The following is a 281,145-nucleotide window of genomic DNA, read 5'->3' on the forward strand; positions in this document are numbered from 1 at the left end:
ATATTATATAATTATTTTGCATTTTTTTTCCCAAGATGGCTGGCATGCTAATTATAGCCTGCCAAGCCTATTCATTCACAGATACTGTGGCATGTGAGTATACTGATGTGATGTATGCCAAATGATTTGTTTCATTTTAGAATCTATTTAAACAAAACTGAATCACAGGCTTTTGGGGGGGGGGGGGGCTTTTATGTGCCTTTTTCCGAATATAGTAAATATTAAAAATATATATATATTTTTTTTTAAAGGAGGTGGCGGCGGCGGCCAAAAAGTAGGCGGGCGGGGACGAGAACTTACAATTCATTTTTGTTATTTGACCTAATTGATCTTTGTCCACAAACGGTGAAAATATGCTTTGCACCAGCAATATTCAGGCACTATATAGAGCATACAACACGGAACTAAAGGGGGCGTAACTCTGCTCGTATATTTGTTATCCTCGCAAACTTCTTTCCTCAATAATGATATTATTTCCCTACTAATGTGTCCTTTCTTCCTCCATTTTCTTGTTCTTTTACTTATTATTATCTTTTAGTGTAGTCTCAACTGGCAGAGCTAGCATTGGCCTACATCATGTGGGTATCCCAGAAAGAAATTTTTGGTCTAATTAGGATACTAAATTTAATTTAAAACGACTTGGAGTAGACTAGTTAAGTGGATCTCTGTGGTCTCTTTCTCTCTCTCTCTCCCTCTCTCTCTCTCTCGGATCCGGTACGGTGAATTCACAACAAAGATTGACCAAGTAAGCCGATAAGTATTAGAAAGTTTTCAAGAATGTCTTTCATCTATGTATAATGTAGTCCTAGTTCGTAGAATTGGGCTCACGTTTGTGATGTGTGTGACGATCCATTTTGTGTGTTCCCATGCGTCACGTAAAATGGCGCAAATACTGTGGAAATAGTCTACCCAAACGTAACCGGTCGTGGTGCCGCGACTCGGGGCACCCTGTCCTGGTGGCAGGCGTCAGTGGTGTAGGCCGATAGCTAGCTTCGCTTCGAACAGTCTCTGATATCGACGGTTGTTCCGCTGAGCTGAGATTACGTTTGGCTCCACTGACCTCAGAGATAGAAAGCGATATGTTGATCCCCCCATAATTAATCTCGGTCGGCGGTGAGCTCAGTTGAGCTAGAACTTCAGAAGTAGTCTCACCGTGCACCAGGACAACATCTACACTCTACAGTAGGTCTAGAATCTACTTATCTAGATTCTTTTCTATCAACTGAAGCTTTCGGTCTAGCCCTAGGCCTAGGGTGCTGCAACTTCATCTTCTGAATTCTGAATTATGTTGAAGTACAGCCTACAGGGGCCCATTCCTAGAAACCGTCATAAGTCTAACTTCTTGACTAAATCAGCGTTAGTGAGCTAGTCCACTACATGTTTCACGAAGCCCTCTTTGCCAAGATCAACGACAACATCCTGACTAAGTAGTTATGACGCCTCTGACACTGTCGTATCTCTGTCATAACTATTTAGTCGATGGGCAGCGCCATCACATGTCATTTATTGGGTAGACTAAGACCCCAGTTACACATGCGTCGGCTTTTAAAGCGGGCCCCGGAGGCGGCCTCACACCTGCAATTTGAAGCCGCCTCGAGATCATCAAACCCCTGTTACACGTGATCTCGGGCTCGCAATTTTGCGTCTACACATAGGCCGGCCTCACGTCGCCTTTTCACGAGCTGATGTTGGGGCGGACTCCAGAAAGGTAGAAAGAGAAATTGATAGAATGATAAAAACTAAGAATAACATAAGAGAAGGTAATAGAAGGAAGAAACAAAGAATAACATAAGGTAAGACAGAAAGAGAAAGTGATAGAATGATAAAAACAAAGAATAACATAAGGAAAGACAGAAAGAGAAAGTTTGATAAAAACAAAGAATAACATAAAAGAAGACAGAAAAAGAGAGTGATAGAATGATAAAAACAAAGAATAACATAAGAGAAGATGAAAGAAGAAAGAAACAAAGAATAACATAAGGAAAGACAGAAAGAGAAGGTTATAGAAGGAAGAAACAAAGAATAACATAAGGAAAGACAGAAAGAGAAGGTTATAGAAGGAAGAAACAAAGAATAAAGAAAGACAGAAAGAGAAAGCTATAGAATGATAAAAACAAAGAATTACATAAGGAAAGACAGAAAGAGGGAGTGATAGAATGACAAAAACAAAGAATAACATAAGGAAAGACATAAAGAGAGAGTGATAGAATGATAAAAACAAAGAATAACATAAGAGAAGGTGGCAAGCGCGCCCGATGTATTATGTTGATAATGATGACAGGTTACGTCACTTCCGCTTATAAGCCGGCCCCGAGTCCACTTTGGTGTTACACCTACCGATTGCGGGACTGAGGCCGGCCTCAAACCACATCCAGAGGTGGACTGAGTCCTCCTGGCTTCAGTCCGGCTTTTCGAAAAAAGTTGGTGTTACACATACGTCGAGCCGACTACGGGGCCGGCCTCAGTCCACTGTCAGACGTATGTGTAACAGGGGTCTAAGGCTGGCAAAAAAGGACAATAAATCCTCCAACTATGATTTTTCTACACATTTACTTAAACAGTGAGTTATCGTTTTTTGTATTTGATAATCTTATGACAATATTCCATGTTTGTATTTAAGGATTTTCCCACTTAAATAAACTGATTATACGCCTTTATTTCCACATTGTAAAATCGTCAAAGGGATATGTATTTTGCCACGACAGGCAAGCCATAGTTTGAAGTGTATTCTTTACTTTTCAGACCCATATTGCTTTTGAGATAAATTCTATCTTCAAATGTGTAAAATGAATAGTTTAAAAAAAATTTTTTTTTTAACGTTTGGAATGTTGAAGTTTTGTCATTTGATTATTCAACTGACACCTAAAACATTGGACACAAACTTCATTACATCGTATTTTCCAAGAATAATATATTGGTGTATTTTTATAAACTATCAAACGAAAATATCTGGGGGATACCCATCTCAAGAACAAAAGTGATTTAACAGTCATGTAATGAATACTCACAATTATATTTTTCAACTACTTCTATTGTATAATATACACAAATTTGGAAGTACATGTATATTGCATCTCTTATTTCTTGGTATCATTTTCAATCTTTTTTATTACTAATTCATTTAAATAATTGCATTTTCCTAATATTAATTCAATTCTATTTCATTTCTTGAATTATGAACCGTATTCTATTTTGGAATTATGTACAAGATTAAAGTAAAGAACATTCATAAATTTGTTCAACAAGATGTAGTAATTGGTAACCATCAAATAAACCATGGAGTATGGTGCCATGGTATATTGGTACATTCATCATGGCAAGACATTAATCTGCATTTGCCACTCTCCACCCAGGTCAGGTGTTAACCATTTATCTTTGGTGTTTTGTGTATTCCATCCAGCTCAAATGTTTCATAGGTATGGTGGCTACATACATTGAGGGTTTCCACGACCCGGAGGAGGTCGCCAGGATGTGCTACACGCCTCTCGGTAACACCGGCATGGAGCTGTCCTCCGTCGGCTTCGGTAAGGTTCTGTGTGTGTGCAGGAATAGACTATGAGTATGACCCTCTTAACATTAAAATGGACTTTGAATTGATCAATTCTACAACATATTTTTTTATTGAAGTGAACAATATACGTGTCTACTATTAAAGACAGATGGTTTGCACTAACTCCAGGAAGCTACAACACCGGCGCCGCAGGCGTCGGAGCTTCAGGTTGGTTGGCGTGGGGCTAGTAAAACAGCCGATTGGGTGATATTATCGTTAAATCTGCAAAGGGAGTACTGACAATTTTTACATCATAGGGTGCACGACTCCTCAGGGCTCAACTCCAATCACTTGAATTCATAATTTGAAGGTGTCTTGGATGGGAAAAAAGGGTTATTCTGTGTATTCTGTATTCTGTGTGTATTTCCTGTGTACAGTGCTTGTAACTATCCCAAGACTAGGCCAAATTCCTTATCAGTTTGATGATTCCAGAACCTTGCAGTACACACCAATGCTTACTTGCTAGGTGATCATTCTTTTCTGATCGATTCCACACCATTTCTTTCACAATGCAATTGCATGACCAGAACTCAAATTTATGTTTAACTTGACTTGCCATTGCAGGTGCTTCGCCTCTAGGTAACCCTTACACTGCCGAGGCACCTAGTGACGCGGAAGGTCAGGCTTGCGTCTTGAAGGCACTAAAGAGTGGTATCAACTACATTGACACAGCGCCTTGGTACGGCCAGGGCAAGTCAGAAGAAAAACTTGGAAAGGTATGTTGATAGTGGTGTAGTAAGCAAATAATGCACATCAGTGAGGGCATTAGTAAGAATTACCCACACGAGGTACCTTTGGAACAGTCTAACACCCTAGAGGCGATAGCCAAGGGTGTTTGGAATGTTTTGAAGGTACCAAGTGTTGGTAATTTTACTAATGCCAGAACAAAGTTATGTGTATTATTTGTTTTATAAGATGATGTTTTATTTGTTTTACAAAGTGATGTTTTATAACATGATTTTACTAATGACCGGTCATTATCCAAATTACGCGTTAGGCCAAATAAATGCCTGGTCACGTGTACGGATCCACGTCATCATTTTATGATAAGCAATAAAATGGGTCTTGTGTTTTGAAGGAGTTAAAAAGCAATGTCAGTTACATGAGCACAGCTTGGAGAGGTATGTTAGAATACTTATAGATGATGTGACTTTGATCATGGGGTAGTAATATTGACTAGTGTCTTGAAGGAATTAAAGAACAGTATCAACAATTGATAAAGCTCCCTTGTATAACCAAGATAAGTCAGAAGAAAAATGTGTAAAGATATGTCATCCTTTTGTTACAGGGAGGGGAGAGGGGATCTTTGTCCCTCCCTTAAACATAAGGATGACACAAAAATCGCAGCCACTGCCAGAGGATACATACGCATTGCATGGCTATACATATTGCGATATTTCTAGTTTTAATTATTATAATTATTTTAATTATTATTATTATTATTATTATTATTATTATTATTATAATTATCATTATTATCATCATTATTATCATCATCAATCATTATTATAATTGTTATTATTACACAGGATTCATTTCTTGATTTCTCACCAGATTCTGGAGGACATTCCTCGAAGCAGCTACTACATCGGTACCAAGGTGGGACGGTATGAGAAGGATGTGGAAGGCATGTTTGATTTCTCTGCTGAGAGAGTTACGCGTAGCGTGGATGAGAGCTTATCAAGACTAGGGCTCAGATGTGTGGATATCATCCAGGTAATATGGCGTGTGCTGAGGACATTATTTACATGTACAGTGTACATTATACATAACGACCTGCACGGGCAATAACACATGCCCTTTATTTTGTCCGGGTCCCTGTTGGGTAAAAATTGGCCAAAAAATAAATAAATAAAAGTGTTTCATCACACAAAGCAAAAGACAGCATAATTTCACAGAACAAGTTCATATTTGCTGCAATTGAACAAATAAAAAGATGTACCTTTTGTGGCTATTTTTGGAATAGAAGGTAACATGTACAAGAGAAGTTTCAGATCACGTTATTGCTGATGCAAAGACTTACACATCAGTTACGGATTATAACTGTTTATATCTGCCACCTATCCACAATAAAATCAAATGAAACATACATGTGGAACTCATAACAAAAAATACATGGCTATTTCATTTCGTTTCATTTCATTTATTGATTTCCACATTCAAAGATAAACAAGAAAATGCAATATAATATATAAAAAATAATTGATACACAAATAACAGTGAAACAAACAAAAAAATTCAACATTTAAACATTTAAAGTACATATGAAAAGGAGATGGTAAGAGCTACCTGTACACTGGGATATGTCAATGTGGGGGATCACCAAAAGCCAAATAAAGGCCTGGGTCTTTAAATGCTATTTCACAGCAGATAAGATTTATATTTCTTTTTGAAATTTAACAATATTGGACACAACTTCAAATCATTTGGACAGTATTCCAGCATTTCGTTCCAATAAATGTTATAGTGCTTCTTAAAAGGTTATATTTAAACAGTGACACGCGTGTATTCTCCTGTGTCCTTGTATTATACAGTTGAAATGTACAATTCAGATTGAATATATGATTGAATATGGACAGAAGTGTGCCTTTAAAATATGAATGCATAAATATAGCAATTTGCAATTGATTCAGTTGATAAATAGTTGAAATTTTCATTAGACTAAAAAAACATATTTTGTTTGTCTTTCTCTAGGTGCATGATGTGGAGTTTGCTGAGAATATTGAGATCATTTTGAATGAGACACTGCCAGCTCTTCAGAAGATAAAAGAGGCTGGGAAAGCTAGATTTATTGGTATCACTGGGTATCCAATAGGCACACTAAGGTAAGTATGCATGGTGCTCCCTCTCTCTGTCTCACTCTCTCTCTTTGCCTCTCTCTTTCTCTCTCTCTCTCTCTCTATCTCCCCCTCTCCCCCTCTCCCCCTCTCTCTCTCTCTCTCTCTTTCTCTCTCTTCCTCTTTCAATCTGTTTCCCTCTCTTTCTCTCTCTCTTCTTCCTTTGTCTTTAAGTCTGTATGAGCTTCTTCTAAAAGATTTGCTTTCTACCAGAGCTCTGTTACCAAATTGACAAGATTCATGTTTTAATCTGGGTTATCTGGATGAAGTATGTATGAACAGGAAGAAATGAACTGATTAGAGTTTGGTTGTGAAAGGTAAAAGCTCACAGGTCATTTAAGATACCAGAAAATAACATATTACTGTAATGATTTTAAATACCCAAAAATAACTTATTACAGTAATGATTTCAAATACCAGAAAATAACTTATTACTGTGATGATTTAAAATACCAGAAAATAACTTATTACTGTAATGATTAATACCCCTAAAGAAATTAAAATGATAAGCATTTTGGTCCTTGAGGTCAGATATTAAAGGTCACCATATGTGTGTGTAATTAGGTTTTTACAGACGTGTATCAATCAGATATGATTATTTACGTCTGGGGACCGACCTTTAACGTCACCATCTGAAAGAATCGAATCGGTGTCGCCTGAGGCAGGTTGTAGGCGCAGACAAAGAGCTGACCAAGTGAACGTGCCGCTAGACCAACTCACATCTCATTGATAACTGAATTTATATGTAGGCAGAGCATATTATAGTCGCAGTCATATTCATCTTGTTCATTAATCTCCTGCTTTAGATAACAGTCTGCTTCTTGTGTTTCATTATCCAGGGAGATTGTCGAACGGAGTACAGTGAAGATAGACTCAGTATTATCATATTGTCATCTGGACCTCAACGATTCTTCATTACTTGATCATATTGCATTCTTTGAGGTAGGTCAATAAGAATGGGTTTCCTTTAAGGCCCCACTACACTACTTATAGCTACTTGCGCCCTCTATATAGCAAACAATGCCTAAATGGTGACCATTGGTCCCCCGTGGTCCTCTTTTAATTGAGAGTTGATTTGATGAGATAATCACTTGTCAGTGACCATACAGGGAAGTCTAATCTTCCCTGGCCAAACTAGTGCAGACGGGATTTAAAGGAAACTCCAACCTTAATAGCAAATAGGTGAAAGTTTGAATGAAGTCGGACAAATAATAATAAAATTATGACTTATATTATCACTATATGTATGGGAATTTCAAATTGGCCAAATTGATAATGTCACTATGATGTAGTGGCAGACAACTCTCCCATTTGTTTCAACACCAACAATTCCTAAAATATTGATTTTTCGAAATGCATGACACAAGATGATCTTTACTTTTTAGAGGACCTGTAGTAGTATATGCTATCCATAATATATTTTGAGTAATACCCCAAGGAGTAGGTACTCAACAGAAAAACAGAAAGTTAGAATATTTTTGTACATGATAAACTGGAACGTTGTCCATGACTATGTCACAATCCACTGAACAAAATGCCAATTTGAGGTTTGCAGACATGTAGTGATTACATATTTCAAACGCCCATTACTTTCTTATCTTTTGGTCCGATTTATCTCAAACTTTTGCCATTCTGTTTCTCTTATTTCCTGCTTTCATACTAATAACTCATTTCGAAGGTTGGATTGCCCTCAAAACAAGGGTTTAACCAGGCATCGGGTTGGCTTTCAAATTAAAGGAGGAAATCAAAAGAGAGAGAGAGAGAGGGGGAGGGAGGGGAAGGGAGGGAGGAATGAGCAAAGAGAGAAATGAACATACATTGTAGAGGAGAGATTTGTATAAGTTTTTTAGAAAAAGTGATGATTGATATGAAAATTAGGGAATTTCTACTCAACTACGACACCTTTGTTTCTGGTTTAATAGTACAATTCTGTTTTGTTGTTTTAACAAACTTGTGTGTTTTAGCCTTTCATTCATTCATTTTCCTTCCTTTTGGATGGAACACCCTAATAGCAAAGGCTGATTTCCAAAGCGCTTAGAGACTACGATGGAAAGCGCTTTATTAGCAAAGTTTGTTTCTTTGTTTCGATTCATAGCAAAAAGGAATTGGTGTGATCTCGGCCTCGCCCCTCTCCATGGCTCTGTTGACCTCCTTCGGTCCCCCAGACTGGCACCCAGCCTCTGATGAGGTCAAAGCATCCTGCCGGAATGCTGCTCAGTACTGCCAGGATCATGGTGTGGACATTGCCAAACTAGCCATACACTTTTCCTTCTCACAGGCAAAAGTAGCAACAGTTTTAGTCGGCATGGACAGGTGAGCGCTCAGTAAACTTTGAAGGCCTACTTAAAGCCTGTCTGCACTAGTTTGGCCAGGGGAGATTCGACCTCCCTGCATGGTCACTGATGGGTGGTTAGCTCATCAAATCAGCTCTCAATTAACATAACAAAAAGGGGATCATGGGGGACCAACAGGCACCAATTAGGTATTGTTTGCTATATAGAGGGCGCGTCATTCATCATTGTCCTTATTATACCATGTCTTGGAGCAAATTGGAGCAAAAGTGAATTCTTAACATTAACCCTTGACCTAATACTGTAATCATCCTGAACCCTGGAGCTAACAAATTCCAGAGCGATTATCTCCGGAACAAATAACAGTCACTGAGTGATAAATAAGAATAAATTTGAAGCTAATTATAATACTCATAACGAATTTGCTTTTGAAAGAAGCTATTATTAAATACTTTAGATTGATAATTTTACAGATTTATTCCTGTTGAGTACTAAATTGTGCAATTTTTCTTTTAAAAATAGACCATCATTTCTGGAGCGCAATTTGGATGTGGTACACAACAAGCTCAGTGAAACAGAGGAGAAAGTCTTGCAGGAAATTCAAAAGGAGTAAGTGTAATGGTTGATTTGTTTTTACCTGACTGCTGAGAAAGCATGCATATGCTTGTAGGTATTAGCGGCCAGGGTACCGATGGCTTTAACCAAGCAGGGGACAGACAATGTTTGGAGCCAGAAAAGGGCCTCATCTCTGTATTGTTGGCATCGGTTATCCAGGATGCTATTCACACTTGGTGACAGAGCCTTCACTTCTGCTGTTCTCCAATCTGTGGGATAACCTTATCATATTTCTACGCAACCAGCGATCTCTCAATACCTTTAAAAAATCTCAAAACTCACCTCTTCTGTTAACGACATAATTGTAAAACGTATTTGAACATATAGTCAAACCTTCTTTAGTGACCACCTGTCTACAAAGACAACATTTCTTGTTTCTCATTGAAACATACACTTAAACTATGGTCACAAATCAGAGCGGCAACCGACCGATTAGTAGCCTGCTCAGTGGAATTAAGGCATCGCCCAGCGATTATTTGGAGAAGTCGAGCAGGCTGTAGAGCCCCAGCGATGCCTGGGCGGTGCCCTGTCGATTTCCCGTCAGTCGCCGGCTGATTTTAAAAATATTGCCAGTGATCAGCGAGGCTTCAAAATACGCTCGATGCCTGGCCGTTCGCCGCCCGGGCACCAAACTAATCCAGCGTTCGCGGCCAAGCGATTTAGATCAAAAATTGAAGCCACTAGGTAAAAGGCTGCCGATCGATTTTGGACTCGCCGCCCAGTGACCGAATGATCTCCCAGCCTCGACCGGGCAGCGACCGGGTGGCAACTGCTCTACAGCATTTGACCTAGCGGCTTCGATTTTTTACCTAAATCGCTCGACGGTGAACGCTCGATAAGGTCGCGAGAACGAGACGAGAGAAAGTGAGCAGGCGTCGCCCAAATTTTAACTCCGCGCCTATACTTTAGCAGCGACCGAGCGATGCCTTAAAAACAAGCGGTGCCTGGGCGGCCGCCGCTCGGTGGCCGGGCAGAATTGGCTTAAAACTCGCCGCTCGGCCGCCGAGCAGGCTACTTTTGGGTGATGTGACCATAGCATAAAGGAAGCTGGCTTGTGTTTCCCTTGGGAGGTTGCTACAGACAGGTTTGACTGTCTATGGAAAATGCACTATATAAATACATTATTGTTATTATTACTATCCGTCTGTCACAAGAGACCGTATGGATTTTGGGCATATAAAGTCGTCTGTTTTGTGGTTTACTTGCATCTCCTGCTATGGCTGTACACTCCTATTCTGAAAAGACAAATCATAAACTGTAATTTTGTGTTAAAGTTTATGTATTAATGCTCTTCTACCTCCAAAGACAATATGCTGCCAAAAAAGTGACATTAGTAGTAAAGATGTGGAAGTGTCGTAGTTGAGTGGTTTAAGCACTTAACTTGAAATTCAAAGGTCATGGTTCGATCCCCGATACGGCACTAATGTCCTTTGGCAAGGCTTTAATCTTCATTTGCCACACCCGACCCTGGTGAGGTAAATGGGTACCTGGCAGGAATTAATTCCTTGAAATGCCGGAGCGCTGTAATGGCAGCTAGGCTAAAGCCGAGGTAATAATAAATGTGCCTCGGAATAGAATTTCTAGATTGACGGCACTACAGAAATGCCTATTATTTTTTTTTTTTTCTTTTGGTGCTGTTTTGTTTCCAGATTCTTCCCGCCAGGAGTGAGTCGAACCTGGGAAGGTGTGGAGGTGGCCAAGTACAGGAAGAAACTAAAGGCAAGACAGGCAGAGCTGCTGCAAGGTTGAAGGAAGCAGAGAAGAACTTGAGGATATCATCAAAGGACAGTACTGGGACCCATTTCACAAAGCCTTTTTTCATTGACAAATGACTAAAATCAGTGACAAATCTGCTGATAACCAATCAGAAGGAAGGATTTCACTAGCTTATAACAAAAACTGTCATTTGTCACTGATGACAAGTTTTGTGAAATGCCCCCCTGATCAGTTCAAAGAGGGTCTTTTAGATGCCCATTCTGTAATTTTAAATTCTGGTAATGAAATCGAAACTTCTGGTAAAACTGGGGGTTGTTTCACAAAGATTCTAAGTTGAACTTATCTCTAAGTTGGACTTAACCATTATGGAAAGCTGTTAGCATCTTTGAAAATATTTTGTAAAATTTATTTTAAAAGGTACAAAGTGTTGATTCAAATATTTTGTTGAGTTTTGGTCATGCAATTGCATTGTGAAAGAAACGCTGTGGAATCGATCAGAAAAGGTTGATCATCTAGCTAGCATATAAGTATTGGTGTGTACTTCAAGGTTCAGGAGTCATCAAAATGATCAGAAATTTGGCCAAGTTTTTTGGTAAAGTTACAAGCACTGTACATAGAAAGATGTATATGGGACTACACGAACATCTGGCATTAAAATCCATCCTGATTTTTATGATGTTACATGCCATATTTAGAATATTAAGGCATTTAAAGAGCCATGCCATTCAGGGAACATTGTTTATCTGATGTTCTTCCACACTTGCATAATAACAACGATAATGCTCACAAATTAATTTTTACCTCTCCCGCTAGAACTCAACCTTCTCTTTAACCCCTATAATAATAATAATGAAACGGTGCTTATAAAGCGCTTTCCACCAACGTCTTTAAGCGCTTTGAAAATCAGCCTTTGCTATTAGGGTGTTCCATCTAACAGACGGGGAAATGAATGAATGATAATCTCTAGGCTAAAACACACAAGTTTATTCAAACAACAAAACAGAAACGTTTATGGAACAGCCAAAGGAGAAAATCAGAGTACATGTATATACAGTCAAACCTGTCTATAGCGGCCGCCTAAGGGAAACACAAAAGGTGATCTTTGAAGACAGGTGGTCTTTGTAGATAGGTTCCTTTAGTACATGTTTCAACGAGAAACCATTTTCAAGGGAAAGAAAAAATGTGATCTTTGTAGACAGGTGGTCACTAAAGCAGGTTTGACTGTACTAGGCAGGTGCATACAAATGAGTATCTTTACAAAGAGGGTCAGTGACCAGCTTTTCATGCAATTGAAACATTGTCAACTATTGGGAATCCTGAGTGCTTATGAATTAAGATTGATATTATCTAAAGGTATATACTCTCAGCTGCATTTACCCCAACAAAAATCTATATTCAAGGAGATTTGTGCTATTTTTGTACTTGACTTTTATTGTCATTTGATGTTGTTTAATTTTTGCAATAGAATTACAATTTTGAAGATACATGTATAGTGTTACGACAATCAAGTCATATTCAGTTCATTTTATAGTCTTTTTTTCCAATACTTTTTTTATAATAGAAGAATTTGAAATGTTAAGAATATAAATATATATCTTTGAATCTTTGATTAAATTGAATAATATGCTGCAAATTATATCTACATTTTTACCAACACAAAATTTGAAATACATTCTGTAATAATGTAATATTGCTCTGTTTTGTTCACTTTGTTTCATTTTTGTGAAAAACTATATGGCTGTGGCAAAAATTTGTTTGATTTTTAAGGAAGGGGAAATTGAAAGGTGGCACGTGGCTAAAGGGAGAGTGTAAGGTTAGAGAGAGGGGCGAGGGATAGAGGGAGGGGTTGGAGAGAAAGAGAAAGAGGAGGGAGAGAGGGAGAAAAAAAGAGGGATAGAAAAAGAATGCAAGAGATATATAGAGAGGGAGATAGAAATTAAAGAGGGAAGAAGGAGTACCGGGAGGGAGTACAAGAGATAGAGAGAGGGGAGAGACAGAAGAGGTCTTTATTTGACTAGATTATAAAAGGTGGAAGAGAAGAGAGAAAGGGGAGGGAGAGAAGGAAAAAGAAAAGGGGGAGAAAGAGATCAGATATATAGAGAGGGAGATAGAAAAGAGGGGAGAAGGAATACTGGGGGAGAGTGCAAGAGTGAGGGGGCAGACAGGCGAGGTATTTATTTAAATAAATACTGGGGGAGAGTGCAAGAGTGAGGGGGACAGGCATACAAGGCCTTTATTTGAATGAATTATAAAAGGTGAAAAAGAGAGAGAGAGAGAGAGGGATATAAACTTGGGTTTTTCTGAAGAAGAGAAGAACGGTTAGATGAATATAAACGTAGAGGGATAATGATACTAAATAAACGTTTTTGTATAGCGCTAAACACACGAGGCAGAATTGCATGTCTCTATGCGCTTTACAGAACAGAATACAGAAGTAGTGAAAATAGTTCATGATTTTGAGATTTTACAAAGTGCTAAATAAGTATGTTTTCAAATTACTTCTGAACTTTTTATATGTTTCTATATTTCTAAGGTATTCCGGTAACTTATTCCATAAAACAGTGGCTGCTTGTGAAAATAACATTTCCCCCGTAAGATTTTGTCATAGATTGTGGGACATAAAGTTTACATTTTTTATTGGAACGTGGCGGTTTTTTTCTGGTTTATACGATGAAGCAAACTGATGGAAACATTGATGAGTTATTAAAAGTACTTTAAACTGATAAAAGGGATGGAGGATAATTTCAATTGAGAAAGTGAGTGGAGGTAATATGATGACGTATAAGATATAGATCATTTTGTATGATATTGAAAATGTTTCAGTTTTAAATGTCTCTGGATTTCAAGGCAACAACTGTCTATCAAAAGGTGACCATGGCGGGTCACACCTATTTTTTCTTCTCAATATTTGACCAAAATAGTTGACTTGTTTCGGTTCACCGCAATGTACAAACAATAGTGGTTGCCCTAATTACCAGTGAATATTATGACGTCAATATGTTGATACTCAATGAAATTGTCATGGACATTGGCATCAATACCACATCCAATTCGATGAAAAGCCATTTTACATATAAGGCTGGGTAAAAATCATTTCTTAATTACTTGTCCGGATTTTATTTTGTGTGTGTTTTAATTTATTTATTTTTTTCCGTTTTTTTTTTCTTCTTCAAAACGAGGAAGATGCCCTGTGTCCATGAATGGTTCAAATCGATTAATGCTTTTTTTTTGGGGGGGGGGGGTAAAAATACAGGCTCAGTGACCTGTGTGTATAATGGAGGGGGAGGGGCTATTTCGCCTATTTGAACCTTGCATACCACCCGTAGAATTCGTTATACACACTTGTTACCTATTCAATCGTCCTCTATTCACTTCACGGTATTACATATGTTAAGTACATACCTCCCCCCTCGTGTGTCGAGAGAACCATTTTAAATTGCTAAATCCTTTGTGTTTCTGCATTCTTTCGGTTCTGCCATCAACACAAACTAGGAATTCAGATTAATGGGCATACTATTCAAATACACCTATTTCGCACTCAATTACAGTTGATTTTTGCCGAGACAATCTCTCTCTCTCTCTCTCTCTCTCTCTCTCTCTCTCTCTCTGTCTATCTACCTCCACACACCACTCCTCCTCAAAATTTCCCATTTTCTCGTACGTGACCCACTTAATTTATGAAATTTAAAAGGTCGAATTTGTCAGATCATGAATCATATTCCAGATCTGCTCTATTTCCCTGAAAACGCGTACCGTTCTCTCTGAACAAAAGTTCTGCATGTATGCCACCTATTGTGAGGGAGATTTAACAAAAATCAATTTACCAGCACCCGGATGTTGGGGGAAAAGAAACTCATTCAGGAAATCAACTGTTATTTTGAAGATTTATTTTCTCTCTTCCCCCTATACTTCTGCCACCACGCCAAAAAGGAAGGTCTAAAAGTCTATGAGAATGCAAAACAGCTTTTTAGTTGGCGGAAAGGTTTGATCGAACCTTCGGAGTAAGTTAGTAACAACGTCTTGGATCGATGGTCCATTGATGAACAAGGAAAGAATATATACATGAGTAAAACATGATCTGAATATGTCCGAATAATGCAAAGACTCATTGAGGTTATTAACTGATGCATAGCAAGACTTCCCTGGTAAGACATCCTTATTGTCCAGTGGAAGAAAGGCAACATTCTTACAAGGTGGATGAAATGCGAAGAAGCGCGGGGAGATGTGAGGGAGTACCCCCCCCCCCCACTTCTTTATAGAAGGGAGCTATCTTTTTTAACATCCCCCCCCCCCTCGATGGGTCCCTCTATGACTCTGATGCTACGTCACTCATGAAGTTCCATTTCATGTTTGTCATTCGAGGCCTATTACTCTATTTAAACATTTGTTTTATTAATACCCCCATTCACACCGCCGCATCGACTCCACGCAGACATCTCACCAAACAACATTTGCACCCAATCGGGGTAATGTCAATTTCCCTTCAGTCAATTGCCGGTCTCATGTCAATCTTGTCTGGTTTGCAACTTGTATAATATAACAAAGACCAGGTGAACAAATGATTTGTGAAGTATCGTGCACTTTACAGAAGTGAGGTGTGTACTGAGCGGATCGAGGGATTAACACATTCAAAAGAGGAAAGGCTAATTATTATCCGACCACAATGTGAGTTTAGAACGGACGGGCCAGATTGGTAGCGGGCGAATTAGAGCGCGAAGCGATGATACCGTGTCAGAGCTTCTGCTTCCTCGTTCATTGTCGTTAGCTGTCATATTGCGGGACGGTTGAACTCCTACTGCCGGTTGATCACTAATTATTCTTCGTAATAACACAACCGTATCAACTTGTTCAACTGCCTTCATAAATTCCTCGATTTACTGGATTTCCCCTTTCGTTTCGTCTTTCGTCACATTTTATTGAGCTATCACATCCTGACTCCATCGCCTGACTTGAAAGATCTGGATTGGAATAAGTTATTACCTCTCAGAAATCAAACAAGACAGTCGTGATTTCTCAAGTATTAATCTAAGGTAAGAATCACCGATCGGCACTTCGTTTATTTTATTGTCCTAGTTTGTCGTTGTTGTTGTTCATATTTAGTTAATTCTGCTTTGTTTCTTTAAATGAGGCAACCTCGCCAGATTATACACAAAATTAATAAGATCATGCAACTTTTACATCCCCACTTAGTAATGACATATATGACAATGTGATAGGAGGTGAAATCAATGAATCCGGGCTAACTCGGCCCACGGGACTACTCGGCCCAGCTGGAAAAACTGGGCCGAGATGTCCCGACCTGATTAATCGATCGAGAGATACCAATGTGTATATGTTTGTGCTCTTTGTGACTTAATAATGCCCTTTCCAACCAAAATCTTTAATGGAATTGTGTTAAATGATACCAATGAAGACAATTTATAATTTATCTTTAGGTAAAATGACAAAAAAAATGACATTTCGGACAATTTACTCACAGCTCGCAATCCGCATTGCCGCACGTACATTAAATGTGCGTTGTATCGCCGTTGTATCTACTCGGACCACTGAAATTCGAGCAGTGTTTTTGTCGGTAAATCACTGCAAAAATATCATTTTTATCTCGTATGAAGGTCTATTTTTTATTCCTGACACAGATTTCATTATTGAGAAGTCGAATATAGTACATTTTAGACGAGATGGTTGATGTTTGTTCACATTCTTTCGTCCTGGCCGTAAATTAGCAGACTACTGCCTAGTGCTACCGCAGCAGCTCAGCTCAGTGTGCAGCTAGCCGTACAGCGCCGCCGGCCGGGTCGGCGGGGGAATTCACTGACTCGGCGCCCGTACCGGGCCGCTGCACTGCATTGCATGATTGTACTGCCCAATTTGATCGAGTGATGCGAGTATAACTAATCAAACTAGATCTATATTTACTGTATTATCATTATTCATTCCGAGTAGAATATCCAATTTGATTTAGTGAGTAAACTAGACCTAGATCTATATCTACTGTACATAGCTACATCATTATCATATACTCATTCAGAAAAGAATATCCAATTAATGAAGGAATGGAATTTTTCTTTTTTCATAATCAGATAATCATATTTTACTCCTAAAAGTTAAAGACTTGATAAAATAGCTAGATCTAACGTAAGGGCCTAGCCTAGTACTCTAAGCAGAGAAGTGAGCTGAAGAATCGCCTTCTTATTTTTTTGGAGGGGGCTGCTTCAAAAAAATTCTACGAAAAGAATTAAGGTATTGGCTTCAAGTTTTTTTGTATAAATAATGCAGCCCCCACCACCCCCCCCCCCAAACAAACAAAAAAATCTCCTTTTTGTTCCCTTTTTCTGGGAATCAATTTAAGAGATATATAAAAAGCAAAGCAATTAAGACATGATATTGCAATGCATGCCGGTGCATGGAGGGGCAGGGGCAGAGGCGGACCTCCCGGGGGGGGGGGGGGGCACAGTGCCCCCCACTTTTTCAGATACCCCAAAAGTGCCCCTTTTTACATAGGAAAAGTGCCCCTTTTATTTTGTAAGAAGTGCCCCTTTTACATAGGAAAGGTGCCCCTTTTCATTTGACAAGTGCCCCTATTACTTAGTAAAAGTGCCCCTTCCCCCTTTTCACCTCTGACGAGTGCCCTTTTTTATTTTTGACACGTGCCCCTTTTCCTTCGACATGTTCCCATTTTCCTTTGCAATAAGTGTCCATTTTCCATTCTCATAAATCTTGAAATAATCTTGAATAAGTGCCCTTTTTAATCTCTAGTAAGTGCCTCTTTTCAAGTACGAGAAGTGCCCCTTTTCACTTTTAATAAGTGCCCCCTTTACCTCTGATAATTGCCCTATTCAAAACTGAGAGGTGCTCCTTTTACTTTGACAACTTCCCCTTTTTTCCTTTGTAAGAAGTGCCCCTTCTCCTTTTAATAACTATCCCCTTTTTTAAACTCGGATGAGCACACCTTTCATTTTAACATGTGCCCCTCTTATTTTCTAATAAGTGCCCCTTTTCCTTATGATAAGTGCCCCCATTAAAAAGAAAGAGTTCCTTCCCCTTCTCATAACTGCCCCTTTTAAAAATCTGTACGGTGCCCCCTTTTCATTCAACAAATGCACATTTTCCTTTATTATAAGTGCCCCTTTTCATATCTGGTCAATGCCCCTTTTCAACTCTGATAATTCCCCTTTTAATAATGATACGTGCCCCTTTTCCTTTCTAATAAGGGAACTATCCCCTTTTCACCTCTTATAAATGCCCCTATCAAAATCTGATGGGTGCCCCTTTTCCGTCAACAAATGCCTATTTCCCATTTTCGTAAACGCCTCTTTGTCATCACTGGCATTTTTACATGGCATTTTCTCCCACAGTAAGCAACCGTACGCAACCGTAAGCAACCCTACACCAGGACTACGCAACCGTAAGCAACCCTACGCCAGGCCTACGCAACCGTACGTAACCCTACGCCAATTGCCTGCGCCGAAGGTACGCGGTGCCTACGCACAGGGTACGTAACTATACGCCGATCGTACGCAAGCCTACGCATAACCTACGCAGGGACTACGCCGAAGCATCAATTTATTCATGAGTACTGTCTTTCACCTCTCATAATAATCCTTTGTACTTTGACACGTGCTCCTTTTCTTTTCTTATAAGTGTCTTATCCCTTTCGATAATTGTCCCCTTTTCATGTAATCATTAAACGTGCCCCTTATTTAAGGCGACTAAGAGCAATTTACCCCAAAGTTCGCTCGCTGCACTCGCTCGCATTTAAAGATGATATAATTATGTTACTAATCTAAGGTCTTTTCAGTCTTCCGTTATGAGAATGTGCTTATAACCCCATCACGATTGGCTTTTTACCTCTTTATAAGATGTAATTTTTTGCACTGCGACCTCACAAATCTTTAAAAATTTCCTCGCTCGCAAATAAAATTTTCAGACCATCGCACCAAACTGCAAAGTATGATGCTTAAGCAATATCTTATATGATGTATAAGGAGAATCAAATATTCAGGGGCGGCCGAGCAACTTCCAAAGTTTTTATATATTTTTTTTGGGGGGGGGGGCTGGGGGTTAACAGATTTATATCTGATATATTGTGTACCTGTATAAATATGTATACTATAAATAAATAATAAATAAAAAAAACAAATTTGCATTACCACAACGTGGCATAAAATTAATACACGATTACACCTGCTTATCATTTGTATATTATGAGTCTGCTTGACGTCATATTGTTGGAATTTGTACCTTGGAATCGTAAACAAATAATGTTTATTGTTATTATGTGTGTTTTTCAAACATATCCTCAATTTTATTTAATTGTTTTAACTTTGTTTATTTATTTAGGCTTTTTTTGCCTTGTAACTTGCATATATGAAATAATACGTACCAATACCACAACACAAGGAATGGTGTGGCGTGTCATCTGTACTGGTCTCTGCATGTTACAATTTTTTTTTTTTTTGGGGGGGGGGGGCTTGGGGTTAACAGATTTATATCTGATCTTGTGTACCTGTAAGGATCAAGATATAAGAAGCCAAATTTAGTTTTTGTTTTGAGGATACCGTAGATTGACTGGAATTGTACAAACGTAGCTAGGCTTGTCACATGGAAACTCCATGCAGATATGATATGATGTGGGCACGGATTCAAGGAAGGAAAACTTTGTTTTACCTACTAAACTACTACTACTATTGCTACTTTGTACATTCCGGTGTATGGAAATGATTGCACTTCAGTTGAGTGTTAATAAACAAAGAACCATGAAATTACCACATTGTCTCAAAAATCATATGTAGATATCTCTACAGTACCTGTATAAATATGTATACTATAAATAAATAATAAATAAAAAAATTAAATTGCATTTCCACAACGTGGCATAATACATAATGGAGACAATGTTGATGATGTAAGGGATGGAGATGATGAGAGGAATGGAGACGATATTGATAATGAAAGGGATGGAGACAATGTGAGGGATGGAGATGATGAGAGGGATGGAGACAATGTGAGGGATGGAGAATTGGAGATGATGAGATGGATGGAGACAATTTTGATGATGTAAGGGATGAAGAAGATATTGATGATTAAAGGGATGGAGACGTCTCCATCCCTCCCGTCTCCATCCCTCTCACCATCTTGTCACCATCTCCATCCCTCCCATCGTACCGTTCTCGACTCTTAATCCTTTTTCTTCCTACGTCCTCTTCCTGTTTCTTTTTTTCTTTCTTTTTTTTTTGGGGGGGGGGACCGCCCCCACTGCCCCCCCCCCCCCCGGCTACGCGCCTGCCCCTCCAAAATAAAAGAAGAAGGCGATTCTTCAGCTCACTTCACTTACAGTACTACGCTAGGCCCTTACGTTAGATCTAGCTATTTATCAAGTCTTTAACTTTTAGGAGTAAAATATGATTATCTGATTATGAAAAAGAAAAATTCCATATTCCTTCATTAATCGAATATTCTACTCTGAATGACTAATCTAGTATATGATAATGATGTAGCTACAGTAGATATAGATCTAGGTCTAGTTTACTCACTAAATCAAATTGGATATTCTACTCGGAATGAATAATGATAATACAGTAGATATAGATCTAGTTTGATCAGTTATACTCACATCACTCGATCAAATTGGGCAGTACAATCATGCAATGCAGTGCAGCGGCCCGGTACGGGCGCCGAGTCAGTGAATTCCCCCGCCGACCCGGCCGGCGGCGCTGTACGGCTAGCTGCACACTGAGCTGAGCTGCTGCGGTAGCACTAGGCAGTAGTCTGCTAATTTACGGCCAGGACGAAAGAATGTGAACAAACATCAACCATCTCGTCTAAAATGTACTATATTCGACTTCTCAATAATGAAATCTGTGTCAGGAATAAAAAAAATAGACCTTCATACGAGATAAAAAATGATATTTTTGCAGTGATTTACCGACAAAAACACTGCTCGAATTTCAGTGGTCCGAGTTGATACAACGCACATTTAATGTACGTGCGGCAATGCGGATTGCGAGCTGTGAGTAAATTGTCCGAAATGTCATTTTTTTTGTCATTTTACCTAAAGATAAGTTATAAATTGTCTTCATTGGTATCATTTAACACAATTCCATTAAAGATTTTGGTTGGAAAGGGCATTATTAAGTCACAAAGAGCACAAACATATACACATTGGTATCTCTCGATCGATTAATCAGGTCGGGACATCTCGGCCCAGTTTTTCCAGCTGGGCCGAGTAGTCCCGTGGGCCGAGTTAGCCCGACTCCAAATCAATAGCATAACAAAAGTTTGAAGTAAGCGTCGCGTCGCTAGCTATTGTGATAACAATTCATAGGAAGTACGTAATTTATTCGTCATTTTATTTCTCTTTGTAATTATGATTGGTGGCAGACTCTTCATTTTGTCTATTATTTATTACAAAAATAATGGTGATATAAGATCCCAATTGCGATAAAACATTGTCATGGACACTGCATGCGACGCCAAAAAGACAACCATTTATTGAAACAATCAATAATGCTTCATTCTGCGGTACAATTGGAGTTTGGTGTTGTCTTTTGTCTCCAAATAAATCAATTATTGACAATACTCTCATGTCTGCACATGAAAATAAACAAACGCATGACGTTCGGGTTCAAGGCCTGTCAGATCGAGAGACTCCTTGCCAAGGGGGACTCATTTTGGGATATTTTTTTTTAAACAAAAAGTTCTTTTGACAAAATGAAGCTTGTCAGAGGCTTTCCCGACTTAGCAACAATGTATGTATCAAAAGTGGAATCCATCCATATAGAGATGCCAGGATGGGTTAAATGGGGGGGGGGGGTGTTCTGGAAAGGAACAGACATAGATTGTTTCAATTGATTGTTTCAATAAGCAAGTGGTTGTCTCAGGCTCTCAGCAGTTCACGTCCTTTGTGACATACACACCCCTTTCATCTGCATGAATCTTCATGAGTGAATGAGGCAGATTAAGACGAAGAAGAAGAAGAAGAAGACGGAGATTGAAATACATTAGATAGCTACAAAGTTCTTTACCCAATTCCGAATCAGGGGACCGCCGAGTGTAAGTGCACTAGTTATCTATACTCGATTGAAAGCTCCGACTTATAGGTAATGGGGATTATGGAGATATAGGATTTACTTAATTGTGTGGTTTACAATAGATAGTAAAGTTATACATGATGAAGAGTTGAAGACCGGTCATGCTCTGTCCTAAACTACATCGACAAAGAATTCAACCTCAATAATATTGCTTGAATTCGTATCTTGCCAGGGTCAACGCCCTGGTGAAAATGTTTCAGAGATTGCTCTTGAATTCTTTGCTAGGCCAGGCATGCAGTTTCATTCTCACTAGATCTCATTCCATTGTGAGAGCCACAACTCGTATACATGTACTTTACATAAGGTCAACACCCTTCTCGCTCCCAACCAATGATGGAGAATATCGGAACTGGGGGGTGTTTCACAAAGACTAAGATCAACTTTAATTTGGACTTAACTATGACAGACTGTTCATGCCACTGTTTGCTTTTACCATTAACTGGCATTGGTCTCTCAAAGGACGTACAAATCATGTTTACAAATATACAGAATTTACATTTTTTATAAATTATTCATTATAGAAGTAAAATATAATATCTAAAGATCATAATGGTGAGAGCAAACCCCGGGAGCAAACAGTGGCATGAATGGCTAGCTGCCATAGTTAAGTCCAACTTAAAGTCAATCTTAGTCTTTGTGAAACACCCTCAGGTCGACCTTCTTGTTTTAGTTTACTGTGCATGTTTACTATTCATAGTTTTATCTAATTTGATAATCATTGATTGATTGGAGATTCTATACCGAACGTGTAGCCCTATGCTCAGTTATATTCAGTTTACAATAAATATATTTTTGAGGCTCACGCTAATGTTAAAAAAAATTATTATATAATTATATTATATATATCAAAAGTACTGATATTCAAAGGTATAAATAGCAGTTTTTTCCGCGAACTTGATCGATGTTTTTCAAACTTTCGCCATTCTGTTGCTCTGATATGTTCTGCTTTCATTCAAATGAACTTATTAGAGGGGTTGGATTGCCCTTTAACATGGCAGGCCTGCTATACATGATGAGCTGATGGAGCCTACCGCAAATGATGAGATGGCCTACATAATTTTTTAAAAAACTTATCCTATTCATGTTTATATCATTACTCATTACTCCAGGACTAAACAGGCACAAAACAAGTAGAGAACATATGCCCTTTTCCCCTCATGACAATGGTAAATTATCTTCCAATACCGAATGTATAATCGTTAGCCTTCAGACACGATTACAATCATGGCAATGTTGATAATAAGCTGCTTACATAATGGCAGTTTAGAACTCAGCTATACACACGTAAGGACAAAGGAAACAAAAGATTTGATAGTTATTTAAAGCTTCGAGCAAGGAAGCTGTAACGATAAGTTTGATTAGAAATAGTAAAGTCTAAAGACCTTTCGTTTGAGGAAGAGATACGTCTTATATTATAATCTGTCCTCGCGTTTTCGTGTTAACTTAAATGGTAGAAGCGGTTCTAGGGGGCGGCTTGGCGGGGCAATTGAGCGCCCCTGTCCCCCGAAAGCCCCGAAAACCCCTCGCCCCACACATAATTTCTTCTCGAACCGCGTCTGTTCTATGGCAGAGAGAAGGTGAATAAATAAAATATGCGCTTTTGTGGGAATATGATTATGTATTATTCTGTATGAGTTCAGCCTTATATTGCCCAACATGCCACTTTCAATACAATGTTAAGATAGTGGTTCACGTTTTAAGGCACATTCATTGTATGAAAATAATCGCAGATAACCTGCAATAATCAAGATGATAGATATGTTGTCCGATTTCCAACCAAGCGATACAAAAACTTTAACTCTATACGTGTTTTCACGTGTATACACTTTCAGTCTTGGAAGCCCTCATGAGAGCCTTACAGAAGCTAACTTAAATTGTTCCTTCCTAGCTTCATCAGTAGTGACAGTTATTATCCGGCCAGAAATTTAAGTCCGTAAAAATATAATAATGACACCTTGGAACTCAGGAGTCATGATATTGTTTGCACTTTGAAGTACGTATTTCATGGCATTGTACGTTTGGTGGTTTACAACTATAATTGTTAACGATCGTCAGGGTTTGTTGAGTACGCGTGTGTAATGGTCTGTGGTTAGCAAAAGTTTATAAATAGCGTGAATTAAACGTATCAATATGACATGGATGATTCGGTAGTACTTATTTGAGATCAAATATTTTGTTTTTGAAAATGCGTCCCCATGGGTATACCATATGGCCCCAGGCAACATTGACGTGATTTTAATCGAGCGAAATGCTTACAAGGTATTTCAACTGGAATGATATTTTAATATTCCACCCTGACTTTTGGATCAGGATTGATTCCCACTTACTTTCGATTTTGATAAAAGTCGAATTAATGCCTAGTAATAGGAATGATTGAAATTTGTATCCGTTTAAAAACTTGTAAAATAATTGTGACCGTAAAAATATTTGGCATTGTTTATTTGATCATGCTTGGCTTTGAAATATTTTCGTTTCTAAAAAGGCGTTTTTATGGCGGTTACCGCGTTACAATCGATTTGATCATAAATAAGGCATATTGATTTGGATGGATTTAATTAAGTTTACTTAATAATGAATTATTATTGATTGTACTTGGAGGTAGAAGTAGCCTTATTATACATGTTATATACCTTATACGTTGTATACCTAATGCTTTGTTATTGTGCCGTGATTATCTTCTACATTCTATATATTAGCTTTCGATTTTGATCTATATTCTAATAATTGCCAAGCTCCTTTTTTTTGCATAAACATTCAAGCTTGGTGTCACTTCTCCCCCGGGCTTCTCCCCTTCTCTCTCCCCCTCTCTCTCTCTCTCTCTCTCTCTCTCTCTCTCCCTCTCCCTCTCTCTCTCTCTCATTATCAGGTAATAATATCAGCATAGCTGTGATTTAAAAAAAAATACACTAGTAGTATATATAATACAAAGAAATTTTCGTGGTAGAATAGTCAAAGCCATTATGCTTGAAGAAAAAAAAATAGAATGGATTGTTCTTCTCTTTCACTTTGCAGTGTGAATGCTGTCACTGAGTTCTGAGCCGGGATTCTGAGTCCATTGTGATTTAAAGGGGGTTTACCCTACTAGTTCACCATTGTTCAAATAACAGAAAATGGCTACTATTTCTACTAACTCAGTAAAACCCCGTCCCGGGCGAGCGGTATAAGATCGCGTGTTAACAAAGGAAAACCCAGACATCAGACGAAAACCTTGTGTCGGGTTTAAATTTGAGTTGAATATGGGCATATGGGGTTTTCTCTGCGATCCAAATTGTGGTGACCTTGTTTCGTAAGCCTATATACGTAGATAACTATATACTTACGGACATGGGCCGATTATATATTACTTCTGAAGTGATATATTTGTCATTTATTAATATTTAAGTTTCGAGACGATGTATATAGTAGTTTTCTGGAGCAATTTGTAACTGCAAGGAAAATGCGCTATATGAAGTACCTTTTGGATCGGTTAGGAAAGATGGAAATACCTTCATAAGTATTATAAACCATAATACACGGCACGCTATAGCAGGATGAGAGATTGGTCATTTTTTCCATTACCCACCATCCCCCTTCTGGTCCTTTTCTTCTCAAAATCACGAATACGAATCTGCTACTTGACTAAGTATCATGATAGGTATATTAATTTCGAAGGCAACCTACCGGAAAAGGTGACAATACACTTCCTACAACGATTAAACTCGCTGATTATCTAGTTCCTGTCACGCTAGTCCATTGCCGCCAAGTATTTTGCAAGCATATTTGGGTTGTTTGATTGGTAAATGAGTACAGAGATAATTAAGTGTTCCGTTAGTAATACACCATCCCTATCGATATGAAGCACATTATAACGGGCCTCTCAGACTGTTACCCGGAAAGCAACATCATGACACACTGATGGGAGGGTGCCTCACATCAGTGGGGTGAACTTATTTACGTAATAAGGGTGTGCTCTAACCACTAGAGGTGCTTATGGTGATTATTCCCCCTTTTTTGAATGGTAAAAGGGGTGATAATGAACTTGTTGATCATTTGTAATAAGAAATGAATGCAAATAGGGAAAAAAGGAAGTGGATTGATTTTGAATTTTTAAAATGAGCCTCAGGTATAGAACTTCATAAATTATACTGTTAACATTTTCCCTTTAACAAAATTAGAAATTCTTTTTTGACCGATTCATATCAAATTAAATAATTTATTTTGATTCAATCTAGTATTTACTGTTTGAAACGTGCTGGTAGGATAACAATCTTATCCTCACGTATTAGTTACTATGTATGTTATGTATTCAAATTAAATTCCAATACGTTACAATTATATTATATCAAACAATCCCCGTAATACACAGGTGTGTAACGCGTCGCCTCTCTCAATCGCCTCTGATGATATTCGTGAGAAAATCCTCTTCGTTATCTTTTGAGACGATTATAAAACCTTATCAGATTAAATAAATGCCGTATAAAAAGATATGTGCCAAATTCGTCGGGATTACACAAAGAGGTCGTATAATTAGACTAATTGAGGTCATAAAGTACCACAAAACGTCATCACCATTATCGAGAATGGTGGTGTTGAGGAATTGATGGAACAGAATGATTACCCCCAAACCCCATCTTCAAATAGAACTTATCATCAAATGAATGTGCCATCGTTCGGTTGTCTGGCTGTCCGTTAAAGAAACAAACAGGAGGACCTTCTTGGGCTTGTGCATTTAAAGGTGTTTCACTTGTGTTGTTCAGGTTCTGTAAAACGGACGGGTGTTACCCCCCCCCCCTCCCCACCTCCCCCCAATGCCAGTGTCTACCCTAAGGCTCCCGAAACACAATAGGCGTGTCTGCACTATCTCGAGATTGCCAAATATCCAGCTATTTTGAACTATCCCGATCGAAACTATCCAGCTATTTGCGTCTTCATTAGACCGAAGTGGCAAATTAGCTGGATAGTTGGTCGGGATAATATCCCAAGATATCTCGGTCTGGTTTGCAAAATATCCTTCTATTTCCGAACTAGCGGGATAGTTTGCGACCGTCTTCATTAGACCGAAGTACGGAGTCAATTATCCCGATCCCATCATGCACAACGATTTCCGGTTCGCACATGCGATCCATACCGCTCAGCGCTGACCTCGCAACCACTGACCTCGAGTAAACACGGAAAACCGCAAACTAGACCGAGATATCTTGGGATATTATCCCGACCAACTATCCAGCTAATTTGCTACTTCGGTCTAATGAAGACGCAAATAAGCTGGATAGTTTGCGATCGGGATAATTCAAATAGCTGGATATTTGGCAATCTCGAGATAGTGCAGACACGCCTGATGAACGAGTAGGCCTACATGTTAACAAAATAAAACAAAACAGTCATCTTATATTATGTTGAAAAATTCCTTCCGAGATAAGGTCAATATTCTTTTGGAAGTAGAAAAGAAAATTCCTTGTTTTACATAATATGCTTGAGGATATCAGATCTCTAATGTGTACTACCATCATAATGACGACTGGATTATTATGCACGCGAGTCTCTATTATTTTATTAAAGGCATTGTTTAACAATGCCAAATCTGAGATGCACGGCCCTACGTTTTATCAACGTCTGTGATATGGTGAAATATTGAAGCCCTAAAAGAAATGCGCTTGAAAATGATCATGAAGTGCCTCAATAAAGTAAAAATCTTTGAGTGGCCGGTTTTATCATACTCATTTTCCCCAGCAGACTGTTATAAAAACTGTTGCAGAAAACGGTTTAAAAAGAAAGAAGAAAAATTATTTAAAAAAAAAAAAAAAAAAAAAAAAAAAAAAAAATCAAATTCCGATCATAAATATCTTGATAATGAAGATAATGACCTAAAGGTTTATAATCATGATAGCAGCATGAGCTAAATCCAGGATTTCGTTTAGAATCTGAGACAAAGATACTCAATCACTTTAACGCCCCTGCACTCGCCCTCCCCAATGCATATCACGTATAATACAATTGATGCACGGGATTGTTTAATTAAACATGTGTATTAAATGGGTATCGAAATATTGCAGTAAATATTAAAGAGAAGGGGGGGGGGGAATTACCTCGCTTAGGCGCCTACTCGACCAGAGTTATGTCAAAATGACCACCACATTTTCGAAATTGCTGTTACGTAACTTACCATCAAAAATGAAAGAAGATTTGGATGATTTTGCCATCTCCCGACACAAATATACCAGTATAACTTAGATATAGACATAATATAAACTTTACTACCCATATCGCGTTTGATAATCAATATAATATAAAGAACAATTTACTTTTAAGTTGTAAATGTGAGTATAATCTGATATTTCAAAGGTCAAACAGGTGCCAATTAGATTTGGAAGATGGACGTGCAGACCTACTTGTTTCATGACAGAACCACAAGCTTTAAAAGAAAATACTAATGGATATTTATAAAATAATAAGTTCCTTTTTGTAAAACCGCTATGAAACCTACATGTCACATTTTTTCATTAATTGTCAAGTTGTAAAGCTTATTTCAAAAGAGACCATAAAGGTAATTAATCAGAAGAACAATAGAGTCGAGATTTGAAAAAATGTGTTTGGATATAAACACTGGTGACTTTCAATTATGAATGTTGCTAACGTAACATAAAACTTGAACGTTATCAGGTTAACGAGGCTTACTTATGCCAATTTTGTTTTTAATCTGTTGTTCATACTATAAATGCACGAACATTACTATCCTTTAATTCTAATGTGTATTATGTCAAAGACACTCACCTTGTCATTTTATAGCCCATCAAATATTCGTTCATTATTTTAACACCTTGATAATAAAGTTTGTCGACAGACAGCTGAATAGCAGTATATTTCCTGATTCATGTCAAACGTTATCTTGTGTCCTACTTTGGCATGAAATGGATGGATCAGTTGATAGTGAAAGTACTTCCTTAACACCATCCATCCTAAAAAATTGAGCAAAATATTTTGAATATTTTGTTTTTTAAGTGACAAGTGCTCACTGATTCATTATCAAATTCGGACCAGCAACCTATTAAATATGATGATAGTAGGAATCTATTATACCTAAATAAGGCATATCACAATGTCCCTATGCGCTTTAATGGAGAGAAGGAACATAAAGGGTAGTACGCTCAGCATACCTTAATTAAGTCATCAGTTTGATAACATCGGAAATTGTTTCTAAAAAGAAACATTGTAAGACGTTTTGTTCAACAGTAAAAGGCATTCTGAGATATCATGACATTACATTATATTAACAAAATATTACTTGGGTTTTAGGATATTGGGGCTTGAATGCAAGATTGTTTTCCTTTTTCCTTCTTTTTTTACTCACACTCTCCACTCTGGTGATGAGAGCATGATTCTTCTTTGTTTTTCATGTGGTCGATTACCGCTAAAGGTTACAAACGGGATATTCTCACGCGTTACATATTCCAACAGATCACAAGGATAATTGTTTCTTTAACAAACAACTGAGGAAAACACCAAACTTCCTGCCAAACACCGGCTTCAATTTGAGTAAAATCTGCCACATAGCTGAGTATACAAAGAACAGAAGTTCATTCAAGATTTCGTGTTCAAATAGTTTTTGAAAGTTCATTCCGAAAAACAAACGTGTCCTACATTGCATGCTCTTATGAGTACCTCATTTAGCGAAGTGACTGCATGATACAGCACGAATACGACAGGACGAGAAGTATAATAAATCAGCATACAAAAGATATAGGCTAGAGATAGGCTAGAGAGGACGGAAGGGCTAAATAGTAAGTAACATTATTTTAAGAATGTATGTCATGTGCTCCGGTGCTAATTTCAGAGGTCAATTCCAACAATTATTCAGACTAGTTCAGACCTTTCACTATTTCTGCTTCCATGTCCAATATTATTTACTATTTAAAAAAATGATAATGTAAACAAATATTAAAAACTTGAATGATTTAGAATTAACAATCAATCTTTGAAGTGGATCATCGTGGAATTTAAAGTTAAACGTTTACCAAATCTCGAGAAAATTATAAGCGAACTGCCCAAGATAACATCCAAGATAGTTTAAAGTCAAATGTACTTGTATGAGTATCTCTGTACTGGTAATTCAATGAATCCCCATTTGATCACGTCATTCTAATAACATTGTCAATTTCTCTGTAGAAGAGACACAAAGATCAAGATATATTTAAGTATTTAAACTACATTCGGGATTTCTTAAGAATTTGTTTAGTCCTGTTCTTCTTTCCTTTTCTTTGGTACCTATTTCAGTAATATTCACTTATAATTCTTCCCATGAAATAATAATATTCGGTTCTTGTATAGCGCATAATAACGTCTCTATGCGCTTTCAAAGAGCTTTGTAAATTATTTTCCCGGCTTTAGCGTGGCTGCCATTACGGCGCTCTAGCATTTCAAGGAATTGATTCTTGCCAGGTACCCATTTACCCATTCACCTGGGTTGAGTGTGGCAAATGTAGATTAATGTCTTTCCAAAGGACATTAGTGCCGCGGCAGCTAGACTCGAACCGGTGACATATCCACTCGACCTACACCTCTAACTGTATAGGTAAAATAAGGTCAAACTCTAATGAGTTGTTATCAAAACATTCGACATGTATGGACAAATAATACAGTTGGTAAACAACCGAAATGACAATTATTTAACAACCAAAAGCCGAAGACGACTGAAAGGCAATCGGACACTTTTCTGTTGAAAAGTCATAAGGATTTTAAACTATCAGTGACTTCAATATTTCAAGATATCATCAGGATTTTAAAAAAAAATTGTAATGAGAAAACAATTTGTAGACATTCGTGCTCCTGTTTCATTCTATGACTTACTTTTAGCAATTCACATTCAACTAATAACGAAACGACTTTGTTATCTGAAATGTCAAGATTGCTTGTGTATAGGAAGTGATAACTCTCAAATGAGTTCCTGCCATTGCAGCCTAAACAATGATGACATTATACTAAAAAGAAAGTGATACGATAGATAAGCGAATGAAACGAAAACAGATTAACAAATTATTGCTTCATCGGTATTGGCAATGATTCCTCGTTTACCTTTGTATTCTGATGCTTTCAACGCGAATAAGACATAATTATTTATGACAGCTATATTACGCCCACGATAATCCATATTTATAACGCCCCTCATAAAACAATGGGGCTAGGTCGAGTTGAAGTTTATAAAGGATTAAAGGGAGAGGGCTGACATATTTTGATCATGTCACAATGCACCGCGTGTTCTTCTCATGAAGATATAAACTAATTCACCATGGATAGAATCGCCCCGCTTGGGTGGGGATTATTTGAAAGAATATAATCATTTAAAACCAAAAATCCAGGATCGTCTGAACGGCATGGGGTGCAAAAATGTTTGAAAACCGCAAAACTCCACGATGTCTGGCCTGAGTATAGCATACAACGCCTTATTGTACTTTGTTTGTTTGTTTCTTTATTTATTTACTTCATTAAGCGTTGCGGATGCCTTCAAAGTTTAAAGAGTAGAGAAATGATGTTCACGCACTCATGTTATACAAAAGTATTATTCTATTTGTAAAAATAGGATCCTATGATGTTAACATTTTCTTTCTTTCTATTTTAGTACAATGCTATGGATCTAACCGAATGGTTAACTTTCAACTTCAAAAGGAAACAGAAAGTAAAGCTTTACCAAATGACTGAGTGCTTATACGATACCCTTTACAGGTAACCCGACACATGCTCCGCCGACGATTGCTCCGCCGACATTTACTCCGCAAAACGCGACAATTGCTCCGCGACATTTGCTCCGCGACATTTGCTCCGACGTCAAATGCTCCACCGACAGTTGCTCCGCCGACAGTTGCTCCGCCGACAGTTGCTCCGCCGACAATTGCTCCGCCGACAGATGCTCCGCCGACAATTGCTCCGCCGACAATTGCTCCGCCGACAATTGCTCCGCCGTCAATTGCTCCGCAAAACGCGACAATTGCTCCGCCGACATTTGCTCCGCCGACATTTGCTCCGCCTGAAGCGACACTTGCTCCGCCGACATTTGCTCCGCCGACAATTGCTCCGCCGACAATTGCTCCGCCTGAAGCGACAATTGCTCCGCCGACATTTGCTCCGCCTGAAGCGACAATTGCTCCGCCGACATTTGCTCCGCCGACAATTGCTCCGCCTGAAGCGACAATTGCTCCGCCGACATTTGCTCCGCCGACATTTGCTCCACCGACATTTGCTCCGCCGACAATTGCTCCGCCGACAATTGCTCCGCCTGAAGCGACAATTGCTCCGCCGACATTTGCTCCGACGACATTTGCTCCGCCCAAAAAGTGTCCCATAAACTACAAATGCTACTAGTACTACGACAAATGCTTCGCCGACAATATTTTCTTTACACCTATTTTTTTCGTTTCTTTTTTTCTTCTTCATTTTCTGAATGCATTTCTTGAAATAATGTAGATGAAATGAAATGAATGAATGTTGATGAAGTGGGAGGAAAAAGGAGTTACCTAAAAGTCATTTCGAATATACTGAAATAACTTTCCATCTATCACTGTACGTCCCATATAATGTATACTAAACACTCATTACATGTCGTGGGAAGTTTTTTAAAAAAAGTAGAGCAGCAAGCCACATTCCCCAATACGCGCATACCTCCTAGTTAATTTCAAGTAGCTCATCAATATGTAATACCTGAAATTACCTCGATCAATGCATCTTACTAGGTAAAGCATTATACAATGTAATAGGTCATCATGGAAGTTTAGAAAATAAGTAAGGGGGATTTACCAAGTGTTGATCTTTTTAAGAGTTTTATAAAGAAACAAAAAGATATTGAATATTTCTCAGCGAAAAAAAGGAACAAGCTTGTTTCGCATTTTAAGAAATGGCGATTTGACTTATGATACTCATGTTGATTTAACTTTTATTCCTGTGCCCCCTCACTCCCCTTTATGCACTGGAGTTCAAACTATGATTTATATGTGTACAGTGTATTTTTTTTTTTACTATAATGTTTTTTTTTTATAACTTTCTTGTCCTTTCATTATTGTTAGTTGTTCTTATACATATTGTTTTTTTTGTTTGTCTAATTATTACCAATGACTTGTAAATATGTAATTTTTATATGATTGAAAATTTAATAAACACACAAATATAAAAAAAAAAAGTTTAGAAAATAAGGGCACTTATATACGTAAGGAAGAGAACCCATTCAGACGGGAAAATGAGATGGCAGCCTTTCTGCTTATTCACATTTATACAAATCATTTTGTTGCAGTTTGATGTTAGTTCTTCATGATAAGCCAATTGCTCTTCTTCCGGTGGCTTCGTGAGTCCCTTAAATTATTTAGTGAAAACAAAGTACTCGAATGAAACGGAGTGTTTTGCACACTAACATATATATATTAAAGCTACATACACTTAACTAAAGGAAAGAAACCTTTAGAAAATGGACTGGATATTATTGAAAATATTATTCTAAACAAGAATGTACTACATGATTGTATTACTTTACGTTTCAATTTCACGAGAGAAATAGAACTCGAGAGGGGGAGCAGAGAAGAAGTGATGGAAATGAAAGAAGACTAATAGCATGAGAGGAAAGAAAAGAGCAAAGAAGACAAGAAAACGGTGTAAACAGGAAAAGGAGGAGCATGGGAGAGAGAGAAAGAGAGAGAGAGAGATAGCCTTGAGCTTTGGATCAGCTAATGAGTAATACATGAAACAGATTTTGAGCGGAGTAATTATCTTTCGCCGGAGAACTTGCGTAAGGAGCTATAATTTTATTTTTTATTTTTTTAAATCAAACATTATGGGGAATAGCAAAAAACGGTTGTCTTTTTTGCTCTTTTCTTTCCTCTCATGTTATTAGTCTTCTTTCATTGAGGTAATTTCAGGTCTTACATATTGATGAGCTGTTTGAAATTAACTAGGAGGTATGCGCGTATTGGGGAATGTGGCTTGCTGCTCTACTTTAAAAAAAAAACTTCCCATGACATGTAATGAGTGTTTAGTGTACATTATGTGGGACGTACAGTGATAGATGGAAAGTTATTTCAGTATATTCGAAATGACTTTTAGGCAACTGCTTTTTCCTCCCACATTATCAACATTCATTCATTTCATTTCATTTACATAATGTCATGAAATGCATTCAAAAAATGAAGAAAAAAAGAAACAAAGAAACAAAAACAACCCGTGAAAAAAAAATATTGTCGGCGAAGCATTTGTCGTAGTACTAGTAGCATTTGTATTTAATGGGACACTTTTTGGGCGGAGCAAATGTCGTCGGAGCAAATGTCACGGGAGCAAGTGTCGCTTCATGCGGAGCAAATGTCGTCGGAGCAATTGTCGGCGGAGCAAATGTCACCGGAGCAATTGTCGCTTCAGGCGGAGCAATTGTCGGCGGAGCAATTGTCGGCGGAGCAATTGTCGGAGGAGCAATTGTCGGCGGAGCATCTGTCGGCGGAGCAATTGTCGGCGGAGCAACTGTCGGCGGAGCAACTGTCGGCGGAGCACCTGTCGGCGGAGCATTTGACGTCGGAGCAAATGTCGCGGAGCAAATGTCGCGGAGCAATTGTCGCGTTTTGCGGAGTAAATGTCGGCGGAGCAATCGTCGGCGGAGCATGTGTCATGGAACCCCTTTACAATATGAACAAATAAGGAAATAACGAAGAATCGTATCTGATTAATAACTGGCCTCGTATGTTTATTCAAATATTTAATCAACTTAGGTAGTTTTTCATTATCACATGTCTAACCGTGATAGGACCTTAATATGCTATCATGGGATGAGCTTTAAAAAGAATTATAATTTTATTTGTAATTAATTGGTTAGATGGGATACATAGAACAAAAGAAGTTGCAGAATATTGCTCTCTTCGATTACTCCCGCGCAATGTTTCTCCTCAGTAGTACTAAACTTGCCTTTAACTGGATCAAAATAACTCTGAACATGCTAAGAATAGAAATAAGTAATTTTATCACGCATATGAGCGCTCTTTTGCCCTTTTTAATCATGTCTTAGTTTCGCGGTTTTGATAATCCACAGATTGTTATTTATGACTTGCTGAAATTGCATCCACATGTTTTCACCCGCACGCCACTTCTAAGAATAGATGATTACACTGAAAATGTTTTTTGTTTATATTGCCAATTAACCATGTTGTACTACTTTTAAAACTATGATTTAAATCCATCGTGGCCTGCTCATATTCTTAGAATAGTTTTGAGCGTGTATGTTTGTTTGTTTGTTTGTTTTGGGGGTTTCATAGAAATTGAGACAATTCATAATGATAAGAGTATCGGTCGGAGCGATCGACAAGAACTTGGTAGTTTGTGCTTTGAGCACTAGTTACTGTTACGAAACTATTCTACTCATGTCCGTGTCTATTAGCAAGACATAAATATTAATCCTGACAGGTATATAGCAATATGATACCTGATACGTATTATATAAGTTGAAAAGTGAGAAATTCAAAATTCATTAGACTCCTGCGAATATGCTCGTAGCACATCTTCTAATCTCCAATAGAAACACTCTACAGGGTTGTTTATCAATCTTAGATAACTGTAAAGCGCTTGGAGACATCAGAGATGTATTAAGCGCTATATAAAAGTGGAATATTATTAACAAGGTCTTGGAAAATGTTGTTTTGTTACTGATAAGTAGGATGTAATCTCTTATTCAGATCCTTATGCCACTTTCGTCATAATTACCTTATATAAATCATTTTGAAGTGCTAGAACTGTTATGTGAGTATGAGAAATATGGTCAAATACTAGTTTCATAATGATTGAAATACATGTTTGTTAGATCATTCGTTAGAAATCTCTTTCAGGGATCGGTCAAGAGTACTTAATGACTGTGATCAATCATATTTCTACAGCGCCCCTCAGAAAACCTTGATGCTGTAGATTCAATTATAGAATCTCTCTAGCCAGTGTATATTATTGTACTATTTTCGCACACTTTAAATCGCATGCAGTAGAAGTTATCAAGTAGTTGTTTCGCAGTACTCGTGTCTATATTTCATTTTTTTTTTCTGTACGGAAATCATAATTACGACACGATTAATTAGTTACTGACAAATTGTGAAATTACGTTATCATAGACAATGTGACATGCTTAATCCATTGCGATAAGTTTGGTCATATTCTACCCTTTCCAAACAAAGAGTAATAATGACATGATGAAATATGTTTAATTATCTTTATTTTATAGTTAAATCTATGATTGCAATCTAATTGTTTTCCTAATGATTATCAGTATTCACTGACTTACTTGATCCATTGCTAATTTAGTTCCGTCCCTTTCCACCCTTGTCATACAATAACCAGAATATGATTCAAGATTCAAGATTTATTAATTCCATTCAATAAAAAACACATATTTACATACAAAATATTACAGGTGTAGAAAAGAAATACGAATTATACAAACATGAGAAGGTCACTAATCAATACATACAAAGGCAAAGAAATCAAATGGAGTTTTGGTAACTGCAAAAGTTCAAATAAATTTGAACTTGTCGAGGCTGTGTCAATGCATATGGAGAAAAAAAAACATTCTCCGTTGTGATGGCCAAGTTTTCTCTCGTGGCGAGAGATGATGATCTTCCACCTACTCGTTAAGGTGTATCACCAGCATTATTGATTTTCGTTGTTTCACCTTTCACCTTTTAAATATTTCTCTCTTTCTTTACTGCAGATATGATGGATGACAATGTTTCACCGAGGACTTAAGTTGCGTGACGAAACTTGGACACCCACCACTCTCCGTCAAGACAATCAAGGGAAACTTAGCCCAGGATCTGTGATAAATCATTGCTATTAATTGATAAGTATATGGTATAGGAGAGTCTCGTGACATGGAATTATTTGCATCCGAACAGATCGGTCGAAATCGAGATAAATAGTTTTGGATCAGGAGCTAAAGATTGTAGTTGGTGATACACCTTTACAAGTAAGTGGACGATCACCATCGGGTACTTCTTTAAGCTCGTCAAAAGAGAGAACTTGGTCATCACAACGGAGAGTGATTTTCTTTAGATTCTACATACATTGAAAATGGAAACGCCTTATCACCCCATAAACCCCATGGGTCATCCTGTGAACACAAGTCACGGAAACGATGGGGAGCCCGAGTTCGAGTTTTCGACGGCCAGTCACCGCGTCCTGCTGGCCGCGCTTCTCCTCGTTATTTCCATCGTCAGTTTCCTTGGCAACCTCCTGGTCATTCTCGCAGTCGCGCTCTCCCGACGACTGCAGACGACCACCAATGTTTTCGTCATCAACCTTGCCGCAGCGGACATCGCCATCACCGTCCTAATGTGGTTCCACGTCGCGACGCTATTAACCTTTCATGGAATGCCGTTCTCTGAGCTGCTCTGCATGGTTGTCGCCGCGTTATCGCTGATTTGTCTTGGAACAAGCGCAATATCTCTCACTATGATCGCCATTAATAGATACTTTTTAATCACCCACAAGCCGTCATCGTACATCTGGATCTACAAACCTCTCAACATCGTCTTCATGGTCATATTCTCCTGGATTTATCCCATACTGATTATCGTCATCGGGACTCAGACGGGCCTCGGGAATATAGGCTATTCTCACAAGTACAAAGTATGTACGCAGGATACGTCTCACGAAAATGCAGACTATTTGAGTATCCTTGGTGCGCTCTCTGTTCTCAGTCCAGCCGTCATTCTGATCCTCGCGTGCTACGCAAAGATATACCATCACGTGACCAGCCATAATCGTCAACTTTATCGATCAAGGAGTATAGATGGTATGTCGGATATCACTTGCACAACGGGGGCGGTTTCTCCTGATCAACGACGTCTCTCGCGATCACTGCATCAAGTGGGAGATCCGATATCCCATAACGAAAGCAGTGCGAACTCAAACGATTACGACAACCATAACGGAGGCGTTAACGGCCTCGCCACTGTTCTCTCGCTCGAGAAAAAACGCGCCAAGAAGGTGCGTAAACAACAGGTCGAAATTACAAAAAATCTATTTCTGGTCGTCTGCGCATTTCTACTTTGTGTCTTGCCAGCTACAATCGGGAGTCTAATCCCGTCCAGTGACCCCGCTATCCCTTGGATCACGTTAATCCTTGTGTTTAACTCGTGCATTAATCCCTTTATCTACGCGTCGAGACATCCAAACTTTAAGACCGTCTTTAAGAGTATACTCTCCTGTCGTCCGAACTCTATACCAGACGGTAGTTGGAGAACCAAACGATCGAGATCGCGTTTCAGCCACCGAAGATCGTTTCGAGTATGACGTCAGCCGTCCAAATTCCTGAAGTAATTAGACTGCGTCAACAACTGATAGGCTAGTGTCTTTGACGCGTCAGGAGATAGTGACGTACGTCATACGAACACCAAATGCAAAATGAATGGTCCAAACATTGCGTTTAAGTACTGGCGCATAAGCGATTAGCGCTGATAGTAACGTGATCGGAATAACGCCACGTGTTCAAAAGAAATTAGCACATCGCACACGAGGCGCAATTAAGCTGATGTATGGCTGTATCAGTGACTGACATGGTCTTGACGTCCCATTTTAGAGTGACATTGTTATCACACCGAATATATATTAAATAGTACAAACATTTCATTGAATTATACTGACGCATGCGTTTATTGACGTCATAGGCTTGATAAGCGTCAGTAATAACGCATTCTGAACGACGGCTCAGGTGCAAAGGTCATGATGTTGACGATGAGAAAGAAATGTTCAATGATGTACATTGTGGCCCGAATTCACAAAGGAGGTTTGTACTTTGGAGACAAACCTAGGTTTAACGCGTATTGACGCGTTTCAGACCAAGGTTTGTCTGAACCTCGGTCTGAAACACATCGAAACGCGTCACATGACGCACATAAACCCAGGTTTGTCGACAAACCTCCTTTGTGAATTCGGGCCTGTATGTTTGTTATGATGGAAGGGTAAAAACATAGACAAAGTGTGACAGAGCCTGTAAGTCGCCATGATCATATATCTCAATATGGGTGCTGCAATTATTTAATACATGAGAAATCAAATAAAAAAGAACTGGTTCAATTAGCATGATCTGAAGAAGCTAGAAATACAAGGCCATTTATTATGTGTGCAATTCCTCATCCTCAATTTGAGGATCGATGATGATGAAAGTTTCGTTGCTTATCTTCGAAAGTCAAGAGAGTTTTAAAACTGGTAAGGTTAATACTTATTTGTGAAACTGATATCAAGCGTCAAAAGTAATTTCTCATGAACAAAAATTGCACCCGCATTTGCAATTCAAGATCTGAAATTCACCCGCACCTTTGGTTATAATCATTACATGATCAGTGAGACGTGTAATCGTGTCAATAATCAGGGAGCCATTTCCTTTTTAGAACCAGTCGAATCGAAATTGATACAGAGATACGACGATAGATGGCAGTGTTTGATTTTGTACAACTGTAACACAGAGTGCTGGCACTCGATCGCGCTGTTGAGGCATAAGTCATTCCGTGCGAATATAACGGGATCGTTTGAAATAATTATTAAGATGTGTCAAAGGATTTCAAATAATTATCATCATCTCCATTTTCAACTAGACATAATAGATTTGTTAATAGGTTGACTAGATCGTGTTTAAGATTGTTGTAATTATTGTGAAAATGTGCTATCTTTGCAAAGGATAACGGTCGACTGTGATATGTATCCTGCTAAAATAAACTACGTTTTATGGATCAGCATAACTATAATGTAATCAACCTACTTCTTTGTAACGTTTTATTGGATGCAATAACTATATTGCCTTAAACTTGCCCGACTCAGCAGCAACTTGGTGAGGGGAAAATATGCTATGAGATATTCTATGTAATCCAACCTTCAAGAAATAGTACAGTTTACAACTCGGTCAAACGCGTGTGTGTTATATAGAGTTTGCCAATCTCTTTATAATAAAATCACTTATGAACTATACATATTTATTATAAATTGACTATTTAAAGCATTTCTAATTTGTACTTGACTACTACATAATATCGATTTCAAAAGACAAATGCATATAAAATGTGTAAGATTTACGGTGCTTCTTTTTTGAAAAAATTGTCGTATAAGATAAAGGTTGATATTTTTTGGTTAATAATATCACCGTGATTAGATATGTATATTTTAGTTCAGTAATGTAAGGTGCTTTATCGTAAATGCACATCTTTATGAAATTTTTTTCAAAGAAAATTAAAATCGTACTTTGGTGTAATCGTTCATAATGATATGTATCATGTTTGCAATATATCGTATGAGAATGTCAATCTATGATCATATAACTAAATTAAACTACGAGAATATAACACATTTGTTTCAGGCTTACTTAGCTTTCCACACGCATTAGATTTTTGATCTGCTGTCTTCTATACTGACAAAATAATATTTTCCAGTGTGTGTCTCTTATACATGTATAGGGGAAAGTAAATGTCATTGAAATGTCATATGTCAGTATGCCATAACTGTTATATAAGCACAGAAGTGAAAATTATAACAAGCTTATGCTATGAAAGAAGACATGTTTCGTGTTGTATGCTTTAATTTATGTGTGACTTTAGGGATCTCATGTCTATAACATATCTTAGCAATGAATTATGTTTGAGGCATCGGCAAAGTTATATTTCCATCAATCAACCCATTACCTTACACAGTAAATAGTGTAAGAGCGCCATCTTACAACAAATAACATCCGTTTCCACGAATTATATGAAGATACTACTACTACTGCTAATACTACTGATACTACGGATACTATTACTACTACTACTACTACTACTACTACTACTACTACTACTACTACTACTACTAGTAGTAGTAGTAGTAGTATTATTATTACTACTACACTGCTACTACAAGTACTACTACAACTACTACTACTACGGATACTATTACAGATACTATCACTATTATTACCATTACTACTAATATTAATACTACTACCACTATTCATTTTACGGCTACTACTTAGAGAATAGTAAGAGAAAAAAAAATCAATATTAAAAAGATTATAATTAAGCTAAAGACATATCAATGCTTGGTATATTGTTCGAGGGAAATAGAAAAAGACGACAGAAATGAAGGGGAAATAGACAATAGAATTTAAACTAAATTTGTAAAGAATATTTTTATCCCAATCAATATCTTCCAGTCATGGCTTGGCATATTATTGGTTTCCGCATCATTTCCCTGATGAGATAGTAAAGAGTGAGGCGAAGTCTGGGTCTATAGCCATCGATGGGAGGTGGGGGGGGGGGCTGCGCTGGTATCGGAAAGGGAGGGTGCCAGTCATCATCGGCGTATTACATGTGAATGAACAATGCAGATGTTATTTGGGTCTGGGGTCTGGCAGAGTAACTAATAATCTTCCTTCCCCTCAGGCTCCATTTTCACTCCCCTCCCCCCCCCCCCTCTCTCTCTCTCTCTCTCTCTCTCTCTCTCTCTCTCTCTCTCTCACTCGCACTCCGCTCTCCATATATCTGAATCCGATGACCGGGGTAATAATATATATATCTGTAAAGCGCTTTGAGGGCCTTCGGTCCTGAAAAGCCCGATATAAAAACTAGCTATTATTATTATTATCTAGCTATCTGTCAGTGTTTTATATTTTGTCCCATTTGATTGGCGACACATGCCCCATGCCACTGATCACAGACATCACACAAGGGTCTTTGACATCAGCACTTCATCGAATTCGTAAATCAATCTGCCTCTAGACCTCGCTTCATAGGAAGAGATGAGACGGCAGGATGGTGATGACTTTCCCGGTCAATGCTCCACGACACTCATCAATTATTCAAGTATACAGAACGTGGTGATGATGACCCGGCTTCAAACGGTCCGAGAAGGATGAGTATGTAAAGGTTCAGGGGAGATAGAGAGAGAGTGAGAGAAGGAGGGCTGATATGAGAATGTGTCAGGGAGAAAGAGAAAGAGAGAGAGAGAGAGGGGGTGGGGGAGGGGAAGACAGACCGGGGGTGGAGAGATAAAATGGAAGTGATGAATAGGGAGAATGCAATAAATCTTTCAGAGCGAGATGTGAGTGAGAAAGGGGCAGGAACAAAATAGCTATAGAACAAGATTTTAGATTAATGAAAGGGAAGAGAAGAGAAAATAAGATAGATGAATAAATCAAGTGATCGAAGGAAAACAGGATGCGGAGAAAAGATAACTACTGACTACAGAGAATAAGCCAGTTCACGGTTGCAGTCTGAGCATGAGCAGATAAAGGTCATTGCAGAACAAATTTTGAAATACACTGAGACGTTATACTGGATGCGTGCTCATGAAAGTTATGTGATCATTATTCATTCATGCAGATTCAATGAACTCCATGATACACAGGTGGAAGTATTCTTTGAAAAGGGGAAACAAAGGTTATCTATATATCGCTGTAGGAGTGATTATTTCAAAATGTACAAAGTGGGACGTCTTCATGTTTTGAAGATCTGTGGATATTCGGGGTCATTGCAGTGATGTGCTAACCGTGAACTGGTCTATTGCGATGGCATAGGGATAGTCGCATAAGTAACACGGTCTTAACTATTGTATTTTCAATATCACTTGAACTACGGTCACAAAGGTTCGTACGAACGACAAGTTCGTACGAATCTCCCTGTTTTTCCATTGTCTTCACGAATTTCCATTGTCTGAAAATCGTTCGTACGGCGTTCGTAGCCGTTCGTAATGGCATTTGTGACCGAGGCTTTACGTATAATATGTCACTGTCATGTTCGCACGTTTTAGTTATAGACGCACGAGGCTATTTAAATTGCCTTAGATTGATAGTTTCGATCGTGTAAATTTTGTCAGCAAAAACATGTGCGATCATCATCATTTCTTTCTTATGTTTCTAACATGTACTTTTCTCTAAGCGCCATGAGCATCGAAAGGTGGACCTGTGCGCTATATACAAGAAGCCACTATTATTATTATTATTATCATCATCATCATCATCACCATCTTCCTTAAATCACGATGATATACTATATTGAATGAAATATAAGTGAGGGTAATAATAAGTGAGGATTAGACTATCCTCATCCACGTTTTCTAGGATCTTCATTGGATTTATAGGTACTTTTCTTTTGCATCATATCTTGTACATTCATCTATCGTCATCATTATAATTATCTTCGTCGTCGTAGCCATCGACGATGACAGAATTATTATGTCATGATGTACATTCATATATGTCATTATAATGATGATAATCAACATAGGCGTCATCGTCACCGCCGCATTCATCGACGATGAACAAATTATTACCATGGGCCCAGGCGCGTACGAAGGATTTTTTCAAGGGGGGGGGGGGTTAACATTTATAAATCGGGCCGAAAATTTCGCAACGACTCAGCCAGCCGCTGAATAAGCGGGGGGGGGGGGGGGGTAAGAGGACGCTTTTTTTTTGTTTTTGGTCTCGAAATTTGAAAATTTGACATTTTGCTCCGTTGGTGGGGGGGGGGGGGGGGGGGTAAGGTCAACTTTTTTAGGTCAGTCATGGGAATTTTTTTTTTCCAAAAGGGGAGGGTTTTAGGGAAATTTAGGGGGGGTTTACACACAAAAAAAATACCAAAGGGGGGGTTTAACCCCCCCCCCCCCCCCTGTGTACGCGCCTGCCTGGGCCTGTTTCTTTGAACTCTGCAGTTATACGAGACATTAAAACCGTATAAACGGACGTACATCGAATTTTACAATTTGTCTTCATAAGATAGTAAAGTACTGTCCCAATCATGAGGGAAATTAACATCAGAAGGCGGGGTGGTTTACCCAAGCTATTTTCGATTAATACAATAGTTTCTCTTCACATGCATCTTATTCATGGTGTCTTCAAGAGGGAACTCGGCCTCCCCACCTGCTATGAATGTGATATTTTGAGGGGATTGGTATCTGAGTAAAGTTCGATGTTTATGGATTTTCTTTTCATTCAGAGGCAATCTTTCTTCAATTTCTCGACGAAGTTATAGGATGTTATGCTATCTTCTACGAAAGAGGCATGTTTAATTAATGAAGGGGTGGCAAGGAATCCCGGACCCCAACCCCCGCCCCCACACACACACGCACACACCCACACACACACACACGCACACACACACACACACACACACACGCACACACACACACACACACACACCCGCCTCTCTCTCTCTCTCTCTCTCTCTTCGTCAATTCCCAGTAAACTGGAACGTGATGGCGCCATTTTCCTCTCCACTGGTGTGTTCGAGCAATCGCTTAACTTTAATCGATCAAACAAAATGCACACAGACTAGACCACTGCAACATGCGAAGGACCGTTACTGCCACATGATCATCTCTTCAAACTATTTATGCACATCGCATTATCTCCCTGGTTGTAATGTAAGTCTTGTCGTTAGAAACAATATTCAGAGATCTGTTCTTGGAACTCATCTCCGAAGCCAAGTGAGTGTTCGAAAAATAGCCGTCTTTTTAAAGAAAATTGATATTTTAAAGGTACAGAACATTCATAGAAGACAAACTCAAATCACTATGAGCTTGGTATCAGTACGAGCATGAAGAAAGAGAGCATGGAATTATTTATGATATTAAATGCGAATTTGGATGATGGACAATGGAATTTAAAGTAATGCAAGGAATACAAACAGGATTTTTTTCCCCCTCAAAATATTTTTTTTTTTAAAGTCTATATTTTATAAATCAATATGCTTCTTGAGAAATAATTACGCTGACTCGAATGCTCACACTCACGGAGTACTAACACCACGGAGAGCTGTGCAAAGATCTACATTTATGCAGTGGTGGACTGAGCGAGTGCGATGAAGCGATGCCCCATTTCATGCCAAACCAGCCTTCTTGGTCGATTTGTCAGTCGATCACATCGGCACCTTCATTTCCCACTGCTCACATTCCAAGTAATAGCTTTATCACTTGGGAAATGAACGGTGGCGTATCCAGGAATTTGGAAGAAACCGGGGGCGTCCTCTGGCTCTTTCTTGGAATAGGCTACCTTTAATACTCAGGCAATCATCATCTGTCTCTTCATTCAAAAACGGACTTGAAACATTTCTTTTTTGTAATCCAGATTTTTAGGATTCTGTAAGTTTACATTTTGTGTAGGATTCTTCTTGTTGCAAGCGCTTTGGGCCGCTCTGGGAAAAGCGCAGTATATAAATAATAATAATATAATAATAATTTGTGAGTTAACTTTACATACATGCAGGCGCGGATCCAGGATTTTCCAATAGGGGGGGGCCGGAAATTTGGAAAGTGTGCAGACCACAACTCAACATATCAATACTGACAAGGTCATATCAGAAGCACCATACAGGTACAATTTTTGACATTTTCATCGGGGGGGGGGGGGGGGGGCTAAAGCCTCTTTCATGACAAAAGTTTCATTAAATTATTAGAGAAAGAAGATGATTCGTTGTTATATTCTCGACTCTAAAATAATCCTTGTCTGAATTCAGTTTTCCCCCGCCCGCGCGTAGCGCGTAATTTTCGGACGCTTTATTAAATTATGAGAGAAAGAAGACCATTCGTTGTACCATTCTCGACTCTTAATCCTTGTTTGAATTCAGTCTTTCCCCTTCCCGCGCGAAGCGCGGCAGCTTTGACGTTTCATTAAATTATTAGAGAAAGGAGAGGATTCGTTGTACCATTCTCGAATCTCGATCCTTGTCTGAATTCAGTTCCTCCCCCCCTCCCGCGCGAAGCTTTAACTTTCCATAGTTTAATGATATTGTTAGAGGAAGAAGATGATTGGTTGTTCCATTCTCGACTGTCCTACTTGTAGCTACCTGCTCCCTCTATATAGAAAACTTCCCCAATCGGTGTCTGTTGGTCCCCTCTTTTTCTTACGTTAAATGAGAGCTGAGTTAATGAGATAGCCACCTGTCACAGTGACCTTGCTGGCTCGCTTGGTGGTCTAACCCCTTCTGGCTGAAGTAGTAAAGCCTGCCTTTAATCCTTCACTGAATTCAGTCCCCTCCCCCCTCCCGCGCTAAGCGCAGAAGCTTAAAGGTAAAGACCAGTTATGGTCATCATGCGATTGCATTGTGAAAGAAACGTTGTGGAATCGATCAGAAAAGGTTGATCATCTAGCATCTAGCATCTGCAAGGTTCTGGAATCATCAAAATGATAAGAAATTCGGCCCATTCTTCGTAAAGTTACAAGCACTATACACAGAAAGATGTATATGGGACTACCCTATATCTCTCACAGACCATGAGAGAAACAAATTTACCAAATATATGAATTAGTAGGCGGTTTCCCGGCAAATTTTTTATCATCATGTATTAGTCAAAACATATTCTTTCACATGATTTGTAATGAGAGCTTCCATTTCATTTTTTGAAATTGGGGCGTTACCAATACTGGTCTTTACCTTTAACGTGTCATTAAATTAATAGAGAAAGAAGACGATTCGTTGTACCGTTTTCGACTTGTCAGAATTTTCAAAAATATTTCTTTGTCTGCTCCTTTTTTGTTATATATCCTCTTACTGCCCCTACCGCCCTTGGCTACACGCCTGCTTTAAAGGGAGCATGAAGCAATCATGATTGTGATAGCACACAATTAGGTTAGTAGAAACGAAAGAGAAAAAAAGATCTATTACACCAACCATGGATAAATCACGGCCGGGAGCGTCATATCATATCATATCATATCATAGTTTTGTGTTATCGGGCGAGGGCCGGGGCGTAGCGACCAAGCGAGATTTTGCAATGTTGAATGCTGAAATTATGCATTCTAGAAAATCCCTAAGCCCAATAATTCTTTCCGCTATATGTCTTTCTAGCTGTATTTTTAAATTTCCAGGGCGACGTGTCCCCCTATCGGGCCCAGGATCGCCGCCCCTGCCCCTGTCCATGTACTTGTGTGTTGGCTAAGTCAGTAGAGCGTCCGCCTCACAACCGGGAGGTCGAGGGTTCGAACCCCGACCGCGTCATATCAAAAGACGTTAAAAGACCTTGTTTGGCGTTCAACAATAAGAGATAGAGCAATGTCGATCTGGCGCTGCTCAGTGGCTGCCGGGCTCACGATCAATTGGGCAAAAAGAATTTCCATTTTCGGTCTAACTTAATAAAAGATTACAAAATATGGACTATAAAAGATTATTATTATTATTATTATTATTATTATTATTATTATTATCATTATTATTATGATTATATGCTGCTTAATGGTACGGGTATTTCCACATACCCATGTATTGTCCAACTCATATTGTCGAAGCTTGGCTTCACATATGTATACTACTCTCGATCACATTATAACACCGGCTTTTAGCCCTGCGGCCATGATAAGCATTGAAGCAATCTATCTCTTCCTACCGGGTACCCATTTATTTCACCTTGGTGAAGGATGGCAAATGTAGATTGATGTTTTGCCGAAGGACATTCGCGCTGTGGCAGGGGTTCGAACCCTAATATTTAACTCTTTGTTAATAGTGCGTTTATTTATCCAATAATCAAACTACATAGTCTCCATCTATATTAGTTTATTTTACACAAGGTCGCAGCCACCGTCTATTAAAGTCTAAATGACGAGACGAAATAGTAATGACGGCAATTTCTAATGACAGTTATTGAATATGGTTGAAGACATAAATATCTACAAATTCAAGTTGGAAGATTGTTTTACAAGTTTCATCATTTTTTTTTTTTTTGTGGATTTGATTTGATTTATTTTTCACTCAAATATCCACAAATTAAATGACATATATAAACCATACAATAATACAATATATAATAGAACAAATGAATTATACAAGTAACGAAATACTGACAAGTATGTTCGTAATCAAATAAGTTTACAGAGTACATTCAAGTTTGAGAATAAAACAAAATATTTTATAGAGAGGGGGAAAAAGGGAACCTCAGAAAAGCTAGGTTTGTTGAGCGAGATTCCCAGTATAAATCCAATAATGGACCATCAACAACGTGCATCAAAATCTGCACATGTCCGCTCCCAGAGAAACCAGAGACCCCGCCCCCCCCCCCCCCACTCAGAGGTCGGAATGACCGCATGCGTGTTGCCAAAATGTCCGGTAAAGGGGTACTTTTCGTGCGACAAAGTCCGGCCCGAGAATTTAAAAAAAAAGGGGTGTATTTGACTTTTCACCCGGAGATTTCTTTAAAAAGGGGGTGTTTTTCATTTTTTCTCTCATCTCTTTGGACTCCTGAGAAATTATTCCGAATTTAGGGGGGTACATTGAGCATTTTTCCTGATTTAGGGGGGTCTCCAAGGCAGGAAAAGCCCGCAAAAAGCCCGCGAAAGTGGGGTTCGGAAATGTTGGCAGTCCTCAGATAGGGGGTGCTTTCAAAAAGAGGGTACGAGCATATGCGTACCCTAAATAACACTGAGTGGGGGGGGGGGGCCGGGCCAGAGACGCGCGAACCCACCCGCCCGCGCCAGATCCTCGTGTCTCCCCCGCCAAGGCCAAGGCCAAGGATATGAGTGTACCTGTACTTTTAAAATCAAATTCATCATTTGCAGACATGCAGGGTACCATTTTTAATACCTTTTGTAGATGTGATGCATGCAACAGAACGTTAAAAGAAAATACATCAATAAGTGCCACGTGATACTATAAATTCTCATGACAAACAAAGAAAATATGAAATCCGTTTCATTTTTTAAATCAATCACTCTATATTGTTTGCACGACATACAGCCAGCAAGAATAATTTTTTGGTACGTTTTATTTTTATCCGTAGTATTTAAAATATACAGTTGCATATGAAGTTGGAATACATGTTCTTACCTCTCATCCTGAATAAACCTCCGACAATATGATTTATAAGTTTGTGACTTCTCATAACCTTATAGATCAATCTTTTACCTTTTTAGATTGATCAATAAAGTTCGGAGAAGATATTAACTTTATACAAACCATATTGGCGGAACCATTTCATGAAAAGGCGAAGGACAAACTTATTCCAACTTTACGAGGAAAAGTGCAGAAAACCAAAGAGGGAAGGGCGAGGAAAATTCATGTCCACTTGTCGATCCTGAACCCTGTAGCTTGTGATTTATCCACTAGACCACAGCACCTTAGCTCTAAACCGTGTGAGTCAAAAAAAAAGTTTACACCTAGAAAATGGCTAATTATTTTAAAGATCATCTATGGACAGTAAATTATTATACATCTTATGAAAGAGTGTTATATCCCAAATCATTTGGTATCTTTTTTGTGTGGTATGTGTTCACGCTTAATAAAGAGAAGGTTGGAATCTGGGAAGAGGTGAAAAATAATTTGTGAGCATTACTCATTCTTATTATGCAAGTGTGGAAGAACATCAGTTAAGACATGTTCCCTGAAAAGCTTGGCTCTTCAAATGCCTTCATATTCTAAATATACATGTAACATCGTAACAATCGGGGGCCGGCTTTTTACGCCACGTGTTCGTGTAGTCCCATATACATCTTTCTGTGCAAGTGTTTGTAACTTTACCAAGACTTGGCCACATTTCTTATCATTTTGATGATTCCAGAACCTTGCAATACACACAAATTCTTATATGCTAGATGATCAACCTTTTCTGGTCGGTTCCACACCGTTTCTTTCACAATGCAATCGCATGACCAGAACTCAACTTCATCTTTAAATGAACAGGAGGCATTGTTTGCAAGGGTGCAAAAATCGACTTGCGCCAAAGTTGCTTATGTGATGTATTAAAGTAATAGAGGATGAATTAAATGTATCAAATAAGATGCATTGCATAGGATTTTTGCAGAAGCAAAGTCACACACACATACATTTGATATTTGATATTGTGTTAAAGCCTCTTTCATGACAAAAGTTTCATTAAATTATTAGAGAAAGAAGATGATTCGTTGTTATATTCTCGACTCTAAAATAATCCTTGTCTGAATTCAGTTTTCCCCCGCTCGCGCGTTGCGCGTAATTTTCGGACGCTTCATTAAATTATGAGAGAAAGAAGACCATTCGTTGTACCATTCTCGACTCTTAATCCTTGTTTGAATTCAGTCTTTCCCCTCCCCGCGCGAAGCGCGGCAGCTTTGACGTTTCATTAAATTATTAGAGAAAGAAGAGGATTCGTTGTACCATTCTCGAATCTCGATCCTTGTCTGAATTCAGTTCCCCCCCTCCCGTGCGAAGCGCGGAAGCTTTGACTTCTCATAGTTTAATGATATTGTTAGAGGAAGAAGATGATTGGTTGTTCCATTCTCGACTCTTAAAGGCACACTGTCCAACGTGTAGCTACTTGCTCCCTCTATATAGAAACTTCCCCAATCGGCGTCTGTTGGTCCCCCATGATCCTCTTTTTCTCATGTTAAATGAGAGCTGAGTTAATGAGATAGCCACCTGTCACAGTGACCTCCAGTGTGTAAAGTCAGTGCGGGCCGGATTTTGTGTATTACGGGCCGGACTTTGTTGCGTGAAAAGTTACCCTTTATCGGAGATTCCCGGAGTGGGAGGGAGGGGGGGGGGGGGGGGGGCTTTCTTTTTTTTTTTCTCCTTTTTTTCTCTCTTTCTGCTTCTTTTCTCTTCTTTCTTTTCTCTTCGCTTTTCTTTTCTCTTCTCCTTTCTTTTCTCTTTTCCTTTTTTCTTCTCTTCTTTCTTTTTTTCTCTTCTTTTCTTTCTCTTTTTTTTCCTTTTTTTGCGCCGCCAATAGGGGGGGCCGCGGCCGTTTCGGCCCCCCTGGATCCGCCACTGTACATGCATGCTATATTTTTCAGGTGTGGGTCTGAACATTTAAAGATTTTTTAGTCAGACGTGAAAGAATAATTCAAAAGCTATTTTTAAACGGCTTTTCAAGACCTACATATTAAAGATAAATTTGCTGAAAATCATGATCATGCAATTGAATTGTGAAAGAAATTTCTAATCAAATCTAGAACATAAGGGCACTTCAGGAACACTCCTTTTCATTAGACATTGCAACTATAATGATTCTAACTCATAAGAAGAAGAGGAATGAGAAAGATCAGATTTTACATGACACAGGCTTTATAAGACCTCTACCCTGCCTTTTACATCAACATCGCATGCCATTAGGGGTACCCCCACCATGGTTTTATTTCCTTGTATTTATATGGTGTTCACATTGTTTTAAACTGGAAATAAATGAAATTGAACATCCGGAGGACACGATTCAGAATCAAACACAGAGATCCCCCATCTCCTTATAAGGGATTGAACCATACACTTCTTTTGAAGAGATAGAGGTGATCGGTGATTGGATGGAACCCCAACTCCGGGATCAGAGGGACCGCATTCATGTTCCCTAAACGTCCGGTAAAGGGGTACTTTTCACGCAACAAAGTCCGGCTCGTCGTAATACACATTAAAACAAATCGACCCGTATTGACTTTACACACCCGACGTAGGGGGTGTGTTCAAAGGGAGGGATTTTTTTTTTTGGGGGGGGGGGGAGGGTGGAACCCAACAACAACATCGACAACAAAGACATAAAATATTTGTTCATTTTATTTCTGTGTGATGAACTCAGTTATTAATGAATGAGATATTTGGGAGGGCAAGATTAATCATAGGTACATGGGATAAGTGTCCCTGCCACCCCCCCCCCCTCCCCCGGTCTGGTTCTACCACTGAAGGAGGACCTGAGGGTGAGCGGTGCTTCTGCAAACACGATGAAACGGGTGTGCTGTGCAATACTATACTAGCACCATGGACCTTTGTATTAGGTCCATGCTAGCACATGCTTTATTTTTGGGAATTCAGTGATGGGATTTACTTCACGTTTAATAAAGAGAAGAGATTTTCTACTGAAAGAGTGAGCGGAAACGGAACACCGAGATGAATGGCCAAAAAAGTCAATACAAGATCCACAGTGGCAAAGAAATCATTAAACGTGTGATCCTAAATATATCTTTGTTTTCCAAGAAGCGTTTACGTCCCGGCCCCAGACTCATTATTTAGGGTACGCATATGCATGTTCCCTCCTTTTGAACCCCCCCCCCCCCCCCCGAATAAGTCCGGTGTGAATAAAGTCAATAAGGGACTGATTTTTGTGTACTACGAGCCGGACTTTGGTGCGTGAAAAGTACCCCTTTACCGGACATTTTGGTAACACGCATGGTATCCCTCCGTTCACGGAGTGGGGGGGGGGGGGGTTACGTACACATTTTATGACAAAATGAATACACCAAAGGGAAACAAGCAGTGATTTTGATCACATATGTTATCATGAATAAAGAATTAATTAAATAAACATTGTCATTTTGCCTTTCCTCAACGATAAACAACTGTGGATCACATTGTAAATGATTCGAATCCCCGGCACGCCACTAATGTCTTTTTAGAAGACATTAATTAACATTTGCAGATCTTCATCCAGGATACTTCCTCCATGTGCACGACAGGAAGAAATTCCGGAAAGCCTCGAACACCTTGTCATGGGATCTCGGCTATCAATGATGGGATAGGCCTACCTTTTTGTTAAGCGGAGTTAATATTTTTTCTAGTAAACGCTCTACCTGTATATTATGAATTCATCATCTATTGTTTCAATTCCTTATAATTTTTAGTTAAATTGTGAATATCAGAATTCACAAAAATATCACGAAACTGTTTAGGGGGCTTCCCCCAAACTGAACAGGATTTAGGCTTCTAACAGATTTAATTGGGCCATTGTTATTATTTACGACCATTTCTAATCATATAATTTTGTTCAAGGACTCATAGAATACGAAATAGCTATGCTCACACTGCGTGACTGGCATGATCCCAATTGCCAATCATCTTCAAAATGATCAATATTATGTTTCTTTTAATATATGAAAGAACATTTTAGTTTAATATTTATTTGAAAATCTACATTATGACTAGTGTCCTTTATTTTTTGCTGACTATACGGATTGAGAAAATGTCTCCCAAGTTTGACCTACATAGTGTTGGTCGGACGCTTTAAATAATCTTGACGTTGGGTGATCTTTTACAGTTTACAAATTCAGCAAAAATATCACAGAGAAAATTGGCCGTCGAAAACTAATGGTTAGACGTTGTGCTTTATCCCCATAAATAAATCATACGCCTTCGTAAGAATGTCAGAAGCCTTAATTAACGTCAGTATAAAGACGTCTGGCATCGATCAAATGTGTTCTGTTGGCGTTTATGGAATCACACTCAGTAGGTTAAAGGGAAAGCCGGTCTTGATAGCAAAGTACTCAGATGAAAGCAGAAGAAACAGAAAAGTAGTCAGCTGAAAGTTTGAATGAAATAGGACGGCAAAATGAGAAAGTTGTGATCTTTTAAAAAGTTGTTATCACTACAATTATGTATAGGCTCTTCGAATTGGCCCAATCGGTAATATCTCTGCATGTGAAGCAGTGGCGGACAACTATCAACTTTATTCAAATCAATCGCAACTCTATATGAGATGGGGCCCAGGACTTCACCCTGACCGAAGATAGTCTATCCTCAGTCTCTTAACAGTAATACTTAATCCATTCAATAGTATGAACCGACCTCGGGAAAAGGGGGCTACTGGAAAATCCTTCCTTGGCAGTATTATCATATAGGGAGTCCAAAAGCAAGATTCTCGATGGGGATCAGACAGCTGTTGAAGAAGAAAAAAGTTCGACCCGTACCAATATTTTCATGTTGTGTACAGCCATATCCTCGACCAAACATTACCCCCCCCCCAAAAAAAAAGGGGGGGGGGGATATGGGGTGGTAAACTGAAAGAAAAGCGGAGAACACTGCAATATGGGATATCTCCTCACATTTTAAACAAAATATCTAAATGGCCCCACTCCGAGAACACTGCTCTCTAACACCCCCCCCCCCCCCCCCCCCCAGCGTACGGAGTACATTCAGTGATGTACGACCGTGGAGGCTGAGTGGCAGCAATAATTAGCACTTGGTAATATTGATCGGATGACCCTCATCCACAACGAAACTACCGAGGGAATAATATATCATTTAGATAATGGACCCAAAGCCCGGCGGGCCGTGTCAAAGACGGAATTAACCCTGCCGTATCTAAACCGTTCTCCATTATAACAAGAAAATCCCCGAATGGATGCGCTTTTCAATCCCCACTCACTAGAGACAAGATGGATACTGGGTTCGCAGTGTGATCACACGCATGCATCGTTGTCATTGGTTTAACACTTAACGCAACAGCTATATAGTTCTTAATGGTTTATAAGAAAAATAAAATCACAGAATGTACGGTTTGGCATAAGTTGATCTAGATCTTGTCAGTTGGCATTGAATACGGTTGTCAAGAATTTGAATGGGTATTACAGCTAGAAGTTGATTACAGTAGGCCTAAAGCATTTTTGTTCTTGCAGTTTTTAACGTCGATTTTCACTGTATGATATGTAACATGTACGAGATACTGTATCTCGGAGAAAAGTTTCAGATTTCCCACTGTAGAAAATATCCCGAACGTTCCAAGAAAAATAACCAGCTTTCTGTATAGTAAACAGAAAGGTAATGAAAATTCGTATCGCGTTTCGAATAGCCCTAAAGCGTCAATTCAGGTAATATCTGAGGAATTCCATATTCATTTATTTATTTATTTATATCTGACGTTTGTAGCACATTTTCACTTTAAGTGGTGGTCTTTCTTGACTGTGCTCATTGTTCGGTAACAACAAATGTAATAACAATCATGAATATAAACCCATAACTTACAGTAAGAGAACAAAAAAAAATACAGAAAAAAATTAAATACATTTATTTATACAAATTCTTTGGTATCCTCGTAATAAATGTGGATTTTTCAACAACGTATTGTTACATATTTGTTTATACCGTATAGCATGTATAGGCGGGAATCTGTTTTCTTAATGAAAATAACCTCATTTAGAAGCTCATAAACAAACATACCATTTTTACCATCCATAATAATGTTGATTTTCTTCACCAAAGGCGAGTATATTTCAAAAGTTCAACGGCATCCAAAATTTACTGGCGCGTTGCGTTTTTATAGAATTTGAGGCAACAATTCTTACAAACTACCCAACTAATACTCTGACTACGAGGAATACCTATTAAAAACAACAACAAAATATTTTCATTTGTCAGTCTTATCCAACTGCTTGGCGAGGCAGGGCGGCACACAAAGATTTTATAGAAAAAGACGTGATTTCAAAGAAACAAATTTAATTTTATGACCCCAAGCCTTGAAGGGAAATTCGAGCTGTCGTGTCTATTCATACATGGTGCATTGTTGAAAATATATATGCATTCCGTGAAAAAGCGGATTTAATAGCGACCTACTTAATTCACGTCTATGAATGATTTCATATCATATGCCAACACCGTGTATTTAGTTTCTCTCTCTCTCTCTCTCTCTCTCTCTCTCTATCTCTCTCTATCTCTCTCTCTCTCTCTCTCTCCATCCCTCCCCCATTCCCTCTCCTTCTCTCTCTCTCTCTCTCTCTCTCTCTCTCTCTCTCTCTTTTTCTCCATCCCTCCCCACTCCCGCTCTCTTTCTCTCTCTCTCTTTCTCTCTCTCTCTTTCTCTCCATCCTTCCCCCACTCCCTCTCGTTTTCTTTTTCTTTCTCTACCTCCATCTACCCTTCCCCTCTCTATCTCTACCTCCTCTCCCTCACTCTCTTTTTTAATCTCTCTCTCTCTCTCTCTCTCTCTCTCTCTCTCTCTCTCTCTCATTCCCTTCCTCCTCCTCTCTTTAAGTTCCTTTTCTTTCTTTTCCGCGTTTTGTTCATCTTATTACCATTCAATGAGTAACATTAGCGCTATACTGTCGAAACTACATACTCCAACTTACAAGGTAAGATAATCATGAAACTAGGTCTAAAGATGTCACACAAAACTGAGTTTTTATAAAAGGAAACGAATTTTATATACAACACGAAGTTGTTTATAAAAGGGAACGAATTTTCATAAATTTAATACATTTATATTCACGTGAACATGATTTTCGCGAAGTTTGACTAAGAATATAAAATAATCTGCTCAGAGAGTTGCCTTCAAACTGCGCTCGAACTATCCACATGACCACAAAGAAATCACACGAGCTTTTCCTCTCCATCAGTGGCATAGATAAGGGGTATGCCCCCTCCCCATCAAATGACAAACAAAGGAGGGGGCAGGCCCCTCCCTTACCCTCACCCTACGCAATAAATTACTATACTACCTGAGGTCAGATTGATATATCTTGTCTTACTTATTTATTTGTGACTAATTGTATTTTTTATCATTTTTGTTCGTATCTTGTATTATACTGTTCACCACATCGCACTCTAGTATTAAAGCATTGTCAAAAGCAATAATGAAACCACCGTGGTAGAAATACCTTAAATTAAAACAATTCTCCCCCTCCATCCCCCCTCTCCCCCCCCCCCTCTCTCTCTCTCTCTCTCTCTCTCTCTCTCTCTCTCTCTCTCTCTATCTATCTATCTATCTATCTATCTCTCTCTTTCTCTCCATCCCTCCCCCCCCCCCACTCCCTGTCTTTATCTTTCTTTATCTATAAAACAAAATAAATAAATAAATAGCCTTGTTGGTTCACATTCACTGAATGTGACTGGCGCCCCTCTCTCGATGCAGCTTTCCCCTAAATCTCGTAAAATCTGGACCCATGCTACGCCAGAATTTCAAGGAAAAATTAATGACACGTAACGAGAACGTGTAATCGGAGATGAGGATGACATTGAAGAGGATCCGCTATTCACGCCTCAACACGGCTGACCGAAGGATGGTATTAATAAAAAATGTTATGTGGAATTCCAGTAAATATGATTATTCTGTTTACTACTACTACTACTATTACTACTATACTACTACTGAATAATAGCTATTTTAGCGCACATTTATCCACTCAGGGGTGTTCAATGTGCCTTCAAAGTAATATAATGATTACACTGGCTTTAGCCCAACTGCCATAAGGCGCCCAAAACATTCAAGGAATACATTCCTACCATGAGCATGCCCGTTTACTTCACCTGAGTGGAGAGTGGCGAATGTAGATTAATGTCTTATCAAAGGACATTGTAAAGTATTGTGTTGTGTTTTGTGCATTCTTACAGGGAAGGTTGAGTTCTGGGGAGAAGTGAACGATTATTTGAGAGCGTTATCATTGTTATTATGCAAGCGTGGAAGAACATCAGAGAAAAATGTTCCCTGATCAGCATGGCTCTTCAATTACCTTCATATTCTAAATATGACAAGTAACAGCTTTAAAATGAAACCCGATTTTTATGCCACATGTTTGTGTAGTCCGATATATATATTTCTGTGTTGTTGTTGTTGTTTGGTATTATCGGCGTTTCATTCTTTTTTAGAATATTTACGCCTTTCACTTTTTTTTTTTTTTTTTTACTATTTGTAAATTCGTACTCTTCTCTTTTTTGGGGGATAATATAATCTCAGATCTACTGGTCCATGAAAACCCCTCACCGCAATTGGCACCTTCCTGCCAGACCGGCAGGAACGTGAACTGTGTACAGTGCTTGTTACTTTACTGAGACTGGGCCAAATTTCTTATCATTTTGATGATTCCAGAACCTTGCAGTACACACCAATACTTATATGCTAAACGAACAACTTTTTATGATTGCACACCGTTTCTTTCACAATGCAATCGCATGACCAGAACTCAACTTTATCTTTAAGCAGGTTCCGCGACAGGATCCAAACCGCGAACCATTGTGATCCACAGTCTTGTGACGGATCCATTAGACCAAGGCACCTCTCATTATCATAATCAATGCTGGAACATTCAATAGAGAGGCAATATTGTGTCTTTTTGCCAAACAGACAATGGGTGCGTTCAATCGAATTTTCGAAGCTAGAATCACAAACATGAATCACAATTCAAAACGCCGTTACAAAAAGCAAGGTCACTGCGGTTTGCGTTCAAGCGATTTTTCATCAACGCTGATTCTAGCTCATTGCGAGCCAAACCACTGCGCATCACACTGCGCAGTATGGCCCAGGAACTTCGGCGCGCGCTTTCTGGAATTGTTTACGGCCGACTGTCGACTACTGTTTTGAGCATAGATCGCAATAATAAGACAAAGAATGAGAAGGTGATAGAAGGAAGAAACAAAGAATAACATAAGGAAAGACAGAAAGATAAAGTCGATAGAATGATTAAAACAAAGAATAACATAAGAGAAGGTGAAAGAAGGAAGAATCGAAGAATAACATAAGGAAAGACAGAAAGACAGAAAGAGAGAGTGATAGAATGCTTAAAACAAAGAATAACATAAAAGGTGATAGAAGGAAAAAACAAATCATAACATAAGAATAGAAGGAAGAAACAAAGAATAACAAAAGAGAAGGTAATAGAAGGAAAAAAACAAAGAATAACATAAAAATAGAAGGAAGAAACAAAGAATAACAAAAGGAAAGACAGAAAGAGAATGTGAAAAAAGGAAGGAACAAAGAATGACATAAGGAAGAACAGAAAGAGAAAGTGATAGAATGATTAAAACAAAGAATAACATAAGAGAAGGTGAAAGAAGGAAGAATCAAAGAATAACATAAGGAAAGACAGAAAGAGCAAATGATAGAATGATAAAAACAAAGAATAACATAAGAAAAGGTGATAGAAGGAAAAAAAACAAAGAATAACATAAGAATAGAAGGAAGAAACAAAGAATAACATAAGGAAAGACAGAAAGAGAAATTGATAGAATGCCTAAAACAAAGAATTACATAAGAAAAGGTGATAGAAGGAAAAAACAAAGAATAACATAAGTATAGAAGGAAGAAACAAAGAATAACATAAGGAAAGACAGAAAGAGCAAATGATAGAATGATAAAAACAAAGAATAACATAAGAAAAGGTGATAGAAGGAAAAAAACAAAGAATAACATAAGAATAGAAGGAAGAAACAAAGAATAACATAAGGAAAGACAGAAAGAGCAAATGATAGAATGATAAAAACAAAGAATAACATAAGAAAAGGTGATAGAAGGAAAAAAACAAAGAATAACATAAGAATAGAAGGAAGAAACAAAGAATAACATAAGGAAAGACAGAAAGAGCAAATGATAGAATGATAAAAACAAAGAATAACATAAGAAAAGGTGATAGAAGGAAAAAAACAAAGAATAACATAAGAATAGAAGGAAGAAACAAAGAATAACATTAGGAAAAACAGAAAGAAAAAATGATAGAAGGAAAAACAAGGAATAACATAACGGAACAGGCCACGATGGTATAGTGAACGCAAATTGCATGCAAAGCGGGCGCGCGGTTTTTCCCAAACCGGAAGAGGCTTCGTCATACAATCATGATTGAGAACTCCGTCCGTTCAATCGAATTTTAGCGACCGTGATTCTTTTGAATCATGATACAAAACGCATCTTTTTCAGCGTTTCATGTTTGTGTTTTCAAACACGTTTATTTTTACGACCGACGAAAAAATCGCTTGAACGCATTGCGTTTTAAACTAAACGTCTTTAGAAACCGTGATTCTAGGGTGAAAAAGTGTCGATTAAACGCACCCAATATGAACAAGAATATTGTGAAAATCAAACATTGCAGACATGATTTTGCTTTAAAGAAGCATGACCGCAAAGATGATTGAAAAATCATCATTAGCATATAGCTTGTCCAGGGGCGGATCTAGGGGGAGGGGGCACAGGGGACACGTGCCCCCCCCCCCCCCGGCCCCAAAAAAATCATTAAAAAAATTTAAAAAAATTAGTGCTCACTACCCCTCCCCCCCCCCCCTTATTCAGCGGCTGGCCTGAGTCGTTGCAATTTTTTGGGAACCAAAAAAATAATATATATATATATGTCCTCTTACCCCCCCCCCCCCCCCCCCCCCCGCTTATTCAGCGGCTGGCTGAGTCGTTGCGAAATTTTCGGCCCGATTTAAAAATATTAACTCCCCCCCCCCCCTTGAAAAAAATCCTGCGTACGCTACTGATTTCACCCCATGCAGTTTTGTGCCCCCCCCCCCCGGTAAAAAATTCCTGGAACCGCCACTGTTGCCCATCACCCATTTCCAAACATTGCATTGGCGTGCTGGGTAATGCCATCATGCTTGCTACAGAAAACAGGATATAATAGGGGGGGGTTTAAAAGTTGCCCTTGAGTTAATTTCCTCGAAAGCATTTGCGATAGTGATAAACAAAATTGCTTTTCGAATATCTCAAAAGAGATTCAAGTGAACTCAACAATAGTTTTGAAAGATTTTAACGTCATGCTACACAGCACCTTTTATACTCGACGGGAAATTCCCTTTAAGCGTAATTTCCTCGAAAACATTGTCAGGCTTAACATGTCATTGACATTATCAAGTGTACAAAATGTATTCATCTAGACATGTTTCAGGTAATGTCCTACTTTAAAATTGTGCGGGCTCACATATTACTAAATATTTCATCGAATTACAACAACCAAAACAAAATTATAAGGTAATTGAGTACGTGTTGATAACCTGTCCTGTCAAAATCAATTTTTAATGGCCCTTATCAAGGTCAGTTTTATAACACCGATGGAAACAATGGAAATTCGATTTCAAAATGTCAGTTAATTTCTACGAATTAGATATAAATTAATTACAAGTATTGATATGTAGCATTGAAACCCAGCCTATGTGGATCAAGAGGATGTAAGGCCACCCTCCCTTTCCCCTTTTTAGGAACAGATTCCCCCTCCTCGCGCGCTTAGAGTGCTGGAGATCGAAGATCTGGAAAATAAAATAAAAAACACGTGAGAACATTGCTCAACCCCGATACCTCCCAATAACCAAGTGGAGGATTGGTCCGGGAGTGGTCCAAAATCACACGATAAATATTACCGGTAAAAGATCATGCCGCTTAAAATGCATTTAAACATATTCATAATTACATTTTTAGATAACCAGCCAATTTCTTTCCTATCTTTATAATCATTTCATATTTAGTTGTTAACAGTACTGACTGCTAAGAAAGCATGTGTATCAGTAAGCAGCTAGACGACCGACGGTTTTCAATCCTCTTCAAGAGACTTGGCAATGAAAATTACTGCCTTACCAATAATTGGCTCTAGCGCCCCTACTTGGTTTTGAACCAGGGACAACCGAATTACGAGACCACTGCACTATAAGTAATGTAATCACAGCATAATTACAAAATAGAAATTCCATAGAAAAGCACATACTTGTTTGGTGGAAAAATTGAATGCGTTCGTGTCATCATTTCAGTGTAGCAATTAATAAATGAGAGGTGGGCGGCAATGGATGCTTTTAATGCCATTATTACGCATGAATGCGAATGTTCACATTATTTTGTTTTGGTATCCCGGGTTCGGATTAATTTTCCCGCGTTCTCGCTCATCGTCTCTCATATTCGACGAAAACCCAAGGACATCAAAATAAAGATTTTTTTTGTTGGTTTTCCCGCAGCGACTGAAGCACACAAATTAAAATCATGTCATTTGATTAAGTAAATGGAGGGTACGTAATATTAGGTTGCGTGGTTGGGAGAGATGTTATACCTTAGTCACACCGACATTAGATCGGCACTAGACCGACATTACACCGACATTGGACCGACATTACACCGACGTTGGACCGACATTACAACGACATCGGACCGACATTGGACTGACACTAGACCGACATAAGACCGACACTAGACCGATCAACAACAAAAAATATCTCCCAATCAGTGGTGTAGCATGAATCTATCGCTTGATGGACCATTTGAAAGACTACTGGTCATTTTGTAGGGCCCGGGAGGTGGTCCGGTCAAAATAAATGTCCGTTCTTTTACAATGTTCCCTTCTAGACCCTTTTCTCATCTTTCCTTTATTTCCAATAAGAATCGGTCGATTCGAAGTCAGTTTGGAGTCTGTTTGCTGGTGTGACCGGGGCCCTTGTATTGAGTGTGATTGGCGTTAATGTTCTGCATGTGAATGCGAGTGAGTATAATATATGGAGCATAGTAATTTGCTATGTGCACTTTTCGCTGAAAGTAATGAAATAGTCCATTAAGGGAACCGGTAACTTTGTCTCAGATTCTGAAACAAAATTCTGGATTTAGCTCATGATGCAGTGATAATTATAAACCTTTAGGTCAGTCAGGAACCCCATGACTTTTACAAGCCGATCGCCTGTCTGATTATCAAGATATTTATGATTGGAATTACAAATTTTGAAAACCGTTCGCCTGACGGTTTTAATAACACTACAGTCTATTGGGGAAAACGAGTATGGTAAAACCGGTCACTCAAAGATTTTTACTTTTTTGAGGCACTTCTTGATCATTTTGAAGCGCAATTTTTTTAGGGCTTCAATATTACACCATATCACAGACACCGATAACACGTAGGGCCGTGCATCTCAGATTTAACATTGTTAAACGATCCCATTAAATTGAACGTCTATTAGATTTGAAGTCTATTTAATAAGGGGCCTTCGTTTTGTATAGCTGCTGTCTAGTTAATCCATCAGTATGAGACGGACAATAAAATTCTACATCCTGAGTTAATAGTGCAAAGTTAGGTATAGAACTCACTTTTTTAACGTTTGGTTCCCCCGGTATATTATGCACTTAGACCTTTCTCTCTTTTTTTGGCAGGAACATGCAGGTAACCACCACCCCCCCCCCCCCCCAAAAAAAGGAGAGACTGACATAGAAGTTCCTCAATCATGAATATGAGTTCTTTAATTTAATCCTGCTTTCTATAACGTCATTGTACGCTTCTTACAATAAAGACCTACGACTCTACCCCAACGAAGCCCTGCAAACAGGTTGTCGGTAGAATCATCTTCTAGAATCATTATTCTTCCCCCCAGAATATATATTTTTTGTTTTCTAAGCATATAGAGAGCAGCCCCAGTTTATCGTGCACCTAATTAAAGTATCTGTTATCCTTTTATCATTATATCATTTAATATTATTATCGTTATAATTATTATCCTTATTATTATCATTACTGTTATTATTTTATCATTATTATCTTTATCATTACCATTATTTTCATTACTATTATTATCATCATCATTATTATTATTATTTTATTTTGTATGTGAATGTTTCATTTTGGATGATTTAACTAATGTGTTGGCCCTTTGTAGTGGTGGACACAATATCAAACATTTCAAATTAATCAATTGATCACAGTCATGGATGCAAGTCATGCAACAGATGAAACTGAAACAATCTAAAACCGTAAACACCAAATAATTATAATCCCTAGACGAGAGAGGGCGGTATGATTCTAGGGGGAAATCCAACACTACCAACCAACCAGCACTGCGAGCTACCTGAAAAACAGACTCATCGGAAGTTGCCCGTATAAAACAAAAAGGACGGATAATACCAAAAATAGTGGCACACACTGCACGCGACCAACGCGATTACATCCGCATCTGACACACATACTGTGCACGCATATCCGAAAGCTGAATGAAAAGAGGGGCATGAGCTGAAGTGTTGAAGCATGGAGTGCAGACGACAATCGCCAAAATGACTTTGAAATATGATCGCCCATTCGGCCGACACAGACATTATCATGACCATGGTGACACAGTTTGGAATACCAGGATTAATAATGCAGTAATATACGGACCTAATATTGATAAAGTTAATTGTTGCATCCAGGGACACAGGACTCGCACATCAAGACAAATGCGGAAGAAACGGTATAAACAAAATACAGGAATATATAGCTGCGGGCATTGTATACGGACTACCAGTGACAGAGGTACCAGTGAGGTACGGGGGAGGTCCGGGGGACCGCTCCGATGGTCTGACGGTGGAAGTGGTGGTAGGAGTTTTGTGACGCCGATGACTCGGCCAGCTTCTTTGGGGTCTTCAGACGTTGCGATGATGAATTTGTTATGGAGTTTGCTTCTTCTCGCCACTTTTGCTTTTAGTAAGTCCTTCTCAAAACTTTACACTTTCAGTATATTATTTCAATTGTTGTATGCGTAGAACTAAAAAGTTCGAGTAAACAGTGCGTGTGTATGTGTGCGAGTTAATGATAATATTTCTTTATTTGTGCATGGGCATGTATATGCTCTGATGATTCCCCCGTCCTTCTCGTCAATTATTTCGAGGATGAAGACGAATGAGAAAGGTAGAGAGAGGGAGAGAGAGAGAGAGAGAGAGAGAGAGAGAGAGAGAGAGAGAGAGAGAGAGAGAGGGGGGGGGGGGGGGGGAAGGGAGATAATACATCTATTCATCTCATCAATAATATCTAACATAAACTTCCCAATAAATTGAAAAGAAAGAGAGAAAGAAAAAAACAAGAAATTATAAACCACAGTGATGTGTCTGTCCAAACCTGTTGACTTCGAAGTGGTATCAATTTTCTGATGAGGATCCCAATATATTAATGTGGGCATAGTTTGGCGTATTCAAAATTTATCACAGAAAATCACTCTTGTATATTAAAACAAAAATATGTTAAACACCCAACATTGTACTAGAACAGACTTTTAAAGGTAAAAACCAGTATTGGAAACGCCCCAATTTAAAAAAAATGAAATGGAAGCTCTCATTACCAATCATGCGAAAGAATATATTTTGACTAATACATGATGATAAAAAATTTGCCGGGAAACCGCCCACTTATTCATATATTTGGTAAATTTGTTTCTCTCGTGGTCTGTGAGAGATATAGGGTAGTCCCATATACATCTTTCTGTGTATAGTGCTTGTAACTTTACGAAGAATGGGCCAAATTTCTTATCATTTTGATGATTCCAGAACCTTGCAGATGCTAGATGCTAGATGACTAACCTTTTCTGATCGATTCCACAACGTTTCTTTCACAATGCAATCGCATGACCATAACTGGTCTTTACCTTTAAAAAGATCGAAATGTTGTAACTTTAAAGATACGACAGGCTACTTTGATATAATATCACCCAAACAAACCAAGTATAAGGGAACATTATTTGCCCTATAGTCTAGCAGTATTGACCCAATATCCAAATCTTTTGTTCGTATACACGCAGGTCTATTAAATCTTACGGCAACAGGATATTGAGCGAAATAAAGCCACAGGCCGATTGTTTACTAAAACAATGGTTCTAAAAAACAACACAACGAGGTACTCTGAACTGACTGTAGAACTTGTCTCCCGACAAGGAAAATAGTTTTGAACTTTTTATCACCTGCAAGGTGCTCAGTTTGCAGTGATTGCAATACACGTGGGTTACCATTGTATGTAATATTCAGATGAGCAATTTGATATTTATCTTTTAAAATTTGACCCTAATACCGAACATTTTAAATGAAAAGTTGCACGCAGCATCACAATTTTGTCGAGGTAACATTTGTCAAGGGTGTATACTGGAATCGAGAGCTAAATCGTTTACTACTCCCGTGAATTTGTTACTATATACATGTATATATACTATATACTTACTATCATGTAATTTGATTTGCAATCCACATTTTTTAGTTTTTTTTATATCTAGATCTAGTGGAAATATTGTCTGTGATATATTTTTGAATAGGAGTTTACAAGTATTCATAGAACAGTCAACACCTTCATACATGTAAATCCTAATACATAAATATCCCCCAAGAATTGATAATAATTGATTATAATTTATATCATGCATGGTGAACTGTGAACTCATTTACCGACTCTATCTATCTATCAGGCTATAGTTCATCCAGACGTTGGACAAAGCCCTCCTCATGAAATTTCCATTCTCTTCTGTCTCTAGCTGTCCTAGTCCAAGCGACCGACTCTGCTTAAAGTTAATTGGATGACGAGTTGAGAATACATGGACCGTTAACTCATTCATTAGGTGCAATGGAATGCGAATAGATGTGTCACTTATGATATGAATAATTGAGTTTGTGGTTTATGTCAACTCTGAGTCATAAAACAAACATACATACAAACCCAGTATACATCCTGTATCTAGAGGTTATGGCCCTAGCATGATTCGGGAAAAACAGTACTTACAGATAAACTTGAGTTCTGGTAAAAAAAAGAAAATGAATTTTCACAGAATCTAACGAAACTCACACTGAATGTTCAAGATTACAAATAAATGACATGTGTCAAACAATTTTGGAATAAAATGTATACTGGCTGAGTAATGAGCATTGAAAGATAAGGAAATCAGGGTAGTACTAGCCCCGACACCATGTGTGTTGTCCCATCTTCCTGTGTAAGTGATTGTTACTTTACCAAGACTCTGCCAAATTTATGATGATTTTGATGACTCCAGAACCTTGCATTACACACCATTACTTACATGCTATATGATCAACTTTTCTGATCCATTCCACACCTTTTCTTTCACAATGCAATCGCATTACCAGTACTAAAGTTTATCTTTAACTAGTTCGTACGGATTGATTTGTTGTACAAACAAACAAGGGACATTGAATGTAATTAGGCCTACTTTCTAGGTGTCAACAACTGCAGATTTCCTCTGCTAAGACAGCTGTACTCGAAGCTACGATCATTGCATTGTCATGGTTATAATATCAAAAGCTGAAGTATCTTGTAAGTATTCGCTTTCTTTATAATAATAATAATAATAGCTAGTTCTTATATAGCGCTTTTCAGGACCGGAGGCCCTCTCAAAGCGCTTTACAGATATATATCAGGCTTACCCGCACACAATGTATGCACATTCTCCACTCCCTGGGGAGCATTCTAGCCAGGCGTCTTTTTTTACAAGCGCACACATGCTAATCTCACCACATTAGCTTTCGCATCCTACCGGGTACACATTTACACCTGGGTGGACACTGGAGAGTGGCAAATGTAGATCAATGTACGTACATCATCTTCGCTATAGCAAGGAAAACCTGTAGGGTCCATGGATAGAGCACGGATTTAAGAGCACGCCATGGTTATAGGCTACATGTATGTAGCCCTTTGCCTTTGGAGATTACAAGTAGAAGAAGGAAGAGAATAAGATGAAGAAGGAGAAGATGATGATGTAGAAAAAGAAGTTGAAGAAGAAGAACATGATGATGATGAAGAAGAAGGAGGAGAAGATGCAGAAGAAGAGGCATAAGAAGGAGGAGGAGGAGGAGAAGAAGGAGGAGGAGGAGGAGAAGAAGATGGTGATGATGACGATGATAAAGAAGAAGATGGTGATGATGACGATGATAAAGAAGAAGATGGTGATGATGACGATGATAAAGAAGAAGAAGATGAGGAGGACAAGGAAAAAAGAAGAAGATTTACAAAGCAGGAATTTTGAAAAAGCTATCGTAGAAAAAAAAAGCTTGTCATGCTGAAAACGTGAGAAAGAATCAGATTATTAAATTGTGAACAAGTTTTGATGCACCATCCTTATTGCCTAACTATACATGTACATGTAGGGAGCTTGACTACATCATAAGCAGCCTAAATCATATAAATGATGTTTTCAGCTGCAAATGTCCCCTTTGGTTTGACCTTTCTGATTATAATAATATATGATATTATAATATCATTATATAATGTATTTAATGAACATACAAGGTTGACATTGACTAGAAAAGTATTTGAGTATAACACGAGTCATATATTTAGCGTAAGCAAGGACAGATATTCAATTTTCACAATCGTCATTTTAGATTTCGCCAAACTTTTGTATATGAAATGTACTTTCTTGACCCGGATGTTTCAGTAGTAAGGTCCTTCCTTCCACACCCCATTATACCATAATTTCCTATATTTTGGAAATGACAACTTTTCAAGAAGTAGTGCTGACACTACTGCATACAATTTGTAGTACTATTGGAGTTGTAGTTCTTTTACACCCCTCGTGTTCTCTCTTTCTCTGTCTCTGTCTCTGTTTCTCTCTCATTTTGTTTTTTTTTTTTTTTTTTTTTTTGGGGGGGGGGGGGGGGGGGGGGGGGTATGTGCTCCGTGTTCACCCGTTAAAGTACTGTAGATGTACATGTGCAGTACGTAACCCTTCTATTCTTTCTATTTGTTTAACATCACTTTTCACTGTGCCGCTACAAAAGTAAGGGTTGTTCCTACATGTATATATAGGCCTACTGATTGTTCCGAACATAAATATACATGTTTAGCGTCCCCGCCCGCTTCCTTTTTGGGGGCCGCCTCCTATTTTTTTAAATTAAAAAAAAAAAAAATTAATTTTTTTTTTGTTGAAATTTTGTTTTGATTTTTTTTTTTTAAAGAAAAAAAAACATGAAAAACACTGCTAAAATGGATCTATTTCTGATCGATTGAATAACTGATTAATTAATTGATCGATTTACTTGCTAAATTGAATCCAGTGACCGGGGTATAGTAAGCGCTTTGAGTCAGTAAAGCGCTATTATTATAATGAGAAGACGAGGAGTCATGCTTCATACATTTTGTTATCATCAGTCAGTGTCCTTGCGATCAGTCAGGAAAAAGGGAAGGCTGTCTAGTGTTGATTTATTTCCGGTAAACATGGTGTAATGTGCATGTCATGTGTTAATGTTAGCCAAAATCCTCCCTGCCTGTTTCTGTGCTTCATATCCGATTATTTTCCTGAGTAGTCGCAAACGCACAATCTAGAGATACACCTGTGTTAGTGCCCTTTGGTAAGGCATTAATCCTCATTACCAGGTCCCTCGGAGAGGACCTTTAGCAGTCGGTCGGCTGGTTGCTTACTAACAAGCATTTACGCTTTCTTAGCAGTCAGGTAAAATAACCACCACCACATAATTATACCACATATTACATGTATATGTCTGCGATTTCATCACGATCCGTTTCATAGAGCACGAAAATGTACGTCCACACTATACGATCCAACTGCGATCATAATCTTTGAAGAAATCATAATGCTTATTTTAACAACTTTAATCTTCCTGATTTATGTTTGATTGATTAAATGATATGACCTAATTGAAATCAAGATTTTAGTCCGCTTGAGATTTCCATATACAGTCAAACCTTCTTTAGTGACCACCTGTCTATACAACAAGCATATTTTTTGTTTCCCTTGAAAATGGTTTCTCATTGAAACATGTACTAAAATAACCTGTCTACAAAGACCACTTTTTGTGTTTCCCTTGGGCGGTCGCTGTAGTTGAAATCATGACCAAATCGGCATCGTATCGTAGATAATCGCACGAATAATCTGACGTCACTACTTATTCGGAGCCGACTTGATTTTAATTCCTGTATGGATGCTTGAAAACACTGAAATTTAAGTTTGATTATTAAAATGACTATTCAAAACCTAATTATTATTATTTTACATGTTTGATTGTTCATGAATAAAAGTTGCGAATTCTACCCAAATCGGATAGGCTAGCAGTCAGACCGTTATTGCGCCTTATGCGTAAAGAAACGGTTGCTAATAGAGCGAAGTCTACCTTTTGAAATAAAAAAGCAAAATGCTTTGTGAAATATTATTACAAACAATGACTCAAAGATCGAGGTGCAGTTTGTTTGTTGACAAGACAAATACGCCATTATAAATACAATCGGTGAGTCTAAGAGGGAGTGCTATAAACAGATTTTAATGGCAAAATGATTTAGCCTATTTGTACATGTATAGGCTACTCCCTTACGCTTTACACCATTGCCAATTAGCCCTTGTAGTGGATAAGCCGAAATAGATATTACATAATTAGTAGACGTATGGTACAACCAACAATTAAGGACGACCTCAATTTAAACACTCAAGGCTAATACATTGTACCATGCATGATAAACAGTTATATGATAATGCCATAATCCTAGGTAGTCGTGAGAAACGGGCGGGGAGGGGGGGGGGGGGTGATACACACAAGGCCTGTCAATAGCGGGCTATTTTGGGAACAAGACCAAGATATCTCTGGATATTTTCTCGACCAAATAACCCGCTAATTGCAACTGCGGGCTGATGAAGATGCAAATTAGCTGGCTATAATTTGAGATCGGGCTAGTTAAAGCCCCACTGCACTACTTATAGCTGATTGCGCCCTTTAACAAACAATGCCTAAGTGGTGACCATTGGTCCCCCATGACCCCCTTTTCTTATGTTAATTGAGAGCTGATTTGATGAGATAACCACCTTTCAGTGACCAATCATGGAGATCTAATTCCTCCTGGCCAAACTAGTGCAATGGGGCTTAAAATAGCGGGTTATTTTGCAACTTCGGTCTGATGAAGGCCTATGTATGGAGATAGTAGGAGAGAGCTCAAGCAGAAAAAGAGGCGGAGAGGGTGTATAGGAGGATTATATGTAGAGAGTGGGAAGGAGGGAGAGAGAGAAAGAGAGGCAGAGAGAGAGAGAGAGAGAGGCAGAAAGAGAGCGAGAGAGAGAGAGAGAGAGAGATAGAGAGAGATGAGAGGACCTAGAGGTTGAAGTAAGGAGTATGATTAATTGATGACATAAAACATGTACCTATAGGTGGTACTTACTACTTATGCAATGTTCCTTTCTAACGTAAAGCACAGGAGTGGAAATCTATTTATCTTTATGGGGAAGTCATATTTCGGGTCACATGCTTTGGAACGGAAACCACCCTCAAACTAGTGGAATCCAGTCTTTAATGAATAATTCATCGGTTAACCGTGCTTTTGGAATGGATTTGTGGTAATGCTGTATAGGCCATAACTAAGGCTTGTTGTGAACATGAAATATGATTTGACAAACCTGTATGAAAACAAAACAAAACAAAAATCTATTTACATGTAGACTCTTAGTATTGACACTTTACCACAATTCCCTAACATTTCATTGAAAATCCACATGTATACGTACGTCAATGTTGTGATTATTTGCTGGTATATATATATATATTTAGAACTGATTGAAAATAAAGAATGCCATATTAAAGATAAACTTTAGTCAAGGTAATGCGATTGCATTGTGAAAGAAAAGGTGTGGAAAGGATCAGAAACAGTTGATCATGTAGCATGTAAGTATTGGTGTGCACTGCAAGGTTCTGGAGTCATCAAAATCATAATAAATTTGACCGAGTCTTGGTAAAGTAACAAGCACTCACATATAAAGCTATATATGGGACAACACACATGGTGTCGGGGCTGCGCATATTTTTTTCCTTGTCTTTCTATGCTCATTACTCAGCCAGTATACATTTTCTTCCAAAATTGTTTGGCACATGTCATTTATTTGTAATCTTGAACATTCAGTGTAAGTTTCGTTTGATTCTGTGAGAATTATTATTTTTTTTTTTTACCAGTACTGGAGTTTATCTTTAAGGTCAACACTATGTGTGGGATGAGAAAAAGAGTAAGGAGGTCAAGTCACTCAAGTGGATATTTAGCCGGAAAGAGGAAAGGACACAACTTCTTTATTTTTCAAGTTCAATCGATTTTCTTTATACACCGAACTTACATAAGCAAGTGGGTCTTTCATGGAAATAGGAAATAAATTAATTTAACAATAACATCATTCACGTTACACGAAATAAGCAGATAAATTGTAAAATGAAAGAAAAACACAAAGACAAAATCGTATCAAATCATATTTATTAACAAAAGTACATGTACAATGTATTTATCTTCTTCGACCAACGAATACACAGACTTGTTAGCGACATTAACTATTTTTTGATATATTGTTTCTTTTCGTTGTGTTTTGTTTATTAATAATGGACACAAATGAGTAATAAATAATTGGGTCGAAAGTGAATGTGATACACGAACGCGCGTTAAACTGTCAAGGGATAATAGATCTTTGATTTATGTAGGTCTGTCTGTACACTTTTGAAACGCTGGTTATTTCAAGGAGTTACCAGCACCTTGTAATAACTCCTTGGTTATTTATAGCAGGCCCCGCGGAACGTTTTTCAAACTATTTACGATTGCATTGTGAAAGAAATGATGTGGAATCGATCAGAAAAAAGTTTATCATGTATATTGATATGTTACATTACATTGTAAATTGACTTATATGACATATATGTTTCCAAACAGAATATTGATTTGTTACATTACATTGTAAAGTGATTATATGTTTATAAACATAATATTGATGTACATCAATGAAGTTTAATAAATACAATACAATACAATACATGTAGCATATACGTATTGGTGTGTACTGCAAGGTTCTGGTATCATCAAAATGATAAGGAATTTGGGCCAGTCTTGGTAAAAGTAACAAGCACTGTAGTCTGTACACAGAAAGAAATGTACATGTGACTACACACACAGGTGGTATAAAAATGTGGTCCTCATTTTTAAACTGTTACGTTATATTCAAAATATGAAAGCATTTGAAGAGCCATGCTTTTCAAGGAACATCTTTTCTCTGATGTTCTTCCACACTTGCATAAACAACAATGAAAACGCGTACAAATAATTTTCACCTCTCCCCAGAACTCAAACATATCTCAAATTTAAACGCGAGCCTGTGTATTTCATCGTTGTACTTGTTTATCTTTTTCAGTGTTAATTCTTTACCCTCTGAAAGAACAGGTACACTTCCTGAATCATGATACAGTGTACACATATAAAGTCATCAAACCGTTAATACTTACGTAATCGCTCCTATCTATTATCCGTGTGTATCGACCATTGTCATGGCAGACCGTTATTGATTCAAGGTCTCTAGACGTGTGTAATCGACAGAAAGCCTTTATTTAGATGACACACAGTCCCAGACATAATACAAACACATGTACATACGGTAGAAAAAATGCGGGTACGAGAGGACAATGGTGAAAATTATGGATACGTTCTATCACTATGAATATGACGGACAAAGAGAGAGGACAAAAATACAGTTCCTCATTCTACTCTCAACAATTGCTGTGGTAGACAAATGAACATTTCCTTCACTGCTATTATGTAAACATGTGTAGGACAGGTGAATATGCATGTGACACCTGTTTGACATAATATCCGTGAAGGGATGTTCCTTTGTCTACTACAGCAATTGTTGAGGGTAGAATGAGGAGCTGTATATTTTGTCCTCTTTCTTTGTCCGTCATGAACATAGTGTATATAAATAGAGGTATCCCTCTTGCAGCCAACATCAAATTCTGTAGAACTTTGCAGGAATTATGTATGTTATGTATGTCCTATTTGAGAAATTTAAACGTTAGCAGTGTCCTAATATTCAAATTATGCAAGGACACCCGTGAGTGACTGACTTTTTTTTGTTGGTAATAACATACATAAATTGAGCTGTAAAGGGCATTTGTCTACATCAATAACCCACTTCTTGTAATAGCCAAAATTAAACTGATCTTTGCGCAGTACAAAACATACGACCATTCGGTATAAGGGTCTGAAAATCAGACTGTATAATAAAAGGACCGCAATCCCTAAAGTCGATTCGACAACTAACGGTCGTTATTTTCCCACGAAAAGACATTTTAATGTCCTTTCCTTTTGAAGGAAGTTAGTATTCTTAGTAGGTCCACGGTATTTTCTTCCTTATGTACCTACATTTATAATATACATGTGCGTCACATACGTCTACATGTACGTACATTTCTGTGACGCCCCCTTAAAATACACCTTGACGTTCATACTGGTGGTCTGCATGTGCAGTGTACGCCTACGTATCGCGACACCATGACACTGGAGGGTTGTGGGGCGCGGCGCCACGAGAAAAACGACCTCACAGAACATAGACCAAGGTCTTCATGTTGATCTGCATTTTTTGGCGCCACATTATTTGGCACCACAACCTCATGCATGGACCTACGAGAAATGCGTAAAGGCTCTAAAGGTCCATGGTTTGTGTGATGCCTCGACCTTGTTGAGTGTAGACCAACATTTACGTATTGAGTATAACGAACATGCGATTTTTAAGGTCAGGTGCTTTAAGAAACGTAGGGTATAGAAGATTTAAAGAAAGACAAATAAGCAAAGTAAACTTTTAACGCTTGTTTTTTCTATGAGATGTATATATGCGATGCATAGTTCTAAATGTTTTATTACAGTTATGATATGAACTGAATTGAAAAGGTCATTGCAGCTACACTACTATACTAGCTGCATGACTATAATGAACCAATGTACTAATCGTTGACGACGATCCTTACAATACGAATGCAGTCAAGTACTTTGTTTGGCAAACACAAATAAGGAAATAATTCCAAACGTGTTGTAATCTTCTATTAATGACAGAACGTAAAGGTAAAACACGACAGTAATTGTTTCTCTTTGTTTGATGAACTTCTCAACTCGTATGTCGGTCGTCATGACTGTGTCTACTCTTTCTTACTTCATTACTGTCATGACTGCAGTAACTGTTAACAAAACCCGTTTCGTGTTATTCCCCCATTCCTCATGAAAACTTTAAACAATTTAAATTTTCCCTTATGTTATGTTTTAATATATCCGATCGAAGTTTTTTTTTCTTTTTCCTGTTATGCGTTTGGCTGCAGTAACGAGTTATTCCTCATGAAAACTTTGACCAATTTAAATTTACCAAAATGTGATCTTTTAATATATCCGATCAAAGTTCGTCGTGTTTTGACCGTTTCCTCAATTAGATTAAGGCACTGTGTTCTTCCAGTTCAAAGTCTGCTCTAAATTTATGTATTGTGATATTTTATTGATAGCTCATTCCAACTTCATGGGGTAAAAAAGCTCCTATACAGTGTACATGTAGCTATCATTTCGTTTATACAACAAACATGTAGTCATCATAGGGGATCTTTTGATTTGCTTCGTTGTAGTCCATTCGGTCAATTCGAGAATTTATTTCAATATAAAGGCAGCCGCCCGCATTTCGATCTGGCTGCGTTTGAAAGTACAATATGATTAGACAAGTATGAACATTTACAAATGTAAGTTTGTTCAAAATGAAGGGTTGTTACATGTAGGCGCCACCCAGTTCGAAAATACCCGATCGCATGCGAATCGCGTTGACGTCAGATCCGTCGCAATACTTGCACCGACTTGTAATCTTTTCTAATAGTAATATTGTATTCAATGCGATTATTTCGACCGTCAGTCTTTCTTCTTTTTTCTGCTTTTTTTTTGGAGGGGGTAGGTTTTCCCATAAAATAACCCATCCTAGAGCGAACTTCTTTGACTACATGCTATCATTGCAATTTAAAACTATTAATTCAGCTTATGTTAGCTGCCCTATACAGTTTATATAAGCCATACACCCGGAATACATTCGACTCAAATGCTCTTGTGGATATGCAAAGCCTCATTTAAAGTCCTAGGCCTACCGCCCTCGTTAACCATTCCTGTCCCTATATTTGACGATGTATTTAACCTTTCAAATGGTTCGGTATCTATCAGTTAATATGTCCCCATGGGCCATGGACTTTGTATTCGTCTTCATCCGTATTCAGATCTGGTAAATACTGCACACCGGTATCAAATGAATTGAGCGATAACCCAAGTAAATGAAGGGTAATTTGTGTCTCCGGTTAGGATATGGCGTTCACATTTATCGCAGCAAAACATCCCGGAGCACCACCTATCTATCAAGGTATCTTCTCCCAGCTCGTAGGTTTATTGCAACACATGTATCTCTGTTTTCTGCCACACTATACACTATACTCTGTCAGTGTCGCTCCACTCCATGTCTTAATGTTCCCCTCTTTGTAAGCTTTTGTTTTCTCTCTTGGTCTGGTGTACCTTCCTCTATTCCTTCTGATGAAATTTTCAAAAACTCATAAATTCCTCATTTTTGTACGATTTTATTTAAACTTTCACCGTTGTGCTTCACATTTTATCGCTTTCCTCTAGAGTAGTTTACTATCTACAGTATGTTGGCTTTCCCTTTAAGCCCTGCCATATGCAGAGTTTATATGTAATATATGTTAGGGTTCATATCTTTCCATGATATTCTTATTATTCTCCTGTACGCCCATTTTTTCAAATGATGTATTTTTTTTTCTTTTCCTCCCAATACTAGAAGCCCTAAATCACCTACAAACATGTAATTGTCCCTATATACGACCAAAGAGCTTCATGCATATGTACATTGTAGCTCCATTATGATATTACTTCCGATGCTTCCAGGAAATGGCAGTGTTCAGTCTTCCTATTTCCCATTTCTGTGCAAAATATAATTGTCAATATGAGAACGGACCAGCGTGCTCTCAGCCAGAGAGGGAACTTAACCAAGCGCTCGGCTCGGCAAACCCATTTCGTCAAATCACCAGATTTCCGGCCGGTTCCCATGGTATTTGGTTTGAATAAAGGGGGTGAATGAAACAAAAACAAAAAAGTTTATTAACCTACATGCATCATGTTACAGACAATCTGATAGTCTTGAGTCAAGCTCAAGTTTGCTTACATGTAAGTGATGGGTAAAATCTTGCAGAGAAAGTCAGTCTAATGTGCGTGTCGTGTTGAGCATGTTTCTATCGTCAGAGGCTAAAGGCCCACTGCACTACTTGTAGTTACTTGCGCCCTCTATATAACAAACAATGCCTAATCGGTGACCATTGGTCCCCCATGATCCTCTTTTTTTCTTATGTTAACTGAGAGCTGCGTTGATGAGATAACCACCTGTCCAGTGACCTTGCAGGGCGGTATAATCCCTCCTGTAAACTAGTACAGATAAGCTTAAAGGTATTATTGCAAGTACATGTACTGTATCATACTCAAAACAGTAAACATCATATTCGATTTCACTGAACATGATAAAATACAGTTTTTAAATACAATATCAAAGTTTAGAGTTATCTTGATATCATTTTTTGTTGTCACTAAACAAACTGCTGAAGTGCACTCGCGAGCAAAATTAATTTACATGAGGAATCCACATTTTATGTTTAACAAATTGTTTTCGAAGCATTTTTTTCTACGTAAATTAATATTCTCCGATGATGTGAACCAACCTGTTTTGCTGGTACCTTTCAGTGTTGTATAGTAGATTTCTGTAAATTAATCAACTATTTTATTATAGATGAAATTTCTGTTCTGAAGCCCCTTCTCGCAGAAGCCATTCTCAGACACTCGTCACAATATAAGTATGCTTCATGATTGTTTGTGTTACATAACTACTGACGTAAGAAACCACTTGAACATTGAAGCTCGATCAAACGTTCAGCGAGTGGAAATTGGAATGAGGTGAGATGTTGATTAATCCTTTAGAAAGGGAAGCAACCCTTTGCATGTCAACATGTGAATAATGTGTGCAATTGGGCTTTTACAGACGTGTATCAATAAATTATAATATAGTCTGGGACCGACCTTTAACGTCGCCATCCGAAAGACGCGATTCAGTTTCGAACCGGGGTCGCCTGAGCCAGTTTGTATAGGCGAAGACAGAGAGCTGACCAAGGGAGCGTGCCGCTTAACCTACTCACATCTTTCTCCATCACGTGTCACAAAGACATGGGGATATTGGAAATATTAAAATCCTTAGCTGCGTAAGAAATATAATAATATACAAGTAATACAGTGTACAAGAGAAATATTTGAAAAATGTAAATTCTTACGAAAAGTATATGTATAAAGGAAAACTATTCAAGTAATGTATGAACGTGTATGAGAAACATATTAATAATACCTTGGAGGAATTTATTCTTTGAAATGCTAGAGCGCCGTATGGCAGCCGTGCTAAAGCCAGGGTAATAATCGGGAGCGAAAGGAGGGTCAAATCTGACTGACATGAGCGCTATACAAGAACCCACCAGTATTATCATTTATTATTATTATTATATTAGTGACAAACAAAAATTATAATAATTACTAATGAATGTATGAAACGTAATTAAGAAATATTAGGTTAAAAAATAATGGAAATGTAAAGGTAATTTTTTTATGAATTAATGGAAACACTGAGGATATCTATATGAGATAATATATATTTTAAGAACAGGAAACGAATAAGGAAAAAACTAATGTGCGTGATGCATACATATTAATGCGAAACATAATTAAGTTTTATAGTTACAGCGAGAGCAACATGTTTGGAAAATGGTCGAGAGTGAAGGCTAATGTCGCCATGTCGGACATGTTCCCTTATAAATTTGTAATATAAAAACTATATTAATAATTCACGGGACATGTCGCTAGACAGGTCAACTTATTAATGACCGTATTATTATTGATAATAATGATGATGAGCGTGTCCATGTAATTACCTCCGGACCTCATCTCGGCAAGAGCGTGGGATTTTTAACACGTTTTTATTCTCAGTTTTCATCGTTAATGATGCATGGCAAATTACGACCCGAGATGGTTTAACACACTGCGTTATTTATAATTAGGAAGATGTTATTTGTGATGCTTTCTCTCTTTCGAGGAAACTGAAAGTTTACTAGTTCTGATGAATATGATGAGGGTGTTCTAAATTTAGCGTTTGTCATTAATGGGGCAGTGTTATCGAGGGTGGGGGGGGGGGGGGGGTAATTAAATGCGAATCAACAAGGCCACCTTTACGGTTGATGACGAGGAAGGGGTCTTCTCTTTTCTTCTTGCCCATTCAACCCCCTTTCCCTTTTCTCTTCTGTTTCCTCCACCTTGTTTTCGCAAATCTATAATATATAGGCCTATATGTATATATCGGACTGGGAAAAAAGTAGGTGTTTCGATGACACCCCCCCCCCCCCCCCCCAGTTTACTGGAGATGTTATCACGACTTGAGGAAAATTCCTTTCACGGTTTCTATCGTCGGTGTCTTAGTATAAACGAGATAAGGTTAACGGCATGACGTGCTCTCTATGAGGAATGATGGGAAGACATTAATGTGATATAATGAAAAATGAGACTGATAAACCGCTCTTTCATGATGTTGATGACAACGAAAAGTGATCCTCAATTCCTCATAGGTGTAATTTCTTAAAACATGTCGTCCTTACAGGTGTTTTGTTCATAGGCTTAGTACCGGCGTACGTGGGGTGGGGTGCGGCGGCCGGTGTATGTATAATAATAATAATAATGATAATGATAGTACATATCGTTGATGAAAAAATGTTTTTCTCTGTAAGAAAGTGTCTATTCAGCTGACTCGCTTCGCTTGATCAAACGACAGAAGTTCACCCGCGACAAAAAATAAACTGTGCTCGTACACCCTTTACTTGGCGGCTGAAGGGTCGTTCGTGCATAACTGGTAATTTCTATATAGATACTGTAGATATAAGCACAAAAAAACCCAAAAGGGTAAAAACGTAGATTGATTTTGTGATCTCACTGGATTTTAACAAAGTTAAAGCCGGTGGATCGACCTGAAATACGAAATGTCTTTGTATCTACATTATTCTGTTTTCGGTGTGGTTAACTTATAGTGTACCAATGTAGTAAGTAGCCTACATTGTACAAATCATCCATTTGTTACCAAGTCCAGCCGTCGAATGTGATAATCATGATAATGCTAAAGTGATCATGGTGAATTAAATCTGGTTCAGAAAAGCTAGGGATGTGAATTATAAATAGTGACTCCTCTAAGTCCCTAGCCAGTTAGCCATATGCCTGTAGACACGTTTTGTAGTTCAGACGAAATAATGTTAATGTCCAATAGTAGAGAGAATGGTTTTCTTCCTAGCGGAGCCCTGTGTGTCTGCAGAGAAGGTTTTTTGTCACGATTTACGATTGCTAGCTGGATGATTCATACGTGAACAACATCACTCCGCTGTTCAATGTTTCACCTTGGGACTACATTAAAACACTCAGAGCTCGATCATGTCATGGAGATAACTCCTTGATCATCCATCCACCATGTCGTCTTAGATTAGGGAAACCCTATGGAGAGGAGAATTCCAGCGCCCCATCACTCCCCCAACCCCCTACCTCTCCTACCCCGTCCTCATCTCGTTAAATAGATCAAGACAGAATTCCACCTCCTTGGTGAGATACTACGTTCGTGAAAGCACGTCCTCCGCACAGGCATGCTTGCTTAGGCCTACTCCATCACGTCGATTGATTGGAGATCTCTTGTAAAATTAAAACTGATGTTGAGTTTCGGCAATGGAATTTCACGTTTCCAGATAAACTGTCTTGCAAGTAGTCAGAATAGTAGATCACAATATTACATGTACGCAAGGGAAGATATTATTTAAAAAAACGACTTATTTAAAGATACGTAAAGCATCATGTACTCTTCTTGTGAAGATGCTGAAAACACTGCACATAATTGGCAAACATCTACTCTAGGGTGTTCCCTCCAGGAAAAGAAGCTTGCTGTAATAAAATAATAAACTCAAGGAATGAAGATTAATTCCCCTTATTCGTTATACCTAAAATTTTGAAATTTGTACTCATTTAAAAAAAGGAATTTTGTCATAATTAAAACGTAACGATTCAAATTTGTTTTATTACTTAAAACCCCCTTTCTGTGGGTCAGATCAGGGAGGGGGCAGATTCTCTCTCCTTCTTTCCTAGATGTGTGCACTGTGGTTTTAGATGAGAATAGTCTACGATGAATCGTAATTGATACTGGGAATGCGTCTATGACGGGCTGTACATGCCTTTATTATGTCAACTATTCGTTTGTCGAATGGCTTTATTGATTTGACCAGCCAGAAACGCTGAAAACTATACAACAATACAACTTCATAAAGTTCATAGTACATTAAAGTGTACATGTTAATATGCAACTATCCAACTAAACAATTCCGAATGGACGTTTACGTGTAGTTCCAATCAATCCTTAAGTTGTCCCCGTAACCCGTTATTATAATCTTGCACGATGAATAAACATTTTATAACATTTTATTTACCTGGGTATTATGAGAAGTAAATGTTTCTTTTGAATCTTTGTTATATCATATTAATTGTATTTGTTTAGTTTTTAACTAAATGTGGAAATAAACTACTGTATAACTATACAACTATGCTTGTATCGTTGTAGCTGTGTAAGTAATGGCATGTATGGCCCGCCATATTAATTATGCGTGAATTTATCATGCTTTGATGAAAGTCGGTCTTACCTGTTTAGCGAGAATACAGGTGATAGATGTAGATCATATTGACCTGGAAAAACAGAAAAGTTTCCGTTTTTTCCAACTATTCCAATGATTGCACCTGCTCTGATTTATGGGTAATTACCAGAGATTGAGACATGCTGCCTTGAATTATGTGGGTAATACCGTCCTGTATCACTCCACTATAATGACCCGTACGTGTGTAGAGAATTCCCTGATGTGACAATGGATGACCTATACAGTAAAGGCCAGTATAGGGGGATTCTGTGCAATGTCTCTTCCGTATGACTGACTCTATCCATTAATTTTCACCCACAAATTAGAAATTTCTTGAAATGAATAGCGAAAAGTGGTTCTTTGGTATTACAATCAGTAAGAAGAAGCAGGAGAAGAAGACGAAGAAGAAGCCGAAAAAGATGAAGAAGTAATGTAAATCATAATCTATTTTTCTCGTGAAACTAAGTTCAAGGAAAGTGATGTTTCAGAGACCGCGCATCAAACCAATAACCTCTTGTTTTTCAATATTCGGAGAAATATTACTAGCTAGCACTGCCGGCGTTTTCCATCTTCGTAATCTCTGACGACAGCAATTTCGATTCATTTTGCATCTAAGCTTTCCCTATAGGCCTGTACATTTAATATCCTCTGCAAACCTTCTTATTCGTCCGATTGACGTCATTGTCCGAGGAAAACTAATGAGTCACTTGTTACGTAATTGATATGGCAGCCGCTCGTTTGTACTGTATAACCCTGCCATAAGTCTGCGGTAAACTGGAATAATCGAGAAACGATTTGTATATCCATTAATATATGATGATCCTTTTACAGCAATTTTACGAGGAAGAGTAACAAAATTAGAAAATATAAAAGAGCAACGATATGTTTTGCAACTATATTGCTATATTGATGACGACATCAATGGTACTTTTATCAACCACTGAAATCTATTTCGTATAGGCCAATTTGCCCTCTAAAACACAAGAGTTTCCTATTTTTATTTGTATTATTTTATGTATTTGTCTTTTAGGATATGATGTAGTAGCACTCTCATTTGTGGTAATAAATGACGTTCTCGTCCATGATTGGTTTAGTTTGTTAGATTTATTGAAAACACTTCCTTAAAAATAGGCCTTGCTTCATCGCGTGAAGGATCTTGCTGGTTTAATAGAAGGTCCATGGTTCGAATCCCTGACTGGTTGGTGCCCATCTGTCGGATAGAGATATGGAAATTATAACTTACCGCTATGTATCATTTGATGCGGTTATGGTAATAAAAAGAAATACATATCAAAGTAAATGCGCTGGCCAACAACAAGAATAACAGGACATAAAACAGCAGCAACAACAACAACAACGACAACAACAACTTTAAAGATAAAGACCAGTAATGGTCATGCGATTGTATTGTGAAAGAAACGTTGTGGAATCGATCAGAAAAGGTTGATAATCTAGCGTATAGTTATGGGTGTGTACTGCAAGGTTCTGGAATCATCAAAATGATAATAAATTTGGCCCAGTCTTCGTAAAGTTACAAGCACTGTACACAGAAAGATGTATATGGGACTATACGCACACGTGCGCGACGCGTGCGTTTATCTCTCACACACCAATAGATAAACTAATTTACCAAATATATCAATTAGAAGGCGGTTTCCCGGCAAAATTTGTATCATCATAAGTTAGTCAAAACATATTCTTTCACATGATTGGTAATAAGAGCTTCCATTTCATTTTTTAAAATTGGGGCGTTTCCAATACTAGTCTTTACCTTTAATCACCGCAAGAGTATGTCAGCAATTCTTAATCACGATATATACGGGCACGAGAATACATGTATCTACAGCTCTCATTTCCCAATAAAAAAACCAGACAATTTCCTCCCGCACCTTTCAAGATCATATGATGAAACTATTGATCTTCAAACCTGCATGTTTTTTTCTAGCCGAATTTAATATGACGTCATCAAACATTGAAAATGTGTGAGATATAATGTACTGTACCTTGACCGCTACATTTCGCCAATATGAGCTTATTGAGCTGCAAGTTGTAGCGCCATATGTTGGTGGGTGCATACAAATTTAAGATGACGTTATGGGAAAACGACAATGAAAAAAAATGCTCATAAATTATTTTCATCTGAACCAAAACTCAACCTCAATGTTATGAACCTGTGATGTCATTATACTATCATACAAACCTGTACAGTTTACCTAGTACATAATCATGCTTATTACGCCATTTGAATACTTTTGTTTTTCATTACATAAATGCAGACGATGAAGTTGTTTTATCAAAACTCAAAACTCAACTGCAGCTTTAGCAGCCCCGCTTTATCCTCACTAGAAAAAATATTATGACTGACCGCAACTACACCTCCAGTGTATATTCTTTTGCGGAATATTTTTTTTCTTTTTAGAATTGAAGTTGACGTCACGGGAAAGCAAAAACAAAAAAGCTCACAAAACTAATGTTTGATCTTCAGTAGAACATAATCTTCTCTTTTAATGACATGATATTAGACTTTTACAGTTTCGCTTAGTTTGTCATCTGAAAGATGAATAGCTTTTCATGCCTCATCTCTCTTTCCGTATATTGCCCTTCCCTCCCTGTCTCTCCCTCTCTTTCCCTCCATCATCCCCCACAGACACGCTATCCCTCTATTAAAAAAAATGGAAACAAATATGATCATTGATTGTTTTCTTCTTGAGTTCATTATTATCTATTTTAATACCTTGTATGGCAAAGTATAAGGCCTCCATGCGGGGGTCATATGACATGCCGAGGTTTCTGTCTGAAAGTACCGATGCTGACATGATGTGCAAGATGTTAATGGATCCCGAGTACATGTTTTTTTAAATTGAACTGAAGGGCCCTTTCATATTAAAGGTTGAACTCACAGTTGTGATATAATAAACTAATGTGATTCGAAGGGGCTATCCGTGTCATGTTTATGAAGGCAATGCATATTTCATGAGTCGAAAATTGTGTATTTAGACTTCGCGTTTGAACCCATAATCATGCGTTCTGGTAATGGAATTCCATTTCGATTGGACGGGTCGAAGAAAATCCGAACGAGTGACCGGACTCTTCTTGAGAGAGAGAGAGAGAGAGAGAGAGAGAGAGAGAGAAAAGAGAGAGATAGAGCGAGAGGGGAGTGGTTCAATTTAATCTCTGCTTATTTTTCTTTACCTGGCCTGTCCAATGCAAGTATTCAGAATGACTTTTCGACATTTTCACTGATTTCAGGATGTAACGACTGTCTCATTAAAACATACTAATCATCACGAAGCCCCTTTATCATGATTGCTTTCTACGATTTATTTCTTCTTTTTTGTTGGACTGTAAGGTAGCCGTCAAGAAGCAAATTTAAAAGATAATATAACCAATTTGTTTGTACCACGTATCGAAACTCTGAAGATTAATTTTGATGATATGTTACGTTTATGTTGTCTCAGAAAGTTTACATATTATATTTTTGAAACTTTCTTTTTCAAAGTAGTCGATTGAAAACCAATTAATTAGTACTTTTATGGATTTATTGATATGATTACGATCATGCAGGGCAATTCCCCAATCTCCATTTCATACAAAAAGTATCAAAATTCGAAGAGATCAGTAATGCTATAGACATACAGTATGTCACAATACATGAAAGTAATACATGGGAAATAACATGAAGCAGAGGGGATGTAGGTCTAAACCACCCCCAATTATCTTCTTGTGCTTGTGACGGATGAGTCTTACATTAACCTAGTTTACAATATTCATGTTTTGTTATTTTGTTGCTTACAAAGATACAAAAGAAAAATTATTTCTTCAGAAGTTAATAATAATAATAAATTTTATTTACCCAGGGTAGCCACTTCAGTTATGAAACTGTTCTTCCAGCGGGCCCTGCATAACATAATATGTTATTACTACCCTTCTCCAATCTAATATGCTGAGCGCCTAGCTAGAAGGCAGAAGGTCCCATTGTTATAAGTCTTTGGTATGACTCGGCCGGGGTTCGAACCCACGACCTCCCGTTCATGAGGCGGGCGCTCTAACGACTGAGCCACCATGCCCGTTCAGAGCTGTTATTGTCATAACGAAGAAATTTTACAGTCAAATCATACAATTACATCTGGTGTGAAAGCCATACACTTGAGACATTTCGGCAAAAAAAAGTAAATCATGGATGATGTGCACGTCTTGTAAACACATTGACATACCTAGAGGGAGTTTCTAACGATTTTCCTTCTACATATTTAGAGATCAACGGCACGTTCTGCATAATGATAGTCGTGCAGCAATTCAGATTTTATTTTCTTCTTCTGCCTCATGCAACCTCAAGCTTTTCTTAATTGTGTACTTGTAAATATTTATATTTCTGTTCGTCTTTTCAAAACAACTATCGATGAAGAGAGCGTGTTAACGGAAATTAATATTTCTTCTGGGCAATCCCCTGGATTGGTTATCTGTGTTATGGTGCACCATAGTAACTCCATGGATGCACTTAACCTTTCTTATTGTTTGACGGTCTGGTCTTGGACATGTACCCCTTCCATACACCTTCCCATACACCCTCACACACACACCCTCACGCACACATCCTCCCACACACACCCTCACATACACTCTCCTATACAAACATTCTCACATCAGGGCCTTTGTGGGGCACCTGATTGTGGGGTATTTCTGTGCGTTCCAGATATACCTTGTGGTCCCCTACTAGTGGGGTATGTACAACCTGGCGATAACAACCCGGCGGTGTGCTTACGATGTTACCATAAAAAAGTGTGCAAGTTTTAGCACACGCTCACAAAAAGTCATTTATGGGGTACCACTTCTAATGCCCCGCAGGGCATAGGACACCGAATATACAGTCATTTGAAAGACTTTACTCTGTGGGGTCCTGAAATAATACCCCACAAAGTAAAAATGCCTCACAAGGGGTATGTGAAGCGCACATAAAACCCCACAAGAATGCTGAGGTGAGAGCACCCTCCCATACAAACACACACACTCACACACATCCTCACACACACCCTTAAATACACCCTCCCAGACACCCTCACACACACACACACACACACCCTCCCACACACCCTCACACACACACCCTCACACCCTCCCACACACCCTCACACACACACACACACATACACCCTCACGCATACCCTCAAATACACCCTCACATACATCCTCACATGCACACCCTCAAAGACACTCACTCACACACCCTCACACCCACCCTCAAATACACCCTCACACGCACACCCTCACGCACACATCCTCCCACACACACCCTCACATACACTCTCCTATACACCCTCCCATACAAACACACACACTCACACACATCCTCACACACACCCTTAAATACACCCTCCCAGACACCCTCACACACACACCCTAACACCCACACCCTCACACCCTCCCACACACACACACACACGCATACACCCTCACGCATACCCTCAAATACACCCTCACATACATCCTCACATGCACACCCTCAAAGACACTCACTCACACACCCTCACACCCACCCTCAAATACACCCTCACACGCACACCCACAAATTCACCCTCACACACACCCTCCCATACCCTTCCATTTACCCATCCATTGGCCTACATGTATACATATGTAAAATACGTACGCGTACATTCCATATAGGCCTGCAAAATTACGAAAATGCATTAATACATTAATAGATTGATAAATATAAATTAATGAATACATGTACGTAAAAGAATAGGCCTTAATAATAATAAAATACCTTTTCTAAATATTTGCTGTAAATCCAGGGCGCTGGTAAATCGGCCGCATGAAAAGCAAAGTAACAGAAGCCTAGCACCATCGACCAGCTTTTCTCCCAAGAGAGGGAGCGGTAATGAGGACATCTCGTTCCCGGGGGGGGGGGGGGGATGGAGAGCTGAATCCGTTTACTCTTTGCATCAACCTCGTTTCCCGCTTTCTCCTAAATTCCCTTTAATTCCATTCTCTCCCGATGAGATCAGTTACGTGATTGTCCTCATTCCATCCTTCATGGCTGTCCACCTACGAGTCGAAAGGACCGTTGTCGTACCAGTGAGGACCGTGTTCATATCGCTTAGGACCGTGCCTTTTCACCAACTACATGAACATGTGAGACATAATACATCTAGAGGCTTATTTTCACGATTAGTCTCATGCGTTCTTTTAATAATCTCTGCTCCGACCCTCTTTATTGATATATTTCAAATTTTGGATGCACATTATTTTTTAATCATTTTGTTGATGTTATATTGATTTATGATCCATCGAGGGTGCTTTCGTGAGGGTGGGGGGGGGGGGGGTGGTCAGCTATTTTGTCAACTCTTATCCAGAAATCAACGTAGGGTAATTTAAAAAACATGTACGTCACCTTTTTGAACTGTGCGAAACCCGCATCAGTAACAATACTGATCTTTCTGCACACTGGAATTATTATTACCACATTAATTGCCAAGCACATATTTACACCTGGGTTGAGAGTGGCAAATATAACGTACTATCAAAGGACGTGAGTGTCGGGCTCGGATTAGATCCTTTAACCTTTGGACAGACAGTCAAGTATGATGAACCACTATACTACGACAACACTATTGGTCATAATGTAGGCATACCGATCGCCCGTGGATAAACAATGTGGGCCTGTATCATTCCTATTGATCCAAGCACTGGGAAAAAGAAATATATGAAACAATATATGCTTTTATTTTTTGATAAACATGATGTTGTTGATTTATACTTTGTAACAGAATTTAGGCTCGCCTCTACGCAATGTGTGCACATTCTCCATTCAGTATTGGGTGGGAAAAAGATTATGCCTTGATGAATATAATAGTCTCCGATTGATTTTCAGTCGATTTGTGAAGTTGCCATGACACTAAGGTACCGGTTCACAGGTTCAGTCAGAAATCTCACGTAGAGGTCATGACCCGAATCGAAGGTCATGCATCAAGACTGAAAGTCAGCGTTCATTGCCAACAACCTCCCCATAAACAACGCGATTACCAGAAGAGCAGTGTTTTTCTAGTCAGGGCTACATTTCATGCCTGCAGTGATCTGTGCTATACATACTGGAGCGATCCACCCCATGACTTTGTATCACTTCCCCTCCTAACCCCCCCCCCCTTCACCCCGTCTTCCCCCGCCCCTACGGTTTAATAGAGTGTGTTGGGGGACAGGTTAAATGAACCCTCGGTTTAGCAAATTAGATATGATGAATACCATCTGTAAAAAAAAATTAAATGGAATATTTGGAAAGGTTTCCTTATAATTACCCCTTCGGCAGTATACATGAATGTACATGTATGTTTGGGAACATTTGGAATCAGGCCTATGTAGACTAACATCCATCATTTTTTTATTGACATTACGCGGATAGCCCATTCTAAGTCCTATTCAAAATCTTATAGAATCGTTAGAAATGCATATGATAATGTACTTAGGATGTACGAAAGATATTGCAGCAACAACAAAAACAGCAGCAAAACACTGTATTTTTAATGTGGATAATAGACTTACAATATGAAACAGAACAAAACATTGTATTCATGTCACGAGTTGTAATGTATCGATGCCAAAATCCGTATTCTGTGGCAGATTTATCGGAAATGAACTACTGTTACCGAGGGCAAGGTAGCCGGAAAACGAAAGGATTGACGTCATCATGTCGTGTCTCATAACATTAAAGCAGTCCATCGAACTCTCAAATGGTTAAATCTAAAAAGTCATGCTTGGAACCGTTATGTATACTATATGTTTGATATGTTTACATTTCTTATATAGGCCAGAGATCAATGTGATTGCAGATAAATGATAATAAGAACAAATACAAATAAATGATAAAAACAAAATTCCTTTGGCTAGTTTGATGTTCTTGTCGAAATAATTAATGTCACCAAACTGCCAAAGGCAAATTTGATGACGATACCAAATCTGCCAATGGGACCGTCACTCAACTTTTCACCCTCGAAACCTGAACATTGGTGGTCATACTATCTCTCCATCAAGTTGAGCTAGGAATTTGGGAGTCGTCTTTGACCATCTGTTCAATATGGAAAAGCAGGTTTCATCCATTTGCAGAAGTGCAAACTTCCACCTTCGGAATGTCAGGAGAATCCGTAAATACATGTCGAAGCAGACTACAGAACAGATCATCCATGCCTTGGTAACTTCCAGATTGGACTGCTGTAACGCCCTCCTGGTCGGTGTCCCTTCCTCAGCCATTTCTCGTTTGCAGCGAGTACACAACAACGCAGCCCGTGTTCTTACTAAGGCAGGGAAGTATGCGAGAATAAGTCATATCCTTCGTCAATTGCACTGGCTACCGGTACAGAAGAGATTCGTCTGACTACCTTCAAGATTCTGCATGGTCAGGCCCCCCAGTACCTCTCTGAGATGGTATCAGTAACGCAGTCAGTGAGGTCACTGAGGTCTTCAGAGGCTACGAGACTAGTCGTGCCAATGACAAGAACTGTTACCTATGGAGACAGGTCCTTCGCAAAAACTGCACCCGTCCTCTGGAACTCTCTTCCTTCTCATCTTAGACAATTAGATTCCACAGAACAATTTAAATCCCAGTTGAAAACGTTTTTATTTATCTGATGTTTAAGTTTGATTACCTAAAGAACTATATTATGTTGAATTGTATTATATATTTATATCTGTTTATCCAATACTTGCATTTCTGTATATATATAAGATTTGAATTCCTATTTATCTAAGATTTAAGTTTAATTACGTGTAGAAATAATATCTGTTGAACTGTTTTGTGTAATCTGCATCATTTTTGTCTGTCGCGCCTTGATCGGAAGTTCCGGATATGTGCGCGTTATAAATTTATATTATTATTATTATTATTATTATTACTACCGTCACATGGTATTGGCCAATCAAGATTCAAGTTTTAATGAGTCTCAAGCGATCGCTTATGAGTGATTGGCGATTAGTCGTGAACTTGTGCAAAGAGGTCTCATAGCAGTTAATCTAGAGTTCTCGCAGTAAACCCGCATTTTGAAACAAAACTGTCTAAAATGTCATTATGCTATACGTTACAGTTTTTGATGATAATATAGATACTTCACATACAATATGACGCTGCCATTTTGTTTTGTTCTTGTTTAATTCTAGTCCAGAAGGAGAATGTGTTTGTTATATGAGAGAGGATTCAGATATGCAGTACTCGGACATGGCAGAAGGAAAACTATGATATGTGGTCACGTTTAAATGACGAGTACGGGCCTTGCCTATCCGTAACACTACCCTGCAGTTTCGAAATTGGTCATTTACCCTTTAAAGCCGGGGAATGTAATATTTGTCACGTTTTAAACCTGGTCAACAAATCACCATGGTAACTTGATTCGCTGCTCACTCCACAAAACCTTACATACAGTTGTAGCTTATTTACCACTCTTTACTACTGCGAGCAAGTAGACGCGAGGGTCGCATATTCTGTGTCCATTGTTTTGATGACTACTTCATTAGCTTTTTAGGTGTTAGTGTCTTCCCGCCACGCACCAATGGAATATATAATGTGTTTCCTCATGCGTTCAATGGAATGAAATCCTCGATGTGGTCATAACGTCCGTGACTGGGGAAGAGAAAGGAAGATAAAGAGAGAGAGAGAGGGAGGGAGAGAGAGAGAGATGGTACACTGTGTGTGTGTGAGCGTAGATTATTGAGAGTGAGGGGGGTGTGGATAAAATAAAACTCTTTCACATTCATTCAAGAATCAATACATGAAAGAAATCAGATTTGAAACTTTAATTTTGTTTTTGACCCCAATGCATACAGTTATCACGAAATGAATTATAGTATGTGTCGTATACACACACGCACACATATTACACACACACATATATATTTGCGTGTGTGGGTGTGTGAGTTATTACCTTTTGGTTGGTTTCTTTCTTTCTTTTAGCATAATTTTTACTATTCTTCCATTTTGACAGTGCCAGTAACATGCCAGAACATATTGGTGACGGTCCATCCAGATACAGTGCAGGTGACCGAAGGATTAAGTGCAACTCTCCATTGTAATTACACCGTGCCCATCATTGACTCAAGCCTAGACCAATTAGACCAGGACCTAGAACCAGTACAGGTGTCCAATCAAGACCCAACGATCACGTGGTTGAAAGATGGCGCCGTGCTTCGGACGTACAGTGGTGTGGGCCGCAATACCGTTACCCAGAGCGATAGGATAGCCATAGTTGCGCCCACGTCGTTGATGATATCCCGGGCTGTCGACGAGGATGCTGGTACCTACACCTGCCAAATTGAGCAAGGAGCTTTGATAGGGTCAGCATCAGCCACTCTAAACGTTGTAGGTACGTAAATGTATATCTTTATCTATTGGTCATATTGGGGAAAAATTCGCTATACCACCGCTAGAAAATACCCCTTAAAAAATTACCCCCAATTGAATACCACCATTAGACTGTTTGTGGATTTTTGCCCCACTCCCTAGAAAAATACCCTCCCCCCTGCAACCAGCTATTATAAGAACAACTGCACCCTTGCATTACCACCCTTGCCCGACATCTAATCCAGCCATAGGGGTAACATGGTAAGGTGGGGGAGGGGGAGGGGGCATACCTGTCCAAAAGATAGGAGTAGTTGTCGTAGATGAGTACATGTAGCTATCTTTCACCCATCACATTGGTGCGTTATCATTATGTCTACATTGTGAGAGTTTACATTTTACTGTTTACATAGTGAGCCAAGCTTTGTCATTTATTAAAGTAGCTTTCCATCTCCATTTTACTATTCGGCATTCGAATTGTTTTCCTATATGTACACGCATAATATTATATTCCTTTTTATTTTGATTCATTGTCTTACTTTTAAATGAACTATAGCTATATTTCGTTTGTGATATCATGCTTGTATATATTTCACAGTCATCATGATATCAGTGTGAATTGAGCAAGAAAGGAGTTAATAACTTTGGGGGGGGGGGGGGGAATGCATTTCCGAAATCAAAGATACCAAAAATTTGCATCACATTCCATGAATACATATTGGGCAATTATATCCCATAATAGAGGGTTTCCAGCTATCGAGGAAGTAAGGATAAACCTTGATATTAAGTTCTCTTTTCCAGTCAAGGAATTTGAGGAAAGTTACTCAAATAAGGAAATTTTATTGGCAGTGAAGAAAGTTGTTCAGTACCTTATATTTCGTCTCGTAGCCAACATCGTATGAATTTGTATGATTGGTTATGATAACATCTTAAACTAGAAATAGGTTGAATTCGCGATCCTGGAATTTTGAAACTCCGTCAGGGCAAAGACAGGGATAATCAAGGATTCCTTTTCTCATGAAATGCTGGAAACACTGTAATATGCATGCAGCTATTTCGCACCAGCTGACAAGATAAGAAGGAAATATAGAGTCATACAACATTTATATAATTGAAATGATTCTTGTTCATTCATATCCCGCAAACTTTTTGTTGGAACAGGGGTTATCGAAGGTAAGATCATGTATACCTGCTTTCATGTTCCTTCGTAGTATTTGCTCATTTTGATTTGCGGGAATAATCTTTACTAGGTACTTACCATTAGCATGCATGGGCATATGGATTTGTAATGAATTTGTGTAATTTTATAATTTAATTTGTTTATAAGATGTCGAATAATAATTATTTGATTCAATGGATGTTCTTTTGAAATGAAGAAGGTCCATTGCCTAAAAACTACGGTCCTTAAATGTTGTTGTCTTTATCTGAATTGTACGTGTACAGTACATGTATGTCGACCAAACTACAAAATTTGAAAACGTTTGAGTGCTTGTCAGTTAATATATACGCTGCACAATACTATTTTATCTATGCACTTACATGTATAAATAACTACAATGTTTATACCCGTATCTTTCTTAATACTGCGCTAATTTTGAAGGTTTATAAATATTCCAGCCATTATGTATTATAATTTGTGCATTTAGTTTGGTAACCTCCTGTTATACTTCGAAAAATGATGTTGAATTTTCCATGTCGAGACTGAGCTCTAATTATTTGCACATTTTCCCATTCTTGTATACACCTGCGTTTGTATCCACCCTCTTCTCTCTCTCTCTCTCTCTCTCTCTCTCACTCTCTCTCTCTCTCTCTCTCCCCTCTCTCTCCCTCCCTATCTCTCTCCCTCTCTCTCTCTCTCTCTCTCCCCCTCTCTCTCTCTCTCTCTCCCCCTCTCACCCTCTCTCTCTCTCTCCCCCCTCTCTCCCTCCCTCTCTCTCTCTCTCTCTCCCTCTCTCTCTCTCCCTCTCTCTCTCCCTCTCTCTCTCTGTGCCCCCTTTCTCTCGTACTACATGTATCTCTATCTTCACCTTATCCATCTTTCCCACCCACTCTTTGTCTGTCTCTCTTCGCTGCCCCCTTTCTCTCTCTTATATATTTTTTTCTCTCTCTCTTATATATATATATATATATATATATATATATATATCTTTTATCCCTCTCACTTTCTCTCTCTCTCTCTCTCTCTCTCTCTCTATTTCTCACTCTCTACGCCATTTCAATTTCTTTATGTTTCTCTTTCACATTATCAGCCGTGAGCACTCTTACAAATTTACCACTATTTTTGTCTATCTTTATATATTTAACTGTTGACACATTTCTAGCTATTTTTCGTTTTTCGCTCATATTCGTTCTTTTGATTAATTTTCCATTTATTTTCTTCTCAGTCCGTATCTAGTAGAACATTAATGTTTTATTTCCCAAATTGGATATAAAATAATCTACATTTTGATTCCATTTTGCAATTATTATGCACTAATTTTTAAAATGTCGTAGTGCATGTCAAATATAGGAGAATGATGATTCATGCATTTCAAATTTCTTTCTCCGACTCAAATTCTTTTATAGAGTCTATATTTTGCAAATTAGATAATTTCAATTTTTAACCGCTTTTTGCTTGAAATAGTAGTTATAACAAGTAAAAAGGAACATATTATAATTCTCCTCCCACAGGGCCATAAATGACTTTTCCTGAAATGTTTTCTTGTTTTTTTTCTTTCAGAAATTTCAATCATGCCTTTATTTTTGCACGATAATTGTCTATTCATATCATGTGTAAAAAGCTTTGATAATTAACTTTTAAAACAAAGCAAACACGTGCGTTCTGCACATACCACGCGCCTGCACATGCTTCTGCTGATTCAATGTTTCAATTTTGTTGTGCCTGACATGTGGTGATATGAAACTCTGAATGTCAAATGGAAATCCGACCCTAGTAGCAAACTATTCTAAAAATGAAAGCAGACGACAAAGGAGAAAAGCAAACTAGTGAAAGTTTGAACGAAATCGCACAAAGATATAAGACAGTAAATGTTATGAATTTACGAAATTTGTAATCGTTTGTACGTGCACTTTAATTTGGATGAATCGGTAATGTGACGAAGTGCTGGATAACTTTCCCATTTTTACAACACAAAGTGACTAAAATTTGTAATAAGTCTGTGACTCGGGAGCTTCTTCTTTTTAGAGTCTTTTAATAATATGGTATCCATGATATATTTGGAGTAGTACCAGAATGGAGAAGGCGCTGGAAAGAAACATTCCCATTATGCTTACTGACAAGTTGTGTCTGCTTCACGCTTACCCTGAATAAACATTGCTAATTTTCCTCACTAACGTTCACAGATTTTTTTTTTTAATATAGCAAAATCAAGAAACAAAACATCTACTACCACTACCATGCATGGTAGAATAGATGGTACCATTAACCTTTTGATAATTGTCTGAACAGATTGCGCCTCTACCACCATCGCAACTGGCGCCCTCAATACAATTATGATGATGCATTGGGAATATGTTAACAGTTTATTATCTGAGTTTACATGATCATGATGATTAAATGGTGCATAAATATGTTTTTGAATATTTGAAGAAGATAACAAATGATTATTCTTCACTAAGACAGACGTGACTCTTATTTCGTTCATTTTCGACGCCCGCGACCTTAAAACGGACACACACAAAATTGAGAAATATTGTACACTTTGTTTGTTCGGTTTTTCTTGTTACCCTGTTCTGTATATTTGTTTTTGTAATGTTTTTTTGGAGTTTGTTTTGTTTTTGTGATTTGGTTATCATTCTGTTCGCAGCGACAGAAGTTACGTCAAAATTCTTTTATTGATAGAACACAATTTATCCATTGAAAAAAAAAACATTCTGAGGTTCGTTAATGACATTATCTACAACAAAAGTCACTTGTATAAGTATCAAAGCTAAAATTCTATGCAAAATATACCCTGTTGCCGATGCGGTTGGAATAACTTATTTATTACCTCTTTCCATGAAGTGATTGTGTCAGTACGATGTATTCTCGATAGATAGAGTTGATATCTTCTCAGAGCATCAAAGATCTAACTTCATTGATCAACCTCTATTGATCTATAAAGTTCTGAAAAGCTATACATTGTATATATCAAGAATACATTATTATGACACAACCATTTCATGAACAGAAGTCAGAACAATTTATTCCAAGTTTACGGGCAACAGCGTCCTTGGCTGACATTGTATTTCAAGATACCATTATAAAGATTTGGTTCTATCATCCACCTCTAGGAAGCACCCCTGACCTCTTGGGTCACGAAGGCAGCTATGAGACGAGTATCCTGGAGGGAGAGACACTTCGTTTACAATGTAAAGGATCATATCCTCTCAGCTGGACTTATTATCAAGGCATTGACCACAGCAAGGTGTTCATCCGTTCTACCCTTACTCCGATACTAGGTAAACTATTAAACTTCACCTCTTACCCCGATACCAGGTAACTATTAAACTAGACCTCTTACCCCGATACCAGGTAACCTATTAAACTAGACCTCTTACTCCGATACCAGGTAACTATTAAACTAGACCTCTTACCCCGATACCAGGTAAACTATTAAACTAGACCTCTTACTCCGATACCAGGTAACTATTAAACTAGACCTCTTACTCCGATACCAGGTAACAATTAAACTAGACCTCTTTACTCCGATACCAGATAACTATTAAACTAGACCACTTACTCCGATACCAGGTAACTATTAAACTAGACCTCTTACTCCGATACCAGGTAACAATTAAACTAGACCTCTTTACTCCGATACCAGATAACTATTAAACTAGACCTCTTACTCCGATACCAGGTAACTGACTAGACTTCTTGTTATGACGCTGGGCCTATTTGAAAGTTTATATATCTTGCTTCCAAAATTTGATTGAATTACTACCCTAGCTGTTAGTTAGGTCGTCTTGAAAGGAAGAAGTTGAAATGAAGTGCTTATAAAAGGTTCTTAAGCGATATTGGAGAATATGGACTATTCACAGATTGAGGCTTTCGGTTACAACCATGTGGTAGCCTTATTGAAAAGGCAGTTGATATATTCTCTGTCAGAAAAAACCCGCTTAAGGGGAGGAATTGAGGAAAAAGTATAAGGGAATGAAAGGAAGAAATGATAATGAAATATTTGCTGTAAAACTTTCATACGGTCACTACACCTGATTTAAAAAAAATGGTCTGTTGTGAGCCACAATGATCTTAGCTATGTGAGCTATTAAACAGCTTCTGTTTCTGAACAGACGATGTTTCTGGACAGACGAGATCACTGTTGGTTTATTGATTGAAGTTTGCAGATCTCTGTAAATCCTGTAGGTGGGAATAGGCGGTCACAGTTCCAATAGTTCATAGCTCTATACTTCGGGCTCATGTTGCAGTGTGCAGTCGTTGAATTGATATAACAGCAGACAAGCGAAAAGAGCAGATATTATTCCAAGCATTTGTGAACTTGTATGTTCCAAGTCAGCTTTGGGGACTCCTGCTAGGTGTTATGTGACTCTGTTTGAAAGGCAGCATGTAATGATATGGTAGCGTGTATCGTTCTGAAATTGAGTAGCCATAGGAGAATGAGAGTAAGGCCATAATAATAATAATAAACATTGGGGAGGTAGGATCTATAGCTAGTTATATCGACTCGTTTGTCTGTAACCCGATCCTTGAATCCGTATTAAACTTGACATGGCACGCAACAGCTGATGGTGCTTCCCGGCGTGCTGTTAATGAAAGCTATATCTTTGGAGTTATAATGGATGTGACAGCCGTCCCTTCTGTTTAACGTTCCTGATCTCGTGAATGGTCAGTTTAATGGATGATTTTCTGAGAAATATGATTAGTGGGAGAGTATTAGGACATAGAGCTAGACAGCTCAATGATGGAGATAGGCTGGAAGTAGGTTACACGGATTTTGTGCATTACTGGTTACTTACAGAATTAGGCCTTCGGGATTAGGGGACTTCTCAACCGTGTAGTATTTCAATTTCGTTATTATCATGCATCATAATATAAATCCTTTCCCCTATTACTACTTAGTAAACCAGTTTGCTAGTGGAAGGCATATAGCAAATGTTTTTCTAAATACAAATCTTGAGATAAAGATAGTACACTACAACATCCATACATTGTTAGAAATGTTTCCTCAAATAACAGTTTGGGGTTATTTCATTTACTCTTTTACCATATACAATCGGTAGTGGGATGCTCATGGGCTATGTCAGACATAGGCAAGGAGTTTATAAATTAAAAGCGAAAAAAAAAAAATATCACATCGGGTGTAATGACATTGAAATACTACCTCTAAATGATACCCCCTCTAAATGATACCTCCCCCCCCCCCCCCAATTCCTATCATTCCTATATTTACTGGTGTTAGGCTTGTAGGAAGATAAACAGGATGATAATTGCGTTGAGTTTATAATAGCCAAAAATACAGTGAAAAGCATCCCCATTTGGCATTTACACCATTTACCACTAATTTTAGAAATTTTATCAAATTCAAAACATAACGATCAAGGTTTTCCTAAGGTATCATATAGGCCTTTACTGCAGAGGATAATAATAGTGAAAAATTAAAAACTAAGAAAGTATTCCAAATTTTCTCTGTAGTCGCCACGCTGTGCATAAACCTCCCCCCTCACATTTTGTTAAATAAGGGTATCCCATATATTTATTATAAGGATTTTCCTAGGGCGCGTTCATGCTTGATTTTGACGGCCAGAATCAGGCATCTGTTACGCGTTTAGTTTAAAACACGGTTGCGTCTTAGCTCACTTTTGTAGAATCACCGAAAAACGGCGATCACGATCGCCGATCGTAAACTTGGCTGCGTTCATGCTTAAATTTTGAAGGCAGAATGAGCGATCTGAAACGCTCATCGTAAACGCTCATCGTGATCGCAGTTCCACGATGTAGTGTTCATGCTTACTTCTCTGGCTCCTCAAGGCAATTCTCCCTGTGTGGCCCTAATTGGTCTTCCAGCTGGATTCGCAAACCTTCACTGTGCATGCTACGTAGACCCACTAGAGGTCAGTGCGTTGACCCCATTTAAACGCGTTTACAAATTGTAAACGCATCTTTTTGTGAGTTTACGATCGGCGATCGTGATCGCCGTTTTTCGGTGATTCTACAAAAGTGAGCTAAGACGCAATCGTGTTTTAAACTAAACGCGTAACAGATGCCTGATTCTGGCCGTCAAAATCAAGCATGAACGCGCCCAAAAAGATGCGTTTACAATTTGTAAACGCGTTTAAATGGGGTCAACGCACTGACCTCTAGTGGGTCTACGTAGCATGCACAGTGAAGGTTTGCGAATCCAGCTGGAAGACCAATTAAGGCCACACACGGAGAATTGCCTGGGGAGCCAGAGAAGTAAGCATGAACACTACATCGTGGAACTGCGATCACGATGAGCGTTTACGATGAGCGTTTCAGATCGCTCATTCTGCCTTCAAAATTTAAGCATGAACGCAGCCCTAGTCCACTAAGGGTTTCACTTTGAATAGCTCTTCATTCTTCTTCATTCCTCTTTTATTCCATGCATTCCTTAAGATTATATCAGGGTTTGGCTTTCAATCCAATTTCATTTAGGGAGTATATTTTGAGGGTTCAGTGACACAAAGACGTAACTCCATATTTTGCCAAAATGAGTATTTGATATCAAAATGTTCGGGAAAATGTGGGCTTTCCAGGAAACACAAAGACTTAACTCCATCCAACACTCCATTGAAGTCAATGGTTAGTGAAACATAGACTTTACTCCTTAAGGCCCAAGTGCTCAGTGACACATAAACCACTTTTTCTCAAAATGGTCAAAATGGAGTTACGTCTTTGTGTCACTGACCCCTCGCTTTCTTCTCTCTTCTAATGCAGATTCATCTTCTTGGAATGAGACCAGTGAACTGCTTGTAGTGAATGCAACCACCACAGACACAGGGTATTTTACCTGCACACATACCCATGACAGTGAAGACTTCTCCAGGGATATATATGTCTATGTCAATGCCTCTGGTAAGTTTGAAAAGGGGGTTAGGGTACACGAAATTTTTCAAATTACGTTAAATCCAACTGTTCAGATAAAAGTGGCCTAAGTTAACAATGAATGTGGTGGGTAAGTTACCTTTATTTACATGTAGACCTGCAAAATTAATTAATAATCATGAAAACAAATATGCTTGTCTTTTTTTCGACTCATTGGTCAGCTGTTAGAGATATTCTATTGTTTTCATAAGGCAGATATAATTTATTCAAAGTCTGTAACGTAAGGAATTTTGATTCTGTAAAGTATATTTGCATTGATTACTAGAACTCAATTACTTGGAAGTATACATGCATCAGTGTAGGACTACTATGCAATTGCATTGACATAAATGTGCTTTGCTCCATGTCGATAGATGCCAACAGGCTATTCTTGCCAAGTGACACCACAACTATTTCCGTGTATGCTCTGGACCCGTTTATCCTGCCATGTCGTGTCACCGTACCTTCAACTGAAGTGAATCTGGTCCTGCCGAACGGTGGAGTAGTGTCACGAGATGAGTTACCAAGTTACGATAACAAGATAGGGTTCAGTGTGAGTGGTGTGGAGGCAGACTTATACCAGGGGGACGTGTCCTGTAGAGCAACCTATGAAGGATCCACAGTGGAACAGACATACTTCGTGCAGATCATCAGTAAGTTACAAACTCCATAAGGGTGTTGATCGATCAGGGGAGTGCTTCACAAAGAATAAGATCGACTTTAAGTTGGACTTAACTATGGCAGGCAATTCATGCCACTGCTTGCTCTTACCATTTACTGGCATTGGTCTCTGAAGGGACGTATAAATTGTAGTCGCAAATCTACATAATTTACCTTATTTGACAGTTCATTATTGAAGGAAAAATTATTATCTGAAGATCATAATTGAGCAGGGGCGTAAATCCCGGGGGGGGGGGGGGCTGCTTCCCCCCTGGTTTGAAGTAGGGGGGGATGGCCTGTACAATCATCCCCCCTGATATTCCCCCCCAAAAAAGAGAGGAAAAAAAAGGAAGAAGAAGAAGAAGAAAAAATGTGATTGTTTCAATTGCAGCATAATGCATAAGAAATGAGTTATTTTGTTTATGTATAGCCTACACGTATACAGTATGTCATGATAAGGAAACGTCAAGGCTTCCGCGCTTCGCGCGAGAGGGGGGAACTGAATTCAGATAAATAGGGCTTATTAAGAGTCGAAAACGGTGCAACGAATCGTCTTCTTTCTATAATAATTCAATCAAACGTCTAAGCTTTTCGCGCTTCGCGCGGGAAGGGGAAACTGAATTCAGACGAGAATTAAGAGTCGAGAACAGTACACCCAATCGTCTGCTTTCTCTAATAATTTAAGGAAACGTCAAGGCTTCCGTGCTTCACGCGAGAGGGGGTAACTGAATTCAGATAAATAGAGCTTATTAAGAGTCGAAAACGGTACAACGAATCGTCTGCTTTCTCTAATAATTTAATGAAACGTCAAAATTTCCGCGCTTTGCGCGGGAGGGGTAAACCGAATTCAGACAAAGATTAAGAGTCGAGCACGGTTTAACAAATCGTCTACTTTCTCTAAAAATTTAATGAAACGCCAAAACTTCCGCACGGGACGGGGGGGGGGGGGGGGGGGGAAAGGGGGAACTGAATTCAGACAAGGATTTACAGTTGAGAACGGTACAGCAAATCGTCTCCTTTTTATAATAATTTAATGAAACGCCGAAGCTTTCGCGCTTTGCGCGGGAGGGGGGGGGGATTCATTCAGACAAGGGTTAACAGTAGAGAACGGTACAATAAATCGTCTTCTTTTACTAATAATTTAAGGAAACGTCTAAGCTTCCGCGCTTCGCGCGGTAGGCCTATCACCCACACACCCCTAATGAGCGAGGGTGTGTGTGTGTGTGTGTGTGTGTCTTTGTTGTGTGTTTGTGCGTGCGCGATCGCGCACGCTTGCGTAAATTAGTGTGGGCGTGTGCTCCTGCTAGTATGTGATGGCTATCGCCGATCATCCCCCCACTCCTCGGTACGGATTTACGCCCCTGTAATTGAGAGACCAATAGTGAGAGCAACCAGCGTCATGAATGGCCTGCCATAGTTAAGTCCAACTTAAAGTCAATCTTAGTCTTTGTGAAACACCCCCTGGAGCTAGGTGCCCCCATTATGAAATCAGGGTACTATCAGGGGGGCAACTATAGCATTCTCCCTACTAAAAAGAAATCCATAATGTATGTATTAAACATATGTGTTTCTTCCCTGGTTGTTTTTTAATTGCAAAATATATACTTGGGCTATTTTCTCTATATTTGTGTGGTATATCCTAGAAAACTAGATTATTTTTCTGCTATTTTCATATGGAAAAAATTGAGAAGGAAAAAAAAATCTATTTTTTCCCCATTTGATTTACGACTAGTTTTAGACTTTTCTCATTTGATTATTTGCCATTACCTAAGAATCTTATCATATTACAAGCAACTATCCATTGTTAATGGTGTGTTTTCTCAACATTTGATCAAATAGATCAGTGTAATGACTCTTCAAGCTACTGGATCGGCTTTAGACTGTACTAAATTGAGTGAGTTTTGTGAACACTGGCATGTCACTTTAAAAGGCGTTCACTTTGTTTTCCTTTCAACAGGAAAGCCTACTATCTTGAATTCAACGGCTGACATTAAGATCAAGGAGTTTACTAAACTCACCCTGGTGTGTGAGGGCGCCCAGCCACTTATCTGGGTCCACGAGCTCCCTGACCTGGAAGTGAATATCATCGTCTCCACGTTACGGCGACCCAATGGAGACGTGTATTACAGGAGTATCTTAGATATAGATCCTGCACAGTATAGCAACACAGGGTATTTCTCTTGTCTCTTCTTGCGGTACATCAAGTCTGAGGACCTGTCTCTGAGAACCTCGGTCTATGTCTTCGTCAGTAGTGATGGTTTGTACTATCTCGTTCTCTGTTTTGCTCAAGAAAGTTGAGTTTTGAGCCAGAAGGCCGTTAAGTCATAAACTTTAACACAGAGTAAGAGTTAACGTCCCCCTGACTCTGAAGAGATGATGCTATAGAACAAGGGGCATCTTATTGAGGAGTGTGAAGGGTATGGCACTCATTCAAACTATGCTACAATTGCTGAACAAAATAAAGTTTGAAATTAGAATTCTAGAACTTTTAATAGAGTGTATAATTTATTGAATGTTTAATTGTGATAACCTTAAAGGACAAACTGGGGTTGGCCTGTACAAGACAAACCATTTTGATCAAAATGTTTAAGGTAAAGATTTTGGATTGAATAAGCCCCCTTTTCATCTGTCCCAAGTGAAATACAGCAAATAATGACAAGTGCATCACTCTCATATATGAATCAAGAATATGCAGACTGTATATGCATATGTGAGCCCATGACAGGCAAAGCGGGCTAGCTGTTTTTAATAGTGTAGTAATTCAGTATTTATAAACAAAATTGGGAATAAATATTGTAGAATTCAAATAGTGTTATTTCTAAAAGATATATGTTAAATCTGACATAACACATGTATGTACAATTTTTGATTATTGCATTATTATACTTAAGGTTTTATACTGTTATTGTATTATGCAGGGCTTTCTTGAAAAGCAGGTCCACTGGCTTCCAGTGGAACTGAATGAAACTACCCTGTTGAAAGAAATCGTGAATAAATAAGTCAATAAATAGGGTCACCCATTTTGCTTTTCCGTGACTCGTGTGTATCTGTGTTTATTTCCCAAACAGATGAAACCCGCATATTCCTTCCAAAGTACGCTACAGAGCATATAGAGTACAACAAGTCAAATCCAGTCACCGTTCCCTGTCGAATATCTGACCCAAGCCGTCTTGTGACCTTCAAAGTGTTCTACAAAGACACTTACAAGGAATACCTGACTTTCTATTGGACATATACATATGACCCAAAGGTTGGCTACTTGCTGGAGCCAGAGCGAATCGATGTTGAGGCGATAAGCCTCATCTTCACGTGCTATGCCATTACTGCAAATAGGACTAGCAACCAAACATTACCAGACAATGACCGAAACTTGGCATCTATGACTATGATCTTGGATGCTGGAGCGAGTAAGTTTTTAATCAAGGAATCGGGTTCAATTTTTAGAATACTGGAGTTACCCTAATATGTGCTAAAACTTTTTAATCAAGGATTAAATCTGTCTTGTGATGTTTGATATTACTTTGATATTGAGCTAACAAAATGAGCCTCCCTGGACGGTGTGTGCTATCTAAAGTTTACACTATTATTATTATTATATTATCATTGTTATTATTATTATTATTGTTTTTGATTATTATTATAGTAGTATTATTAATGTTATTATTATTATTATTATTACTATTATTCTTATAACTATTATTTGAAAAATTATTATTATCAAAACATTATTATTTCCACAGATGAAAAGCCTTTGTTGAAACTGCAAGTTACTCAAGACAAACAAGAGGTTATCGCCTACAAGGAGGGGTTTCAACTGAATTGCATAGGAACGGTAGCTGCCTATCTTCTGTCTCTGGAAAACTCAGTAGAATACCAACCCAGCTTTGCATGGGTGAGACCAGGGGGTCAGAGACCTACAGAGGTAAACTCTAAGTCATATCCTGAAAAATGTTCCTTTTAAAATTTTAGAGACTATTTTCAAAGTGGGTAATGCCCAGGTTTAATAACCCCTACCAGGGATTTACAAGCCCTCAAACTTATCTCAAATTGTATCTCTAGCACCAAGTTGAGTTTATGAATGTTTGTGCAAAAGTTTTGTACATAACAAATCAGGTGAATAAAACACTACCAATTGAGAAATTTGAATTTGAATAGAAAAATGACAGAAATTTTGCTAACAATGAGTATTTTTCCACCAAACTTATAGGGAATTTTTCAATTTTAATACTATTCTACATTTTTGGCCCTTTTACATGTTTCGATATGTTCACCTTGCAAATCCCTGGCACACACTTTCATTCTTTTGACTAGTTTATTGTATGATGTACTAGCTTATCTGCATTTTATACATATACCTCTTTCTGACCTTGTTAAAATACATATATGCTATAAAGTGCATTAAAAAAATACACACTTTGAATATATTCTCAAAAATTTGGATTTAATGATATCTGTATGATTTTTCTTATGAAATCATGGGTAAGGGTCTATCTATTTGGATGACAATAAAATGAATCTACACTATTTTAGGCTTGAGTGAGCACTGGCTAATTGATTGTAATTGAATGAACTGACTTATGGCATTCTGAAGTCAATTTCTCCTTGTCATTCATTACTAAATATTACCCTTGTAATTTTTTGCTCAATTATTGAATGACAGTGATTAATGTGGAATATAGATGGACACTTTATTGCTTTATAAATTACTAGGCTAAATGATTTTAAATGCATTTCATTTGGCTTTCATAAATTCTCTCTATGGTAACTATGTTGCTCATGAGAAATTTGAACACATTTACCATGCATGGACCTTATGCATATTTTGAGCTTTTGTCTTTTATCAACTAAAGTTAGGTACACATGTATAACAAATCACCAACCCCCTCCCCCCCCCCCAAAAAAAAAAAAAAAAAAAAAAAATGTGCACACAGATCTTGCCTGAGACATAGTATAGGAACCTAATTCATTTCTTTTCTTACACAAAAGGACTAGAATTATAATATATCCAAATTGTTTATCACTAAGCAGATTATTTTATCGGAGAAAAATATGCTACAGGGTATCTATATTACAACCCCAAAGCAAAAGTTACTTTAATAGGAGAAATCTGGAAATTCATATTATTTCACTGTTAGAATAATTTGGTGATTTAAGCTCCTCGTACCATCAGTGATTTAAACTTTGAATTTTGTGCTTTCAGCCAAAGCGAAGGATGGATTGCCCCTCTACTGAATTTGGGGTAAAATTTTTTATGTGTTAGCTGCTAACCAATATGCAATTTATTTGGTTTTGAGATTGAGCCAAAGAGTTTTGATTACTTCCATTTCTCCTTGCAGCTAGAACGTAAATATGATGAATTCGGTTTTGACACTACCACATATGACGCTCAATTCATCAAATTTATGATTGTTGAAAATGCTACATTAGAAGAAGATGGCACATACACATGTTATGCTGAAAATATTGGACTGGCGTTAGAAGAAGAGATCACCGTTCAAGTGCATGGTGAGAAAAGATAGTAATGATAATAACAATATTGATTATTTTTTTACCCAGGGAAACCTCATCAGTATCAATAATGTTGTTCCTGAGGGTCCTGCCATTATATAACTCCAGTAATTGCCAGGTACCCATTTACACCTGAATGTAAAGAGCATAATACATATATATGAATAGACCTGGGCCCTGTAACATCAATATATATTTTTATAGTATTTCCTAAGACACCAGACTATTTTTCTTCTACTTTCTCGTAAGAAAAAAAATGGAAAATAGACAAAATACATATTTTTAGGCTAAGGATTCAATATAACAGATTCATAAAAAATATATTCAGATTTATAAATGGTCAAAAAACATATTTTCTGTGCTTTTGTTTCCCCCCACTATTTTGTGACTCGTTTGAGACTATTTTATTGTGAATAGGATGTGGTTATCTATCTTTCGCTTCATTGAATAATGTCTACCTCTACATAAACTCTTGAAACATTAACTGTCCTTTCATGCAGCTAGGGGATACGCAGGCATCAGCCATCGTTACAATGCTACGGATCCTTCAACCAACCTTACGGCCATTGTTAATCATCCCAAGTGCATCTCCTTTGACGTCCCCGCATACCCACCGCCTCAGGTCAAGCTTTCTCCTCAAAGGAACTGGGTCCTCACGATGGATTCTAGCACAAAGATTCTTAGCATGTGCAGTCCGAACGTCTCAGAGGCTCACGAAGGAGACTACACTGTGTATGTATGGAACGAGTATGAGAATGCCAGTATTAGCTTCTTCTTCTCAGTACAGGGTAAGACTGATAATAATGGTTAATGGTTATGATGATAATGATAATAATGATAATGATAATAATGATAACGATAATGATGATAATAATAATGATAGTGGTTATGATGATAATAATAATGATAATGGTTATGATGATAATAATAATGATAATGGTTATGATGATAATAATAATGATAATGGTTATGATGATAATAATAATGATAATGGTTATGATGATAATAATAATGATAATGGTTATGATGATAATAATAATGATAATGGTTATGATGATAATAATAATGATAATGGTTATGATGATAATAATAATGATAATGGTTATGATGATAATAATAATGATAATGGTTATGATGATAATAATAATGATAATGGTTATGATGATAATAATAATGATAATGGTGATGATGATAATAAAAATGATAATAATGATAACGATAATGTTAAAGATAATAATAATAATAATAATAACAACAACATCACAGTAAGACCACCTGTCTATGCAGGCAAAGGAAAAGAATCAGGACCTACATCTGTTAATACAAGTGCCATGCATGATTATGATTATGTAGAGGAGAGTCACCACCTTTGCATGTTAAGAACCCACTGCACTATTTGTATAAGAGTAGGGGGAAACCCCGATGTAGTGGTCTACTTGCACACCCCCAATCAGAAATATACATGGAGGAGATCGACACCCGAGGGTTACAGTGATTCAGTTCACTTTTTGCCTCCCAGGCACAGGTGACGCTAAATACTTCTTGAAATATTAATTTGAATGTTTCTCTTGACTTTTCATTATTATATTTAGTACCTCCACAATCCTTCATCTCAATGGATCCTGCACCGATCAGACTGTTTAATTCAACTATAAATGGCTTCGTCAAAGACGAGATGTATACTTTAGAGTGTAAATCAACAGGGAAACCTAAACCAATGTAAGTTATGAAAACAGCATGATATGCTTTTTACATTTTCTCTTTGGAAAATCATTGAATAATGATTTCTATACCAACAACGCCTTGCTAATATATTTTAAGAAAATAGATTGAAATACATTGGAACATTAATATTTCACAATGGTTTTGCTGTCAGTGATATTTATTAATGATTACAATATCATAAGAAAATCCTTTGCACTCTATCTTTTTCTAATTCTCTTTTTATTTGACCATTGTTAGAGTCTTTTAAGCTAGGCTATGATCCTAGGTACATGTAAATGTACAGTGCAGTGCATACCATGAATTCCATCATTGTCCGAGAGACACCTCCTATTTCAAACATATAGTTAAGATTAGGGTTGTATTGGATGTTATTAACAATTAGGCTTAGGGTTTGGTAGAGTGTTAGGTCCAAGCTTGACATTAGGGACTTTTAGATTTGCGCGTCGACATAGAGGACTGCTACGTGTGATGTCCTTTTAAGGCACTAGCTGCGACGTCTTTTTAAGACACTGCCAGCACCTTAAAAGGATGTCACACGTAGCAGTCCACTATGTCGACGTGCAAATCTTAAAGTCCCTAATAGCAATATGTTTAGTGTAGACTGCTTCACTGATGACTGTTGAAATTGACTGTTGATCAATTGTTGCCAGACCACATCATAGTACTGAAAATTAACTGACTTTCCCCATCTTTGTCACAGGGCACGTTGGTTCTACAAGAGGTGCTCGGCTAACCCCTCCGTGGAACTAGAGTGTGGATCTAGTGAGAGTTTGGATTTGGTGACTGGTACTGCGTCTGGTTTTGAGAGTGTGGAGTATTCCCATGATGGCAGCATCGCTACACTCACAGTTGAGGCTAGTGTGTGGACCATGTATCACTGTGAAGTTTGGTCTACGTCTCCGTTTTTCAACGATGTCCAGGAAATTGTTGAATTTAAAGTCCTTGGTAGGTTACATCTTTCTCATATTAGGAATAATATAATCTAAAAGAGAGGATAGATATCGTTATTGATTGTATATGGCTAATTCTCATATGAGGCAGTCAAATATTTCACAAAATGTCCCCAATGGATTTGCACCCCCTCCCCCCTGCCTATTCTCTTGCCCCTGCATTATTTCCTCCTCATATGTCAAAAGTAAGATTTGTACACATGGCTTCCAAATTCCCCATGTAATTACACTCTGTTGCATACATTAGACACTGTGATTGCTGTGATCACATACATTTAGTGTCATAAGTTTTGTCACTGTGTACTGTAATAAGCCATTTCGTAAATACTATCTGCGCATGGGCAGGTAAAGGTCATTTCTGATAAAATTGTAAAACCCACCGAGACGAATACGTGCTCATGTTATGTAATCATTATTCATTTGTGCACCTATGGTACATTCTATGATACAAAAGGGCAAACAAAAACTATTCATGAGGCACATACATGACTTTGGCATTGATTATTCTAAAATACATGAAGTGGAACTTCTCCATGAGTAAAAGATCTGTGGATATTTGGGGTCATTTGACCCATGTGCTAACTACGAAATGGTCTATTAGGACGACTGCTAAAGCTTGAAACATGCATACACATGTGTGCAGCCTTCACAATGTGAGCATGTCCTGTAGAGATCACAGGTATCTGTAGTTGACAGAGCAAGTACTTTAAAACTGCACTGGGAATGAATTCTAGAAACTATGGAAATCAAATTTCTGAAAATATTTTCAGAAATACTACTCTCGTTGTAAAACCAGAGTGAACACAGTTTGTTCACTCTATCAATTTTCTTTTAAACTTAAAACTTCCAAGTTCTCTCTGTGTTCTTTCTGAAAAAAAGAAAAGTATTATGACATGTAAGTTCATGTCACAGTACATTTGTGTCAGCAATTTGCAAGTATAATTTATTGTCATTTTGTATTTCTCTCTCTTCACATTTCCTTAAAATTTGCGTAGATTCTGCTGCTGGCGTAAGCATATCCACAGGATCTGATATTGCCTACATTAGTGATGATCTCACTCTGGAATGCCATGCAACAGTATTCTTCTTCACTGAGATAAAATGGGTCTTCATCAACCCCAACGGAACTGATGTCTGGTTGAACAGCTCAGCCCCAAAGTACAGCCCTCCCCTCTATTCTCTCGTTTCAACTCTATTGGTAACCAACGTCAGTTTTAGTGATGCTGGATCCTATGTCTGTGTCGCAGCCAACGGCAGCAACCCCATTTTGGAGAAGAACGCATCACAGGTCATCAGTGTCAGAGGTCAGTCCTTTGGGATTCTACAGTTCTCAAATACTTCGAAAGTAATTGACATAATTGAAGACATGATTGCCAAGCTCAGCTATCAATTCCTTGATACAGATATATTCAATTCAATCAATTCAATTCAATTAATAAAAATGTGCTAAATAAAAAGTCCGGAGACTCATACAATTCAGTTTACAAATTATAAATATATACAAGAATATATTAAGAAATCTATACTTCTAGCAATCTTCATATTAATTATTGATCCTAATAAACTAAACAACTAGTATCAAATAATTGTAAAATGATACATGCTGTAATTATTTTGGTTATAACAAATATTTATGAAGTATGGAGCGATGCTCTGACTTTGAATAAAAATGTGTAAAACACTATCTATCAAATATATAAAGTCTTACAAGCATCCAGTAAACTCACACAATGCACTACAAGATTTGTGATGATGATAACTCTTGTGGCTTACCTTGTAGAAGTGAGTAAGCCAGAGATTCTCCAAGCCTCAGAAGAACCCAGAGTGATCAGCCTAGATCGCATGAAGGAGAACCTCCGCATCCAATGCCTTGCTCAAGGATATCCTCGTCCAAGCTTGAGCTTATACCGCATCCAAGCTGGCAGCATACCCTTGAATGATGCGGTTGTCGGGGGCAACGCATCAGTGGTGTGGCTGGATTATGAAGTGGCTAACCCACCACTTGATAAGAGCGGGAGGTATGAATGTGTAGCAGAGAGCAGAGGCGGAGAAGATAGGCAGACTTATGACGTTTCCATCACAGGTTAGTTCTTCAAGGAATATAGTCAGTGATCCAGAGATTTTCAGAGCCTCTGAAGAGCTTGATGTCATCAGCCTAGATTGCATGAAGCAGAATCTCTGCATCCAATGCCTTGCTTAAGGACATCCTCAACCCAGCTTGAGTTTGTACCACATCTCTGAAAAAAGGCTCCCTCATTTCTTGCATTGGGCATTTATCTACTGTAAAATACCTTGAAAAGTACTAAGTTTGAACCAAAAACATGAAACAATCTTCAAACTGGCAGGGTCTTTTTGCTCCAATAGGCCTTTTTAGTATTGGTGTGTAAATTTGCATGTTATAATCAAACAGTACAATTTCCATTTTGTAGAGGTATAAATTCTTGTTCAGCTCTTCGAGAAACTGGTCTCAATGACTTAATATTTTCAATTTCTAATTTCAGAGCTCCCAAAATTAAAGATTGAGATTGGCGACAGTGAGGTCAAAGCTGGGGAGAATGTCACTATCAGATGCTTTCTTGTAAGAGGACACCCCATTCCAAAGGTTCAGTTGAAGAAAGAGAATGTTCAAGTCTACCTCTGGCAAGGTGTCGGTAACATCTCTTACACTCTAACAGCGGATATCAACGCTGGAGGAAATTACTATTGTGAAGCACTTGATGCCAACTCTACATCAGAATATGCTGAGCTAGTCATTGGTAAGTACAAGATAAGACCAAAGCCCTGTTTCATTAAACTCCTTATCAATAATAAGTTATAATAACTGTTATAAGCTACTGTTATAAGCTACTGTTAAAAGCCACTGAGATAATTGCAAGGGCTGTAAACTCCAAGAGAATTGCATGCAGAGCCATCACAAGACTCACACTTTTCTTCAAATCACTCAACCTCAAAATTGCCATACAAACTGAACAATACCAAAAACGCTGCAAAATGAAAGTGGTATCGACGTGGTATCTGAACAGAAGTTGGAGAATCTACATTTGTCGACTCATTCAAAGCATGAACCTACTAAATTCAAATGACTAGATTCCCCTGTTAGCCACAATTGTGGCTGCTACAACTAGGTTTATCAAAATTTAATTCTATCTTATGCACTTAACAGTTGTAAATCGAACAAACACATTCATGTAATCCAGTAACGTGTAGGAATTGACATCTTAATTATAAGATTGACATGTTTCTCGTAGACCCTAATATGCATTTTTCATGTTTGTTGTTCTTACAGAGCAACCACCTCCTGGCATTCTGGAGAGGATCCTACCTTATCTTGTCTCAATAATATGTGTCATCTTTCTCATCATCCTCATATACTGCATGTACAAGGTAAAGCAGATGTGTATAGAAAAGGCCTTCCAAGAGAGGAAACACACCTGGGGCAAGAGAGTCATTTTGAAGTAAAACTCTTACATATGTAGTTCTAAAAGAAAATTCATGCATAGGACAAGAATGTGTAATGTGTAGGTAAAATTTTGAATATGAGAAGGGGAGGTAATCTTGAACAAATTAGAATGTCTATCTTCAGGAGTTTGTGATTGTGTGACATCCAGGGCATTGTCATATGTTAGGTACTGGGAGCCTAAAATGAGCCTAAGAGCCTGCTGCGCTGCACCCTTCCAATCAAGGATCTTTGTCTTTGAGTAATACCAGGATGCCATATGTACCATCTATAAATCCAAAGAATATCGTCAATTTGTTAACCTTCCCATTTCTAGTAAGGTTGAATTTGGACGCCCCAATTCTCCATTACCTTAAGCAGACAGGGTATGGTCGTTCAATGTCAGGTTCAGTGGTGGCAGGCCAATTCTCCCGAAATCGAAACATATTGAGTTATATTTATTTGCTTTCAATCACATTTGATTGTTCCACACCCGCCATTTAGAGAGTCAAGAGTAGTCTGCACCTAACATGTTGCACCTGTTGATTCCACGATGGTCATGTCATCAACGTACATGTATTTCCAATACCTAACTCCAGAGGTAGAGAGAGCATCTTGATAAGTATAAAAAACATCACTGGTCCAAACTTTGTACCCTGTGGCACACCTGTTGTCAGTGATGATTTCTCTGACAGACAACCTTGGTGTTTACCAAGTTCACTAGACAATGAGTTGTTGATCGTCCAGCCCAGCTGCTGAATCGACTTATGTCCGAGAGCAACCATGTGGCAATGAATTGTTCAGCAACCGTATCTTTTTTGATACCGGAATAACTATGGCTTCCTCTCGTAGCTGTGGTACTATTCCATCCCTTAACAGGGCATTCAGTACATCATATAGTGGGGTGCTTAGCTCACAAGTGAAGAGCCGAACAAGCTTAGCCGGAACTCTGTCAGGTCCAGCAGACTTTTCTGATCTCACCTTGGAGAGCTTGTGGATTTTTTTTTTATAATTGGATCATTGGAGGCTCTCTCATGGGTAGGAATGCAGGAATGATTTCGAAGTTCATAGTTGCACATTTAAATCTGCAAATTGAAATTCATACAATTGCCTCGGTATTCTTCTCATTTTAGTATCGACGGAGACCCAAGGTTCGTCGTGCATCTCGCCTACCCCCCATTGAGATGCCAAGGTTTGGCAGTAACAGAAGGTCTATTTATTCAGTGAGTGACGACCCCTATGAGAACATTGCATACAATCAAAGGTGGGAGTTCCCCAGAGAAAGATTAAAACTGGGTAAGTGTGAGAGGATTTAATCTCTTTCTCTAAATTATTTAGAAGGACTTGAATGTCGGAGCTTTGTGAGTGAATTTAGTGAGGAGACTCATACAAAGTCTGCATTCAATTTGCAATCACATGACCTGTGTAGATCTGATGTTGAAGTGTGTGTGTGTAATTAGGTTTTTTACAGACGTGTATCAATCAGATATGATTATTTATGTCTGGGGACCGACCTTAAATTTATTTATTTAAAATGGTTTATTTCATTTAAAAACATTCACGGCCCGAGAGCCGAATTGCAGTTTCTTTTACAAAGTATACATCAGTGACAAAGTAAAATTACACTTAAAACATTATGCGTGGTATCATTATGGTAGTAAAATTGGAATTCTTTTGTACATATGATATATAATTGTGCTTCAACGACCTTGGCAAATTGCTAGGTACATGTACAGATATTCGAATTGTATTTCCATATTTGCAATAAAAATATATATTGAACTTATATAATAAATGAATAGTAATACATTTTTTATATTCAAAAGAATTAAATGTTTTGGTTGGAAAATGCATAGCCAGATGGGTAAGGTATGGTTATGGTGTTTTCTTCAATAACAAAACCATCCGATAGACGTGACTCAGTTTTGGACCGGGGTCTGTCTGAGCCAGTTTGTAGGTGAAGTAGGTGAAGGTCTCTAGAGAGCTGACCAAGTGAACGACCTCTAGATCAACTCACATCTCCCTAAGATGGACATGGGTTAATATCTTCGTAGCTGTCAGCAGACAATTATTGATAAGATTAATATACATGTTCATGGATCATTGTATGTTCCATGCTCCATAGTTCTATATAACCTAATTATTAATGACAAATACAGAATATCTCTTGGTGATGTTGTATGTCATAATTATGACAATACTATAGCGGTGGTGGTGATTGTTGTTGTTGTTAGTAGTAGTAGTAGTAGCAGCAGTAGCAGTAGCAGTAGTAATAGTAGTAGCAGTAGTAGTAGTAGTAGTAGTAGTAGCAGCAGTAGCAGTAGCAGTAGTAGTAGTAGTAGCAGTAGTAGTAGTAGCAGTAGTAGCAGCAGTAGCAGTAGCAGTAGTAGTAGTAGTAGTAGCAGTAGTAGTAGTAGTAGTAGTAGCAGCAGTAGCAGTAGCAGTAGTAGTAGTAGTAGTAGTAGAATTAGTATGAGAAATAGTGCTGTCATCATCATTGTTGTTGTCAGTTGTTATTAATATTATTATTTTACAGACGGAGACAGACTGCACCTGTTCTCTGGAACTCACTTCCTTCTTATCTGAGGAAGTTAGATTCAACAGAATAATAAAAACACAGCTAAAACGTATCTATGTTGAGCTATTTTTTATGTAACTTGGGTATTTATTATTGTCGTGCCTTGATCAAAAGTTTTGGATGCGTGAGCATTATAAATGAATAAATCATTTTTTCTTTTAACTCTTGTAGGTGGTGTAATAGGTAAAGGAGCCTTTGGTATGGTCATCAAAGCTGTTGCTGTAGGCATTGATGGGACTGAGAATAACATCACAGTGGCAGTCAAGAAACTCAAAAGTATGTATAGTCGATATTTTGTCTGTTTGGAGTCGGAAGGTGTTCACTCTATAATCCCTTCACAAAGAATTAGTGCCTTCTGGTTCGAAACAGACAATTTGTTGTGTTGTGTAGTAATTATATTTCATTTGTTTTCTTGAGTAACGCTGACAAAATATATTATTCACCCTTTGTGAAGCCAAAGTTGACCTTGCTCTAAGCACTTTACTGCACCAAACACGTATGTAGCTATCAACAAATACCCAATGGTTAAAAAACAAAACATTGTTGACCATCTTATGCTATAACCTGATTTGTCTGGTAGAGTGTGTCATTTTTTTTAAAGCTCAGGTAGGGCCAGTTTAGAAAGTAGGAGTCTTATGTAGTATGAATGATATTCAATTTATATTGATTTAAAAAGTATGTCGTACACTATTAGACTCCTCACCCATTACAGACATAGTTTTGTGCTTTGACAGTTTGCTGACCAGAAATAAGATGCAGTTCAGATACATCTTAAAATGTATTCATTGGTGATTATAGAAGCTGTACAAGATTAAATGATTCAAGTAAAATGATAGAACCAAATACAAATGAAGTTCATCATGTCTGATGTGAAATAAGACAAAAACTTTGGTGCCTTTAGGTCAGTTAGGAACCCCATGACTTTTACAAGCCGATCGCCTGTCCGATTATCAAAATATTTATGATTGGAAATTGAAACCAAATTTTGCATTTGCCTAACGGTTTTCATATCACTACAGTCTATTGGGGAAAACGAGAATGGTAAAACCGGTCACTCAAAGATTTCTATTTTTTGAGGCACTTCTTGATCATTTTGAAGCGCAATTTTTTTTTGGGCTTCAATATTACACCATATCACAGACACTGATCACACGTAGGGCCGTGCATCTCAGATTTAACATTGCTAAATGATGCCTTTAATGTGGTTTATTACTTGATTTCTTGGCTGGGCAGGTGGAGCAACGTCTCTGGAGAAGAAGGCCTTGTGGGCGGAACTCAAGATGCTTGGTCACATCGGGAAACATCTCAACGTGGTTAACTTTCTTGGTGCTTGCACCCAAAACGGTGAGAAAAGCTAGGGTTCATTCCATTCAGGATAGAAACTTTTAGTTGTTAAATTGTTTAACGTTCTTTATTTAAATTGGGAGTGCTGAAATTTTTTCTTTATTGCTATATTTGTTCTCATATGAAGTCATGTTTTTAATAAGCATCTCAACATGGTCAACTTTGTTGGTGCTACCATTTTAAATGATGAGAAAGGCTAGGATTTATTCCATTTAGGATAGGAATTTTCAAGGGCTAAATTGATCAGCTTTCCTTATTCAAATAGGTAGCACTTATATTTTCTATAGCGACAAAAGAAAAAATAAAATTGTATATGACTTCATTAACAAAACTGTGACCTATGTTTATATTTGTCATGGTATTTAATGATGCAGAATTGTTTATGTGTTTAATAAAAAGTGTTTTAAAAATGATCTTTCGTCTTACAGGTCCTGTCTTGGCCATTGTTGAATTCTGTTGCCACGGGAACCTGCTAGACTTCCTGCGGTCCAAGAGGAAATACTTCTCGGAGACCCCTGAGGGTACAGGTAGTCAGAGTCACACCGGTCATTCAAGCAGTACTGGAGCTAGTAATACCTTCCAGACCTCCTCGGGCAGTGAAAGACGCATGAAGGCCGTCTATGACCAGGTGAGGAATGCTCACATTTTGAAAGTCTGGATTAAGAAACATCAATCAGAAACTACTTTGGTGACCAATTGTAAAGAAAACCTTTTGGCTTGCACTCAGTAGATGAAGATCTGTGCTTGATCTTGTAATTACAAAACAATTCAGACAAAATCTTGGAACCAGCGGGATTTGAACCTGCCATTTACTGCTTGCCTAGCAGCGACTCTACCAACAACAGTTGAAACTTCTCCCAGCCTAAGCCTTACATTCAAAATATGTTAATGAACACCTCTGTAGGACAACTATCCGTATATAAATGACCACATGTTTCCCCTAATGTGTTTCTCATTGTAACATGAAAGTCAAATTTATATACAGGCTACCTGCCTCATGTTCAGATCACTTTTTCACTTGCATCCATTGAAAAGCAGAACTTAAGAGATGCATATGGATATGAATGACTAGCTTTCATTTACCTAATTTTTTCTGCGTATTACTAGTCTCCTCTCAAAATTATATGGAAAAAATCAGTTATTAGAACTCTTAAATATCAGTCTAAGTGTTTGTTTGATCCTTTCAGATTTTATTTTCACAATACTATAACCCACCATCCTCTCTATTGCTAGTATAAAGTGCGCACAGGCCTATTTGTTTCATTGCTCTTGAAGAAACAGTCATTCTTTAAAACCTTTTTTTTTATTACAGATTATTCCAGAGGAAGTTTTCTCCCCTCTCCAAGATGACCCTATTAATAGTCAAGATCTCCTATGTTATAGCTTCCAAGTGGCAAGGGGCATGGAATTCCTTGCTTCTAAAAATGTAAGACAACGTGTCTATTTGAATATGTTGAAGAATAGGTTGAGATTTCTTACTGAAATGAATTGGCACATAATATCATGGCTTAAAAAAACGAAACATGTCTCGAAAGTAATCAAACAGCTTTCATTTTATATGGGATCTTGCTAGCCTAGGCAGCTCCAAACATGCACTGGAAGTTGTAATTCAGACTCCAGGGGGGCGTTTCACAAAACTTGTCAGGTTTTTATGTGCCACTCCGCTTCACAAAAGAATCTTCCTCACCTTCGTGTATGTTAGATTAATGCATAAATTTGTTATGGATATTTGAAAAACACACTGGAAAGTTAAAAGCAGTATGCTGATTACCCCTTGTAGAAATTGTCTTATTTTTATTCATCTTATGAATTTTACACCACGTGTTAAGTGAATGTATGTACATGTAAAAAGCCTGTTGCTGCATGTATATTTAATAATAAATAATAAATACAACATTTGTTATGTGCTATCGATCTAGTAAGTTATTCTGAGGTGCAGATGGATAGAATTAGAATGAGTTACATAGAGAAATGAGAACAAATATGCATTGATATACATTCAACATATAATCAACTAAAATAACATGCAAACATATATGTCTTTAGATTCTTTTTAAATGTTTCTATGATTTTATTTGATAAACAACACTCTCCGTTTCTTTTAATAAACTTCAATTTGATCTTGTATACAAGGTAATTCATCGTGACCTAGCAGCCAGGAACGTACTAGTAACAGAAAACTACACCCTCAAGATATGTGACTTTGGGCTGGCCAAGCATCTATATGATGATCCGGACTATGTCGCAAGTGGCAAGGTACTTTTAAAATACTATTATTATTATTTATTCGGCAAAAACAAAGAAAATCGTTGAATACAAAACAAGAGTACATTTGGAAAGAGTCACATGGATGCTGGGAAAAGAAAAGGATTAGCTAAACAACTGTAACCTGCAGGTCTTCTTTTCCAATCCATGTGACTTTACAGCAATGGTAACAATAAAATGGTGAGGTATAACAATTTATTATTATTATAGCAATAATGTTTGATGCCTGTATAACACTCATTTCCACAGGGCAAGGTACTTAACTCTACCTTCGCCACTTGATATTTATCATTTATCACCATGTACATTTATATTATCATACTCTACTTTTGTAGCAAGAAAAAATTACCAGTGTTGCCAATTCGAAAAAGGAATAGTGATCTATGTAGCCCTTAAATACTTCCTTTCCTGCAATGGAATATGTATAATAATAAGGATGAACTTTATATTTCTCATATGTTTTCCACATCCTTCTCTCCATTGCAGCAAGGACGTTTACCTATCAAGTGGATGGCACCAGAGTCTATTTTTGACAAAGTATTCACAACATACAGTGATGTGTAAGTTTTCACTGCATGATAATTTACAATAATCATTTAAAGCCTGTCTGTACTCGTTTGGCCAGGGGGGATTTAGACCTCCCGGCACTGACAGGTGGTTATCTCATCAAATCAGCTCTCAATTAACATAAGAAAAAGCGAATCTTGGGGGACCAACAGGCACCGATTAGGCATTGCTTCCTATATAGAGGGCACATGTAGCTATGCATAGTGCAGTGAGGCTTTAAATGTTGCTTGTTTATCATCATATAAATAGTCTACCCTAGAGTAGTAACCTTAAAATTCTCAAAGATTATCTAACTCTAAATCCCTCATTCATAATACATCAAAATTATGGGGGATGAGTCATATTCACATTGTGCAATTTACCCAATTAAATGTTACAGTTGTTCACAATATTACTGGTGTTGATCGCTTTGAAAATTACCTGAGGAACTCATATGATCACAGTAGCTCTGATGTACATTTACCTTTACACTACATATATTTGTATGTATGTATTTGTTCCAATGTGGTATACTCTAGTGTGTTTACTGTTCTTCTTTTTTTACTGCACCTTGAGCATTAGTGTATATCATTACTACAATGATTTGTTTGGGTCAAAAGATTACATTGCTCTCTACATAACCATATTTCCATCATCTTTAAATTGGGCAGTATGATTACAATCTGGAAATATAGTCTCATATCCCCCTTAAAGTTGGTCACCGGTATATAATTATTTTATCATTGTTCTTATCAGGTGGGCCTATGCTGTTTTCTTGTGGGAAGTATTTTCTCTCGGTGGTTCTCCATACCCAGGGATTCAGATTGATGAGAAGTTCTACAATAAGATCAAGAATGGATATCGAATGAACGCACCTGACTATGCACCTCCAGGAGTGTGAGTAGCTGGGACTAATATAGTAATAATGACTGCTTTGAGAGACATAGTTGTTTTTATATGCTCAAGGGGAGGTTACATTGTGCTATCCCCTTGAGGCGTGCTGGGGGTTGATACCACGATGTACCCTCCCCGAGAGCCTATAAAAACAACTACCCGGTATGCCTCCAATATTAAAGCAGTCATTATAACTTTTATAGACCAAAAAGTGTGACTTACCAATCATGGTAATCAAGTTTGTTTACGCTATCGAGACCTAGTCTTAATAGGGTGTCTGATCGCGCACCACTCAAGTTTGTGTGCTAAAATCCTTCCCATTGAGATTGCACACATATATCCCTCTGCAGTCTAGATCTACACAATTAACACGTAAACCAAAGGGGATCGCAGTACTCAGGGCACTTTTCAAAAGACTATTGACTGGTAGGCTGGGCATGGCTAAAATCACGACTCCAATTTCGACCAATCAGATGGCTAGATCTCTAAAGTGAGGTATATAATACTTGTTAATCCGTCGACTACCAAATTATTGCATTCCCATTGGCTTTACACAGGGACAAGCCTGTTCACGTAGGCAATGGGTTCAAGCATAATTTATCCATTCATGACATCCGGCATAACAAGAATCTTGCAAAATGATTGGTCAAACTGAGGTCATATAACAAGAGAAAGATTGTTCATTTCATTTGCGCAAAAAAGGGATACTTCTAAATACTTCAGAATTCCAGCTATTTATCATATTATTCTGAGTATGAAAACTTTCAAGATGATAGATTAGTTTATTTCTGAATTCTGAATATGATAAGACCCTTTATCATGTATGTGTATATAACATATAAGACTATCTTTTCCATTTTCACTAATGTCGCAAACTGAATCTTTGTGTGTGTTTTGTAGTGACACATTGCAAATAACAAGAATATCTTTATTCTTTCAGATATGATACAATGTTGGAATGTTGGACACCGGAGCCAGAGGCGCGGCCATCATTCAGTATTCTAGCAGTCAGATTGGGTGATATGTTAGAAGCTAATGTTGCATCAGTAAGTATCCTCTAATAGATTGTAGGTTTACAAATTTACTTTGTTAACATTGTCATAATTTATATTAAATATTCAGAATTCTCTTTTCTAAATTTAATGGGATTTATCGGATTATGTTTTGTTTTGCATGAATTTGACTCATTTTGGACATTAATTTTGGCGATGAAAAGAGAAGTTAGGTGGAATGGTGCTTGTACACAATAAAGACACACTTTTTCCAACTTCATTCTCTTTTTGGTAAACATTTCACTCTGTCACTGAATTGCTTTGTTCATATGTTAATTAACTTAATTTTTGTCTTGCATATTGTCCGTATTTAAAAATATTTTTCAATTATTGTCAAACTTGTTCTTTCTCTAGGACTATATAGAGCTGAATATGCCATTCGAACAAGCGAACAACGAGATATTACAAGAGCTTCCTTCTCCACACGAGCACACGCCCCTTTTGCAGCCCCACCCACCAACCCATTTCAAACCATCTCCGGCAAACAGCACCCCCAACACACCCCCTGTCACAACCCACATGGTGCCCAGTGATTCTGGTGTATCTGCACAGGACCGGGACCCTTCACTGCCCAGTAATGGGATGGGTAGTCAGCCATTTTTGTCGAAGGATGCTGTTCAGAATAACACCACTGTCCAGGAGATTAATGAATTAGAGGAGGAAATGAACTCGCATGAAGATGACGTCTTTCTGGCTCCAGAAGCCACTACTAATGGATTAACAGGTACACATACTGAAGCTCATCTTACAGTATGAGATATGAACAAATTAAAAACCTAGATCCTAGGTTATATCAACAGTTTATTTGATACTTGTTACTCTAGACCCATGCATAATAATATGTGTGATATACTTGGTTGATGTGCCCATCACTTGCTTTTAGTGTAGCACTCACGATTCTGAATCATTTTCAGAAAATTTTAATGCTGCATTCTGATGTATGGTTAAAGTATATTTTAAGTGCCTATTTTTTTTAATTCTTTTGTTTAAAAACAAACATGTTTCAACTTTAGTATCATTTGATACTACAATGATTTACTGAACAAATATTTTATGACCCCAAAATGGAGGCGAAACATACTATTGCCATTTCAAGAATATGTGAATTTTATTGGAAAAGTACTAATTTGTCATGAACTTAATCTCTGCAGATGTCACTCCATTTGAATCTAAATGTGAGGGTTTTAGAGTGTTTACATAATGTGCAATACGGAATGGAATATTTAAGTACTTACAATCAAGAATAAAATGTTTTTTAATCAGCATTGTTATATATCAGCATATTTGTTAATTTTGTGATATTTAGTTGAAAATGGAAGCTTTCATAGGTTTTCCTATTCCATGCAACTTGGGCAGAGATCTGTTGAACACAATTATTCAACAATGGATTGAGTAGATTTGTGAAGATTTCGCTCACACAAAAAGACATGTAGAGGCTAGGAGTGCACAGCAATTCTCAAAAGTTTGTTTGTATACTGTACTCTTCCAAAAGTGCCTTGTTATGAACTTTCATGTTCACTAGTCTCTTCATTTAACATGATTTCTTTCTTTAAGTCTCTAAAAATGTATGAAGACTAGTCACATTTTAGTCAGTGTCTATGGGAACTGTGTTGACTTACACGTAAATGCATGTAAAGCCGGGTAATAATAATATGATTGCAGGGCCCTCAGGGAGAACAGTATTAATGCTGATTAAGCTCACCTGGGAAAGCAAGACATATAATTATCATTATTGTTATTATTACCCATATATATATATATTTTTTGTAAGAAACGATGTTCTCAAGAAGTGGTTTGACAATGTTCTACTGATAACATTAATGGTGTAAACCTAGCATAAGGATGCAAACACACATTTTGTAAAATGTTGTCCTTCTAATTTGTTTATATTATGAATGAATAAATGAAGCAATGATTTAGAAAAGGTTTATCTAATCACAGTTAACATGCACTATTTAGATATATCCAGAGAAAGATCATAACTGCAGGGTGACGATCTTCATCGGCTGGTTTTATTATTATTTCATTTTTTTGCATTTGGCTGAGCCCACAACGATGCGTAAATTAATTTGTCAGGACATATTTGTGATGTCCATATTTCTTTACTCTTACCGACTGCAATTTTTTTTCTTCTTAAACCACAGGATTTCGTGTAAATGCACAAAACACATGGTTATGACCAACCAATCACTGCATCGCTTGTTTGCACCTCATCTTCTTTCGTTTGCCTTCTTCACCCTGACCTCACCTCCTCTCTATGTATTGTGCTCTCAGCTTTCTCTGCAAAATGTGGCATGTTCGGTGCTTTTGAACCACATTTAGCATCCTTTTGCTTCTGAACTATTTTGTGTTGCATGTTGAGTTTGTGTCTTGAAAACAAATGTAGCGTGCTTTTGCAAATGAGCTATCTGATTTTGCATGTTGAATGTTTGTCTTAAATCCTCAAGTAAAGTCCTTTTGCTTCTGACTTCTATTTTTCTATGGATTCAAAATTCTGTTTTTTAAGCCAGTGTTTGCATCTTTTTTTAGTTTGTGTTATTTTATATTTATTTCTTTGTGAAATCTAAATTCATTGTGGCTGTGCTCACTTTCCTTCTATGTCCAACCACATGTACTCTTCTTTTCTTGTACCTTTTCGTTCAGACTTCTCTCAAGAGAGGACCATATTTTCCCTTCATGTCAACCTATTATTTCTAGCCCCTTTAAAAAAACCTACTCACAGAGGCTTTATCTGACTACTTCTTTATTTCAGCCAGGAATTTTCCCCATTTGTCAAAAATTATCCTGAAATTTGTTTCTTGTCTTTTCTGACCAGGTAATCAGGTATGCTACATTTTATCTGTTTTATCATCTCCCCAATTATAGTTTGCATTATGTATTTGATATTTTCTCTTTTTTCTCATCCCTCTCCATCTTCTCTGCCCTCTCTCACTTTCTGATCTTACTCCTGTGAAGATACATGGAGCAAACTATTTACCTCTCACATTAAACAATGAAATTTGCTGCTCACATTCACCCCATTAAACTCATAAGACCTTTAACTATGACATAAGGTTACTCTTGCTATTAAACATACATGTCACTTAATGATACTTTTATAAACAGGCTTTGTATTTTTAAGTTATGTAAAAAAATAATGTGCAATAGCTTAGAGGTACATTTAGATACAAAATGTATTTGTATGATAAATTGTTATTTTTTAGAGCATGTTCTATTACATTGTAGTAGTGTAGTATGATTTTAGATACATATAAAGAGATTATTCAGGGAATTAATGTGTGATTGTGCCATTGCCAAAGTGCGATGAGAAGTTCTTTCATCATGTCAAATCCAAAGTAAGAGGATACAAATTGATAAAGATGCTGTCAGTCACTAGGATTTGATATACTTGATCTTAATACAGAAACATTCCTGAATGATGTTAAGTGTGTGGGTGTGTCTGCGTGTGTGTTTGTTTGATTACAGTATTCTTTATCTTTCATGACATTTTTTTTTATTGAAAGCATTTGAAAATGAAAAAAGTAGAGGCTGTAAAGGTTTTACTGCAACAACAAGAACAAAATTTGATTGATGTTTTGTAAATTGGTTGGATGAAGTTGATAAGATATTGAGATGTGATCAGAAATTTAGGTTTAAATCATTAAAAGAATATTACAGAATGTCATGACCCTCATTCCCAAAGGTCATCTGAAAAACCTTCCCTAGTGTGAAAGAGGTATGGTACACTATCACAAATTCAGTTTAGTCCTTTACTTTCTACACATGTACGTGGATATTTATTATGTATCATGTACAGTGCTTGCTTTATGATTGTAAATTAAGTTATCATCATGAAATTTGTATCTGCATAATCCCCCAGTTTCATGAAAGAGACCGACAACACACCGCAGAGTAACAGAGTATGAAGTTATGTTACACCAAATGACCAAGAAGAGGTTGTTTTGGAGCTTGATTTAAAGTCAGTTTTGATGGTGTGACTGTGATATAAATATGCATGTTAGAAGAAGAAATATATATTTCTTCAACATATGATCCAAAGAATCGGATAGCCTCTGAAATATTAATATGCATCCATCCCCCAACTTCTTATCCCATATTTCTTGTGTAGAGTTCTAACAGCATAACAAATAAATTTGCAAGATAAAAGTATTTTGATTATTGTAAAATGCAAGATATGGTCAGTAGATTTGTGTCAATCGAAGCACCATTTGACACATCCTCTTTTAAAATGTTTAATGTCAATTAAACTTAGAAATGAATTGATTGATTGAATTAGGACATTCATAGTACTATTCTTTAGGGATGTGCTTGTATTTTTTATGTGATGCATGTTTAGATGACTTGTAGTTTGTCAAAAATATCTGTATATCTTTGCATTTTTGAACATGATCATAACTTATTCCTTGTGTATCTCTTGTGGAAATGTAAATAATTTTGTCAATTTTTCAACTACTATAATGCATTCTTGCCTTGAAGATTCACTTGTAGACGTGTACATGTTTTTAATGAAATTTCTAATTAGAATTTTCAGGTACCCAAATAGCGGTAACACATTTACACTGATAAATGTAGTGTCCATTATAATTATGTATGTAGTAAAATATACTGTAAATATTACAGTTCAATATATTACAAAAATATATTTGTAAAGATAGATTATGATAGAATGTATGGAAAGTAACTGCGTTCTTCTTGCATGTGTTTTTTAATGAATTTATTCAACTCAACTTTTTATGTTCGTAACTACTTAATCTCAATTCTTCCATTTTTTTCTCTATAGTGGACAATTTTTTTAAAGGTTAAGCAAAGATCTTTTATCCCTTCGGAACGATAAACCTGTACTTCAAAAACGTTCAGTACCATTCTACTGATTTACACTTTTATTACAGTTTAAATTTTGACGTCAAATGTTTAGGGTTAGGATACGCTCTTCAATTTCTCTCCTTCTCCTACGAATGAATAAGTATTGCAACCAAAACTTATAATTATATCATAGATTTTTAACAAAACTGGTGCTTTTAATTTTGCACTAAGTCAAGGAAGTGGAAAACTAGGAATTACTTTGTGTTTCAGCTTGTGAATAGTCAGTAGTGGTTATTGCAAAAAAGTGTGATTTCTATTTTTCAGCGATCAAAAGTATTTTTTATCCATTTCTATTGGGAAGAGGTTAAATGAACATTTATGAGATCAGTGTCCAACTCTATTACACACCAGAATAATGTAGAATGATTGTTCCACCATGAAAGTTCATTTACCTATTAATCATGACGAAAACTCGTCGTTTAAAATTGAAACCCCCATTTGACTTTCACCATTTCTACTTGTACTAGAGCTGAGATTGTGATAAGCCCTAAGTAAACACTAGCGCTGTAATCCACCCCCACCGAGACCTTGATGAGGTGATAGCGAGAGAGAGATAAGCATGATACAAGGGGAAAGGAAGGGAGAAGGGAGAAAGAGACACATGCAGGGGTTCGCTGCCAAAGTTAAAATTGTTGTTATATCGCCAATTATGGGTCATTTTGCTTCGTTCGAACTTTCATTTTGGTCTTCATCTAAATTATTAGTGACTTTAGGACATGAAAATATCTTAAAACAAGTAAAATACTTATTTCCTACTTCTCATTTCCTTTCAGGCAGACCCCAGTAAGAGTTTGTTTACACTAGTATTACGTAAGATGATGTAGAGTCCAGCTGCAATCCAATATCTTAATCTCTCACTCAAAGCCTCAAGGCTCTGTCCAAGTTTTTAACGAGAGAATTGAAAGTGGGGTAGTGAGACCCCATCAGATTCCCATTGGTGCCTGTGTAATAGTAGAAGCTCTCTCAAAGTTTTAACGAGAGAAACGAAACTGGGGTATTGCTACCCCACCAGATTACAAAGTTTTAACGAGAGAAACGAATCTGGGGTAGTGCTACCCCACCAGATTACATTGACTGCTGTGCTATAGTGGTGGGGTATAGTTTTAACGAGAGCTTTTCGTAATGTTACCCTTTAAAGCCATCGATTACCGGTACTAAATTCTCATATTCTCCATAGGGTTAGTACAGGAGCCACCCTGTTCCAGTAAGTAATAATGGTAAAGTAGGCCTATTCCTTTGAATAGTCCATTCGAACGTTACTGTTTAATATACATGTACACTATACATTGCCTATTCCTTTGATGTAGAATGTAGATAGAAATCGTTCACATGTAGTCCATTCGAATGCTACTGCTCCAATATATACTGTACATTGACTGTAGAAGCCGAGAAGGGAATTCCCCTTACAGATTTTTCCTCTCTCTCACACACACACACACACACATTCACATGCATGTAGATACATGTATGTATGAATAACCGAAGACTGAAAGAAATACATATATATAACCCATTTGTGTGTTGAAAATGATGAAATGACCACCGTTTCCATGGAGCCTCTTATTCTAATTTCTCATGTGAAAGACATTTTATACTTATATGGTCCTTTTGAATATATATATTCCACATTAAGAGCAAACCATAATCCGATTCTTTATGTAATGATATAAAATGCAATGTTAAATCAGTACCTTTTATTTAAATTTTATCAGTACCCGTGTGCAGTTGATCAGTACAATCTCAGTACACAGTATTTTCATGATTTTTGTATAGAAATAAGGACTACATTCCACACTGAGTATATGATTGTATATGTCCATCTTATTATACTGATTGATATTATACATGTATGTCAACTATTTTAAGTCAAAATAGCTTGAATTAAAATATAAAATTATGCACTATATTGTGGTTTGATGTGTGTATTTGTCATAGAGGTCATGTTTTTTTTTTTTTTTTTTTTACATTTTAGCACGGTGGCATACTTCAGCCAATGGCTGTTCTTCAGCATAGTCGTACATATAAAAGCAATCACAATTTTACAAAGAAACATACAATATAGATTAACATGGTTTACATACAAAGTTAAATAAAACATACACACGTATTCACTTTTTAACAGATTTGCCAGGTAGGGAGAAAAGGAAACAAGGAAAATTTCCCCAATAAAAATAAAGTAGTGTAAAACTAGTTGAAAATTAGTGACAAAACAGCACAGAAATTATTTTTTTTTTACTCTTTTCGACTCTGAATATATTTTTCATCGATGTTTTGTTCCAAATCCTTAGCCTAAACAGTTTTTTATTGGTGTATTTTCCTTTTTTCCCCCCATAGGAAAGTTGTCTAGTTTTCGAGAAAATACCTTAAATATATAGAGGAAATAGCCGAAGTAGGTATATGCTTTTGCAAATGAAAAACGTCCAGGGATGCAACAGGAAGAAAGGCAGAGAGTGAAAAAGAATGAAAAAAAGACAGAAAGGATAAAAGATTAAAGAGAAAGGAAGAGTTGGCACGAGAGATACAGAGAAAAGGTGGGGAATAGGGACAGAGAGAGAGAGAGAGCGAAAGAAGGGGAGGTGGGACAGAGAGAATTTTTTGAAGAAAATCATTAGCAGAGCATTGAGAAAAGAAAATCATAAAATTGAGCATTAAATGTGGTCTAATAATGATATATGTGCAAAATGTGTGCTGTAGTAGGTGAATAATGTTGTTGATAAGGTAATAAGAATCAGTGGAACAAATAAACCTAAACCTTAAATCCCCACTGCACTACTTATAGCAACTTGCGCCCTCTATATAGCAAACGATGCCTAATCGGTGACCATTGGTCCCCCATGATCCTCTTTTTCTTTTGTGAATCGAGAGCTGATTAGATGAGATAACCACCTGTCGATGACCATGCAGGGAGGTCTAATCCCTCCTGGCCAAACTAGTGCAGTTGGGCTTTAAATAACAGAAACACAACAAAAGTATCATTCCGACAAGGACCATTTTTTTTCTCTGTGTAAGAATATTCTTTATTGCAATGTATACAATCTCCTTGATACTCGACTAGCCCCATTCCTCTCTCTTATCTCCAGCTGCCACTTTACAAGGCAACTAGTGACTGGTTAACATTGTATTCTGACGTGAAGTTCTGACAAGGATTTCAAAATGTATTCCATTTCTTACATTTGATTTGATGTGAACAACTAGGCCTGATGAAAAAGTGATGGAATCCACCTAACAATGGGTTCTTCTGCGAAGCCATCTAATGTTAATTATTAAATTTTAATTTTTGTATCTTCTATCTCACTCATGTCGTTCTTTTGTGTACAAGGCAGACCCTTTTAATATCATTTCATTTTTTGGCACTAGCGCACGTTGAGCATTTGATTTCAAGTGAATTTGGTGCCGTATGAATCTTTCATATCAATATTATCATTATTTTAGGCTGACAATGTAAAACAGAAAAATTATGCAGAATATTTGTAGATGAAAGATCTGACATGGGTACATTTTTCTGAAGATGAACTCCTGCATCTGGCTTTATAATATCTTCACATGAAAGACAGTTTGAACTTAGTAGGAACTCTAGAATTAGTTTGTGATATTTTGATGAGGATTCTTTATCCGACGGGACAGCAAGCAGCCGCCCAAGTAATTGTGTGTCAAAACTGAGCAAAGCATTGTGGTGTCCAAGTACCTTTGTCTCCAATATCAGTACTGAAAGCTATTACAGTGTATTGAAAATATGCCATTGATGATATCGAGGGGTCAGTAAGACAAAGAAGTAACTCCATTTTGAGAAAAAGTGGTTTATGTGTCATTGAGCACTTGTGGGAGTTAAGTCTATGTTTCACTAGCCATTGACTTCAATGGGGTGTTTGGTTGAGTTAAGTCTTTGTGTTTCCTGGAAATCCCACATTTTCTGAACATTTTGATACTCATATCAGATACTCATTTTGGCAAAATAAGGAGTTACGTCTTTGTGTCACTGAACCCTCGATATGCAATAGGGAGAATTGCTAACGTTGGTTGCCCTGATTACACAGTTGACAGATGTAACTGTCTTGATTGATATAAGATGTCATTTGATCAAGTCTGCTGGTTAATCTCCCCACCAGTAATTGAATCCTGTAATGTTGATAAAGGCCTTCCTGACTTCATATGAACACATCTCTTCAAATGATGCAATACCAGTAGTCTTACAGATGTTTGGCATGATATCTCCCCACCAGTAACTGAATCGTTTAATGTTGATAAACATCTTCCTGACTTCATATGAACACAGCTCTTCAAATGATGCAATACCAGTAGTCTTACAGATATTTGGCTTGATATCAGAAGTTCATGGAGTTAGCATCCTCAACAAAACTTCGATCTTCCTATGAATAAGCCTGTATGACGTGGGCCACCGTCTTACAAATAGTTACGATTGATCCAAATCGATCGCAAGTTCTCCAATCAATCACAAGTTTGCAGTCTCCTATTTCTTATGTACATAGTTGTGATCGAAATCAATCGCAAATAAGTACAGGGCCCTGGTCAAAAATACAATCCTCTCTTCAAATTGGCAATATATGTTGCCTTGAAGTATTAGGCTTGGTACTAGAAGTCCTATGTTCAGCTCTGCCAGCAGTTTCCTCACCAAAACTTGATTCTTTTAATCTTGATGTTAGCCTCTGTGACTTGCTCTGAAATATCCTCCCCAAGTGGCATCCTACATGGAAAAAAAGAAGAAAAAGAAAAGAGTATAAAAGATATCAAGAGAATAAAATGGGGAAAAATATTGACTGTTCCTCAAAAAAGCAGGCCTAAATAAGTGTAAAGAAACTGAGCAGTTGGAGTGGTAGCAGAGGGATGAGCATGTAAAAATGTCCTTTGGCAAGACATTGATCTACATTTGCCACACTCCACCCAGGTGAAGTAAATGGGAACCTGGTAGGAATTTATTCCTTGAAACGCAGCACGTGGTAACAGCTACACTGCTAAAGCCAGGGTAATTGTGCTGCATTATTGTAGAGCGCTTAGAGACTTCTGATAAAGTAAGTGTTACGGGCTATATAAGCAAATATAATTATTATTATTAAAAATGAGTAGATTATATAATATATTACAAAAACCTGGTAAATCTCTTTCTTTTATGTAGTTCAGTAGAATATATACTAAATGTTTGATAGTTTCTGCGCTCTATAAATGTATTATTATTATTATTAATATTTAAAAAATCATGTATTTATAGAAGGGGCAATAAGTGATATATTTAACCTAGATGCAACAGTACACTTTTTATAGTTTTCTTGCTGCTGTTGCATATTGTGGTGGTGTTGTAACTGCCATTATTTGTGTTGTAGTTGTTAGTAGTGGTGGGTCATGTTGGTGTGTTCGTGTTGATATTGTTGTTGTTATTGTTGTGGATTGTGGTCATGGTGGTGGTGTTTCTGGTAGTGGTATTGGTGTTGTTATTTGTGGTGGTGTGGTTTTGTTGCTTACTTTGGTTGAAATCTTAGGGACTGGGGATCTTCAGCGAAGCCCATATCCAGTCTTAGTCTTTCTACCCCAGCCCATGCTATCATCACTCCATTGTCTGTACACAGGTACGGTGGTGGGCAGATGAGTTTGTACTTGAATAGACTCGTGGTGAAGTCTAGAGCCTTGCGAATGTAATCGTTGCTGGCAACACCTCCAGAAACAACCTGTGGAAGAAAATTGAAATTCATTTTGTTCAGATCTTTGAAGAAAACATCCAAAGCATTAAATTAATTTGAAATGAAAAAGAGCTTTATATCGATAGCATATATCATAAGGCAGGAGTTTGAACAACTACTATTGTAAATAGGTAATAGTGAAATGTGTGATATTTTACCTCCTACAAAGTAAGTCCATTTGAAACCAGTTATTTCATTCTCAACAAGTCAATTCAAAATTTGCAATATTCTTTCATGGGTTGGCACATTTTCATGGTAATGAAAATTAAACCCGATTTAGCAACCACCTGTACAAAAAATATAAAAAGACCACCTATCTTTTAAGATTTAGGATCTAAAAAAAAACCCTCATGACTTTACAAACAAAAGACTACTGTAAACGTGGTAATATTTGCGGTGCTTTAAATTTTGCAGATCTCGCGCTAAAGTTGGTGTCCTCGAATATATATGCATGACTTCTTATGCAAGTTTTGAACTAGCAGAATTGCGTGCAATGCGAATTTAAGAACCTGTGAATATGTTTTGGAATCGCTCAGCGCGAAAAATTAATCACGCAAAAATAACAGTGTTTACAGTATTTGGGTACCTACCAGGGTTTGGTTGCCTTCTGGAATCAATCCAGTCTGCTGACAGTAGAGCATGGCCCTAGCAATCCGGATAACAAGGTGCTGAGTGACTTTGTGCTGGAAGGATGCTGCGATGTCACTGATGGTGGCTAGATGGTGGTCATCAGATGCAGTCAAACCTTGAGGGAAAGAGAGAGACAGAGAGACAATGAGAGAACCGTTCTAGTCCCTGCCACATTTCACTACTTAATCAACCATGACTTCAAGGATAATTTTTTTTCAAAATGAAATTGCAGAACTATAGTACTCAACATGAAATGTGGTACAGTATACACTATACAGTTAAACAACTATATTATCCATACCCTTCCCAAGCTTTGTAATTGTTTAAGTATGTGAAATTTTGATTTGTCCCAATTTATGTTTCTTTAGAATGGGACATAGCAAAGCTTACATCTAAAATTATTCAGCAAAGGCCTGGTCTAACTCAACCAGTCCATCTTTCATTCCTGATTTACAAAAAAAATCATAATAAACGTCAAATTGCCAAGGGTATGAATATTTTAGTTGTTAACTGAACATGCAAGACTTGACATACCTTGTCTGACTTCATGATGTTGTATGAGCCAGTTAGCCATGTTCTTCAGACCAGCAAAGGAGAAGTTACAATCCCTGTGTCTACTCATAGGCACTCCTCGCTCTATTAATAACCTGAAGTTACCATTCTCAGCCATCTTCTCTATCGCTTGGCCTCCGCACAGACCTAGGCAGTCAGGATGGTGCTGCAGCTTCAGTCGTCTTGCAACCTATCAGAGAGAGAAGAGAGAGGGAAGAAGGGACGGAGAGAGAGAGAGAGAGAGAGAGAGGGAGAGAGGGAGAGAGAGAGAAGAGTGAGAGAGAGATTAATAGGGAAAGGGGGTACAGAGGGGATACAAAAATATGAATTATTCATGTTCAGCATAGCATTCTCATCATATTCATCATCGTCATCAGACTTAACATATTTTATACATATTATTGTCATCATTATCATTCATTATTTTCACCAATGTCTCATCATCATATTCATAATTATCTGCAGCATCATCATCATCCTTACCATCAACATGATCATCATAATCAACATCATCAAACTAAGCAATGCAAAGCCTGTCAAAATTTGGACAAAGAAAAACACGCCGAATGTCACAAGATATCATTAGAAAAGTTATTTGCAACTATGCTCATTTCCAAAGACATGAAAGAGTCATGATTTTCTTTCTTGATATCTTACTTTGTCAAGATAATTCACAAGCGCTTAGATTTTCAAACATCACAAAAGGGGGAGGGGGATTTATTACCTTATCAAATGCCTCGCCAGGGGCATCATCCCACGTCACTCCAAGCACCTTGAAATCCCCTACTCCTCTCGCTACAGCCAGGATGCAGTTACCACCAGAAACCAGAAGCACCAGAAATGGGAAATCTACTCTGCAAACATAATACAAGAAACCTGTTAGACTTGTATACATTGATACACATGCACATTACTCGCAAAACGATGGATTTGCGTGATGCGAGAAAAATAGAAACCTAAGTATATGAATTTTATCTTTCTCATATTGTCACCTCTAATAATATCCAAAGTCATTCGGAAGCACATAGTGATATTACCAGAATATAATTATATAAGAGAGTGAGACTCCATACGGTGGATTGGGTAAGAGAATAGTTAAAAGAAAGATATGTACAGCACTCTCCTCTGTACCATTATAAATTTAAGAGCGTGGGCCTCCATATACTGGATGGGAATAAGTGGAAGATAAGTATGGATCTTACCTCTCTACCATTCTAACTGTAAGGGCATGAGCCTCCATATGATGGATGGGTATAAGTGGTAGATGAGGATGGCGGAGCAGCATATCCTTGGTATAGTCCAGACCAACCCGTAACGATAGAGGCATGCCAGGCATGGTGCTTAGTGCTACTGCTGACAGGTCCTAGATGGAAACAAAGAGAAAGGTAATGATAAAGAAACATAAACATATACATCAGCAAAATGAGCTGGCCTCGATAGAAGCTAATAGAAGGTTTACAATGATTTTTCTTCCTAAGCTTACCGTATTTGCTGACGATAAGGCCGCACCGCCGCATAGGCCGCACCCCAACTTTGACATTTCAAAGAGGGTAAAAAAAAACTAAAAAAAACATACGGACAAAACAAAATAATCATAATTTTCTCGAAAACACTATTTTTTTTTTACAAACTGATACCAAATTCATCAATGTTTTTATAATTTACCGGAAGTTTAGCTAAATAAGTGATCACAGGCAGATTTGGTGTCCGATATACCCCTTCCACAATGTACTGTGTAATGCGAAACTGCATAAAATGGAAAAACAAAAAGGCGACTTCGGATGGATGTTCGCGGCAGCTCCGTTAAAAGGGTCCCTTCCTTTACTTTTGCAATGCATTGGCACGAACTTAGATCAAGATCTATCGGCAAATGTTGTGTTAGGACGTTTATTTTCGTCTTTATGTCAACAATGCAAGGTAAAATTGTCGGTAAGATGTGTGGAAATGTCCTGTACCCTAGTGGTATAGTTATTTTACCGTTTCTAGTCCCATATGTGTAAATTCGTGCTGGTTTTGACTTTTTAAAAAAAATTTTTTTTACTCTTTCGTCGTAAAGGCATGATATTTTCTCTTTCAAAAAAAAAATACTGCGGCCTTTACGCCGGCAAATACGGTATACTGAAATTTTTGTCTCCAACTGTTTATTCTCTGGTAATCCTCACAATTCCCTCATTCACTGCTCTTGATATTAGTCTGAATCTTTTTAGAATGAAAAGTTGACCTTTCACCTTCATTTCAATCCCAGCATCCTTGATGGTCCCTTGAACCACGGGGTCAATGAACTGTCGGTGAAGGGCTTGGGCTAGGGGCGGAATGATACCTCCATTCCTAAAAGGAAAAAAAAGAGAGGCATTTTGGATGAAAAAGATGTTTAAAGTGGATATCAAATTGATATTGGATGGAAGCACCAATCAATGTGTAGATAATCATTATGATATTAGCCCACTGTCTCCTAAAACCATATGGTAGCTGTGTTAAGCCATTGAGAAAGATGAAGTTCAGTGCTCCACAGGTTAATATTCCAATCTTGTATAGCCCATAGCACGTTTTGAGCTAACATTGAAATGCACTTCTAAAGACCTATGGGTGAGACTTTCTTCTTTTTTCCCCCTTTTTTTTATGGGGGGGGGGGGGTGGGGTGATTTTTACTCTTCTTACAAGGCAATAAAAACGTTTTCCTTCTGAATAGTCTCCAAACAAAGAGATTATAAAGAAAATTTAGGAAAAGTGTTTACATCATTTGTAATGGAAACATCCTGTCAAAGGAATTACGTTTCTGCACTTGATATAACTTTAATTGTTTGAAAAAAGTGGAATATTCTGTATTGAAGTGAACCTGTATTGAGTGTTTCACAAAGACTAGATCGACTTTATGTTGGAATTAACTATGGGAGGATATTCATGACACTGGTTGCCCTCACCATTGGTTTCTCAAGAGAGGTCACAAATCTACAGAATTCACATTTTTTGATAGTTTATTATTGAAGGACAAAACTTTATCTAAAGATCATAATTTCAAAGGTTAATTTCCTCTAATTTTACATCTAGTTCAAACTTTTTAAGGGCATAAATCTCCTGCCGTAGTTTAAGTCCAAATGAAGTCGATCTCAGTCTTTGTGAACCACCCCCAGGTCTTACTTTGCATGGATCCTCTTCTGTGTATGGAGTCTTTCAGCGAGGACCCTCCCGGTCTCATCCATCACAGCTGCTCCTGTATCATCACACGTCGTCTCAATCCCCAGCACCAGCCTGCTATGACTGTGCCTCTCATGATGTCTGCAAAGCTGCTTGGTCAGGCTGGATAATGATGTGGGACGTCTGCATCTCTGAAGGAGATGCGAAAGGGGCGCTTTGCAGGTAGAGATGGTCGGTGCAAACATTTCGTTTGTCAACTTTCATCCACTTCTGATGATAGATAGAAAATGTTAAAGTAATAAGTAACAGGTAATAATAAGGAAATTTCTATTTCCCATAGTTATACAAAAATTCAATCAAACATGGACCCTGAAAGGATGAATGTAATTGTAGAGTGTCTGAACGATTTTTCAATTAAATTCCTCTTGGATTTGATTGTGATGGTTGGATAATTGAAAAATTATGATACAAGACTCAGGAGCAGATATGTTTCTATGAGTTTATATGACCCTTTTGAAATAAATTATCTATTTCGTCATCAATAACTATATACAGTAGGGGCGCTGATCCGAGAATGAGGATCGTCAGCAACCTGAAAAATAAGGATCGTACCGAAAAATATTGCTGCGGACGTTTTTTTTAACCGGCGCCCGGCTGGTTTCAGTTCCCTGAACCGCGCGGTGGCGATGGAAAAAATGGATTCTGCCTTAGAAATGACCCCAATTCACTGTCTACTTTGATGGGTTGTCCGCCTTCCCGAGGATTTATTGCTCATAACGTGGAAGTCTCCGTATAAAGTCAATGTAAAATGAATCATGAATTGCCATGACAATATTCATATCCATTTTCACTGTTTCGGAGGTAGTTTTCGGCCTAGCGAGACAGTTTTCGGCCACATGTACAAAGTCAATAAGAAGCAAGCAAGCGCGCTGTGCGTTCCCCGCTGATATATAGCCCTAGCGGCAGTTTTCGGCCGGTCCGATGAATGCATGGTAAAATCCCTTTAAAAGACATTGCATAATAGCATATCACATATCACACACATACCATAACATATGCCAGAGTCACTGAGGAACTACATTTGCAATGGAAAATATATCCTTAAATCACATTTTAGCGATTTAATCGGCGGTCCCGCTACCCGAATCTGAAAAACTGAGTATCGTACGCGTATATGTAAGGATTATGGGTAGGCCTACCATAAAATTAGCTGTATTTCAAGTATTTTTCAGATTTAAAGCCCTATTTTGTGTGCGTCGCAAGCTCAAAAGTATCTCATCGCATGTATTAAATCGATGCAGCCGGATACCACAGCGCAGACACGATATCTCTGTCTAATTCAGATTCCAATTTCTGATCACTGCAGAGGTATAGGTCTATATATAGTTTTCGGCACGGTGAGCTCAGGCGTGGGATACCTGCTCCGGCCGCTATAGTGCTATAGAGATCAGCAGGGGAACACACAGCGCTTGCTTGCTTATTGACTTTGTACATGCGTTCGAAAACTACTTCCGAAGCAGTGAAAATGGAAATGAATATTGTCTGATTTGTCATGGCAATTCATGATTTTTTTTCTGGGATTTGTTTTGGTTTAGATCTAGATCTAGTATTTACTTCATGATTTGAACAAGAAATGATAATAAATAGATCTAGAAAGTAAAGAGTAAAAAAATGGCGGTAGTGTAGTTGCGTATCCATTTTTTAGCAGTTTAATATCCATTCTAAATAAGAGAATTTTAACCCAGTTGTTTACTCATTTAAATCATAATCATATAGATTTTCCACCTGAATTTGGATCACATCCAACATCGGGAAGCCTAGATCTACGTTTAGGGCTTCGATGTCGACGTCGTTGCTCAGTACCATCTCTACACTGTAGTCCTGCACCTCAAACTGAAGCTATCAGTCCAAAATTATGCAAACTTCTCATATGGTTTATGGTATCGTGGATGCTCGTAATACATAAACCATTCGAGAAGTCTGCATATTTTTGGACTGATAGCTTCAGTTTGAAGTGCGGAGCTATAGCGTAGAGACGGTACTGAGCGACGACGTCGACATCCAAGCCCTAAACGGAGGCTTCCTGATGTGGGATGTGATCCAAATTCAGGTGGAAATTGCGATAGACCCTAGTCTAGAGTAAAGGAGCCCGTTTTCGGCCACTTAAGACAAAATCCTTTTTTTAGGACCCTTTACTTCCTATTTATTATCATTTTTTGTTCAAATCATGAAGCAAATATTATTATTATTTAAACAACAAAAGAATCCCAGAAAAAAATCACGAATTGCCATGACAATATTCATTTCAATTTTCACTGTTTTGGAGCCAGTTATCGGCCGAGCGTTTCAGTTTACGGCCGCATGTACAAAGTCAATACAAAGCGCTCGCGCGCGCCGTGCGTTTCCGCGCTGATGTACAGCACAAGCGGGCGGAGCAGGTATCCCACGCCGGAGCTCCAGAGTGCTCGCCTGGCCGAAGACAGGCACAGCGGTGATCGGAAGTTGGAATCTGAATTAGACAGAGATATCGTGTGTGCGTTGCGGTGTGCGGCTGCATTGATTTAATACATGCGATGAGATACTTTTGAGCTTGCGACTAGCACAAAATCGGGCTCTAAATCTGAAAAATACTTGAAATAAAGCTCATTTTATGGTACCCATATTTCTTACAGACACGCGTAAAATACTCGATTTTTCAGATTCGGGTAGCGGGACCGCCGATTACATCGCTAAAATGTGATATTTTAGGATATATTTTTCATTGCAAATGTGGTTCTTCAGTGACACTGGCATGGTATGGTATGTGTGGGATATGTGTTATGCTATTGTGCGATGTATTTTAGAGTGATGTTACCTTGTATCCAACCAATCGGCCGAAAACGGGAGCTGGCCGATTACCGGCTCCTTTACTCTATATGATTAGATCTAGAGTCTATGATTAAAATGAGTAAAAAATTGGGCTAAAAACTCCTTTGCTAATGATGGATATTAAGCTGCTAACAAAATGGATACGGAACTACACTAGCGCCCCAAAAATAGGATTTTGTCTTAAGTGGCCGAAAACCCTCTCCTTTACTCTCAGTCTCAGTACAATAACAAGTCAACATCAAAATCAAACCATGCAAACGTAAACTGCAGCTGCATGCACTTTCTGAAGTGAACTTGGCGTTACTTGCGCTTGCACAGCTGTGAAGGTGAATAGTCTACAACAAAATGAAATAGAAATTGAAAATTAGACTACACTCACCAAATTATTTCAGATAGACCCTACAATTATTTTTTCTCACTGTGATGGGCGTGGCTCATCGCATAAACTTGATCAGCTCAGTGCATGCTTGTTTTCGATATGGAGGCATCCATGTTTTATTTTTACTAGTCTACTTCTCAGACCAGGGGACTTTTTGTTATTGTTTTGTATTTGGTTAAAAGAAGTGAATATCAGATGTGTCCATGGAAATTTTCCCAAGGGCAAAAAAAAAGGCCTACATATTTCGATATCAGACAAATCAATAAATAAGAATACAAACAATAACAAATAAAAATACAACTGAAATACAAAAACTCCCCAAACTTAATCGATTCAATTTAGTTATAGACCTATAGACCTGTAGCGGCTCTTACATGCCCTACTTTCACCGTACATTAATTCATGTCTCCAGTATTTTTCCATCACGGTATTTATTTATATTCATTATTCGGACCACGTGTGTTCATTCCTCCAATCGAGCATCGTGGTTCCGCGCATCGTTCACCCCGCGTATTTTCATCACCACGAGGTTTTCTCCACTCCCGCTTACACCTCGGTCGAGTCAACAACTCCTGCTTACATCTCAGTTGAGTCAACACGTTTCTGCATGATTTCTTCTCCGGGCTTGTTTCTACTGTGCCTTTCACTTCTATCGGCACATCTTCACTTTCACTGCCGTGTTCATCGGGCTGCAGTCTTCCAGTGGAACAGTTAAATCTAGTTCCGACATAGATCTATATGGTGCTTGGTTATCCGCTGGGAGCTGCCAGTTTCTTCACCGGTAGTCTTTCACTCACATGAGCTCGACTCACCGCAGCTCATCTAAACATTCACCATCAAAGTTCGGCTCATCAATCGAGCGACTCACCGTCTCAGCACCACTACCGGCTTTGATGTCTGCATTTTCCACTTTGGCCTCCGACATCAAGCGACTCACTGCTTTCGTCATCGAGCGCCACACATCTCTTCTCTTCTCTTCTATTCTCGCCCGAGAGCTCCATCTACATTCATCATCATCACGAGCGTCGGCGACGACATCGCGTTCTTCACGGTTCTTCAACCACGTCAACGAAGTCGCGTTTCCGCCATCAAACCTCACACTCATTTCTCTACAGACCTATCTCATTTGATATTTAAACATTGATTTACAGAAATGTAGCCCCATTAAAAATACAGGGGTAAGAGCCCTTTTTTTTTTCCGTTCAGTTTTTGAGGGAAAATTTTTGCGCCGACTAAGCCGGCCGGTGAATAACCGGGGGGGGGGGGGGGATTTTAAAAAATATTCTTTTTTAAAATTGTTCCTATTTCTTTTTTTCAGGGGGGGGGGGTGTCGGGGGGGGGGGCCACATTGTGTTTTTTGTTTCTAAAAAGGTATATGTTTTGTTACTATCCTATTTTTTTACCGTTTTGGGGGGCTGGGGGGGGGGGGGCGGGCCGGTAAAATCGGCCCGTGGATCCGCGTCTGCTGCTAACCCTGCACGTTTGGATACCCCTCCCCCCCCCCCCGGCCCCGCAAATCATGCTCTAGCGATTACTAAATTGTAGTATCTCAATCTTCTAAATGATTAGTATCCATTATCGTAAGATGGCTGAGTGAGAAACTTGCCAATTAAGTGCATAGCGAGTTAGCGACCACGCTCGACCTTTGGAGTATTTCTTGTTTTTACAAAAATTGCGAAAGAAAAATGATTAACGTCTTGATTGTAATCTATTAATTGATTGTCAAATTTGACCTTTTCCCTTGTGACCTACTCGCCTTGACGCCGTATCAACAACTTTTACCGAGCCGAGCATCGAGGACTTGTTCAAATTTTTAGAATTCCTTGATGGAAATTCCATGATTGTTTTATCGCTAATTGCTTCGTGATGACAACATGAGAGAATATAGAAAGAAAACCGACATTTCAACGTAGAAGGTAAGCAGTTATTGACAAAGACGTCGCGCTGCACTGTCACAGGAAATCACGTAGCGACGGTGGTGGTAACGGACACTTCGAGCAAGTCGGCGGCCTAGTTGGGGCATCCCAGCCGTCGGCAGTCCCACGCCACGCTGTGCTGTGGAGATAGCTGTGTACGTGTGTGAATATGATGTGTGTGAGTGTTGTGCCTGTGGTGTGGCTGAGCTGTGGCAGTACAAATCCAGTTGATTTGGAAGCTCATCATTTGTTTGTTTTGAAAATATTTTCAAGTTAAATTTATAAGAGTAGACTAGTCTAGTTTAAATCTTACAATTATCACAAGCAGTGCTCTCCTGCTTGTCTCAGACATGATTGCAGAACAAAATTATTATTTTATAATTTTTATTATTAGATCTAGTCTAGATCTAGATCTAGACTAGACAGCAATAACCATCTGATTTGGGTCATTTCTTTAATAAAACTGACATTTGTTGTCATTCCCCAATACAGATGGCAACCCAGAGATCTCGTACCGTGCGGGTAAATTAGAGCCACAGCGGAACAGCTTTTCGTTTCCGACATTTCTCCCCCGATTTTCTTTATTTAGATCTAATTTTCTGATTTCTAAATCAGATGTAAATTAGGTCGGTATGTCATTTGTCCTAATTACAGTTTTCAAAATTTGATAACTTAATATTAAATAAATAATTTACGGACTTACTTATATGAATTATCCAATTTGTACCTCAGAACCGCGAAGCAGTACGTTCATGCATTCGAAATATTACCCGGCGGCCGATATATTTCCGGGTCCACCTACCAAAACATAGCCAATGGCCAATCAGAGCACTCGTTTCGTGGGAGTTTGTTGGTCAAGCCAGGCCGACTCGTATGTAGCTACGGTAGCTATTGGACGTTCGAAAAGAAAAAAATTAATATTCATCAACTAAAACCTAGACGGATAATGTTGACGACGAGACTTTCTCGGATTAATCATTAATTTAGGATCTAAATGAGCTAGCTATCGTAAGTCAAATAAGCTATTTATATGTTATTTTTAATTAGACTCTAATTATTGTCATATTGCAGCATGTGTGAGGATGTAAAGAGTGAAAATCTCGTAGCATATCTCATTCATCGCGGTCCTGCCGAACCGAACCATTGGTTCCGTACAGTCCCGATAGGACAATCTTCAGTCTCTATAATCGGAGGTCTAGTGGAGCCAGACGTAGTCTCAGTGGAACAACCGAAGATTAGAGAGACTGAAGTTTTCGGTCTAGATCTAGACCTAAGTTAAAAGTTTACGTTGACATAATGAAACTATAATTATTTAGATTTACGGATACTATCCTGCATTAAGCAGAGATGCCAACTAGTACGGATTTCCCGTAATTTCTACGGGAAATCGGCCAATTACGGGCGGTACGGTTTTCATACCATAAATCCCGGATTTTGCCGATTTCAAAATTAGCACTTTAAGGTTTAGCACGTACCGGTACTTTTGACTATTGCAGCGCAGCCATCCTTGAATCCATGCATAGAAATCCCATAGCGCTTCCGATCGGACAATTTGTTATCTAGCACACCCCTTTCACAGCGCAGGTGCATACATGTGCTTCGCGAGCGGGGGCCGGGTGAAATACCTCTCTTGGCCGCGCCGCTACCGCCGGGCCAGCGCCAGGCCTCGCTACGCTAGCGCCGTGTACACTGTCGGATTTCTCACAGGCTGTCACAGCGTTCGTCGATTTTCGTCGACAATCTGAACTCATGTTGGTTGGATTTAGATATCAATCATCATGTCTTCCACAACTAAGAAGCGTGGCAAGAAGTTACAGACTTTTAAAGAAGAATACAGTAAGAAATGGAAATGCATCGTGTAACACCAACTAATGAACAGGTATGTTACTTTTATTTAACTTGTTGTGCTATCGATCGCGCTTGCCTGCGAGCTGCGCTTGCCAGCGTGCAGAAAAATTTGCGTCGCGCAGAAAATTACGGATTTTGTCTCCAAATTACGGATTTTTAGCCTTACGATTACTGATTTGTGCTCTGAAAGGTTGGCATCCCTGATTAAGTGTTGGTAAATTTTTGCCATTCATGGCCATATGCATGTTCAAGTCTCAAGCAATATATTGTCATAACATTGACAGTTACTGTAATATTGGAAAGTGCAATGGGTATATAATGCAGAATATTCCCTAAGATTATGAAATCTTCATGAGGAACTTCATGTACTTAAAAAACAACTTAGTCTACTGGTAGTTAGACAGAGCCTGCTCTGTGTAAAATACTAAAATTTAAAAACTAATTTGTTGTTCACAAGAAAGATAGTTTGGACTTTAAATTTTACAGTTCTTTTCTGTGAATTTTTTAAATCTAATTTGTTTGTGTGCCAGAGAAACCGGTTAATGAATTGTGAAGAACGTTTATAGTATCAAAATAAACAATGAAATTTGGCTCAATGATTGAAAAATGTGTCTCTTTTTTTTAAAAGGTTTATTGCATTATCGCATAATATGATACTTTTAAATATATATTTTCCTAAACTTGATGCAGCTTTTAAACTTCCTAATCCGGGATCACTCAATGCATGTTACAAAGTATTGTTTGTTTGGAGCTAAAAAGTTGTTAATTAATATATTTCAATGCAGACTTAATGCTCTTCTAGCTCTGAACAGACACTATATTGAGGATTTTTGTCTGAATTTTTCTTCTGTGAATTTCAGGTAATTGTAAAGATGTCAGGCAAGGCAGCAGACACCAACCTCCATGCAGGTGAAGTAGACCCAACCCTTGTGGCCAACGCCACGGCCAATCGCATGGCAGCTCAGTTCTTTGAAAAGTATGACCGATTTGAGGTGCAAGAAATGCTGGCCCAAACTTCCTACCATTGGTTCTTATCACAGGTACATGTATAAAGATTTCATTTATGTACAATACATAAACATGTACGGTAGGCCAATTCATTAACCAATTATTTTCTTTAAAAATAATGGATTGTGGAAGTGGCGTAGTCGAGTGGTTTAAGCACTTGACTTGATACTCAAAGGTTGTGGTTCGATCCCGTACACGATGCTAATGTCCTTTGGCAAGGCATTAATCTTCATTTACTACACTCGAGCCAGATAAAGTAATGAGTACCTGGCAGGAATTAATTCCTTGACATGCTGGAGTGCTGTAATGGCAGCTAGGCTAAAGCCGGGATGATAATAAATGTGCCTCGGAATAGAATTTCTAGATCGACGGTGCTAGAGAAATGCCTATTATTACTATTTATTATAAAACAACATGGCATAGAAAAATAGTTAAGACCCCCTCCCATCTCCCCCCCCCCCCCCCCCCCCCCCCCCCCCATGAAAACAGACAAATACAAGTTGTCTTGTATATATTTTTGTTTCCTTTTTATTTGAAAAGAAAAGGGGAAAGAATTGTATTAAGTATTATGAGTAATACATTTTATTCTCATCCCTGTATTATATTTCAGGTGAGACATGCAGTATTACATTGCTAATCTGTGTCATTCCTGGTTATTGCTATCTTTACTTTTACACTCAATTATCTATGCTGCCCTATAACTTTGAAATTTGTTATACAATGTATACACAAATTGAGAATGATCCTATCTGTTTGGAATGAAATCAATAAAGTTTGAATTTGCATATTAAAGTACTGTTCACATATTTGTTTGTGACTTTTATCAGGATGAGCACAAGCTGCAGGCCGAAGCACCCAACGGTATCATCATGACCAGTAAACCCTTTGATAATAACAACTGCTTGATTCTGATGCCCTTTGACCCCACGGTCGAACCTATTGACTTTCGGCTCATACACCAGATCATCAGGGAACTTGTGATGGGTATCTATGGTCTCAACCAGGTATGTCTCTATCTCACTCTTTCCCCACTTTCTCTTTTCCCTTCTTTTTCCTTTTTTGTTTTACTCTGTTTCTTTATCTCAGTCTCCTCTTCTTGCTTCTTTTGAATCTTTCACTTTCTCTCGCCCTCTCCATCTCTCCCTCTCTCTCTCTCACTCTCACTCTCTCTCTCTCTTTCTCTCTCTCTCTCTCTCTCACTCTCTCTCTCTCTCTCTCTCTCTCTCTCTGAATATTTAACCTTCTACTTCTCTTTCTGATTTTCTTCTTTTTATATTTCAACCCTTTTTTTTCTCACTTTCTTGAATAAATGTTTTCAATTGAAAAACCACTGTATCTCGCTGGTACTTTAATTTTCTTTGCAAAAACTCATCAATATTTTTGTCTTTAATATTTGTCCCTTAAGAGAGAGAGAAAGTATAATTGATATTGATAGTTTGCATCTTGATACTATAGATAGGTTGAAGAAAGGAAATGACAGAATGATGTTTAAGTGAGAGAGATAGAGAAAGATATATAGAGAGAATGATTAAAACATATTTATTTTATTATTTATGTAATTGTAGTTTTGTTTTTAATAAGAAACTATCTTCGTGTTTGTTTTAATACAATGAAATTAGCAGGAGAAGACTTTCCAGCACTCTCTCCAATGATGTTATTAGTTGTTCAAATACAATAATGACTCTTCCCTAACCTTAATGCTAAAAGAAATTCCTTGAATACTGTGAGCGTCGAAATTGGCTGCCTAGCAGAGCCGGGGTAATAGTTGGAGTGCCTTAAGCACCATGCATAGTGGATATGTGCGCTATATAGATATCCAATATTATTATTATAATTATTATCATCAGGTACCATCAATCAGCCTGGAAGCTAACTTTGACCAGAGCACCTCCTGCCAGCTACCACCTGCCTACAATGACACCTATGTGGGTCAGCTCCTAACAAATGTGGACTACATGATGAAAGCATTATGGCACGGGACTTACTTCCCGAGAGATAAACGCACCAAGTTCTCAGAGCGCTGGCGCTCGAGTCTGGACCTCAATGCTGAGGGCGTTCCTGAATCAAAGAAGATCATCCTTACAGAGTTCACATTAGCAGGTGAGTATTGGGTGATCACAGAGGTGCGACTGCCACTTTTGCCCCTATGACATTTGCTCTTCCAACATTTGCTCCTATGACATTTGGCTCCTACAACATTAGCTCCTACGACACAACATTTGCAACTATGACATTTACTCCTACAACATTTGTTCCTATGACATTTGCTCCTATAACATTGTTCCTCCAACATTTGCTCCTACGACATTTGCCCCTACAAGATTAGCTCGTACGACACAACATTTGCAACTATGACATTTACTCCTACAACATTTGCTCCTCCGACATTTGCTCCTACAACATTTGCTCCTTCAATATTGCTCCTCCAACATCTGCCCCTACAACATTTGATCAAGCAATAGATTTGTTATTCTTCTATCATCTGTAACATTTTCCTTTCTCCCCAGGAATGATCGACATCACGAAGGACCCTGACTATGCCACCATCTACGATAAAATGCGACTCTTCCCCATGAGCAAGCACGACGCCAACATCGACAAGCGTCTCTTCATGCAGTACGTCAATGACATGACTGTACAGCTGACTTGGAGACAGAAGACTGTCCAGCAGCACAATAACATGTTTGTGATTGATGCAGCCTATGAGGTCTCGGGAGCACTGAGGCTTCATGAAGACAGGACAGACCGTGATGTATACGAGAGACTGCAGACCAGATTACAGGTAATGAAACTAAAATAGAAGGATTTTTTTTGTTATTTGCGTTGTATAGACATCTAGGATTGATTTATCTTCGTAATGATTGAGATGGGTAGAAATATGGCATGAAAACATGACATTTTGGCAAATTATACCATTCTATATGTTTCTGTTTTATAATAATAATAATATCAGATATTTATATAACGCACATATCCACCATGCAAGATGCTCAAGGCTCTCCAATATTACCAGGCTCTGCTAGGCTGTTGAATTTGGCGCTCACAGCATTCAAGGAATTCCTTCCTACCGGTACCCATTTAACACCTGGGTGGAGAGTTGAAAATGTAGATTAATGTCATCTCAATGTCCATTCCACACCATTCAACATGTTTAAGTTATGTTAATAGTGAGTGCTAACAAAAAGATACCAAAATAGAAGCCTGTGAAGCCTTTGGAAAAATAAAACAAAGAAAGAGCTCATGAAAAGCAAAAAAGTATAAAAATAGCCACAAGCAAATATCATTTTTTATAATGGCAAATTAAAGAAAAACTTTATTGAACAAAACACCATTTTCAACACTGGTTGTGGTATCTTGAAATTGATTCCTACAATGTATGTCGCATTCTTCCTCACCAGGCTCATGTAGATGTGATAGAGAAACACCTGTGCAACAAGGCTGAGGTGCGCCGTCAGATGTCCCTTCTAAAGCTAGTAAGCTTCCTCGTTCCATTCCTGATGGGACTGAGAAGAAAGAACAAAGTTCCAGACATGTCTAGACTTCTACCTCAACTTACTGGTAATTATCGTTTTCCCTCTTTTCTTTTCTTTTTTTTTCTGGGGGGGGGGGGGGGAGGGGGTTAGGTTTTTTTATTTTTTTTAAATCTTGTCAATGATTATTGTTGATTACACAGTGATTGATGAATTGTTATACCTCACCTTTTTTTAATTTACCATTTCTGTAGAGTCGGGTTATAGTTTTCTTTTCCCGGCATCTGTGTGACTCTTTTCCAAATGTACTCTTGTTTTGTATTCACTGATATTTACTGAATAGATAATAATAATAATATCTTCTATTGGTAGTGTCATGATCTAGTGGATAAGTTACTCGACCACGAAGCACGAGGTACCCTGTTTAAATTCCTGCCATGGTTCTAGAATGTCTTTTATTAATTGGCAATACATTACTGTACCTAGTAGTGAAATTACTTGCATGCTTGAGTACCTTATTATTGGGGCTATACTAAAGCTTGGTTATACGATTGCTGAGCCCCCAACAAGAGTAGTATTAATACTGATGATCCTGTCCTAAAACTGCATTAATATATACTGGCTCGGTAACTGTAAATATTTTGAAATGGGACTGAAGAGAAAGAACAAGTTCCCATATATATATATATATATATCCAGATTTCTGTCTCAACTCATCAATGAGTCCAACACAAAATTAAGATTGGCTTTTTGTAAAAAGTGCAACATGGTCTCTTTCTTGAAGTAGCTTTAGAACTTCTCCATATCACAACAATATTTCTTTTGCATGTGACTGTTAAAGGGATCTGGTAACTTTGTCTCAGATTCTGAAACAAAATCCTGGATTCAGCTCATGCTAAATCTGACAGCTGATCACCTGTCAGATTATCAAGATATTTATGATTGGAAATTGAAACAAAATTTTGCTTTTTCCTAACGGTTTTCATAACATTACAGTCTATCGGGGAAAAGAGTACGGTAAAACCGGTCACTCAAAGATTTTTACTCTTTTGAGGCACTTCTTGATCATTTTGAAGTGCGATTTTTTTTTAGGGCTTCAATATTACACCATATCACAGACAATGGTAACATGTAGGGCCGTGCATATCAGATTTAACATTGTTCAATGCTGCCTTTAAAGAATGCCTTGTTTTGTCACTATGTTTTTCATGATAGCCGATGAGTGCAAGACAGAAAGGGAGCTCCCACCTATGATGCTAGCCCCAGACTTCCGCTGTCCAAACTTTGACTTTGGCAACAAGTACTTCCACCTTCATGGAGGTATCCAGATCGACATCGAAGGGGACGACGACATCCTGGAGCCTCCGGAGGTGATCGTCAACCATTATAACAAGATCCAGCTGGAAGCAACAGAGAGATTGGCCAAGCTGACGGAACCGGATACATTCCAGGAGTCTTATCCTATGGTTGTCAAAGAGCTTGGTGGAAAGAAGTGAGTGTGGAGAGGGGGTGATGATGATAATGAGGAGGAGGAGGGAGGGGGTGATGATAGCAATAAAGATGATAATGCCAGTGTTCATCTTAAAGGGATAGATGAGTTCTTGAGTTCCAAGCTGACGGAGCCGGACACATTCCAGGAGTCTTATCCTATGGTTGTCAAAGAGCTGGGTGGAAAGAAGTGAGTGTTGCCCTCTCCATACCCCTCTGGATTTCTCTGAATATGAGGAGGAGGAGGAGGAGGAGGGGTAGGGGGAGGGGGAGGGGGAGAGGGGAGGGGGTAAGGGGAGGGGAGGAGGAGGAAGAGGAGGAGGAGGAGAAGGAGAAGAGAGATAAAGAGGGGGGGGGGGGGTGTGATGATGATGGTGATGATGACAATATTAATTTAGATTTAAAATAATTGAAGACTGCTGATATTGCCCATGTTCTTGAGTTCGTGGCATGCCAGATTAATTTGAGAGATATTTGGTAATGAAAATTTTAACAAGATACATGTAATTTGCTGTAAATGTCTCCAATCTTACTATCATACTAATCCATTATTATTGCAGGTACTATGTGTTCTCCATGGACCTTGAGACCTACTACCCGGTCTCTCCGCCACGCCCGCTCTGGTGTCACTCGTTCTATGAGAAGATCAAGGATCTGAAACCCAAGAGGTTACCCTTGACGGATATCCACATGCATGAACAGTTCAAGAGGAGATACGGCTACCATCAAGCCATCAAGTTCAAGGTCAGTAAATACTCTTTGAGATTTAAAGGTATAGACCAGTTTTGGAAATGCCCCCCCCCCCCTCCTCTCAAAAAACGAAATGGAAGCTCTTATTACCAATCATGTGAAAGAATATGTTTTGACTAAAGACGTGATGATACAAATTCCGCCGGGAAACCGCCTTCTAATTGATATATTTGGTAAATTATCTATCCGGCCTGGATAGATAGCGCGTAGTCCCATATACATCTTTCTGTGTACAGTGCTTGTAACTTTACCAAGACTGGGCCAAATTTTGTATCATTTTTATGATTCCAGAACCTTGCAGTACACACCAATACTTATATGCTAGATGATCAACCTTTTCTGATTGATTCCATAACGTTTCTTTCACAATGCAATCGCATGACTGGTCTTTACCTCCCTTACAAAAAAAATCTCTATGGTACACCATACAAACACCATAGCAAATCTACCATAGATTACCATACAAACACCATAGCAAATCTACCATAGATCTACCATTCATTTACCATAGAACTAATTAAAATAATTGGGACAAATTTATTCATTTATTCAAATTAGGCCACACCTACATATTCTACCATAGAGCCACCATTCATATACCATAGAGCCACCATAGAGTCATCATTCATTTACCATAGAGCCATCATTCATCTACCATAGAGCCACCATTCATCTACCATAGAACCACCATTCATCTACCACAGAGCCACCATTCATCTACAATACCGCCCAGAAGTTATTGGGCATGTTTTTGCGGGGCGGGTTTTCCCCGATGGGTATTTCACGATAAAATCACGATAAAACATCGATGAAATACTGATAGAATCACGATAAAAATCACGATAATTTGCACACTAGTGAATGGTTTCCTCTATCGGGGGATGCGCGTAACCCCCCTAATCCCCCGATAGTCTATCGTGTTTCATGGTGCGCGTATTTGCAACTAGTCAAGTCATGTCCTCTGCAAGCGCATGTCTTGCTCATCGCGCGCGCTAAGTCTTGATAATTTGTACGCGCAGTTCCGTATGTGTCTTTGTTTACGTCACAATAGAAAGTATTCACGAGTAAACATTACACACAGTTAAATACTAGTAAAAGCCGTCGCTAAATCACTGACACTGGGCGCGGATAAGCATCGGGTACTGATGCGGTGAAGCAACGAGTAGATCTAACTATATTCAAGTTGCAAAAACTTGCATGATTTGCATTCATTGAAATTATAATTGTGAGCACAATACCTTTCATTTTCACTACCATATTTTCTGTTCGCCTACTCCAGATATGCGTATCTCATTCCACAACCATGAAAGTGGTGAATAAATTCAATTCAATTCAATTCAACCTCCACCAAATAAAATAAAAATATTCCCAAGATCGTCGCTTCAGAAAACACGCACGCGATCAGATTCTTTCATTTGCCCTATCAGTATCACTGACAAGACTGCCGTAAGAAGGGTCTCCACCCCTAAAAAAGAAAACGTCCAATCATGGACATTCTTGCCTACTGGTCACGCGTAAAAGTTGCCAGGTGGACTAGTAACCAAGGTTACCAAAACACGCGTAAATAAACATTTTTAGTCGACGGCATTGGATGATTGATAAATAATAAAATCTGTAAAAATGGCATGGATCAATTACTGTAACTGTCTTCGGAGTGTGGATTAGACCAGAGTTGAATTAACAGGAAAACATGTAGGAGAGAGAGAGATAATTGAGAGGGAGGTAGTGTTGAGCTGGATATAGATGAAGATATTATTCGAGAAGGAAAGGAGTTATGATCGAGGTCAGGATGGGGAAAAAAACAAATAAAATGGATAATTATCTACTTAACAGGGTTGACTAAATATAAGTAGGCAAGACACCAATACGTTAGTCTATTTTCCGTACACCTTTCTACTTCCACTCCTTATTCATCGACACTAGACGAAAACGTTCATGGGTGGAGAAATGTGACAAAGAAGAGGGTGAGAGCATGGACCTACGTATTTGGAGAGCAAGAGAGACGAGAGGAAATCCCACTAGTATCTTCACGAGGGGGGGGGGGGGGGACTACACGTAATAGAGAGAGAGAGAGAGAGAGAGAAAGAAAAATGTTTGATGGGAGCGCAGGCTAGCGAAATCATACTAAGGGAGACATTTACGTACATTTACTTTTGAGAAATAAACAGTAGGATTATGTCTGCCACATGCGTTGAGAGCTGGCTCCCCTCGGCTGACACATCGTAAATAACAAAGATAACATTCAATGACATTTTTAACCGAAGATTGAAAACTAGGTCATTCACACCTCTTTTTCTTTTATCATTTATAATTACTTTGTACGATGGCGATGTTAAAAAATAGGATGTTGGAAAGGAAGAAAAAAAGTTGGATCGTAGATTAAATGACATTGATTTGCAAAACTGGAACGATGAAGTTCATGAAGTTCATGTTTCAATTACAGAATTTTTAAACAGGAAATCGGTTTGGAAGAATATATGTTAAAGTTGGATTTCAGTGATAGAACATCTCTTTATAAATATCGATGTGGTAATAGTAAGCTGCCCTGCCGTCTGCACCTGACCGTCACTAAAGTCAGCCTCTAGAAATTGTAGAATTGTGTTCCATATGTGATCTCAAAGTACAAGATGATGCATTTCATTATGTTCTCGTATGTCCAGCCTTTGGCTTTGATTAACATTCGCAATTATTTGTTAAGAGATAGTTAGTCAATTTAAGATTAAGAATTAAAACAAACCTTTCAACCTTTTAGATTCATTCATGGTTTGCTGCTTCGCATTAGAATATGATATAGATTTTATTTTTAAAAGCAGACCCGTATCACTATCATTCGCGAAGTTGTGTTTTATTTTTGTGGACATTTTTACAATAATAGCTCCTGTTCTAGTCCCTCTAACGTTTATTCGCGCTAATAATATTTATAATTAATTTGCCTGATGTTGCATTCAATTCATTTATGGTTTGCTGCTTCGCAATCGGATATAAAATAAATGATAATTTTAAAAGCAAACTCGTATCATTGGCGACGCAGGGGGGGGGGGGGGGGGTGTGGAGGGGAGAAGAAAAGAAAAGGAAGGAGGGGAAAAGGAAGAAGAGTAAATCTAAAAATCAAATCAAATAGACAGACGAAACAAGCAGAGAACTTCATCAATCGGAAATTCTAATTTTTTCGCCAATGAATTGAATGTTTAAATGACAAGAGAGCTTACGTACATTTCATATTGTGTTTCAAGTGTTTCTAAACAATGGGTTTGGAGTCAAGGTGTCTGGCAGCATGTGGTTATCTCAGAAGTTAGTATAAACAGATCATGTTCGCGCCGTAAGATCACGTGATCATAGTAGTGATGATTGAACCTTCGAGAGAAAACTATAAGCGCGTGCATTTTTTTAATCTTTACCACATCATCTTTTCTGTTTTTTTTATTTCTTTGTTTTACCTTTTCTCGAAATATAAATGTGTATGTATTCCCTTCGCTTGTTCCTTACGGTTCAAGGAGAATTACCCCCTTGCACAATCACCCCCCTTTGTTTAATTCCTTGTTTTTCTCGCTATCAATTCGATCAATCATTTTTTTGTTGTTTATCCTTATTTCTTACCATATGTAGATCTTTGTTAAGCCGTTATTATTTATTATTATTATTATCATTATTAATCATTCTTCTGGTTTATTCCTTCGTAAATGTGTTTTAATACTTTATGTTTTTCTTAGATTTCTTTCTATCTTTTTATATTTTGTCCTCAATCCTCGTGTATTTCTTTGTTATTTCCTTATGTATTACTCCAATTTTGATTACGGGAGCTTGCCAACCCAGGTATGTGTACATGTATTTAGCTTGCATGCAAACTGAATGTCATAAAATGGAGATCGAGATCGAGGGGTTTTCCAATTCTGGGAATCCCTGAGCGCGCGCACTACATATCAAATTTCAACTGCTTTGTGGACCACGAGGTACATTGGCTGATCGAGATCGCGTTGCTTTTGTTTTTGATAATACTGGTTTATGAAAATGGCGTTTGCGGTCTGTGGCAAAATTTGTAATGTGTAGGGACAGGGTCAACCGATTGGTATTATGAATGAATAAAATAATAATATTTTTTTTTATTATTTGGAGTTACGGATCCTTTATTTATTCTGTTAATTTTCAATTCTCTATCTCTCTTAATTATCTTTGTCTGATATATTTCACTCTTCACTCCCTTCCCTCTTTCTTTTCTGTCCCTGTCACGCTAACGGTAACGGTACCCCTCCGCCTCTTCTCGCCTCTTCTCTCCTCTTCCCTTAATTATTCACGCCTTCCTGAAAATCTCACAACATACACATAATTCTTCTAGAAATAACAGCCGCATTTATCCATAAATTCTAAGATTCTACCCACATATTAGATCTGATATGTACATGTAATGATGAATACTCTCGATTAGACAGAAATAACCGTCTGATATGGGTCATTACTCTTTGATAAATCTTACATTTGTCAACATTCCTCATGCTCATACACAGACGGTGACCCTTACGGCTCGCACGACGGGGGGGGGGGGGGGGGGGGGGGTGAGCCTTTCTTTTCTTCCCGTTTTTCCTTATTTAGATCTAATTTTCCGATCAATAAATCGGACATAAGAAACTATGTATATTTCTTAAAATTCTTACAATTTTAATCAAGTAATTGCAATGGCGAAATTTAGGCGAATTAGATCACGCGTTTATGAATATCAAAATATCACCGGGTCAAGCCGTGCTGACTCGTACGCACATGTAGGTATCGGACGTCCGGAAAAAAAAGAGCATTCATTAACTCAAATCAAGATGGCTGCACAACAAATAATGTTAACGACAAGTCTTTCTCGGATTAAACATAAGCGGAATAGCCGTCGATATTAGAGACTGAAGCTTTCGGTCTAACTCTTGATATACTCTCGGATCTCCTCTGCCATGATATGAGCTATCCCAAACATTCCTCCCCCCTCAAATAAAAAAAAGATGTCGTATCGTGGGAAAGGCCAATTAGACACCTGGTTTGGTTTCTGCACTTCTCTCATCGGATAACTTTTCTCTCCGCATGCGCAATCCCAAACATTCCCCGTAGCACATTGTCTCGTGTATTTATGCATGGAATGAAAAGAGCATTCATTCACGCTTTTGTGATGTAATAATCAAGTGATTGTGACGTCAGTGGCAAGCGCGCATCGGTATGTTTGAGGATGCGCAGGCTCAGCAAGCGTATAAATACAGCATGCTGTGCGCAGTTCTATCGTGATATAAAGGAAATATCACGATATGCATCGGGGATTTAGCGAGTTGATCAAGTTGAGGAAAAAAATCATGATAGAGATGAATACAAATCACGATGTTTCTCACGATAAAAACACGATAAAACCCGTCTACAATCACGCTAACCTCCTATCGTGAAACACGATCCCGCATGCCCAATAACTTCTGGGCGGTATTGTACCATAGAGCCACCATTCATCTACCATATAGCCATCATTCATCTACCATAGAGCCACCATTCATCTACCATAAAGCCACCATTCATCTACCATAGAGCCACCATTCATCTACAATACAGCCACCATTCATCTACCATAGAGCCACCATTCATCTACCATAGAGCCACCATTCATCTACCATAGAGCCACCGTTCATCTACCATAGAGCCACCATTCATCTACCATAGAGCCACCATTCATCTACCATAGAGTCACCACTCATCTACCATAGAGCCACCATTCATCTACCATAGAGTCACCACTCATCTACCATAGAGCCACCATTCATCTACCATAGAGCCACCACTCATCTACCATAGAGCCACCATTCATCTACCATAGAGCCACCATTCATCTACCATAGAGCCACCATTCATCTACCATAGAGCCACCATTCATCTACCATAGAGCCACCATTCATCTACCATAGAGTCACCATTCATCTACCATAGAGCCACCATTCATCTACCATAGAGTCACCATTCATCTACCATAGAGCCACCATTCATCTACCATAGAGCCACCATTCATCTACCATAGAGCCACCATTTATCTACCATTCACTACCATTCAAAATACGCAACAAAATGTTAAGCTTAATTGTAGCATTTTGAAATGGTATATTCAGAATGGTAGTTTGGATCTTGATCTATGGTTAGCAGAATGGTGGCTGTAGTGCGTTCTATAGTACACAGAATGGCGACTATAATATATTGAATTTTTGAGAAATCTAAACTTAAATGTTAACTTACAATACACACATGATGCTTATTAAAAAAATGAATTGAATGAAAGTGGCAGGATGTATTTGGTTTATATCAAAAGTTGTATGCATGTACATATGCTAAAAACTAAAATAAAAGGCAAGTAAAAAAATATATCACATAAACATGTACACTACAAACTAAAATGAAAGGCAAGTTCGTAATTGCAACACATATTACTTGGACTTATTCTACTAAGATGTAATAAATACCCACATATATATCACCCTAGTTCCTCTAAATAATCGGCAAGTTAAAAAGAAACAACTGAAATGTCACATACAGTGTGTACGTAAACATGACTAAAATGAAAGGCAAGTTAAAAATATATAAACATGTACAATAAAAACTAAGGCACTGAGTTGCAGCACAGGATTGTTCTAAAACATTGTATAAACATGTACAATAAAAACTCAAATGAAAGGCAAGTTCATAATTGCAACACATATTACTTGGACTTATTCTACTAAGGTGTAATAAATACCCCCATATATATCACCCTAGTTCCTCTAAATAACTAAAATGTCATATATAGTGTGTATGTAAACATGACTAAACTGAAAGGCAAGTTAAAAATATATAAACATGTACAATAAAAACTAAGGCACTGAGTTGCAGCACAGAAATGTTCTAAAACATTGTATAAACATGTACAATGAAGTTCAAGTCAAAGAGGTTGTATATGTGAGTTCGAAGAGGAGCAGAAAATACAAGCCTTGCTGCTCATTTTTGGAGTCTCTGAAGGCGATCAAGGTCCCTCTGGCTGAGAACACTGAAGACCCAACCCTTTCTATACTCAAACTGTTAACATGATTTTGATAGACCTTCTGTGTCAAACAATCTCCCCTGTATCGATCGGTATCACTACCCCCACCCCATGATTCGATGTGTAACCTCGTCTATGCCATGTTCCATCGTAGGGCACTGCCACGTCCACATGATCATTTTCCCTGATGGTCAGATCCTTGTCCATGGCCCTTTGACGTAGGCATGCTGCCACCTTCTTCTTCTGATCCTTACTGGTCTGCAAAAAAAAAAAGTTTGTAATAAATAACAAGTAAATTTCAAGTTCCCTCAGGCCCCTTACTTATTAGACCCTATTACAAATATTTAGATTTGATTAATTTTCATCCCTTGATTTGACAAGAAGGGATATTGATGTACATGTATTATACTGTCTATCGACCATAACTAAGAAATAAAAATATGTTTGGATTATATGTACGTACAGCTAAGATAATGTAATGAAGAAAACGCAAGGCTGGTGACTAACCTCTTGGGATAAGGAAGATAAAGTGGCTATGTGCCTGTTGTAGCTAGGGGCTTCGACTAGTGGGGCTGTTCCGAGGATGGTCAGCAAGTCGCACAAGCTATCCCATGCCAAACCAACCTCCGTTGCTGCCAGAGTAGCTCTGCGGTTTATTTCTGCAGACTTTCCACGTCCTTCGCATTCATTTTCTGATGAAGAGAATGTCCTCTCCTTCTTGCAAATGAAGCAACCAAGGACCATGGCGCAGTTCAACCCATTCCTCTTTGACAAATTCTCCAGAGGAATGAGATGCCCTGTAAAAGATATCCAAAACACTTTATGGAACAGGGAAAATATTTTGAAAAGCACAATCCCCAAATAATAACAAAGTGCTAGTTATGACATACATGTAGTATATTACACAAATACACATTTTCACAGATTTCACGACAATTCCGATGCCCCCACTTCGATTCACCATAGAGTAAAGGAGGGGTTTTTCGGCCACTTAAGACAAAATCCTATTTTTTGGACTCTTTACTTCCTATTTATTATCATTTCTTGTTCAAATCATGAAGCAAATACTATTATTATTTAAACAAAGAAAGAATCCCAGAAAAAAAATCATGAATTGCCATGACAACATTCATTTCAATTTTCACTGTTTCGGAGGTAGTTTTCGGCCTAGCGAGGCAGTTTTCGGCCGCATGTACAAAGTTAATAGGAAGCAAGCAAGCGCGCCATGCGTTTCCCCACTGATCTATAGCACTAGCGGCCGGAGCAGGTATCCCAAGCCGGAGCTTCCCGTGCTGAAAACTATCTCTGCGGTGATCAGAAATTGGAATCTGAATTAGACAGAGATATCGTGTGTGCGCTGCGGTATCCGGCTGCATTGATTAAATACATGCGATGAGATACTTTTGAGCTTGCGACTCACACAAAATCGGACTCTAAATCTGAAAAATACTTGAAATAAAGCTCATTTTATGGTACCCATAGGCCTATTCCTTACACGCTTAAGATACTTAATTTTTCAGATTCGGGGAGCGGGACCGCCGATTACATCGCTAAAATGTGATATTTTAGGATATATTTTCCATTGCAAATGTGGTTCTTCAGTGACTCTGGCATGGTATGGTATGTGTGGGATATATGATATGCTGTTATGCGATGGATTTTACAGGGATTTTACCATGCATCCAACGGATCGGCCGAAAACTGGTGATGGTCGATTACCCCCTCCTTTACTCTATTCTTAATCATTTGATTTGGCTTTTTGAGCCATTCACCCCTTGAGCATGCAATACAATCTCAAAGTAACAGTTTGCAAACTAAAAATATTGTTTGATAGTAAGTACATACCTCCCAGACACACGTGAGCCTTTTGCAAAGCAGCTGCAAGTTGTGGGCCACTAATGACGCGGATCTTCACATGTGGGACCAGGGCCAAAAATAGTGCTGTCCAAACACTTATTCAGGGAAAGCTTCCTCGATCTCTGAATTAGCTGTTAGTTCTTCTGGCACCTCTCCAGCATTCATGTTACTCTTCTGTAATATCTGGTAATGATCTCCTTTGAACACCTTCCTCTTCCTCACATATTTTGGAGTTTTGCGAAGCATTTTCAGTGAGTAGAAATTGGAGACCAACGGCTAGAAGAGTTATTCAAATCTTGGGCACAAGGTGGCAGCAAACAGCCCTTGTTATCTACTTTCTGCTGATATACATTACTTGTTACAATTTGGTTTAGAATTTTTTATTTAATGATTTCTTTAATTGATTGAGACTAATTGAGTGCAAACAGAGGCAGTGGAGCGACTTCCTAAGTGGGGGGGGGGGGGGGGTGCCGGGGGGGGGGGCACCAACAAAAAGGGCACTTTCTGGAGAAAATAAATAGGGCACCTACAAAGGGAAATCTCACAGCGAAAATATATATTTAAAAAAACAAACATTTGTATTTACCCCCTATATTGTGATTAGATTATCAGGGATGATTTCAATATTTTTTTTATCTTTATAAATAAGATTTGTGAGGTCGCAGTGCGAAAAATTACATCAATTATAAAGAAGAAAAACCCAATCCTGATGGGTTTATTACATTATCATAACAGAAGACTGAAAAGACCTTTGATAAGTACCATAATTATAACATCTAGAAATGCGGGTGTGCTTTGGGTGATATTGCTCTTAGTAGCTGGAAATTAGGGGCACGTGATGAGAGGAAAAGGGGACACTTATCGAAAAGGGTGACACTTATTAGAAAAAAAAAGGAGCACATGTCAAATTACAACGGGTAATTATCAGAAGGTGAAAATGGGGCACGTACGTATCATTGTTAAAGGGTAATTATCCGAGGTGAAAAGAAAAGGGGCACTTATGAGAATGAAAAAAGGGCACTAATAATAAGGGGAAATGTTGATTTGTTGTACGAAAAGGGGCACCGATCAGTTTTTAATAGGGGCATTTAATACGAGGGGAAGGGGGGGATTTATGAGAAGGGGGAAGTGCAGGCTATTATTAAAAAGAAAAGAGGCACATGTCAAGATAAACGGGGCACTTATGAGAGATGAAAAGGGGGTAATTATGGGTAGGGGATGGGGCACTTATAAAAGAAGGAAAAAGAGCATTTATTAGGAAGGGAAGGGGGCATTTATGATAAAGGGAAGGGGCTCTCTTTTAAATGGGGCAAAATAAAAGGGGCAGTTATTGAAGATGAAAAGAGCACTTATCAGGAGGAAAAGGGACACTTGTCAAAAATAAAACGAGTACCTCTCAGAATTTAATAGGGTCATTTACTAGAGATGGAACGGGACTATGAGAATGAAGAGGGACTTAAGAATGAAAAGTAATTGTTTTCATAGATGGAAAGGGGGCATTTATGATAAAGGGAAGGGGCTCTCTTTTAAATGGGGGCACTTGTTAGAAAGGAAAGGGGGCACATGTGAAAATATAAGGTGCGCTTATCCGAGTTAAACAAGGGGTAGTTATTAAAAGGGGGAAAGGCCCCTCTCAGATTTGAATAGGGAAATTATCAGAGGTGAATGGGGCACTTATCAAAAGTGAAAAGGGGCACTTCTCGTATCTGAAAAGGGGCACTTATTAGAGATGGAAAAAGGGCACTTATGAGAATGGAAAATGGACACTTATTGCAAAGGAAAACCGGAACTTATCGAAGGAAAAGGGGCACTTTAAAAAAAATAATAGGGGCACTTTTTAAAGTAAAGGGGCCCTTTTTATGTAAAAAGTGCCACGTTAGAGCCACCATGGGGTCACTAACCACTAGAAATATATCATAAAGTCATCATCCACCATAGAGCTACTGCTAAAATATCTTACACCACAGGGATATACCATTCAACGGAAATACCATATAATATACTCTACCATATATCATACCATAGAAATACCATACACCATACCCCGCACCATACAGCCACCATAGAGCTACCATAGATCTACCATTCACTTTAGAGCCACCATAGAGTCACTAACCACCATTAATGTACCATAAAGTCATCATCCACCATAGAGCTACCACTGAAATATCCTCCACCATAGGGATACCATTCAACAGAAATACCATAGAAATATATTCTACCATATAACATACCGTAGAAATACCATACACCATACAGCCACCATAGAGCTACCATAGATCTACCATTCACTTTAGAGCCACCATAGAGTCACATAACCACCATAGATATACCATAAAGTCATCATCCACCATAGAGCTACCACTGAAATATCCTCCACCATAGGGATACCATTCAACAGAAATACCATAGAAATATATTCTACCATATAACATACCGTAGAAATACCATACACCATACAGCCACCATAGAGCTACCATAGATCTACCATTCACTTTAGAGCCACCATAGAGTCACTAACCACCATTAATGTACCATAAAGTCATCATCCACCATAGAGCTACCACTGAAATATCCTCCACCATAGGGATACCATTCAACAGAAATACCATAGAAATATATTCTACCATATAACATACCGTAGAAATACCATACACCATACAGCCACCATAGAGCTACCATAGATCTACCATTCACTTTAGAGCCACCATAGAGTCACATAACCACCATAGATATACCATAAAGTCATCATCCACCATAGAGCTACCACTGAAATATCCTCCACCATAGGGATACCATTCAACAGAAATACCATAGAAATATATTCTACCATATAACATACCGTAGAAATACCATACACCATACAGCCACCATAGAGCTACCATAGATCTACCATTCACTTTAGAGCCACCATAGAGTCACTAACCACCATTAATGTACCATAAAGTCATCATCCACCATAGAGCTACCACTGAAATATCCTCCACCATAGGGATACCATTCAACAGAAATACCATAGAAATATATTCTACCATATAACATACCGTAGAAATACCATACACCATACAGCCACCATAGAGCTACCATAGATCTACCATTCACTTTAGAGCCACCATAGAGTCACATAACCACCATAGATATACCATAAAGTCATCATCCACCATAGAGCTACCACTGAAATATCCTCCACCATAGGGATACCATTCAACAGAAATACCATAGAAATATAGTCTACCATATAATATATCATAGAAATACCATACACCATAGGACGGCATCAATGATATACCATTGACCATAGAACTCCACCATTCAGCAATTGTGTGGTATACCATAGAAATATATTCTACCATATAATATATCATAGAAATACCATTCACCATAGAGCCGTACCATAGGAATATCATAGATTTTTTTTGTAAGGGCTTTAATACTGTTTGAGCTGTTATTTCTGAGGGGTTTAGTTTCACATACAGTTTTGTGAATGGTAGCTTAACACATGAAAGTGAGATGGTTATGTGTGTGATAAAATCTATTGTCAGTAGTCTGTAGTGGTTATTGCTTTTTTGTTTAACTTAGAAAAATGTATGTCTCACTGTTATATCTGCATAAAAGTCTGTATGCAAATATGTTGTCTCATGCATTAACTTTTTATGCTAATATTGTAGTAGTATACAATTTTTGTGTGTGACATTACTGCCCCGAGAGCAGAAGAGATTGAAAGTGCTCCAGTTTGGGGACTCAATACCTTGAAATGTATAAAATAATGTCAGTTCAATTAAGAGACGAATTGGGATAACTGTTGCATGTAGTTGAAAATATTGAGAGAGAAAGGGTTGATTCGATAGTGATGCTGTCATGCTGATGATGAGGAGGAGGATGATAATGGTGATTTTGTTTTATGCAGGTGATGATGATGGTGGTGAAATTTGATGAAGTTTTCAAGTTATTATTTAATTTATGTTAGGGCATGGAGCTATCAGTCAGAAACCTGGGCAGAGTCTCTCGAAACCGTCATAAGTACAAGTTCAACATGCGTTTCAATGGGATGTCGGTGAACTTGTACTTACAGTATGACGGTTTCATGAAACGCTGCCCAGATGCCTAGTCTCTGCATTCCAGACCTGCCTTGCATCTGTGATAAATGATTACACATTTCCTCATTCACGTTGTTTATTCCTACAATCCCAGTCCCTACAAAATGGTCTTAGGCAAGCAGCTATCAGAGGCCTAGTCTCCATGTTCCAGACCCTTGCCTTGCATCTGTGATAAACGATTACACATTTCCTCATTCATGTTGTTTATTCCTACAATCCCAGTCCCTACAAAATGGTCTTAGGCAAGCAGCTATTAGAGGCCTAGTCTCCGTGTTCCAGACCCTTGGCTTGCATCTGTGATAAACGATTACACATTTCTTCATTCACATTGTTTATTCCTACAATCCCAGTCCCTACAAAATGGTCTTAGGCAAGCAGCTATCAGAGGCCTAGTCTCCGTGTTCCAGACCCTTGCCCGCAAATGTCCGGCGTCGCGGCTTGGGAACCAAGACGAGGATGGGTACTCGCTGGTCCACTATGCGGCGCTTCACAACCGACCTCAGATCCTCCAACTGCTCATGATCCAAGGTCAAGACATCAGCGTCAGAAGGCATCATCTCACTACGCAAGTTGGTAAGAGAATACTGTACTTAGTTAGAAGCAGAAGGAATTTAGTACAGTCAAACCTGCTTTGATGACCACCTGTCTACAATGACCACATTTTTTGGTACCCTTGAAAATAATTATCATTGAAACATGTACTAAAGGAACCTGTACTTAAAGACCACTTTTCTTGTCTCCCTTGGGCGGTCGCTGTAGACAGGTTTGACTGTATTTAGAAGCAGAAGGAATTTAGTATAATGCTATAATCAGTTGATGTCTATGAAGACCTATTTTAAGCTTCTCTGAATTCAGCAATGGTCATCAACAATAATTTGTTTTCGTTCTTCTTCACATATTTGTTAGAATATGCAGTATTCATGTAACATACAGCATTCATTTAGGTCCTTTCTTATAAACAGCTGGGATTGATTCATATCGATTGCCTAATCAATCCTTCAATCTCCATAAAACATCATTCATTGTGTGTTTGATTCATTAATAGAATAGAATAAGTTCCTTTGTACACATCTTTGAACAGATTTGATTTTGTTTTTCAAATACACATCTACCGATAATCAGAAATCATTCATACTCATCTGGTTAATTAAAGTTCTTTCCATTTCTTTTCCAGAATTCAAATTCAGTTTCATCTCTGCTTCTAATTTCAAATGCCTCTTTATGAAGGAGAGATTCATTTAAACTTACAAAGTAGATTTATGATAGTTACCATCAATTAACAATCATATTTCTTTGCCTCTCTCCTGTTGGAAAGGGTTTTGGTAACAGTGTAGAGAGAGAGAGAGAGAGAGAGAGAGAGAGAGCAAAAAATGCAATCTTATACAGTATTTTATCCAAATGATCGGGGGGGGGGGGGGGGGGGTGTTTCACAAAGATCCTAAGTCGAACTTAACTCTATATAAGTTGGACTTCAAAATTATGGAGAGCCATTTGTAGCCTTAAAATAAAATATATTCAAAAGCAAAAATTATTTTAGACTTTTCATAAATCCCACATCAAGAACATGAAATCTCCTTGATAATAGAAAATATGAATGTTTTTAATCAACATGTTATGCCTTTAAAATAAACTTTTACAAATTGTTTTCTAAGATGCTAACGGCTTTCCATAATTGTTAAGTCCAACTTAGGATCTTTGTGAAGCACCCCCCTGATGTCTTTCAAGGAGATCACCGAGACCCTGGATGTATTCAAACATGTTTGCAAATCATGTACACAAACAGGACCAATCTTTTGTCCATCAGGGTGGGGCAATGGCATTCCTCTCACCTCATGCCCCAGTATTTGTAGGCCCCTGTATGTCTCCATGGCCAAAGTATTCCTGTGCTATCCTCAAATTAAAACCAAACTTAGGAAATCAAGGCATACTATAATTCATGGTAAAAACAAAATTATGAAAATGAATGTTTATATATTTGAATGAGGTTGTGGGGACTTATAGGCCTCCACCCACCAAATGTGGTTCCAGAAGCATTATTAAATTGAGATATTTTTCAAGTTGACGTTTAGCTTTTTTCCAAATGTTGTTCTGAGTGCCTGTCAGGATTTCTCCTTTCATACATTGTCACTATCATTTTTCTTTCATCATCATCTTGTTGTATCATGTATCTGTTCATTCACTTCTCATCTGTTTTCTAGCAAGTATTTGTGGAGGTAAGTCAATCACATAGATGATCCGCTGTTAGCTAGCTAGCCTTGTAGTCCCCTCAACCCGATCTTGTGTCCCTCTCCGAAATGACCTCTGCTTTTATCAACTAAATATCTTGTAAAAAAAAAAGGAGTGAATTTGCTGCATTTAAGCTGTTTTTTTTATACCCCCCCCCCTCCCTCTTCTGATTTTTACTAAAGTGACTTCTGTTCAGTTCCTTGTTAGTTTGTTAATCTTGATTTTCCTGAAGTGATTTGCTGCATTTTCATTTGTTTTTTAAATTAAAATAGTTTTTCTTGCCCCCCCCCCTCTTATTTCTTCAAGTCATTGATATCACATAGCTTTGTAACAGCCTCTTTTCCAAGTTCTATAGATTTCATTGAGACTCTCTACTTTTATAGCTTCAGCTGTATAATAACCAGATCCCCAATTCCTCTTCTCTATTACTAAAACAAATTCAGGTATTCCTTCAAAGTGACCATTGGTTCTTACATTATTAATGAGCTGAATGTCCGTGAAGCTTAACTTTCTGTTTGATAGATTTGATTTGTTTTACTATAAGTGACTTTAGGCCTGTTTTCATCAGCTTGAGATTCGGGCTGATGAAGACGCAAACTAACTAGATAATTTGCGATCAGGATAATTCAAATAGTGGGATGTTTGGCAATCTCAAGCTGATGAAGACCAGCCTTTTAATACATCCTTGACTTCCCATTTAACTAAGTGAAGGTAAGTCCTTCTTACTTTGATCCCCCTCAATGTTTTTAAAAAATACCAAAGTTTCCTGTGTCATGTTTGAAAGAGCTGTAACAGGTATTTAAAGTACATTTCAAATTGCACTTTCAAAGAGGCTTATATGATCATTGTATGAAACTCTGCTCTTCACAACAAACAAAAAGCAAATACAATCAACAATTATGGCTAGGTACTACGCATAAAATTTGTGAATTGATGTGCTAGTTTGCTCCCTAGTTACTATGCATGTCTTGTTCCCCATGTGTCATGTTTCAGTCAATGAAACTGCTTCCTCTCAGCTGAACTTATACTTTGTACTATGAAGTGCATAGCTGGGGTTCATTAAAAAGAAAAGAAAAGTGTATATGTACAGCTAACCATTCCCCCCAAATATGTACTTGTATCTGGTGATATTGTGTCATGCAAATCTCATAGTTCCATGTATGTTAACTTTGTATTTTTTATGCATCAGACTTTTCTAACAAAATCATGTATTTGTACAATAGTTAATTGTCACTCCTAACTTTAAAAAACATTCATAACCTGTTTTTATTTCCATTAAAATGTTCATGATTGAACAGCGAGAAGAACTCTTCTTGGGGGTAAATTCTTATTTGTATTGCACTTGAAGTTTTTGGTGCAAAGTTGGAGGGTCTATTTCATTCTGATTTGATTTATCTTCTCTTGCTTTTCCTTGTCTTTTTCATAGCTCTATCTCTGTCAAACTCTCATTATCTGTCTCAGAATGAACATGTATTGTAGTTTGTTACAAGTTCAAGTTCAAGTTCAAATAAGGTTTTATTCATTACTTGTCAACAAGTCCGAAGACTAAAAATGCAAGTTTACATCAATATAAAAAACATTCAAAAACATAAAGATAACATAGTAAATGAGGACAAATATATAACAATGAATACATTTTTAAGTTAAAAACATTAAAGTAGTAACAAAAAAACAAAACAACAAAAAAAGATTTTTAAAAAAAATACAAGATATGAAATATTGCTAGCAAAAATGAATAAATGTTGACATATAAACAAATAAAATGTATACAGATACTTGAATTCAATTAACTGTAACATTGGAAAAATTGTAATTAAGTATTGAGTATTGAGTATTGAGTATTAAAAAGTATTAAAAAGTATTAAATAGTATTACAATCGGAGTCTTGGCAGTGTGCTAATCACAAGTGTGATATGAGTACAGTATAATGTATAAACATATTGCACATGAGAACAATGGAATTCCTTAGGTATTTTCATTCCTCCCCTTGAGAAGTTTTAAAGTTTCTTCTTTCCTGTATTAAATTTCTTTGTTTTGGGGTTTCTTTGTTTTATTTTAAATCATTTACACTCAATTTTTTGTTAGTAGCTGTCGAAACAATGAAGACATATTTGTTCAGAAGTCTTAGAGACGGTAGTGATCACAATGTAAAGATCTGTATTCTCTAGATTTAAAACAAAAAAAAATCATGCGTGGATTGTCTTATGGTTCAATTAAGGTTTGGGTATGTCTATCACTGACTTCTCTTCTCTACCTTGTTTTAATAATCAATTCCATTCTGACAATCAAAGGTTGTCAATATTCCTTTCACATCCTGACACTCTTCTTCTTTCCCTGCACAGTAGAAAAAAGAAATTCACAATTTTGGTTAATGGGATAATTCATGGTCACTCCAATTGGTGATTTATTGATTTGTTTTCAGGAATTTGAAAGTGTTTGGTTTATTAATTATTCTTTATAGGGATCATTTTGTTGCACAGTGATCTTTCTCTGATCTTTATAACACTTTTTGTTGATATTATTAATATTGGTTTAGGATAGTCTTATATAAGATACTACTTCTTAAATGAAAAACGCAATCAATCAAATAATTCATAATTATCAGGAATGAAAGAGTATTGATTCAGCTACCTTTTTCTAAGCACAGGTAAATTAAGAGTCAAAAGAACCGTTAAGATATGATATCACTTTGACCTTCTGAAACATACTTAAACCTACATTTTTTCAGAAAAATTATATTGATTGTCATTTAAAAAAAAAAAATTGTGAATAAGAACAATATTGGTGCTTGGGTGAGTGTCTCTTTTGCAGGTATTTACCAAAGATTTTTCCTAAATGTTGACAAGTTTGTTAACAACATAACACTGTTTTACTATATGGATATAATATAACCTAATTTTCAGAATACCACCCTTTCTGTTCAATATTAATATATTACTTCCTGTGACTGTCATCATAGGCACCACTCCCCTTCATCTAGCAGCCAAGAGCGGCAGCTTGGATTCTGCCCTCCTGATGGTAAGTAACCATGGCGATATGGTGAGTGCAGATAACGCTGGCTGGGCAGCGATACACCACGCCTCCTTCTACAACCACGCACCCATAATCAGGATGTTCATTAGGAAGTTTGAAGATCAGATGGAACTGGAAACCTGGGATAAGTAAGTGAAATATTTCCAGGGACAAGCCTTAATAGGCCTTTGGCCTTTGTTCGCCCCCCCCCCCATACTTTGATATGTATTTCTGTTTTTTCTTTCTATTGTAATTTTGTGCTATACTCTTTATTGTTGTTGAATTCTTTATACCTTTAATGCATTGTTATGTGTATAGGTTGTTTGGTATGTTCGTATTGTCATTTTTATTGAATTGTGAAAAGAGTTAATTAAAATTGAAATATATGTCTCATCTTGTAAAGAGTTCATTCTCGTTACATACAAATAGATAAATTTTGATTTAAAAGTTCAACCCGTGTATTCTTTATCTTGCCAGGTTGCGGCAGACCCCACTGCTCCTAGCCGCCAGCAGTGGAGCGCTGGAGTCTGTCAAGATCCTGATTGAACTGGGTGCAAAGATCCTGAAGACGGACACAGAGAGGAATAACATGGTTCACCTGGCTGCTCTCAGGTTCCATACCTATGTCCTGGAATTCTTCATCGAGTGGAACCACAAGGATGCACCAGTTTGGAAGACTCTTGTTGGTAAGATCATCATCTCTTATCCAATCCAATCCAAAAGATATTTGATATACATGTAGCGCCTTTTCGGTTACATATTGCTGCACACACACCGCTACACAATGTTTGGGTCACTTGAAAACAAAATTTAGTCACTTCTCAGAGATCATTCAAGTATATGTAGGATGGTAATAAAGTAATTTCTAGCAGAATAGATGTGACTGTACCTTATTGGCCCAAAAATTGCACAATGGTTTTTATATAGTTGCCGCCTGGACAGTACGTAGTACATGTAAATAATAATCTTTTTTAATTTTTTTATTTTATATTTTTAATTTTTTTTTAAAGTCCTTAATTCCTCACCAAATTCTTATGGGAACCAGGCCATTGCTCCCTTGCTTTGTGAAGCCTATAGGAAGGAGACAATTCATTAGACAATGGGTTTTCTTTCTACTTCTATCTATTCATTGGTATCGATCTTCTTGATATTAATCATCAGTTTGCACACATGTATCAGTTCAAGGGTGCCTTGTGTTTGCTTTATGCAAGTAGTACATAACTAATAGGTACTGACAACTCTAGAGTGATGTTTCCAGTCACTTAATTCATTCTTTTATCTGTTCACATCCATTGAATTAATTTCCCTTGTCTCCCAGACAGAGATATTGAACCCTACTAATTGCCACACAACAGTACTGTAAACAGATGTAATACATGTATTGACAACTCTAGAATCATGTTTCATTTTACTCATTTAATCGTTCCGGTGTCCGACTTCGCCCCACCCCTACCCGCCGTTCACGATTCAGATATTCATTTGTTCCAGACTCTGTTCATAAATTCAACTCACAGGTTAAACGTAATTGAACTTCTGCATAAGAAATTAATACTGAAACTATTATGATTTGAAATACCAATGACCAATGCTTAATTGTGAAACTCGTGATTTAAAGTACCAATGACCATTTTTGTCGCTTCATTTATCTTTTGCATGTATTCGTTCCTTATTTCATCTATTTCTATAAACGTGATTTGTTTATTTCTTGTAATTATATATTTTAAAAAATATTATTGTAACGCCAGTGAAAATCAAATTTGTATGGAATTTGTTTGCAAAGACAAAATAAAATATCTTGTATCTTGTCAAGGCCAGTGTGCTAACCAGTATATATTGTATTTCCATGTCCTCCAAACAGAGATGTTGAATTCAACAGACTTCCGTAAGAAAGACAGTGCCGTCCGCTCTCTGGAGGTACTTACAACGTCTGGTAAACCCCATTGGAAAGCTATCCTGGAAGCCAGTAAGTCTAAGCTGTTATTGAATACAAGGGGAGTGTTTCACAAAGATCCTAAGTAGAACTTAACTCTAAGTTGGACTTAAAAGTTATGGAGAACCATTTGTAGCCTTAAAATGAAACATATTCAAAAGCAGAAATTCAAGTATTTTAGACTTTTCTTAGATTCCACATCTAGCTAGAACATGAATTTTCCTTGATAATAGAAGATATGAATTATTTGAATCAACAGTATATGCCTTTTAAAATAACTTTTACAAAATATTTTGAAAGATTCTAACAGCTTACCATAATTGTTAAGTCCAACTTAGGATCTTTGTGGCCTTATCATTAAGACATGTCACATTTATTCTGCATAAGTCTTCTTATACATGATTTGATATTCTTGTGCAAGATGTGTAACCTGTTACACAGAAGAGAGGCTTAACATTAAAATTCCTTTCATGTGGTTTGAATATGATGCATTTAAAAAAAAAAAATCCAATGTTTATTTCTTTTCTGCAAAAGTCAGCTTCATTATTATTTTACAAATTGAAGCTCTTTTCACACTTTCTTATCTGTAATACAGTATTGCTAAAGCATTGTTTACATAGCCCTGAATTTGTTATTAAAAAAACGCAAAGGCAAACATGTTACTTGTTTTACTGTAATTTCTTACACTCCGATCCAACATTTCTTTGTTTGATCAGATGGTATCCCAGCCTTGGTGAAGATCCTCCAGATGAAGTCCTCTGAGATGCAATCCCTGGGAGCCGCCGTCTTGTGCAATATGTCCTGCAACGAGCCCATCTGCCACGCCATCGCCAAAGCAGGGGGAATCCCCACTCTAATCAAGCTTCTCTCTGCATCCCGAGACGACATCCAGTCACGGACGGCCATCGTCGTAGCCGACATGGGCGCTTATGACGACCACCAGACGGAGTTCAGCCGCGAGGGGGGTATCCCTCCTCTCATCCATCTCCTGGATTCGGAGCTGGAGGATGTTCTTAAGCAGGCGGTCAACGCGGTCAGGGTGCTGTGTCTGGACCATGAAGAGAATCAGACGTTGGTTGCCAAGCATGGAGGAATTGGACCGCTGGTGGAGTTTCTAACGGTCAATTCAGGTGAGAATGTCCTCTGATTAACACTCTTCTCAAGATCAATAGTCTACCTTCTCTATCCTTCTCGGTCTTTTCTCATCGGCACCTCTGCTTGTCTCATGTACATTGTATTCTCAATAATATGTATTCTTTAGGTTTTTTTTCCTCATTTCTTCTGTTTTTCTTACCATTTCAATTTCTTCTCATCACTTTTTCTTGTAACAGTTGTTTGGTTCCTGTTTGCAATTCTTGTCTTGTTCTCGATTTCTGTTATTCTATTAACTTCTCATCATTCTTCTATCATTTCATTCCACAATCATTCATATGTCATCTTCTAGTTTCTGTCTAGTTCAGTTCAGTTCAGTTTATTGAATTCCATCTTTAAAAACATTTTTACAAAGTAAAAACATACAATTTCATGTACAATATAATACATAAATTGGGATAAATAAAATGTGAAATGAATTAATACAAAACAGAATAAGGCACAGCTGTAAAAAAACCAAGAAAAGGTTTTGTCTGGACAGCTCCCTATCAAATTAGATATAATAAACATAGTAAGAAAACAAGTAGCAAGTAAAGCAAGTCTATTTCCTCATTTTCAGTCATTCATGTCTTAAAACCTGATTTTTGCAACCACTCCATGTTCTCATTTACCTTCTTCCTCTCCCTAGTAATATCTCTCAGGGCCCTGTTTTATAAACATTTGCAATTAATCGCTATTTATTTGTGATTGATATCAATGACAACTGTGTACATAGGAGATAAGAGACTTGTGATCGATTTGGATCAATTGCAACTCTTTGCAAGAGGGGGCTCAAAGACCAAGATCAACTTTGAGTTGGACTTAACTATGGCAGGCCATTCATGCCACTGTTTGCTCTCACCACTTACTGTCATTGGTCTCTCAAGGGACGTACAAATCATGGTCACAAATCTACAGAATTTACATTTTTGTTAAAGTTCATTATGGAAGGAAAAAATATTATCTAAAGATCATAAGTGTGAGAGCAAACAGTGGCATGAACAGCCTGCCATAGTTAAGTCCAACTTAAAGTCGATCTTAGTCTTTGTGAAACACTCCCCAGAACTGATTATATACATGTTAAAATCCACCAGCCAGATAGACAAAAAACATATAACCTTTTCTTATCTTCTGCCTTTCCAGATGAGCTGAAAGAGGCCTCAGCGGCCGCCCTGGCTGCTCTTACCTACGGTCACCTTGACAACCAGAATGCGGTCATCGCTCAGGGAGCGGTTAAGCCGCTGGTCAAGCTCATCAAGTGTCACAACATCAAGGTCCAGGTCAAGGCCGCCGCTGCCCTGGAGTCTCTGGGAGAGAGCAACCCGGAGTCTCAGAGGGCCATCCTGGATCTCCATGCTCCAGGAGCTCTCATCAAGCTCCTAATGGTGAGTCAATGGTGTTATTACATATACATTGTAATCTATTGTAATCTATTACCGGTATGTACTTGTCTTCATGAAGTTCTGGGCATTAGATGTGAAGGAGCAAGCGGCCTGCTCCCTGTGGGCCTTAGCAGGAGACACCAGGAGACAACAGAAGGAGACACCAGAAGGAGATCACTAAGTACATTGAGACACACACAAACACATCCACACACACAGCTATTCCATTTCATTACTGGTATGTATTTGTCTTGATGTAGTTCTGGGCATTAGATGTAAAGGAGCAAGCGGCCTGCTCCCTGTGGGCGTTGGCAGGAGACTCACACAAACACACCCACACACACATCTATTCCATTTCATTACTGGTATGTATTTGTCTTGATGTAGTTCTGGGCATTAGATGTGAAGGAGCAAGCGGCCTGCTCCCTGTGGGCCTTAGCAGGAGACACCAGGAGACAGCAGAAGGAGATCGCTCAATACATCGGGATCAGCGGCATCATCGATCTCATCGTCAAGTCAGAGAGATTGCAATATGTTGGTAAGTTAAATAGACTCTAAATTTCTCTCAGCATCCAACACAATTTACTAATGAATTGTTTACCACATAATGATCATGGTTAGTATTGGATTTATATGTATATCGCACCTTTTCCACGAGATACAAGCTGCCCCGTAGTCTGAGGATATATTGGCCTAAATTCTCAAAAGGGCTTTGATTCAAACCATAACCTAAACCATGGTTTTCAATGTATGTGATTCTCATCAAGTTTATAGTTTTGGTTCAATTTTGTTTGCAAACATTTTGTGTAATGTATAGCAATTTCAGTTATTCATGTATTAGTAATAAATAATTTTCACTGAAAAAATGTAATGAGTTTATATCAGTTTTGTCAATTGCATGGTCAAAAAATGTTCATGATAGTAATTAGTAAAGAATAATTAAAATTTATTTGATTTTCACCAGTTATGATCACTAAAGTGCAGCACCCTAAATATTAATTCACTTTGGTTTGCTTAATCAGGGATACCAGTTTTCAGGCAATAGCCTGAATTCAGGCCCTGGCGAGTTATTTTCAGACCCTAGTTTAGGCTTTTTTGTGTATGGCTCATTCTCTGTGATTTTCAGGCCCTCTGATCAATTCTAACTGGCATCCCTGCTTTATATTCCCATAACAGCATGCAAGGCAATGATTGCCCTTACGAGAGAAAGCTTTGACAATCAGAACGAGATCAAGAAGGAGAATGGTATTCTACCTCTCGTTCGTATCCTGCGCTCCTCCAAGACGATAGAGCGGGTTCTCATGACAGTCATCAGGGCACTCGGGACACTCTGTATAGGTAAGATGTGCACCATCTCCATCATTCTGTATCAACGTTTCCTTTTCAAATTGGCAACACATTATATTTTTATTTTATTTTCTGGTACGTTCTTCCTTAACTTAAATATGAGTTTTATTTATGGGAACCTATAACCTACAAGCTGAGCTTTTCAATAGGTTCCTCACATTTCACCCTGTATAACCTACTATTCAATACAATTAATTTCGACGTCTTTTCAAAGAATTGATTATATAATGTGACATTTTTAGCATATTTCATATTATGTTCTAATTTTGTCAATTATGTGAATTCTTTTTTTTTGTGAAATGTGAAACAAAATAAACTTGAAACTTAAAACCTGTTTCTTAATTGAAAAGGTACAAAGAAATATTGACATGATTGTATTTGGCAAGTTGATAGCCATCAATTTCTCGTTTACATTTGTCTACACGATACCAATTTGACAATTCTTATCACTGATTTTTTTTTAAAACTCGATTTAAGGACCTTAATTTATTTCAACAACAACAAATTTGTGAATAGAAACACATAGTACTGATATGTGTGTGTGTGTGTGTGTGTGTGTGTGTTTGTGTGTTATTTCTGCTCAAGTATCTTGAGCTCTTCATATATATTACTACTGTATATACTATTATCACTCAATTGCACTCCTTCATCCTAAAAGCCATCAGGTAAAAAGAGAGCTTGAGTGAAAAGAAGAAACAAGAAAGTGCTAAAGTTTTAAAATAATAATGATAATAATATTCCGCTTCTATATAGCGCCCAATACATCAATACATCAATGTGTCTAAGCGCTTTACAGATATATTATTACCCCAGTCATCGGATTCAGGCTTACCCACACACAATGTATGCACATTCTCCACTCCCCGGGGAGCATTCTTAATGACTTTCCCCTTCATTTTTGTGGTGGTTTCCTCCCTCCTCTATCAGGTGTGGCCAACCGTAACAACCCCGTCACCCAGAACAAGATTGCTGAGGAGGGGGCGATCGGGACCCTGGTGGGTCTCCTGCGCTCCTCCTCTAACCACCACATCAAGGTGGAGATAGCCATTGCCCTCGGAGCCATCATCCTGGGTAACCGTGGCAACCAGAAGCTGCTGGAAGAAGAACCGATGTTCAGCATCCATCTACTGCTTCAGCTCATGAATGAAAAAGATGACGTAAGTCTCGGTGTACTTTAATTATCAATGATGCTAGAAATGGTATACCTTTCTGTGATATTTAATAGTTTTCTCATTGTAATGTGTACGAACGGATGTACTTAAGAAACCACCTGCCAATTGAGATTATCTTGTCTCCCTTGAGTGATACATGGGCTTTAATGCAGATTCTGTTCTCACTTTTCTCTCTTTAAATCCAGAGCGTCCGTCTGAAAGCAGGGACGGCGTTGTCTACCTTCGCCTTCAACAACACCAGCCAGCAGTACAACATACGGGAAGCAGGGGGGATCAGGATGTCCAACTTCCAACGATTCTTAGAGTCAGAAGACGAGACTCATCAAGCTTATGCTGCCTTCCAGGTCAGTAGGGTCAAAGGGCAAAGGGAGGTCAGTGAAATATGTTCTAAGTGCTTGAAGTGACATTTCTTGATGTGAAAGACTGTATGTTAATACTGTACGTTTTATCCCAGACAACAGAAATCTACCATTTTATACTTGTTTGGTGGTGGTCATTTTACCTGACTGCTAAAAAAGCATAAATGCTTGTAAGTAAGCAACCAGACGGCCGACGGCTTTAGTTCCTCTCTGAGGGACCTGGTAATGAGGATTAATGCCTTACCAAAGGGCACTTAGCACATCGACTTGGTTTCGAACCCGGGTCACCGGATTACGAGACCACTGCTCTACCGACTGAGCTATCGCGCCTCCTCTAATGACAAGTGCTCTGTGGTCAATTTCTAACACTGACCAAATTTTTAACTTCAACCCTGGATCACCAATATACCCAAGGCAAGCCTTAATTCTTAAACTCCTTATTTATAAACTAAATTCCTACCCTACCCCTTATCATATTTCTTTGAAGAAATAGTGTGGAGGAAGTGCCAGTAAAAGAAAAGTTAAATTACAAAATAATACATTTGAACCTGTAATGAATGATGTACTTGAAATTTTTTGAGTATTTATATTGTAACTGACTTGAATTTATGCTTGCAGATTGTGGTTTTGGCCCGTGTTATCGTAGACAGGGATCAAGTTTCTTTATCAGCAGAAGGCGTGACCAGATTAGTAGGACTACTCAAATCTGAGAACCCAAACACGGTTATTCTTGCAGGTAAGATTTCAGCACTTCTTGGCCTCCCAAACAGTTCTGCTGCTTAAAAAAAGAGATTAAATGAACAACAAGTGCAGGTTAAGGTTCAGGGTTCAGGTGTGTACTTATATATGTGTGTTATAAGATACCGAAATGCGACTTGCAATGTTGCATCTAATTTTTGTTCCAGATTTTTTTTGGAATTAATTTTTTTGTTTTTTACTGAGGGAAATTATGTGATTTCCACTGGCAACACTATACTATTACCCCGGTCATTGGATTCTATACTTGCCCGCCCACACTGTGAGCACAATCTCCACTCCCTGGGGAGCATTCCAATCAGGCGTTACTTGACCAACTTGACCAACAATGCAGTCGCATCCTACCGGGTACCCATTTAACACCTGGGTGGAGAGTAGCAAGTGCAGGTTAATATCTTGGTAAAGGATATTAGTGCCGTGTACGATCACATTTCTTATTTCCCTAGAACAGAGTCTCGAGTTGAAACCTGTTGGAAAGGAGGAACCTGTTCATTAAGACCACTTATCTTTGGATATTTCTCATCTCCCTTGAGTAGTCTTTATTGCAGGTTTGACTGTTCTCAAAAGAAATCTCTTTAATCACCGTTTACCATTCAACCCTACTCCAGGGAGCCTCCTAGCGAGTCTTGCCCATACCAGGGCTGGCATTCCTGATGCCATGATCACCTCCGGTGCTGTAGATATCCTCATCAATCACCTCCACTCCGACAACATCGAAGTCCGTTGCTCATCGGCCGTCGCCCTCGGCTACCTGACCTTCAACCGGACGGCGACCCGGCTGTTGCTGATAGCGACCAGGAACACACCGGGTTTGTTTCATAAGCTAATGGACAACCTAGATAAAGATGGCAAGATCTCAGAGGACTTCACGGAGGAGTACAGGAGACAGCAGATTGTAGGACTACCAGCTCTCAGGTATGATCAACAGCCGGACGGTCATAACAGGTTCTCGCCTACGTAGCTCTCATGTCTGTCACACTTGACACTTTAGGAGCTCCAGATTTATCCCAGCCAGACTTATTTGTTGGGAAATTTACTGTAATATAGATGAATTTTAGCCAACTTGATAAGTGCAAATTAATTGAACTGGTTGGTTGAAAAAGTTCAATGTCTGAATATAAAAAAATTGTATTGTATTGTAATTGATTTGTATTTTAAATAATCAATGATCTGTTATGTTTTTCTTTTCTGTGCGATTAGTTTGGAGAAGCATGGAGGTCCATCTGCTGTGCCCCCACCAAGACCAAGAGGTAAACATTGACTACAAAAACAAAAATACTGATTTCTATTTTCTTGACAGTAATACTTGTAAATAGAGCAATATTCATTCAACACAAGTTCACTCACATGAAGGTGTCTACATGTTGCAAGCTTATACAATAATCATAAAAAGAAGGAGTTGGAAATATATGTACAAACATGTACGTGTATTGTCTGTGTAGAAAATGTCACAAGAGAAATGTTGAATAGCTGGTTTCTTTTAACTTTGAATTAACTTTGATCTTAATCTCAAATATTAGAGGCAGCTAGAGGTATGATCGGATATGATGGACATGTATGTGAACGTTGACCATCAAATGCATTTACTTTTTTTTTTAATTTCACAAGACCAATGAGACAGAAAAGGATGCAACTAAAGACAAATATTGTCAGAAGCATTATGAATATGAAAAGATGATTGTGAATTGTATTCTACTTTGGGACACCATATTAACAATGTTTAACCATTTCCATTTCTCATAATTTGTAATAATAAACAAAAATATATGCCAACTCTCATCCTTTCCATTTATCTATGTTACTGTGTAGGTTCCAGCAGGCAACAGAGTCGTCCGAATACAACCATGGGTTTCAACAGCCGTCCTACGACAGCAGCTACCTCCACGTCAGGCAAACCTCCCCCAAGGTCCACCTCGGCTCCGGTCCGCTCTCGTCAGGTCCGTACTCCAAAGGTCGTCGCCCAGGGCAACGGACGCAAAGTCAAGATAGAAGAGGGCAACATGGCGTCGGCGAAGGCCAAGAATTCGAAAGTAGCTTGGGACTGACTGACATTGATTGCTATGAGAAGCGAGATTTGTCTCCTTTAATTGCCCCATGCAATCATGACATGCTAGACCAGTTCAAAACACAGGAAACTGCTTTTAAACAAAAACTGCTGCAGGAAAACTTAGCATGTGTATGAGTGCCAGAGGATGCATTTGATGGGTATGAAGAAGAAAAAACCTGCGTATGACGATGGCCCCTATACAAACACTCACAGATCTGTGTATTATAGATATATTCTTGTATGCAATGCAATGTAAAGGACATAATGATTTTTTTTTAATTGTTTGCTGCCTTGTTTTTTGTTTGTTTTTCTTTCGAATGATTTATTGCCTTGTGTGTGAATTGACCTTCATGGATGGTTTCTTCAGGCATCCAACTAAAAGTCATTTAGAACGTGGAGAACTGGTCTGTAGCTCCATGTACTATGAGGATCAGTCTGTCTGCATGTGATGCTGTAGTCTAGACATCAAGCCTCAGTTCAGCTCCTAAGATGAGTCTTCAGAGACCAATTAGATCCGTCCATATACAGCATGAACGTCTGTTATCCTTTTGTGCAATTATTTTTTCAGAAAGTTTCAATTTGTAACAATTCATGTACAAGCTCACTAGTACATCGTATTCAAGAAAAATGTAAATGGAGAAAATGAATATGTACAAGCGGTGGATAACCTTATAGACGGCCGTGTAACTTGAAGGTAGATCTGCACATGAACCTGTATGATACACTATGTAGAATATAGTAGATTTAGATTTAGGGTTATCCTACACTCACATAAAAGCTAAATAATCGTAGGATGTAAACTTAGATGTGCCTTTTCTGGGTAATTAGAAAGTATTTTTTTTACAGTAGTTTCGATATTACCAAATTACCATATAGACCCAGCATGATAAGGAGCTACAATCGATCAGATTTTTGAATTATATTTTTCCAAAATACAATGCACAATTATACTTACAAATAATGTGACAAAAGTTTTCTTCAAACCAAAGATAATTTTATTGTCAAAATTAGTCAATGTTTATTAGTATTCAAGAATTCTTGAAATTCACATTATCTTCTAAAGACATGTATGTAAAACAGGGTAGTATTTAATAGCAATATTGTTTTCTTATAATGTACTGTATTGACATAATGCCTAAAGTTTTTTTTTTTTTTGCCTTGCAGTAATTATATTGGTTTGTGCCTTATATTTTTATTTTTGCATGAAAAATGTTGACACTTTAATTTCACTATGCATTTTGCTTTCCCTTATCGCGCTAATTCTGATCAAATGATGTCTTACGGTATAAAATATATGTCTGTGCTGCTAGAGTTCCACCAGATGCTGTTATATTGCTGCAGTCGTTCCACATTCAATTCCCTCCACATTTTGAACTCTCATCTTCAACCCGGAAACAAACACCATATCTAAACTGACCAATTTGCTCCGTACATTAACTTTCATAAACTCGTTATCATTTTCGTTATTGATGATGTAATAGATTATTTTTTTCCCCTACAGTGGTTGTAGAGAAACATGTTTGCAATAAATGTTTTGTGAGTGCATGTACAGATTAAATTTCACTTTTTTTTAGTTAGTACAGATACGTCAGAGTTGCCAATTTCTGTTTGATTGATCGCAACTTCATTATGTTTAATTGGAATTTGCTCAAACTTTCACTGACCCATTCCTCTCATTTTTCTGCTTCTTTTAAAACCAACTATATATCAGGATGGACTTTAAGAATCCACCAAATGTTGATAGATATTCTTTTTGATGAATTCCAAACTTCCAAAAAGTGTCTTTGCATCCGTCCAAAATGTTCCAAATGAATCAAATTAATTATGAATATACTATATAATTATTTTTGATGAAATCTTTCATGAAATGAATAAATTGAATTTTGTACAATTAAATGTGATTATAAATATTGAGATTGAATTGCCTTAACTGCCATTCACTGTTCAACAGGTTTTATATTATTGATTAAAGTATGTCACGTGTGATTCACTTGTATATAAAAGTATATGTGTATTGCTTGGGAGGCACCCGCTTTTGTACATAAAAAGCACACAGTGTGATTTTTATAAATATTTGTATATTGTGGAATATGGATTTTTTTTTTCCTATCACAAATAAAAAATAAAAATATATAAAACATTTAATAATTGCTTTCCTTTTGATTTATTGACCAAGATTATTTGTTATTCAAAGATAAATTGCTGATGACATGAAAATATATGAATTTACATTAATATGCATTCTTTCTTCTTCTTCATTTGACCTGCAAAACAGAATAATTATATCGCAAACACACCTTCATCCATCTAATATTTGTGCATTACATTTAAGAAAATGCAAAACACTAATACAGTCATATACATGAATGTGCTTGTAAATGAAAAAACGGGGTAATAACCAAACCCTGCTTTGAACAAGATATGGATACTTCCATATGTGTACAAGCAATACAAAAACAAGACATGCAATACTACTGTAAACTCAATTCAGTATTGTTTTCATTTAACTGGCATCTGAGTACGGTAAGCTAAATTTATAATAAATCAGACCTGTTCTCAACATTTTCTTTCTTTTGTTACTACATGTACAAGGTAAATGCAATATGCACGGTAAGGCGGTAACATCTGCAAAGTTATTTTCCTTGCCTATGTATTCTATACAAATCACAGCATGTTTGCTGATGTAGAACTAATGATTTCCTGCAAGCCGACACAAAATTATTCAACAAAAGCTCAAAGGGCTAAACAATGCTTTCAAGAAAAAAGATGAACTAAAGCATCATCTGAATACATTCATATCTTTAAGATTTTCTTGTAATGTAAATTATCAAATAACTTTCCTAATACTGTTAGTAAACATAGCACAAGGCGCTGGACCAATATTTTGTCAGAATTATTTGACATATAAATATCAAAAGAAGAAAACTAAAGTTGATCTAAACAATTATAACCTCTTCCTTTACTCTTTGAACATAAAATGTGCTTTCATTCATTGAAGAAACCTGTGTATGTATGATATAAATGCATTTTATCGAACATCAAAGGTGAGCAATACGATTCGATGTGTACAACAAACATAAACTCTACTGTAATTCTTCAGTCTGATTTGACTTTTGTATAAAACTCATTTTTCATAGATTCTAGTCCAAGTCATCTCAGGCTTACACAGTAAAAGCAATATTCAGCTCCCCACTATCAGATGATCTTAATCTCAATTTACTCCTTTTGCAATTCTGGCAAATTTAAAATAATTTCCTTTTTTATTCAACCATGTAATGTGCATTTACTAATTGACCGGGCCCCTTCAACACTTTCACTGCTTTGTTTTTGACAGGCCTCGCAAGTCTTCTGCTCTGTGTGAGGTTGGTAGGTGCCAGGGCGACAAGGCAGGCATGGCTTGTATCCTGCCGATGCATGAGTAGGCCCTACTGACCAGGCGGAAAGGGTTCTGAAATATGAAATACAAAAACAGAAAATGTGTATCTGAAAGAATCATTTAAATCTGGCATGGTCATGATGAAAGTCATTCATTTGTCTTGGAATGTAAGGAAAACTCATCATTGAGAATTTGAGAAATGGTTTGTTGAGAATTCTATTTTTACTGCATTGCATATCAATATGTAGACTAGTCATTGTAAATGAATTCTGAATGTCACGACCCATACAATGAGGCCAATTTTCCTGAACTAACAACATACAAAAATGCTCAGATCATATCCATAAAGGCTGACAAGTTCAACCTAATTTACCATCATTATTCCATACAATACACTGAGTCTGTACCAAAATAAATAAGCACAACTGTCCAGTCATGAATTGAAAAATACGAAATTGAACCTTGTGGCACCTATAATTATATTGAGCCATGTGTAAAGTGTATTACACTTCACGTCATCTAAAAAAAAAAAAAAACGACTCGTACCTGAACGTTCCTTAACTCAGAACTTTACACTTGGTTCCACTTTAATGAATATAAAAGCCACTCCCGCCACTCATCCTCTCCAAGCACTATAGTATCCTTAGAACTATAAGCTAAGAAAGATAACCAACAGTCTTTTTCAAGACTACACAAACAGTCCTTTTTAGGACTACACATCCTCAAGAAAGATTACCGAGAGTCCTTTTCAAGACTCTCCAATCCTCTCTCTCTCTCTCACACATGGTGCACCCGCAAGCCTACTGTATATAAAAGCTTTTGTGAAACAGTAGTTACCTTTACAGTCCCAAGGAGATGCTGATCCACGTAGAGACGAGAGTCCAGGAGGACAATTGAAACAACCGCTGTGACCTCTCATCGGTAAGAACTGACCTTCTCCACACGGGATGCATGGAGCAAAACCAGATGGAGAATAGTAGCCTGGTGTGCATTGGACTGTAAGGGAGAGGCAATGGAGAACAGGAAATGATTCAAATGCAGTGCTTTTGCTTTTATTCATAATTATTCCTCAAGATCAAAACTGGAGCTCAAACGACTGCTCCAAAAGAACAGGGCACGAAGAGAACAAAGCCTGCCTTGAGCTTCTATGTTATCTGTATTTCTTCATTCTGCAAGAAAGCGCAAGATACACGTAGATATTCATGGTTTGACAAGAACACCTTTAGAACGCCTAGTAAAGAGATCATAATATATTGGAGGCTTAACCGCTCCACTATGTCAACAGTTAGTTTAGAAGTATTTATCAACAAACCTTCACAGTCAGCAGTACTCCTTGCTCCCCATTCCCTTGTAAAAGTGCCATCCACACATGGTTTGCATTGGCTTTGAGCTTGCTCATCTTGATAAAAGCCCCTTTCACACTCAACACATTCCCCGGAAGATTGATGGAAGTAGTGCCCAGTAGGACAAGCAACTGGTAAAGAAAGAACAAAATGAAGGTCATGATACTCCATGATGAGGCAGGAAGTGTACAGTGTATTATATACACGTCAAACTCTACAAGTTTATTCATCTACAGAGTTGTGAAGTGTGACATCATCAAAAATCTATTTTTAGAATTTCTCAATTTTTTTTCTCTAGGAAATATATTTATTTAGATGGTCATATGTCAGCCAATACTTAACATATTCAATAGGTTTTCGACATTTGGACATAATATTTGATGCTCTTTCGGAAAATGAAGAAAAAATTGAAAAATTCTAAAAATAGATTTTTATGACGTCACAGCTTTGGTACTCTATTGAGAGCCAGAAGAGCATCAACTCTGTATAAGAGCTTCTGTCTCTCCAGTGATGATATACAATTATGTATTATTCAGTACTCTTCATTAACCTCATTCTCGTATAAAGACATCATTGAACCATCCTAAATTTCTTTCCCTTTTGAGAAATTAAAAGTTCTCACTGTGTAACATTGGTACTGTGTAATGGTACCAAAATACTAGGACCGGGAAAAGTAAACAAGTATGACCGGGGTAATAATATATCTGTAAAGTGCTTAGACACATTTGTTGATGTATTAAGCGCTATACAAAAGCCGAATATTAATGTATATTTCATTTCAGTTTGTGGTAAAGTATTTTTGACTGTTATTGTATGTGTTAAACTGTTGTTTATTTATTTCTATTTATGTGCAATGGACCTTGTGGCAGATTAGCCCTGTGCTAAACAAGTTATCCAATAAAGTATACTAGTACTACTACTACTACTACTACTACTACTACTATTATTATTATTATGGAAGAAATCAGAGGTGAATTTGGTTGATATACAATGTATTTAACAAGTCTTTATATAATCCTGAAAAGAAACAATAATCTAATTCAAAAGTAAAAGTAAATATGAAACTAGCATTGTAGTTTTAAATTAAAAGAAGAATGACAAAGGAATAAGTTTACATCATTTTTCATCTGAAAACTTACTGCATGTCTGGCGATCGTGATCTGGAATATACCCCTCGTCGCATTCAGAGACAAGGTCATCAAACCATAGACCAAAGTCAATGCCTGCAGTCTGCTGCTCTTCAATTGGTGTCCTTTCGATCCCACTCCTGACACCATAAAGAGGACCAGCTTGGTTCTCTTCACTTGGTCCCTGAGATATCCCACTCCTGCCACCATATAGAGGACCAACTTGGTTCTCTTCACTTGGTTCCTGAGATATCCCACTGCTGCCACCATCTAGAGGACCAGCTTGATTCTCTTCACTTGATTCATGAGATATCCCACTGCTGCCACCATCTAGAGGACCAGCTTGGTTCTCTTCACTTGGTCCCTGAGATATCCCACTCCTGCCACCATTTAGAGGACCAGCTTGGTTCTCTTCACTTGGTTCCTGAGATATCCCACCGCTGCCACCGAGTAGACTATCCTTGGTGTGGTGATGGATGTGTTTTGCCAGTTTGTACATGATCTCTGCCTGGCTTTCATTACTATCATGTTGATCCTCACCTAATGCCATACTCAGGACCTTGAAAATGACATGAAATATGGATAGGGTAAAGTATAGTCGATGGTTTGAAAGAAAGGATGAAAGAAAGGATGAAATAATCATAGAGATTTTACAAATTAAGGTACAGCTAAAATTGAGTGACATACGTGTCTGCATTAGATGACTTATTATAGTGTACGGTTGAAAATGATATAGATTTTGTACTCAAAATTTCAAAGATATCTGACACACAGAAAAGCTACCAAAGTGAATGAAACTGTGATTGTAATCATGTGCGACATTCACTCCGTGCTTTAGTGAGGTCGGGCTTGGGTAGCCAAATGGTATTATATCAGAACTAACTACTGAGTTAGATTTCAGTCTAGGGGTGGGTACAGTGTTTGGTCTTAGGTTGAAATTATCCAAGTTCTCACCATGGATACCGCAGCGATGCCACTTCTTCTGGTCTCCTCTCCCAGCCTCTCTGAGCTGACATCTCGTTTTCGACGATCGTTCCCTGGTCCACACGTCACCCTGATATGGTCGACCTTGCAAAGTTGGTTCTTGGCGCAGATTGCAGCAAAGTTTGTGTTGCTGATGATGCTCACAAACTTCTCTGAGATGTCATGAATCGTCTGGTTCTCACCCGCACCACACTTTCCTTCAAAATACATCATGCTGAGTGGAAGGTTCATACGCCTGGGCTTGCGACGTTCTGCAGAAAGAGAAATAAAGGGGCTTTACTGTGACTTGGGACATTGTGGTACAGTGATTTCTTCTCTTCATTTACAATCAGAGGGGCCATTTAATTTTCATGTCAATAAGATTTTGAGAATATATCAAACATGAAATGACTTGTTATCATACAAGTACATGTGAGTCACAAGAAGAGGCACAGCAGTTCTACTAATCCATGACCAACTTCCTATACTAAGAAAATTCTTAACTTCAACCCTGGACTACACCCTACACCTGACTGTAACCCCAATCCTTAACGAAACCTAGCCTACCGTAAATGTAATTGCAACCCTAACCCCAATACTAAACCCTCTCATAATGCCTAAAAAAAAAATGTTGTATTGCCCTTTAGGTGCCAAAACATGGGTTGGTCGGTCGGAAATCTTTGCTTTTTTTCCTTTTTTTTTTTTTTACTCCCTCTTTGGGCTTATATTTCTCAGTTTTGAATGCTTTAATACATTTTTTTCCCTAAAAAACAGTAAAAAAAAAAGGCCTACCGTGGATTTCAAGATTTTTGGGTCGGTGGCAAAGGGCAATACAACATCTTTTTTGTTAAGGCCTATCCCAATTCCAACCATACATCTTTGATGGAAGGAAGCCCATAGCGAAGGCCGCCATAACAAATGTCAGGTCACTATTATATCAACTCACGAGAGCAATCAGGAACATTAGCGTGAGGATACCAAACTCCAGAGGAGCCACAGATGAAGAGCTTCTTGGGTGATTCCATCGATCTCAAACGGGGAACATCGTAGCCCTCGTTGCAAACCATGGTACAGTAGCGCCCGTAGGCAAAGCCATCATCACAGGCCAGTGCACCATGTGCAGGGATGTGGAGATTATGACAAGAAACAGCTGGAAGAGGATATCAATGTAGTAGCAGGATTAAAGGTAAAGACCAGTATTGGAAACGCCCCAATTTCAAAACATGAAATGGAAGCTCTTTATTACCAATCATGTGAAAGAATATGTTTTGACTAATACATGATGATAAAATTTTTGCAGGGAAACCGCCTACTAATTGATATGTTTGGTAAATTAGTTAAATACGTGTGCGTAGTCCCATATACATCTTTCTGTGTACAGTGCTTGTAACTTTACGAAGACTGAGCCAAATTTCTTATTATTTTGATGATTCCAGCACCTTGCAGTACACACCAATGATCAACCTTTTCTGATTGATTCCACAACGTTTCTTTTACAATGCAATCGCATGACCATAACTGGTCTTTATCTTTAAAATGTGATACTGGTAGTATAACATTAATGTTACAAGAAAAAAACATGACTACCAGTATGCAAAGAAAAGAAAGAGCATTGGCTAAAATACTTACGTTTGATATCCACATTGATATCACATTCAGCCTTCAATCCATTCCTGCTATCACTAGCTTGATAAAGGATCACATGATGACCCCAGGGTAATAGGGCGGGGTTGTTTCCATAGTTACAGGTCTCAATGATATCAATCCCTGGAGGAGCTAGGAAGACAGGGTCATCCCATTCGACCTCTGTCATCTTAGTCAAGGTTGTGATGTTTTGATCCGGCGGGCAAAACTGGACGACTGGTTGAACTTCATCTGAAATTGACACCAAACATGGAGCTTCCATTTGTTTTAGATCTACATAGCATCATCAAATGTAGTTTCCTATTCCAAGCCAACACACTTTTTGCAACTATCATAAACCAATACATTTTTACTCAAAACACTTTATTTCATTAAATGGGCATAAGATAAGCATAAAATGTCTTCCATTCACTTTGAAAGCACTGAAGAAGTAAATGTATAGTCAAACCTATCTATAGTGGTCACTATCATAGCTTCCATCAAAATTTTTAAAAAGTTCAAAACCTGTCTACGGTGGTCATTTTTATTACCTTCATCCTAATAGAGGAAATAGGCATTGAAGAAGCTATAAAGAAAGGCCACCTGTTTGCAGTAGTCAATTTTAAGGTTTCCCTTTATAGGTGACCTTTATGGACAGGTTCCAATTCATCTACACCAAAGAAGATGTATCCTATAAACAAGAACCTCTGTTGGATACCAACTAAAAGGATATACTGGCCAGTGTACTGTCAGCTGTAATACTGGCCTTCTTGCAAGCAGCTGACAATATTCACATCTACTTGAGATGTTCATGTTAAAAGGATTCTTGTTCGAGAAGAAACAAGATAAATATTGTTGTCATATTCCCCGGGGGGGGGGGGGGGGTACTCACATATTATGACATACGGGGTATGCCGCTCTAATCACTTTTTTACAAAAAATCCCTAAAAATGGGTCCCACTTTTAACAAAAATACCATTAAAAATGGTTCCATTTTTTCAAAATTTCCAGGCAAACACCAGAAAATTTTGGAAAATGGGTCTTTTTCCCAGAAAAAATGCCCTAAATGCCCCCTAATAATGGGTAGGGGTTTCGAGGCTTGAGCAGCACACCTCGTCCAAACCAAATCTAAATGGCCCCCTGGGCATATTTCTATTCAAAACAAACTTGAAATTCAGCTTTACAAAGGAGTTGATTTTGGCCAATCATATCATCTGCTGAGAGACAGAAGGGTGTAAACTCTGATTACACAGAAGTATTGTTCTTCTGGTTCCAAACATCCAAATAAAGAGTTTTTATACAAGACCAGGTTTTCCTTGAGTGGTCTTCAATAAAGATCTCAAACCAATTATCTATACTCACTAGTCACATAAACTTGAAACACACACAAAGCTGTGTTGTTTGACTGATCACTGAAGGTAAAACTACAAGTGGTGTCAGCAGTGAAGTTGTAAGGTGTAGTGAGGTCAATGGGGTACGTTGACACTCCGAGGTCATTATCAATATTATCTACTGCTGCAGGAAGGTCAAAGGTCACTTCAACTCCCCAGAATTCAGTGCGCACGGCCATGATGGGCTGGGAGGGACAGGAAGTGAGTGTCGGAGCTGCAAGATCTGCAATGCATAACAAAAACACAATCAATCATTTATATACTAGTAGACAACATGTAGACAAAAATAGCTTCATCGTGCAAATGACTAATAAAATATTTGATTTCAGGCAAGCAAAGTTTCATGTATGAGAGTGGTACATGAAGGATTCACCGAGAAGATATTAGAGGTAAAAACGAGTTGAGAGAATGAGAAATACATGGGACTGGAACTAAGAATACACTCTCTTAGTTCTTCGGCGTAAATATTCATAATTGAATGACACACACCCTTAAAACTAAAACAACAACAACAACAACAACAACAACATTCCATATCAGTGAAAACAGCGATGTGTGAAATGGTTTTATACTGTATATCAGATCAATGAAAACAGCGATGTGTGAAATGGTTTTATACTGTATATCAAGATCAGTGAAAACAGCGTTGTGTGAAATGGTTTTATACTATATATCAGATCAATGAAAACAGCGATGTGTGAAATGGTTTTATACTGTATATCAAGGTTCTGCATGGATCTTGAGACTTGTCAAGATTTCAGAAAATATTCACTAAGAGAGAATGGCAGTTAATAGAGTCTTTGCTCACCTAGACATCTTGATTGACCACTAACGTCCAAACCACTGCTCCACTGACCAGAGTCTAGGCAGGTCATAGATTCAAGCCCCCCTACTAGGGTCAGGTCAAGATCACAATGAAGCATGCAATTTGTCCCAGAATGCACTTTCTCAGATGACCCACAGGAAGGTGGAGAAATAGAAACGCTGGAGTCTAGCACCAGAGGGTCACACCCAATAACTGAAATTAAAACAATTGAGATACAACTCTGTTTTATTAATCAATTAAATCATGCAATGACTCTGACATTTTAGTTAAGAGCATATTTCCTACAGATAAATATGCATTTTTAATAAGTTTTCATATCAATTATCAGTCCCTACCAGTTTTTAAATGAACAGTATTACGTCAATATTATTACTTTAAATGTTTCTTAATTAATCAAACATCTGTCACTATACTTCTCTGGGAAGGTAACATAATGGGCTTCAGTCAAACCACCTAGAAAACGCCTGGCAAAATAAAATGACGTAAAGCGTTGTGTGCTTCACATAGTAAAATCTTATAAAATCAAAGAAGTTAGGGGGCCTTTGATGTGTGTGGCTACCTTTTGTACCTCGATCCACTTGCAATTTATTTTAAACGTAATTTTTTTTAAAATTACTGCTGTGATTTTAAAACAAGGTTAACAAGCGTGTGTGCAATTGGGTTTTTACAGACGTGTATCGATCAGATATGCTTATTTACGTCTGTGGACCGACCTTTAATGTCACCATTCGAAAGAAGTCTCAGTTTCGAACCTGCGTCCTCGGCTGAATTAGTTTGTAACTTCCATTGTAAGCTGGATTACAGGTGCACGCCACAACGACCCGTATCAAGCACAAAGCACAGTATCAATATATATAAAGTGAACCACTAAATTATTCATACCCTTACCAAGTTTTTGACTTTTTTATGTTTGTGAAAAATTGATTTGTCCCTATGTATGTTTCTTGAGGATAAGACATATTCAACAAAGGCCTAATTCAACCAGTCCGCCTTTCATTCTTGAGTTATGAATAAGACAAACAACACCAAATTTTACAAGGGATATGAATAAGTTAGTGGTTAACTATATCTTAACTACTGGTTGAGCTACCCTGTTGAAATAAAGCAAAATAAATAAAAATACAAAATAAAAATTAATTTTCACACCTTGACAGTAAGGTTCCTCCTCTGTGTTCCAGTACATATCTGTGCCGTTAAACTCACAGCTTGCTTCTGCCGAACCAACCAGAGAGTAACCAACCAAACAGGTCAGGTGACACACAGAACCATGTGACAGGTCACAAGGTCCAGTCATTGTTCCAAACATAGGAGGCTCAAATGCTTGGGGACATTGACGTACTGAAAAGGAAACAAAAGAAAAATAAATCTATTAAGTTAATAATCTTGAAATTGTGATATATCCTCTCAACAGTATTTCTACTTTGTTACAAAAATTATGGTAAGCTTTGAACTACTTTGCTGTGGAACAGTTTGTAACATTTTTTTTATCCCTAACAATTTCACACATTTCCCTTTATGAATAATCATATTCCTTCAAAGACCTTAGAAGACAGGTATTTTATTTTTAATGCTTTTCAGTTCGAAACAATAAAATGTAGAACTACATCAATGCTCAATCATAGAGCTGATTCTTTGGGTTTAATTCAACTTTATTAAATATTCATAACTTTCTTCAGCTTTATCAAATTTTTCTCAATCTTTCAAAACCATTTACTCTTATTTTCCTCTTATTATTCCAAACAAACATCCCCATGAACACATGAATGAGGAGGCAAGTTGGCTCTGAAATTGGTAAAGCATCTGCATGTCGAACGAAAGATTGTGGGTTCAAATCCAACCCAGGTGGATGACTGAAGCTAGTTTTTTGTGTTAAAGTACCCCTCTCGTGTTTCATAGAGACAGGCTGTGTTACAGTGGAAAACACTCCATCCCTTGGATAGGACGTTAAATGGAGGCCCTGTGTAGAGGGAAAACTCACTAAACCAATTCATATAAGACTAGGGAGAAACCCCAGTGTAGTAGTCCAGTTGCACACCCCCAATCAGTTATACAGAGATTAGAGACCTAAAGGGGCATGGTGATTCAGTTGTTTTTTTTTGCCTCCCAGGTACATTTACTTAATAGTAATAATAATTACTGCAGAATTCTTTTGTTGATTAACTTAAGGTTAAAGCGTAAAACTCACCAATAACATCGATTAAAAACCTGCAGATGTTCTCATTCCCTGTCCCATCTCTGGCTGTACAGGTCACTGTATAGGTGCCAGAGGTTATGACCCCTGCATTGAGGTCACAGGTCACACGAGGGTCACTGCCACAGTTATCTGATGATTGGACCAACCACTGGACATGAGTCTGGTTCAAGCCCCTCTCTGTGTATGCTACGATGTCTGCGGGGCATTCATCAAAGGTTGGGGCTTCAATATCTGTACGTTTTGAAAGAAAGAACATACAGGGACTTCATTTGTAAAAGATTTTTTTAAAGACTATAAATAGATATATACATATAGGAGAGAGATTTGATTACAGAAAGAGACACCTTATTTACAACGTATATATACACAAATATATATTTATGTATATATATATATAGAGAGAGAGAGAGAGAGAGAGAGAGAGGGGGGGGGGGGGAGAGAGAGAGAGGGGGGGAAGAGAAAGAGAGAGAAAGAGGTGACCTATTTGGGCAACACATTGACCTAAAGGGGGCGCTAGAGCCATAGAAGAGTCGGGTGGGGTTGATTTATTGTACAGTTATTAGTTTGACTTGGTATACGTCTAAAAGTTAAATAGCAGTAATTATGTTTCCAATAGTATGCCGGAAATGGGTAAACAACCCCTGGTCTTGAATTCCTGCATTACCAGCAGATTAACGTGTTCATTCGATAAGCACGTTGGAAATAAATTCCTGCATTAAGATGTACAGGTGTTCATTTCTGATAAACACGTTAGACAATAGACTGTTTTTCTGGGGACCTGACATTCTCGCGAAGAGATAGACTCCTCCCATTTTTGTCGGTGACTAGTTCTAGTCACTCTTATCTATTATGCTTTGTCATTCGTTATAATTGATTAAATGTACAACTCCTCTCTTAATTGGTCAGATGACCTAAGGGTCATTTTATATATCCCATCTTGTAATTGGTTGACTTCGTAAGGGTCCTCCTGGTTGGCTGGTTATATCATGTGATATCTAAGCCTCGTTGGGTGCCAGAGTATTTAAATGCCATGTGCGGGATTTTGAAGAGAGTTTTATTTCATTCCGTTATCATGTTTAGGATGTGCTGCTAGTTTTACTCGTCTATAGGGCCGCTCAGCCTTTGAGAGAATTAGCTATTTTGAAATGTTCTAAAATAATTAATCTTCGTTGGTAACTACTGGAGCTAATTCGGCTGAATTTTATGATTAATAAAGTGGACTTCAACTGTATATCCGAGCTTCTTTCATTTTCATTTAGTTTCTGAACTTGTCGTCACCAACCCATTACGGGCCCATTACATATATAGAGAGAGAGAGAGAGAGAGAAAGAGAGTGAAAGAGATGATATATATATATATATATATATATATAGAGAGAGAGAGAGAGAGAGAGAGAGAGAGAGCAAGATGAAAAAATATATATAGAGAGAGATATGAAAATATATATAGAGAGAGAGAGATAAAGAGAGATAAACAGATAAGAGAGAGAGAGAGAGAGAGAGAGAGAGAGAGATTCGCAGAAGGAGAGAGATTTGATTACAGAAAGAGACACATTATTTACTACATATATACACAAATATATATTTATGTATATATATATATAGAGAGAGAGAGAGAGAGAGAGAGAGAGAGAGAAAGAAATTATAATATTTAGAGAGAGAGAGGGAGATAAAGAAAGAGAGAAATAGCTGATAATATATATATATATAGAGAGAGAGAGAGAGAGAGAGAGAGAAAGAAATGATAATATTTATAGAGAGAGAGAAAAAAAGAGAGCGATATAGAAAGAGAGAAAAAAAGAGAGATAGAAAGAGAGAGAGAGAAATAGCTGATATATAATATATATAGAGAGAAAGAGAGAGAAAGAGAGATACATCAGAGAGATATGATGTATATCAGGAAAAAGAGACTGAGAAGTATACATATCGTTCCCGTTTTCACGAAGTGACGGTAGTGAGGAAAATCTGCACGCAAATTGTATGCGATTTTCATTCACTACCGTCACTTCGTGAAACTAGGGACGATCGATATATACACACTCAGGCAAATAGGGCCCAGAGGAATATGGTATTGAATGAGAAATATAATGTGAGAGATGTACAGAGACAGAAATGTATATATTTAGCCAAATAAATCAAATATTCTGCAGTTTTTTTTTGCAGATGTAGTTTCTACAAAATAAATCAATTGTGTGATATATCAAAAATACATATGCTGACATTTTGATCATCTCCTATATGAAAACAACAATAAATACAAGTCTCAAATCCATCCATAAAACCTCTTTCTTTTTATAGATAGCACACATTCACAACTATATACAGTGATCCTTCCCTTTAAAACGAGACTCCCTTGCAGTGACCTTTTGTAGTAAGGCCACCTGTCTGTCTAGGACCATCATTGCAAATCTATTCATAGCTCCACACTCACACACATATATACCCACTATGATACACACTCTGTAACTATTACCTGTGCACACCACATCACACACAAGCAGGATGTATACATACAGCTGCAGATGAACAGACTGATCGCAACACACAGCACACACACAGCACACACAAGCACTAACCTCAAACACACAAACACATACATAAGGTCTTTATGCAGAGGGGGATTGTATGCACTCACTCTCTATACCAGTGTATGTAGTACAGCATACAGTCAGTACATGCTTTGTGCTGTATACTTTATATAGGCTTCCAACTCTGTTCCTCAACGAGACACTACAGTTAGCTGCATTGTGGACATTCATTATGTTTTGCTTTTAATGCATGGTACAAAGTTGCCTGTCTAGTTATTAAACATTTGATTTTGATGAGCCAAAAAGTCTACCAACTTTGATAAAGAGAGGGATCAAGGTATATTGTCTGCAAGAATGTCATCACTGCATGCACATGCAATCATGGAAGAAACTGCAACTAGCAAGGACTCAGCCACTTTGGAAGCAGTATCTCAACCACCAGTGCAACCATCAGATACAATGCCTGCAACATTACCAGCAACACCTACCAGTTCGGCACCACACTTGCATACCACTCAGGCCACAACAACAGCACCAGAATCATCAATGTTTTATCAAGTGCAAGAGGAAATTGATTCATATGAGACTGACTTATCTGAAATGTCTTCAATAGCTACCACATCAACAACAACACCTACCACTTTGTCACCTCAGCTGCATACTACTCATACAACAAATGCAGCATCTGAATTACCTTCCACTGGTCAAGCAGCAGCTGAAATTGATTCAAATGGGACTGACTTATCTCCTGCACTCTATACAACACCTACAACGCCCACAACATCAGCAACATCATCAACCACATCTGACCATGAAGACCACAGCATTCATTCAAAATCGTCCTACGCAGAGGTATTGAATCTACAAAGCACACCAACATCAAAATCTGGAGCAACATCAGCAACAATGTCAACAACATCTAATCAACAAGATCACAAAACTCAAATGAGATCAATTCATGCAGGGGGGTCGGATCTACAAATTACCAGCACACCAATATCAAACTCTGGCAATGATACGACAACTAGTTTTGGAACCACAGCTATGACTGCTGCAATGGCTCGCTACAAGGAAATCACATATCCAAAAATTTCACCCTTGAAATCACTGCCAAATTGGAAGTGCGTGTCAAGGATTTATCCACTGAATGGGCAGCCAGATCCTGCACCCGCAACATATTCAGCATTAGCTATAACAACACGCTCTACCACGCATGACAGTGAAGCAGCATCCCCTACAACTCCATTAGATCAGACATGTTCAAGTATATCAGCAACGTCTTCATCACCACATCACTTGCCCACACTTACAACATCAGCAGCTGCAACGACAACAACTCTACCACTGGATTTACACATTACAACAACAGCAACACAACCATCAACCTCTGAGATGTCACATCTTTCTCCATCCCACTTCAATGTGTCCCAGCCTTTTCACCCAGGCAAGCTTTCCCGCAACCAGCTACCCCTCGATATGAAAATTGAAGCAATACGACTCCGTGAGGAGGAGGGATTAAGTGGGCGGAGTATCATGGAAATCATGAATGTGCATGGCTTCAAATGTGGAAAGACCCAAGTTCAAAACATCTTGAAGCGCAAAAACGAATGGATCGAGCAGTACGCCCAAAATGTACCCCTCTCTCGCAAACGCAAGCTGCGTAAGACGGGCAACGAAGAGATCAATCATAAGGTCTATGAGTGGTTTGAAGAAGCCATAGACCGTATGATACCGGTTAATGGTCCGATGCTGCAACAGAAGGCAGTGGAGATTGCTCGCGAGCTTAATATCACAGAGTTCAAGGGGTCTAACGGATGGTTGGAGTCTTTCAGGAAGCGACACAGCATCTCGTTTGGCAAGGTGAATTTAGGCTTGGAGGGGGGAGAAAACCCAGCTGGTGGCTTGCTGCCAAGGAAATCTTACATCTTTGAAAGAGCAAAAAGTGATCCATTTGGAAATGATGGGAAAAACCTCACAAGTGAGCTTCCACAAATGATAGTGGGCGAGTTTGTGAAAAACATTTCATCTCAAAGTTCTAGTCAAACAGGTGTAACAGAAGAGAAGAGCAGCCCCAATGTGTCCATCATGGAGCCAATGTTTTTAAAGAAGAAGGGCAATAATTGGTGTAAGGTAAAAGAGGAAGATGTTGAGAAAGAGGAGGAGGAGGAGGAGGAGAGTCAAAAAGAGGAAGATGGTGGAAAGAAGAAAGAAGGGAAAGAGGGAAGGGGGACTCTAGGCCATCTAAAGTTTAAATCCATCCATCACGTCGCAGCAGCCTTGAGAGAAATGAGAATCTTTTTCGCTACCAGAAACTATTCTCATCTCCTTGACAGCTGTTTGGACTTGGAGGAACAGGTTGCGCTTGAAAGCATCGCTAAGAGAAAGACGGAAGAGAAGTCTACGGTTCTTGATCATCTTAACCCCTTGGATACTAGACCATCATCAAACATGGAGCAACCTTAACCCCTTTGGACTTTGGTGCTACTTGATTTTTGAACAATCATCATAAAGTCTAGAGCCAAAAGGGCATTAACTCACACTATGAACATGACAGACAAAGAAAGCAGACAAAATATACATTTCCTCAGGTAGACAAAGGAACATCTCTTCACTGCTATTATTATGTAAAAAATGTGTAGAACAGGTGAATATGCATGTGACACCTGTTCTACACATTTTTACATAATAGCAGTGAAGGGATGTTTCTTTATCTACCTGAGGAACTGTATATTTTGTCCGCTTTCTTTGTCCGTCATATTCATAGTGTCATAAGGTTCTGTAACACCAAGTTTAACGTAAATGAAAGAGTTTTGCCAGTATACTGCGTATGTCTGTCCATTTAACATACATGTACAGTTTCTGAGTGAAGTTTGTCATTTACTTTGTTTTCGTAGTCTGTTTTAACAAATGTATGCATTAATTATCTGTGCAAGTAATTTAATACCAAATGCATCGCAAATATTTTGTTAAGTAGAGTTAGAATTATTGGGCAAATTGTTCCCATTTTCAAAAATGTCAAAGACTGTTAACCATGTATGTTTTCTCACATTTGACATTTCTGTCAATTCTTTTCAGTATATTTAACCTCTGTAATCAATCATCAAAATCAACCAGTATTCTGTGAGATTATTACCCGGTAATCATTGTTATCTTTATGTATGGATATGACACCCCAAATATGTGAATTTGGGTTTGCCTGCAACAAAGGGGGGGGGGGGGCAGGGGCACATCCAATTTAAAGTTTGGCCACTTCCTAAAATAAAATAAGGCAGATTGCATAATGTTTTGCTCTCAAAAGAGATTTATTTGGTACTGGACAGGCCATTAAAGGTACAAGTTGTATCTTAAAGGAGCTTGTAGTCAAAATAAGGAAACCAAAAAAGAATGGAAACCCAAAAGACAATGAAGTTGTTAACAATTTGAAGAAGAAAAAAGGAGAAAGATTTTGTATAATAGAAACACAGTAGTTGACTCTGAGTTAACTTCAGAGAACCATATTTCCTGTTTGAGCATTGACTAGACTACTCACAAGTCACTTTCACCTTTATTGAGAGCTGCTTTGGTATCTAAACTTGGAATATCTCTAAATAAGTCATTTTCTGAACTGAGATTTTCAATATAAGATTCGCGTGAATATTTGTAGTAAAAATATATTTTGATGATCAATTCCCTTCGAGGAATTGGCTAAAGATCTACAACTATTGACAGAATGTAAGATTTCCTGAGTAAAACAAACATTTTATTCAAAGACAGATGTTGAGAAATGGAAAACAACAAGGGCGAATTTCTCATTCAAAAAATCTTATTGAATGTTCATTGCCCTGATTTAGCTTGCTTTCTTCTGTACCTTGGTGTTCACAGGAAAAGATTAAATTCATTTTCAGTCTGCCAAAAAATGACCATGGTCATATCATTTTAAGTTGCTGAGAGAGACTGGTTACCCTTGTTATTTTTCACATGCAGAAAATAAATTTTCTGACTATTTTCTCTATATTTTTATGGCATTTCCCAAAACGGACCTATTTTTTTTCATTTTTCTTTAGGCAAAACAAATATTTCTAGACTAAGTATTTGGAACAAGAGTTTAAAAGGTTGAAAATAGTCAAATACACATCTTCTGTGTCATTTTTGCATTATTTTTGCACTATTTTTAAACAATTTGTTTTTTTTGGTTATAACAATGCAGGATGGAGGACGTTTTTGAACGTTTTGTTCTTTTTGATATTTGTATTAAGCTTTAAATACATGCACAACCAAAGATTAAAAAAGAGTTTAAAAGGTTGAAAATAGTCAAATACACATCTTCTGTGCCATTTTTGCATTTTGTTGCACTATTTTTAGACAATTTGTTTTTTGGTTATAACAACTTTTCTAAATGCAGGATGGCGGATGTTTTTGAACTTTTTGTTCTATTTCATATTTTTATTAAGCTTGAAATACATGCACAACCAAAGATAAAAGAGCAAACATATTCTTTTTTTGTTTTTGTTCCCAGAATTTAAGGGAGGGGAAAAGAAAGAACATAAGGATGGGAAGTAGGGGATAATAGAATAAGAAATGGAGACAGCCAGGTGAAACAATGAGAAAGAGCAAGAGAAAAAAGGGAGAGGAGGAAAGAGTGAGAAGGGAGGGAAAAGGAAGAGTTGGGAAGAAATAACAAATGTAGGGTGAAAAGGAGGAAGAGAAGGCTAGTAAGAAAAGGAAGAGGGAAGACAAAAAGAAGACAAAACATGTAGAGAGATACAGAGAAGGGTAAAGGAGAAAGATAGGTGGGAGATATATATATATATATATAGAGAGAGAGATAAGAAAAAATAGAAGAGAGAACAGGGAAGGATAAGAGGAGAGTGAGAGAAAGAGCACAGGGAGGGGGAAGAGGAGAGAGAGGGAGAGGACAAAAAGAAAAGACAGGAAGAGCAACAATAACAACAAATAGTAAAAAGAGCAATAGCAAGAGAGAAAAAGAAAGGCCCCATGAAGAGAAAGAAAAAAAATGTAATCTCACTTTATCTGTGAAATGATACGATATATGTATCCACGCTAATAAAAAATGCACACTTACATTTACATCAACCTTAAAATGTACAACAAAACCCTCATATCTCTATTTATACATCCTGATATATGTACAAGGCAAACAACAACACCAGCACCAAAACCACATATTATTGAATATAAGAGAAAACCTGAAATCATGATTACATTATTTATTAGAAAACACCAGTAAATAGTAATAGTAGACTCAGAGAAAATAATGATTTCACTTTAATAAGTACAACTTGAATTTGTATTTTTTTTTTTTAAATTACAAGTTTTACCTCCAATTATCTTGGGGTTTGAATTCTAAGGGTAAAGAGATGAAATAAAGACATAATATGTAACCATACATGCACCATCATTTATTTTTTCTTAATATAAAAATCTTTATCTTACCTACACACTGGGCCTGGCCTACATCTTGAGTCCAAGTCTGGTTCCCAGAACACGTAGTCTCGCTTAGACTGGAAGGGCTGATCTCGTATCCTGTAGTCCTACATGCAAGGTTACATGTATCCTCAAAGCGTGGGTTAGACAGACAGGACTCTGGTCGAATGGAAATCCAGGCCGTCTCCACTAGTGCTGGACAGGATTTACCTACAACAGACAGGTCAAAGAGTACTTTCAACCCTTCATACGCTCATATTGTGTTTTTTTCCAACAAGTATACGTACACCATGATTAAGATTTCAATACAAATATTCTTAAATCAGGGCTTATCTGTTGTGGTCGAGTGGATACGTCGCCGGACTGTCGATCACAAGGTCTGCGGTTCGAGTCCCGTCGCCGCACTAATGTCCTTTGGCCAGACATTGATCTACATTTGCCACACTCCACCCAGGTGAAGTAAATGGGTACCTGGTAGGAATTTATTCCTTGAAACGCAGCGCGCGTAACAGCTGCACTGCTAAAGCCAGGGTAATTATGCTGCATTATTGTAGAGCGCTTAGAGACTTCTGATAAAGTAAGTGTTAGGCGCTATATAAGCAAGGATAATTATCATTATTCCTTAGAGTTTCTTTTCATAGAAACAGTATTTAAAGATAACATTCCTCATCATACAATTCTGGAATTGAAGAAAAAAGACAAGCTTTTCTTGGTTTGGTCACTCTTTGAGCAAGGAGGCATATACATCGCATAACCAGGTAAAGTGATAAAACATTCACTAGTCCTAACATTCACCCTGTTACATGATTAGGCAAGTTCATATCATTTGGCCAAAGGGCCAACATGCAACTTCTTGCTATGAACCCAGTGTCACAGTCTTTAATATTCTCCAGGGGTTGACATGAAAATTTGAGAAAGACAGTTGGATATAGATATAGGTGGAGAGAAAGAGTGATAGAAGAGAGGGAGAGAGAGAGATAGACAGATAGAGAGAGAAAAAGAGAGAGAGAGAAAGAGAGATAATAAAGAGAGAGAACGAGAAAGAGAGAGAGAGAGAGAGAGAGAGAGAGAGAGAGAAAGAGAAAGAGAAAGAGATAGACAAAGAGAGAACTTACGACTGCAGGTGAAATCTGTGGTACTCCAGGTCCTATCTGCCTGACATCTCTTATCACTCTCTCCTACACCCTCATAACCAAATGGACAGTGGAAGATACAGATTGACCCATAAGGGACATTCTCCGACTGACCACACCCTGTCAGTGTGGCTGGAGCTTGAATGACCAGTGCCGGACATGTCCGAACTAGGAGAGAAAAAAGACAAAGAATAAATGTCTTCATACACCTCTACTGGATGGAATGAACAGTATTTGAAGAAAAAAAGAAAAAAATGATAATGACTTTAAAATGCATAAATTATTTGGTGGTTAAAGGTAATCTTGAATTTTAGCCATCACAGAAAATACAATGTCACAGATTCAAACATACCTAATACACCAATTTATGTTCAATACTACAAATAAATGATATTTGACAAACAAATATAATATAAATTGAAGAGCTGAGTAAAGAGCAAAGGATATAATGAAAGCTGATAGTCCTGACATCATGTTTAGCAATAGCACACTGTGCTTATGAAAATGTAATTTCTGGAATTTTTGTTGTTGTTTGTTAACAAACTTTAGGCACAACCTTTTGATAAAAACATGGCTTATTTATAGTTTTTATTTTCCAAACATGTACATCTATGAGCTGTATTACAGCTGATCAAACTTTAATTCATCCAGTCTCACAGATCCCATACTTACTCTGACAAACTGGCCTGTCATGACTCCATACAGGGGTGGTGTCAGGTGACAAGTCACATGACAAAGTATCTTCGCCAATCAAGTCATAACCTACGTCGCAGGAGTATTGACATTGGCTCCCATGGAAGGGATCAGGGCATCCTTCTACCTTCCCATGGAGGGGAGGTTGCTCAGGAGGGCATCTGTACACTGCAAAATGCAAAAAAAATCAACAACAAAATAAAAAATTTTACTACTAGAATCTAGAAAGACAATAAAACATTGTATGTCAAACAAATATCAATGAAACTTAACTTGACTAAATCCTGTTATTAATTAACTTAATATCTGTAAATGTATGTGCATGTACAAAGGTGCAGTTTCAAAACCCTTAATATGCCAGAAGTTGTACATGTGCATTTAAATGATACTGATTTATTACCTAGGTTAACTGGTAATAAATATTTTTGGCAGTCTATTCAAAGCCCTAAAACTTAATACATACATGTATTACACATAATGGTTTATCTGTTATAGTGTAACCCACTGCCCTCTTACACCCATATGGTTCCTACATTAAACTTATGAGAATAAGAGAAATCACTAGACAATTAATGGCCAGGTCAATAGGCCTGTTTTCATCAGCTCGAGTTGGCCAAATAGCCTGCTATTTCTGATTCTGAAAATTAGCCCAAAGTTACAAATTGCGTCTTCATCAGCTAAAAACTCGAGCTCGAGAAATTTTCTCAGTGTTTGCGCATGGTGTGAGTCTTTGGGCGGGTGAAGACGGACCGGACAAATAGCGGGCTACTTTGCAAACTAGCCCAAGATATCTTAGGAAGATTTCCTGAGCAAATAGCCCGCTATTTCGTGATCAGAAATAGCGTACTATTTGGCCGACTGGAGCTGATGAAGCCAGGCCTAGCATGTGTTTATGTTCTCTCATTGTACCTTGTACAGTTATCACTACATCACATCTGGAAGCTAACCCACTGGAGTCTGTTGCTAGATAACCAATGTTAGTATCACCTTCCTGGAAGATGCTCCCTGGGACATGAGTTGGAGCAAGGCTGTAGGGAGAGGGTGAGGTGAGAAACATGAAGAAGGAGAGAAGAAAGGGAGATGACAAGAGTGAGATAGAGATAGAGAGAAAGAGGGATTAGGGAGATATAAGGAATGGATAATTTGTGAGTGCCGTAAAAATCCCAGATACAATTGTGTAAATGATCTTAACCCTGTGATTGATGCAATTTATAGAATATTTAAATTTATTATCCCCTTAAAACATGAAACTACATGAGGGTTAAAAAGTCGATGTGAAAAACAACATTAAAGGAACATTCCTATAAATGAGAAAAGCCAATACCTGGTGAGATTCACATGGCCAGAATTATCAGTAGGAACAGGTTCCTCAAAATGTACGTGGGCCTCTAAAGTTCCTGGTTCTGCAGCTACAGTAACCTGATGAGGGCAAGGTCCACTGAAGGATGGCGGCTGGATATCTAATGAATGCAAGAAAAAAAAAACATTTAAAAAGATTGAGGTATATGTATACTCCATCTGTGTCCAAGACTAAACTTTAGTTGACTAGAGTATATAAAGAGATTACACAAAAAGCACTAACAACCAATCATCAAATTCTGGTAATGATGGAAACAAATTGGCTACTTTGTAGTGGAGGCATAAAAATGAATACCAAATAGATGAGTGGTATATAGAGGCGGCGACTAAACAGAACGATAAGCTCACCTTTGCAATGTGGAACCACCTCATGGTTCCACTCTCCCTCCGTGCTGCAGGCAAGAGCAGTGGGACCCTGTATCTGGTAACCCTCATCACAGGAGAACTCACACCTAGTACTGAACCGTACAGCATCTGCTGACTCACACTCGGGTGGGTCGACACCCCCATGGGCCACATCAAATGAGGCAGGACAGGTCTTGGTAACTGCGTTATCAAGGGATATGAATAAATCCACAGTTCTTATGATTTTAGTAATAACTTTTATTTTATTTTTACATACCGTGTCTTACCAATTTTAAGTTAAGTGACCACAGTGCCCCAGTGCAGTAGTCCACCTGCACATCAAATTTTGAATATGAGGGCATTAACACTTTTTAGGGGTTAATTCTACTATGACCTTCCAAACTGACATAGAAAGACAGAGGAATCTCGCAAAATGATTTTCTCTCTACCAAAACTCAACTTTCTCTTCCAAAAATTATTTCATGAACCCACGTCTTACCAGTTTCAAGTGAAGTGACCACACTGTCCCTAGTGCAGTAGTCCACCTGCACATCAAATTTTGAATATGAGGGCATTACAACTTTGTAGGGGTTACTTCTAGCTACTATGACCTTCCAAACTGACATAGAAAGACAGAGGAAGCTCACAAAATTGTTTTTCTTGTTACCAGAACTCAACTTTCTCTTCCAAAAATTAATTCATGAACCCACCTGTGCACTGAAGATCTTGTCCGCTCCAAGCCTCGTCTGCCCGACATGTCCGACTCACAGTCTCAACAGTAGAGGGCGCCATAAACCCTGGTCGACAGTGAAAGTGGCATATTGTTCGATAAGAGACTTTGGGCCTTGAGCAGTCTTCGGCGAGACCATTGGTGACAGTTGGAACGGTGCAATTCTTCACTGTGGAAATAAAGATTCATGCACAAAATGTGTTTTTACATAAGGGAATGAAAATCTATTTTTCCAGAATCTCACAGAATTTGGCCTAAATTTTTGTTGAAGCCATTGTATACCTTACAATTTGACAAATAGAATAAAATACAACAGTACATTATTGTTTGTATTATTTGTAGAATTTCAAAAAAGTAAAACTGTTTCTGCCGTAAGTCCCAGATGGTAATATGAACGATAATTGAAATGCATTTTAAGGCTTGAAATCATAGGAAAGCCAAATTGACAAAAAGATTGACGGTGGCAAGTCCTGTGACAGGTATGACATCACTTTGATTCACAGCTCATCGTGTAACTGGAACACTCTGTAACTAGTAGAGACAGGCTGAAAGAATGAAGGAATAAAAAACATCCTTTCAATAGAATAACCTAGAGAAGTGAGAACTTTCCTTACCATTGCATATCTCGTTTTGCCCTGTCCAGAAGCCAGATTGCGATGTGTCGGTGAGCCGTTGGCAAACTCTGTCGGCATGATCGGTATCTGACGACAGTCGGTAGCCCGCCTCACATGCCACGCGGCAGTCTGCCCCAAAGACAGGCCCTTCTTCACAACGGCCTGTCCCAGAGACGAGGGATACTGAACCGTGCTCAGGGATGTGGATGGGTGCGCAACGGGATACTGGATATCAAAATAAGTAACAAAGGACGTATCTTTCACAATAAAGGAAACATTTCTCCAGAGATGTTACAGCAGTCATATAGCCCTAGAAACTACTCCATTATCAAAACTATTACTATTGTTATTATTACTTAAGAGAAAAGTAAAAACAAAAGGTAATACGTAAATTAACAACAAACCAAACTGTTAATAATTCAAGAGTCAAAAAGAATTTTCTCTTCTTGCCCTTCTATACCACCATTACAGGAGCAGAGAAGGAAAAAATCATAAAAGTTGGTCCAAGTTCACTTTCTGACATTTCTTCTGAAATTGCATTCTTCAAAGTTCCTCAATTCCCTGACTATTTTACTTCTACAGTGGAACCTCCTAAAGACAAAGTCCTTGGGCCTAAAGAAACTACCATGTCAAATGGAAACATTATTTTCCCAGGGCTCGAAAAAGAAAAGTACAACCAAACATTAATTGCAAACTTACTTGTCTGTACCTTGTTAAGAGAGTTGGAATGAAAAGTGTTCTTTAAAATGAGCTTCTACAGCAGCTCTCTCTACTTATCTCCCTCCCTCATTTTCTCACTCACCTTTTACTTCAATTTCAAAGGAGCATGTGGTCGATTGTCCTGCAAGGTCTGTGCCCCGGTACGCAACCCTGTGAGTGCCTTCCAGTAGGGAGGTTGGTTTGGCAGCGCCCACTTCTACTGAGTCTACTGTGTACATAGTAGCTTGCAGAGGGGAGCCTCGGTCAGTACCCTACATAGGTTAAAGGTCAACAGATCATCTTCACTGGTTTGCAGGAACAAAGTTGATCATGTCAATTGTAACATACAATAGATTGTATGAGTTCCTAAACTACAGTGGATGTAGACTGCAAGGGCTGCCGCAAAACATATACATGGAGGCCCTAAAGCTGCCTCAAGCCAGAGTATGACGGAGCTAGGTTAGGTTCAATTCTTTATATAATTGTGTTCATAGTGTCAAAGTCTGTGCTTGCAAACTAAATCTTCCCTGTGTCATTAATATTATATTGTACCTATAGGGCCTTGAAAGTACAGGTAGCAAATATCCCCCAAAACCTACAATGATAAATTTCCTGTTTAGGCCATGAAAAGGTAACTCTTTGGTCTTGAAACTAAAACAGGTGCACATAGGTAGATGACTATACCTATGTGAATTATTCAATGCCCAAGCCTAAAACAACAGACATTTTTTTTAATGAGGATTTTACTGAAAAACTATCATTATCTAAAACTTTAAATAACAAATCTGTCCCAAATTTTTCTTTCAAACACATATGTGGGCTTATATGTAAGATATTGATCTCACCATAACTGGTTCCCAGTCACTCCATGGCACAGGGGCAGAAGTGCTGTCCTCTCCTGCAAACAGTCGCTTGTTGGATGGACACACAAAGACAGGAAGAGTGGTATCTGAGGTTTGGATCAAGAACATTGACACTTATCACTATCATCTAATCTAATACAACATCCAATATTATATAATTCATTGTGATGTCATAATATGGTCCTATTTACGTAGGGTAGCCTCAATAGTACTAACATGTGCTGTTCTTCCAGAGGGCTCTGTAATATCTATCATCCTGGCATTGTCCAGGTAACCAATACACCTGGGTTAAGAGAGTCAAATGAGGGTAACATACCTTCTTCAAGGATGAAAGCATCAAATATTGGATCAGACCCATGACCTATCACACAAGATTCAAAAGCCTTAACAAATATACCAAAGTGCTTCCTTTACATTTTGTTTGGTTGAAGGAAAATTTGTACCAAATCAAATTACATTTTGCGCATGCTATCCCTCTAAAATGTAACTAGTGAAAGTAAATTTATGTTATAACAATCTAGTGGCAGTAAAGTATTGAATAATTGTTGAGCAAGTGAGTGAGTTAATAACATTGCACATGTAATTATAATGTTATATGTACCTTGGTAAATTCATTAAAAAAATGAAAATACACAGAATAATAAACCACAATTTTTCCCCAAGTCACCTTCACAAACAATCTGCTGACCATCCCACTGTCCGGTTGCCTGACACACCCTCCTTGCTGACCCTCCAGTCTTGGTGAATCCTTGAGAGCATACCATACTACAGGCCGTGCTGTACTTCTGCCTCCCATCTATCCCCTGTGGTGATCCTCCGTAAAGGCATCCAGTCACTCGGCCGTTGCTGGGTGTGGCAGGCACGGGGCAGGTCACAACTGAAAAGAAAAATGAGTGTATGTAATTTTGGGCCATGAATTTGATTAAGAGACAAAACTGGGCCCCGGTTTTTAAACAGTTGCAATCTTTTCAAATCAATCATGGCTCGATATCAAGTACAACTCATAATTAAAGTTATAAGAGTTTGTAGGTTGTTGACTTATTTGGGGACTTGCAATCAATTTGATAAATCATAATTCTTTGTAAGACCAAGCCCTGATGTTCTCAATGACTGCTCTAAAAGTTCCTGACCTCATGATTCACAGATATTCGAACCTCTCACTACACATGTAGTAATTGAATGTAAGAAAACTGTAATACCGGTACTGTTCCTTTTACTTTGTTTGATTGCATTAGCATTTAATGAACGTTTCCACCATGCATCTGAAACATCTGAGAGGGGTTACATAAACAAAATTATTAAAACCCTATGCATTTGTTAGAACTGTCAGGTTCGATGGAACTTACTTGTACAAGTCAGATCAGGTCCTGCCCAGACTCCGCTCCCATCACCGTTACCATCGTCGGAGCAGGTCCTCTGAATAGGCGTGGCTGGTAGGTACCCCACATTGCACGCCAAGGTGCAGACCGCGCCGTAGTTCTCACGGGAAGAGGAACATCCACGCTTCTCTCCATTGACTGGGGCAGGAAGGTCACTCCCTGAACAGGTTATTACTGATAAAAACAAGATGTTGAATCACTACACAGATTTGTTTGCATAATTTGCCACATACGACATACTGTTATTTTGGTTTGTGATAAACTGCAGAAATAGCAGCGTACGGGTTAATCACGAGGAGACACACAGGTAGATAACAATGATTTTTATTTTTATTATGATGATAATAAAAGAGATGAAAATCAGCTACAAATGTATTGTCATCAGTAATCAGAACAAATGTAGCCTACTTATTGTATACCTCATTAAAAACAAGATGACCACATACTATAGTCAAGTACATCAATAGTTTGAACAGCCAGCAGGACAGAAAAAGTTCCCAACATCATGTATGACATCCACAGTACACAGGATTACCTAAAATTTAATTCTAAACAATTTTAATCATCAAAAACATTTATTTCACAAAGTAATATCAATCTAGGAGCACCTACAGCGACACGTCGGTGTGGCTCGATTCCAGGTTCGATCATGCTGACATGTGAGGGCAGCATACCCAGTGAGGTAGTACCCAGCGCTGCAGGAGAAGTGACACTGATTGCCAGATGGTACCTGGTTTCCATAGGGGCAGGCCTGGGTGGTGGTGATCTGAAGAGCCGTGGTGAGGCTAGGCTTCCTGCAATAGATTCCTGGGTGAATCAAAATCAAAATTTGAAAAATGTGTTATATTTTTCACTGTATAAATAGGAATGTAATAAGAATAATCTATTTCATTTTTCTAAATGTTTTAATAATATTGGTATAGCTAATGATATCTTTGTAGCGCACATATCCACCATACAAGGTGCTCAAGTGTACCGATAGTACCGTTGCTCTAACTAGGATACAAAGTTCAGTGCTCCCAGAATTCCAATTAAACACCTAGTGGAGAGTAGCAAATGTAGATTAATGTATTACCAAAGGAGACTGGTGTCGTGCCAGGGCTTGAACCAACAACCTTCACATCACTAGCCACCTCTTTCATGACAGGTGGACTTTCCTCATAAGCCTCAGTCACGCATGAAGCAATAGATCACCTACCAAACTGACGCAGCAAAATAAAATGCTACTATCAACAACAGGACACACTATGACAACACATCTATTATCATCTCCCAAAGGAATATGTATCTTTGAATGTTTTGCTATACCTGTCTACCGTAATTAACGTTGTATAAAAAAGGTGCGGTTAATACACCGTTAATTACGGTATTCATGTACCTTTCATAATTATAGGATATATGTTATTAATTTGGAAAATATTTTGCAGTCCTGTCTTTGGCTATGATGAAATTCAATCTACTGAAGCACTTCAAATCAATTCAATAAAGGTTGACTTTATCACCAATGAACAGCCGAACAACACACTCACTTGTGCATGTGGGCGTCGACCCTACCCAGATGGCATCAGTACTTCCTGCTTGGGCACTGCACTGCTGAGCACTGTTGCTTATCTCATAGCCTGTGTCACATGCAAAGTTACACCTGGAGCCGTAGTTCCTTGAGCAAGCTCCTATGATTCTGCCATGGCTAGGAGCAACCATGCTTGGACACTGCAGGACTTTAGAGCAAGATCGGAAGACCAGAGTCATATGTGAGGGTATTATGAACTGTAAGTGGATTCCTCATCTCATTGATATGTTAAAAGTCATCTGGAGTTCAGAGTAACGTTTTAATTAACAAACAATAAGTACAAGATTGCCTACATCCAACAAAAATATGAATTACAAGGGGTTTGGGCAAACAGTTTAGTGAAAAGCTTCCCTGGTACTTGTAAATAAATGTACGTATTAATAGACTATGTGTTATCCAAGTGCGTAAGTCAAGGAATTGATTCTCTAATTTTCTGTTGTTTATTGTTCAGCAATTTATATATTTTCTACTAGAATCATTTTGCAGATTCGATGCATTCAAAGGTTTGAAAGGAATGTGTAAGATTATTTATAGATGGGGATGCCAGATAGTTTCACCCTATGAAATAGAGAAGTGTCAGGGTCTGAAATCAGACTATGGCTTAAAAGCTGGTATCCCTGTTACAGATTTTTTTTTTAGACTGTTCCAATTTTTAAAGTTTTCACAAAAACTACTAATCACATACTCTGACAGGTTGGCGGTGGCTGACTCCATGAACCGGCTGAACCACTCTTCTGGCATTCCGTTGACCTTTGACCCCGGAGCCTGTATCCGACACCACAGCCGTACGTACAGACAGAGCCTCTTATTGCACCGTTTGGACAGGCCACTTGGAGTGGAGCAGAAGCAGAGAGACTGCTGCAGCGGATAACTAATAAGGAATAGGCATACACGGTAACATATTCAATCCAGGATTCATTCAACACCAAGCAATTAAACAAATTTAATAATATAAAAATAGATGTGAAGAAATGTAATTAAAGACAATGTTTTTTATGAACTACTCTCTGTGGTTATTTGGTGTTTTCCACAACACATTTCCTTTGGGGTTAATTTTCCTACACTAACATATTTCTGAACTTCAACCCTCGACCAAACACTACACAAAACCCTAACCATATACCTAAACCTAACTTAAGACCCAACGCTACCCCTTATATACCCTAACCCTATATAAAGCATGAAGCATAATCACCAGAGCAAGTGTCAGGTGACCCCTTCATTGGTGACTCCTATAATGGTGGCAGCGGTGGGATATATTCAATGCCGTCTGAATGAATTTGTATTTCAAAGAAGCGTTCCACATCAATTTATTTACATTCAGTCTATAGATGATAATTTCTGGGGTTCGTATGCATCTACTCCCTGTTAACAATTGAAAATATGGGGGTCTGGAGTTAAAATGGCACCCACCCCTGTTACTTCAACAATGTTTTCAATTTTTTTCGAAATATTATATGTTATGCCAATCACCATCGTTCATGATGTTACCAATATAGCTCTAGCTATCAGTAGACTTTCCTTTCTCTAGCTCAACAAAAAGTTTGTACTACCCTGCTCCAAATAAGTAGACTTATACTCTGGTTTTCCCACTTTTACAGGGATCAATTTACCTACAGTTCTCCAGACTCAATTACAGTAACAGAAATCAAGATTAGCCATTCACCAAGGGAAGCCAGGCCAGGGTTTCTAAGCTCATGATATACATATATGTCAAATGTTAACATCACAAAAGTCTGCCAGTGGCATTATGCCTATCTTGACTGACCTGCAACAGTGACAGAGAATCGACAGGAGGCTTCATTTCCTGAGCTATCCACAGCAACATAAGCTACAGCATGGGTGCCTGCTGGACGAGAAGTTCCTGGTGCAGTTGACCCACGGTCAAGACGGGGGGTGATGGATTCTCCCGAGTTATCGGATACAGTTGGTGCTGACCAACTGATCGTTGCACTTGAGGACAGTGAGGGGGCATAGACAGTCTGGGATGGGGGGCATCTAGTGAAGACAGGTGCAGTGGTATCTAGAATACAACATACGAATTATAGGGCATCAATGTAGATTAATGTCTCGTTAAAGGACATTATACCGAGATAGAATTTGAACCCTCAACTTGACTGAAAGTGAAGCGAATGATCCTCTTTACCATGAAACTACAAATGGATCACTTTAATCATCCAATCCATCCCACACATTGTTGCGTAGTGTATGTAAGTCTTGCCAAAATGATTTAACTACTTGGAGAATTGAAACTGACGAAGAAAATAATCTTCTTTTTTTGTTCAATCATACTAGGCCTACACACCTATGTGGCACACAAAATAGGTCCATGTGACTCAATGATATTGTTAAAAGGTGCATGGAACCTACAATCCTCCCCCTTCCCCTCACCAACTTAAGAATCCTGGGTCCAGAACTGCCCAAGCAAGCTCAAAATTATAAGAATTACGGTCATCCTACCTGCACAGGAAGGGTTGGAGCCTGACCAAATTCCTGATACTCCACATGAACGTGAAGAGCTGCCATGAAGAGTGTATCCCTCGTTGCAGGATACGCTGCAGAGACTGTTGTAGTTACTGCTGTCAGAGCAACTGATTTGGCCATTGGACGGACTGGAGAGGGGGCCAAGACATGATATACCTGTGGATTTACAAGCAGAAATACAATGTGTCAGTGATGTTTCCGTCTTACAAATGATAGCCTGTGTGAATGTTTTCTTGCAGCATAAATTTCAAGTGATCCCCCCCCCCCTCAAGTACACTGGATAAAAATGTGTTCATGTATATCATGTGTTTAAAAGATATGTTGCAACTCTTATCCAGTCGGGGTAGACAGTGATTGTAACAGTCAACTTACGGACACACGCAGCGACAGATCCACTCCAAGTACCGGAATTCCCAGACCTTATACAAACTCTTGTCACAGATCCCCCTGATGTCCGGTATCCCGTCGAGCAAGAGTAAGTACAGCGGGAACCAACATTAGCAGAGTTTGAACAAGATACAGAACCGTGGGCAGGGCGACTCAATGAAGAGCATCTAATGACTACGTGGGGAGAAAGAGATGAACAAAAGTTAAGAGCAACATTATAATTTCATTTAAAAAATATTCTACTTATGCCTGGATTAAACTTCATTTCTAAAGTATCATTATTAACAATCGTAACATACCATGAAAGCTTGGGAAGATGTGTACCGTTGTTGCATTAATGCATAGACACTTTATGATTATTGCATGAAAAGCAGGAGCCAGTAGGTCTTTTACCCTAAATTTATTGTCACTGTTTCATAGAGCTTATATGACGGAAAATTAGAAACCCAAAGATCAAGATTTATATGGAAAAAACCAACAGAGCAAGATTATTATAACTTTAAACCTATGAATGCCATCAGAAATCAAAATGGATACAAACATGAACACATAATCAGACACTGGGGAAGTTACAGGCCCGTTGAACATGTTGAAAGCTGGGCCAGTAGATCTACATCATAAAAATTAATGAGAAGCATCAGGATTTATATATACAACAATGAGGGTCTTCACTTAGTTTAAATATTAATGTCATACCTACTATACTCTATAGCGCATAGCTTTTTATATGGGTCTAACAAAGTAAATCATCTTGCTATATTTATATATTATGTAGTAATATATATATCTTATAGAGTTTATTTTAGACAGAAAAATCTGGGTGCTTGCATGGCCTTGGAGTGTTTTGTTGTTGACATATTTTGTCTTATGATGTAGTACTTAAAAACCATTACTTGTACTTGATCATGAACACTGTTAACTGTCGCGTTGCTTCACTATATAGCTATCTTCTCAACCCCACCGCCGCGCCCGGCCCCACCATCTCCACTCTCCACAGATCCCTCTCAGATCAAGCCCCAGCCTAGCCCGCAATGAGTACTCCGCCGACGGGCTGACCGATGATCCGCTTTTTTTTTTTTTTACTATCTTCTTTAATTTGTTTTTGTCCTTACCATATGGTTCACGTAAACGCGGGCATTGTGATCCCTGTGATTAGGTTCAATCTTCAACGTGTATATCAGTTTACTTTTAGGTCGCTTTCTGCAAATGTAGCTATCTGAGATATATTTCCACCTGTGAGACTGAGTGGATGACAAATTCCTCCATCCATCACCACACAGGCCATAGGTACGCACACGAACTGCACCAGAGCCAGTCAATATTTGTGTAGTCTCATTTTGAGAGGAATTTTATAACACTTCCCAAACTCGAAGAAATTTGAGCTTTTTCACAGTATTTTTTTAAATCACAAATCAGTTATTATGTAATGTAGACAATATTAAATATATATATACATTTTCAGCGAAAGGCAATTTATATCAATATGATACTCTTTAAAATAACATCAGTACTACGAATATAACTTTCACTTTTTATTTAGACTACTAGGGGATTTCCCCTTTTCTGCGCCTGCGCAATTCTTTTTTTTTTTTACCAACATCATGCGAAGAGTGTGAGGGAGGGGGGGGGGGGTTGCTAGGACACGCTTGATAAAAAACTAAGTATTTGCTTTTGGAACAGATTCTGTCAACATGGTACAAAAAGAATGTAATCACTTCCTTTTCATATCCACGATGCCTAATGCAAACCCACCCTAGCTAACAAGCGTAATCATTTAGACATTTTGTTAGCCAAAAGATGAATCATAATTTCGATCCTTAATTTACGCCTACTATACACTCTCTATGCTTATTATGTAGATCTATTTTAACAATAAGTTATCATTGCATCTCATAAACAACTTTGGGTGAGAGTCCTGTTATATTGTTCACCTTGTCCCTGTCTTTCGCGCTTTTTCCCTTTCTATCTTTCTGTTCCACTTTTTTAAAGGGGGTGGGGGGGGGGGGCTCTGATCTGACGGCATTTCATCCTCGTATTACGTCACTGGGTCTAGAGATAATAATGTTGTTGTTGTTGTTTTAGTTTTAATGGCTAGTACCATTCATTTATGAATATTTACGCCGAATAATAATGAGTTCTTCTATAACGTGTTTCAAGACCGTAGGCCCTCACACCAAAGGTAACACTGGTAACACCGGAGTGTTGGCTCAGTCAGTAGAGCGTCCGCCTCACAACCGGGAGGTCGTGGGTTCGAACCCCGGCCGCGTCATACCAAAAGACGTTAAAAGATGGGAGTTGTTGCTACCTTGTTTGGCGTTCAACAATAAGGGGATAGAGCAACGTCGATCTGGCGCTGCTCAGTGGCTGCCGGGCTCACGATCAATTGGGCAAAAAGAATATCCGTTTCGGTTTAATAAAATTTGGAGTGGACTATTAGGCTATTATTATTACTTATCAAAGGAATAAGTTTTAAGGGCTTTCCGAATACTTCGACATCTGTAAATGGAGCATACACTGGGAGAGCATTCCACATGACAGTGCTCTGTCACCATAAGTATTAGATGTCTTGGTGGGATGTAAGGTATGAAGAGTTCTTATATGTAGTGTGGACACAAGTCATGTCATGGAGCAGGTCTGTCATGGAGAGCTTTATGATGAGGAGGAACTCGGATTGCTCGCCAATTCAACCCAAAAAATGTCTTGTTAAATGTGTTTTAAATGACATAATGGACTAGGGATTGATATATTTTCTATGAGAGAGGTGACCGTCGCCAACTTATATTTCTGGCACGCTAAGAGGAAGAGGAATGTGTTTATCGACTGTGTAAAAATGCTGTATGAAAACAAACAAGTGTTTATCTATTAGCATCGCATCCTTCTGCTTTCTTTCTATTTAGTATTTTGCTTTGTGTTTAATCACTTTCACTTGTGCTTTATCTGCGACTACAATCGGTATATTATTTTCCGGTTCCTATGTTTATAGTTCCGGCTCTGTCGCCATGGGGGGAATTCTAAAGCTGTATTTCCGGAACAAAGATTTCCGGAATCTGAACGATGTGCTGGATTTCAACTGAGTGTTCAAAATGTTGGACGGTATATTTTTGTGTTTGTTTGTTGATGAAGCAATTCATGACAGAGCAAGATCGATAGTGTCACTTGAGAAATTGAGGAAAAAAAATGGGAGAAAGACAAAAGAAGAGAAAAGAATAGACACGTATTGATATGTGCTAGAAATAGAGAATACTACATGTATGAAGGAATTAAAGATGTTATACAACAAAATCCGAAAGAGAAGGAATAGAGTAAATAGAAACAGATTTGTTTGAAAATTAGAAATTGCCATCATAAAACAGAGAGAGTCAGTTATTGAGAGAAAGAAACTGATAGAGGGGGAGGGAGAAAGATACTAAGTAAATATTAAAGAAGGTAAACTAATGTCATACGACCAACAATAAAGAACGAGGTGGATAATAAAAGAAAGAAAATAGGAGAAAGAAGGAAAATGCAACCTAAGAAACAATTCAAAGACAGGGAGGAGCATATTATATAGGGGGTTAAATAAGTGAGAAAGATATCTAGAGAGTGAGAGAGAGAGAGAGAGGGAGACAGAGAGAGGGAGAGAGAGAGAGAGAGAGAGAGAGAGAGAAAGAAAGAGAGACAGAGAAAGAGAAAGAAAGAGAGAGAGAGATAGAGAAATAAAAGACGGAAAAGAAGATAGACACATCATGATACTTTCGATCTAATTGATCGATGTATAGCTTAAAAGCAAGCAGTGACAGATTTGCACTTCTGTAATTATAAAAATAAATATAATTATTGGTAAAAATCAGTGTCATTTTGATGAAAGGGAATGTCTGCTGACAAAAAGGGGTTATCATTTTTCCAGCGCCATTTGGGGCTGAAACTAATGTATTATATTCAGATTGGATTTTGCCACGGCCAGCGCCTCCACCCCACCACCTTTCATTAGCCAACATTATTTCACTTCCCTTTTGGAATTACCTCGAGATCTTCCTGTAAAGTTCCCCGTGATTATTTTTTTTATAAAGATGTAACATAAACCGACAAGTCCATCATTATATCGAAACAAGGAACTTTAAACCAATAAAATCATTATGTTTTTGAAGTTTTTTTTCTTCAAATTGTACTTATGCAAGAATTAATACTTCCTAAGGTCCTTGGACCCTGGCCAATGTCGACCCATATTTTCAGGTCAGGAAAGAGAAAATAATCCAGCAATTGAAAAAAGAAAATCATAGATATACCGATTAAATTCTCCTCAGACATTCAAATTTGCGCAGACTTAATCAACATCAAAGATTAAATGTATAAAAAGTTCTAATACAAATAATTTAATAGTGATGATGATGACAGAATGGTGATACCAATCATCAATCATTGTCATCATCATCATAGTTGTAATCATAATAATGAAAATAATTATATTTATACAAATATTAATAATAATAATAATAAACATACTAATGATGTAGACACAATACAAATTTATCTTGTTGAATGCTGGAGAGGGGATGGCAAAACCCCAGATCCCGCCCTTCCTACCCCCCCCCCGCCGCTCTTTTTCATCCTCTCTCTTTCTCTCTCTCTCTCTCTCTCTCTCTCTCTCTCGTCTCTCCTCTCTCTCTCTCTCTCCCTCTCTCTGTATCTATGTTTCACGATTAAATTCTTACCAATGACCGTAAAGGATACGGTACAAGTTGCTTGATTCCCGGCGCTGTCTCGGGCAGTGTATATTGTAGAACGAGAACCCGCTGCGAAAGTCGAACCAGGACCCGAACCAGACGTTATACTACATATAGGGGGAAATCCATCATAAATATAAATCACTTGGGGTGACCAGTGGCGGATCCAGGGAGGGGGCCGGCCCCCCCCCCCCTCCCTCGGAAAAAAACACAGGTAAAAACACATTAATTTTCCATTTATTTGTTAAAAACAAGGAGACGAGCCCCCTCCCCTGGTGTTCAAGGGGGGGGGGGGGGGAGAGATTTTCAAATTTTCGGGGGCAAAAAAAAAATGTGTCACTCTCCACCCAGGTGTAAATGGATACCCAATATGTTAAAACAAGACATGACAGACATGTGCGCTATTCAAGAAATCATCATTACTTTGTTTAATAATTGCATTTCAAAAGTGCATTCGATTAAGGTTATCGTCTAAATAAATCATGAAAGCTTTCTATTTTTGAAGCCCCCACTCCCCCCCCCCCCCCCCGTTTCAAGTTTTCGATGCCGCCCGCCGTGACTGCTCGGTGAATATACATGTACATAATCGTCGTCATGTGATTTAGTTACTTCTACATAAAGATTGCAATTTTGTAGCCTTGATTCGTCAAAAAAGTGAAAATCTGATCAAAGGATTCAAAGGATCATTTTAAAGAGATTCAGATACAAAAGATGAAAAGTATCAATATTTGTTTTGTTTTGATCTTTGTTTTGTTTTGTTTCGTTTTGCTATGGGTTTGTTTTTCCACCTTGCATGTAGTATACCAGTGAGACCGAATGCACATGCGGGCATCATGCTTACTAATTGTTTGCCATTGTTAAGTATATAGAATTTGAATGAAATGACTGGTACCCTGGATTAGGGAGATAAACATTTATAAGTTATAATTTATTAGTCAAATGTCTACTACCATGGCGCCTTGTAAGAAAGGCGCTTGAGCTTTGAAACTACTTACGATACAGTAGCTGAGCCTCTATCGTCGGTTGCAGTCGGGGTTCTCCACGGGACCGTCATCGACGTCGTGGTGGTGTACTGATTACCAATCGCATTTGGACAATAAGTGAACGTTGGTGCAGTTGTGTCTGTTAAATCAACCAATTTAAACGACTATATAAGCAATTTCTTTTTGATAAACTTATAATGTCAATGTTTATACGATGCTTCCTCTTTCTTTCCTCTATTTTCTTTATTTCACACCCCCCCCCCCCCTCTTTTTTTAAATCTTGATTTCATGTGAATTATGTACCAAAGTTGTTGTTTAAAGTTCGTATACTTTGTGAGGTTTATTAATTTTTTAACAAGCTATTTATATGTTTTCTTTATCCTTCCAATTCAGATAGGCCTATCTTATCGTATATTTGTATTCTGAAGATTATATAAACTTGTTTTTATTTTGACGTGGAAATAAATATATAAATGAAACGAAGCTGATCACAAAATAGTTACAACATGTACGATTGTGATTGCAAATACTGTCGAAAAATTAACGCGAGAGCCATATCTTATGGTATATCCCATGTAAATCAAGTTCTGATTACGAAATACCTAGTTATTGCATATTTCCAAGTGATTAGATTAGATTGGTGGTTAATTTACCTGGCTGCTAAGAAAGCATAGATTCTTGTAAGTAAGCAACCAGACGGCCGACGGCTTTAAGTCCTCTCCGAGGGACCTGGTAATGAAGATTAATGCCCTACCAAAGGGCACTACCGGGTCACCGGATTACGAGACCACTGTTCTACCAACTGAGCTATCGCGCCTCCTATGTGACGAACGAGGCTACTGAAATTGCCTTAGTTTGATTTCTCGACAGTTTTGCGATCATGTTTATAGTTATATCTTCTGTTCGATACGTTCGCATGGAATATGCAACTTAATTTATTTCAAGTTTTAAAGAAATGGCAAGGAAAGAACTCAGAGTTTATGGCTCAGTGGTAGAGCAGTGGTCTTGTGACTGGTAGGCCATGGGTTCGAAACCAAGTCGATGATTTTTGTTAAGGCATGAATCCTCATTACAAAGTCCCTTGGAGATGAATTAAAGCCGTTTGTCCCCTGGTTACTTACTTACAAGCATACATGTGCTTTTTTAGCAGTCGGGTAAAAATAAGCCGTCAATTATACCTTTAATGAATGATATTCCGCTTTCAAATAGCGCTTAATACAATGTCTCTAAGCGCTTTACAGATATACTTAGTAAATGCTATATAACCGTTGACAGGTAAAAGGAAAAAAAAATGGGGGAGATGAAAAAACACGATAAAATACATGTATATGATTAAATGCAATCAAAGTATTGTAACATTCGTATTCAGACCTGCATTATACTTCATTATAAATATACGTCATGGAAATACAGGACATGAAAAGGAGTGAGAATAATCATTTCAATGCAAAATGAGCAAAACTCTTGTCTGAATTTTGTCTGAAACTTTTCTTACCGGGGGGAGGTGGCGGGGGAGCCCGTCTTCGTCTTCTTCTTCTCCAAGCATCTGCAAAGAAATCAAGAATACACATAATTTTTTTTTTAAATATATCTTTTATTATTTTCTCTCAAATCAAATACATATTGTAAAAATCATTCATATTAAACAAAATTGTACATTTTCTTCATAACATAACATACAGTGAGAAATCGGGTGAAATTATTGTTTTTGGCTTTGCTCACAGTGCTAATACTTAAAAAAAAAAAAAAAAAAAAAATCACGTAATTTGCGTATTCATAATTTATGCAAATTAACCAGTCCTATGCATTTTCAAATATCATAGAAATAATGAAACTTCATGAATTTGAAATCAAGGAAACATTTATTCAATACATTTTCAATATTCTTCACAAGTCTACAAAATAATAAATAGGCTATGAAGAGTTTTCTGTTAAAGATGAAGTTGAGTTCTGGTCATGCGATTGCATTGTGAAAGAAACGATGTGGAATCGAATAGAAAAGGTTGATCATCAAGCATATAAGAATTTGTGTGTATTGCAAGGTTCTGGAATCATCAAAATGATAAGAAATTCGGTAAAGTTACAAACCCTGTACACAGAAACATGTATATGGGACTACACGAACACGTGGCGAAAAAATCCCACCCCCGAGTTTTACGATGTTACATGACATATTTAGAATATAAAGGCATTTGAAGAGCCATGATATTCAGGGAACATGTCTTATCTGATGTTCTTCAACACTTGCATAATAAGAATGATAACGCTCACAAATTATTTTTCACCTCTTCCCAGAACTCAACCTTCTCTTTAAATGCATAAGCTATAACGACAAATTTTTGCATAATAGGAAAAAAAACTAATTATACCATCTTTTTCCTTACGTGAATATCTACAAACATGCACATTTTCATATTCATCGGACATTCGACGGCAGTGATCATGGGGGGGGGGGGGGCCTCCCAGCCCCCCCCCCCCCCCCCTCCAGTAACGGGAACTCAAAATAGCCCAGTGTAGTAAGGGTTAAGTTTCCAGTAATAGCCTTTACATTTTTAATCAGAATAATGGCAAAGTATGAATGCGCAACTGAACTGCTGAATGGTCCGGAGCTACAGAGGGTATTATATTGCATTTTAAATCATCTTACTTTTCAGATATAAACCAATGATCTTATCTACTTTGCATATAGGGATTAACCTGTCTATAAGTGAATTTTGTTGGTGTCATTCCGTTTCCTCCATATATCTATTAATACATGATCATCTAACAATCAATCAAAACCAGAACTAAATCTAGAGAGAATATTTTGTTTACAGCGTCCCTTATAGTCTAAGGCTTTATCTCGAATCACATTGAAATCCCCACCCATTATTATTGGAATATTCCTTCCACTTTTTTTTTTAAAGTCTCAATATTACAATCAATCAAAAAATAATAAAATAATAATAATATTTAGCTTTTATATAGCGCTTAATAACAATAACAATGTCTCTAAGCGCTTTACAAATATACTATTACCCCGGTCATTGGATTCAGTGTTTGCCCGCACACAATGTGTGCACAATCTCCACTCCCTGGGGAGCATTCCAACCAGGCGTTACTTGACACTCAAAAACTGTTTGACCAACAATGACGGTCGCATCCTACCGGGTACCCATGTAACTTATTTGTTCCAATTTATTTATTTCTACGAACAGGAAAATACACGTGCAACTACCTTTAAAACTTGAGCATCTAATTTTGAATCAATTAATATAATGACCCCTTTACTATGACATGTTCCGTGACTAAAATATGCACTTCCACTCCACGGTTAATTGCTTCCATCTTTTCCCAATATGTCTCTTGTAAAACTATTATATCTGTTCGCTTATTTCTAGACCAATCCAAGAGTTTCTGCCTCTTTGATTTCTAACGTATTCCTTTTACATTTAACGAAACAAAATTACAAACAATAGGTACATTACTGCATTCCATTTAAATTACCAAAAAACAATGAATTAACTTGTCGGCTGATCTTAATTTTAACAAGCGACGCCGAGGCAAACGCAAATACCCTTATTTGTTATTTTCCATTAAACTACACAAACTACACACCTACAACAGCATAAACATAAAAGAAGAAAACACACACCCAAACATACGCCCTATCACACACCACAACAAAGTTGCCACGCTGTGGACAGTACGCAAAGAGCCCCCCCCCCCCCGCGCCCCAAAAGAGTAAGTAAAACTATATTCATATAAGCATGAACAGGAGAACCCAATCTAACCTAATCTTATATCATTATCAGAGTCAGGGTTTTGCGCATTTTTTCTTTTCTTTCGGAGAAGTCGATAGAAAGTCGATATCTGTAAAGGTGATCTGAGTTTGAAAGGTGACCCGACAGTTGCTCCTGCATGCAGATACGTACACAGGGTGTTTCAACAAATAACAGCAACAGGTTTGAATTTGTATTGTATAGCTTCAAAACTCAGCTGCAATTAAATATTCATTCTCAACCAAAGTTTTAAGTTTTAATGAAATAGTAAGATTTATTTGAAAACGCTTCAAAATATATGGCTCAGCTTGCACGAGAGTGCATCAAAGACCCTTATGCAAGCCTTGGAGCCTGACTCAGCTTCACAAAGGGACTTACTGCTTCACATGGCTTTATAATTCTTTACAAGTTTGAATTTACATCATTTTTTTGCTTGTTGACCTCCCTAGCTCCTGCGTAAACTTGTGATGGTATGTGACTGTTTTTTTTTCTTCAAAGCTCGTTATGTACTATTGCTGTTTGGCAAGCCTTGAAAGAGTGGAGGGTGACAAAATATTGTTTGTTTCGTCGTTCCATTAATTTTGTCTCTTAATAATTTCTGTTTTATAGGCTTCTAAAGGTATGGACCAGTTCTGGTCAAGCGATTGCATTGTGAAAGAAACGTTGTGATCATCTAGCATATATAAGTATTGGTGTGTACTGCAAGATTCTCGATTCAACAAAATAATAAGAAATTTGGCCAGAGACTGACAGAGCTAGGCTTTGCTCAAGGCTTCTCTGCTCACGGGTCTGCAGTATCTGCAGACTACCATTGACCGGTCCTATGTAAGCATGGAGTTACTCCATGATGTAATAGGGAGAACACCTAAATATCCCACAGTCCGCACCTGATTACAAAAAAACTAATTTGATTCGGAAGAAACGGATCATGCTATCGAGTTCAGTTGGTTATCTTACCAGAGCTTCCTGTCATCATGAGGATGAAGAACAGACACAACAAACAGCTGCTGATTCCGGTTCTTCCCGCCTCTGAAAGAAAATAACACATTTAAAGATAATTGTGTAATGACAAGGATATCTGTTCTAGCAGATTTAAGTTCCTAGCTTTAATAGCATCCATCTAAAACGCTGCTAGAAATGATCATGCGAATCATACGAGTTATTTAGAACGGGTAATGAAAATTCATATACATGAATTGGTGGGTACACTGTGCGTTTTCAGAAACTTCAACGTTATATGAAATCAACTCAATCTTGATGAAAATCACATGCACTGCAGACAGAAATGGCTATATGGGATATCGACACAGGTGGTATGAAAGTTTCGTCCACCTTTCAGCTATTTCAAATCTCTTTCACATTTCGAATATGAGGGCGATTAGAATTAGCCCTTTAACGCAGGGGATATATTTTATTACCTGATAGCCTTCTAAACTGACATGTAACGTGTGCAAAAAGAATAAGAAAGCTCACAGAGTATTTTTTACTTTTACAAGAACTCATCCTGTCGATCACAAGGTCCGCGATTCGAGTCCCGCCGCTGCACTAATGTCCTTTGGCAAGACATTGATCTACATTTGCCACACTCCACCCAGGTGAAGTAGATGGGTACCTGGTAGGAATTTATTCCTTGAAACGCAGCGCGCGTAACAGCTGCACTGCTAAAGCCAGGGTAATTATGCTGCATTATTGTAGAGCGCTTAAAGACTTCTGACAAAGTAAGTGTTAGGCGCTATATAAGCACTGTAATTATTATCCTTATATCTTTAACATAAAATGTACCGAATTGAACGTTGTACATACATTTACTGAGTAGTGGGCGTATTTTTCGAATTCTCAGAGGCATGGTGAGGAGGAGTGATGATGAAGATGATGATGGTGGTGGTGGTGGTGGTGTCGGTGATAGTGGTTGTGGTGATGGTGGTTGTGGTGGTGGTGATGATAGGAGGAGGGTGAGGAGGAGAAGGATAATGTAGTAATAATGACGATAAAGTTGATAGTTGTGGTGGTGTGGTGATGATGATGATAGTATCATGATGGTAGTAGTGGTGGTGATGATGATGATGATGATGATGATGATGATGATGGTGATGGTGGTGGTGGTGGCCGTGCAGGTGCCGGTGTCGATGATGATAGGGTGATGATGATGATTTATTTTGTTATATTGAGTTCAAATTATGTAGCCCCTACCTATTTCACACTTTCCTTCACCTCAAGAGCTTAATATATGATCTTTTTTTTAGGACAACAATTCTGCATTCATGACAGCTTTTATGTTCATACAGGCTTTCAAAATAATTGTCAGAACCAGAAGCATTCAATAAAAATATTTCAACTGCAATATAAAGAGGCAAAATCATCTTTAGTAAACAATACAGTATCGTGCCTTCAAAAAATTGAAATTTTTAAAATCACATAATTCTTACCTGCAGACATTTTCATCTTTAGCGGTGAACTGTAGTTTGAAGCTTTGAGAACAAGTTGGAAGTGGTACTCAATTTTTCCTGTAGAACCTCAAAATATTTTCTAATAAGACGTTCTCGATGGACAAGAAATTTGACCGTGTTACATCAGGTTATGTGAAACAAAAACAAAGCCGTATCAGCTAGCTAGAATCTCCCGCCCACAGTTTCCGATCGCATCAGTAATCGCTTGTGCATTAAAACTGAATGTACAGGACGGTGGCGAAGTTGTTCACAACTGATCAATCTTTTACTAAGCATGCATGGACATGTGACGATCGAAGTCAAATATCTAAAACAATAAGTTTAAAGTTCCAATTAAGAGCTGGCAGTATACCCCGCTTTAAAATTGAAGCTACAAAACTTGTACACACTCTGTGACAATTTTTAACGTGGAAATCCCCACTCGTTGACAATTAGCTCATAGTTAAGTTTGGTGAAATTGACACGACCAGACAACGAATCAAGACCATTAGCCTTTTAATTTGTTGTTTTCCTTGGCTGGTATCAGGGACGACCCCCCTGTTTCGGAGGAGGGAACCTTTATCACGAAACGACGTATGTGATAGGTCAAAGAAAGTGGTGGTGATTGCCTTTTAACCAATCAATGCCCAGCTGGCCCACATGACTACTTTGCTGGAGGGTGATTTAGCGACCCGGATATAAACAACCGTCTATAATTTCACTTGTCCGATGATTTTAATGTAAACACAACTAAAGGTTACAAGCGTGGTATAGGAAGGTCATCCTAATTTCTTTCTCTCGACGTATTTCAGATTTTGCACTGAAGAAGCTAGTTGATAGTTCTATGCGCGTCGATGTAAGTCGAGTTTCCCAAGAAGCTCCATTATATTCTATCAGCCTTCGCCTTTTGACTCATCAACGCACAGAGCCTCAACATGAAGATTCTGCTAATAAGAGGTTTGTGTATTCTGGCGATGGCATCGCTTCTTCTCCAAGGAACAGGTAATGTTAATTGTGCACAATTTATTTATTACCATCTCTTCTCCTGACCATTGTGGCCTATATTAATTATTATCGTGTCTTATCTATACTATATCCAATATATTTTCAGATACCTTGTATTCGCATGGAGTATTATACAAGGAGTAGAATAGTAGCAGCAGCTATAGGAGTAGAGGTATAGTGCCTAGTAGTAGTAGAAGTAGCGTACTAGTAGCAGGGAACTCACATATCCCTGCTAGTAGTACAGTCAAAACTGCTTTAGTGACCACCTGTCTACAAATACCACTTTTTTTGTTTCCCTTATAAATGGTTTCTCTTTTAAACATGTACTAAAGAAACCTGTCTGCAAAGACCCTCTGTCTACAAAGACCACATTTTGTGTTTCCCTTGGAAGGCCGGTAGGCCGCTATAGACAGGTTTGACTATACTAGTAATTTGTGGTATAGTTAGTGCGCAGCAGTAGTCCGCATTCGTGTTATTATACAGTCGTAGTACTATTCGTTATAACAATTATTTAAAATGGTTGTCAATTTCACGTTGAAATGTTATGACTTGATTTGTAATAAAATTAAGTTCTATCTATAATCGTATCCACAAATTATAAAGAAATATATAGAACTTCAAACATTTTCTTTTCTTAAAGATAAACTTGAGTTCTGGTAAAAAAAAGAAAATGAATTCTCACAGAATCTAACGAAACTTACACTGAATGTTCAAGATTGTCATGTGCCAAACAATTTTGGAAGAAAATGTATACTGGCTGAGTAATGGGCATAGAAGATAAGGAAATCAGGGTAGTACTAGCCCCGACACCATGTGTGTTGTCCCATATACATCTTTCTGTGTAAGTGATTGTTACTTAACAAGACTCTGCCAAATTTATGATGATTTTGATGACTCCAGAACCTTGCATTACACACCATTACTTACATGCTATATGATCAACTTTTCTGATCCATTCCACACCTTTTCTTTCACAATGCAATCGCATTACCAGAACTCAAGTTTATCTTTGATAGAAGGCATTCTATCAAGCTTATAATATATTTTTTGCAATTGAAATATTTGCGCATTTTTACGACCATCGTTGCCATATTGTTTTTGTCTGTGTTTTTTCTGTGTTTTGTGCGTGCGTGTGTGTGCTTTATGTTTTATTATGTTTGTATCTTTGTTCTTTGTTTTATTTCCCTTTGTTTAATTTATTTTTCTGTCCTTCCTACATGTATGGCCATACTATTTAACTTTCCTAGTAAAACTATCCCTTTCCTTGTTGTGAACTCTCCAAACGCAACAATCTTACGCTAAGGGATAATAAAAAATGTATATTTTCAACTTTTTCAAGATTCACTATAGACATGACCGACGTTCAGCGTATTGCATTACGGGGGTTTTTACATTGAAACCATACTTGACCTGATAAGACCCCAACACGAATACTTCACCTTTTCCCGGGACAAGGTGAACTATTCGTGACGTCAGCAATACATTTTAAAAAGTAATTCGGCAGAAAACGTCTTTCCTAGTAAAACTATTCTTTTCTTGTTGTGAACACTCCTAATGCATCATCATCAATAGTGATCTGTCAGTTTATGACAGGTTCAGTGACCCAATCAAAATTTTATGTCAAGTGTCTCTCCAAGTTCCTCGGTCTTGAGCCATCTGTTTCAGCGTTTCATACCTGTTGCTCCACATTCTGTGATGCATAGGGATATAAAAATAAAAAATATATTTTCAAACTTCTTCAAGATGCGCGATAGACCAGACCGCCTTGGACGTTAATTCAACGTATTGCATTACTGGGGGTTTTCACATTAAAACCATATTTCATCTGATTAGACCCCATGTATATTTGCTTTCTTCCACTAGTAAAGACAATTCAATAACATTCTTAACTTGTTTCATTTGTTGCCATCACCCCAGGCGCGGATCCAGGATTTCTTAGGGGAAGGGGCCCAACTTTTTTCTTCTTTTTTTGCTCCCGAAAATTTGAAAATCGCGCCGGCCGAAAAGTCGCTCAGTGGGGGGGGGGGGGGGGTAGTGAGCACAATTTTTTTGTTTGGTCCTCGAAAATTTTAAAATTTGCACCCCCCCCCCCCCCTTGAGCGCCAGGGGGGGGGGGGGCCCAACCCCCAAAAAAGGTAAAAATCGCGTGATTTTGCATGATTTTTTTCTCAAGGGGGGATCCGCCACTGCATCACCCTGTGTATTTATCATTTTGTTTCATATATATGAAATGTTCTTGTTTTAATATATGTACGTGTATGTCAACTGAAGTCTAAGATTTACTTTTTCATCGATTTTTTGTTCATGCTCGGTGCAATTTTCCAAAGGTTAACGGTCAAACTTTATTTCCTGTTATGTAAATGGAACTTTCTGAGTGGGATGAAAGTTGAGTATCTAATCTAAATGCTTCTACAATATAATTTTATTCAAGAATTGAGTTTCCAGTTATTTAGTAGCAGTATCGTTTCCGTAGTTACTATTTTTCGCAGGTCAAATAACAGAACTTCCCAAACAATATCCTTCTTGGCTCAGGATCGGTAATTGTTATGATGTTTTTCATATATATCAGCGAATTTTTAAAGGGAATTATGACTTTTATTATGGCAATCAACGATCATTTTCATTATAATAGTCTACGTTATCCTTTAAGCTTCAAGCTTATATTGAGCTCTGGTTTAGGAATCGCATTCTGAGAGAAAATTGTTATAATTTATTCTGGATTATTTATCCTGCAGTAGATTGGTTGTTTGAACCAGTGAAATAAAAACAAACGCATACAAACTTGCTGGGCGTCATCTTCGAAGGAACCCACAACTCCCATTTGCACCTAGTGACCTGTGTCAAAGGTTAAGTCCATTCCAAAAATAACTTGCTTTCAATAGATGCGGAAAAACAGGAGAAAGAGAGCAAGAAGAGTTTTATGAAAATCAGATCACTAATAAAGAAGTTGTACTTTTTTTTAAAGTATGAAAAACTGTGGAACAATGAAAATCACTACACAAATTGCCAAATTGGTTATCAGTTTGTGACGTCATCGCCTCACTTTTTAGCAATTACCTTATATGTTTTCATTCCATTATTTTCCTTTTTTATCCACAAGAACTAGATTTCCCATGCCATTGCGCAGGTTATATGTGATATGTATCATATTACATACGTGACATTTTACAATCTTTTATGAACTTTGAAACATTGATACTATTTTCGCAATACTGTCTATAAATAATTATTAATTTTCATATTAAATAGTTTATTTAAATTCACATTTTCATGATTTAACAGAATAAAAACAATTAATCTATATTAGTGCATCCACAGTTCCACACGAAAACATATTACGATCAATTTAACTTGGATGCTGGTGTGAAGAAAGAAGATTTATAGGGGGAAGTCGGAAATTTATATTATCAATATAAAGAAAACAATTAGTGTGTAGTGATTTTCAAAGTTTTTCATGTCATTAACAATTCATAACGTTCTTATTAGTTAGCCGATTTTACTCACACTTTTTTTTGATTGGTTTGTCTGATTTTTCTGCTTCCTTTGAAAGTACGTAATTATTGAAGTGGACTTGCCCTTTTTAAGCACATGGTGTAGGGCCTACTTATCCAGATTTCCTTTTCCTTCTTTGCTCATTATTCAGCCACTATAGATTTTCTACCAAATGTTTAGCACATGTCATTTATTTGTAATCTTGAACATTCGGTGCAAGTTTCGTTGGATTATGTGAGAATTTTATTTCTATATTTACCAGAACTCAAGTTTATCTGTAATTTGATGTTAACCTTTTCAGCTATATAATCGGTGTCTGCAAACGGTTCTACTGGAGTTTTCTTTTTTTTAGCAATGCATTGAAAATAATAGCGCTTTATGTAATACCATGTGTAGTTATTATTATTGTTATTATCAAAATGTCTACAAAGTTGTGAAACCCCAAAGCACAGCCCGTCAATCAGTAATAGATCCAGGTCGTAGAAATATCTGGAAGCCTTTTAATATAGAAATTCTACACAATCGATTTTATTTACTCAGGAAACTTTTTGATATTATCTAACTACATTGATGTTGATTGCGATATTTTCCAGATTGGGAAACACATGTAAAATTACATATTATCGTCCATGCCCACAAGAAAGTGAACATGATAAATTTTCGTAATCAAACTTTACTTAAATCAGTATCGGAATGTTAATACATCGTCTAAGCAAAAACCTGCTGCTGCTACATATCTTTATATCAATATTTTATGTTTCATTAATTTTGTTGTCGATCGTGAAGTAACTCTTTTCCGTATAATTACACGGATATCACGTACTACCGAGGTATATGAAATTCCCATTCCTGGCTCAGCTCATGTCCTCTTCCTCTTCCTTTGTCTGTCTCTCTCTGTCTGTCTCTCTCTCTCTCTCTCACCATCTTTTTCTTTTTCTCTCTCTCTCTCCCTCCATCTTTATCTCTCTCTCTCTCTCTCTCTCTCTCTCTATATATATATATTATATTACTTTTATTTAGTAAAGGTATGAAACTATTAAAAATAGATAATTACTCTTATTATGCTTTTGTAAAGATAGTGATTATGATAACACGGCACTTTTGTATTTTTCGTTTTCGAATATTAGATGCCTTTTGGAGGAGAAGGCGAAGAAGAAGGAGCTCACCACCTCCGAAACCTATAGGTAAATATCTTTTCACAGGTTCCTTCTCCCTTTCACACTTGTATATGTGTATATTTGTATTATGTATATTGCTCTTTCTCTCGCTCCCGTTTTCTTTCTTTCTCACCATCTTTTTTCTTCCGCCCCCTCCCCCATCTGTCCATCAGAGAATATACTTTAGTTCTTGGCGTATTCGGAGTTTTCAGTTGTCACTATACACATCTAGATCTGATGTTTGCGTCAAGACCAGTAATTCTCGTTGCACTTCACGAGGATTCAATTTGCTAACGTAAGACTGCGTCATTGACCGGTGCAGTCCATGACGGGCCACATTGGAGTGAAAACATACCCCCCCCCCCAAAAAAAAAAAAAAAAAAAATATATATATATATATATAAAAAATTATAAAAAAAAAAATCGGAAATTAACAGTGCAAATGATACGTGTAATTAGTGGCCTATGGGCAAATTGTCCGCACAGGTTGGATTAGCGCCGGTAATGATAACGCAGTCGAAATGACGCAGCAATTGCAACAGCTATTGCGTCAGTGGAATTATATTCATTCATTCATTCATTCATCTGGTACCGTCCCAGTCCAGGGTTGGCCTCGATGCACACCCATCGCTTTGATCATAGTAATAATTACAAAGAGAAAGATTACAACATTACTTATGCTTTAGTAGACCTACTATTGATATGCTAATTTGAAAAGATGAGTTTTATGTTTAGATATGAATGTTTCAGTATTAGATATACATTTATTTAGGAGGCGCGATAGCTCAGTCGGTAGAGCAGTGGTCTCGTAATCCGGCGACCCGGGTTCGAAATCAAGTCGATGCGCTAGTGCCCTTTGGTAAGGCATTAATCCTCATTACCAGGTCCCTCGGAGAGGACCTAAAGCAGTCGGTCTTCTGGTTGCTTACTTACAAGCATTTATGCTTTCTTAGCAGTCAGGTAAAATAACCACCACTACTACAACGTAGGGAGCTTGGGAGAGAGTTTCCTAAGAGCTGCCTGACCTCTTCATTTAAAGTCCTGGCCACATCTTGATGTTGTCGAACCAAGTGATTCGTTGTCTCTCTCTCTCTTGTTTCCTTCTACCATTCCTTCAAGTAATACCTCTGTAGACCTCACCCTTTTATCAAATTTCCGGGTTATACCAGCTTCCTTTTGTGGACCGCCTTCATAAGCTCTATTTCATAGATAAACATAAAGTAACCTTCAGTCTGGTTAACCCTAATTGAACGCATATGGCGGATGTGTGGGAGAACTTAAAAGGAAATGTTGTTTTAAGATCAATAACTTTTTTTTTCTGAAGATGATAAACATGGCAAGTGTGCAACAAAATGTTAATAGGTTATTTGATTACAATCATACTTGATTACAATCAGGAAATGTGTTCAGGATCTCACCTTCCCCTTATAACTGCAACCTTTAGGATTTATATTGTTAAGTGCTGTACTTTGGCCGTAGATAATTATATAGGAGATGAATAAGCTTGTCTTTATACACTTTGCCGTAGAAAATCTACGTAATTTTTTAGTAATCATTGCATTTTCTTAAATAACATTCTCCTCTTTATTTCAATACAGATACAACTCCGCCGGTGTTTGACGTGAAGTGCAACATATCCCTTGGAATCATTCATACGGCTACCATTCCCTTTGAGGTCACGTGGTCCGAGCCTACCGCTACAGATGTTGATAAACCCGCCTCGGTCAAGTATGAAAATCCAAATCAAATCTTGATTGTTGAAAGTCAGACTTGGGTAAAGAGGTGAAGTGAATAGGAGGGGTGGATGAAAGACATTACATGAAAGGGTTGGAGGGAAGGGAGAGAGACGGAGAGACAGAGAGACAGAGAGACAGAGAGACAGAGAGACAGAGAGAGAGAGAGAGAGAGAGAGAGGGTGACAGAGAGAATATCGTTTTATCAATACCATGCATATCGCGATGTTGTATGGTAAAAATACATTTACTTTCTCCCACCCCCTCTCTCTCTCTCTCTTTCTCGCTATACGCACATACAAACACACACGCCTCAAACGCACACACGCTCACCCTCTCACCGTCTCCCCTCCATCTCTCTCTCTCTCTCTCTCATCGTCTATCTCTCTCTCTCTCTCTTCCCTCTCTCTTCTCTCTCTCTCTCTCTCTCTCTCACAATCTTCCCCTCTCTACCACCCACCCACCCCTCTCCATCTCTCTCTATCTCTCCCTCACTCTCTCTCACTATCTCCCCCTCTCTGTCACCCCTCCCTCTCCATCTCTCTCTCTCTCTCTTTCTCTCTCCCTCTCCATCTCTCTCTCTCTCTCACACACACACACACACACACACGCACACGCACACACGCACGCACACACATACACACACACGCACACACACACACACACACACTCTCTCTCTCTTCCTTTCGATTGTCCCTATCCTGTTTACAGACGGCATGGGAATCCACCTGGTGCTTTGTTTTCAGAAGGTGACCATACGATTACATACCAGGCCCGGGATAATGTGCCAAACTACAGCCAGTGTTACGTCATGTTCCAAATTATTTGTAAGTTCAAACCTGTTCTAATTCCTATTTATCTTGAAAGTCTTCACGATTATCTCATGATACATCTTACTTCTTAGGGAGATTATTAAAAAAAAGAAGTTAGCTTTTCTGCTATTTCTTTTATTTAACACGAACCTTCTAAAAGTTATCTTATCTCTGCCTTTTTTTGTTTTACTCTTGCAGAAAAGATGATATTGTTATACATCACAATGTATATATCGCACATATTATACAACCGTGATTGCGTCTGTAATCATCGATCTATCTATTCCTTAATCAATTTTTTAAATAAAAATTACTATGTCATTATTCTATCACTTAAAGCGGGGAGGTGATAGAGAAGGAGTGGAATCAAGTCGCTCTCCTTTGACCCCATGCTCCAAGCCGCCGAAAAGTTATGCGCTAATCAGCAACTGTCAGGGGCGGATCTAGTTTTTGCTAAGGGGGGGGGGGGGGGTTGACCCAATGAAGGCGAGGCGATTTTTAAAAAAATATTTTGTTTTGCTTGGAAACCCAAGGGGGCGGGGGTTACCCCCCCCCCCCCACCCCCGTAGATCCGCCCCTGACTTTTGACCAGGTGGTGATGAGATAAAAGAGCGCATGAAATTTCAGGATTTAGAATTCCTACATCAGAAAATGGTATCCCAGCAAATGTTTGCTGTCCCTGTCAATGATTTCTCATCCATTGTTGAATGGGTAATGAACAAGCGACCACGAATTTGTGTAATTTCATCCTTTTTCCAACTGCAAAAATATTTTAAAAACACGCGAAAACACGCATCAGCAAATTTAACGTTATCGAAGATTGTTAATCATGGGTTTTTTTTTTCTTCAGGATATATTTTTCTTTTACCAACTCTGTCACACGAAATATAGGAAGGGCAGTGTACTTAATTTGAAAAAAATTATTTGATGCACTATTCCCAACGCAATCCCCATATAAAGTTGATAATTTACACTGAAATTTTGCCGGTATAATTTAATATTTTGTAATAAATGCGAGACTGCATGCATGGTGCCTGGCCTCCGAAATTCCCCGGAGCATGGAACTTCAAAGCCAAGTGGAATGTACACACTATGAATATGACAGACAAAGAAAGCGGACAAAATATACAGTTCCTCAGGTAGACAAAGGAACATCCCTTCACTGCTATTATTTAAAAATGTGTAGAACAGGTGAATATGCATGTGACACCTGTTCCACACATGTTTACATAATAGCAGTGAAGGGATTTTCCTTTGTCTACCTGCATGAGGAACTGTATATTTTGTCCGCTTTCTTTGTCAGTGATGTTCATAGTGACACATCCCATGGTAATAGTTTTAGAACTCACGCATGCGTTTGAATAATTTACAAGATTTTCCCCTCCTTCTTTATCATCTTCCTGCTTAAAGTGATCAAATGTAGCTCCATCAGCCATTTGGACCGCGGGTATGTTTCGTGTACAAAAGGAAACCTTGTTGGATCCTCCTGTCACTATTCGTGTTTTCAGGGATACACGCTCAGCGGTGGAACAGCCGATAGAGTGTGTACTGAAAACAGACAATCCCCAACCCTGCTCACAGCTGACTGGAGCGGGTCGCAGCCGAGATGTGTCGGTGAGTAAACTTGGTTGAAGTAAATCTTTTTTTTTTGTGGTGTAACTACTTATGTTTTGACAGACATAATACAAAGTGATTAACATTTTGAGAAAACGAGGACGGTATCCGATACCAATTACAGACAATGAATTATAACTTCACAGGCTCTAGAATTAATAAGGCTGCAGAGTAAGATTACGCGGTAGCATGCATGGCTTTGGAATTGGAAGGTGCATTAATGAGTGGCCGATCGTTTGGATGATATTTTGGATGATCGATTGTCCAGTAATTGAAAGTTACCTTGCTTTTTTAAAACTTCATTCTATTTGTTTTATTTCAAACCAGGGCCCCGTTTCATAAATCTTGTTATCAATAACTGTTACTCTCACCCAATCAAATGCAACGTTACAAATTCATCAGCTTATAACATTTATTGCAACTTGTTATTGATAACAGTTTTATGAAACAGGGTCCAGAAGGCAAAACTGAATTTCCCTAGTGTTGAGGCCCATTCTCCTGCATTATTCATCATCAACTTTGGATCAAGAATTAAGGACTTTTAATACCCCTATCTGTCAAGATCCATAAAGGCGTTAATTCATCAATTTTAACACAGAGTTAACCCCCTTCATGCTCTCAATAGATTTATGCAACAAATCGAACAATGTGTATGAGGACCAGAATAAGAGTATTGAATTGTTACATCTACCCAGTACTTGTGTATGGTAGTGAAACATGGACTTTAGCCTCTGATACTAAAAAGCATTTGGAAAGTTGTGAAATGTGGTTTTTAAGAAGAATGATGAAAATCCCCTGGACTGACAAAGTTAGTAATGAGGAAGTTCTTACACGAGCTGGAGTGCAATGGAAAATGATACGTGAGATGTTGATTAGGCAATTGAAGTTCATGGGTCACATTACACTTAAAGAAGGCCTAGAGAGTACAGAATCTTGCTTCGACAGGGAAAATTGTGGGAAGAAGGAGTAGGGGAAGAAGGAGGATACTTTGGATGGACAGTCTGCAGAAATTGTTGGAAGAGAGAGGAGTGAAAGAACTGGGAGTGGTACTAATACAGAAGGCTAGGAGCTGAGGGTTGTGGAACAGCATGATCGCCACAGAGAGATACACTTACACATCATGCACCTCTCATATTTTGTCTTCCTAATTACATTGCTAATTCTATTTTGTTTTATTTCCAACCATGCAGAACTGACATGCTTCCCTGACCTCGTATCCTCTCCTCCTGAGAAAGGGGCCGTCTCCTGTACCCAAAGTAATCTTTTCCAGAGTGTCTGTTCCTACTCCTGTGATAAGGGTTATGATATACCCCCTGGTCAGTCTAGGAGCAGGGTCTGCACCTCATCAGGATGGACTGGGTCCAAACCAGAGTGCCAAGGTATCATAAGGGTGCAGAACTTTACCCCCTCCCCCCCCCCCCCCCTCCCTCCGCTCTCCTTTCCCCATTATTGTTACGGGATTAACCATGTCTTTAAATTGGCAGATGCAGGATTATCTTGCTGCCGGCATAAGTATAAACAAAATGTGTGACAAGTAAAAAGAAATAAAATAATAATACAAATAATGATCATCAAAACATTTAACGTCCGAAATGCTAGGATGGCCTGGATTTGATGGAGAAGGGGGCAGGAAATGCACAAGACATGTTTACCTATTGGTTAACAAACAATGAATGAACTGTATTTTTGTTTCAATTAAGTGATGGGAAGATTTAAGTGTAAAATATGTTTATTGTCTAAAATTATACTTTATTCAAGTTGTGACCAGTAAATAGACCAACCAATTCAATTCAATTAAATTCAATTTGATTTCACCAAGCCGTAAAAAACATACATGCAAAGAACTATACATTGTTACATAACAGAATAGAATACATGTATATACATGGGTACGATAATATCAAAGTTGCTTGGTAGGCAGCAGCCAGATTAGATTAATATTTTAAACCTACTTTTAAAACCATTCATTGATCGAGATTCTTTAATTGATGAGGGAAGCAAATTCCGAATGATAGGTCCTCGGTACATATTATATTTTTGAAAAAATGTGTATGTATATGTTGGAAATGAAAATTCATAGCCTCTTTTGTTTTATGGCTATGAATATTGCAATTTCAAGTAAGATAAGTTAAGAGTGACTCAAGGAGAATATTATTACATATAGCACATGAAAATTCCTACTTGGAATATAAATCATCAAAACGCAAGATTTTGCAGTATAGAGGAGATCCATTCATGAGATATTTTCATAGAACTTCTGATAAATTTGGCCTGCAATCATGAATATTTATTTGAAAGGGTGAATATATCCATTGTCAGTTGAAGTAGTCCTGAGGATTCTACATTGATTTTTAGAACCCATTCTTTTTATTTCTCAGATACGGCAGGGCCTAGCTTTGAAGACTGCCCTCTATCTCAGATCCTTTACGCAGCGGATAGACAGGAGAGCGGGATAGGATCATGGACTCCACCAACACCCATCGACAACTCTGGTGCCACCATCACGGATGTCACTCATGATGGTCCTGCCCCTGGGGCACAGCTTCCTCAGGGGCATTATGTAATCACCTACGTAGCGCGAGATGGACAAGGGAACGAGGGCACCTGTGTGTTTACAGTCACTGTCCAAGGTTTGGAAAATTTTGTAATTATCAATCTTATAATTGTATTTAGGATAATATAAGCGATACTTGAACATTAAATGCATTTTTTAAAAGCTGATAGACTTTAATGTATGACCATCATATTCGTCATTAAAGATGGGCTATTATGAGCTTTGTGTTATAGAGGAAGTAACTATACTTCATGCAGGTTTTTCGAATGAAAAGCATATAAAGAAAGGTGTGGTGTACCTTTTTGACATTATGTTATTCTTTGCACCCTCTAGGTAAAGTTTGGTTTACAAAGGCTAGACTTGTTTGTTTTCTTTTTTTAAAATATGATATTGATATGAAACATAGAAGACATATTTTGACAACCATTGGGTTTGCAAATTTTTGCATATCTACACATCTTTAAATAAGAACGGCTATAACACAAAACAACATCTGAATGATGCATTACTTTTACGTTAACTCGACTTCAATTTATCTAATTGACAATTTACATTCCTGTTAAAATGTGATGATAAATATGTTCATGTTTACTGTTTTGTGGATTTTCTTTTATTTCATCAGTCATACGTTGCTCCACCATGCCAATCACCCCTGGACTCATTGTCAATTGCGAGCATGGCAACCTTAGAGGTTCGACCTGTGAATTCACCTGTAGTCACGGTTACAGTCTCCAGGGACCTAGATCATCAACATGTCAAAAAGATGGTTTCGCAGGAGTATGGACGTCCCAACCACCAGCTTGTGAAGGTTTGTGTGTTTTGTGCTCTGTGGAATGCTAACAGGATAGGCCTACTGCATTAACCAACTGAAATTACTAATGTTATTTCTGTCTTTCGTAAATGGAAAAAACATTACAGCTCTTAACATCATTGACGTCTCTGGAATTTTTAGATTAAACAAAAACACAGTTCTGAGAAATTAAAAAGAATGTGAAGCATTAATTGTCATTATTACTGTTTTGAAAAAGTGATATTGTCCACTCCACAAACCAAATGATTCTCATTATTTTTGCGCATCTCTGTGACATAAATAAGTTTCCTCGTAGACGTATACAGACGCAAAGCTTTTCTCTAATTCACCCCAGAACTTCTTTACTTGACAAAGATTATTTTAAATGGGAACTCTTAAAAAATCAACACAATCTTAAAATATTCATGATTTTTGTGTTACATAGAGGTTTATTTCTTCAACACATTAAACTCATTGTAATAATCACTATTTTCAGGGGATTAAAAAATTCTAAATATCACCACCTTCCCTTATGATATTTTTATTAATCTGCAATTTTTATTCTTCTAGAACTTCAATGCTCTGCACTAGAGCCCCCAGAGAACGGTGTGTTCCTGAACGGTCGACATTGCCAGACATCATATGGCTCGTCATGCTACTTCGATTGCCTGCCTGGTTTTAGTATTACTAACAATGTGCTCCGGTGTTCCGCACAGACAGGAAGTGATGAGGCATTCTGGGAAGGGAACTCTCCAAGGTGTGAAGGTATGTTAATTTCTCTTTTTTATCGAGTCTGTATTTCATATTAAAGATCTAGTTAACTTTTGTATTATGTCTAAAGTCCAAACCTGAGCCCATGACAGGTCATAATATAAAATCCTTACATCATGATACTGTATACAATTTAATTTTTTTGCAAGTATAAGTACTTTGCAGTCATGTTAGATAAAATCCTTACACCATGATACTGTATACAATTTAATTTGTATCTACGGTATGTAATACTTGAGGCCTATATTGAATTTGTATGAAAAAAGCATGTACAATAGTAGTTGAGTACACGATTCATCTTCACTAATCCTTTTAAACTAAACTATCAAACTATTTTTAACAAATGTGCATGAATTTAAACATATAGTTGTGTAAAATGTATGTATAATGAGAATAGTGACAGACTGCTATATTCAAATATCTAAATGTCCATTCAGTGGAAACTTGTGAGAGACCAGACCTTGACGGACCGCTGGAAGTGCCTGATGATTTCTCAGTATGTGGGACAGAGGTTCAAATCCCTGCTGGAATTGAATGTGAATTTGAGTGTAGCCAGGGGTACTTCATACAAGGAGCATCTCTGGCAACCTGCGGCCTTACCGGGTCATGGGAACACCCTCTCCCAACCTGCAAAGGCAAGTTATGTTTGATGCTCTTTAAATACGGTAGTCCAGTACTTGTGAACTCAGCACAAGTAACTCTTCAATATGCTCTCGTCAAAGCAATCACATTTGCTTAAAGTCTTAATTAAGTAATAATTAGTCATCATTTGTGTTTCGGAGCTGTACATTTAGGGTGTTAAGGGGACATTACACTGTATAACATTATTCATCTTTAGGGATATATTAAGGCAAGCTAGATTCAGTCATTTTGATGGTTTGGAACATATCCCACCGCTGCCACCATTTCATCACACTTGTTTTATACGTTCATATGACAAGGATTATATGGTTTGATTTGATTTGATTGATTGTTATTTTATTTGAATATGAAGAAAGCAAATATCATCTGTTCAGAGCCAGAAGGGCGTTTACACTGGGTTAAGGTATATGAGTTAACGCCCTTCTGGCTCCAAACAGACGATGGGGGAACCTATGGCTTTAACTTTGAAATCCAACCTTTTGCTTGCATTGAATAAATAAATAGATATAATTTAAACAATTCCATAGTAAAAGCTATTGTCCCATAGACTACATATAATATTTTAGTATTTTTATAGCCCTACAAGATTTTGTCAAGCCTTACAAGAGCCTAGGTCAGACCAAAGTAAGAAACAATATATTAAACATAATTGATGTGAATTTACGTTGATATTTCCTCAATACTTACAAAGTAACAGGACTATAAATGAACTAATACCTTGGGCTTGCCTACTAGCTTTCACATTGAATTCTTGACTTGTATAGCCATTTAATCATTTGATGTAGTTTTCTTTTTCTTTTTCTTTGGTAGTTGTTACCTGCCTAGCCAGTAATCTGCCAGCTCCACTCCATGGGGGTAAAAGTGGTTGCCCCCATGACAGAGAGCTCTTCGGCAGCGTATGCTCCCTCTTCTGTGACGTTGGGCATGAGGCGAGTGAGGCCACGCCTGTGAGAAGGGTGTGTCAGGATGACGGGCAGGGAGGTGGAGTTTGGAGTGGAGGCCCTATATCCTGCTCAGGTAAGCACTTGCTGGTTTTATCCATCAGTCAGGTGAATGGACGTTACCCTGGCTTTCCAAATGCTTTTTAGTATCAGAATCTGAAGTCCATGTTTCTACTGTGTGTAAAGCTGCAGTCAGCTTACATGAATTGTAAATATGAAAATAATGGAAATGTAAACTCAGTGGCCCAAATTCACAAAGGAGGTTTAAATTTAACTCATGGTTTAAACCTTCATTTACATAACCCATGGTTTAAAATAAGCGCAAACTAAGCGTGAAACAGTCAGATGTCCAAGGCAAGGTACGCTTATTTTGCGCTAATTTTTAAACCATGAGTTATGTAAATGAGGGTTTTAACCATGGGTTAAGCTAAACCTCCTTTGTGAATTCGGGCCAATAACTCTTTCACTGTCATATATTTGTTACAAATAAATTATTTTCATCTCAAGAAAATCAGAATGCTGATGTACACATCTGTCACATGAGTGCTTCATAAACATGAGTGATTTTCTGTTCTTTCTAGTTGTCCAGTGCCTGCCTTTGGACATCCCATCTCATGGCTACGTGGATGGCTGCCAGCTAGCTGACCAAGCTAGGGACCCCACCATGAGACAAGCCTATGGGACTACTTGTATCACCCTCTGTAGTCAGGGCTACACTCCCATCGGTACTACTACAAGGCGCTGCCTGGCTGACGGCCGATGGGATGGTCTGGCACAGACTTGTGTTGGTAGGCAGATCATTTAACCTGTTGAATACTATGCACAAGATGACTCAGGATTATGATAAATATAATTTGTTGGTCGTATACAAACAGCATAAACCTGCACAAATATTACTCTTCCTGTGTGCCCTGTAGTAATTATTACCCCCGGCATTACTACCATGTAATACACTTGAATAGAGAGGGACAAATGTGGGTGACAAATGTGAGTAAAACACCTTGTCCTAGGATGTAGCCCCACCCCCAGCTAAGATCAATCCTGGTACTTCACCTGTGATAGTAAAGAGCCTTCACCAATATACTAAGATGCTAGCAATGGATGAAGCCCATAAGAAATCTTTGATAGAGGAAAATGGGGTTTTCTTCCAAGATGATGAGAGTGTAGAAAGTTAGTAGCCAGTCCGAAATTGGATGTTGTCTAATTATGTTCCAGTCAAAATGTTACAGATTAATACAAATAAAATCAGAATGGTTAGATATTGCCTATGATATAGTTCTGGAAGATATTCAAGTTCGATGGTGATATGCCCTGTTATCTGTAGATGACGTGTAAGTGAACTTTTGGTGGTTTCGTGCAAAGGTAACCATTTTTTTCCTATTTGCAAAATTATGAAAATAGGTTGACATGGTTATCGTTATATCATGTATTCATACATGTAATGTATCCATTTTCAGCTATCTTGTAAACAACCTAAGTGTATAAGTTAAAGAGCAATTGAATGTAAATATGTATATAACAATTTTGGTATCCCGTGCGTTAAGCTTTATCAGATTATTAAATGAACGTTTTTAAAAAATTATATTTAATTTGAAAATTCCATTCACTTATTTCTTGTAAATGATCAAGGATTCTTGAATGATCAGTTATTTCAAGGGGATACCAATTATTTTGTATTTTACCTGTTTATATGCTTGTGTATTTATCTATTTTGTTTTTGATGCTGTTATTTGTTTGTATTATTACCAAACAGGGCCTCATGGAAGACCACCAAATTGGTGATATGTGCCACCCTGTATAAATATCAGAAATAAATAAATAAAAAAATGGATGTGTAAATTCAAAGCATGCATTCTAAATTATTTTCAATACTGTACAGAGTGCTCTGTGCAAATATTAAAACTCAGAAACATGTTTTGTTTAATGATGTTCTTTTCTTTTATTTAAATCTATGCTGAAACCTTTATGCTTCATATTTTTCTTCATATTTTCAGATTTGACAGCTCCGAATGTACTTTGTCCTCCTGATACTGTGCTCTATGCAGACCCTGGCCGATCAGTGGGTACAGTCAACTGGGATCAGCTTGAACCAATACAGGTAAACCCATATCAAAACTGAATCCTCGGTCACACTTGGTATTGTAATAATAATAATAATAATATTACGTCTTGTTCACCCAGGGTAGCCTCATCAGTATTCATACTGTTCTCCCGAAGGGCCCTGCAATCATATCGTATACCCCGGCTTTATTGTAAACCTCATTGAGCACAGTATGTGACAAGTTTATATCGAAAATGATTTCAATATATTGAATGCGATAATATTTTTTTGTATTAGGAAAAAGAGGAATATGAAGCAGAAACATTAAGATGAGCGCTAGAAAATAATGACAATAATGAGGAAGATCATGATAAGTACAATCATGTTTTGCCATTTACCCTGTTTTCATGATGATGTACACACAGGCATCAGACGCAGGCTTGATGATAGCTGCTCAGTTGGAGAGCATCGATTCGAACCCTATTGGATCCAAACCAACCACCCTCACAGAAGGAGATCACTCTCTGGTCTATAGAGCAACAGATGCTGCAGGCAACACTGATACATGCTCTTTTGACCTCCAGGTCAAAGGTGAAAGTTCAGTAATCAATATTTTGTAACAGTAGATATAATATAAACTCATTCTATAGAGTGTATTGGAAAAGTTAGAAATATATAGTTACCACTCCCTCCATTTCTAATGATGTGTTGAGAAAGCTAATGGGAATGTGTAGTTAAAATAATAATAATATAGTGAACATATATAATGTGCCATGTCTGTCAAAAATGACATATATCAGTTAAATCAAAAGTCAACCTTTGAATTAATTTGACCCGAATAAAAGCAGGAAATTTATTAGAACTTGCTTATCAAGGTCACCCAAGTGATATCTTATTTGAAGGAATTCAATGACAAGATTATTAAGAAGTATTCTCAGACTCCATAATTAGTGGTTCACTTGAAAATATTTTAGTTCACGAAACGACTTTGTAACTCTTAATTGTTTATTTGTATTTTCCAGTGGTAAGATGCCCGCCTATTTATGCTCCATCGAAAGGTCATGTTACTCTACTCCTGGGTCAGGGGTCATGTGAGGGTGGAGCTGTGTTGGGGTCAACATGCCAAGTGACCTGTAACCTTGGTTATGACCTCCCAGACAAAATGGAGCATGTGGAGCTGATATGTGGGCAGAGTGGAGGAGGAAGTAATACTATTGGAGCATGGAATGAGAATGTGCCGATTTGTCAAGGTATGTGTTTCTTTGCCTGATTAGCTAAAAAAAAAGCCAGTTTGGAGATAAAGATACATTATGCACATGAGCAGGCAAAATTGCAAAATATCATTGAACAAATACTGGATATGCTCTCACAGAAGTTTTGCATTCATTATTTTTTATGAAATTGGGTAATTACTATTTGTTTAATGAATGAATACTGCATTGCTTGATAGGTTAAAGTATTCTCAAAATGGGAAACAAAGTATTCATGAAGTCTGGAATGTTAATGCCCCAAAATTTAAAATTGACTAATTTCCACAATTGTTATGGGTTTCAAATCAAAGTGTGCTGCTCACGAGAACACTAAAGATGCAGAAATAATGTTTTATATTATTTGTGTCAAAATGATAATCATATTTTCCTTGCCTAGCGCTTAAACAGAAAATACATGACCTCACTGTTTAACAAATCTCTTTTTGAAGTGGCAAGATGTGAAATCCAACCCTCTGCCAACAGCTCTGTACGAGGCTGCCCTTTTGAAGATGCATCATACGGAGATCAGTGTGAGTTTGCTTGCGATGATGGATACTTGACAGAACAGGGGCATAAGAGAGCGACTCGTACCTGCACTGCAGATGGAATATTCTCAGGAGAGGATCTTGTTTGTAATGGTTAGTTACCTTGCTTATAATAGTTAACTACCTTGTTTATAATAGTTAAGTACCTTGTTTGTTATGGTTATTTACCTTGTTTGTAATGGTTAGTTACCTTGCTTATAGTGGTTAATCACCTTGCTTATAATGGTTAATTACCTTGTTTATAATGGTTAATTACCTTGTTTGTAATGGTTATTTACCTTGTTTATAATGGTTAATTACCTTGTTTGTAATGGTTAATTACCTTGTTTATAATGGTTATTTACCTTGCTTATAGTGGTTATTTACCTTGTTTATAATGGTAAGTTACCTTGTGTGTAATGGTTAATTACCTTGTTTGTAATGGTTAATTACCTTGTTTATAATGGTTAATTACCTTGTTTATAATTGTTAGTTACCTTGTTTTTAATGGTTATTTACCTTGTTTATAATGGTTAATTACCTTGTTTGTAATGGTTAGTTACCTTGTTTGTAATGGATAATTACCTTGTTTGTAACATTTAATATTACCTTGTTGTTAAAAGTTCTCATTAGATTCCTTAGGGCAACAAGGACAATGAAGATGATAAATCTATCTATAAAATCTTGTATAACGTTACCTTTAAGTTCTTCTGTATGTCGACAAACCCTCTTCTACTGACAACAATAGATGCGAGTATAAATGTTTCCCTCTTAAGCTTCCAATGTCAGCATCTGTGTCCTGTCCAACTGGTGTAAGTCTGAGCCATGGTGCTGTATCTCCAGTACGGTGTACCCTGTCACCTCGAAGAGTACAGTACGGCTCATCCTGCAATTTCCTCTGGAACATTGGCTTCCTCTTCCCCTCTGAATCTTCCCTTGTCAGCTTCTGTAAACTGTCCATGTAGGTTTTAGGCTGAACCAAAGCAACACATCACCAGCATAGTATACCCATGGTTTGGTATGGTATGGTAACTCTTCCATCTTTTCCTGCAAGAATGGTTTTCTCTTCTGCTTAATAGTTTATGAATCTAGATTTGTTTTCTTTATCTTCCTATGTCGGCTTCTGTGAGCAGTCAGTCTGGTTTCATCCTCATATAGCCATGGTACCGTATGACTAGCAGAGCATACCAATAATGGTGCCAGCCAGGGCACTTTGTGGCATATCCTGCGACTTCATTGTCTACTGTCAATTTCTCTTTGTTTACAACAACAGTTATGAATCTAAAAGTCTTTTCCTCTATCTCTTCATACTTCAGCTTCTGTGAGCTGTCTGTCCGGTTTCAGACTGGACCATGGTACTGTATCACCAGCAGAGTGTACCAATTCGGACTCCAGGATTCCTTATGACACCCCCTGCAATTTTCTATGCAACAATGGTTTCCTGCAGCATGGTTCTTTTGCCAAAACCTGTACAGCAGATGGCACCTGGAGTGACAACAGGATTGTCTACTGTGAAGGTAAGTATATTTTAACGGAAACAAAATATACCAAGTTTCATTAAAGAATCAGAATACTGATATTATTTCTTCCTGGTGATTAATATGATTTTGATATCAGTGATCCTGTCGGTTCTAAAAAAATTGCTTGAGCAAAAATTACTTTGCAGTCAATTCCCTACACTAACTATATGCAGAACTTTAATCCAACCCTTTCTCTAATCTTATAACTTATCATAAACCCTCATCTTAGGCTTATATCTTTTACAAAATGATACAGGGAAAAGGGGAACTTGAACAAGGTCACCAGGAATTCTTCTAATAAAATTAAGAGTAATTAAGGCTTTTTTTAGTGAGACACTCCCTTTAATTATTTACTTGAAAAGACTTTTCTGTTGGGCAACTAGAAAGCAAATGCTGTTAGAATCAGGAAAATAAATGGACACATGGTTCAACATAATTGTGCAATAGAAAGAAAAGATCTGAACTTGCAAATAATTTGAAAGTGCTTGGATAAAATATGTTCAATGATGTGAAACATCTCAAAAATGAGAAGCACGTTAAAGGGTGGTTAGAACAATAGGTTCACAAATCTTCTGTAGATCCTCAGGAGACCAATGTCGATTAGCAGTGCTTAATGTACCTCTGTGGGAACACATTCAATGGGAATTTTGATAAAAGGGTTCAGAAAGGACCATTGAACAATAAATTGAAATATTTAGCAATTGAGCAGTGTATATATTGTTCCGTTTACAATGTAACAATAATTTTCAGAATGTTATGATGTTTGTGATGATGTACATTTGCTATTATTGTATTATGTATTTCTTCTTGTATTATGTCCATGTACAATGACTGTGAAACCAGTGTTAAAAAAAATTCCTGAAAGGGACAATAAATCTCAATTCAATTTTATCTCAAGAAGTGTGTTCACATCAGGTATAGATCAAGCCACTTTGACAAACCATGATCAAAGTATATCACTGTGAATGTTGACAGGGGGCTCAATCACACAGGTGTTTAAAGCCCATCTGTACTAGTTTACAGGAGGGATAAGACCACCCTGCAAGGTAACTGACAGGTGGTTATCTCATCAAATCAGCTATCACTTAACATAAGAAAAAGAGGATCATGGGGGACCAATGGTCACCGATTAGGCATTGTTTGCTATATAGAGGGCGCAAGTAGCTATACGGAGTGCAATGGGCCTTTAAATGCATTCAATATGACATATAAATAGGTCAATGAGATAAATATTTTATGTACCGAGCTTCATTCCCACAGCGTTTCATTTCAATTGTATGTTCATATCTTACTCAGATCATCAGGAGCCCACGTTTGATGAACCCTGCCCGAGGTATATCAATGTCAACGCTGACAGAGGAGCACTCAATACCACCGTGGATTTTGTGATTCCTAGCGCTTCAGATAACTCAGGGAATGTCACGGTAAAAAGGTAAGTCGTAATTATATCAACAAGATATGTGACTCGTTTATCTCAAAGCCACCTATAATTTTCTACAGGTCACGGGTTTGGTTAATGTATTTGATGAAATAAAATCAGCCTTTCTCCATTTTATCCACTTGTGAGTGACTCTTAGTGGTTTCTAGACAACAGTCTGATGTGTTAACCCTCAAGCCTTTGAATGATTTGTAGAGTTTAATCTAAATTTATTTTATTTTGTATACAGAATCGCTGGTCTGCCTGAACCCAATGCAACCTTTTTGGAAGGCACTACAACGACTTCCTACATTGCTTCTGACCCTAGTGGCAATGCAGGCCGCTGTCAGATAGATATTCATGTTAATGGTGAGAAAACAGATCTTCCGGCAGTTCACCATTATGTGTGATTTATTATTCAATAAGTCAGTTTGCTTGTTTATCTATTTGAACACACATATTCTTTAAGCAAGCTCTTATTTGCAATACAAACATACATGTAAAAGACACATCATAAAGAAAATACATACCTATATGATTGACATAAAAACAAAAAAAGGAGAAGAAAATTTGTCAAATGAAACCTTAAGGTGTTGCAGAAATCAAGGTGGTGCAGAAAGGCCCACATACTTTAATGTTTCTACTTAAGTCAGACCTGCTTTAGTAACCACCTGTCTACAATCACCATATTTTTTTCCCCTTGAAAATGGTTTTTCATTGAAATATGTTCTAAAGGAACCTGTCTACAAAGACGACTTTTTGTGTTTCCCTTGGGTGGTTGCTATAGACAGGTTTGACTGTATATATTTTGCAATTCTTAGGAGGAGAGACCCTAGTAGGAAGCACATAGTTATCTGTTGTATAAGTTAACACACACTTTAATTGCAATTTATCTTTCTGATGCTTATCCAGTTTTCCGGTGTCGAAGACCTCAAGCACCATCCAGGGGCTCCCTTGTCAACTGCACAGACCCTATATATGGCTCAGAGTGTTCTTACACATGTAACCAGGGCTATGAGCTTGTTGGTCCATCCATACGCACCTGTGAATTGACTCAAGGCCAAGCTCCTGCATCATGGGATGGAGAACAACCCTCATGCAGACGTAAGAAACAGTGGAATCTATGAATGAATATGAAAATGAGGATGACAATGACAACGATAATGACATTGATATTAACATCTCAGCTACAATGTCTTTTAAGGAAAACCTATAACATGGTATACTTGAAAGATATATTATTATGTAATATCAATGAATAGTGATGTTTTCTATTATTTGAAATGGCTATCCCAATCTATTGGTAGACCCAATCAGAAAGAATAGTAACCCTTACATACTCTAATTTCTAAATATATACATGTAGAAACGATGAAATAAGAAGAAAAATCTTAAAGCCTCACTGCACTACTTGTAGCTACTTGCACCCTCTATATAGCAAACGATGCCTAATCGGTGCACGTTGGTCCCCCATGATCCCCTTTTCCTTATGTTAATTGAGAGCTGATTTGATGAGATAACCATCTGTCGGTGACCTTGCAGGAATGTCTAATCCCACCTAGCCAAACTAGTGCAGATGGGCTTTAAGGGAATATCAGGTGTTCAAACCATGAGTTACAAACTTCTTCATTGATTCGTGTTACCAGTATAACTATTCAACCTTAGAATTCCATGTATTTTGCTCCTTCAGCCCGTACCTGCCCATCCCTTGCGACCCCACCTTTAGCAGTCAGGTCAGGGTGCCACCAGGAGCCACCTGCAGAAGAGACCTTCGGAACCCTCTGTACCTTCTACTGTCCCTATGGCTTCAGAGGGGTTGGTGATCATCAGAAGCGTTGCCAAGCTGACGGGACCTGGAGTGGCTCTGACTTCACTTGTCAAGGTAATTTTGTTTGTCTTCTTCAGTTTTATTACAGGTAATATTTGCATATTTCACATACCACATTATACATAAATAATCTCAAAGTTGAAGATAAGATAATCATCAAGGGGTACTATGATGATCATTTGCAATGCACAATATAACATCTGGGTACTATTATTGTTTAAGAGGAAGGACAAATGTTAGGCTTTCAATGGGAGGCTTCCTGGGTGCAATATCAATTAGTAAAGAAATCTTGTCTTGCACCCAGTAAATACTGATCGCGTGTTTGCTCTTGCTATTAAGAACAATTCACAAAACCACCATCTACAGTCAGATAATGACTATAGATCAAGACCAAAGAGATTGCCAAGTACCCATTTGAAGAAAAAAAATACTCAGCGTGGTAACCAAATGGAGTCGTGTACATAAATGGAAAGGGTATAAGAATGTTGCTATCAGCCTCCAGACTGAAATGGGATACATACATAGATACATGAATAGATTTTTTTTTAAAGATAATGTACCTATTTAAAAATTGACAATTTGTTTCTGTACAGCCGTTGCCTGTGCTCCACTGGGAGTGGTGAATGGAGCCACCATCACACCTGCTGACTGCCAGACAGACCCCACGTTTGGAGAGACATGTCTGCTTCGATGTAACACACCTGGGTTCCAGATCCAGCCAAGGATTCTGAGCGATACGGTTTGCCTAGGAACTGGGTTCTGGTCCAGGAACATCACCCAAGCATCATGTGTTGGTTAGTAGTCCCTGTTATCATATTCGATTTCTGGGCAACAGCAATTTTGGATGGTTTACAGTGCTGTCATTCTTTGTTTTTTCTAGGCCTTTTTGACTACGAGGACTTTAATAAAGGGGGAAAACAGATCAATTTCATTTCTAAATTATCAATTTTGTTGAAATCCGAATAGAGTTTACCCGAGAATCTCTACCTAAACAAGTTAGTTTCAGTTCATTGTTTCATAATGCACATATATTTAAAATATTTCACATACCTTTAACATTTAGTTGCAATGATTTCACAAAGTAAATGGTACAAAGAAACAGGGATTCTATTAACAGACAAAAACAGAAAGTGAGTAGTAGTATGCATTTAATTAAAAACTGAATTAAAAAGAAAAGTGAATGAAATAATGAGGAGACTGCAAATGGATTGTATTTGACACAAAATTGTGGGTCACTTGAAAGGCTCTGTGGTTATAGGAATGTTTACGAATAGGGCATTGGATCTGATAGATCTGTAGAAGAACCATTGTCAGTATTTTAGATCCTAGAAATCGGAAACATAATGTGAATAATCTCATGATATATTGTTAAGGTAATTATTCTACTGTAAAGGCTCAAAGGGTAAGAATTTATTCTTGGACTTGGACTACATTTCTTCTTTCCAGATATTGAAGAGCCTGTGTTCACAGCCTGCCCGAATGACTTCATTGTCTATACCCCTGAAGGAGAACTGCTTGCGGATATCACCTGGGATGTACAGGCCACTGATAACGATCCCACCGCTGCCACCAGTATTGTGTGTGACCTGGAGCAAGGATTGATGCCTGAAGGGGACTATGCTGTAGAATGTACTGCATCGGATCCCAAAGGCAATACACAGACCTGCTTCTTTGAGATCAATGTGAGAGGTTAGTAGATGTAAGAATTTTTTGAGAGCTGGGGGTGTTTTTATAAAGATCCTAAGTCGGACTTAACTCTAAGTTGGACTTCAAAATTCATAGCTGCTAACGGCTTTCCATAATTGTTAAGTCCAACTTAGGATCTTCGTGAAACACCCCCAGTTATAATTATGGTTGGCTCAGTAGTGCATTATCTAGTGGCAGCTGGTGATTTTCATGTCTATTCGCCAACTTCTTTGTTTCATTTCTTTGTTTCATGGTATCCTATAGAGGAGATAACAATGTTCTTGTTTCTATTTTAATTATACAACATAGATTTAATACTGAATGCAGTAGCATGTAAACTTTGATCGGAGATCCATCAGGGAGAGTAGTATTTAAATTCATGAGGCTACCCTTTTACTTAGAAGGAGGCGCGATAGCTCAGTCGGTAGAGGAGTGGTCTCGTAATCCGATGACCCGGGTTCAAACCAAAGCGATGCGCTAGTGCCCTTTGGTGAGGCATTGATCCTCATTACCAGGTCCCTCGGAGAGGACCTAAAGCCGTCGGCCGTCTGGTTGCTTACTTACAAGCATTTATGCTTTGTTAGCAGTCAGGTAAAATAACCATTACCATTTTTTGAAACTTGAATCCTAAATCCATCTTCACAATTATTTTCCTCTTATATTGATTTCATTTTTAGTGAGAAGATGTCAGCCTCTCTACCCGCCCGTGTTTGGTAATGTCGTTGGATCATGTGACAACGTATGGGGAAGCGAGTGTGAAGTGGAATGTGCTACTGGATACTCCCTCGTTGGTCCGAGCCTAACTCATTGTAACTACACAGGGCAACGCATGCACTGGCAGAGAGAAACAACACCCTTTTGTGATAGTAAGTGTTAATTTTCATTAGAGGAGGGAGGAAGGGAAATACAGCAACCTATGATCTTGCATGTTTGTTAAATCGCTGTCTCATCTGTTTTCTTTTCTGTAAAATGTGCATGCTTTAGTTGTGATGTAGAAGTTTGGACTTTGTAGAGCAGTGTGCATCACCTATTAGATTTTGTGACCTTACTCTATTTAATGGATTAAGCAGAAGTTGCCAGAATAAAATACACTTTCCTAAAGCTCATATCTATTGATTTTTTTTCTCTCTCTCTCTCTTTGTCTCTTTTTTATGTTTTTTTTTGTATTAAATTTGTCTACCCCTATTTTTTGTTTAAATCTTCCTTTTTGCATACCAGTTGTTGGATGTGACCCCCTGGACCTTCCACTGAACATCAATGTGTACCCTGCCACATGCACCAGTATGGAGAAGCTCTACTACGGGACAGAATGCACCTTCTTCTGCCACAATGGACTTACTTTAGAGGGCGCTGTACACTCAGTCTCCTGTGCCGCAGATGGAGAGTGGGACTTAGATGCTGGTGCAATCGATGTGACATGCGTTGGTATGGACGATGAAATGATGCAGTGATCCACACTGTTTGAAACAGAATCAGTTGCTTTAACAAAAGTCAAATCAAAATTAAATCATAATCAAATCTAAAGTTAAATTTGCGATTGATGTGACATGCATTAGTAGAGAGCAAAAATTTTAAGTAACCTGTCATGTATGTGTATGACAACAAAGCTGTCAAACATTTTTGTAAAATCATTCCAACTGTATATCAAGATTTGCTTACTCTTGATATACACGCGTAGATTGATAATGATAAATCTCAGTATTGAAATTCTTTTATTCAAAATGTTTACCTCCCTGACAAAGCCTCTCGACATGGCTGTGAAAATATCTCTACAGATCTCGACACAGATATGCTGTATCTGAATATCCGTTGAACAAATCTATTTTGCTCTATGTTCTCTTGTAGATGAAGTAGCTCCAACGTTGACATTCTGCCCTGGCCCCATATCAATCATCCGTACTGAAGTCTGGGGTGTAGAAGTGCCCTTTGACCTACCCAGAGCTCAGGATAATGCCGATGGAGTCCTCTCTGTGACCACCTTGCCTGAAAATCTGATCTCCCCCTTTAACTTCACAGAGGATGCTGTGGCTAGCTATACGTTTTCAGATTCAGCTGGCAACTCTGTGACATGCTCTTTCTCTGTCTATGTGCAAGGTAATGAAGGCATATGTTAATGCGGACAACATTAGAGATAATAATTACAATAGTATATTTGTAAAGCGCTTAGAGACATTGTATTAAGCGGTATATAAAAACTAAATATTATTATTATTATTATTGATGTAAACCACTTAGAAATGTAGTTTTAAGGGCTGTATTAATGTGACTATTATGATTGAAGATGTGTATGGTATATTGATGTGTCAAATTTATCTTGATAGCTTATAAAGATAGTTCTTCTTAGAATACATCAATTCTAGCCAGTTTTCTTTGTTTTCTGACTTATGTATATTATTTGTTTGTTCAGCATTAACTAGTTCGATTTAGATCAAATTATTATACACAGAATCAAATCCAAGGAAACTCTAGAATTGGGATCAAAGGCAACTCCTAAACTCACATTTAGGTTTTGAAATAGGTTATTCATTGTTTCAATTCTCAAATTTAAGTCACATTTGATTTTGATGTAGCTCCATTCAAATATGTTTAGATTTGCTTTAATTCGGTTCTATGTTTCTTTGATGTGTCATATTTCTTTCTGTTCTGTTTTTGACGTGGAGCTTACCATAGTGTTTTCCTGTTTTGTGTTGTTTCAAATAGTTCAGTTAAGATTAAAATATTTAATGGAAATTAATTTCTATTTAGTTCTGTTTAGTTCAGTCTATTTCAATTTTTTATTTGGTCAGTTTAGCTCATTTCAGTTAATTTTAAGGTATGTATGTACATGTAAGTTGTCATCCAGGTTCTCTGCTGTGGATGGAACAGATAATGTATTATTGCACTGACTCTTGTACTCTAGATGAAATACCTCCTGTAGTAGTCTTCTGCCCTGCTGACATCCATGTCAACACCAGTGAGGTCTTGACCGAAGTCACCTGGGAAATACCAGTCTTTGAGGAAGTTACTGGTGATGACCTCCTCATCACCAGTAACCATGACAACCATATGGCAACATTCCCATGGGGAGAACATGTTGTCAGCTATCTAGCCTCAAATACAGACAACGGAAAAACGGTTGGATGTGACTTTTCTGTATCAGTTGCACGTAAGTTGTAGAAATTAGCACTTTTTCTTTCATGTTTATATATTGATAGGAAGTATCAAGATGATATGTTTGTAAATATTATTTCTTGAAGATGTGATCTTAAGTCTCCTGCATAAGTTTGCTCTGCAGCTGTTTCCCCTGAACATAATGAATTTTGTTTTAAAGAAATTGTTGGCGTGCACCCAGTAAAATAGAGATCGCATGCTCGATCTCGTAATTAAAAACAAGTCAGGTAAAATTTTGGAACCAGAGGGATTTAAACCTGCCATCTATATACTAGCCTGTCAGCACAGTCGAAATGAACAAGAAGGCTATTAAACATTAACAAATATTAAATGTTGCCATGATTCATTTGAACATTGCGCTGTATGAAAACAAAGTTATAACTTCTTCATTATTTTTCAGCTGTTACTTGCAATGAGCTGAGAGCGCCTGGGAACGGAGCATTGTCCTGTGACCAGTGGGCGTATGGACGATTCTGCAGCATTTTCTGCAGTGACGACTATGACATCCCAAGGCTTCGGTCATCCCGGCAGCCCCCTGAACATTATGTTTGTGGAGGGAGCGGCCTCTGGAGCCCTCATGCCTATGTACCAGATTGCTCAGGTAAAACAAAAGATGGTATTCGTAAGAAAAATTCTTTTTAGTTGATGCATGCATGCATCTTGTAGTTCTTGGAATGGATAAATGCAGCTGAATGGACATAATGGTTTAGAGTTGCTTCAGCCCTTTTAACCGTGTTTCTAAAATTTATCCTTTTAAAAGCAGTTCTTTAATGTTGAAACTACTCTCCTTGAACATTTGATTTTTGACATTCTTTATGTTTTGTTTTACAATCTTCACTGTTGAATAAGAAACCCGAGAAAAGTGGGAGTTCTACCTTGGAGACTCTTGTATACCAAATACAATGTACCAAGAATAAAGTAGGGTAGATTTTTTCGCCATAGGATGAAATAAATGATTTGGCTACAGACATAGTTGAATGTTTTTATTCATTTCATTACATTTTTTCATAATGATTAAATATTTGTGCTTGCATTCTTAAAAGCTATCAAGAGGCCAGGCCAGTGTAACCTTCCAAATGAGCTTCTATACTTCTCTGGAGCGTGTGGCACGCAGGACAACCTGAACCAAATTGCAAATGCCTTCTTGGGAGTCCTTCGGGGAACTGACTTCAGCAGTGTCTGCACCCAGTCTGACCAGTGCACTGCTAATAATGTCAAGGTCACATGTGGACCAAACCTTGAGGTCAGACGAAGAGGCCGTAGAGAGATTCCTCAAAGGAGACTCTTTAGAAGCAAGGGGAAAGTGGATTCTGCATTGCAGACGGAGGAGCAGGCAGAACACCGCCTGAAGCGACAGGCTGACAGTCCTTTCCTGGTGTCCATTGAATGGGACTTTGTGGTAAACATCGATCAAGACCCAAGCCTGGCTAACTTTGACGCTGCCAGAGCTGCCGAGGACATCATGGTGTCCATGAATGATATCCTTTACGATCAGATCATAGAAGGAACCTTTCCTGATTTCACAGATGTTTCTGGAGCCAACATCACCCTGGACGAGGAGTCACTGACATACGACTATGCAGAGGTCATATGCGATGATGGATTCACAGCGGACAATCAAGATCTACAGTGTGGTATGATGCAGAAATAGTTTAAAACATCCATTCCTTTTTATTATGTTTAACTAGTTTAAACTGTGTGAAATAAGCAAAATATCAACAGAGTAATGAAATATTAGCAATGTACTGACAGAGAATAGTCACATGAAGACATTTAGGCCTATACAACTATTATTTATTTCTTTTAATTTGTTATAATTTTTATATATTTTTTGAGAATATCTGTGAGAACATTTTTTACAGCTTTTTAAAGTTTGATCTCTATTTTTCATTATTTCTAAATCAATATTCATGACACGATGATCAAAACCCCCAATAAGTTGCAAGAGTGACTACTGGTCATTAACTGAATTGGCCTAATCCATCTCGGCGTAGGAAGAAATTACTTGAATGCTTGCACGCCTTATCAAAGCAGCTCGTCTAAAGCTGGGGTAATAATATGATTGCAGGGCCCTCAGGGAGAACATTATTAATACTGATGATGCCACCCTGGGTAAATAAGACCTATTATTAGTATTGTTATTATATTCCAGTTCCTTGTATCGTGGGGACCTTCTATGACAACGTGACCCAGGTTTGCCAGGCCTGTCCCAGGGGAACCTACCAAGACTCTGAAGCACAGACAGCGTGTACCCCATGTGAAGAGGGCAAGTGGACAGAAGAAGAAGGGTCAACCAATGCTACACAGTGTTTAGGTAAGCAGTCAGCTGTTGAAGCATTTCAAGACATATTCAGTCAAAGCTTTTACAATGGTCATCAGGAGCCGATCCAAGATTATTTGGCCGGAAGAGTAGAAAAGGGGAGAGGGGGGATCGAGACCACAAAAAAAAAAAAAAAAAAATATTTAAAAGGTTACCACATTTTTAGGCTCACTGGGTACTTTAGATGTCAGCAGTTTGGAGTCAGAAAGGGATGGATTCAAGCATGCTCTAGAACAATGCTAGCACCATTCTGCCTCAAAACAGATTATATGCCAGAATGGGTTTTGCTGGGGAGATGGCACCCAATTACCCATTAAGCCCACCACTTGCCACCTCTATCTTCAGTGACTTCTTTGACTACCTTGTTTCTTCCCCTTATGCGACTTGTCTTGAATTGCGAATAACTTTTTTGCTTATATGTTTTAATTGGTTTAATTCCTCACTAATTATCATAACCTGTTGATTATTTTTCAGGTGTCTGTGAGGTGGGCCATTTCTCATCCACTGGCGTAGCCCCATGTCAGCGGTGTCCTATTGGATCTTACCAGTCTCTCCCTCTGAGCACTACGTGCCTTCAGTGCCCTAACGGAACCACCACATTGGCTTCTGGATGCATTGAAATGCAACAATGTATGGGTAAGTCAAAAGGAAGGAAACTTTAGTAAATTTTAGTGTCTTTTATAATAAGTTATTGTTACCCTAAACTATCTACTATTGATTCATTTTACTCTGTATCTACTTGGTTTCTGTTTTGCTCTTGTTGTTTCTTCTCTCTCTTTCAGGGCAATTCCAGGCAAACATTTGCTTTTCTTTGGGTCCCTTCTATATTCCATACTATATTTTGTATCATTTTTATATATTTTCATGGTGATTGCTAAATAAAATGTCTTAAAATCTTGAATCTTGATATTTGTAAGTAACAAATGTGAATACTTATAAATATTCATATGATTCTTTTGCCTTTAGTTTTGTTAAAAGTATAATGATATATTTCGGTATGCATACTTGCTTGGAAAATTACAGTTAGGCAATAATTTTCTTCATAACTTTCTCAGTGTATAAGGTAAAAATGTATGATGAAGATTGAGATAACATTTGATCTTATTATTTAATGCTAAGTTGAGAGAAAACAAACACAAAATGGGGAAATCTGATCAGTATTGTCAAGTTTGTACTTTGGGTGTAATGCTATTACAAATATAAAATATATGACGGATGTAAAACATGATGTATCATAATGTCCTTTTTTTGATAGGCCAGTTTCGTAATATAATTGAAAGCACCAATCTTTCTTTAATTGCATTGTTACAAATTATATTGTATTCACCTGATACCAATAATATTAGTTTCAATAGTCTGAATATGAATTGCATACATTAATTGTTGCTAGGTAGAACGAACATTATGACTTCAGGCGCGGATCCAGGATTTTCCAATAGGGGGGGCCGGAAATTTGAAAGTTGCGCAGACCGTTTTTTCAACTCAACATACCAATACTGACAAGGTCATATTAGAAGCACCATACCGGTACAATTTTTGACATTTTCATCGGGGGGGGGGGGGGGGGGGGGGGGGGGGGGGGGGGGGGGGGGGGGAGGGGGGGGGGGCCATAGCCTCTTGCCCGAAAAGTAATTTTCTGGTTTCACAATTCGAAATAGTGAGCGAATCGACCGAGCAACAATTTGAGCATGATATGTATTTTGTTAAAGTGTTATTTATCACCAAAATAAACTAGAAAAGATATCAAAAACTCATATTCGGGCAGCTTGCTATCCCCTCCTCCCCCCCCCCCCCATTACGCGCGAAGCGCGGAAGCTTTGACCTTTCTTTAATTGTAGGAGAAAGAAGACGATTTGTTGTACCATTCTTGACTCTTAATCCTTGTCTGAATTCCGTTTCCTCCCGCCCGCGCGAAGCGCGGAAGCTTTGGCCTTTCATTAATATTATTAGAGAAAAAAAGAAGATTTGTTGTACCATTCTCGACTCTTAATCCTTGTTTGAATTCAGTTTTCCCCCTCCCGCGCGAAGCACGGAAACTTTGGCCTTTCGTAGTTTAATGAAATTATTAGAGAAAGATGATTCGTTGTTCCATTTTTCACTCTTAATCCTTCTCTGAATTGAGTTCCCCCCCCCCTCCCGCGCGAAGCGCGGAAGCTTTGACGTTTTCTTTAATTATAAGGGAAAGGAGACGATTCTTTGTACTATTCTCGACTCTTAATCCTTGTTTGAATTCAGTTTTTCCCTCTCCAGCGCGAAGCGCGGAAGCTTTGAAGTTCATTAATTATTAAAGAAAGAAGAAGATTTGTTGTACCATCCTCGACTCTTATTACTTGACTAAATTCAGCCCCCTCCCTCCCGCTCGAAGCACGGAAGCTTTGGCCTTTCATAGTTTAATGAAATTATTAGAGAAAGAAGACGATTCTTTGTACCGTCCTCGACTCCTTATCTTGTCTGAATTGAGAGCCCCCCCCCCTCCCGCGTGAAGCGCGATGCTTTGACGTTTCATTAAATTATAAGGGAAAGGAGACGATTCTTTGTACTAATTCTCGTCTCTTAATCCTTGTTTAAATTCAGTTTTCCCCCTCCCGCGCAAAGCGTGGAAGCTTTGACGTTTCATTAATTATTAGAAAAATAAGAAGATTTGTTGTACCATTCTCGACTCTTATTACTTGACTAAAATCACCCCCCCCCCTCCCTCCCACGCGAAGCACGGAAGCTTTGGCCTTTCATAGTTTAATGAAATTATTAGAGAAAGAAGACGAATCTTTGTACCGTCCTCGACTCCTTATCCTTGTCTGAATTGAGTGCCCCCCCCCCCCTCCCGCGCGAAGCGCGGAAGCTTTGTCGTTTCATTAAATTATAAGGGAAAGGAGACAATTCTTTGTACCATTCTCGACTCTTAATCCTTGTCTGAATTCAGTTTTTCCCCGCCCGCGCGTAGCGCGTAAGCTTTCACGTTTTATTACAATATTAGAGGAGGAAGACTAATCGTTGTACTATTCTCGTCTCTTAATCCTTGCTTGAATTCAGTTTACCCCCTCCCGCGGGAAGCGCGGAAGCTTTGACGTTTCATTAAATTATTAGAGAAAGAAGATGATTCGTTGTTCCATTCTCGTCTCTTAATCCTTGTTTGAATTCAGTTTTCCCCCGCCCGCGCATAGCGCGTAAACTTCTGACGTTTCATTAAATTATTAGACAAAGAAGACGATTCGTTTTACCATTCCTTGTCTGATTTCAGTTGCCCCCCCCCCCCCCGACCGAGCGAAACGCGGAAGCTTTTACATTTCATTAAACTATTAGAGAAAGAAGACGATTCGTTGTACCGTTCTCTATTTTCAATATTTTTTCTTTGTCTGCTCCTTTTTCGTCCTATGTCCTCTAACTGCCCCTACCGCTCCTGGCTACGCGCCTGCTTTAAAGGGAAAATGAAACAATCATGATTGTGATAGCACACAAAAAATCACGGCTGGGAGCGTCATATCATAAATTTTGTGTAATCGGGCGAGGGCCGGGGCGTAGCGACCAAGCGAGATTTTGCAATGTTGAAATTATGCATTCTAGAAAATTCCGCTGTATTTTTTTTTCTAGCTATATTTCTAAATTTCCTGGGGGACATGTCTCCCTATCGGGCCCAGGATTGCCGCCCCTGTCCATGATTACTACCAACATGAGTTCAAATACAAGCACAAGCGAGTTGGTATGAGCTGAATCCAAATGAAGGACAAAATAAGAGTTATGAAGCGGCCCTACCGTTAATTTAAAATTTGACTGTTGAGTATATAGCTTCTTTTTAAAAGACATCAAAAATATTGTGCCCTTTTCAAATTTCTCACTAAAGAGTGATGACCTTTGTAGCGCAGGGGCTGTTTTTTACGTTTAACTTTGAATCCGCGGCTCGAGATTTTATGCGGCAGGCCCGGCCCCCTCTATTCAATAACGTTTGCCAAGCCTTCTGGAATGACCCCAAATCTCCCGATTAAAGTTTTCCCTTATCCGTCACTACTGTCACTTAGCGCCATTTCCTTGTCTTTCCCCCTTTCTCACCGACTTTTCTCTTCCCCCCCCACCCACTCAGTATAGGGTACGCACATGTATGTTCCCTCTCTTTGAAAGCACCCCTCTATCTCCGGTGTAAGTCAGTACGGGCCGGATTTTTGTGTATTACGGGCCGGACTTTGTTGCGTGAAAAAAGTAACTCTTTATCGGAATTTTTGGGAACACAAATTCGGTCCCTCCGACCCCGGAGTGGGAGGGAGGGGGGGGGGGGGGAGTTGGGCTTTCTTCTTTATCTTTCATTTTCACTTTTCTCTTCTCTTCCCTTTTCTTTTCCCTTCTCCTTTCTTTTCTCTTCTCCTTTTTTTCTTCTCCTCTTCTCCTTTTTTTTTTCTCTTCTTTTCTTCCTCTTTTTTTTTTTTTTTTTTTTTTTTTTTTTTGCGCCGCCAATAGGGGGGGGGGGGGCCGCGGCCGTTTCGGCCCCCCCCTGGATCCGCCACTGGACTTGTCTTACCTAACAACACATAATGTATGCAATTCGCTATTCAATTTTGTTTATTATCATTCGTAACAGGTGAATAAAACAATTTGTAACGAGGCGCTTAACAAAGATCTGTGCTTAACATTTAATTACATTACAACATGGTATATTAACACTGATATGTGGTACTACATCATTTGTTATTCCCCTCCCAATAGAGCCATGCACACCCGGTGCCTTCTCCCTCTCTGGTGTTGATCCTTGCAATCCATGTCCATTGGGCTCCTATCAAAGTCGTGCGCAACAGACGTCATGTGACCTTTGCCCTGGACAACTCTCCACCAATAGCAGCGGAGCACAATCAGTGCAGGAGTGCACAGGTAACAATCCCAATATAATTGAACTCATATATGATTTGTTATTTATTGCATACAAAAATGTAATAACGAATTCCTCTTGTAATTGATGCCTTTGACATGTACATGTGTTGTAACAGCTGATTAATAGGCTCAAGAAGTGTCGACCATTTCTTTGTAAATATGGAGTATTCCTTTATACACAACCCATGATTTTCATGGTTACCATTGTACTAATACACAAAAAATAATGTCAGTGTTCTTCTGTTTTTACCTATGGGTAGATTTGTAAGCAATTATTAAAGAATGTATGTCTAAAATAGTGAGTGAACTAATTGTTCTATAATTGTTATATCGTATGCTTTGGTATACACTACGTGAACACATAATGATATGTAATTTTTTTCTTTAAGTGACTGTCTGGCTCCTATAATGTGTAAGACATGGTGAGTAGTAGAGATTATAATGTTTTTATATTCTAACTTCACTTCTTTCTTAGATATCAACGAATGTGCATCCGACCCCTGTCAGAATGGTGCGACCTGTGTTGACCTCACAGGCAGCTTTCAATGCATATGCGCTTCAGGCTTCAGTGGCAGAGACTGCGAGATTGATATTGATGACTGTGCACTCTACCAGCCGTGTCTACATAATGGGACCTGTGTAGATCTTGTCAATAGTTATTCTTGTGTATGTCTTCCTGGATTTACAGGTGAGTAGAGCTCTTCTGGAACCGAGACGGTAGAAGTCATTGGCACATTCCTATTTGTCTTATTTGATAAGCTAATCAAAAAAATAGTGAACTGTTTTCTGTATCTTTATCTTATTTGCTTAGTAAGCTGACAAAAGAGTAAAGACTCCTGTATGCTATGCATTAAGAATTGTGTGAGTATGCTACTGAGTGTTATGTGTTATGGTAGGAATTAGTCCTTGATAAATGAATTAGATAAGAGAGCAAGTCCGTCTAAGGAGGGGGAGGAGGTCGTGTTATCTTCTGTTAATGTAGTTACACCACTGTGTAACAGTATGTACACTTATTGAATAGCTAGGCCACTTTATCATTATACATGTTCTTGTTTTGTTTAGGAGTGGAATGCGAAGTAGCTTTTGACCTCTGCCAGACCTTGCCATGTCAGAACAATGCAACCTGCATCAGCTCTGCGACACACTACGAATGTCAGTGTTTACCAGGATACCATGGTAACGACTGCGACATGGTGCTTAACCCGTGCTCCCCAAATCCTTGCCTCAATGCTGCTACCTGCAGTGTGTTGGATGGGGAGGATGGTGGTGGTTACGAGTGTGATTGCGCTCCTGGATTCTCTGGGTTGAACTGCTCCAGAGATATCAACGAGTGCCACAGCCATCCCTGTCTGCATGGAGGGACTTGTCAGGATGTAGTCAATGGATTCCTTTGTTCTTGTAGCACTGGTTAGTAAACCTCTCTGAAATTCATTCACAGTACTTAAAGCCCCACTGCACTACTTATAGGTACTTGCGCCCTCTATAAAGCAAACAATGCCTAATCGGTGACCATTGGTCATGATCCTCTTTTTCTTATGTTAATTGAGAGCTGATTTTATGAGATAACCACCTGTCCAGTGACCTTCCAGGGTGGTCTAATCCCCCTGGTGAAACTAGTACAGACGGCCTTTAAAGGCCAGATGTTGGAGCAATGATGAATATTGAAATATTTAGAGTGTGGTTGTGTTTATCATAGAGGTAGAGAAGTGGTTGCCATTATGATGGTAGAGTGTTTTTTTTTCTTGTACAGTCAAATCTGCCTCAGCATACCATCACCTTTATATGAAGAACACTACTCTATTATGACTATGTTCATTTCCCATCAAAATCTGTATCAAATTCATACAAAGAAGAAAGAAGATGAGCCTCTTTGGGCATGGAATGAATAATTTCATTGACACCTCGAAGGTTTCATGCTTGACAAACTTCTTAACATTAAATCACTTCATTCTTGTTTTCACAACACCATCACATTAAGTGCAATCATAATTTGTACATATTTTATAAACTTGTGTATATATTACTTTGTGTAATATGTTTATGATGTTGTTTTCTGTTGTAACTTGTACTATTCCTTTTCTTATCTGGAAAATTATTTGTTGTCCCTCAGACATAGTTTATATTGTCTGACCAAATGCAAATCAAATCAGATCACATGCAATATTTTTGATTCATTTTTTTTATTTGCACTTCCTCAGGGTATGAGGGTCCACAGTGTGAAGTGGATATTGACCTTTGCTCCAGTGACCCCTGCCTTAACAACGGATCCTGCTTTGACCTCGTCGACACGTTTGAATGCCTCTGCAAAGCTGGTTATGCAGGACAGCTCTGTGAGCGACAGAGAAACGCATGTGATGATGATCCCTGTCTCAATGGAGGATCGTGTCAGGCTGGGACAGGAGAGGGCGTTTCTCATATCTATACATGTGAATGTCAACCAGGGTTCATAGGTCGGGACTGTGAGGTCAATCGGGATGACTGTGCATCAAGTCCTTGCTCTAATGGAGCCACCTGTCTGGACGATGTGGATGGGTTTACCTGTAATTGTACTGAAGAGTTTACAGGTTTGTGAAGCAATGCTGGTTTCAATTATTTATATACACAAACCCAATGACCTGTTTATTAATCAAGTGTTACAAGAATACAGGGTTTACTATATCAGTATTGAAATATTAAGGTAGTTACATGCATATGCCTATTGTTATTAAAGCTTTTTCTATTTCAGTAACTCTGCAAAATAACATGAAGGATGATTTTTTATTCAGGCAATCTTTAGACAATCGTTATAATAAAATTAATATAATTTCTGTACTAACAAACACCTTTGTTAGAATGTATCCTTTCAATTCAGTTGATTTATGGGTTTTAAAAATGCTTTAAAGAATGGTAAACATCAAACTATAATTTATTTCAAATAGGTTAAATATGAATGTCGTTGTTTTGATCACAGGCCCAACTTGCGATGATAATACCGACCAGTGCTCCCGTAACCCATGTGGGCCTAATTCCACCTGTTTGGAGAAGGTCGGTGGTTACCAATGTCTTTGCCCACCCGGCAGGACTGGGGAGGAGTGTCTGGATGCGGTGGACCTCTGTGATGGAGGTGGGCGGTGTTTGAATGGAGGAACCTGCATCAGCAGGGGAGAAACTTTCTCCTGCCAATGTGTCCCTGGATTCCAAGGTATTCAAGATAAAAGTGCCACAGATTCATGAACATCTACCTTGGTAGATATTTGCTCAGAAGTTATTATTTACGGAGTTTAGAAATAGTAGTCAGTAATCTGATTGTAAGAGCAGCAATTTTGCCTCCACTGCAAAAGGGATCTAGAATGCAACTATTGCTTAGAAAATGAACCTATAATTTCTAAGATTCTTAGTCATTCACAGACTTTGAACTTTGAAAAAGATAAATGGTAGATGCAAAGTGCTCGTTTCTTTCGTACAGCTAATGTATATGTATGTAACATGTAAGGCCATTGCCATTTTAACGTATATTGTAGAGATGAAGAGTAATATTTCATGAATTTCTTTCAATGTATGTCATCCATTTGTAATACCTGTGATCCTCACTTTCATTTGTGTAACCAGGGTCGCAATGTGAAATAGACATTGATGAGTGTGTAAGTGAGCCCTGTTTTCACGGATCAACCTGCCTGGATTTGATAGGAAACTTCTCATGTGTATGCGCACTTGGATTCTCTGGACCCACTTGTGAAGAAAACATAGATGATTGTTTGTCAAGGTAAGGTTTATATTTCTAGGATATTATTACAAATTTGTTCGGGAAGTCTTGACCAAAAAAGGAAAGCAAGTTTTCTGGGCTTATTCAGTTTGAGTCATGATGTTATTTCTTCAAGTTTTAGTTGTAATTACATTACATTTTCTGAAAAGAAGTATTATGTTGAGCTGACATATGTTTCAGAGTTTTTATAATTGATATTACCTCACAGAATCCCATTTGGCTTAGTTAGGAATCCCCTACCACACAATGGCATTGACTACATAAAATAATATTACTTATAGAGCTACATGCATACATAGATTTAATTCTATGGATGTACTCCTCTTTGTGCCCAATATCTATGCAATCTGAATAGTTTACTTTATTTCATTTTCCAGTCCCTGCATCAACGGGACATGTGATGATGGGATTAACTCCTGGTCATGTGACTGTTTTCAAGGATACCAAGGTGATGTTTGCAACATCCCAGTTGATTTCTGCCTGAGCGAACCCTGTTTAAACGATGGTGTATGCACCAGTCTTCAAACTGGTTTCACGTGAGTATGTTCATGCATTGATACCAATGTGGGTCAGAAGATTCTTTTCTAGTTATCCAAGAAACAAGAATCTTTTGCCATCAAATCTGTGGAATGTAACTATTTTGCAATCAAATCACTGACCTGTTTGTTTATATGTGTGCACAAGAATTCAGTTATATTTTTCTTGAAAAAGGTGATAATAACAATAATAATAAGAGCGGTTTCTTTACAGCACTCATGTCTGTCAGATTTCACACTCCTGGCGCTTCACAAATTAATACCCAGCTTTAGCACAGCTGCCATTTTGGCGCTCTAAGGGATGTAGCATTAGGTGTCCCGACTCTCTTCTCCATCTTTACAAATGTGTAATTATGTTTTAATGTCCTCTCTGTCTCCAAAAGTTGCACTTGCCTTTCGGGTTTCACCGGTACCACATGTGAAGTCAACATTGATGAGTGTTCTAGCTTCCCCTGTATTCAAGGATCCTGCCTTGATCATATTGATGGATACATGTGCCTCTGTGATGAGGGCTTCAGTGGGATCCACTGTGAGACCAACCAAGATGAGTGTATCAGTGCTCCGTGTCTGAACAACGGGACCTGCGCCGATAGACCAAGGGGTTATGCATGTCAGTGTCCTGTAGGCTTCAATGGAACAAACTGTGAGGTAGGTGCAGCGGATTTGTAATGGTATTTCAATTAATTTATTATGTAGGGAATGACATGGTGAGGAGGGTCTGTCTAGGCACATTACGTTTGACCTAAAATTTATGCAGATTCCAATATACCGTGTGTCTCAAAAAAAACGTAACACTTTTGAAATGGTTGCCAAATTGAGCATATATAATTTTATGAAAAAATGTCTATATGTATGGAAAGCTAAAGGACCAACCTTTCATATGATATGAAAAAATTAAAAAAAAAATCATGCTTCGATGGACAGTGTTCACTTAAGTTAGAGGTATGAAAATGGGCCTGCGCAGGATTTTTCCTTCCAATTTTGGACAGGTAAATTACTTGTAACTTACAAAATAAGGTCGATATGAGATATTCATGATCGATGGATCAAAAGGATATTTTGAATCAAAAGGATATTTTGAATACCTCGAATACCATTCCTTTTTCAGTGTTATTTATCAATCCCGAAACACCACCGCCCACCCCCCCCCCACACACACACACACACACACACACACACTTCCACCCACTCCCATCTCATTGTATCATTGATCTGGTAGATGTGAACGGGATTAAGGAAGAATGGGAATTGGCTAAATTGAAATATTCCAAATCATAATTGACATTACGCAACCCACTGTCCTCCCCCTCCCACACACACACACACACACACACACACACACACACACACACAACCTTCTTCCCATCCTCTCACCTACTCCTTGCTTTTTTATCAGTTTTCTTCCGAAAGTTTGGTGGATCATTTTTTCCATTAATAATCAAATTAACCAGTCACTCATTTTGATCATTGAAATCAATCGATAAATCACTGAAACATTAATTCCATCAAGCAATTGCTCAAACCAATTATCACACGCACACAAACCACACACACACGCACGTACACACACACACATATACGCGCACACACATACACACACGTGCACACACACACACACACACATTAGGGCAGACATGACAAAAAACAAGTTAAATCTTTTTTTAAAAGATTTTCATGTTTCTTTTATTTCTTTCTTATTTAAAACTGCTTTGTTCATCTTAAAATGAAAGATCTGACAAAAGTAATCAGTTCAGTAGTCCACATGGCTATCTTTTCTTCTTGATTGAATATCAAGGCTTTCAAAGTACCGACTGAGTAAGGGTACCGGTAAAGATAAAAGTCTTTCACATTAATGATCGACGTGTCCACCTTCTCTCTCGATACACGATCTTGCCCGTTTCAGCATGTCCAGAACAGCTCTCCTGACTGTGGCTCTGTCTTGACGAAGGACATCAATCTCATGGGTGATTCTCTCCTTGATATCATCCAGCGTGTCGGGAGGTGTGGTGTAGACCTTGGCCTTGAGCCATCCCCACAAGAAGAAGTCGAGAGGCGTCATGTCAGGTGAACGTGGAGGCCATTCAACTTCGCGGTTGAGGGATATCACTCGATCACCGAAGAGCTGGGTGAGGCGCTCTGTGACATCCCTGGAGCGATGGCAAGGTGCCCCATCTTGCGCCCACCATACGCGTTGAAACCGTCCATTCCTGCCACGGCGATACCTTGCAACTCTATCGAGGGCAGGGACAACATGTCCATCTATCATCTGGAGATAGGCTTCACCGTTGACATTGTTGTCAAAGAAGATGGGCCCAATGATGTCCCCTCTGCCAGTGAGACCGGCCCACACCGTCACCTTGGACCGGTTGTACTTCCTTTGGTAGTCGAACTCTTCTGGAGGATGCCCTTTATCCCGGTATGCCACAAGATTGTGCGTGTTGACCTGGGCATTGAGAGCGAAACCGGACTCGTCCCCTATCAACAAGTCATCTAAGAATCGCGCCGGCCTTCGGAGTAGCCACTCACAAAATCTTGTGCGACGCTGACGATCTCCTGGGAGAAGCTCGTGTCTCTTGATCATCTGGTAAGGGTGGTAGTGAAGATCAAGTAGCGTGATCCTGTTGAAGGTGGCGTGGGGTAGATCTGTAGGGTTTCGCCGACAGCTGATGTCTCCATCCTGATGATCCTGAATGGCTTGACGAACCACTTCAATATTCTCTGCCGATCGTCCAGTCCTGAGGCGTCCTGATCTTCCTCGGTTCAGATTATGGCTCGTCCCCGTTCCCTCGTACTTGGCGACATTGCGGTACACGGTAAGACGCGAAGGGCAGCGTACATCCGGGTAGACTTGTCTGAACCTCTGACAGACTGCTGTAACATTGTTAGTTCGATGATACTCAGTTACCATGAAAGCACGCTGCTGATTTGTGAATTGGGGTCGTTCCATACTGACAACATGGCATAAGATGGACTGTTTGAAGGCTATGTAACAACTTAATGCAGTTATTTTTACTCTTAAACCTGTAATGTGTAATACCATGTTTTTGCCTCTTTGTTTTAGTATTAAACAGTGATTTTGGATAAAGAGGATTATGTAACAGTTTCTGGCTACTCAGTGTTCAGGCCAATGAAGAATAACAATGCAATGTCATACGGTATTCCATGGACAGGTGATAACAAGTTCAAATGTGGGGAAAGAGAAGGGGTCTGGTATTTTCAATGCATAATGAATGATGTACTTAGCTATTACATGTTTGGGTCATTCATAAAACCTGAATAAAATGTGATTGATGATCCACCAAACTTACGGAAGAAAACTGATAAAGAAAAGGCAAGGGGTAGGTGATGGGATGGGAAAAGGTTGTGGGGGGGAGGAGAGTGGGTTGCATAATGTCAATTATGATTTTGAATACGGTATTTCAATTTAACATTTTCCCATTCTTCCTTAATCCCGTTCACATCTACCAGATCAATGATACAATGAGATGGGAGTGGGTGGAAGTGTGTGTGTGTGTGTGTGTGGGGGGGGGGGTGGGCGGTGGTGTTTCGGGATTGATAAATAACACTGAAAAAGGAATGGTATTCGAGGTATTCAAAATATCCTTTTGGTTCAAAATATCCTTTTGATCCATCGATCATGAATATCTCATATCGACCTTATTTTGTAAGTTACAAGTAATTTACCTGTCCAAAATTGGAAGGAAAAATCCTGCGCAGGCCCATTTTCATACCTCTAACTTAAGTGAACACTGTCCATCGAAGCATGATTTTTTTTATAATTTTTTCATATCATATGAAAGGTTGGTCCTTTAGCTTTCCATACATATCAACATTTTTTCATAAAATTATATATGCTCAATTTGGCAACCATTTCAAAAGTGTTACGTTTTTTTTGAGACACACGGTACAGGAGTGGAAGAATATTTTGTCCAGATTTTGGAAAATTTGGATATTTACATTTTGATTTGCCACCGAATTTGATATAATCAGACTTATATCAAATGTTAGGGTTCATGTTCTATTTTGCTTGGAATTGGTCTTGATGCCCATATTTCATTCCTTTTCAACAGGTCGATGTAGACGACTGTTTCAACAGCGAGTGTGAAAACAATGCTACCTGTATTGATGAAGTTGCAGGCTACCACTGCCGATGTCTTCCTGGCTACACAGGAATCCAATGCCAGCTCCGGGTGATCCCTGCCTGCTCCTCCCATCCCTGTACTAATGGAGGCTCATGCTTGGAGGATGGTGATAGGGGATTCCGATGCGCCTGTCTGGAAGGTTTCACAGGGGAAGCCTGTGAGAGGGATGTGGATGACTGTGTGAACAATAGCTGTGAGAATGATGCTACTTGTTTAGACCAGGTATGATTCAAATGTAAAGCAGAGGTTAGATCCAGAAGATTTTAACTCTTTATGTGCCACTCATGTTCAATCCCTTTCCCATGCTGTAGTTATCAAGGGGTATTTTTTCACCAAAGGCATCTAGAGTATCTTAACATTTCATGTTAAGTCTATTATATAAGGAGATGCTATGGCTCAGTGGTAGAGTAGTGGTCTCGTAACTGGGAGGTCCCGGGTTAAAAACCAAGTCGATGCACTAGTGCCCTTTGGTAAGGCATTAATCCTCATTACCAAGTTTTGGAAAAGACTTAAAGCTGTCGGTCCCATGGTTGCTTACTAATACATGCATACACCTGCTTTCTTAGCATTCAGATAAAACAAAACAAAACCGTTGTTTACAGGTGATATAAGGCTTCTCATGTAGACAATTAGGGTAGGGAAAATGTGATGCTATACTACAAAACTTTTGCTAAGTGTTTCCTATTGTTTGTGCCAATCAGCACTCATGGCGCACAGGTAAATGTGCCGGTTAGCACTAGTGGTAAATAAACAGTTTACAGACAATGATTATCATACTCCTACAGGCCAACATATTCTTTGTGTGTTTGTTCGACAGATATATTGCATGTTTTGTTCTTTCTGTGCGGCAGGTCAGTGGCTATATCTGCCAATGTCCACCAGGATACAACGGAACATATTGTGAGATGAATATTGATGATTGTACATCAATGCCATGTTTGAACAATGGTTCCTGCATTGATCAGGTGTCTGGCTTCGCATGTCTGTGCTCTAATGGTGAGAGAATAATGCATTACTAGCCATTTGTTTAAAGTTAGTACTAGGCAATGCTTTTAATGTAAACAGACATAAATTGTAGCAAGAATGTTCATGTAGATTAGAAGTTAACCGGGAGACAATTTCCCTCATTTATATTAAAAATTAATCCTATTTCCTCTTTTGAATACAGTCCTTGAGATATCAAATGAATTCAAGAGCAAGGATGTCAACTTTAGCACTTTCAAATATAACATGCACCCCCATGATCTGTGTGCATTAATGTTACTTATCTTCAATTACTGTGTTTTTTCAATACTTTATTCACTATCTTGACTTCCCATTTTCCCTGCAGGATACACTGGGGAATTATGTGATACTGACATAGATGAATGTGGCTCTAATCCTTGTTTTAATCGTGGTTCATGTGAGGATACCATAGGTGGCTACATCTGCCAGTGTGCTGCTGGCTTCAGGTAAAAACAGGTTAAATCTCATGCCTTTTATGACTGAATTAACCAGATAATATCAAAATAAAGTTATAATGGTGTTTGTAAGCATTCAAGATTGTCTTGTATATCTAAGTGCACTTTATACAATGATTGGTATAACACTAAACATGTCTTACATGTCTATAAAAAAGTAGAATTTCAACGAACTATAAAATCTTTAAATACACACAATCATGTTTGTTTCCTTTTCTGTATTGCCAACTGGGATGCTGCAGTATAAATCCAGTAAGAAAAGAACAAGTTTTACCATTATGTGATACTATATATATGAAGAGACGTTTCCTTAGAGATGTCCACATCATCATTTTAATTGCATTTAATTGAAATACAGTTGACTGCACTGCATTGTGAGCAGTATGGAGTTTGAAAGCACCCCTTTTGATGCTGTATATATGTGGGTATATTCCTTGCTATAAATAATAATAATAATAAAAACGTTACTTATATTAAAAGCGCTTACCACCGAAGTCTCTAAGCGCTATACACACAAAATAGACTGATGTACAATTACATCTTATACAAAACTAAAAATGCAAATAAACATACAAGTTATAATACATATGGAATATTGGTCAAAGGGAACATCGAACGCAATTTTGAATAAATGTGTCGTGAGACTAGTTTTGAATATGTTAACGGTTTGACAGATTTTTACATTTAAAGGTAATCTGTTCCAAAGTTCAGCAGAAACTTTGCGAAAGGAGCATTTCTCTTTTAAATGTTTGATTGACTATTGCAGAGGACTGTATTGTGATGCTATATGTGGATATATTCCTTGCTATAGAAATGTTCACATTTCTATTTCAAATGTTTAATTGACTATTTCAGAGGATTGTATTGTGATGAGGCCAGTATGGAGTGCGGGAGCGATCCTTGCCTCAATGGAGCGACTTGTGTGGAAGGGTTCACTCAGTTTGTCTGTGACTGCGCTCCTGGTTACACAGGATTACTCTGTGAAACAGGTAGATATTTCATACCATTTGTATTCCATTACGATTATTTGTTCAGTGTACATTTTACATTGTTAAATGGTTTATTCACAATCAGTGCAATGTTATACAAAGTTAAATAGAACAATCCAGATTATCACTATAATTTGGTCAAATAAGATGAAAATATGATATACACTATACTAATATCAATATCAATTTCAATATCAGTTATTGCATTGTTTTGGCTCCTCATGTTTTATCTCAATGATTTAGCTGTCGTAACTTAAGTGCCTTTTATGTACTGAAATGAGCTCTTTTTAATACTTCAAGATAGATTTTTGTTTCATTGTACATGCTGACAACTAAATTGTATTCATTAGGTAGGGGTTTTATCTGGTTATTCTGTTGAATGGATTAACTGATCAGAGTTTGGTATACATTTTAGATTTTGATTCGATCTGCTGCTAGTATGTAGTATATAAAGTATGAAGTATCTTTTTGTACTAATGATACCTTTATTTTGTGTGACCAATAGGCTAGGTGATTATTAATTTTACATGTACATCTATGTAAAGTTTAATAACTTCGCTTTGGAAATTAATGTGGATATTTATTTAATGATATATGATAAAGCCATTTTCTACAAACCTTTATATTATAGCAATTATTTGTTTGAATCCAATATATTGTTATTTCACAGCTCTTCCTTCTGATTTTGACCTCATCTTCAACCCTGAATCTGAAGTAGTACATTTTGCTGATGTTCAGTCAGGTGATGTCAGTCACATGACTATCTCTGCCTGGATACGCATCTTGCACGCACCGCAAGATTTTCACATCTTTGCATACATCGTTGGAGATGAGGAGTACTCACTCTCTAATCCCTGCAGCCTCAAACTCTTAAGTAAAAGGTAAACTCAATCATTTGTTGGTTCCATTTAAAGTGCTCCTTACCTTTTTCCTACCATGGAAAGTTGAGAAATGCTTGAAAAGAAATCTCAGTGTATATTGACATTTGAGAAGGATTCCGTTTAGAGTTGTATTTGAAAATTAAAAAGACTTTGCATTTTGTACAAACCTTGTTGAAGATGAGGGGTACGTACTTGGATCCTCAAACTCTTCATACTCTTTGAGTAACAGGTATGCTCACATTTGTCATGGTATCAAATGCAAGAATCCCTTTACAGGGCTGGTTGATAACAGAGGTAATAGCACTTGCAAATCTTGGCTGGCCTCATTATTTGTGTCTTTTTGAGTATTTTCATGCATGAAATCAATGCTTAAATACAAATAATTCTTTATTTTTCATTTAGTACGTCATACAATGTAGGATCCTCCCTGTGTGACAATGCCTGGCATCATGTTAGTCTTCAATGGACATTTGAACCTGAAATCATCTGGATCCTGTCTGTTGATCAAGGAAACACTGTATACAGGAATAGAACCATGCCATCCTCTCGGGTTGTAGGACCAGGATATATTGTGGTGGGCTCAGATAACATGGAACAGAAAGGTAAGCACTATTGAAGAAAGATCTAAATATATTGCATTTTTATATTTGATATATTTGATATATTTAGTTTCGAATGAAGAGGTGTTGCATCGAGCTCAAGAAAATCGGGTGCTGATTCAAACAATTAGAGAAAGACAGAAGAAATGGCTTGGACACATAATGCGGCATGATAAGGGCTTGATGTTCAGAGTCATAGGAGATCGTATTCATGTAAAGAAAAAGGTGGGAAGACCTTGTAAAGTCTTTCTAGACGATGTAATCACATAATGTGGAGCAACAGGGTATGAAACGCTGAAACGGATGGCTCAAGACCAAGGAACTTGAAGAGACACTTGATATAGAATTTTGGGTCACTGAATCTGTCATAAACTGACAGATCACTATTGATGATGATATTTCTTTATTCTATTAATATACAGATTTATGCTATATTATGCAATTATGTACTGTTTGTGTCACATTCTAGATTATGTCATCATGAGTGGTATCAATGTTTGGGCTTCTCGTCTGGAGGAGGAAAAGTTAGAGGAAATATCATCTACTTGCAAGCCTGCCCTCTTTGGTGACATTGTATCATGGACAGACGTGGTGTCATCAGAAAACATTACATCCACTCAGATAGAATCCCCATCCATGTGTGACGGTGAGTTAATACCGATACCTTTTTTGAAGCAAGAGTAAGTAAACTAAGTGACTGTTAGGATGCAGTTTGCAGATTAAGAATAATATTGATAATGGATTTTTTAAGTGACACTCCTGGGCCCTGTTTCATAAAACTTGTTTTCAATCAAGTTATGTTAATATTTATAGCTACTAAAATCCTTGCTTTTGATTGGCTGTGCACATATTTGGCGGTGGTTTTAAAAAAAAAGTTATATGAAAAGGGGCCCTAGTAATCCTGGTACTCCAGCTGTATTACCCCTGCCATACCTGCGCAGCAAAATAAGTAGCCCTAGCATCACTGGTACGTTTACTTTTATGAGGTATACAATGGGGCTGAAACTATACTCCATATAGTATAGCTTTAAAAATGAACGCCTCAAACTATCGCTTTTAAACGCGGCTAGCATCTACAACATATAAGTGTAAGCACTGTTTTTAATTTCTTTTTATCCAAATTACCCATGTTTTAGCTGTTGACGAGTGCATGTCGAACCCATGTGCACATGGATCTTGTGAAAACAAACTGGATGGTTTTCATTGTGAGTGTGAAAGTGGCTATAAGGGAGAACTGTGTACAGACACACAAGACTTGTGCAGCGATGGACTATGTAAGAACGCAGCCTCATGTCAAACGGTAGAGGGAGCCCCAGAGTGTCTGTGCAGGGAAGGATTCTCTGGGCAGTTCTGCGAAACTAGAAAAGGTAAATGATAAACAGATGCTATTGCAGATGAATCATTCCTTGTAACAGTAGTTTAAGACATATAATTCTGTACTGTTAAAATTTCAATGATTTATTTTCTTTCAACTTGTTTATCGCTTTCATTGTCATTGTCATTGTGATAGTATCATCACCAGTGTCTGTGTACCTCTCAAGTTCATAGTGATTAAACACCTGCATTATCAGTGTCACAGTTGTAGTTGTGTTATTATACATATATTAACTGTCAGGGGGTGTAACATTCTTTGGATCGATGAAGGGAGTTATATTTTCCCAAGTGCTTATATTATATTCATTTCACAAGCTGGTGAATATAACCATCAAAAGTGACCGGCCTGGAAAATATAACAATTACAATCCTCGCAATCGATATCACATGACGAGCTCTGGACCAATCACATCTCGGTATCTGTCTATTAGCTATCTAATATGATATGTTATGTATTTTCATTATTATGGTCATTCACATTGTCATTGTCATTATCCTTGCCCTCGTCATTGTAGTTGATGGAGCCTGGTCCTACTGGTCCTTGTGGACAGAGTGCAGTTCCACCTGTGGAGGTGGTACCCGGTCCAGGACTAGGGACTGTACCAACCCAGCTCCACAGGGAGGAGGTCTGAACTGTACAGGGAAGGCTGAACAGGATGGAATATGCAATGCGTTTGAATGCCCAGGTAAAACAAAAATTGGACTGGAACCTAAACAAAAGACCATTTTGTAGTTAGCATCTATTTCAGATGACCCCAAATATCCACAGATCTTTTAAACATTGATAAATCCCACTTTATGCCTTTGAAATAATCACAGCTAAAGTCATGGAGGTGATTCCTTGTTTGCCCTCTTGAAAGGATTACTTCCACCTGTGTTCAATAGAATGTATCACAGGTGCATACCTACATGAATAATGATTACATAACTTTCGTGAGCATGTATCCAGTATTAGTCTCAGCGAATTTTATAATTTTGTACAAGTGACCTTTTTAAAACTACATGGACTTCCCCTTCCCCTCCCATTGGAGTTCAGAAATTCCAAAATTTAATTTGAATGAATCAGTTTTGCCTCCTCAGCTTGGCCCCAAATTGTTCACTCTTAGATTCCTTAGAAAAAAAGAAAATTGTACAGGCTTATTAAATGAACCTGTTGAATAAAAATTACAAATTGTTTTCTTTTTAAATTTTTTGATTTTGTACATGATTATTCTGCAAAAAAAATGGATTCAATTTTTTTTGCTGAATTTCCTCTTCTTGCTACTATAGGCCATATTACCTTGTAATTCATTGAATTGTGAATTAAACTATAATAATAATAATAATAATAATAATAATAACAATATTTATAAAGCGCAACATATGCCAAACTGCATGCAATAAGATTATTGATATACAGTGTACATGTATTTATATTCACAATTTACCAATTTCATTGTACTCAATTGACTAATGTTCATAATCATGTTGAAAATTTATGTATTATATCAATTCAACCCTTTGGTTACTACAAATAAATAAACGAATATATATATTTCATTTTGTAGGCTGTCTCAGACTTAGAAGACCACTCAGGGGCTACCTCCACTGCGAGGAGCATCCAGAGATTACTAACTGCACCATCAGCTGCCGTCATGGTTATGGTTTTGCTGAGAGGGCTATGGAATTCTACTTCTGTGGGAAGGATACCAACTACCGATGGAATCACCAAACAGCAAAAAATAGAAGGGCCATATTTCCTTCTTGTACAGGTAAAAATCGGATTAATTCTGGTCTTGATCTGAGGCCATTCAAATTAGAAGTTCTTTCATATAAACCAAAATTTGAAAGGATTATTAATTATTAAATCAAATCAAATCAAATCAAATCATTTATTTCCAAATCCAACATCAATTAAAAAAAATGTGTAAAAAACAGTCATTGTAAAACAATGACATTTGAATCAAACAATTAAGAAGAAAACAAATCAAAACAAGTATAGCAATAAAAGAGAAACAAGGTACAGGCTACATTAAAAACATAAGTGGATAATTGGAAAATGGTGAACACAATAAGGCCAGGTTTTTGACTTGTTTGGGTGTGTTCACCTAGTTTGTGTATTTGTTTGTTTTACATTATTATTATAAAAATTAGATATTGGTCGAACAATACATAAAAACATAGAACATGAGAACATGAGTACATAAACATGAACAAAATTATATACAAAAAACATATAAAAGCATCAAACAGTGTGGTATGAGATGGTAGGATAATTTAAGAAAAGATATAATATATATTTTAAGAATGGATACCTAACTCTTGTTTTTCCTCTTCCCAGTAGCCAATCATTTTTTATAGAAATACCTGCCATTTTTATAGTAGATCAATAAACCCCTCTTTTTAGCGAGAGTGTCTGTTTGAGAACAAGATTGTGATAATAAGAATTAGCCCTTCACTACAATTTCATCATCCAAGGATATAGACTCTGGGTAAAGTAGAAACAGTTTGATTTATCAAATTAAGATAAGTATATGTAGTACAATTCAATTGCTTTGTTGTCTATCTATCTTATCAGATGATGTTAACACATGTACAATCTACATTGCTTAAGAATGTAAATCATTGTATACATATATGATTACTCTCACCGATGCCTTGAAAGAAGTTTGAAAAGGGAGAGAAATTGTATATCATTCGATCAAGTATCTTCAAATTTCAGAAGTCACCAAGAGCCATGGGATGACAGGAGTGTTGGACATTGGTTATCCTGGTGCTGTGTGTGTCACAGCTGGTGATAAGGAGAGTCTAAGAAAAGCTGCCTACAGCTCATTGAATACACACTCTGAAGACATCGACTGCCTGAGAGAGAATTCATGCAAAATTCTTCAAATCCAGGTAAAGAATTCATGGGTGTTCACGCTTAGCTGAAGCTTCATTTATTGATTTATTTTCATTCTGTTTGTTTTATTTTGTAAAGCTAAGTGAGATACACAGAACTTCTTCACAGAATTTGGATTTTATTTTTTTTCCTTTCCCTTTAGCATTGATTATGATAAATGTTAAATTACGCATATTTATTCAAAATTTGTACGATTCATTCTTTTTGCTGTGAGACAGATTTTAATTAAATACCATGAAATGAAATGAATTTTAAAAAAATGCTTCTTCTTCCTCTTTCCCAACCAATTGGTGATGAAAATGGTGGCAAATGCTTTAGCCAGATGCCACTATATGTCATTGATGTTCTGATTTTATTATTAGTCTCATGAACATTTCATGTTTCTATATTGCCTCAGTCTAATACATGTACCTCCATTGTGAACAGGTGCAGAACTGCCAACTCTTGACCAACAAGCGCCGGTCAGTAGGGTCAGCAGGAGAGATTGAAATAAGCATCACTGTCTCTCACAATGACAGCATTGAACATCACTCTGTAGGAGCAGGTGAGTGTCATTACTAATAATAATAATTCCGCTTTTATATAGCGCTTAATTGATACATCTATGATGTCTCCAAGCGCTTTATAGATATACTATTACCTCGGTCATTGGATTCAATACTTGCCCTCACACATTGTGTGCACAATCTCCACTTCCTGGGGAGCATACAGCCAGGCATTACTTGACGCTCAAAAACTGTTTGACCAACAATGACGGTCGCATCCTACCTGTTACCCATTTAACATCTGCGTGGAGAGTAGCAAATGCAGGTTAATATGATCTTGCCAAAGGATATTGGTGCTGTGTCGGAATTTGAACTCTCGACCTTCGCATCTCCAATCAAACGCCTTAAACCACTCGACCAGAACACTCCTACCTTTCCACTCACATCGCAGAATGATGACATGCTATCTATAAGCTCTGGTAATGATTACTCTGTTATCAATTCCCTAAACTAATTGAGTTCCTGATTTAGACTGTTTACCAAAATAATATAGTTATATAACCATAACAGTAAACTTGATCTAAAATTCAAAGTATGTCCCTAACCATAACCATAATCATTTGGATGATACAGTTGATATCATATGAACTAAATCAAATGATATGCTTCTTGCATGTTTAAGGCATTGTATATCAATAAGAGCTTTTCTGTATTATTTCTGCCAATTGTGTTCTTCACCTTACAAAATAGAATTCTGGGAATTTACCCTGCCTTTACATCTTAAATCCTAACTGGAGCCCATTATTGTCTTTCAGATAATACCACAGAATTCGAGACCATGGAACTTCTGGACATTTTCTACTATAACATGAGCTCGCTTCTCAGGAATGATTCCTTGACCCTTGAGGTTGCTGACCAGGTCTTACACGGTGACCCGTCCTCCATCACAGGAGATATTTGGGAGAACTGTCCATCTGGTTACATTGATAGCACCGTCAATGGATTTTGTGGTAATAAAAATAATCTTTTGGATTTTCTTTTTAAATATGGAAATGTTTTTTTTATCTACTTCAAAATATATAACACAGTGGAAATCCTCTTACAAGACTGTGTGAAAGAACTATGTGTAAGGAAAAAAAGGAAAGAAAAGAGAGTATGATGAGCATGCATGCATGAAGCAGAGAAGCGGTGGCTCACTTGCGTGTAGAAAGCACTATAATGGTAGCATGCATGCGGCCTTATGGCAGGATATGAGTTAAATACAATTCCCCCAATATATCTTTGTCATGCAGTGCCGTGTGGGATTGGCACTTACTGGGCACTTACGGAAGGCAACACCACAGATTACGACTGCTACCCATGTCCTCAGGATACTTACCAGGATGAAGAAGCCCAAGATGAATGCATCCTCTGTCCTCCAGAGACGTTCACAGATGACCTCCATGCTTCTAACGTCACCCAGTGTAAAGGTGGGAATCAGATTTTATAAATTTCTCTATTAAAGTTTAAAGCAAAACAAATTAAGTCACCGACAGGGAAAATAATTGTCTTCAGGCTTATTGTTTATTGTCTTATTTCAATGAGGGCTATATCACCAAGAAATACTATATTTCACCTTTATATTGTTAGGTGACTTAAAATTATACCCCCCCCCCCCTCCCAAACAAAAAAACAACAAAAAAAACAAAACTTTTCACGATATCAAAATGGTTTAGGTTGAAAGGCCAGATCACAAAAAGTAGGATATTTCGGCCTGCACCAAAGTTAACTTTTGATTAAACTTTCATGCATACCAAATTATATGCATGTTCATCAATAATTAGTTACTTTCACCTGTACTTTAAGTTTAATTTCAAGTTCATATTCGCTACTTAAAGTTGCAATTGCTCTCTGTAAAAGTAATATGAGTATGATGTGTCTGTCTTCTTTTCTGTAGTTCCTCCTCCTGTTCCTGTGTTTACTACATTGCCTCCTACTCATCAGCCAGACCATTTCCCGCTTCCTCTCATCATCGCTACGGCAATAGGAGTTGTCATTCTCTTAGTCATTATCCTTGTCATTGCTGCTTGGTGCAAACACCGACACCGGTATGTATAGCTAGCCAGATATATAGGTCACGGCAAAGCATTTTTATTCTGTTTTAGTCACCTTTTCCCTGTTACAGCCGTCCCGGAGCACCTTGTGGAGCTTTATTTATGCATTGACTAGCATAATTCATTAGCTCTCCTCAAGAAGGCTGTAAGAGCTGTCTAGGGTCAATAACAGTCTTATTGCAAGCAACTAACAAATTTGACTACTTTAGCATAATTTTGTTTGACCCCCAATGTGAATTCTTTCATTCATTATACATGTCAAAAGCCCAGAGAACAAAACAGGTACAAAATCTTGAGCTATTCATATATTCCAAACATTAAGTGCAATCTTGTCCTCCTTAGCCAACGTTTCTTTTATTTGGCCTTTAATTTTCTTTGATTTAATATGCAATTTTTTGTTAATTTCAGTTTCAAATTCTTTAAATTATTACCTATCATCTGGTTACAAACGTATTTCTTCAATCCAAGTATGAATGGACTGGACAACTCATTTTGTCTTCTCATCCTTGTGTCCATTCCCTTCTGCAGAAACAAGACTGGATCGGTTGCCACTCAAGATATCCAGCTGCTAAACCCAGCAACAGCCGGAACCAAAGGAACCTTTACCTACAACGCCTATGAGGAACAAGGCACAAAGAACCATGACTTCATCTTTGGGGGTGATGATGTTTCCTCCTCTAAAGAAAAGTTGTCCAACATTGACACCTTTGGGGTCTCTCTTTCGGAATACCCAACCCTCAAGCTTGGCACAAACCTGGAGGATGACTTGAAGGTTTATCTTCCACCTCAAACACCAACTACGTTTGGAACCCAGGTACAAGCGGAGGAGAAAATGTAACATGTTTCTGTGAAGGAGATTTAAGCTCCCTACAGACTTTGCTGTGTTTTGTACTCTGACATGAAAGCTGTACAAAGTCTGACTACAGATAATTGATACTTTCTGGGCACCCGACACTGTTTGACTATGTAGGATGTCAGTTAAGAAGCTGCATACCAGATTTAATCGCAAACTTTGATGCAGTGCCCAGGAAACTCTGTGTCACCATGGGCCTTCAAAGAGGGGTATGGAGATGTCACCACCCCCCCCCCCATTCAAGATTCAGTGTCAGCAAGTCTGCATAATCTTTGACTTACCTTTCAATAAGGTGTAGCGATCACCCATGCATCACCTACGCTTTTTTGATATCAAGACAAGGAAATCTTTCTTTCATGAATCGTGCTTGTAGAACTTTTGAAGTTTTGTATGTAAAGGCCTTTTATTTAAGGCAATTATGTGACAAATCTTTGGCTCTTCTTACTGCCAGCAAATAAGGTCTTACAACTTCTCTTTCATTATGGTCTAGCGATGATCCATGATTTAATGTCAAGACATAAATAGATTTCTGTCATGAATCATGCCTGTCAAATTTGGTAATAGCCTGTTGAAAGTGGATTATATACAAATGGTTGTACATTATCAACCTACAATATATATATATATATATATATATACAAAATAATCTGAATTAATTTTTTTCTACTCAGAATGTGACAAAGAATATTTAAATCCTGTTTTGCAGTTTGTAGTTGAATATAAATGCTTTCAAATAACAACTTGCATTTTTGTTAAATGATCGTACACTACTTTGACACACAATTTATTCAAATAATTTAAACACTTGGAATCGGTTCATGTTTAGATCAGAAATGTGACTTTATTCACATTTAATTTGTCTGTCTGGATTAATTTTTGTTAACCTTTTTCGATAGATTGAAAGGTCGTTATTTCATCCATATGTTTGTCAATCTGGCATCTCTAATGCAACACATTAACTATTCACAGGGGTGTTTAATATCTGCATAAATCACTTTGTTCTGCATTGTTAATAAAGATAATTTTATAGGAAATGTAATGAACTTTATTCAATGGATCCTTATTAAGTAATAAAGTGGAAACAGTAAAGAGAGCAAAAGAGACAGGTGGAGAGGCAGAGAGGTGTGAGGAAGGGGCGATATAGTGGGAGGGGGGAGACATATTGTTTGCTAACTGTCAAATGAGTTATCTCTTTAATAACATGGTCCAACAATATGAGTCGAATGTACAGGTAATGCCCTTCTTCATTTCACAGGATGATGAAGAGACAGGGGGGAGAGAGAGAGAGAGAGAGCGAGAGAGGGGGAGGGAGGGAGGGAGGGGGAGGGAGGGAGAGGGAGAGAGAGAGAGGATTGAGAAGGGTAGAGGGTATTGGTAGAGAGCTATACCACACATCACGCCTTAATATCATTGGTGAGTAGTACATTCAAGATAAATAAAATTTAGGTAGAAACACAAAGAAAAACAGTACATAGCAGAAAGTAAAGATGATAAGAGCTAGCTTATCGTACACTCTTTTAATGAGACTTGCACCATCTGAAATTTGCTGAAGGTAATAATTTATGGAGGCCTGTATCTCGATTTTCATTTGTTCAACTTATTATGTCACTGAAAGACATGTAAACAAATTAAAAACCAAAAGTGGATAAAAAAAAATATTAAAAAAATAAGCTAGAGAAACAGCATGGTGTAAAATATGGTTATGTTTTATGTCAGTGTTTTGACAAATAATAATTTTAAAGATATTTTTTGAATAATCTTTGGTTATTGCATAGGTAATGAATTCCAAATCACCGGGAGATTACACCAAAGAGATTTTCCTCATACTTAAACATACTTTTCCAACGATGAAAATTGGTTCGATTTCGTGTGTTATAATTATGAATACTAAGATTCGTAGGGAACATGATCGAAACTGTATATTAGAAGATTATGAAAATAAAGGAACCCTAGCACTGCTGTATGATACTGGTATAAATCAAATATATTCAAGGTTTTGAGCTTGATAAAAAGAGGAGCTGAATGAGCAAGATAATGGCTACTGGTACAAATACGCAGTACTTTTTTCTGTAATTTAAATAAGATGTTCATTTTCAGTTTGCCACAGACACTGACACCAGACAATGACACAATATGATAAATGTGGTAAAATGCATTATATACAATGAGAACATACTGAAGCGAGAAAGCTCATATTTAAAGTGATACACGTCAATAGTCACCTTATGGATTTACATCGCATTCCATTAACTAAATCAGCTTGCAGAATCTCAACGTTTAAGCTACAACATAATGATATAAACAATTAACAAGGCAAACATGACATATTTTTGCTAATTATTTTTTTTTTATAAATTCTGCTCATCATAGCATTCTACAGTAGTTCTTACAATCATGTTACTTGATATAATTATTTAAATTCCACAATTCCACAACGATAAAAAGTCTTAAAAGCACTGTTTGCAGAAAAATAGGTCCATTAATAGTTTTCAAATTATTTTTCCCTTTATAATTCTGGTCCCGAAAATTATCGAAATCGCCAATAGTATGCAGCAAACAATCAGCCTATAAGTGCACTAAGGGTTAGCAATTGCAATTTGATATAGTTTTTTTTCTTCAGATTTAGGATACAAAAATATCGGTTGTCATTCACCTCTAAGGTCAGACGAATTCCTAAACAGATATGCTACAGAGACGTACGTGTATCTTAGGAGACCCTCTAACGTAACCCATTAAATAACTTCAGATTCAGATTCAGATAAATTGTATTGGTCCATTTGGAAATTCAGTTGTTGGTATTACATAAAGCACATGAACAATATACAATAGAAAATATTATTACCCGTATCAGACATCTGAGCTGGTCATTTACAAAACCGTATTGCCCTAGTTTTCACTAGCAGTGGGAACGGAGGGGTATATTCTTTGTATTTTCCTTGGTCTCCCTGCGCGTATTGACTTTGCGTGTAGAGACGAGTGAAAATATACCTTGGTATTTTCCACGGTCTCGCATTTTAATTGCGCATCTATTAATATTACGCGTACGAGAACCTGCGCACTTTGCGCGCACTCTATTGTGACGTAATAATCACACCAAATACACACTGTTTGTACTT

General features: G+C 38.0%; 12 protein-coding genes across 13 annotated transcripts; 9 read left to right on the forward strand and 3 right to left on the reverse strand.

Moving 5' to 3' along the window:
* Nucleotides 1-630: 630 nt before the first annotated feature.
* On the forward strand, nucleotides 631-11,050 carry LOC115925958 (L-galactose dehydrogenase-like). The gene is made up of 9 exons (XM_030990031.1): nucleotides 631-745; nucleotides 3,401-3,524; nucleotides 4,115-4,266; nucleotides 5,105-5,266; nucleotides 6,245-6,375; nucleotides 7,227-7,329; nucleotides 8,483-8,700; nucleotides 9,201-9,287; nucleotides 10,943-11,050. The coding sequence occupies exons 2-9, from the start codon at nucleotides 3,419-3,421 to the stop codon at nucleotides 11,040-11,042; spliced, it is 1,059 nt and encodes a 352-aa protein (XP_030845891.1). The 5' UTR covers nucleotides 631-745; nucleotides 3,401-3,418; the 3' UTR covers nucleotides 11,043-11,050.
* A 4,554-nt stretch (nucleotides 11,051-15,604) lies between these two features.
* LOC115925959 (G-protein coupled receptor moody-like) lies at nucleotides 15,605-40,621 on the forward strand. The gene is made up of 2 exons (XM_030990032.1): nucleotides 15,605-16,039; nucleotides 36,786-40,621. Exon 2 carries the CDS (start codon nucleotides 37,145-37,147, stop codon nucleotides 38,366-38,368), a length of 1,224 nt encoding a protein of 407 aa, XP_030845892.1. The 5' UTR covers nucleotides 15,605-16,039; nucleotides 36,786-37,144; the 3' UTR covers nucleotides 38,369-40,621.
* A 22,536-nt stretch (nucleotides 40,622-63,157) lies between these two features.
* LOC100888329 (vascular endothelial growth factor receptor 1) lies at nucleotides 63,158-122,856 on the forward strand. Of its 2 annotated transcripts, XM_030990033.1 has the most exons (28): nucleotides 63,158-63,872; nucleotides 90,685-91,062; nucleotides 92,199-92,210; nucleotides 95,310-95,477; nucleotides 98,935-99,072; nucleotides 99,456-99,734; nucleotides 101,699-101,998; nucleotides 102,810-103,148; nucleotides 103,482-103,663; nucleotides 105,078-105,246; nucleotides 105,750-106,037; nucleotides 106,842-106,968; nucleotides 107,675-107,919; nucleotides 108,920-109,228; nucleotides 109,705-110,007; nucleotides 110,426-110,680; nucleotides 111,211-111,308; nucleotides 112,494-112,656; nucleotides 114,110-114,214; nucleotides 115,172-115,282; nucleotides 115,711-115,910; nucleotides 116,595-116,708; nucleotides 117,416-117,538; nucleotides 118,034-118,107; nucleotides 118,850-118,990; nucleotides 119,928-120,033; nucleotides 120,394-120,763; nucleotides 122,184-122,856. In XM_030990033.1, the coding sequence occupies exons 1-28, from the start codon at nucleotides 63,464-63,466 to the stop codon at nucleotides 122,216-122,218; spliced, it is 5,541 nt and encodes a 1,846-aa protein (XP_030845893.1). In that variant the 5' UTR covers nucleotides 63,158-63,463; the 3' UTR covers nucleotides 122,219-122,856. The 2 variants fall into 2 exon arrangements, with proteins under 2 accessions (XP_030845893.1, XP_030845894.1); XM_030990034.1 differs by lacking the exon at nucleotides 92,199-92,210 and having other exon boundaries at nucleotides 63,306-63,872.
* A 5,946-nt stretch (nucleotides 122,857-128,802) lies between these two features.
* LOC593140 (probable tRNA N6-adenosine threonylcarbamoyltransferase, mitochondrial) lies at nucleotides 128,803-135,169 on the reverse strand. The gene is made up of 8 exons (XM_030990035.1): nucleotides 134,913-135,169; nucleotides 134,003-134,102; nucleotides 132,977-133,137; nucleotides 132,499-132,628; nucleotides 131,757-131,964; nucleotides 131,183-131,337; nucleotides 130,378-130,580; nucleotides 128,803-129,604 (listed from the first exon to the last, which is right to left on the reverse strand). Exons 1-8 carry the CDS (start codon nucleotides 135,152-135,154, stop codon nucleotides 129,529-129,531), a joined length of 1,275 nt encoding a protein of 424 aa, XP_030845895.1. The 5' UTR covers nucleotides 135,155-135,169; the 3' UTR covers nucleotides 128,803-129,528.
* Nucleotides 135,170-140,081: 4,912 nt separating this feature from the next.
* On the forward strand, nucleotides 140,082-144,392 carry LOC105437800 (ankyrin and armadillo repeat-containing protein-like). Its single transcript, XM_030990753.1, has 4 exons — nucleotides 140,082-140,227; nucleotides 142,781-142,960; nucleotides 143,756-143,932; nucleotides 144,384-144,392. Exons 2-4 carry the CDS (start codon nucleotides 142,793-142,795, stop codon nucleotides 144,390-144,392), a joined length of 354 nt encoding a protein of 117 aa, XP_030846613.1. The 5' UTR covers nucleotides 140,082-140,227; nucleotides 142,781-142,792.
* Nucleotides 144,393-144,778: 386 nt separating this feature from the next.
* LOC115926183 (ankyrin and armadillo repeat-containing protein-like) lies at nucleotides 144,779-161,780 on the forward strand. The gene is made up of 6 exons (XM_030990754.1): nucleotides 144,779-145,028; nucleotides 145,436-145,710; nucleotides 146,327-146,486; nucleotides 147,614-147,890; nucleotides 148,447-148,630; nucleotides 161,703-161,780. Exons 1-6 carry the CDS (start codon nucleotides 144,884-144,886, stop codon nucleotides 161,778-161,780), a joined length of 1,119 nt encoding a protein of 372 aa, XP_030846614.1. The 5' UTR covers nucleotides 144,779-144,883.
* On the reverse strand, nucleotides 154,909-157,958 carry LOC115925960. Its single transcript, XM_030990036.1, has 3 exons — nucleotides 157,500-157,958; nucleotides 156,162-156,451; nucleotides 154,909-155,912 (listed from the first exon to the last, which is right to left on the reverse strand). Exons 2-3 carry the CDS (start codon nucleotides 156,396-156,398, stop codon nucleotides 155,721-155,723), a joined length of 429 nt encoding a protein of 142 aa, XP_030845896.1. The 5' UTR covers nucleotides 156,399-156,451; nucleotides 157,500-157,958; the 3' UTR covers nucleotides 154,909-155,720.
* Nucleotides 161,781-161,962: 182 nt separating the features above from the next.
* On the forward strand, nucleotides 161,963-178,886 carry LOC105437131 (ankyrin and armadillo repeat-containing protein-like). Its single transcript, XM_030990755.1, has 15 exons — nucleotides 161,963-162,181; nucleotides 166,794-166,995; nucleotides 167,324-167,532; nucleotides 168,705-168,809; nucleotides 169,493-169,906; nucleotides 171,051-171,292; nucleotides 171,369-171,467; nucleotides 171,677-171,827; nucleotides 172,466-172,627; nucleotides 173,564-173,793; nucleotides 173,994-174,152; nucleotides 174,786-174,903; nucleotides 175,532-175,838; nucleotides 176,124-176,173; nucleotides 176,733-178,886. The coding sequence occupies exons 1-15, from the start codon at nucleotides 162,127-162,129 to the stop codon at nucleotides 176,966-176,968; spliced, it is 2,739 nt and encodes a 912-aa protein (XP_030846615.1). The 5' UTR covers nucleotides 161,963-162,126; the 3' UTR covers nucleotides 176,969-178,886.
* A 229-nt stretch (nucleotides 178,887-179,115) lies between these two features.
* LOC115918793 (sushi, von Willebrand factor type A, EGF and pentraxin domain-containing protein 1-like) lies at nucleotides 179,116-220,493 on the reverse strand. Its single transcript, XM_030990756.1, has 33 exons — nucleotides 220,425-220,493; nucleotides 217,202-217,252; nucleotides 215,719-215,845; nucleotides 214,712-214,830; nucleotides 210,006-210,194; nucleotides 209,610-209,789; nucleotides 208,918-209,172; nucleotides 207,835-208,020; nucleotides 207,109-207,297; nucleotides 206,192-206,386; nucleotides 205,547-205,753; nucleotides 204,868-205,077; nucleotides 204,183-204,286; nucleotides 203,441-203,609; nucleotides 202,639-202,863; nucleotides 202,005-202,193; nucleotides 201,298-201,495; nucleotides 200,915-201,050; nucleotides 200,500-200,618; nucleotides 199,570-199,758; nucleotides 198,880-199,065; nucleotides 197,774-197,974; nucleotides 189,805-190,044; nucleotides 188,766-188,957; nucleotides 187,602-187,811; nucleotides 186,765-187,016; nucleotides 185,409-185,654; nucleotides 184,726-184,929; nucleotides 183,771-184,051; nucleotides 182,829-183,375; nucleotides 181,659-181,820; nucleotides 181,184-181,342; nucleotides 179,116-180,418 (listed from the first exon to the last, which is right to left on the reverse strand). The coding sequence occupies exons 1-33, from the start codon at nucleotides 220,438-220,440 to the stop codon at nucleotides 180,396-180,398; spliced, it is 6,156 nt and encodes a 2,051-aa protein (XP_030846616.1). The 5' UTR covers nucleotides 220,441-220,493; the 3' UTR covers nucleotides 179,116-180,395.
* LOC100887902 lies at nucleotides 192,790-194,899 on the forward strand. Its single transcript, XM_003724405.3, has one exon. It carries the CDS (start codon nucleotides 192,800-192,802, stop codon nucleotides 194,801-194,803), a length of 2,004 nt encoding a protein of 667 aa, XP_003724453.2. The 5' UTR covers nucleotides 192,790-192,799; the 3' UTR covers nucleotides 194,804-194,899.
* Nucleotides 220,494-222,574: 2,081 nt separating the features above from the next.
* LOC105437802 (CUB and sushi domain-containing protein 3-like) lies at nucleotides 222,575-247,678 on the forward strand. The gene is made up of 23 exons (XM_030990757.1): nucleotides 222,575-222,895; nucleotides 227,518-227,574; nucleotides 229,146-229,275; nucleotides 229,992-230,107; nucleotides 231,503-231,706; nucleotides 232,897-233,085; nucleotides 234,085-234,336; nucleotides 234,883-235,068; nucleotides 235,621-235,815; nucleotides 236,259-236,456; nucleotides 237,274-237,480; nucleotides 237,986-238,192; nucleotides 239,399-239,502; nucleotides 239,871-240,036; nucleotides 240,468-240,695; nucleotides 241,145-241,333; nucleotides 242,536-242,736; nucleotides 244,036-244,171; nucleotides 244,407-244,525; nucleotides 245,069-245,260; nucleotides 245,847-246,038; nucleotides 246,578-246,778; nucleotides 247,431-247,678. Exons 1-23 carry the CDS (start codon nucleotides 222,829-222,831, stop codon nucleotides 247,676-247,678), a joined length of 3,984 nt encoding a protein of 1,327 aa, XP_030846617.1. The 5' UTR covers nucleotides 222,575-222,828.
* Nucleotides 247,679-248,351: 673 nt separating this feature from the next.
* LOC115925961 lies at nucleotides 248,352-279,068 on the forward strand. The gene is made up of 32 exons (XM_030990037.1): nucleotides 248,352-248,536; nucleotides 248,889-249,095; nucleotides 249,516-249,764; nucleotides 250,570-250,815; nucleotides 251,221-251,421; nucleotides 251,864-252,454; nucleotides 252,973-253,134; nucleotides 253,615-253,776; nucleotides 257,833-257,994; nucleotides 258,470-258,682; nucleotides 259,057-259,401; nucleotides 260,193-260,558; nucleotides 260,945-261,175; nucleotides 261,583-261,736; nucleotides 262,114-262,272; nucleotides 262,656-262,920; nucleotides 266,343-266,636; nucleotides 267,266-267,410; nucleotides 267,745-267,865; nucleotides 268,730-268,863; nucleotides 269,534-269,744; nucleotides 270,147-270,346; nucleotides 270,813-270,989; nucleotides 271,480-271,710; nucleotides 272,233-272,403; nucleotides 273,265-273,468; nucleotides 274,419-274,594; nucleotides 275,025-275,142; nucleotides 275,899-276,093; nucleotides 276,376-276,552; nucleotides 277,020-277,170; nucleotides 277,705-279,068. Exons 1-32 carry the CDS (start codon nucleotides 248,500-248,502, stop codon nucleotides 278,012-278,014), a joined length of 6,765 nt encoding a protein of 2,254 aa, XP_030845897.1. The 5' UTR covers nucleotides 248,352-248,499; the 3' UTR covers nucleotides 278,015-279,068.
* Nucleotides 279,069-281,145: the final 2,077 nt, after the last annotated feature.

The sequence above is a fragment of the Strongylocentrotus purpuratus genome, unplaced genomic scaffold, assembly GCF_000002235.5.
Source record: "Strongylocentrotus purpuratus isolate Spur 01 unplaced genomic scaffold, Spur_5.0 spur5_scaffold_19, whole genome shotgun sequence".
In the NCBI taxonomy this organism is placed as follows: domain Eukaryota; kingdom Metazoa; phylum Echinodermata; class Echinoidea; order Camarodonta; family Strongylocentrotidae; genus Strongylocentrotus; species Strongylocentrotus purpuratus.

Excerpts from the sequence above, each read along its gene's own strand:
- LOC115925958 (XM_030990031.1), top strand. The coding sequence starts at position 3,419 with ATGGTGGCTACATACATTGAGGGTTTCCACGACCCGGAGGAGGTCGCC. Across the intron at positions 4,267-5,104 it reads CAGAAGAAAAACTTGGAAAG|ATTCTGGAGGACATTCCTCG; the intron begins GTATGTTGATAG and ends ATTTCTCACCAG. Across the intron at positions 5,267-6,244 it reads GATGTGTGGATATCATCCAG|GTGCATGATGTGGAGTTTGC; the intron begins GTAATATGGCGT and ends GTCTTTCTCTAG.
- LOC115925959 (XM_030990032.1), top strand. The coding sequence starts at position 37,145 with ATGGAAACGCCTTATCACCCCATAAACCCCATGGGTCATCCTGTGAAC.
- LOC100888329 (XM_030990033.1), top strand. The coding sequence starts at position 63,464 with ATGACTTTGAAATATGATCGCCCATTCGGCCGACACAGACATTATCAT. Across the intron at positions 112,657-114,109 it reads CAGAGAAAGATTAAAACTGG|GTGGTGTAATAGGTAAAGGA; the intron begins GTAAGTGTGAGA and ends TAACTCTTGTAG. Across the intron at positions 115,911-116,594 it reads TGAAGGCCGTCTATGACCAG|ATTATTCCAGAGGAAGTTTT; the intron begins GTGAGGAATGCT and ends TTTTTATTACAG.
- LOC593140 (XM_030990035.1), bottom strand. The coding sequence starts at position 135,154 with ATGTTTGCACCGACCATCTCTACCTGCAAAGCGCCCCTTTCGCATCTC. Across the intron at positions 134,103-134,912 it reads CAGAAGAGGATCCATGCAAA|GAATGGAGGTATCATTCCGC; the intron begins GTAAGACCTGGG and ends TTTTCCTTTTAG. Across the intron at positions 132,629-132,976 it reads ACAGTTAGAATGGTAGAGAG|AGTAGATTTCCCATTTCTGG; the intron begins GTAAGATCCATA and ends TTATGTTTGCAG.
- LOC105437800 (XM_030990753.1), top strand. The coding sequence starts at position 142,793 with ATGTCAGGCAAGGCAGCAGACACCAACCTCCATGCAGGTGAAGTAGAC. Across the intron at positions 142,961-143,755 it reads ACCATTGGTTCTTATCACAG|GATGAGCACAAGCTGCAGGC; the intron begins GTACATGTATAA and ends GACTTTTATCAG.
- LOC115926183 (XM_030990754.1), top strand. The coding sequence starts at position 144,884 with ATGATGAAAGCATTATGGCACGGGACTTACTTCCCGAGAGATAAACGC. Across the intron at positions 146,487-147,613 it reads ACTTCTACCTCAACTTACTG|CCGATGAGTGCAAGACAGAA; the intron begins GTAATTATCGTT and ends TTTTCATGATAG. Across the intron at positions 147,891-148,446 it reads AAAGAGCTTGGTGGAAAGAA|GTACTATGTGTTCTCCATGG; the intron begins GTGAGTGTGGAG and ends TTATTATTGCAG.
- LOC115925960 (XM_030990036.1), bottom strand. The coding sequence starts at position 156,398 with ATGGTCCTTGGTTGCTTCATTTGCAAGAAGGAGAGGACATTCTCTTCA. Across the intron at positions 155,913-156,161 it reads TATCTTCCTTATCCCAAGAG|ACCAGTAAGGATCAGAAGAA; the intron begins GTTAGTCACCAG and ends TTTTTTTTGCAG.
- LOC105437131 (XM_030990755.1), top strand. The coding sequence starts at position 162,127 with ATGATCCAAGGTCAAGACATCAGCGTCAGAAGGCATCATCTCACTACG. Across the intron at positions 166,996-167,323 it reads GAACTGGAAACCTGGGATAA|GTTGCGGCAGACCCCACTGC; the intron begins GTAAGTGAAATA and ends TTATCTTGCCAG. Across the intron at positions 176,174-176,732 it reads GCCCCCACCAAGACCAAGAG|GTTCCAGCAGGCAACAGAGT; the intron begins GTAAACATTGAC and ends GTTACTGTGTAG.
- LOC100887902 (XM_003724405.3), top strand. The coding sequence starts at position 192,800 with ATGCCTGCAACATTACCAGCAACACCTACCAGTTCGGCACCACACTTG.
- LOC115918793 (XM_030990756.1), bottom strand. Across the intron at positions 185,655-186,764 it reads GTTTCAAGTTTATGTGACTA|ATGAAGTTCAACCAGTCGTC; the intron begins GTGAGTATAGAT and ends TGTCAATTTCAG. Across the intron at positions 181,343-181,658 it reads GAGTACTGCTGACTGTGAAG|TCCAATGCACACCAGGCTAC; the intron begins GTTTGTTGATAA and ends TCTCCCTTACAG.
- LOC105437802 (XM_030990757.1), top strand. The coding sequence starts at position 222,829 with ATGAAGATTCTGCTAATAAGAGGTTTGTGTATTCTGGCGATGGCATCG. Across the intron at positions 244,172-244,406 it reads GGGAATGTCACGGTAAAAAG|AATCGCTGGTCTGCCTGAAC; the intron begins GTAAGTCGTAAT and ends TTTTGTATACAG. Across the intron at positions 244,526-245,068 it reads GATAGATATTCATGTTAATG|TTTTCCGGTGTCGAAGACCT; the intron begins GTGAGAAAACAG and ends ATGCTTATCCAG.
- LOC115925961 (XM_030990037.1), top strand. The coding sequence starts at position 248,500 with ATGCACTGGCAGAGAGAAACAACACCCTTTTGTGATA. Across the intron at positions 252,455-252,972 it reads CAATCAAGATCTACAGTGTG|TTCCTTGTATCGTGGGGACC; the intron begins GTATGATGCAGA and ends ATTATATTCCAG. Across the intron at positions 275,143-275,898 it reads ACATCACTCTGTAGGAGCAG|ATAATACCACAGAATTCGAG; the intron begins GTGAGTGTCATT and ends ATTGTCTTTCAG.